At 35.1% G+C, this 288,358-nt stretch overlaps 1 protein-coding gene across 1 annotated transcript; it reads left to right on the plus strand.

Moving 5' to 3' along the window:
- Nucleotides 1-2,674: 2,674 nt before the first annotated feature.
- LOC145672099 (uncharacterized) lies at nt 2,675-218,516 on the plus strand. Its single transcript, XM_081741367.1, has 9 exons — nt 2,675-3,009; nt 45,777-45,966; nt 101,319-101,620; nt 131,542-131,731; nt 161,235-161,557; nt 164,437-164,626; nt 201,523-201,848; nt 204,028-204,229; nt 216,576-218,516. Exons 1-9 carry the CDS (start codon nt 2,749-2,751, stop codon nt 216,617-216,619), a joined length of 2,028 nt encoding a protein of 675 aa, XP_081597493.1. The 5' UTR covers nt 2,675-2,748; the 3' UTR covers nt 216,620-218,516.
- Nucleotides 218,517-288,358: the final 69,842 nt, after the last annotated feature.

Raw genomic sequence — 288,358 nt, forward strand, 5'->3', positions numbered from 1 at the left:
TTTCGAAAATCAATACCTCGATTTGCAGAAATCGCATATCCTCTATTATCAATAACTAAGAAGGGAATCCCATGCCAATGAGGCACCTTACAAGAACACAGTTTTAACAAATTAAAAATGTGTATTATGAAAAAATATGTCTAAATCATCGTTGATATGATCGTCCTTTTTATGTGCGATGTGATGGTTCATTATCCGGAATTTCTGGTATATTATGGCAACCTGAACCTACAACAAATGAGTCAGGTGTTATTCACTGTGTTAGTCGAACATTGAAAAACACAGAGAAAGGATATACGACTACAGAAATCGAATTACTTGCTGTACGCTTCGCATTTCAGAAAATCGTTCCATACATCACTGAATGCCATTTTACAGTTATAACGGATCATAATTCGTTACGACATTTCAAGAAAGTACAGAGATATAATAGCGGGTTATTAAGTTGGTTCTTAGAACGTCAATCTTTTGATTTTGAGGTACAACATATCAAAGGAGTCAACAAGGGTCGAGTGGATACATTATCGAGACTGTTTCCAAATGATAATCGTCGAATACTATCAATAAATTCATTCAAAATTTTACAGGAACTACTAAATTACATAGTTTGTGGATCTGTCAAAGGAAAGGTAGATCCACATAAACTATTCGCAAACCGTCAAAACTATGCAACTGGTGTTTAGGTAAAATTAGTTTAAGGTCGCGTAAACTTTCTAACAGCTGAATAAAATTCAAGCCATATTTAATGTTGCTCGGCCTAGAGATACAGTAATGTATCTGAGTACAGGTGACCGAAATTAGGAAAAGACGGAAGTTTGTTGTTTCTGTGGAACACATGAGACTCTTTGTATATGTGGGCACGAAATTACGAAAACAACATTGAGCGCAGTAAAATTAAATAGCTCGGTGAATAAACCAGTTTTATTCAAGCAGTTAAATCTGGGAGGAGACAGGAGACTCAAACAACGTCCAAACGAAACTCAAATATGCATGAATACCAAAGTTACTCGGTCACACAACTGTATGTTGATTGCGGAGACTTTTGATGTAGGCATGATCCTTCCTGCTAATATTCTTATGCCCACAAAACAAGTTTAAATATATAAAACTTTAATGATTTGGTTACCAAAATATTTAACATTATAGCTATTGTACATTTGAAAGTTATGTATTTGTTTATTCAACATAAAAATGATCTGCTCAATTTTCTTCCTTAGTAATTACAGATTTAATCACTAGGTTGTTAGCTTAACAATGCAGTGAGCGGCCACTTTACGGTACATTCACTGAAAATGAATAACATCAATAATTCATCACAATGTGGCAGGAGAGTTCAAGGTTATATATATGTATATATATATATATATATATATATATATATATATATATATATATATATATATATATATATAGAGAGAGAGAGAGAGAGAGAGAGAGAGAGAGGAATTCTCCACTGAAACCAATGATTCCTCTTATTAATATGGTGAATATTGTAGTTTTTGTTTGCTCGTCAATTAAGTCAGTCATTCACATGAATAGGTTAAAAGATATATATTTATTTCTCGTGTCAACTTTTTACTAAGAATGTTTTACATTAATGGGAAATATGACACCATTTTAAAAATCGTATTATGAAAATTTTGAACTAAAGTAATATATCTGATATGTTTATCAAGTTAGTTCTTCAATTCTTGATTTTTGTAGGATAATCACGTTCCAAAATAGGAATAGGACAATTCTAAGTGTGAAAAGATAAATAAGTTTAAAATTATTATATATTTTCAAAAGAAAATATTTTGAATGAAATATCCGCAACTCGTATAGGAATACTATAATAATGTTATAATGATAGGTATTGAGCTATTGCAAATAGTATTAAAATTATTTTCCATATTACCGTATCATATACCTGTAAATCATGAAATAAGGTGTCACTATTTTATTTTCTTCATGTTTGGCCATAACTTTGAAAGCCCCATTTGGTGCAAAGGAACGGAACGCCATCTTGTCTCCTTGTTGATCACCTGTTGTAATGTAGCTCAATTGCTATCTTACTAAAAACAACTTTCTCTAATAAAATAATAGTTTTGTCATCTCGCCTGTAAACCTACGAAAATGGAGTTAAGTTCCTCTGGTTCTCGTGCGATGTTTTAATACTGATATTATGTGTATAATAGGGAAATGTATATTTCTGGTAAATTTCATAGGAAAATAATTTTATATATACGAAAATTTGAATAGTAAAACAAAATGTTTCATTTCAATAGTTTCAATAGTTCAGGTACAACTTATTTTACATTTCCATTTAATAAATAAGCAAACAAACTAATCTTTCATAATTATTTAAAGATGTTATAAAGTAAATCAAACTGAGTTATATAATATTGTTGAAGGAGCAGCAAAGTCATCCCATCACAGTTGCTTCAACTATATAATTGACAAAAAAAAAAAGAGAACTATGTCAATAACTTATGCTAATTTATTAAGTAATACATTTAAAATAAATTGTAAGGAATTCATGTCTACAATATCTTGTAAGAATATAAAACGGAAGCGAAATGCGTCTTCATTTCTAAGTACTTTTATTTTAAGCATTTTATAGGGAATAACTATTTGTGATTCTTTTCTTAACTTTTTATTAATAACTTTGTGTCTTTTTGTTTATTCTTAGAACGTGCACTTATCCAAGACAATCTGACTGAGTTCTACGTCTTTGATGGAACATTATCTTTCAAATTTCGACTAAAAATGCCTTTAGGTGGATTCATTATGATTGCGCTGTCTGAACAAAACTATTTCAGTTCTACGTTTTATCGTTCTAGGATCTATATGTTGAGACTGACTTACAATGACTTTCTACTTGCAAACCATTTAGGTACAAGTACAAAATTAGGGCAAGGCACATATTTAACAAGATGTACCGATGAAAGTACCGAACCCGATTCTATTCAGTATGGAAAATATCGGAGCACGTATTATCGCTGTGGTTCTGCAAGAAGTCTGAAGGATGTAAGTATTGAGTGTTTTAAATGCTTTTGATTCTAAATTAAAACATATACACCAAAATGCTTTTCAAGTGTCCAATTAACTTGTTGTCAGAATGTAAGTGTTTCTTAGTAATGCTATAAAAATTAATATCAAATTATAAAGTAATGATATAATAATAATAATAATAATAATAATAATAATAATAATAATAATAATATGTATTCTAACATTATTGGTAGGTCATCTGGTGGAACTGAAAAGCTTCCATAGTAAATGATCTTCAGCTATCATATTCGTCTTCATATACAATTTTCTTGTTTTGATAGCGTACGACAATTTATTGTAGCCTCTTTTGCCTCTCTTTTTTCAACAAACATACCATCTACAACACCCCTCATGGTACAATGTATTGTTAGTCAGTGCTCCAACTAGTTTCTTTTTCTCATTTGTATAATAACTAAAATTGTCGTTTTCTCCCAGAACATCTCATTCACATACATTTTCCGCTCGACCCAGCTAAGTGTGTCCACTCAACTCCAGAACCACATTTCGAAAGCTTCCAGTCGTTTTTCATAAGTTTTTCCTAATGTTCGTGTGTCTTCTCCATAGAATACAATCACTAAAACGTATTATGAGTCTTTTTCATAACTGTTTATTGAAAATCTCAGAACATAGGCTATTTTCCCTCCTAAAATATATATATATTTTTTGCAATTTCTATTCTAACTTTTATTTAACCTTTGTAATTCATATCATCACTAATAAAACTACCGAGAATAGAACCTGATATCTATTCTTCTTTCTACTTTCTTTATCTGTATTTGACACCGGCCGTTTCATTTCAATCACCACATTTTTCTTCTTCCTAGCATTTATTTTCATCTAACATTTTTCATAGTCATTCTTTAACTTTTCAAACCTCATTTTTATTTTCTTTACAGATTTCGCAACTAGCGCCGTCTTTTCTGCATTCCGAATACAGCAAATTTTGCTGCTCCTAAAATCCCATCTTTATAATGTAGATTCTTATTCACTATCTCTTTTAGTTAGATAATGTAGGCAAGAGACAGCCTGAATATGAACTTCCCTTTCAATTGCAATCTTCTCTGTCACTTTTTCTAATATTTTATCAATTATTTGTTGATTCATCCTTATGTTTTTTAATGAATCTATACAACACAGTTATCATCTAATTTACCATCTAATTCTTGTTATGCAGGTCCCCTTAACTAAAAGTTTTGACAACCCTGTATAACGTTTATACGTATTTACTTGAGCGTAAAAGAATTAATCATTTATGTTTTAAATATAAATCTTTGTTTTAATTAAATAGTGAAATTTTTAAGCATTTCTAAACATTTTTGATTTCTTTATATGTTCTTTCCATATACATCTCACTTACGAAAACACGATCTATGCTTTTGTTCTTGAGTTAGAACATATTTCATTAATTGGATGCGAATTTACCAAGTTATTTGTCAATTCCGTGTCAAAAAGGATATCCACGTTAACCTTCAGCCCAATGAGATACCAATATTTTGGCAAAAGCAAGATTAATCCAGTTTAAACTATTTTTATTCGATTTCCTTCGTTCAGCGCGAAAAACTCTAGCAGTTTATTGGTAATTGATCCTGACCTCAGTAGTTTGACGCCATAGGCATAGTGCCCTTCTCACTACATTTTGAAGGACAAAGGTCGTGCATATTCACTCTGTCCGAAATTTATGGAAATGTGATAGGCTACTGCAAAACCAGGTAAATTCATATCAAAATAAATAAGATTAGAATAAACACTTAGTAGCAATATAGGACTGCAATTTCACGAATAATAACAATCTTTACGTAGGAACAAAGAAAATTTAAAATTCTCAATGATTGACAAGAACCGCCATGATAGTTGTAGATATAGGAAGGAGAATTGCATGGAAGCAGTGTCTTTTTTTCACAAGTGTTCAGTGAAATTAATTTTGGAAATTTTTTGGCCTCCAATGATTCTCCAATGAACTTAGTTTCTGTAAAATTTACTGAGATTTAGTGGTCATTATAAATGCACTGAGAGCTTGGTCATATATATATATATATATATATATATATATATATATGTGTGTGTGTGTGTATATATCTCGCATCGTAAGGAGGGCACCGTATAATAATTTGGCCTTTTGTATTTTTGGCCACATAGTTAGGTACATTTGTGTGTGTGTGTCTAGGTGTGTTGTATATATATATATATATATATATATGTGTGTGTGTGTGTGTGTGTGTGTGTGTGTGTGTATGCATGCAAAACAACTGGTTAAACTTTGACAAGTGGTTTTGAAGATTTATTATTGATTGAAAGTGTTTATAGCAGGATTTATTCATAAAATAAAAACTTCATATTTCCAAGCAATTTTATAAAATCTAAATAGTTATCACGAATGGAATTTTTAGGTTTACGAATAGTTGAAGTAATGGCTTACTAAAAACAAATGCCGATTTTTTCCAAGTATATGTGTGTTTGGAGGAGTTATATATTTGAATGTTTACACAAATTAACATTTCCAGGATGAGGTGCAGTAAAAGGGAGTCCAATATGACATATTTTATTCTAGTAATAATGAAGTAGATTCAGAATATTAGACATCGTTGATTAGTTATGAAATATTCTGGATAATAACACATAGAAAACGGATGATTTATGAAACCCAAATTCTTAGTCGTTAGCTGTTGATTTAATTTTATTTCAAATGTGCTTTTGAGTTCTTTCTATTTATACGTAATTGGATTGACTTTGCGTAGGGGCTGCCATAGGACAGCCACTAGTGTACATATCTATGTCTATATCTATCTATGTATCTCTCTCTCTCTCTCTCTCTCTCTATATATATATATATATATATACACGCAATTTTTTGACAATTGTCCCGTCGGCAGCGTATATAGTTAGAACATTTGAGATTCGTGGAAAATTGTCCCTTTCTGTTCAGTAGTTTGTGCGCAGGACCGGTTGGAATGAAATGCGATGTTAATAGACTCAAAATTATAGGCAAACAATATATGCTATACAAATAAACTTTCAAAGAAAGAAAAAGTGAGAAAAAAATTGTTGGGAATCGAACCCAGGTCTCTTGCCCATTACGCTCACGTCATTCTCCTACACTACGGAATTCCTCAGATTTTCGACTTCCTACATACTGCTCACATAGTACGGGTACGTAGTGGTCCGGCAACTGTGGAATTATATACCTCTAAATTTGGAATAGTAATCGTGTTATATGTGCGTTTTTTTAGTATCATTAAGGAAATGATGTCTTGTTATTTAATTGTAATAAGAAATGAGAAAGACACCATTCTAATACGCTGTTGTACTGCAATGCAAAAAGTGGTTTGTTTAAAATGCTATAAACAAATTTCTAAAAAGCCTTGAATAATATTTATATTTCAAATTACTTAGTTAATAATCGGGTTCATTGAAAATATAAGAGTAAAGATACAGGAAGACTGTATGTAATTGCCCTGTATATGTAAACATTTCAAGAAGTCTTGCTGTACAGAAAGTATATTTGTACCAAAGGACATCATTACAATATAGTCTACTACGTTACAGTGCAAAAACTAGTGTTCAATCAAATGTTATAAACTTATGTTTAAAGAGCCTTAACAAAATTCATATTTATAAATTACCTACAAATAGTAGTCTTCACTGAAACTACAAGACGAGAGATACAGGTAGACTGCAAGAAATTGTCCAGTAAATATGAAATGTTTCAAAAAGTTTTGCTGCAGGTGATATGTACTACTGTGCCGAAGGTTTCCATTATAAGGGACTTTTCTACATTACACTGCAAAAGTAGTGTCCTCTCAAATACTACGAACAAATGTTTAAAAAGCCTCCAACAATATTCATATTTATAAATCACCTACAAATTGTAGTCTTCATTGAAAATACAGGAATAAATATACAGGGAGACTGCAAGAATGTGTGCAGTTTATATGAAACTTTTCAAGAAGTCTTGCTGCAGGTATGTCCAAGGTTTCCATTATAATCCACTGTACTACATTACAGTACAAAAGTAGTGTTCACTCAAATGCTATGAAAAAGATGTAAACAATTTCCAACAATATTCATATTTGTAAATTACCGAACAAATTGTTGTCTTCATTGTAAATACAAAAATAAATATGCAGGAAGCCTGAAATATGTTCGCACTCTTATATCACACATATGAATAACTGTTCCTGCAGGTTATACGTACAATTAACAACAACGACACTATTATAATACATTGTACTAAATTATATTGCAAAACATAATATTTAAAAAAAAAATGCTACGAATAAATATTTAAAAGGCTGAAAAAAAATCATATCTGTAAACAGTGAGTGTTTTCGGAAAATGCAAGGTTTAATACGTAGGCTATTGCAAGACAGTGTCCGCTGTTTATGTTTCAGAAAATAAATTTTGTTATTATCTCTAAGATGTATAGATGTGCGCAAAGTGTAGATAATAAGCCATGTACATGATTTGCAGAGTAGAAGTAGTAATAGTTTTTTCTAATAAATTGTGTGTTTGCTGTTCAAAGTTAAATGGAAGAAATAATACCGGTTGAATTGATGTATGTGTTGGTAACAGGTGTCCGCTGTAAAGGGAAGTGAATTCCTCAAGGAATTGTTTTCTAGAACTTGACACCTCATGGCAAAGCCATGACCGGGGGTCTTGGGGCGGAGCCCCCAGCGAGCTTTAGCGAGTAACACCTCTAAAATCGGAATAGTAATCGGGTTATATATGCGTTTTTTAGTATCAATAAGGAAATGTCTTGTTATTTGATTGTAATAAGACATGATAAAGGTACCATTTTAATACACTGTTATACTACAATGCAAAAAGTAGTGTTGTTTAAAATACTATAAATTTTTTTTAAAGGCCTCCAATAATATTCATATTCTAAATTCCCTTTTAAATAATCGGGTTCATTGAAAATATAAGAGTAAAGATACAGGAAGACTGTATGTAATTGCCCTGTATATGTAAACACTTCAAGAAGTATTGCTGCCCAATAAGTACATTTGTATCCTCGTCGCCATAAGTGCCTTTACATCGCAGTGACGGGTATGTGACCGCGCAGTACTCCAACGAAGGGATGGTTGCATAAGAATTTGTGATTAATTTTGAAGAGTTTTTATTTTGACTAGGGAATTAACATAGGTGAAGGGAGTAAAGACACAGATTTGAAGCATCAGTTCACTGTTATTGAAGCATCAGTGCACGAAAAGATTCATATTGTCAGTTTTTCTATTTACTGTTTTATATGTTAAGTAAAACACCACAATATGTATCACTGATATCGCAGATCGTATTATTTTTTAAAATCGTGTTTGTAACCTATTGTCAAAACATTCATCTCCAGACATGATGTAGAGAGAAGAGAAAGAGATACGACATCTGTAATGTATGTATATGTGATTCACTAAGTAACTGTAGAAATTAGTTAAAGGACACATAAGAGAGCGAAAAGGAGCTCTAGAAGTCTGAACTTTTATGAAACGTCATAGATAGGTGAAAATATAGTTAAAAATTGCAAAAGGTATCATGTAAATTACCTCTCTTTTCTTATATTCTAGTATACTTTTTCTTTCACATCCAAACATCTCTATTCAGAATTACGAGATAAAGGCGAAGAGAGAAACATTTCCATTTCAAGAATTATATCAGGAAAAAAACCTTTTGACTTAGACTAGATTCGAACTCGCAAACCTTGAATCCATGGCTCAGCGCTCTACCGATTGAGCTAACAACTACTGTTGGAAAAGCCAGATTTCTACAACTACCGGTTGCTGAATGGTGTGTATTAACCAAGTTTGCCGAGATAATTGCTTCATATAGCTATAATAATAATAATAATAATAATAATAATAATAATAATAATAATAATAATAATAATAATAATAATAATAATAATAAAGCAGAAGAAGAACAGAATCGAAAAAGTCACATATTTTAATTGAGGTGATATAGAATTCAGCGTGTCTTTCAGCTACTACTCTATACAAGACGTGCATCTACGACTTAACGTGGAACCCGAACCACACGACTCCTGACGGGAATCGAAACCCGTATCACCTCTAGTTCTATCATGGGAGACACAGGAACATGTAAAAATAATCGAAAATTTCTTCTATCTTTCTGATAAAAAATACAAAGTTGATACGAGATATAAATAACGAAAAAACATATGAATTTAAATGTAAAATTTGAGTCCAAAATACCCACTTATAAACAACTGCTGAATTTTAGAAAATAAAGACATGTAAATTGAAGTTATGTGACTAACTTGGGTGTTAACTGTGATTAACACCCAGAAACCGCCATGTAAAGTCTAACTGATGAAAATTTTTTTATTGCATAACTTGCTTTCGGCTAGGGGGGGAGTCCGGCCCCAGACGCTTGCATTTGCTCTTTCTCCGACCTCTCACTTCTCATATCTCTAAGACCTCTGATCTTAAGTTGTTTCGAGATATGGCTATCTTATTGTAACAATATCAACTCCCAACTTTGTCTTAATGCTGTTTTTTTTAACCGTAATATATATATACATATATATATATATAAAACGCTGAAATACATCTTTAATCAAGATGTTTCTACTCTTAAGGGATTTTGGAATATGGCCATTCTATTTTACCAACTACAATTTAAACCTTTTTTTTTCTAAGGAAAAATGAAATAAACGCAGAAACATGTCTTTAATTGTTTTACTTGCAAAACCTAAACACCAATTTTCATTCCCGGCGGTTGCTCATTTATTTCAAATTCCACGTTAATCAGTAGGTTAACGTTTCATATAGCTTCGCTACTGAATGGGACGTTAAACTCAAAATCAACTCAACCAATTTTCATGTCAATAACCTTAACGATTTTCGAGTTATGACCATCCAATTATAACAATTGTAACTTTACCCTATTTTCTTCCTTTCTAGGGCAAATATCATAAAAACGCTTACATACATATCTAATTATTTTAAATGAGAAGTCCATATACCAAATTTCATGTCGTTAACACTCAAAGATTCCTAGGTATGGGCATTTTAAGATAATTGCCACTCCTCTTTCTCCCCTTTCCCTTCAAATTTCCAAATATTCTTCTTTTAGTGGGACCTTACATTACAAATCATATGCCCTTTCTAAACTTCAAGTTTCTAGCTTAATCGGATTGGCCTAGCGTTGATCAATCAGCCAGCCAGAACTTGTTATTTTATATAGAAAGATACATAATAAGCAAATTAATGACAAAAATATTACTACAAAAGCAATATAGCAAAGAACTCATATACTGTGTTAAAATATGTAGATATTCATTCATTTGGTAAAATTCATAAAACTCAGGGCACAAGCTTAGCGTACGCGCGTTTGGCGTGGGAGACCCAGGTTCGATTCCCGGTGGGAGCTCATGTGATTCGGATTCCACGTTAACCAGTAGGTCTACATATCATATAGCCTCGCTGCTGAACGGGATGTTAAACTCAAAATCAGCTCAGCTCTGCTAAGGGCATAAGCAGCGTAGACCTACGGCTTTTTGGGTCCAACCACAGATGACAAAATTACACCCCTATTGCTTTACAATTGCTGTAAATCTCCCTGCTTTGGAAATGAACGGAACTTGACATTCGCTTCACCAACTTTTCTATTTCGTGTGTTCATTTTAAAGCCGTACACAGCGCATGAGGGCTTTGCTAAAGTTTTCAAAGTCAATGTAAGAAATAGAGATGAGTTCTATTTACACAATGTGTACAGTAGAAAATATTCAATAATATTCCACATAGAAAATATCATACACAACATTGTGTAAGAAATTCATCAAATGTTTAAAAATCAAAGAAAACGTACTTCAACACAAATGCAATTAAGACCTGACTCTGAGAGCGCAATAATGTTATCTTGTTCGAAGGGTCAGTGATTTTGTGTCGAACAGGCTGAGTGTGGGCTTTCCCTGTCTTATGTTTGGCGACATTGCCCTTGGTCAAGTGGTTTATTGCTTGTGCCTTTAGGTATTTGCCCTAAAGCTATACAGCGAGTTGTGTGCGTTCTTTCTTCCCTGCCCCTGGCTGGCGAAAATATCATTTGCTTTTCATGCATTGGGATAAATGGCCCTTGCGACCTTGGAAGGGAGTAACATATAAAATGATCGAAAACGACAACCGATGTTCATGTAGAGTTCATAGTTTCGAGGTCGCTGAGATGGTTAGGCGTAAAGCTATCAGCTATTTTCTTTTAGTGATTTCTTCATATACGTCTACCAAGTTAACGAATCAGTGATAACACGTTCACCTCTGGTGCTTGGGGTCACGGGTTCGATCCCAGTCCCCGCCAAGTGAACCTTTTGGTTGATAAACACCGTGTTTTCTCGGAGTTCTCCCGTTTCCTCCCACTTTCTTCATTCCACCATTTCATTCATTATTCATCATCACCGTCTCCTTTAGCCTAACCGGCATGACCGCGGGACGTGAAACTCAAATAGCTCATTTCATTTCATTTTCAAGTTAACGAACCTTGACTTACCTGCGTACAGTGGTTGGTTAGTGCGTCCTCGATGGCTATTTTTACTTTTTCCATGATCATCTCATACCATACAGTATTTTTTATGTTTCGAAAAAGCTTGATTCTATAAATTCGTTGAACAACAATGTTTCTTTTTTTCTAATAATGTTTCTTAGTATTATCCTCTTCATTCTAACTAATTTAAATATTTTCAATAATTCAGAATTTAGACTAAAAAATGTTACAATGATCAAGAATTGTATAAGAAGAGGACTCTTCATTTCTAATCATTGTCATAACCGGAAGGGAAAACTTAAAAAAAAAACATTGAAATAACTTAGATAATCGACGGAAATAATAAACATCAACTATTAGTTGACTCTTAGAAGTATAGTATATAGTTCTCAACCCAAGTAGAAGATGCACTCTTTGCTTCATGAAAATAATAAACATTTTCCAAAAATAATTACAGAAAAGTAATTTCATGACATTTACTGAGCGAACGTAGGTTACTGGTTAGCGTTGACCTTTGTAATTGGGAGTCTCCAGGTTCAAATTTCGATACGAGGCATCCTGACTAGTGATTTTGCAGTACCACTGGGCGAATACCGGGATACTTTTAATACATAAGCTTTGGCAAATTTTCTTGAAAACTTTGTTTTTATGTTGTTAATGTTTCAGTGTGCAATGGCATTTTGCTGCATGGAAAATATTTTTAGTAAACAAAATATAGTAGATGAATGGTTAGTATAAGGGACTCCTACTTGTTTTCTTTAGGTTCAAATCCCGACTGTTCTTATTGATTTTTTCTTTTAGTTACGCTCTTATGTTGCGCGCCAGAAGTTCAATTTTGAATTAAATGTAGTCGCAGCTAGTTTAAACTGAAATTATTTTCAAAACTTTTTGCTATTATATGTTTTTGTTTTACTTGCGATGTTTCAACTTTAATATTAGATCTTAGACCTTAATGTAACTCATTTTCCTACGTCATATTATGATGAATGTTTTCACAACAACGATAGTCGGGCGGTAATACCGAATTCCATTGTTACTGCAGGGCCTGATCTGAAATCCTGCGAACTACGCGTTCGCAGGAGGCGCCAGGTGAACATGGCGCCAAATTAGAAAATGAATTTTGTTTTAAATGTAAATATTCATTTTAAAAATGTTATGATGAAAAATTTTCCTCATATAGCTTCGAATAAATATTGTACAGACTGAGATACAGATAAAATACATCAAAAGGACAATAAAGTCGAATCTTCGCTTGGTTGGCTGTAAAACATCCCTTTACAAATGAAATGGACTCGCACATCAATTTCTTGCTGTACTGTACTGTGGAGTTTACAACCACAGTTATTTGCTCAATTATCAGTTCTTTACTGAAAGAATGTGGGGATAGCACTTCGCATGGCAACAGAGAAAGTACGTGGGGATCTGAGCAGTACAGCGCTGAAGTAATTAATTGGGGATGAATGAAATGAAATGCATGTTTTCTAATAGAAGAAATCACAGAGACACAAAGGTTAGGAAAGGAAAGGGTTTTACTGTACCTCAGCCGTTTCGATATGATGAGCCTCTTCAAATATCGGGTGAAGCCTTATCCTCCAATTCGTTGAGTTTTTCCGTCTGGTATCGATCCCGGACCTCACGTTCGAGAGTGAAGAACCTCTCGACCTCAGGGCAACAGCTCCCAGATGTCCTGGCCTCTTCAGAATGACACCTCTGTCATGCAATGGTTGGTGAGGACCCAGGCGTGCCGACCGACTTTCAATTGCTGCTACGACGACTATTCTGAATAGGGGTCCAAAGTGTGTTTCTGGCGGCTTCTGTCACACTTCTCACCTCGAGGGTCCCGTGTCCCCTGGTTTTGTTCTACTTCTTTGTTTTCGCTTCTTCCTGGTGCTCCGCACGTGGATGACTAGCTCATCACAATTATCTTGGTCAATAGGGAAGTTTGTTAATTGCTAAAACGGCGTGGCTGAGCTTGTTTTGATGAAGTTACGGAAACTAGGAAGAGAATGGTAAGCATGAATTTGTATTGGGATGAAGTGACAACATAGGGAAGTCTCTTCTTTATTATTTAATAATTACAATTTCTTGTTTGAAGAACAATAACAACATACAGGGAGAATTCAAAATGGGCGCTAAGCCTGATATCCTCTAGAAATTGATGCCAATGCCACACTCACAAGAGATGCTAGTTTGAGGAAAATTTCCATGGCACAGGATAGATCTTTTAAAGAGGGAAAAGGGATATTTTACGAATATGAGATAAAATCAATGTAAATTTAGCTTTCCAATAGATGTTGTATTAAGCACTATGACCGTAGACCTAAAGACTGGTATTCTTTCCACAATCCCACCATATGCACAAAATACAAATATAATAGACTCTTCATTCCTTTCTCAACAGTTAAGGGTTGAGAAAGATCACCGTAAATGAAATGCACATTATCAAAGTTGAAGCAAGCATGGGCACCCAAAAGGGGGACGAAAGGGCCAGGCCCCACTTGGCTTACGACAAGTATAATGTATATGTTTAATTTCTTAAGATTTTCTTAACCCTTGTATGCATATGCAGGGCCTCTCAGGCCCTGTGGGGTTTCATTTTCAAAGTTATTGCAAATCTATTCAATCAAAAAGCCTTGCACATTGTGTATTCTTTTATCATTCTTTTATGCATTCATGAGTATCTTTAGGATATTTTTTGCATTATGTGGAAAACAGTAATATTTGATTTAATTTAGTAACCCCTTAAGTGCATATGCAGGGCCTGGGAGGCCCTAATGAAATAATAATGGTATGCGAACTATTTGACATACATTTGTAAATAAAATTGGTCCTAAACGAATATTTTACTTAGTTTCATTACTTCTTTTTATTATTATTGTACTTATTTGCAATTAGTCCTATTTATAATTGCTTATTTTGTGCCCAGTAGTTAGCGCTGCAATACATATGCAAGCTTTTATCAATCGTTTGTATATAAGATTGTTTATATAATCTATCAGCCATTTATTAGAGCGTTTTGGTAACTTATTTCCTTTGTTCGAACAATTACAGCAACAGAGTTGATACAATATATATATATATATATATATATATATATATATATATATATATATATATATATATATATATATATATATATATATATATATCTTCCACTGTTGCTTTTATATTGTGACTAGGTGCAATTTGCAGTGCCCAGTTACATTGATGTGCAATTTGTGTTTGTTTCAAAATGACATCTACGGCTAGTGCAAGGTGAACTACGAAGAGAGTGTGTGAGGATGATTTTGTCCGTTTTGTAAATGAGTGCCTTGATGATAGTGTACAGTCGAACAGTAATAGTGAGGAAACTGAGGATGAAGAATCCAACAATACAGTTCATCAAGGAAGTGTAAGGGTAAGTGTAAGTGATGAATATTTCGATCCGTCATCGCGCTCTGAAAGCACCAGTGGGAATGAAGCTATTAGTGATTCCGATACACATTTTAGTCCAAACGACACAATTTATAAAAAGAAAACAACTCCATCACGGACTCCAGCACATAATATAATAAAGTTTTCCCCAGGTGTTTCAAAGGGAGTGAAACGAATAAGTCCAAAAGATGCGTTTTACTGTTTCATTTCAAAGGAAATCTTGAATGGAATTTTATACTATAGAAAACGAGGGAAGAAGGGTTGCAACATTGAAACGAAAAGAGTGGAAAAATGATAGTCTGGACTAAATGAATGCTTTTCATGGCATTTTGCTACTAGTAGGAGTAGAAAAAAAAGCTGAAGTGTGCCAATCATTGAACTGTTCATCTCTATGAAGTCAAACCAATGTTCAAAGCATTATGTCTGTCAACAGGTTTGAAGACATAAAGAAAGCCTTACGATTGACCATAAACGTACAAGGCAAATCCATTTTGAAAATGATATACTGGCACCTATTCGTTTTGTGTAGGAAATATTTCTGTGAAACTGTACAAAAGTGATTGTTCCGTGTGAAGAACTTACTCTAGATCAACAGCTAGTGCCACTTCGAAGTAGGTGTGAGTTCATTGACACGTATATTGACACGCCTCGAAAGTCTTGAAGGTACGTAGTAAAAATGTTTTGGTTATGCGATGCTCAATCATCATATGCCGTTGATGGTTTTGAATACACAGAAAGAAAACCAAAAGAAACCAGTTGAAGAGGAATCTGGGAAGAATGTAATAAAACACCTCTGCAAAACCATTTCTGGAACTTCACGAAATATTTCTATGGATAATTAATGTCTTTGATAGTGCTGATCTGGCAGAGTGTATGCTACAACAATGACTTACGGTTATGGAAACACTAAGGCAAAACAAACGCTACATTCCAGTTGAAATGACAGTCTCATCTCTTTGAGGAGTAGGTTCATCAATGTTTGCATTGAAGCAAAATTTCACTATGGTCAGCTAAGTGCCAAAGAAAAAGAAGACAGAGATTTTGATAACCACCATGCATCATGATAAAACAGTTGATGAAAATAGCCTCAAAAGAAAGCCAGTGATTATAAACTATTACAACAAAACTAAATGTGGAGTTGATGTTATGGGTAAGACGTTAGAGACTATACATGCAAAAGACAAACTAGAAGGTGACCCTTTACTCTCTGGTCAAATATGATGGATGTGGCAGATAAATAGTCACATTGTTTTCAGGATGCAGAATCCAAATTTCTATGAAAACAAAAAGACAATCGTCCATTATTCTTGGAGGAACTGGTAGAAAATTTAATGAGAAACCAGGTGATTCTAAGATCACAAATACCCAACTTGCCAGTAACAACAATTAGTGTTTTGAAGATATCCGGAACTGAAAAAGAATAAGCAGGTGAAACAATAAGATAATATGAATTTTGTCCATACAGTATTCATAGAAAGAGACCGTTGGTATGCTACTAGTGTGGCAAAGCATTTGCAAAGAACACATAAAATAATTTGCAATTCATGCATTTTGTAGATACATTTTTTCTCAAAACTGCTAAAAAATGATTTCATTTGCATACAATAATGTCAGAAATTATATAAATATTGCTCTTTTGATGATTATAGTACCATTTCACACAGGTGTGTTTAGAACTTTAAAATAAACTAGAACATTATGAAGTGTATGAGTAAACTGACAAAAGTATATTTGAAGAAAATATATTGTTACAGTGTATTTTTTGTATTTTCTACTAATTGTAATAAATATAAAATAATTGTAAACGTTGTTTTAAAACTTGTATATTTATGAAAATGCCCATTGTTAGTCTATTGTGTAGCAAATTAAGCTAAAATAGGGCTTCCAGTAGTAATTTGCATCAAATTCCAAATAGAACTCTTTAAATACCATACAGGGCCTCGGAGGCCCTGCATATGCATTAGCGTATATTTACTGAACCATGCGTACAAGGGTTAATACAAATAAAAATACCAAACGTAATATAGTAACGAGGGAGATGACCACCCTAAAAACATTCTTCGGGCCCCCATGCAAGCAAGTAGGCTTTCTTGTCCATTCGTCCAGGGAGTGGAGCGAATACTAAGAAAAGACGGGCGGTACAAATGGGTTCTTTAAAAACCATTTCTGAGGGAAATTTTAACTTAAGTTCCTAATGACTCACAATCGCTGTCCAGTGCTTAATGCTCACTTTGTTAATATCTATTAGTCATTTGTCATTCGTCAACATTTTCATTTCTATCCTAAGTCATTTGTTTTTGTTTATATTTTTAATTTATAATGATGTGTGCTTTCACTTTTTAATAGTACTTGGTTTTTCATGTAATAATAATGACCAACGATATAAAACCAAGTGAGCATTTTATCGGAAAAGAAAGCTACAAAACGTGAAAGAAGATAAGAGGCAACCGAAGGCTCTAAAAAAAGTTTCTTTCGAGTGCTGGACAAAATTAGACAAATATTGAGGTGGGGAGTTGTCAATATCAGTCACTGTTAACGAAGCATTTGCAGATCGACATTCTTTTGAAGCTGACAAATTTATTTTAACCTGATTGCAGTAATGTAATTGTAGAATTAAAATGGAACGATACGGTCATTTCGGTTACGGGTCTGAATTAAATTTCATGTATTTCAAAATTTGTTTGAATACAATTAGTTTTCACGTGGCATATAAGTATAGAACTTGAAAGGATATAATCGAAAGCGATGAAAGATCATTTGGATGACAAGTATTTTTTTCAGTACTCTCATTTCAATCACAGCAGCGTATACAGATGCTCGTTTTATTATGACAGATAACAATAATTATTAATCCATTCTCTGCTAATAAATTTAGATGGAGCGATATTTTAAATTAGTAATAATTCTAATGCAAAGTAGAGTTTTGATTATTAGTTACTTGTGTTCAGGGATGTACCGACATAGGTGCTACGGATGCGCAAGGGGCCAGGTCGAGACAGAATTTTCCAGACAAAATTCGAGTCGAGACACGGCTCTTCCAATAGAGAAATATACATTTTTCGAGTCGAGCCATCACTTTTACAGCACATTTTCGAGACGAGACAGCCACAAATCTTGTATCGTGCGCATCCCTAATAGGTTCAGTTTTCTATTCAGAAAACATCTTCCGGGGACACACTTAGTAGGGCCACTGCTGGTACTCTTTTATTTATTATTATATTATAGACGTATTATTTTGATCTCCTCCCGGGGGGAGTGGCCCCCTAAAATATGAGTGGACGAAACACTGAACAGGCAGTCTGGGAGTCTGGATCCCCCAATTAGCATAATTTCAGGGGGCAAATACACAAAATTATTTGCATTTTGTAGGCTATTCCGAAAAAATCTTCGGACCTCAATTAATGCATCATTACTTGTGTTTACATTGTGTTACTGCCTGATTTCGAACGTCTATGTTGGAAAGAAACATGAAAGAATTGAATTGTTCTATAGCCATAAGGGGCCCTGAAAAGAATTTTTGCGAAGAAACCTGATTTTAAAGTTCTGCCACTGATCGGGGACAAATTACATATAAATTAAGACACACTTTTGTCATTTGTTGTGTATTGAACTAGTTTAACTAAAATTAATAAAGAATTATTTGAAATCAAGTATATCTCAAGAACGATTAAATGGACTAGCTTTGATGGCCATTGAAGATGACATTCTGAATGAAATTGATATGGATGCAATAATAAGAGATTTTGCCAAATTGAAAGCCAGAAAAGTGTCTTTATAACATGAACTTTACAGTAACAAAGGAAACGAGAAATTAACCCTTAAGTACTATGGACGAAAATAATCACGTAACTACTATGGAACGGTCTGTCAGACCGCCTTGTTGTTTCGCATTTTCTGAATAGTAGTTTTATTGCATATTTTTTAAAATGCTATCCTGCATATCTTAGTTGCTTATAGAAAAATAAAACATAATAATTTCACGATCTAAAAAAAAGTTTTATATTTTTAAAACAATGTGAAAGAGAACATAGTCAAAATTTGCAACAATGTTTTCATTGTTATTCTAAAGTTGTAATTGTTGATATATTCAATTTTTTTCTCCGTTTCTATGTTGTCAAAATAACACTAATTTAAAATACAGTGTTCTTGTAGATGCACTGAGAATAAGATATATAGGAAAATCGGAGAAAAAACATAGAATTTTAGGTTTTTTAAACTTACAAGAAGGTACTGTTATAGTTGCACTGTTACATTTTTTGTAGTGAAAAGGTAATGACTAAAACTTATTTTACTTCTTATATGATGGCGAAAGTAAAGAAAATACGTTTTGCCGGTAGAGAAAGTACCGCACTAACTTTTCTGACAGCATGTACTTTCTTCAGGTAGGCACTTACATCTTTTTTTCTGCACTGCAAGGAAATCGGTACCCCACATCTCTGACACGAATATCTTTGCTTTCCGCTTAGATATTCATAAACAGAAGACTATATTTTCATCTTCAACTCCTTGTGCGCTATTGTGGGAAGCTGTAGTATGTTCTTGGTTCAAAACCTCAGCTCTCGTGACAGATGTCTGATGAACAATCTACTTTCTATGTGAGGCCTAAGAATTTCTTTTGTCAACAGTTTCATGAAATCAAGTCTTGTCATCACTGTGGACTTAGCGTGGACTTGATGCAAGACATACGCATTGACACCACACGCAACATCCACCATAAAGAATATTGTCAATGGCTATCGTCTTGTTGGACGATCTGATGTGTAATCTGGACATTTTTTGTCTAGAGTATCCACTCCGCCTAAATATGATTATTTCAGGTTTCCCAGTGTCTGGGTCATTATTTGATGTGTGCTGCAAGACGTGCCACACGGTAAGACACAAAACTGCTAATAAACAGTAGATAACGAAAGACAACTGAACAGCAAAATACTCACGTAACTACTATAGTACGTCTGTGAGACCGCTCGACCCCTCCAGCGCCGCGTACAGGGGATCAATTATAACACGAACTTCACAATACGTAACCATTTGCTAGACAGGAAGGTAGACGAAAAGATCCACTTGTAGTAGTGAGACTGTTGAAAATATAATGGTACGAAAAGTAGCAGCGGTCTGAGAGACGGTCCATAGTACTTACGGGTTAAGCTAATTACCATATTTGTATCACTAGAAAACACTATTTAATTATGCTTTTAATGAAGTGTAAGAGCATATCTCTTTGTCAAAATCAAACCTGTGATAATGTTAGACTTGAAGCTCATTAGTTGTATTCTATTTTGACTTTTATGTTTCAACTGTATTTGTCAAAATAAATCTTTGGTATACATTTTAGTTGTTTCCTGTGCTTATTTAATAATAATAATAATAAAAAAAGATATAAATTATTAAAACTGGAACTTTGGTATGATTCATCCACAGTTAATTAGGTTTAATTTTGCCATTTTCCTTTAATACTCACTGGAAGACTGAATTATTATATATTGAAGAAATTTGTAATTGTAACAATTATCTGAAGAATTTTTGTCCATTACAGCATTCAATTCTTTTATTATCATATAGGCGGGGCGCCTAAATATTATTTGCTTACAGTTACGAAATGTCTACAACCGACCCTGTTACTGTTATATATATATATATATATATATATATATATATATATATATATAGAGAGAGAGAGAGAGAGAGAGACAAAATTTTGACTCAGAAAAAGTACTGTTGAACGTACGATGCTACATGGGCTCCTGGAGGGTGCACAATTTACCCCTAAAAATGCTTTCGATCACTGAAATAAATTCCTGCCTACGCCCCTGTAAAGCAGTAAGAATGTTAGGGACTGATCAGGGGGTAATGCCTCCCTGGAGCAACGACAGTTCAACAGAAATCATATCTCTGATAGGTCCGGATGTGACACCAGTATTTGTGTGTTACCACTCTTCCCTCTCAGTGTACTGAAACTTAAGTCAAAGGAACTGTTCTGAAATCTCCACCAATTCTCTCCTTTGAAACCGCATGCGAATGGGGCCGACCTTGGTCATATACCACATCTGGAATATTACTATTTATGTCAGAGATACCGAAAAATATATATTCGACACAAATATAGAATGTTTCGATTTTATTTTATTTATTTTTTGCCTGTCACCATCCCACTCTGACCTCCATGCCAACCAAGGCTTAACTTCTACCTAAGCAACATCGACAGCGTCACTATTCATCTGCGACCACGAAAACTATGATTTCGATACTAATATTGTTCATATTTGACTACTTTTACATGTCCCTTCCCCCTTATTTCGAATGACTTCAGTGTCTCGCCTCACTGGAGCAATTTCAACAAACTTAAGTATAGCTATAAACCACCACCTGTAAAATAAATGTGCGGGTGATCTTTTTCGGAGAGGAATTCATTAGCTGCTTTTCCAATGTGGTGGCTTTATTCGCTTCCCATGCTAAAGATTGCCAAAGAGCTCAACTTTATTTGCACCACTGTGCTATGAATATAGATTTTAATGGCATTTACTTTACTGAATGCCCGCTTAGGTGTTGCTCCCGTCACATGAAAAATGAGATACTGTTATAAATGAGTAGGGATATAAACAAATACGGAAAACTATTATCAATGACACCACTCGAAATGAGTTTTTGCAATATAATGGGGCAGTATTTTATTCGAATGTGAAGGAAATCATTGCTTAAATTGTCCCTTCCCCTCCTTAGAAGTCTAAGCTACAATACGTATCTAATAATTTTGAATTAGAAATATATGCATCGAGTTTCATATCCTTAACTTTAAGGTGTCCTGAGTTAAGTAAATGAATAAACTTCCTGCTAACGAAAGAGTAAAGCTTTGGGCTTTAATAGTATCGGGAGTGTAATTATGCATTTCAGCGACCCCGAAAGCTATTGAATAGACACTCATATATTTCAATTGGGAATTTTTAATTTTCACCCCTCCCATTAAACCTCCATGCAGATAATGCTAAAATTTGATGTGAACGATATAGCTATGGATTTAGGCATTCAAAACCTATGGATTTAACATTAATATCGTTCATTTTCGATTATTTTTACATGTTCCTGTGTCTCCCATGATAGAACTAGAGGTGATACGGGTTTTGATTCCCGTCAGGAGTCGTGTGGTTCGGGTTCCACGTTAAGTCGTAGATGTAGGTCTTGTATAGAGTAGTAGCTGAAAGACACGCTGAACTCTATATCACCTCGCCTCGTGAGATATTCTACGTTTGCATAATTTCTAAACCACTTTTCTTTCTTTCAATCTCCTCCTTCCTCTTAGGACACGCATAGGTTCAAACAGAAACATTCTTCACGGTTGGAGGACGCAAGGCTACTATACCATACGTGTACAACCCTTATGGGACTAGGTAGTGAGTTGCGCAGTTTGAGTAGCACGCACGAATAAACCACGCTTACATTTATTATATATAATTAATAAAATCTCATATTAAGACTTACTCTGCACGTCAATTTTTTAAAATATGTGACTTTTTAGATTCTGTCCTTCTTCTGCTTTATTATTATTATTATTATTATTATTATTATTATTATTATTATTATTATTATTATTATTATTATTATTATTATTATTATTATTAGACCTATTATTATTATTAGTATAGCTATATGACGCAATTATCTCGGCAAACTTGATTAATACACACCATTCAGCAACCGATAGTTGTAGAAATCAGGCTTTTCCAACAGTAGTTGTTAGCTCAATCGGTAGAGCGCTGAGCTATGGATTCAAGGTTTGCGAGTTCGAATCTAGTCTAAGTGAAAAGATTTTTTTCCTTATATAATTCTTGAAATGGGAATGTTTCTCTCTTCACCTTTATCTCATAATTCTGAATAGAGATGTTTGGATGTGAAAGAAAAAGTATACTAGAATATAAGAAAAGAGAGGTAATTTACATGATACCTTTTGCAATTTTTAACTACATTTTCACCTATCTAGGACGTTTCTAAAAAGTTCAGACTTCTAGAGCTCCTTTTCGCTCTCTTATGTGTCCTTTAACTAATTTCTACAGTTACTTAGTGAATCACATATACATATATTACAGATGTCGTATCTCCTTCTCTTCTCTCTATATCATGTCTGGAGATGAATGTTTTGACAATAGGTTACAAACACGATTTTTAAAAATAATACGATCTGCGATATCAGTGATACATATTGTGGTGTTTAACTTAACATATAAAACAATAAATAGAAAAACTGAGAATACGAATCTTTTCGTGCACTGATGCTTCAATAACAGTGAACTGATGCTTCAAATCTGTGTCTTTACTCCCTTCACCTATGTTAATTCCCTAGTCAAAATAAAAACTCTTCAAAATTAATTACAAATTCTTATACAACCATCCCTTCGTTGGAGTACTGCGCGGTCACATACCCGTCACTGCGATGTAAAGGCACTTACGGCAACGAGGATACAAAAGGACGCCATTATAATACTGTCTACTTCGTTACAGTGCAAAATGTAGTGTTGAGTCAAATGTTATGAACTAATGTTTAAAAAGCCTTAACAAAATTCATATTTGTATATTACCTTCGAATTGTAGTCTTCATTGAAAGTACAAGACGAGAGATACAGGTAGACTGCAAGAAATTGTCCAGTAAACATGAAATATTTCAAAAAGTTGCTGCAGGTAATATGTACTACTGTGCCGAAGGTTTCCATTATAAGGGACTTTTCTACATTACACTGCAAGAGTAGTGTTCTCTCAAATACTACGAACAAATGTTTAAAAAGCCTCCAACAATATTCATATTTATAAATTACCTACAAATTGTAGTCTTCATTGAAAATACAGGAATAAATATACAGGGAGACTGCAAGAATGTGTGAAGTTTATATGAAACTTTTCAAGAAGTCTTGCTGCAGGTATGTCCAAGGTGTCCATTATAATCCACTGTACTACATTACAGTACAAAAGTAGTGTTCACTCAAATGTTATGAAAAAGATGTAAACAATTTCCAACAATATTCATATTTGTAAATTACCGAATAAATTGTTGTCTTCCGGCAATCCCTCTTTCCGACCGCGACTTCCTGATAGGGCAGTTCGTCGTCGTTCGTGAATTTGAATGTACTAATTGCGTAGTCGCATATGGATTTGTAAATGTTCTTAGTTGTTGGCCAAGAAGAAGTAAACAAATAGCTTCTTCCACCATGCTTGACGAAGTTCCAACATGTCGTATTCATCCTCTACTTTGTATCGAGTTTTATTTTATTTTAATTTTTGTTAATTTCATTTTCCAGTGTATTCTTTGTTAGCACATGGTTCTTATTCCCTAGTAGTTTATGTGTATGCAACTCAAAAGTTGCATCTAATTTGTGATAATTATCGTAGTAATCACTGTCTTTTACTGTTTAGGGAAATGAACTTTTAAAGCTATAGTCAAAATCTGGGATATAGGTATTCTCTCGTATGTTAACGTACACGCTGGAGATGCCCCCCTATAGTGAGCAGAGATGTTAATGAAGATGAATAAGCGCATAATTGAAGATTTGTTTCAGCATTTGCAGCATTTGTTAATACGACTGGTTCTCCGTGTCATTGTCCGTGTCTGTATAAGCACTTCAACTGTTTAAAGTTAACCCTTCATTTCTCCAGCTTTCCTTTCGTTGTACATTTTGCTATCCACTCCAATAATGTCTGAAAAACTTAAATGTAATGTTTTCCTGTATTTTAATAACGTAGCACATAGTAAATCAACACAGCTCTAATCTAACAATAAATAATTGTAGGTGTTGACTTCCTGAGCTCCATCACCAAATCGATATTTCGAGAAAAAAAAGCGTGAAGAGGGAAGCTATTGTGGGGAGTAGGAGCTTAATCTTGAAATTTGGATTAAGAGATTTTAAATATTTGGCCTTCCATTTGACCTTGATACCAGAAATCGGGACCAGGAACAATCTATTTCCCGTATGATAGGCTAACACACACACACACACACATTATATATATTATTTATATATATATATATATATATATATATATATATATATATATATATATATATATATATATATATAATGTCCGGTTTAACCGATAATTTTAGTGATTTTCATAACACTGAAGTAGATTTTCTTTTGCAAGCTGTGTGTAATGACGCGAAGTGGAAGAGTTCAATATGAGTTGAAAAATTAACATGTGCTAGTGATCATGGTTATCGCTCGGGCCGAATTATTAAGTAAATAAACCTTAGAGAGCTAGGGGCACAGGAGTGAAAACATTTAAAGACGTTCAGAAAGGTTAGATGGTGTGTGTGCATGTCAGTCAATATATACGAACATAGTTATTGTCGGTGGATTTATTGAATTAATAAATTTCTTATTTCTTACAGATGCCATATATATATATATTCGGGCTAAGACATTATTGTCTCATTTTGAACTATTGCACCTTCAGACTTTACGTCCTGATGGCCTCATTTTATCCGCCTCCCCAAATATAGATTATCTAATCAGTTCAAATCATTAAATTAATAAACACAAGCACATTAAATAAAGAATGAAATGAAATCCTTAAGGTTAACGTCCCACTCTTATGCCGGTTAGGCTAAAGGAGACGGTGATAATGGGAAATGAGTGAAATGGAGGAATGAAGAAAGTGGGAGGAATTGGGAGAACCCCGAGAAAACCCACGAGCACGGTGTTTCTCTACCGCAGAGTCAACACGGCACGAGCTGGGATCGAACCAGGGATCCCAAGCACCGGAGGTAAACGCTTTACCACTGAGCCACCGCGCCCCCAATAGCACATTAAATATTTGATACCACTAACTTTTATTCTTCTCATTTCATGAATATATATTATTCTTCCTTTGAACAAGAACTGACATTACATGACCATCTATATAAAAATCAACATATATTCTACATCTTCTTATCAACAAATTGTGCACTTTTAAACGCCGTTGCCCGAATTAACTACAAGAAAATGGGAGTAATTTACCAAACAGATATACAATATCCTTGTATTATTTCTCCCGATGAGGACTTCTTGAATTGGTTACAATGTAAGAAAGAATTCTGGACCGTTACATATTATTACATATATGGTTATGGTTATCTTACTTTCCGAGTAGTCCTCGTATATATGTTAGGGTACATATATTAGGTTCATTTTATCTCAACAATTATATTACATTTATTTAATAAACAATTATATTTTAATTCTATAAATTATCATCAAAGAAAATTTATTCGAAAATACGACAAGCTTGTTAATTATTTTGGTCCTAAGATGGGCTCTTTAAATTAATATCTTCGGAGCTCATTAACACATTAAATGAAAGTATATTGAAAAATTAAATAACTTATTTCTTCCAATTGGGCATAATTAAGATAATTATAAAAGAATTGAAAAGCACAATATTCATAAGCGAAGCGAATTATAAAGAAATCATAACAATACTCAAAATAAAACACGAATTAATCAATATCCTATTGAGGAATAATACAAAGAAACAAATTATGATATTAACAATCAACAATTTATACAAAGTATAAATTATAAATAAAATCATTACGATATCTACAGTGAACTAACACAAAAATCAACAGAATATGGTTTTCTTGGACGCCATAAGATTAGCTTAAGTTAAATTGCTAAAGAATTTGCTTAAGGTTACTGTGCCCACCCCCTTGTCCGAGTACTTCGCCTTTTCGCCACCAGATGCTCACTTTTTCATTTAGCAATCACTGCTGGCACCTCTACTGGGAAGAACTGAAAGATCGTACCGCTCATTTTAAATGTGTCCAGGATATCCACAATTGAAGTGGGGGGGGGAGAGGAATCCAACAGTTTTTTTTTTCCTTCGTGCACCTGCAGTCAGTCAGAGTCTATTTTTACAAGCCGTGTTGTTTAGCCGCAGGGCAAAATCTCAACCATTGACGGGTAACAGATTTTTTTTTTTTTTTTTTTTGTTTTTGCAGGTAGGAATAGAATTTTTGTACGAAAAACGTGAATTAGGTTGCAGAGAACGTCATTCGCATCGCGTTGACAAATTTTCTTTCGTCCGTTTATCACATGAAGCTTTTTTTTCGATTATTACCAGAATGAGATAAAAAACCTAAATGGTTCTTTGTATATAGAAAACAAAACAATACCAATATTTTCTTACATATCAGTATTATATGATTTTTTTTCTGAAGTGTATGATGCTTGAAAAATGGACAGAATTAATTTTGACTTTTCTATTTGTCCCTATCCTTCTAAGTAGAGAGAATGCTGTAGCGCAACTAAAGGGCCTGCAGGGCCCGCAACATTGAGAGGCCCAGAACAGAAAGAGGCCCATTTCAGTTTCGAAGTTAAACTTTATAATGTTAGGATGTTAAAAAATTATGTGATGTTCCAACTATATCTCATTTTTAACTGTGAAGACGGTAACACCTGAGCGATTATTTAGTAAATTAAATGCCAACAAAACTTATACTGACCAGCGAAAACATTATGACCATTCGCTACTTTTTGAACGAAATCATTGTGCAGAGATAAGAGCTACAAGGCATAACACAACCGCGCACCAAACGTGACAAGAATCTCACTCGATTAGTCAGTGTGGTGCTTGTGCCTTGAATGAGGAAGGACGACGATATATCAGGGTGAGTAAATAGCTGGGAGCTTCATTTCGGAAACAGCGCGACTTGTCGAGTTTTCGCGATCTGCCGTGCTTATGTATTTCAAAGATGAGAAAAGGACAGTGAAACCAGCATCGAACCAAACAACAAAAAGTGGGGTGACTACACCTCATTAAAAATGTCGGATGTCGTAGACTCTCGAGGTTGGTACATCAGAATAGACGAAAACTATAGCACGATATAATAATAATAATAATAATAATAATAATAATAATAATAATAATAATAATAATAATAATAATAATAATAATAATAATAATAATAATAATAATAATGTGCATTTTTTGCATATGAGCAAGTTGTGACTTACTAGATAGAACATAGAAAGTCAAAACTGTTCTCTCTAAATTTTACGTGACTCATGGATGTGGATAGAGGGGGTCCGTTTAACATTTTTGCGGGGAAGCCCATTCGTCCTTACGCTGCTGAGAGGTAAGGTAAAATAATAACACCAATATATATATATATATATATATATATATATATATATATATATATATATATATATATATATATATATATATATAAACTCCTGGCGCAACAGTCCCTTGTGATCTGAGTCTGCAGCGGGCTTATGTTAGTGGTCAGCACAACTACACCCAACGTAGCCGGTTGTCTAGATTGAAGTCCGCTATCTTTTAGTTTTCCAACTTTTCTCTCGATGTTTGGTCAACACAGCAATGTTTGAGTGCCACACCGGGAATTAAACCCTGGACGACGCACACCGTATCACTTTCACTAATCTTTTGGTAAAATTCAGGTTAGGGTGGTACTGAATTATTTTTGGAGTATGCCATTTCTCATAAGGTAAAGTTCAAAGGTATTGTGACATAATTAAAAAGCTCATTATCAACCACGTATTCTTGCCTCTAATATCACTAAAAGTTTTCGAGATATGTGTCAAAAATGGTTGAAACACTTGAAGTTAGTTTAGTAACTTGAAGAAGATAGTGGCCTTATACATACATAATTTCTCCAATTTTTATTTTTATTCTTCTTTCTCGTAAAGAAATACAAAATCATAATTTCAATCATTTTGGTACATTTTTCATAATTTGAAGGGCGAACAGCCGGTTTCTTTCCTTACGTTTTGAACTTGGGATTTATATTCTTCTCGTCACTTATCGTAAAAGTCATATAATGACATGAGTCCCAAAGCTAGAATATATTATGCGACAGAGGTAATGACAATTTCATCTTTCAAGATCTACTAAATTTGACATTTATTGAACGATAGCGGTTTTATAATACGAATAAATTTTTCGCAATAAGGTGCATATAGTGGTCGGAAGAAATGACAAAAGCTACCATTGACCTTTATAGTTTGACTGATGCTTTTTCGATCATGGTCTTCCCCTTACATTTTGTAAAGGACAGTATCATTTTAATTATCTTGGCCTAATTTCCTAAAGCCTCTCATTCGTACGCTAAAAGAAAGATTTCTATTTTTTATTTATAAGACTTCAGGGAATGCAAATTTATTCAAAATTCGTTTACAATTAAAGTCGGCTAAACAGATAATCCTTCAAGATTTCTGTATTTTGAAAACAAATTCACGATTTCAGTTCTTTGTCTTTACTTGTTTCCATGTTATATATATATTTGGTCTAGGAATTAATTCGTGCGGTTGGTACGCACACATTGAAGCTGTAGTACAAACACAAAATACATAAATACCTTAAGAAAAATATTATCCATCGCTAGCCACCACTTTCGCCCATCTGTCAGGCAATGTACGGATTCCGTGGCGAAAGAAGTCCTCATCCTTGGAAGCGATCCAGTCAGAGACCCATGTTTCGATATCTTCTGAAGAAGTCAACCGCTGTCCAATCAAATCGTTGTTCATGCAATCGAACAAGTAGTAGTCCGAAGGAGCAACGTCTGGTGAATACGGCGGGTGGGGTAAAACTTCCCATCCGACATTTTTTAAATAGGTTTTGACCGGTTTTGCGACATGTGGGCGAGCGTTATCATGTTGAACAATAAGTTTATCATGTCTGTTCTCCCATTCTGGTCGTGTTCTGGCCAGAGCTTGCTTCAAACGCATTAATTGTCGTCGATAACGTTCTCCATTCATAGTTTCACCCGGTTGCAGCAGCTCATAGTACACCACACCTTTCATATCCCACCATATACACAGCATAACCTTTGCACAGTGAATATCTCGTTTTGGTTGTGATGGACCTGGTTCACCTGGTTTCACCCAGGCCTTTTTTCGTTTAGGGTTCTCGTAATGGATCCACTTCTCATCACCCGTAATAATTCGATGCAGAAACCCCTTTCTGCTCTGTCGTTGAAGCAGCAATTCGCAAATGGTTGTTGGTCTTTCAACGTCTCTGTCTTTCAATTCATGTGGAACCCAATGTGACATCTTTTGAATCATTCCCATGGCTTTCAAGCGTTTGGAGACTGTTGTTTGATCAACGCCTAATGCTGCTGCAAGTTGTTCCTGCGTTTGACACGAATCCTGCTCGAGCAATGCTGTCAATTCTTCGTCTTGAAATTTTTTTGGCTGTCCAGCTCGCTCTTGGTCTGCCAAGCCGAAATCACCACTTCTAAACCGTGCAAACCACTTCTGACAAGTTCGCTCAGCTAGAGCATGGTCACCATACACTTCCACCAAAATACGATGACTTTCAGTCGCACTTTTCTGCATGTTAAATAATGCAGCAGGACACCCCGCAAAAACACTTTATCAGGCACAAATTGCGCCATGTTTACTTAACTACAAACTGGTGTTGTTGACGCTTTAATCCACTGCCCTATACTACGAACGATACGCGATGACAGGGGTTTGCAACACATGTGTGGATACACGGAACTGTGGGACGCTCCGTTCGTTGCGCCATCTCTTGTCCACCCGCACGAATTAATTCCTAGACCAAATATATATATATATATATATATATATATATATATATATATATATATATATATATATATATATCAATACTGTATGATCAATTCCAAGAATTATTTTAGTTCCCCGGTAAATCCATTTATAACAAGCTCCAAATACTGCTACAATTTTAATGTGGTTTCAGGAGAATCTGCATATCTCATCCTTTTGTTACTCTCTATATATTCATCTCCTATGTAAACAAACATCAGTGAAAGAAAGAGGCTGAGAGCTAACACGTGCTCCGTGAGGAACGTTGTCATTAATTTTACTGATATATCTAGAGAGTCTAGTGTTGCCACAAGACAAGACGAGACTTCTGGCTGTGTCGTCTCGTCTAGAAAAGATGTGTCCGTCTCGTCTCGTATCGAATGGTTCTGTCTCGTCTCGTGGCAACACCAGAAAGGCTGAGGCCCACAAAAAGAGCTGTTATACCAAGTGGTTAAAATTGCAACTTTTAACCAAGTTTTGTTTGGTAGCACAACACACAACACGACTGCAATCTTCCAGCAACGACTGCTTAGATTCGACTGAACCAGTAATTACTTCGATAAGAACATTTGTCAATACCGTCAGTACAGTCGAAAGGCAAGATTTCCCCATTTATTCTGATATCCTTTTTTCAGAACCCCTGGCGCCACTTCAACAAATAAGGAGGCCTATGTAACTATCCCATTTAAAAAATGGTTTAGCTTCGAATAACATCATAAAACAATAAAAAAGATAAATTTTGTTATCAAATCAGCATCTTTTCAAAACTCAGTATCGAGAAAGACTGACACGTTTCTGTCTTGGTTCGGAACGAGAAAGACCATGAAACAATAGTTAGTTACTGATAAAATTGCCACTTCTACTTGTACTTCTATAATAGGATTTTTATACGTAGATATCTCCACCAGCCCGCGGAATAAAATCTGAAACAATGATCTTAATTAATGATTTACATTGTATTTGAATCTGGAGCAATATCACAAAATAATTAAACTTGACTCGATTGAAAAATGGAAGTGAAAGCTGTTTGTAAGAATCATTTTTAAAAAAATTATTTAGGTATTCCTTGTTCTTTGTAGGATTTGAAACATTGAATCATTTCGATCATTTGAAATAATAAAAGATGGTATACATTTCGAAGGCAAATAATTTATTCCGAGGGTAAATTTTTAAGCAAATTCAGAAACTGTGTTTGTATTTTTCGAGACACGAGACGAGACATTTCACAAAACTTTTCGTATTGTATCGTGTCTCGCTTCAACACTAAGAGAGTCTTACGCATTCTCTTTCCATGAAAGTGAAACTTGAAAAGCACATTCAGTTAATTGTTATCATAGAATATACTATGGGCATAGCCACTGATGTGTAGAAGGTGACACAGGCGGAATTTGTTCTTATGGAGCCCTTGGCGAGTTGGAGCCGTGAAGCTCTATTATTTGGATTGGAAACATTAGTTCAAAAATATTTTACATTTAGCATACATATATACACAAGACACACACACACACACACACACACACACACATATATATATATATATATATATATATAAACACACACACACACGTACATGTGTGTTACATATACTTTAATTAATGTGTGGACCTGTGAACAAGGTATAGTTCGCCCTCCCAAAAAACCGCCTCTGGGGGGTGGGTTCGAAGCGCACTCCTGAAACCTAGAATTATGCTAATCGTAATTTTCTGAGATAAACTACCCCCCGAGGAATAAATAAATAAAAATAGTTTCGTAATGTTTATCTTCCGTATACGAGTAATTGAAAAATTTTAGTGTCTCAACAATGAGAGCTGTATACAGGTGATCCTGCGTTCCTGGCGGAACTTCCCTAGTTCCGGCCCAAAATTTCACACTATACCCTATTTCGGCTCTCTCCCCCACGGTAGTTTTAAGAATTTTTATCTATTATCTACTCCCTTGGAGTAACTGTTGCTCTGTATTTTCACGGGCTTGCAACCGTCAGAATGAATATCCTGGCTGCTTTCCCAGCTACCTATTCAGCATGCAATAGATACATGCAATAACAATCAAATCCCACACAAACTACTCTACCCACCAAATATTTTAACATGGAAAGTTCTTTTACGCAATGTATTTCGTTTGTTTAAAATGGAATAGACCTAACTAAAACTTTTTAAAATGTTCTTCTGGAAATTTGATAGCGAGATCGCTCACATCAAAAAATGAGAGAATTAGTGCTCTGACAATCTGGTAGAAATACAACATGTCATATATACACATTACTGTGATTACATTGCTATTTATTCAATGATTATTTTGCTTAGAGCTTTCTTACTCTCCAGGGCACTCTTCAAGGGTATACAATTACTCTTCACTTATGTCGCGAAAAAATATTCAGCTCGTAAATTTATTTCGAGAACTTCTCATTCCCTAATACATGTTTATTCTCTGAATTTGTACGCACAGCCGACAAACTTACATAGAATCTCAACAGAGTTCAAATGTGAGGTGTTTGCTGGGAAGCACAGGTCAGATGTATGGGAGGGGCTTTTAGAGTGCAATTCTAGGAACACTGTGGGCTTTTAGAGTGTAATTCTAGGAACGCTGTAGGGGGCCATCCCGCTCCACCTGAGACAAAAAAAATCTGGAGGCACACAACTAGTTCACACTGGTTATAAAACAGGCGCAACAAAGTTCTGAATGAAATATGTTTATTTTTTTTTCACTATTCCATTTTCCGAACAATAACATTTACCGATGATCTGTTAGCTCTCCACCACAGCCACCATGAAAACAAATTCAATCTGAATTTGTCCAGCTCGTTTGATCACGAATAATTATCGTTTGATCCCAACGCATACTGATGTATTACACACAATTTGGCTAGGGCTTGTTAACCCTTGATAATCGACATGTATCATTCCATAGATATTTCAATCGTAAATAGATAAGCAAAGTTTGCTTAGTTTCTGGTAGCAAGTATGGAAAATAGTTTACTGTTTATTTAAAAATGGAGGCCTCCAACAATGAAACTAACAACAATATGAGAAATCGGCATGTACCATTCCCTAGATATCTGAATCGTAAACATGTCAAGTTTGGTCAGCTTCTGGTAAAACGTATGGAAAATAAAGTGAATCGTTTATTTAACAATGGTAGTCTCCAACAACGTAACTAAAATAATGTGAAATCGACATGAACCATAGGATAGATATTTCAATCTTACATAGGTACGCAAAGTTTGGTCAGTTTCTGGCAGAAAGTATGACAGATAAAGTTTATTGTTTATTTAACAATGGTGGCCTCTAACAATGAAACTAACTACAACAAGTGAAATCGACAAGTACTATTTCATAGATATCTAAATCGTAAAGGAGTGTGTTAAGTTTGGTTAATCTGTGGTAAAAGGTATGGCAGATAAAGTTGATTGCTTATTTAACAATGGAGAAATCCAACAATTATTTATTGAACAATGGTGGCCTTAAACGATAAAACTAACAATAATATGTGAAATCGACAAATACCATTCCCTAGATATCTCAGTGGTAATCCGATGGGTGTGCCAAGTTTGGTCAGTTTCTGGTACAAATAAAGTTGATTCTTTATTTAACAATGGTGGCCTCCAACAATGAAACTAAGAACAATATGTGAAATCAACACGTACTATTTCCTACATATTTCAATCTTAAATGGTGTGCAAAGTTTGGTTAGTCAGTGGTAGAAAGTATGGCAGATAAAATTGATCGTGTATTTCACAATGTAGAAATCCAAGGATTGTGTATTTAACAATGGTGGTCTTCAACAATGAAACTAACAAGAATATGAGAAATTGACACATATCTTTCCCTAGATATTTCAATCTTAAATGATGTGTAAGGTTTGGTCAGTTTCTGCTAGAAAGTATGGCAGATAAAGTTCATTCTTTATTTAATAATGGTGGTCTCTAACAATGAAATTAGCAACAATAAGTGAAATCGACACGTACCGTTCCATAGATGTCTCAATTGTAAATGAGTGCGCCAAATTTGGTTAGTTGTGGTAGAAAGAGTGTAAGATAAAGTTGATTGTTTATGTAACAATTTAGAAACTCAACGATTGTTTATTTAAAAATGGTGGCCTTCAACAATGAAAGAACAACAATATGTGAAATCGACACATACCATTCCATAGATATCTCAAGCGTTCATGAGTGTGCAAAATTTGCTTAGTTTGTGGTAGAAAGTATGGCAGATAAAGTTGATCGTTTATTTAACAATGGAGAAATCCAACGAATGTTTATTTAACAATGGTGATCTTTTCAATGAAACTAACAACAATATGAGAAATCGACACATCTTTCCCTAGATATTTCAATCTTAAATGTGTGTACAAGGTTTGGCCAATTTCTAGGAGAAAGTATGGCACATATAGTTGATTGTTCATTTAACAAAGCTGGCCTCTAACAATGAAAGTAATAACAATAAGTGAAATCGACATGTACCATTCCATAGATATATCAATCGTAAATGAGTGTGCTAAGTTTGGTTAGTTTGTGGTTGAAAGTATGGCAGATAAAATTGATTGTTTATTTAACTATGGAGAAATCCAACGATTGTTTGTTTAATATTGGTGGCCTCGAACAATGAAACTAACAACAATATGTGGAATCCACACGTACCATTCCCTAGATACTGCAATCTTAAATGGGTGTGCAAAGTTTCTTCATTTTCTCGTAGAAAGTAAAGTTGATTGTTTACTTAACAACGGTGCCTCTAACAATGAAACTACAAACAATATGTTAAATCGGCACGAACCATTCCATTGATATCTCAATCGTAAATGAGTGTGCCACGTTTGGTTAGTTTGTAGTAGAAAATATGGCAGACAAAAGTTGACTGTTTACTTAACACTGAAGAAATCCAACGATTCTGTATTTAACAATGGTGCCCATCAATAATGAAACTAACAACATGTGAAATCGACACATAGCATTCCGTAGAAATTTCAACTTTCAAGGGGTATGCAAAATTTGGTCAGTTTCTGGTAGAACGTATGGCAGATATAGTTGATTGTTTATTTAAAAATGGTGGTCTCTAACAATAAAACTAACAACAATAAATGAAATCGACACATACCATTGCATAGATATCTCAATCGTAAATAAGTATGCCACGTTTGGTTAGTTTGTAGTATAAAGTATGGCAGATAAAGTTGATTGTTTATTTAATAATGGAGAAATCCAACGATTGTTTTAAAATGGTGGCCTCGAACAGTGAAACTAACAACATGTGAAATCGATTGGTACCATTTACAACGACTTATCAAAAAGATAGTCGTAAACCTGGTTCGTTTGCTAAAATAAAAATTTGAAGTGGTAGTATTTCTTCCTCATGTAAAAATTAGCTTCGATATGTAAATACCATTAATCTCACCCTTTTTAATAAATATGACAACGTCTATAAATGGTGTTAAACTGGTTTATTATTTGATATAACTTAAATATCCTTTTCTTTAAACTGTTAAGTGCACAAACTCACTGACTAGGTAACCATAAAACATGTCCATCTCATCAACTATCCCATAATAATCACTTACATATATTAAAAACATTCTTCTTTTTTTAATATGAAATGAACATTCTACTAAGTATAGTGCATATGTATGAGTACTTTCTGCCCAAGGTACAGGTAAATATTACACAAACCAAAGTATTTTGTTGTATAAAAATGTCGCTCGACAAAGGGACTGAATATAAAAGTCATGAGTAGGCTTGGCTTTTATCTTCAAGAACCACTGGTCCGTTTACATTAGTGTTTTTACATTGTATATGTCCATCATATTTTGATCGCACCTTGTATATCTATTCATTACATTTCACATCTACATATATATAAATACATTCATAACAAATCTTTCATTTCATCAATAATTATCTTTAATTACATTAATTATATTTATTTCATTATTCTCCACTATATTATTAATATATATTTTTATTAAAATATCGTCGCTTATTTAATTAATCGTCGGAGAGTGCGATTTCAAAAATGTAAAGGACAAACGTGGGTTACAAATAATATTAATCTTTGCGGGCGCATTAAATAACAAATAAGTCAGATGTTGCATTTAAAGGTATACATAGTAGCACTAAGATGTTATAAGAAAGAAGAATATCATTCAAGGTAGTCGTTGAATAATTAATTTTATAGAATAGAGCTTCTTTTTAACATAATCTTTGACAATTAAGTTTTCAACACAAATCAATCTAATATAAATAATCTTTGCTTTTAATCAATTATAAATCGAATTATAATTCCTCATATTAACAAGAAAGAATAAAAATCATTTGAAAATTAATTTTCCAGTCTACCTAAAACTCTATTTAAGCATTTCAAGTACTTTTAAGAATCGTTTTCATTATTGATATTAACACATAAATTTTAAAATGAAAATTTACAAGAATCTACAACTAACATGAATTTAACCTAATTTCAGTAACGGTAATCAGGTTACATTCGAACTTGCATATGGTTCTAATAACGTACACTGTACTGCGCTATCATGATTAGGTTCTACATTATATTGTACATGTCTTTCATCGTGATTTTGATGTTGATATGGAATCCCATCTCTTGATCTCCAATTACGTCTATTCATGTAGTTCGCTGCATTTCTGGAATTTCGCTCAGTACTTCGATTATTTTTATATCTATTGCGGTTGAGTGATCTGACATCATAATTACCATGATTAGTTAGGTTAGGCGGAGTCCCTACATAACTTTGTCTATTTTGCGCATTTGGATTGCTAGAGTATACTCGGCTTAGGTTAGGTTTCGTATTATTCACACTTCGGATATCTAAATTCCGAACTGGCACCAAATGATCTGAATTATTCTTATTTTTACCCATTCCTGATTGTGGATTCATGGCATGGTATTGAGTTTCGTAGCATTGGACAAGCATCAATAAATGGCTGAAACTCATACACTGTGTGGAAAATAAGATCTGTTGCAATTTAAATGGAAGCAAATTTCGAATCGATGCTATTATTCTCGATTCCGATTGCAAAGGATTAACGACCTTTAATTCGTTGTAGACATTTACAACAAACTCTACAATAGATTTGTGCAATCGAGGATTGAAGTGTTGATTTCTAAGGGTGGCATCTCTATTTGCCAGCAAAAAGTCATTTTCATAATTTGCGATCAATGCCGCTTTGAATTCCTCATATGTACTAATGTGATCACGTATTGCTTTAAACCATAAGGAACAAGGTGGGAGTAATACATGGGGTATTAATTTCATATACTGTGATCGATCAATACACATTATATTGCATTCGTCTTGGAATTTCTCTAAGAAAGAAGTAGCATTCTCATTACACTTACCACTGAATTTGCTCATAGCTCGAATTTCACTCATCTTAACACTTAATTTTACCTTCTTTTTCTCATTCCTTGTTCTTGTTGAGTGATAGTTCCTATCCGTGATATGCTGTGTCGTCACACCATCTATGTTTCGCTCATCAGTACTCTTCGGACAACTTTCTTCTAGTATAATATCTTCATCAGACCCCGACGAAGGCGAGTTCATCTCTGGCGAGTGGGGCAACTCAAAGCGATCACTACCCAAGTTATTACGGTAAATGTTGTCTTTAGCCTGTAACGTTCTAATCTCTTCTTGAATAGTAGCTAATAACTGTGTATTTACACGTATGTTATTAGAGTTGTTGCTGACCTGGATCTTTTGCTGTTTAATGGAAGATTCTATTACTTCTAAATCTTTTTTTACAGCACAGATTTCTTGATTTTGGTGATTGTGCTTTTCTTGACAATCATCGGATATCCTTTTTAACTTTTCCTCGAACTGTGAGGATATGTCGTTCACCACTTGGACAATTGTCTGTTTCGTTTCATCTGATTTCTGTTCTATCCGTCTACTTAATTCTTCATATTGCTTATTAGATTCGTCGAACTTTTGGTCCATTCGTCTACTTAATTCTTCATTTTGCTTGTTAGCTTGGTCAAACTTCTGTTCCATTTCGTCAAACTTCTGTTCCATTTCGTCAAACTTCTGTTCCATTCGTCTGCTTAATTCTTCATTTTGCTTGTTAGCTTCGTCAAACTTCAGTTCTATCTTCTGTTCCATGGTCTTGTTAGCTTCGTCAAACTTCTGTTCCATTCGTCTACTTAATTCTTCATTTTGCTTGTTTATCTCGGTAGACATCTGCCTGAATTGTCGCTGTAAAGCTAACAAGAGTCGATCCTCTGATGACAAACCTGGTGTTACACTAGTTTCACCTTGGTCACTAGTATTTGATTCCTGCTGCATTTCTTCGTTGTCCATTTTTCTTATGATTACCTTACCACTTCGCAATATGGTTAAGTTCTTATTCATTAACTATAGTATAAAAGTAAATTCAATCTTACTCTTCTTCTTCGGGAACTGAATTTACAAAGTCCCGGGTGAGGTAAACCAAATTTTTACAACGACTTATCAAAAAGATAGTCGTAAACCTGGTTCGTTTGCTAAAATAAAAATTTGAAGTGGTAGTATTTCTTCCTCATGTAAAAATTAGCTTCGATATGTAAATACCATTAATCTCACCCTTTTTAATAAATATGACAACGTCTATAAATGGTGTTAAACTGGTTTATTATTTGATATAACTTAAATATCCTTTTCTTTAAACTGTTAAGTGCACAAACTCACTGACTAGGTAACCATAAAACATGTCCATCTCATCAACTATCCCATAATAATCACTTACATATATTAAAAACATTCTTCTTTTTTTAATATGAAATGAACATTCTACTAAGTATAGTGCATATGTATGAGTACTTTCTGCCCAAGGTACAGGTAAATATTACACAAACCAAAGTATTTTGTTGTACATTCAGTAGATATCTCTGTGGTAATCCGATGGGTGTGCCAAGTTTGATCAGTTTGTGGTAGAAAGTGTGGCAGAAAAACTTGATTGTTTATTTAACAATGGTGGCATCTAACAATGAAAGAACAATATATGAAATCGACACGTACCATTCCCTAATTATTTCAATCTTAAATGCGTGTGCAAAGTTTGGTCAGTTTCTGGTAGAACGTGTGGCAGGCAAAGTTGATTGTTTTTTTTAAACAATGGTGGCCTCTAAGAATGAAAGTAACAACAATAAGTGAAATCGGCACGTACCGTTCCATCGACATCTCAATCGTAAATGATTGTGCAAGTTTGGTCAGTTTGTGGTAGCAAATATGGCAAATAAAGTTGATTGTTTGTTTAATAATGAAGAAATCCAACGATTATGTATTTAACAATGGTGTCTTACAACAATGAAACTAACAACAATATATAAATCGATACATAGCGTTTCATAGATATTTCAACTTTAAATGGATGTGCAAAGTTTGGTCAGTTTCTGGTAGAACGTATGGCCATTCATGTTGATTGTTTGTTTAACAATGGTGGCCTCTAACAATGAAACTAACAACAATATGTGAAATCGACCCATACAATTCCATGAAGGTCTTCAGTTAGTAATTAACGCCAACAGTCATCAGGCATATAAGGAACTATGACTACAATTCAGAGTGAGTGGAGAAACCATACGGCAACACCTCTACTACAAGTTGGGTCGTTGGATACTACGTGCTTTTGACTCCGGGCCTGAAGGCAACACGTGCAGATACATGGGATACTTGGCTGTCTCGTCCAAGAAAGGAGCCATTTCTGGACAGGGTATGGACATGTGATGAGAAGTGAATCCTCTACGAAGCTTCACAGTGCCGCTCTGATTGGTTAGCATTGACGAAAAGGTCAGAAGCAGTCGAAACTAGCATTGCACCAGAAGAAACTTCTCCTATGTGTTTGATGGACTGTTTGCGGCATCGTATATCGGGAACTACTACCAGCTGTTCAGAGCATGAATACAACTGTGTACTTTAAGCAGTTGTGCTGTGTTCAAGAGAAACTCAAAACTCTGGAGCCATCACTTCTGAATCGCAAAGGGGTCCTTCTATTACAGAACAACGCTAAGCCCCACGTGGCTAGAATAACCCGGGACACCATTCTATGCCTTAAATGGGAAGCATTATTGCATGCACCATACTCCCAAGACATTGCCCCGTCCGATTATCACCTGTTCCATTCCTTGAATAATAACCTTAGAGAACACTAGTTCCAATCTCTAGTACAGGCGCAAAATACAAACGATACATGGTTCACCTTCTTTGTTTCATGGTTCACCAAGTTCTACTGCGATGGAACCCATGGAATTTCAGAAGATTGCCAGAAGTTCGTTGATTCTGATAGGGACTATTTTTGACCTTCCAAGTACGTCTTAGGAGACATATCGATGTTCGAATATTGTGGGTGAAAAAGCGACAGAATTTTCTTGGTTACCTTTATAGTAGCGCCATTTCTTCTTGGCTTCTTCCGAACAATATCGAAACATCTCTGTAAATTGTTCGTGAATGGCCTCTCCTAGAGCGGCACAAATTTTAAAGCCTATGTCAACAATTGGTGCCCAATTAATACTGTCGTTTTACAAGGTAAAAAACGTGTAATATAGCACACATATTTCAAGAATTGCAAACAAAAAATCTTGGTTCATTTTAAAACAAACATTGTGAAGTTACATAAAAGTCGAAAATAGTATAGAATATGAGTGGGATCTGCTAGTGGGAATGAGAAGTAAGGGTCGAAGGAGGTTGCAATATCAAAACAGTGAAAATCGTACAGGAACATGAAGACGTGAGCAGAAGACCGCTGAGCATGGAAGCTTCTCAGTTGCGTCAAGTGATCTGCCAATAATGGCAGAATACACAAGAGATGATGATGGTAATGATTTACTTTTCATATTCTGTGATAACCTTTATGCGCCAAAAGGACGTAAAGTATTTTTTTAAAAAAAATAACTGAAAGGGAAAGAATTAAAAAAATGTTCCCCTTCTGGGAAAAATGCAGTGGGCACCTTTCACAAGAAGACGAGTCGAGTGTAACCGAGCCTGTCGCTAACCGAGCTCGGCCACTAAATATAGCAATTTTTATTTCCCTGGCTCTAATAATATTTGCCCATAAAATTTGTTTACTTTTTAGATGAGGTGCTATTTGTCCACTGAATTCCTTTCAGATCGGACTAGTATGAGTACTTACCGAGAAATGAATTACCGCATACAAAGAGAGTTCGTCAGAGCCTAACCAAACCGAACTTGTCCCTAGCCAAGCCCAGCCAACAAATATAGTAGTTTTTATCCTCTCGTCGAAGAGCTATTTGCCCACAAAATTACCTTGAGATGCGGAAGAATGAAGTTTTACATGCAATGCAAGTCCAGCCGAGCTTATATTGTTCCTGATCAAATTTGGCTACCTAATATAGCATCTTTACTCCTTTCGACATGGGCTGTTTATCCACTAAATTTGGCATCGACTCCCATTACATAACTTTCTTAACTATAGTAAATAATGTAATGGCTAAGTAAGCAAATCTGTTTTGACATGTATTAGAAAGAACAGTAATGATTTTTGAAAGGGGGTTATTAATCGACATTCCCTATGCTGCGGACGTCCGTGAACACAATAACTGTGTTACTAAGTAAATTTCATTTGCACTTCAGAAAAAACAGAACCCCTTGAAATATTTAGAGGTAGGCTATTGCTCTCTCTTTCTCTAAATCTTGTGGATGGCTATGGAGTGGAGTAAAGTATGAAAAGGTGAATGTAGGGAATTTTATTACTTCGGAGAATATCCACCCGGTCAACCTCTTGAAATCATCACTTAAATCTATTGGGCTTTTTCTAAACGGTTTTTTCACTCTTCATTTTACTTTTAAAAGTGAAAAGAAATCATTGTAAAAATATTTCATTAGTAGGTATGGCTGCTACATCTGATATATGTACACACACATTTGCATATATGTAGGCTATATTACATGCCAAATAAACATTGGCTGTTAGTAATTAGATATGACTCATAGACAACAGCCTCCGTAATATCCGGATATAACGCTTTTATACAAAACACTTTTGACCACAATGTTAGTTACAGTTTGGATTTCGGATTATCATCTACTTATTATCGCCTAAATTTTAGTTCTCGTAAATATACTTTTCTGTGCATTTTCTAATGATAAGTAAACCAACTCGGATATGTGATGAGTGCAACATTAGAAGTTGAAATGTGAGACCAAAGTTTTTAACTGTGTTATTTTGTTCTTATTTTATCTCTGTTACTCCAACTACCTATTGTCAAACCCATTTCATCAGACCTCATTTCATGCATTACTACAAAAGATGATATATGTCTCAACTTATCCTTATGCCATTTCGAAGTATATTATATCCAGACAACGAATACAAAATACTTCCAGTAACACTGTTGTTTCTTAGTAGTATCCATTTTTAAATTCGAACTCCTTCGTGGCTAAGCGGTTAGCGTACGCGCCTTTGGCGTGGGAGATCCGGGTTTAATTCCCGGCGGGAGCTCATGTGGTTTGGATTCCACGTTAATCGGTAGGTCTAGGTCTCATATAGCCTCGCTGCTGAACGGGACATTAAACTCAAAATCAATTCAACTCAACCATTTTTAAAGTCATTATGTATACACTTCTTTCGTTCAGAAGGAAAAGTTTCACTTTAATGGAAGAATACAAGTATCTTACTAATATGAGTGTAGTAATACTTAAAGTAAGTTACAATGTCTCATCATTGGTACCAATACCAATATTATAATCTGTATTGGAAAAATGAGAGAACATGTAAAATATTTAATTTCAAATGCCCTATATCATGTAATATTAACATTGCTTTCCTCATGTTAGTTATTGTGTGATACACTTTTACGTTTTTCTCGTTTATGATATGAATTGTATATCTTTTATGTCATTTCGCATCTAGATATAAAGAAGGTATTTCATTTCCTAAATCATTAACTTGTTTTGTACATATTTTTAACGCAAATAGTTAGTATGCATGATAAACAACTTGCTTGATGTACATATAGTATGCTTGATATTAAAATTATGCATATTTTATTGTAAGCAGCATATCTAAAAGACTGTAACGTGTTGACAACTTTAGAATTATGTTATTTAAAATTGGCGTTCTACAGTGAATCGTTCGTGTTTCCGTATTTTTCCAGTGTTTTTTTTTTTTTTTTTTTTTTAATCTTCATCAGTATTAGTGTAACAACGTTCAACTATACTTCAAAATTATCTCACAAGACGTGCTTGTTTCTGTGCAACTTAACATTTGAGTTTCAATCATAATATGCATACTCGTAGTGTTACATTGGGTTACAAACTCTCTTTCGGTTGATATTGTTACAAATGCATATGTGCATAGATTTAAAGAAATTTAAAACTTGACATATTTAAGGACTTTGATCAGTTTTGCTCAAAGATTATTCTCCTGTTTGCTCTACGGCCCGACTCAGTGCCGGATTAGAGGGGTGCAATGGTGCACATTAACCTCCCCCTTTGTTGTAAATATATACTATGTAAAATAAGAAGCTAGGAATGAAAATAGCAAGACTTTCCAAACGTTCTACTATCATGTTTCCATTTGGGGCTTAAAACAGAGCAGAGCTTCGTAAAAGCAATAGTTTAAATTGATTTTCTAAAGGTTGAAGGAGAAGGAATCAACAAGCAAAACAATATAACATTTGTCAAGTAGGGAAGAAAACAGAAGGCAGGAGGAGAGAAGGACATTTTTATGCTGCATTCCACTTGCAACCCTCTTTAAAATACTTTCCTCCGCTCTATGCATCAGTGTTGTTAGGGCAAAGAATATTGTCACATGTCACGTTGAAGAGTCAGTATGATTGGTTATTTTAGTAGTTATTGGTATTAGCAGCAATGCACCAAAACGAGTAGAATGCCTGCTTTTGAAAGGGTTAGAAATATATTACTTCCATGCGGATTTTTAGACAAGAATCCAATTTTCAAGAAATATTCCTTATTTTTCAATAACACTAACATTTATTCATGAATAAATATAATGAATAATAATGATAATAATCATATTAATATAACGAATAATATAGCATAACAACATGGAAATGTAATGTTTCCCCTTTCTACTTTTCTGATAGTTGTGTGAACAATTTCACAGTTTTACGCCCTTATTATTCCTCATAATAAATATACCAAAATAATACCGTAATTTAGTATTAATTTCAAAATTACGTCCAAAGCTTCATGGTTAATTTTCTCAAAATAGAATTTACAATTACAAAAAAATGGTTTCCGGTGAGTTGATGGAACACAACAACCAGAAGCGAAGTACAGTTGATCCAAAAAGGTCAAAATAAAAGGTTAATAAATGTGATGTATTTACATTTCCTGTTGAATATATAACACCAATTCACTCACATAAACTACTACTAATCCATATCTGTCCAAAATTCCACACAACTTTAACGAACGGATTTTAGGTTACTCAAGAGCAATCTAATTTCACAATTACATTTTTAACTTAACAAAGCACAGTTAGAATTTAGAAAGATCCGCCGCACTTTATCTTTCTTCCAATTCTGACGCAAACAGGTAGTTGTTAATTCGGCCACAATTCCCAGGTGGCGTTACTATTATTTTAGTGAACAAATGAATGACAATGCCAATTTCTTGATTAAACAACTAATCAGCTCTTTCACAACGTCCAGAAACTAATTATGTTTTTCTTGCAGAAATGTTACAAAGTGAACTGGCCCTTAGACAATCCTGGATCTGGCACTGGCCTGACTCTACTGTTTACAAGCGAGATACTGATGCCAACCTTTTTGTTAGCTATTGTTATTCAAGGTTGTTCAGATTATATAACTTAAGAAGTGAAATTATTTTGAAAATATTCAATATAACCTCACACAGTAGTTGTCGTAAAACTATGAAATTCAAATTTTGTCTTTTGGTAAGATTTTAAAGTAGAGAATCAAACATCCACTCTCTACTTTCAGTTAAAATTCATAATATTCATTAATGCAACACAAAATATTAGTATAAGTTATGTTCCGAAACTTGAACACGAAACAACCTCTACGTTGATCAAGTACAGATATCATACGACTTAAATGTAAATTCAATTAACACAAATATGTTTACCACTGAAATGATCTGTATTGTGAAAAATTGAATTTCAAAAGATATTATTTAAATTCTATTTAGCAAAGTTTTGTAAATTACTGTTCTTACATGGTTAGATGCAAAATATAGAACATATTGTGTCTTGTACAATGTATTAACAAATAAACAGATATTTAAATGCAGGATTAAATACGTACATATGGTACGTACTTTCTCCTAAATTTAAATAATTTATTTTTCATTCCTAAATAGACCCCCAGAGATTGGGATATGACTCTGTTGAATAACATTTTTATGGTAAAGGAGGGAAATATTATTAAAGCATATTGGATTAGCGATGAATTAATGATATTCCAAATAAACGATACACAACCACTTAACGTCAAGTACTATACTTACACAACTTGGAGTGAAATAGTGCAATTCTATGCTGAAGAAAAAGGTAACTTTTTAATTTGCTTTTCATATTCTTTTTTATCAACAAATACGAGTAATTAACAAATGAATTCTATTCTAGTATAGCTAATACAATAACTAGTAACACTACTACTCCTAATTGTAATAACAATGTAACCGACTATTTCAGCAATGCTCATTTGTATTTCAATGTTGTCTGATTTATGTTTATTTTATTATTTTTATATGCCGACATTATATCGGTCTGTTCTTGTTTGTGTTCATTTTATTGCTTGTTAGTTACCTTGTGTTTATGTGCAATGAAGTTTAAATTCTATTTTGCTTTTAATGTTTCTTGTAAGATGCTACGGTATACTTTATCAGCTTTTATAATTATGTAATTTGACTTTCTAGCATATATAAATGATCTTTGTATCCAAGATTGGAAAAGACAGTATAATCTACGACTCTACATTGTGAAGGTGTATAAAATAACATATAGCAACAGTTCGCGTTTAGCGTTGTGATTGGCTCCCTGTACGTGACGTCTTGTAGAGGAACGTTTTCCCATACCAACTAATGTAATTGTGTATGCAGTATTTCACTTGTTCTCTTGAACGATACTTCTCGATACCCACGTTATAAAATAGAGGATGTGCCCATATGTATCTTCATCCAATTAGGTAACTCAATGACCACCATATATGTTGGCTCAAAACATTGCAATCTTCGTATTAGACATGCAGTGCGTCTGTCATTTATTTTTATTAAGTCGTTGCTTGATATTTATATATACAATGGTTACATGCTGCATGTATGGATGTACAAGTAGGAGTGAGAAGATGTTATCCAAAATAACCTTTCACAGGTAAGAAAATCACCAATCATAGGATACGTATGGCTGTGACGTATAGTTTCATGGTTTTGTGGTATGGGAAGATACTCTATTTTATAACATCCTTGGCGATATTTCCACGTGACGGCACGGACCCCAAAGTATCCCGGCAAGAAAATTATTCGTATATAAATTAACGTCCTCCAGAAATCCTATGGGTACCATTAGTTGTATAAAATATATAGGATGTACAACTTATTCACATCTGGAAATTCAAGTTTCTCTCTTATTGGTATTTACAGCTACATCTGATTAGTCACTTTCTTTCGAGGCAAAACGCTCTTACTTTTGAAATCGCAATATTTATATAATCTTGAATGTAAAGAAATTTTATTGTCGAAAAGCACATCAAGACTAATTATCTAAATTAACTACTCCCTCCGCCTTTCATCTACGTGAGGAGGAGTGCGTGTACTACAAATAATAATGAATATTTTTCGGTGCAGTTTTAATATACGGATGCAGAGATTGTAAAATGTAAAGAAAACCTTGAGCAAGTCTTTAATTTGCTCCTCTTACGTGAGAACAAAACCCTACCAACCCCTGCAGGGCTGGTAACCCGTTTCTACTTCTACTTTTACTACTATTACTACTTGTACTATAGATTCGTATAATAAATTCTGCACGTATTCATAATTAATTAATGTAATAGGAATATTTTATTAATCTTAATTGCGCTATTGCATGCATCATATTTCAATAAACATAGTTCTCACGATGAGAGGGTTTGCATAACCAGACTCTTAACTATGGAAATATTTACGATCACTTCAACTCCAAATATTTCACGGATTCAACATGCTTAGTGTAAGATGAGAACGTAAAATTGAATGTGATTTATTCGAAAAATACTTTTATACATTGCAAGAACTGTCACTTAAAGATATTCAAAGTAAATTCATAGCCGTAGCATATTAAACAAAAGCAAGTGTACAAAAGAAAACCACTTTACACAGAAGTCAAAAGAAGATTCGCTGCTGCATACCAAATTGTCGACTGGCTTGGCTCGATAGTCTGATAATCAGACATTTGTATGTTCAAATTTAGGATGAAGTATTTCTAAGTGTGTTCTTCTTTTCATACGGAGATTAGGGACATTTCTTTCAATAGTTTTTTGGGAACTCCCAGTCCTTCAAATTCGATTAGAAGAGAACCTAAAATTTATAGTTGGGATAAAAATATTAGGTATGTTCACTATCCCATTCCTATCCCTTGATTTGTAGCCAAAAACTCTTTGCATGCAGAGTTGATTTCAGAAGACTTTTTGGGGGTGAATGTCAATATGCGTGGGGAGAAAGTACTGCGAAAGCACTAGTAGCCCACGTTCAGCACGATCGAAGATATGACCCCGAAGAGAGAAATTTCTTACCTCGAGAGTGGTCTCAATTTTTCTCTCAGCTTACCCCCTGAAATCATTCCTGTTAAAAAGATTTTCCTAAGAATTAGAATTTTATACTTCTCTCTCGTTCTACATTTTGAAATTACAAAATCATAACTTAGGAGAATTATACTAAAAGCATTAAAATTATAACGGTAATTACGTAGATATTGTCCTGCATGTTACCCATTTCTGGTGAGATTAAAACTCGAAAATTTTTAGGCGATCCACTCTAAAATAAATCATGTATACAATCTGAATGGAAAGCCATATTTCACTCCAAATAATTAACCAATATTTTACTAATATGTTTTATTGTAATTCTTTTACTGTTCAACGTGTGTACAGCGGGCCATAGAAATTCTTGAGGTGCAAAATCCGTAATAGGCAACCCCACTAACGCCTGCTCGAAGAATAATTACGCATGTTATTAGCTAGCACAGTAGCGTGAAGTTGACCGAAACTGTTAAAAGCACAAATCTTAAAGAGTGTTTTCGTGCAGAACTGGAGTGAAACGCTGGTTGATGAAATGACAAAAGGGAGTCTGGATAATTGTACACAGAGTACTTCTTGTTTGTATGATACACACCTTAAACTATACTCAGCCACTTGAAAAAAATATACGGATATCAGATTCGCTGATGAGAAGATAACAGTTGGGGGACTTAGTTAATGTTACAATTAACTCAAATGAGGATTATATAAACAAGTATACTTAGTTCAAATAACTATACATATCCGCGTATCAAATAATATACGGACAGACTACGCAGCATATATAGTAGTAGTAGATTACTTTTTAATAACAGAAAGTTTTGCCCTGAGTTTTCAAACTATTGACAGTAGTCCTACAAGCAAATAAATCGAAAGTATGAATGGATCATTTGAGGGGAAGAACCCAATGAAAATTTTGGGGGTCTAACAGTGTGTGAGTTATTAGATTCCGCCACTACTGATTCATGCGTAATGATACTTCGATAGAAGAAATTGTTGATTTCATTATACGTTAAATGACTTTTGAAAATGCTAAATATTGTTATGCAGTAATTTACTTGCAAATATTAAAAATGCAAAATTTGATAACACTTAAACGAGTTGGAGAACTCATTCGTATTAAAGTAGGCTTATTTCCCGTTAGCTTTTAAATATAATTGAGGGTTAATGATTTGTTTAATATTTGTGATATTTTACACATTGAGACACGAAGTGAAAAGGGAAGATTATAGTGTCAATAAACAATAATTTTAAAATGCACGAAACTAACGTTTGATATCAAATATAGAACCATTGATAGAATTAACTCTGTAACTCGTTTTATCCATTCATTTCCCTTCCTTTTTTTTCAGCATTACACCATCACTGAATTTCTCCACTGGAGGTTATTGTTATGTTTTATTTAACAGCATTCAACAGGAGCTCAGCCTTGTAAAGGAAATATTTTAAAAAGTGTAAACGGTGAGGGCGGGAATAGAACACGGGTTGCCATATTAGGAAACTACACCGCTAACCACTCATCTAAAGCGTTTCTTCTTCCTGCTCTCCTAAACAAAGAGCCTTTTATGTTCGCTCAAAACATTAGATTGTTAATAGCCAGATTCATTGGCAAAACACCGAAATTTGTAATTGAGGATTCGGAGGGCATTATAACACTGTATTCTCTAAATTATCAACATTATGATTTTTTAAAAACAAAATACAAAACTCCTATATTTGAATCAAATACGATGCGTCTATCATACTAAACATGCATCTAAACAAACTAAAGACAAATCAATTGCTGCATAATAATAGTGGTTGTGGTCAAGCCGCTCGACCAGTAAGGTGAAGGTAGTCGAGTCTAATCGGGCCCACGAACAACCAGTATTTTTTTACTTTAAAATTTATGATGGCGATTTATCGTCGATGGCACACGTTTTATTTCCTTTGCTATTTGAATACTTGGATCTTTCAATACTTGAACTATCAAATCTTCAGGAATAATAATAATAATAAACGAATAATAATTATTATTGTCTTATTGTAGATTAAACGTTAGAAGTATATTATCGCTCAGAGCATAACATTACAACCAGAAATGTAACATTTGGCAAGAATATTCCGGTTTTATTTACTGTTGCTTACGAGAATAGGAATTTCTCATCTCGTTTTCGAAACAAAAAAAAAAAAAAATGAGACGGGAGTTGACATTTTACACTCAAGACAGGAGAAAGCTAATTCAAATTTTCGTCTCGCTTTGGAGATGGAAATCGAGACGAGAAGAAAAGTATCGTAAAAATCTCTCGTTTTATCTCGATTCTCGAAATAGTGGAAGTCTATTCTTTAAGCATATACTGCTTCGTAGATTGAATCTTATACGCTATTTTGTTACTATGTCTTTCGGAGCTCATTGAATTTATTATGATCTGTACAGATATTTTTGTGGCAAAGCTTTTATAATTAATTCTGCATATCCTAAAAGTTAGTATATTATATGCGTTACTGTTCAGTGATATTAAGTAATTTTATGTTCATTGATATTATTACAGTTATCTTCCTCAAAACGTACAGTAGAATAGTTTCTACATGAAACTTTAGTGCAACTCTTTGGTTAAAATTTTGGTAGTTGTAAAAGTATGTCCTGGAGGTCCAGACACCCTTCCGAAATCTCGAGGTATCTGTAAGCTTTGTCTAATTTTAGGGCAACGTTTAAAATTTTAAGACAATATTATTATTATTATTATTATTATTATTATTATTATTATTATTATTATTATTATTATTATTATTATTATTATTATTATTATTAAAAATTTAAGACCTCAATATTATGTCATATTGCAATTTAATAAGCACACTGAAGTTGGTAGGAAAACAAAAAGAAATAATAAGAGACATTTTCGAGGGATTAGTAAATGAAATACTTGAGTTTTACGTCCCACGTTTATGCCGGTTAGGCTAAAAAAGACGGTCGAGGGATTAGTGTGTGAAAGGAAACGAGACGGAAGAAAGAAGGTGTCAGCTTCTGAATATTATTAATGTGAAAACTAATCCTAATCCGATGCCTAAACAGAAATTAAGTAGGAATTTTCTTTACCACAATACAGAGTAACACGCTTTTTTTTTGATAAAAGACTTTGGATTATGTATGCGTTATATTGATATTTGAATAAAATATACATACCAACATAAAACAGAATAGTTCTTATTTACAAATGTTGGTTGAACGGATATATGGAATATGTTGGAAATGGCTAATGGAAAATATTATTATTTCTAGCAGTAGGAGTAATAGTGGAAGACGTTCGGAATAGTTGCTCGGAAACAATATTCTTTTCAGGCATGTTTATGATTCATACTAGACCCTAAGCATGACCGTTAGGGGTCGTATACATGAGTTGTTTGCTAAACACGTTACGTTCTCATGCAATATGAATCAAGGTTGTACACAGACATGTCATTTTGCCAGTATTTCCCCTGTGAAGAAAGCTACCTCCACTCTTACTTGTAAGACTGAAAGAAATTGAGTACTTTTCATTTTATTACACATCAAAAGTATGGATATTGTAGTTGCTAAAAACAACTTACCGCAGGGAGAATCGAACTCTGGACCCCTGCATTACGGAACGAATGCTCACGCCCCTACCGTAAGACTGCGTAGGTAATTAAGAGTTAAAAACACTCGTTTATGAAGCAATTGCACACGTTTACGATAAAAAGAAACACACTGACTTCTCTCATGATAAAATACTATACTCAAGACTCTTCAAATTTAAATTAAAAACAAAAATATACATATAGTGCCAGCCCACTTTCTTCTCTGAATCACCGAAAGTATTTGCGTAATTTGTTTTTATTATACTTACAAGTAATACTTCCCAAGTGTAACACTCCGATTTTGATAAAATTTTGCAGGTAGATACTACATATCAAATAAAGTAATACTAGTTTTTGCTTTCTTCGCAAAAACGGTTTTAAGCGGCAAAATCGGGCACCAAAATATTTTAATGCGGAAGCCCGAAAGGATGACACACAAAAGGACCAAAGTGAACGAAATTGTGAACATATATTGTTGACATAAAATAAGGGAATACGGGTTTCGTATTTTCCTGGAAAGAACGGTTAGGTGTGGCACGGATCCCCCCAAACCTTTGATCACAAAATATCTAAAGTGCTAATAACAGTGTATCAGATGTGTGTAAAGGACATGAAGAATTGCAACGAATCTTGGGGTAGGGACAACACACATAACATAAGCGAACATGTTTTTTATTATCTGCGGAAAAACGGTTTTAGGGGGCAAAAGCTCCCACCCTTAATAGTGAAATTTGACTCCCGAAAGACAAGAAGAACTTGATCGAACTGAATGAAATTGTGCAGAGATATTGTAGACTTAAATGTTTCGCATTTTCTGGAAGAAACTGTTGTGTGGTTCATGGAAACCTCCAAACCCTTGATCACGAAATATCGGAAGTTGGTAATAACAGTTATCAAAAGTGCCTATACGGCATGAAGAATTGAAACAAAACTTTGCGTTGGGGCAATAATCAAAAATAATCCAATGGAGCTTTCTTATTTTCTGCGGAAAAACTGTTAGGGGAAAACTCCACCCAAAATTGTGAAATTTGACGCGGAAAGGCAAGAAGTGGACCAAAGTCAATGAAGATTTGCACAGTTTTTGAAGGCATAAAATGAGTAAATACAGTTTTCGTATTTTCCTAGAACAAACATTTTGGTGGGGCACGGACCCCTCCACACCTTTGATCATGAAATATCAGAGGTGCTAATAACAGTATGTCAGATGTGCCTAAAGGACATGAAGGATTGGAAAAAACTTTGTGTAGGGACAATAGGCAATGATTTTTTTCATTTCCTTAGGAAAATCAGTTTTAGTGAGCAAAATCAATCATGCAAAATTTTGAAATTTGAGCTCTAGAGGAAAGAAGAGATGGTCCGAAGGAAATGAAATTGTTCACAGATATTGTAGACCTAAATGTATGAATACGGGTTTTACACGTCAATAGAAAAAAACACTGGGTGGGTCACGGACCCGTCCAAACCTTTGGTCATGAAATATTAAAAGTACTTTTAACAGTATGTCAGAACTGCCTAAAGGACATGAAGAATTGCTACTAAATCTTGTGTAGTGACATTACGAAAAAAAAACTACCACGGGCTTCTCATTTTCTGCAGAAAAACGGTTTAGTAGCCAAAGCCCCTACCAAAATTTTTGGAAGTTGTCGTCCGAAAGGCATGAAGTTTACTGAAGTGAATGAAATCGTGCATTAATATTGTAGAGGTAAGATGAGGGAATATGTGTTTCGTATTTTCCTAAAAAAGCAAAAACTGATGGCGGCACCAAATCGTTGGGTGGCGGAAGGAGTGGACCAAAGCAAGTGAAATTGCGTGGAGATATTAGATATGTAAAATAATCCTTTTTCTTGTTTCACAAGTGTCTCCATCCGATCCCTTCAAATTTGGCAGATTAACAGTGAGCACAAACAGTATAGCGTATTTTATAGTATTTCAGGAGGCGCCTTTAACTCTTACAAAGTTTTTCCACATAAAAACACGTATCAATTTATTTCGTGTTTACTGTTGATATGCCAAATTTGGATAAGAACACTTGAGAAACATGAAGGGCCTTATTTTCTAAATCCAATATCTACACACAATTGCATTTGCTTCGGTCCTCCTTCCTGCGCTATTACGGTAATATTTACTTATTTTCGGAGGAGCCTAGGTCCCAACACTATTTTTCGCACAAATTAAAATGCGTTTCATTTACTTTCTGCAAATTGTTCCTTTACGAAGTTTTTTTACAATTCTTCATTTTCTTTCTAAATTTCTTACGTATACTTACGGCATGTACCGTGCCAACAGTTGTAGCTCAGAATAATCTCTACACTACTCATCAATTGAATGCAACAACTGGGGATGAAACTGATGCACAACAGGGTACTTGACTGTAAAATTATGTTTGAATTTAAATAAAATTCTTTTTTTTCTATTTTGAAAAATGACTAGATGTGGAAATAGGTGAGAGCGAGAGATAGAGGTTATGATTAAAACATAAAAGATGACCACTTGCCTGACAAATCCAATTAAACAGGTGTCGTCCTGGTCGTCTGGATGATGAATAGTTTCCCTGGAGTAGGCTGGATGTACTCGAGTCAGCCAACAACTGGATCTTAATCCTGCTGGACTGCCAGGAGCGTAGAGTTCTCTCTTGACGATGCGCGTTTTACGATGGTGTTCTTCTACATCTTCATGCCGCTACTCAGATGTCAAACTCAAATGTGTCTGCGGTAATGAACCAACAGAATGGTGTTCTTGGGACACGGAATTGGTCGTCCTCCAATGGTGCGATCCGTTTGCCTTTGATGATTCTGCACCTTCCTAAAATTTGTGGCGAATACCCCTATCGATATGTCCTCCGTGGTTTTGTTTGGATGCAAAGTGATGATTCTGACGTTCAGTGAACTTGGATATGTCAAGATGGGCGGAAAGGAACGCGGAAGGGTAAGAAGGAAATTAGTCGTGTTTATGTGATTACAGAAGCTGTGAGGAAATTTACAATCCTAATAAAAGTATTGTTCTGTTGGATTTTAAAGAGTTATTTGAACTTTTGATATTTCGTAGTCAACTGTTTGTAAGGTCCGTGCCCTACCCAAACTTTTTTTTTTCAAGAAAATACGGAATACGTACTAACTCATTTTAAGTCTACAATATCTGTGCATAATTTCGTTCAGTTCGGTCCTGTTATTCTTGCCTTTCGGGCGTCACATTTCAAAATTATGAATGGGGCATTTTCTCCCTAACTTCGATTTCCCGGAGAATATAAAACAAACTCGTGTTTGTTTATTTTTTGCGTATTCTGACTACAATTTGTTTCGTTTCAATTCTTCATATCCTTCAGGCACTTTCGATACACTGTTATTAGCAGTTGTGATATTTCATGAAGAAAGGTTTGGAGGTGTCCGTGCTTCACCAAACCGTTCTTTAGAGGAATATACGAAACATGTATTCCGTTATTTTACGCCTTTTTATACCGGGGCACAATTTCGTTCACTTTAGTAAAATAGTTTTTGCCTTTCCAAAATTTTCAAAATATTTGGCGGTGGTTTTGCCCCCTAAAACCGCTTTTCTGCAGAAAACCAACACGTACTCGTTTATTTTATGTGTAGTATCTACATCAAAATTTTATCAAATTCGGAGTGTTACACTTTTGAAGTGTTACTTGTTAGTAATACTCGTTTTACAGTTATTTCCATAAGTTTTAACGACAGAGACACGAACTGGTGATGGGAATATTCCCGGTGGGAAGGAAAATAAAAAATGGGAAAATTCCTGGATTTTTACCCTGGCATATAAATTCCTGGGAAGAATTTATTTTCATTTCTTTATCTTCAAAGATTGTATGAACTGTATGACTAATTACTTTCTCTTAATTTATTATGATTTATTTATGGGCTTTAAACAATTTGGACGTTAAAAAAGTCAAATTCGTTGACTGTACTTTATATAAATAATCGTATGATTTAATAGTTCCATTTGCATATGCACTAAAACTAGCAAAGTACTAATATAGAAATGATGAAAAGGAAACAGTTTGTAAAGTAATGTAGAAATTAAGTAGAAATAGAGATGAAGTACAATTAATATATCCCGAACCACCATTAGTTATAGACGTTGGTCTATCTCCTGTTTCTGACTTGAATTCCTGAACGGGTATTCGAAAATCTCTTACATGTCAATTAACGCATGAAATTTCGAGAAATATGTAGGAACAAACGTCGTGTGGGCCAATGTTACGTGCTAAATTGTAAAGATAGGTCAGTAACTTGCAAATTTAGTGAACATAAATATGTATGCTCAAATGTTGATAAATTGGTGAGACATGTATATTCTGGCAATTACCAAATCTAATTTGTTTATAACATTTAAAATTGTATTATGTTTATGATAGTATCAGAGTGAAGTTTAGAAAATCCAATTACTTATAAATTTAAACTGTTTAGCGATGTAAAAATATGTAGTCTTAACTATACCCTTTTTTCCACATATTTACTTTCTAGAACCTATTGTAAGTAAATATACATTTATGCGTACTCTCTAAATATAATAAATTATTAATAAAGTAACATAATACCATTCAGAATATACAGTTTAAAGAAAACTCTGGAGACAACTGTAATAATATACTGTGATAAAAAACGAATTTAACTTTGAAATCATAATACAGTAATAGAGTGCAATCCATTTTGGGCAACATTCCCAGGAAAAAATCCCGAAAAATATCTTCCAAAAATGTACCCATCACTCACACGAACACAGATACATCGAGGATGTATAAAATTTCAAAGGGTCTCCTATCGGAAATTGAACACGGGACCGCGAGCACTAAACTATCTGAGGCAGTGATGGCGTGGGTCAACGAAAATTTGACCCACCATTACCCACCATGACCCTCCGCCAACCGTGACTAACTCGGACCTACCACCCACAATGACCCGCTCTGACCCACCAGCCATCGGCCCGCTCCGTCCCACCACCTACCAAAAAACATAGTTAAAAATAAAAAGAAGTTGTGAAATTCTAACTAATCGGGTTTTTAACTTTTACGATCACTCGCTCAAGCATCGGTCTGTTACAGTAATGGTGGATCTGACCTTTAAGATATAAAATGGTAAAGTGTTTGTTATGGTACAAATTTCAATGAATTTCAATTAAATTATCATGGCATAATTATTTCCTTGATGAATTATCAATAATTTTCAATGGAAAAACGCATGAGATTTGAAAGTCCCATCTCAAAGTAAGTAGACGAACGTACAGTCCAAACTTAAAGTTTCCGTGTAATTAAGCGTACATTACAATTTTTATGTATATTTCTCTCACAACTTTATTGCTTGATTGGCCTGTACCCTAAGTGCTCTATATAAGAAACATAAGTTTCAGCAATTATTATAGTAGAAAGCGCATGGTTTCTGTTTCGCAACTTGTGAATTTGTTTCTAAAGTAATATCGATCGGTTTCGATTATTTTTACAAGCCAACCCACTACCAATTTTGCATATATACAAGTTCCGCTTCCCCCCCCCTCATAAAGAAGAATTTTTAAAAAATGCTATGAGACATGCTCATTTTCAATAAAGTGTTAATATACTGAATTTCATCTCTGAACGTCTAACGGCTTTGTGAAATACTCATTTTTTTCGCAAAAAGTTGGATATCCACTACCCCGTCAAGATATTATTATAATGAAAGTGACATGATAACATCCCAGTTTTGATTAAGGCCTAACGATATACCAAAAGTTATTTCATTTGACTTTGCAATTTGGCCGTGATGATCAGGCACACATTTTTTGGATAATCGAAAACTGCAACCAATTAGAAACATGTATTTAGTTCCTACGGCTAGAGTCGAGAGTGAAATAAAAATATACTGTTTAGAAGATGCTGTCTACAAGGCACTTTGCGATTGTCCAAATCTTCTGGTGCATGTATTGTGTATTATAGTAATAGAAGAAAACTGTCACTTTGTTCGAATTGAAGAAGAAGAAAATTGAAGAAGCAGCTGAGGTTAAATTAATATTATGGTATTCAAGCTGGAACAAAACGAGTCCTGTAGTGCTTCCGACCCTTTGTTACTACTACAACTACTACTCCCTTTACTATGGAGTAGTGTAGCAATACTGCACACCTAACATAAGTAAATCACTTTTTGAGCATTATTTATCATATTTTAATCGAAAAAGTCTTATGAAAACTTAATAAAAAATAAAATATAAGAATTAAAAAAGTTTCCCTCAGTCGGGCTTCAACCGACGCCAAGAGTAATTTTAATTATTAACCAGTTGTACTAGCAGTCTCGCCCACGAAGACCGACTGTAGTATGTGGTTCATTTCTGCTATATTTATGGTAGGTGGCGAGAAACGGGTAACTTCAACTAATCACAACCGCGTATTGCAAGGGTAGAGCGTTCTTAAAATATAAGCTTCTGAACACTGGTGAATTTGTCTACGTTTTATTTTCAAGGCCTCCATTACCCTTCCTTTTTCACTTGTTTCTGTTTACTTATCTGAGATGAGTATGTCTAAATGAAAAAAGAACTTCAGCTATTTTTGGACATTGATATTTGTAATTACAATAATAATAATAGGAATTATACTATTACTTGGATTTCAAGACACAGAGCCTGTAAGTTTTTAGATGAGCTAACTACTGGAAACAATACATTTTTCAATCACTATACTATATAAATTATTATTTAAAAATGGATGTAATTATGTGTGCCTGATCATCACGGCCAAATTGTAAACTCAAATGAAATGACTTTCGGTATATCGTTAGGCCTTAATCAAAACTGGGATGTTATCATATCACATTCATTATAATAATATCTTTAGGGGTAGTGAGGATAAGAATTTTTGCGAAAAAAAAGAGTATCTCACAAGTAGTTAAGCTTACGGAGCTGAAATTCATTATATTAGCTCTTTATTGAAAATGAACACAGCGTCTCATAGCATTTTTTTAAAAAAAATCTTCCTTATGAAGGGGGCGCCACTTTCTATATATTGTGGCAGTACCCGAATTTAATCAGAATTTCATGTATAATAATTTTATTTTTATTGATCAATTTTTATTTATTTTATGGATATCGGGTTTTATAAGATAATGAGGTGAAGGTAAACAACTGTTAAGAATCGAGATTAACGCAAGCTAATGCAAATGTATTAGTTAATTGTCAGCAAGATTCAGTAAACAAAAATGCACAATTAAGAGTCTGCGAATGCAGGAAGACAATGTATGTAATGCGTTAACTACTACATAAACGACATTCTGTAAATCATGAAATGTAATTGTAATCTGTTTGTGAACATTTCACACATTCACGGATATGAGGAAATTGCCTAGAATCGGGAAATCGGAGTGTGTCGAGTGTTGCAGTTTTTGAGTCTTGACACGAGGAAAGAATTTGTTTTTCCAAATGAAAGGAGGTCACACGTGCCTAGCAGCAGACGACGCCAGAGAATTCCAGAACGGATGAGTTGAACAAAACCAAGAGACAGGAGGTCTTCTGGAGAGAGAACCAGGAAGAGACAGTCAGATAGAGAACCAGGAGTTCGAGACAGAGGAGTTCGATAGTCAGAGAACCGTGTGTTCGATGGAGATAGAAAACCGTGAATTCTATTGAAAGAGAGGTCATCGCGATCTGGATGGAAGCTTCAGCTTTTAGAGAAGCTCCAGTATTTTATTGAAGAAGTTCTACGATTCATCTAGAGCATTGGGAGTGAGACCAGACTCAATGCTAAGCAACAACGCCTGTCCATAGAAGTATCATCTCGGCCATACTGGATTTAACTCGTCAACACCGAGGTCATCAGCGAACCTCATCTGGAAGAGAACTGAAAGGTATGTGTTTCTGCTATTCAGGATTTAATTCCTCAATGCTCGATAAGCGATACTCGTCTGGCAAAGTTTCCGAATATCCGTAATAAAATTCACAACATCTACATTCATTACATTTTACTGAATAAGAAATACAGTTGTTATCTAGTCATTGAAGTCAATGTTTTATTACTAGAACTCAATCCCCAATTGGTATGTGTAAAATTTACAAACCTCTCGCATATGAATTTGAGAACTTGCCAAATCATTCTAGATGGTGAGTGGAAGGCACTCAGCTCAATTCAATTTTGCATCCCCAAATTAGGCACGAATTGAACCGGGTTGTCATGGTGGAATTGCTGTGGGTTTCGATCACAGTACAATACTAGCTGGTCAAAATTAAATACCACCCTGTCATGGTGCAGATGCGTTGGGTTAATCCCAGTTTAGAAAGTAATATTTGCAAAGAGTTCATGATGGAGATGCTAGCAGACTAAAAGTCATAGTGACGATCTCAGTAAATATTAAATTTAGATCTCAGTAAATAATTAAAATCCCTCCCATCCCACCCGTTCATATTAGACATACAGGTTTGCTTAGGCAATTGTAACGATCTAAGTTTAGCGCGAGAAAAGCATGTGGAGTGATAAAATAAGTAAAATTAATTCCCACCCAACCCACCCATGCTAATATCATCTTTATGGAATAATTTTATTACGGTGTAATAATAGAAATATTGACAATAAGAAATACCAACAAGCCCGTCCTGACGAGTATTATCAGAAATAAGCGTCAACAAGTACGAGTACGTAAACTTGGGACTGTACTCAAGTTCGATCCCTGGCGAAAAGATAATTATGTGCAACAAGGAATAATATTTTGATTTTCCGATATTTTTGATTTTTATTGTTTATAAACCTTAGTTATTAGTTTCTGGTAAGGATATTATAATATTTATGGTTATAGGAAGTATTTATTGTTATTGGATTTAAGGTATAATAGTAATTAACGTGATTTTAGTTAAAGTAAAATAGTTTGTAAGAATAAAAGTCATAATACGACAGGCATCAGTCTTGGCCAATGCAAGAGAGGCGAACGGGCCACTTGCAAGCGACTGAACCGAGCGTTTCCGATCCGTTACGACGATCGACGAAGCTTCGCACGAGAGAGAAGTGCTCAAGGTCGTGAGTACAGCGGCAAGCAGAAGCGAATCATACGAGTTACAGTGGAATGAGAATGTGCTATTGTAATTAAAATAGTAAAGTTTGACGTTATAGAATTTAAGAATAGTACTATTAAGGTTAACAATATGCTATCACTTAAGAATAATCACAGGGTTCATTACCCAGTGTTAAAAGACAATTGAAAGCCAGCGTCTATGTTTTCTAAGTCTAGATATTATTGTTTGGACCTAGGAGTACTAAAACACTTTACAGAGTATTCTCCGACGTATAGCGATAACAAAGAACAAACATTTAGATGTAATGTGTTAGGTTACACATATAAGCATTATTACTTAATAGAGTTCTCTGAAAGAAATTTTAGTATAGAGGATTTGGTAGAATTAGGTTTCCGAAGACATTATTTGTCGATTTTGACAGGAATAGCTGAAACCAATACGTTGATAAGAAACGCTGTATTTTTTGCAGTGAAAGAGGATCAGATAAAGTATAAAATATGTGCATTGTTCTCAAGTGGTGCTAGCCAGGACGTAGTGAATAGATGGCTAGAAAGATTCAGACATAGATTTAATTGTACACAGGCTGTCAGAATCTCTGACTTCATAACAACATTAGCACAGTTCGAGAAACAAGCAAGAATAGTTGTAGCGAGCGATAAATCTTTATTGGATTTAGCTGCGTTCGCGACATTTTTCAAGGAGAGGACACCTTGGTTATCGGCCTAAAGATGACTAAGAAAGTGAAAATTTTGTAAATAGTATTATTACTAGTATTTAAAGGGACATAAAGATATAGGATATAATTGTTAGTGTACACATATTCCAGTTTATTAATTTTAGTTTGGTGATCAGTTAAATTAGTAAAATAAGTTTAGAAATAAGCATGATATGAGTATATTTAGTAATATGATTATGGTTTTAAGAAATAGAAATCTGACCCTTTGTTTTATTAGTTGAACTATGTCTTTATGACATATAGTATTTTATTTAGATTTAGTGATGTAATTAGTTTTAAGAATAGACTAAATTAAGGAAAAGACTATGGAGAACAACAAACAAAATTTTTGAATGATTTTTGTAATTAGATTTGAATTAGGGAAAAGTAGATTTAAGAAAGGGAAGAATGAAAAAAAAACACAAGTAAATGAATGATGCAAATGGAATAGAATTAAGCTAGACAAGTAAGTTCAAAATTAGAAATCAGGCAATTAGGCGAACCTTTCATTAGGGGAAACTCTAATCAGGAAGGAAATCCCATTCTCTTCGAGTTGAATTAGGTGTTTACCAAACTTCGATGAGAATATTTTATTTATTAAGTCACATAAGTCTTCCGTGATTGTTGAAAAGAGACACAGGAGTTGACTCTTACATCACGCGCAAAGCAGTGATTTTTTTTTTTGTGGTGATATCTTTCGTTTTTAGCTTAAACCTTAGTGATAATTAAAATTAAGTTAGAATTAGATTAGCAAGTAAATAATCCCGTATCCTAGAAAGTAAGAGTAGGATAGTCAGTGCGATTATAGAATTTTAAAGAAGCATCTACCGTAATGAGAATAGTGAAGACTGGAATATTTGGTTATTTAAGTGTTTTACTCATATTGTAAAGAATTAGTCTAGTTTAATCTTGAACATTTGTATTGGTTTGAAGGAAAAGAGAGAAAGAGAGTTTGGAATGTGAGTAGCGAGAAGAAGGAAATATTAGTAAAAATAGATTATAGAGAAGTGGATTATTAAATAAATATAGGATAGACGTAATAAAATTAGTAAATATAGAAAAGACGACATAGACGCAAAAAGTAAGAAAAGGTGAATATGGAGAAGAGCAGAGTTATAATAAATAGAAAATGAATAAATAGATAAATAGTTACTAAAGAATAAGAGTAGAAGAAGAATATTAATAGCTATTAAAGAGTTATAGAGAATAGAAATGCATGCATCGTTGAAAGAAATATATAGATATAGATATACATGTATAGATATGATAAGCGCTATAATACTAAGAGAGTATAATTATGTGAAGAAATAGAATATGAAGAAATAAGCGCAAAAAGTAGAAATAAGAAATAAGATTTGGGGACTAGCAGACGTAGATTTTCTGCAAATAGAAGCCCTAAACAAGAGAGAACATTTAGAGTTGGACAAGTGTAACAGTCATACGACTAATTTCGAGGATCCTTCTCACAAGCTAGGCCCTGTCGGCATATTTTAATATAATATAATATAATAATAATATTAAGAAGAATAGTTAATAGTAAATAAATAAATAAGTAATAATATAATAATAGTTAATAAATATTCATGATAAAATATAATTAATAAATATTGCAACTAACGAAATTGTTGTGGAAATGGCCAACCGGAACAATGTAGTTAGGCAAATAATAAATAAATAATAAATAAGTCATTATGACACGTCTATGATTATTAGAAATAAGTCTATCGAAATAATAGATTATTATTTACGTCTACGAATTTGGAAAATGCGTCACGAGTATTTTATTGAAAAATTTTTTTTGAATATAGAGAAGAATTGAATTTTTAAATTACCATTAGGTAGTCAGATTTTTATAAATATGTAAATAGTTCGATTGTAAATGTGATAGCTGGAGCCAAATCTTGATTGGGATGGACGGCTAGGCAAGCAGCCGTTTTTAACAACCAAAGCTTTTTCGAGTCTCAAGGAAATGTGAGATTCCATCGATTTTCCCTGAATCTCAATCGATTTTTGTATTCAGTTATCAAGTATTAAGTATAATAATAGTGATTATAGGTTTAAATAAAGTTAGGTAGTTATACACATTTTATATCATTTATATATATCCGTGTTTAAATAAGTAAAATTTTAAATGTACTCACCACTGTAGGTATTTTTCCATTGTTTAGTCCATTGTTTAGTCCATTGTTTATATCCATTAGTCCATTGTTTATATACATTAGTTTGTTATTATCACTTTAAAACATCACATTCACACTTCATTTTAATAAGTAAATAGTAAAAGCCAGATTGAGTAGAGCGTAATCAGGCAATGGCATTGACACTGAAATAGGGGTAACACTAGTGAATTATATAACACCACGCAGATGTATGTCACGAAAGGAAAACATTCTGAACGCCCGTTAGACATCAACATGGGAAGAAGTACTCGAACACCATGTGACGTCATTATATTGTAAAACACGAAATTTTGGCGAAATTATTAAAAATTTCGTAGTGCGTTTCGACATCAAGTGTTCATGGAACCAAAGCGACGCGCAAATGGGAGTGCCAGCGTGGATGTAGTTTTAACCTTGGGTCAATTTTGCTGAATTTGCAGTTGCCGCCTAGAAATTTTCTCAGTGTAGCAAATGCCCTAAAGAAGAATTTTATTCTTCCACAGTAAAAATTCGGTGTTTACTTTTATTGAATAATAAAAGTGATGATATTTTTGCGATTTATTTTAGTGCTACAATTCTACAATAAGTGAATATGTTTTAATTATTCGTAAAAAGTTTTATCTTTTTAGATTTGAAGTGTAAGACAACTGGAATGGACAAATGAAATCTGTTACTGATACTGTCAACAAATGTTTGAGTTGGCAAGTATGGACAACTAAGTAATGGAAAGTTCCAGTAATACGAAACCTAAGCTGAATTGCGGGGTTCTTCGCAATTAAGAGTACTTTTGCTTTTACATACATATTCTTTCGCACAGAGTACTTGTCCTCATCTCATGCTCCTCTCATAATTCTAGTACATCTCACAAGATGTCGTGAGTGTACACTTTAGAATATAGAGATATTGATGTATATGTTTCACGTTATTTTTTCACTAATTAATAGAGATGATTAAAAGATTGAATATATATATATTTTGTTAATATTCAGGTGTGGGAAAACAGTTATTGATTTATGTAGATACACATGTTTCACTTATTTATTTTCAAGTTTATGTTTATTTTCAGTGTTATTTATTTTCATATGTTGTATATTTCTACAGGGAGTTCTGTAATATCACGAACTCTTACGAGATCTAAATTGGATAGCGTAGCTACCAAGGTTTAAAGGGGGGACATGTGGAAGTACCCGAATTTAATCAGAATTTCATGTATAATAATTTTATTTTTATTGATCAATTTTTATTTATTTTATGGATATCGGGTTTTATAAGATAATGAGGTGAAGGTAAACAACTGTTAAGAATCGAGATTAACGCAAGCTGATACAAATGTATTAGTTAATTGCCAGCAAGATTCAGTAAACAAAAATGCACAATTAAGAGTCTGCGAATGCAGGAAGACAATGTATGTAATGCGTTAACTACTACATAAACGACATTCTGTAAATCATGAAAAGTAATTGTAATCTGTTTGTGAACATTTCACACATTCACGGATATGAGGAAATTGCCTAGAATCGGGAAATCGGAGTGTGTCGAGTGTTGCAGTTTTTGAGTCTTGACACGAGGAAAGAATTTGTTTTTCCAAATGAAAGGAGGTCACACGTGCCTAGCAGCAGACGACGCCAGAGAATTCCAGAACGGATGAGTTGAACAAAACCAAGAGACAGGAGGTCTTCTGGAGAGAGAACCAGGAAGAGACAGTCAGATAGAGAACCAGGAGTTTGAGACAGAGGAGTTCGATAGTCAGAGAACCGTGTGTTCGATGGAGATAGAAAACCGTGAATTCTATTGAAAGAGAAGTCATCGCGATCTGGATGGAAGCTTCAGCTTTTAGAGAAGCTCCAGTATTTTATTGAAGAAGTTCTACGATTCATCTAGAGCATTGGGAGTGAGACCAGACTCAATGCTAAGCAACAACGCCTGTCCATAGAAGTATCATCTCGGCCATACTGGATTTAACTCGTCAACACCGAGATCATCAGCGAACCTCATCTGGAAGAGAACTGAAAGGTATGTGTTTCTCCTATTCAGGATTCAATTCCTCAATGCTCGATAAGCGATACTCGTCTGGCAAAGTTTCCGAATATCCGTAATAAAATTCACAACATCTACATTCATTACATTTTACTGAATAAGAAATACAGTTGTTATCTAGTCATTGAAGTCAATGTTTTATTACTAGAACTCAATCCCCAATTGGTATGTGTAAAATTTACAAACCTCTCGCATATGAATTTGAGAACTTGCCAAATCATTCTAGATGGTGAGTGGAAGGCACTCAGCTCAATTCAATTTTGCATCCCAAAATTAGGCACGAATTGAGCCGGGTTGTCAATATGCAAAATTGTTAGTTGGTTGGTTTGTAAAAATAATCGAAAACGATCGATATTAGTTAAGAAACAAATTCACAAGTTGCGAAACAGAAAGCATGCGCTTTCTACCATAATAATTGCTGAAGCTTATGTTTATTATATTGAACACTTAGGACACAGGGCAATCAAGCAATAAAGTTGTAAGAAAAATAGACATAACAATTGTAATGTACGCTACACGGAAATTTTAAGTTTGGACTTTACGTTGATCTACTTACCTTGATTTTGCGACTTTCAAATTTCATGTATTTTTTCACTAAAAAGTATCGATAATTCATCAAGAAAATAATTATACCATGACAATTTAATTGAAATTCATTGCTATGTGGCCCGTGACAAACATTTTACTGTTTTATATCTTAAAGGTCAGAACCACCGTTATTGTAACAGACCGAGTGACCGTAAAAATTCAAACTCCGATTAATTGAAATTAAAGAACCTGGTTTTATCATTACACGTATAAACTCTTTAGTAAGTAGAAAAAAGACTGTTTATCAAGCGTTACAGGTATAACGACGTGTTTTGGTGGGTCATTGTGGGTAGTGGGTACGAGTGGGTCATGGTGGGTGGTGGGTCCGTGTGTGTGATTGTCAATTGTCTGCCAGAGTAGGTCACGGTTGGTGGAGTGTCATAGTGAGTCATGGTTTGTGGTGCGTCAATTTTCATTGACCTACGCCATCAGTGCCTCAGATAGTTCAGTGCTCACGGTCCGTGTTCTATTCCCGGTGGGAGATTCTTTCAAATTGTATATGTCCTCGATGTGTCTGTGTTCGTGTCCCTCTCCTTCAAGGTTACTGGAAATAACTGTAAAAGGAGTATTACTAACACGTGTAAGTAAAATAAAGACAAGTTACGGAGATACTTTCGGTGATACAGATAAGATAGTGGTCTGAGGCATTATATGTATATTTTTGTTTTTGTTTTTTAATTTTAATTAGAAGTCTCTTGACTATAGTGTTTTATCATAACAGAAATCAGGGTGTTTCGTCGTTAACGTAAGGGTGTGCAATTTGCTTCATAAACGAGTGTTTTTAACTCTTAATTACCTACGCAGTCTTACGGTAGCGGTGTGGGCATTCGTTCCGTAATGCAGGGGTCCAGGGTTCGATTCTCCCTGCGGTAAGTTGTTTCTAGCAAGTACAATATCCATACTTTTGATGTGTAATAAAGTGAAAAATACTCAATTTCTTTCGGTCTTACACGTTAGAGAGGAGGCAGCTTTCTTCACAGTGGAAATACCGGCAAATTACATGTCTGTGTACAACCTTGATTTATATTGCGTGAGAAAGTAACGTGTTTAGCAAACAGTTCATGAATACGACCCCTAAGGGTCATCCTTAGGGTGTAGTATGAATCATAAACGTGCCTGAAACGAATATTATTTCCGAGCAATTATTCCGAACCTCTTCCACTATTACTCCTACTGCTAGAAATAATAGTATTTTCGTTAGCCATTTCCAACATATTCCATACATCCGTTCAACCGACATTTGTAAATAGGAACTATTCTGTTTTATATTGGTATGTATATTTTGTCCAAATATCAATATAACGCATACATAACCCAAAGTCTTTTATGCAAAAAACCGTGTTACTATGCATCGTGGTGAAGACAAACCCTACTGAATTTCTGTTTAGGCATGCGAAGTTTCGATATTAATATTCTCCAGGAGCTCACAGCTTATTTCTCCCCTCTCGTTTTTATGAGACACTAATCCCTCGACCGTCTCCTTTACCTTAACCGGCATAAACGTGGGACGTAAAATTCAAGGCTTTTATTTACTAAACCCTCGAAAGATTCTCTCATCCTTTCTTTTTCTTTTCCTGCCAACTTCAGTATGCTTATTTACATTGCACTAGGACGCAATATTAACGTCTTAAATTTTCAGTAATAATAATAATACGGGTATTAAAATTTTTAAAGTTGCCCTAAAATTAGGCAAAACTTACAGATAAATCGGGATTTCGAAGGGTATCTGGACCTCCTGGTCACACCTCTGCAACTACCAAAATTTTAAAGCAAAGCGTTGCACTAAAATCATGTAGAACGTATTCTATTGTACATTTTGAGAAAAATAACTGTAATAAAGATAATTTCCCTTACAGCACAAAATGTGCTTGGCACGTTCTACTTACATGTCAAAGCTACTTTTTATGTACTCGACACTTGGTTCATATGGTGTTCATGTGCTAAGTATTTACTTCAGCTTCCAAAAGTTTTAGGTGCTTGGTACACCTAATTGATATTTGCTACTATGTACCACAAATGTAGCATTTGTGTACTTCGCTCAGTTTCGCACTCTGTTGGTCATTTGTTTCTATGTTGTCACTTGGGCATATATCTTTCATGTTCGAGGTACTTCGTTTTGGTGCATACTTTTTCAGATACTTTTGACACATAATTGATATCTGCAGCAACGTACGAATGACATTCAGCTACGCAGTAACATGCAACAGTTTCTCGCGATTTCTGTTCCAATATCTGTAATTCTCGTCAGTGATGAAAATTTTCCAATTCATAAAAACATACTCAACTTATTCCTACATCGTTGTTTATCCGTGATGTGAAGTGGAAAATTTTCTTCTATATTTCTCCGAAAAAATTCAGTTCTAAACAAATTGTAAAAAGTGAAAGATCGTTTAAGGAATCTGAAAATTTTCATGGCTCAGACAATTTTCAGTACTATGTAGGAACAAGTTAAACAATTTTTCATGAATTGAAATATTTTCTGTCTTCTACGGAAAAATTGAAAAACTTTTTATGCGTCGAAAATTTTTTATTCTGAAGCAATTTGATTGCTCTGTAGAAACAAGTGAAAGGAATTTTCATGGATCGGAAAAATTCCATTGCAATGTAGAGACAAGTGGAAAAACTTCCATAAGCCGGACAGTTTTAGATATTATGTATAGTGATGTTAGGTGGAAAATTTTCCACTATCTTTAACTGCACATAGAGGAATAAAAATCAATTCATGTAGAGGAAAATTAGACAGCAAGAAATTATATTTTTCCAATTAGCTTTCGGGAACCAGGAAATTTTCTAATATTTCAAGTTAGGAAGTAAAAATTTAGGCAGTGTTTCTCTCTCCCTCTCTCGCTGCGCGTGTGTGTGTGTGTGTAAAGTGCAGGTAATGTACATCGAGTTCTTAGAGAACAAATATCCCATTCCAATATTTATAATTTAAAAAGAAATCGAAAACGCACCTTTTTGAATTTATCAATTATTTGAAAATCAGAAAGTTCCACTATTTCTTCACATATAGGTCTGCCTATGTAATGAAATAACTACATAAAAGCTCCTTATGAAGATTATTTTTTAACAGAAAATAAGAAAAAATGCTTTGATTTTATTGTGTTTAACACTCGTAAATCATAATTTCAATATTGGAATTTTGTATAATCATCATCGTAAAGCAGATATCTGTATTACAAAACTAACATCATTATGTATTAAAAAGTATTGGAAATAATGACGATTCGATACAACAAGTACATATACTTGTTCTATGTACGGCGATGTACGAATGAGTGAAATATGTCTTTAGGAATCGAAAAATATTCATCATTCTCAATAAATTTAAATTTTGAGTAAAAGAATGAGATATTTGTACTCTACGAACTCGATGCATATTCTCGGCACTTTATATATATATATATATATATATATATATATATATATTTGGTCTAGGAATTAATTCGTGCGGGTGGACAAGAGATGGCGCAACGAACGGAGCGTCCCACAGTTCCGTGTATCCACACATGTGTTGCAAACCCCTGTCATCGCGTATCGTTCGTAGTATAGGGCAGTGGATTAAAGCGTCAACAACACCAGTTTGTAGTTAAGTGAACATGGCGCAATTTGTGCCTGATAAAGTGTTTTTGCGGGGTGTCCTGCTGCATTACTTTAACATGCAAAAAAGTGCGACTGAAAGTCATCGTATTTTGGTGGAAGTGTATGGTGACCATGCTCTAGCTGAGCGAACGTGTCAGAAGTGGTTTGCACGGTTTAGAAGTGGTGATTTCGGCTTGGCAGACCAAGAGCGAGCTGGACAGCCAAAAAAATTTCAAGACGAAGAATTGACAGCATTGCTCGAGCAGGATTCGTGTCAAACGCAGGAACAACTTGCAGCAGCATTAGGCGTTGATCAAACAACAGTCTCCAAACGCTTGAAAGCCATGGGAATGATTCAAAAGATGTCACATTGGGTTCCACATGAATTGAAAGACAGAGACGTTGAAAGACGAAAAACCATTTGCGAATTGCTGCTTCAACGACAGCGCAGAAAGGGGTTTCTGCATCGAATTATTACGGGTGATGAGAAGTGGATCCATTACGAGAACCCTAAACGAAAAAAGGCCTGGGTGAAACCAGGTGAACCAGGTCCATCACAACCAAAACGAGATATTCACTGTGCAAAGGTTATGCTGTGCATATGGTGGGATATGAAAGGTGTGGTGTACTATGAGCTGCTGCAACCGGGTGAAACTATGAATGGAGAACGTTATCGACGACAATTAATGCGTTTGAAGCAAGCTCTGGCCAGAACACGACCAGAATGGGAGAACAGACATGATAAACTTATTGTTCAACATGATAACGCTCGCCCACATGTCGCAAAACCGGTCAAAACCTATTTAGAAAATGTCGGATGGGAAGTTTTACCACAACCGCCGTATTCACCAGACGTTGCTCCTTCGGACTACTACTTGTTCGATTGCATGAACAACGATTTGATTGGACAGCGGTTTACTTCTTCAGAAGATATCGAAACATGGGTCTCTGACTGGATTGCTTCCAAGGATGAGGACTTCTTTCGCCACGGAATCCGTACATTGCCTGACAGATGGGCGAAAGTGGTGGCTAGCGAAGGACAATATTTTTCTTAAGGTATTTATGTATTTTGTGTTTGTACTACAGCTTCAATGTGTGCGTACCAACCGCACGAATTAATTCCTAGACCAAATATATTATTACACAGTTGTGGCTCGAAGTCCTAAGCCGGACTCAAATTATTGGGCGAGACGCCCGCGCTTTTCAAATTGTGTGTGCAGTAAGGAAAAGAGAGATAGGGAGAACGGAGTCAGTTGAGGTTCAGATTGAATTAGCGACCTGATGCCTCATTGACACCAACCCACACGCATGTATTAGTGGTATGACCCTGGCTCTGATTTCCTCAGATCACAGTGCCGGGTCCTAGATGCAATATTTAGGGAATACCACGAAAGCAATAAATACATGAAATCTATTATATAGTTAGAGCTAGGTGTGAAATAAAAACTGTAATAATAAATGTAAAATAGGAATTTCAATCCCGGCGTGATAGAGAAAAATCATAGAAAAACTAGAAGTCTTAACCACTATTGAGCATGCGCGTGAAGAAGTCTCTCCCAAGCTCGATGAGGCTCGTGACGTCGCTTGCGAGCAACGTCAGAACTGGCAGAAATGCGTGGGACGAAACGCCTTTATAAGCGAGGCCTGTTCGTCGCTCCGGTTGATTCTGCAGTATACCGACGACGAGTGAGTGTCTTCCCTGGATACGGCCGCTTTGTATAACATCAGGTATGTGATTATTTTTTCTAAGTTCCCCCTTCAACTCGGGATGAGCACTTGGAGATTTATAGTCGCACTTTGAGAATGTTTAGTGACGAATATGAAGTTTTTATAACTCGAGACCAAATTCCCTCTTCGAGAATTCACGCTTTTCCCTTTGGGCCAATGCAAGTTGCGAAGTACGAAGCTCACATTTCACTATTTTCAATAAATCGCGGTTTAGCATACAAACCTTCTAGCACCCATTAGGTATTATAGGGGTTGTGCTCCCACTTAAGTGATGTAGTAAAACTTCCAAGTTGTAATTCCAAGTAACCGATTTTGTTAAATTCATCTGTATTCTTATTTTTATTTTTTTAAAATAAAACGTAAAGTGGAATGGTCTCTTTAATTTAGTCAAGCTAACCATCCAACCTAGATTCAGCTCACAGTCTTCATATGTTACCTGGGTTTCGATCTCCAGTACCAGCTCTACCACTGAAATACGAGTCTCCCCCCATTATTGAGACAGTTAGTGCACTTTCTCATCATCTTCGAACCAGTAAGCCAAAGACGTTTTCGAGACCGAGGCTAATAGGGAGTTGGACTCCGAACCAACTTTGTAATACTGGGTGGAGAGTGAAGAAGTGATCTCAATTACGATTTCACAAAAGAAAGTGTACACAATTGCTACGCCAATCTCAGAACAAAACATCATATAACAGTTTTATGGTGTTCGGTGTTCGCCGGGTAACCAACTGCGTGCTCTTGAATCTCTAAACAAATCTCTGGTGCTCATTCACTTTATAGGGGAACCAACTATCTCAGTTGTCCTAAAACGCGATTTTTCCAAATCGGGAGTGATTTTTTTTTTTACCGAAGAGCTTTCAATAGATAAAAGTGAAAAGTGTACGCAAAGTTTTTCTTTTGACTAGTCAAGTGGTGTATCGGTACTATGTAAAGTTCAGTGGCGTACTTAGCCTAGGCGGTGTTCAGCCTATGACTCTGATATACAAATATAATTTTTTCTGCTCTAAATAGTGCGTTTCACAAGTAGTGAAGTGGCGACGAAAAATTTTTTATTCTCAACTTCTCTCGCTTTAAGTTGTTATAAGTCAGCGGAATAGTTGCTAGGTTCCGCAGAGCAAGACTCAGTTTACCTCACGACGTTTTTTGTGTAGTAATGAAAATGAAAAAAAATCGGGACGCGAGTGTTAAGACAGAATTCAGCTTTTGTCTCATGTACTTGCAAAACCCTAAGTCTGCTTATGCTTCTGCTCGCTTTGGTAGGGTCAGAGTCAGTTTTATCTTTGGGCAACAGAACCTCCCGTTTTACGGGATGAAAGTTCGACTAGTTTGTCCGGCGATAAGTGGCTAATACCCTTACCACTTATTTGGGAAGGATCACAGGCAGTTTTATCTCTAGACAGCAGAACCGCCCGTTTTACGGGATGAAAGTTCGACTAGTCTGTCCGGCGATAAGTGTCTAAAATCCTTTCCCATGCAACGCTTGGGGGTCACAGGTATCTTATTCTTTAGGTCCAGCAGGGCCCCTCTGTACTAGGGGTGCATGCCCGACGGCTGCCTGGGAATAACTGCCTAAAACTCACCTTTATGCAAATGCAATACCTAAAATTATAATGCAGGTACATGAACCAATGGTTGGATGATCGAAGTCCCCCTTGTGAATTTAAAAACAAAATAGTTTTAAAAAAATGATGAAGTTTAGAAAAAAAGGAAAAGAAAACAAGTTAAAGAATAGAAGTAAAAAGTAAAATCGTCATATGTGAGCAAATAAGCATTATCTGTTATAAACAGCTGTCTAGTCACTTTCCGTTTCCCGTTCTAAAAAGTGAAGCAAAAGTTTATAAAGAAAGGGAAGTTAAGTTTCAAGTTCAAAGGAAGTTAAATGAAGATATTGAAATAATAATAAGTATCTTAATTACGTAAAAAAATTTGACGTAGCATTTCCGAGGGAAGTAGCTATCAGTGATTAAATTCCTACTATATCAGAGGAAATAGGTTGATTACCCACTGCCCTGGTTTAGGAGGCCACTGACTTGAAAAAAAACATTTATTTATCAAAAATGAGTTTCGCGCAGAAAAGAAAAAAAAGCTATTAGATTTAGGGCAATCCCATTGTCCTAAGACACCCTCGGGCAAACAACGTTATATTTTAGATCGGTGGAATAATTATTATTGTACTGAGTGCAATAAAATAAAAGTCCACGGGCATTCTCCTCCTAAATGTGGCCGTTGGAAAAAGAATCCATTACCGAGATACTTGGATACCTGGAGTCAGCCCAGATATCGTGAACCAACGACCGTTAGCCCGCAAACTCCAGACGCTCCGGCGAGTGGCTGCGATCTAACGCCGCTGGCCGCGTCTAGCCCTATTCCGACTAGAAATGATACAGAAATACAAAGTGCTGATTCAAGTGAAAAACCAACGCCAGCCCCTAGGACGATATATGTAAACTGATATATGTGACAGATACTGACGAGACCCCACCGGGGGTAGATCCAAAAACTCTAGTGAATGAAGTAAATTTAAAACATGAACTAGAGATAGCCGAACTAATAACTGCGGGTCAGGAATGCCCTCAGGCAACAATTGAGATAGAAACAACAACAGGTGTAATGCCTGATGTTCCCTCGAACCAAAGTCCCTTAGATAATAATAAGTTAGCTGATAAGGAAAATAGACTAAGTGACTTAGTGTTAAGTTCAGAAAATAAAGACATTTGTGTATCGAAAGAACCAGATAGCCCAGTAGCGTTATATTTTCCTATAAAATACAAACTGTCAGATCTTAGAACGCCGTTAGATATGCAAAGACCGACCTTTCAATCTTTTTATGCTGGTAGTAGTGATGAAACGGTTTATGCCGAGATCGGTCCTAGAACCATGTATGCTAACTTAGATACTGAATCACGAAATTCAATGAGTAAAGAACCAATTTACGAAAATATTGGTCTCGAATCCAAGGCTTTCACGAATAAAGAGCCAATTTATGCAAATATAGGATCCGAACCAAGGGAAACGAAAATTGAGAGCCCTGACGAGAATAATGAAAATGAATTGCGCTCTCTGACACAACCTAACGATGAAGAGTTAATAGACCAGATTAAGCATTCATTACAAACAGAACTGTCCCCGGCAGTAGAAAACTTAATTCGACCTTTAACTAAACAACTACGAAACAAGAAAGTACAGGTCACAGTTGTTCGTCGCCAAGGCGACGACGAAGAGAAATTAGGTATTTTATTTCAAGCGGACCCCTCAGCCCCCTTTGAAGATTTATTACCTGAGGAAAATGTAGTTGGAAATTTTGATATGGAAATACAGACCGACGATGTTCAAAAGAAAGATGTTAGTGTCCAGACCGAATATAAGTTTCCTAAAATGATCAGTATTGACACAGACCGTGAACTTAAGGTTCTTCGGACAACCGCTACTCAAACCAACCCTGTCATGTTTGAAGATAGCCTTACCCTCCAAGAGAAACTGCAATATTTGAACAGTGTAGATAACATACTCAGTGTAGTTAGTAAAGTTAGGTGGTCAAACGGAGATATTAGTAGTGCCGACTCAGATGGGGGTGAATCGTTGAAACACGATTGGTTAGGTTACGAACTACAGAAATTACAAAACGAACAAATAGCGAAATTAAGAGATGACAACCCGGAGTCTTCTCCTGCGTCAGCCCTGGAGGATGAGTCAAAACCCTCATGGAACTCCAAAGAAGACCTCCGATATGACCACTGGGATCCTCCCACGGTTTCTACTCCCCGAGCAGCGAACCAAGACCCTCCCACAGAGTACGCTGACCAGAGAAATAGCCTCGTCGCCCCTGCTCCAATTGAGAGGAGGTTAGGCAAAGAGAAGAAAAGTAATGATGCTTTTCCCTAAGTTTGCTCCGACCACCAGAAGCAAATTGAGAAAGAAGAAGAAGAAAATAGCGATTCCTGGTCTGAAAGTAGAATAAACGAAAACGTTGGTAAAATCTTTGATTACGCGGAGTTTGGTGCCTCTGTAATTTGTTTAGATGAGGTAGAAAATAGAGACGATCCCTCAACCTCTCCAACCCAAAGTGAATCTAACAAACAAACTGATAGTGTTAAGAATATTGGTTTACAACCTTCAGCTAGTGCTAGTTCTAAATTTAGTTCCTATAATGAAACTGGTGAATCACCTGCGACCAAAGAAATGAAAAAATACCAACAAGAGGAAAAGTTAGATCCCTTACAGATAGTGTTTGTTTCGCCACCTAGTAGCGTAATTACACCCACGACCCCAGTGGAGAAATTAGAGTTTAGCGAAGGGGAAAAGACAGAAAAATCAGTATTTAGCGCACAAGATAGAACTTATACATCAGAATTTGGTTCAGAACAAACCTCCGAGTTAGAAAATAGAAGCGTAGCTGATACCGACTATAGGTCCGTCTCTGAAAATTTCAATACCTCGGCTTCTTTAGACAGGTCCTTTGATCTGAAAGATGAGCCCGTTTCACATTCATCAAGTGAAGATAAGACCTCTGATAAGCAAAAATCAAATTTTTCGTCCTTTGTAAAATTAGATCCTGAGGATAAGCCTTGTATAAATTTAAAACCTGAGCAAGAAATTAAAATTAGTCCGGTTACCGAGCCATCAATACCATATAGTTTTGAGAAACAAAAATTTACGGATACAGTAGTAACAGGCAAAGTTAGCAATTCTCCTCCCGAGGGTGACAATCAAAATTCTACTATTGGTGCTAAACCACAAGCATTCAAGATGTATCCAAATGTTGAAATTCCCTCTTTCTCTGGTAATAGACATGAGTGTGTGGAACTTTTCCTGCAAGAATATGAATTAGTGGCTAGCATATACGAATGGTCAACCCTAGAAATAGTAAATTATCTTCCTTATTGTCTAAAAGGGGAGGCTTTCTCCTTCTATTTAGTAGACCTTGTAAACATTTTACCTTTAAACTATAGCGAAATGAAGGAAAAACTTAAAAAGGCTTTCCCTAGTATTGAGTATACTGCAAGATTAGAATATGACGTTGATACAAGAAAACAACAACCCAATGAAAGTACTTTAGCATTCATTTATAAGTTAATAAAGGATTTGAAATTCTTACGAGGTTGGGTTAATGAAAGTGAATTGATGAGTAAACTTAGAATGAGTTTGTTGCCAGACATCCTCATTAAGCTGATGCTTGAAGTGAATGATTGCGATAATCTCGAACAGTGCGTACAATATCTTAGAAAATTTCACACAGCGCAAAGATTAGTTAGTCAGAGAATTAGCCATGACGTAATATGGGAAAATGACCGCTTGGACTGGTCAAGCATTAAAGAACAACACCAACCTGGGTTTGTACAGATTAGTTCTTGTTACTCAGACGAAGTAGTAGCAGAACCGGGTTACAAAATGTATAGGAACTGTCACCAAAATACCTATGGCCTTGGCCATGGGCAGGCGCAGCTTTGTACAGTCAAGATAAAAATATGAGACCGCTGGGCGCAAGGGCTTATAGACACTGGCTCTGAAATTTCGATAGCTTCAAAAACCCTCTTACCCCCAAGATTTCCACTAACGGAAAGACTGAAGGGTTATGTAAAGCTTCGTGGAGTAGGTGCCCAGCCGACAGATTACATTCCTGTGGTGAGAATAGCGTGTTGCTTCAAGGATCACTTGAAAACAACCAAACGAAGATTTCTAGACGTAGCTATAGTTGACCCACAGTTTTGCGCCTATGACGTTATTTTGGGGATAGATTTTTTGCACAAGTATGTCACAACCATTCATTCCAAATATATGGAACTAGCAGATAAAGACGGGAATCATGTCGAAGATCTATGGTTTAAAATCCCAAAAAGTACATATGGGTATCGTCAAGGTGTGATTCATACCTTAGATTAAAGCATGTTGAACGATACCCACCATCAGTAGGAAAAAGATCGTTTAACGATTCCCAATCAAGACAGAACGATAATGCTAGACAAACGGCTTTCTCTATCCCCCCTCATACAAACAAACCAATTTATAGGAAACGGAACCTCCCCCTTAGGAGTAAGGATCCGTATCCAAAATTGGTCACCGGAAATCCCATAAATCCCGTCGCTAGTGTAGCCAATAAGAGACAAAAACCCCATACTGAAGAAATTACCTCCCGAGTATTCGTGTGTTCCAGGGAAACTACCAAATTTCCCTCGGAGCCTACGAATAAAACGAATAGAAAAGTCAATAGATGTAGAAAGGCAAGACGTAAACGAACTAAGAAAAGCAAGGTATCTTCCAGTGCTCCTGAGCTGGAACTTACCAATTCGCCTGACTTAGAGAAAGAGGAAAGGAATCTATGCAGTTTCGACCCTCAACCAGGCCCTAGTGGAACTTTGGTAGCTAGTTCTACAGAAAGTTCGGATACAGAAATTATTCCGAGAAAGAAAAAGAATGCGTCTTAAGCGACAATATATAGCAAAACAAACCAACACTATGTAAAGCCACCCCTGGCCTCCCAGGCGCCTTATGAGCCTGTAGAGGGCCAGTCAAATAGCGGACATTTAAAAACATTAGAAAAACAATTGATAACGCAAGGAAGTGTAAATGATCCCGCAACCCTCCGTGATCTAGAGAGTTCTGCTCTGGATCATAGTCAGAAAGAGGTCGTGCCAGACCCCTTGGGGCTGAGCGACGAAATTTTTAATATCTATCCGGACACTACCTATAAAGTACACCTTCGAGGAAATGTCCTCGTGCCGTCCAAGGCTATGTATGACATAGAAATTACCGCACCAACCGGGAACGTGCATATTTGGGAATTCTTACCGTCCAAAGGAATTCGATATTGGCACTCCTGTTTGATCCCAAGAGGTCCAGTTTTTACTGACAATGGAAATATTACTCTGACTATTTTTAATAGTTCAGATCGAACCAGATCTTCGTCTAAAAACCTTTATTTAGGGAAACTTGTTCCCCAGGTCGAGTCCTTAAATAATAAGACGGATAATAACGTACAGGCCGTTAATCAGATCATACACCTTACTAACAAAGATGAAACAAAGGACGTGGAAGTCCCTGAACAACCCCAGAAAGTCCCCCAAACTAAGGAAGAATTAGCTCAAGTACTAAATATTGGCCCAAACTTAAACCCAGAAGAAAGAAACCAATTACTGGACTTATTGATGTAATTTAGGGATGTAGTAGCCTGAGACAAGTCTCGTCTGACTGCGGCTACCGATAAATTTATGTGTCCCTTAGAGGTCATTACAGATATACCTGTTTCTCACCCACCATATAGAGAAACACCAAAACAGAGAGAGATAGTCGCGGCAGAGATCCAGAGAATGTTAGACAGCAATATTATCCGGGAAAGTCAGAGTCCATATTCTGCACCAATTGTAACAGTAACTAAAAAAGATGCCTCCCCGCGCATATGTACGGATTTTAGAGGATTAAATAGGATATTAAGGCCCAATTATACGCCAGTGCCGCGTATAGATGAGATACTAGCGTTTCTGAATGGTACCAAATACATAAATACGTTGGACATGCAAAGTGGTTACAACCAATTATTAATCCGTCCGTGTGATATAGAGAAGACTGCATTCATCTGCAGCCGTGGAAAATTCGAATTTTTGAGACTACCATTCGGCCTAAGCACGGCCCCGGCCCTTTTTCAAAATATGATGAACGTTATCTTTGGCGACATTATGTGGAAATATGTAATCTGTTTTTTAGACGATTTGGTTTGTCCTAGTCCTTCTTTCCCAGATTTAATAGAAAGAACGAGAATTATTTTATCTCGCCTCCGGGAGGCCAACTTAAAACTCAACCCTAAGAAATGTTACTTTGGTTACGAAGAAGCCTCTGTGCTTGATCACATCGTCGGTAGACGATGAATTTGTGTAGATCCCGCAAAAACGGAAGCTATATCAAAGGTACCCTACCCTACTACAGTTAAAGAAATACGTAGTTCTATTGGACTTTGTTCATTCTACAGAGCTTTTGTCCAAGGGTTTTCTACTATTGCCAAACCACTCGTTTCGTTGACTAAAAAGAACGCCAAATTCGAATTTGGAGAAACTGAAAAACAAGCATAATATACTTTGAAATCTTGTCTTATATCTGCTCCCGTCCTTGCACACTTTGATCCAAATCAGGATGCCATAGTCTATTCGGATGCCTGTCGAGACGGAATAGGTGGATATGTCGCACAAATTAAAGAAGATAATAACAAACACCCAATAGCTTATTTTTCAAAATCATTGTCTCCAGCGGAGCTCAACTACTCCACGGTTGAGCTTAAAGCGCTAGGAGTTACTAAGACAATTTTGCATTTCCACTTTCTATTGGCAGACCGTCCCTTTATTGTGCGGACCGATGCTCACGGCATATGTTACCTCAGAAATAATAAAATGCTAAATTCTCGTTTCATGCGTTGGGCAATTCGTTTACAACCTTATCAATTCACAATCGAACACGTCAAAGGCCGCAATAACGTGACAGCAGATTTTTTGTCCAGGTGTCCGTTAAAGAATGAGTTACCCTCAAAATTTGGTCAAGAAGAAGATTGTGCAGACGTGTGCAATCTAGTGTTATGTCCCAAAATAGATATAAGAAAAATGCAACAAGAGGACGATAGAATTAAAGATCTAATACAACAGAAGAAAAATAACCCCACTGATCGTGCTCTAAAACCCTATGTTGTAGTTGACGATGTTTTATATCGAGACATGAACAAAAATAAGAAACTACTAATACCGGAAAAGGCTATCCCCGACATATTACAAGAGGCCCATTCGTCTCCGCTGTGCGGAGGTCATACGGGATTTTCTCGCACTTACTCTAAAGTAAACGAACGTTACTATTTTCCGAACATGGGGAAAATAGTTAAGGAATACGTGCGCTCTTGTGACGAATGTCAGAGGGTAAACATCCCTAGAGAAAAAAAACAAGGTTTCCTTCACCCTTTACCGGTAAAAGAGGAATTGTTTTCCCGCTGGAGTTTAGATATTTTTAGCCCGCTACATAGTAGCGCAGGCTACAGTTATATCCTGGTTATGATAGAATATCTTAGTCATTTCGCGATATTGGTCCCGCTTCGAAATATGAAAGCTCCGACAGTGGCTAGAGCCATGTTGGACGAGTTAATCACGCTTTTTGGCCCCCCAAAAGAGATACTAACGGATAGAGGTACAAATTTTCTCTCGGCGATAATGGCCGAACTAAATGACTTATTTGATATTAAACATGTTCGAACTGCAGCATTTAAACCGTCAACGAACGGACTGTGAGAGCAATTTAACTCTGTCATTGCAAATTTCCTAAGTACACGGCTAAACAGCCTACTAAGTGGGCGGAATATGTCCGCTTGTGTGCATATGCCTATAATATATCAACCTCCCCTATTAGGAAATATTCCCCATATGAGATTGTCTTTGGTCAAAAGGCAAAATTTCCCACTCAGTTGGACACCCAGTATCAATTCACTAAAATACAGGAACATCAGAAACAATTAAAGTTAATACGTAAACTAGCCCAGCAAGCTATAACGCATGCACAGCAGCAGACTAAGTTACGAGTTAATCGCACTAGACAACCTATTAAGTGAAAGGTTGGAGACTTAGTATTGTGTAGAAATTATCTACCTAAGAAGGATATTTCTCCTAAGTTGACACCCAAGTTTATGGGGCCGTATTACTTAAGGAACATTTCTCCCAGAAATGCTTGTAAAATTGAATTAGTAGCAAACCCTAACCACACTCAGATTGTAACTATTAAAAGGTTAAAGAAGTATTTCCCCCGAGACAACTCACGCGAGCTGGAAGATTCTAGCGATAGTGAGGACGATGAATGTTAAGTATTTCATATAGGTCGCCCATGAGACCTAGTCGCCTCAATTCAGACGATTTTAAAAAAAAGGGAGACTCGGCGTATATTAACTAGTGAGTGTGTCGAATATCTCATATATCACATAGACCTCTAAGAAGGTGGAGTACATGTAGTCACACAAGACCTCTGGCATACCGGAACATGTGCATACAGGGCTATAGATAGAGCCTGAAAAGAATACATTGTGAAATTGAAAACAAACAAAAAGTTATAATATACTCTTTATCAATCAGAAACAAAAAAACAGTTATTTCCTGAAATCCATTCTCTTCTCCCCTCGATGCTGTAAAAGGCATTAGTGGGTGGCGCTAAAAAGTGATCTGAGGAGCAAATAAGACTTTTGTAGAATCAGGGATAAGTTAGACGCGTCACAGAAAAAAGTTATGTCGAGTTGATACCAAAATGAATGTTTTGCCACCATATTGGGATAAGTATTTTTTTTTGTTCTTTGTGTGAATGTGGCCGGCCACGAATGAGTTATTCTTCCTCTTCTCCTATAGGACTCCCAATATGCTGCCAAACACAGCGAACATATACGAAAAATAAGTATTGACATAGCTGAAAAGAAAAATATTATTAGTAGCTACTAACATTAATACGTACAGGTGTAATTTCTTGTATACCTAACTCCGACTTTAAGTATACGTCATTGCCGCTGCAGTCTCCTCATTCACAATATAGGATTCCATCCGTTGCCGCCGCCTGATTATTCCATTTCTCTCTTTCGAAAAACCCGCCGCTCTCCCTCTTCGTGTCTAGGAAAGCATTAACCTAAAAAATAAAGCAAAGTCAATATTGCCTGTTCTGGATTGTTCCGCTACAAACTTATGCCTACTTATGAAACACGCGTGCTTACGGGTCGCTTTCTTGTGACCCTGGTTATCTACCTGTTTAGACAAAACAAAACAGAAATGGGAAGCTGGATTCCCCCCCACCAGATATTTACATAGGTTACTCCACACAATACTCCCCCATTTGTTTTCCTTGAGAAATAGTTATTTTTATTTTATTTTTTTCCCCGCGTAGTTCGGGCGGGAAGCATATTGGTTAATTTAAAAAATATATAATAAACTAAAATAAATTAAAGTAGAAAACGAAATAAGGAGAAATACGCCTTAGTCTCCGACATGTTGTTCTCTGCTGCTGCTGCTGCTGCTGATCCATAGATATAGGTGAAATTTTCCTGCGACCCCTTCTGGGTGAACACAAGTGACCTTATGCAGTTGTAAAAAAAATGACCAATCTCTTAGCGATGGCCAATCTATTGGCAAACTAAGGCAATGTACTAGCATACTGCGCATATTGTACATAATGAGTTTACAATTATATATGTATCGGCTATTCATTTTCTTAAAAGAATGTAAATAACTACTTGTGTACTATACTTTGCTACATTTAGTCAGTAAGATTACATTACCTTTAAGTTATGTTCAGTTCATGTTGAATTATGATTAAGTATTAACAGTGATGCTCATTCTAAAATAATGTTTTCAATTATAAGGGCGTCATTAATATTTATCAAAATACTAGATAGTATCATATTGTATCATTATTTCATTGTGGCAAGATAAACTTAGGTTAGTGTTAAGGCTGCCATATGTATTTCGTAAGAATATTGCGGGTAGATCGAGCCCCCTCCATTTTTTTCAGTCCTCCCATCAATGGGTAATGGGTAATGGGTACCCGCTTATTGTAACTAACTTGATCGCCATGTTATGTACAGTAACGGTTACAAAAATGACATCATTGTGGGCTATAGTACCTTCCCAGATGTTGTCCTACCACTACACCACTATACTCGTGTGTTTCAATCATCCCTGTGTAACTGCCTTCATACAAGTTAAACTCTTAGCTTGGTTTGAATTAAAAGGCACATAACGCTGTTAATATACCGCAGAATGGTATTAAATCACGCTAACACTGATAATAATAATAATAATAATAATAATAATAATAATAATAATAATAAAACATTGGAAGAAAATCATTACTTATACATCAGATCGTAATGAAAATCAACACTCGAATAATAGAATCCTTCATACTTTACATGTCACATATTAAGGACACTCGAGCTCTGTCAACTTGTTTTTAATGAATCTAGTATAAAATAACTTGATTCCGTTCAGAATTACACTTATGATTATGCCCGCCAAAAGGCTTAAAACTACAAATCAGGAGACTTTCAAAATTAGGGGGCCCCCTCAATAAGCGGCCCTGTTTAATAGGTGGAAAAACGCTGCTTCACAACAGCGCATGGCACACACGAACTTTAAAATATAACTATAGGAACGTGACAGTATTTAAAATTTTAAGTAAAATAAAATATAAAAATAAACAAACAAAAGTGTAATCTTTAAAAATAAAAAGTTAATCGAATAGCATTTTCTTTTGATGCAAATACTTAAAATGTTCACGGATACTTCCTCAACACTCGTCTTTCATTCAGCGTTAAAACTAAAAGCAAATCACCTCTTATCGGGTAACGGAAGTGAGTCCAGCTGCTAACAAGGACTCAGGATGTTGTTGCGTGTAGCTCTATACACACCAACATGTATAACGGGAGAATAGATAAATACAAAAAAATAGGGAAATGACATCACAACGAAATGACTAATAATAATAATGTTGCCCCATAAATCATCACGATTGGGATACACCATAGTTTCAGTAAAGCAATTGATTCTTAACGATCTCTGGTTCGATCCCCAGATGGATCATTTCTTTTATCCTATATCTAAATTATCGCTCCGCACGAGCGCAGGTTTATATTTGAATTGGTTATGTGAAAGTATGTTAGAATCAAATACTTTCAATAGACATTTAGTCTACCACATATCATCACTATCTACAAGAGGGGTCCCGAGTTCGAGACCCGGAGTATTCCTGTCAAAATTAGTTCGTTGTAAAAAATGATCTCAATTATCAGTGATTATTGGCAGTTACGCAATTGTATCTAACTTTGAAAGACAACAGATAAGTCGGAGATCGAGCCCCGACTCACGCACTTTTTGTATGAGTGACACACACTAAGCAACGTTTTTATTTTTCCTTAGGGAAACCCTCACTAAATTCACAAGTAATGCAACACGCACTTCTTATAATCACTGATTAACTATGACTTTGGTCACTATCTTTCATTGTGGCTTTCACTTAACCCAGTAATAATAAAAATCGATATGGGATATTCCCAGGATACGAACTGCGATTTCGTTGCACTCGAGTTCAGCACTAAACTATGTTAACACTCACTAGTAAAATGAATTGGTAATTTGACGCGAAGAAATAGAGAACGCATGTTTCAAAAATAATACACTAACAATTCAGGGAGATAGTATACTTACCCTGAAACAGGAAACCTCCCCTTATTGTCTCTGGAGACGTCAGTCTTCCCTTCTCCTTCCTTTGCGTTCTCCGAGCAACAGATGATACGTATACTCCAACAAGCTGAAAAATATGAACCACCAAGTTAAGATCTTATTTAAACTCGTTGGTTATCATACTTAATAATTAATACAATGCAATAATTAGCATCCTACTTAATATTTCGAAATTAGATAAATCTAACTATTATTTAAATCCAGTCATGCCTTAACTACCAAGTTCGTCAATTTTCGGCTAGAAAGTATTCGGAACACTACATTCAACTTCAGGTCCCCGCGTCCAACCTATAATGCTATGTGTGTGTATGAGCATTTTTCGTTTCAGGTTCTTCCTTTCAGAAGCCTAAAAGCCGAACCTGCCCAGGTAAAAGCAGTGAAAGGACCTACGCCTTGGAAATAACTGAGTATTCGTTTTCCTTTTTATACTTCTGTTAAAAGTTATAAGTCTTTAATCACTTGAATATCAGTTTACTTATAAAAAAAAGGAATTTGACATTTTTCTTTGTTATTCTTACTAAGCTACCTACAAAGGGTTGCAAATATAATGAACAAATCACATTGTCCGCAAGATAAGACTGCCTCCTCTGAGGGTCTCATTTGTATTGATTATCTTTATAGAGCTCAAAACCCTACAATATTATTTGAAGGAATTTGCAACAATTGAGATAACATATTGCCATAAATTTAGTGAGACACTATTTTAAAAAAAATGCACGTTAACTGAGAATTTCTCAAGTGCTGAATTGCCCTATTGTGAGATACGTCTTATCTTGAACACTATGGGTACACAAGGTGTAATAAGGTGTAAAAATAGAAATAACTACCAATTAGGAAATAATACACGATTCAAATTCATATCAGTCTGATTGATATAATTGAAAGTTTTCAATAAAGTGTAAAAAAATGTAATAAAGTGTATAACTAGTCATGAATTTCAATTATGAAACAATTATAAAAATTTATACTCGTTTGCTTGAGTTTGTGTTAAATTTTTTAGTTAAAATTGATTGATATAAATTTTGAAGATACTTTGGAACTAATTATTTTAACTGGCATATTTGTAAAAGTATAATTAGATTTAATTAAATCTTGTTGAATCTCAACTATGTTTAATAGTTCTGTGGTTTACAAAGTAACCTAAATTCAAATCTCACAATCTTTGTTAAAGTTTAGTTAAAAAAAAGGGGGTAGATAATATTAACATTTCAAGGTATAAAAGATTGTATACAATAGACTTCTTGTACTCATGCATAGAAATCCGAACGACTGACCACTCCTATATTCTAATTTAGGAAAACAATGCAAAAATACTTATCTAACAATGTTAAGATGTCCATGGTCGGAAGCCGGCGTCTGTAACAGTATACTAGATGAATTCTCTCAGTTGCGATGCAAAACCCCCTTTTTTTCCCCTCTCTCTCCGAACATTCGTCAGCTGAGCTGATAATTTACAAGCCTCATATCATTATACCAAGCGGTATAATTAGCTCATTTCCGCCACGCTGGCTAAATTCAAACTTCCTTTTAACACTCTAGTCCTCAACCTGACTACATCTGAAAACAAAATATACGGCAAATGTATGTCAATATGGCAATTACGTCCTGACGTTTTCATAACAAACCAGATATTGCCCATCTTGTAAAGTACCTTGCATTTACTCACCATATGATTCATCACCCATTAATCATTATAGTAAATGAAAAGAATATTTAATAATTCAGTTTCCTCCATCATTATCATTCCACTCACAAAGAAACAAACCGAGTTAGGTGCATCAATCAATTTGAGAAGAACTTGTCTTACCGTGACGTTGTTTTGATCTTCATCCACAGTCACGGCTTGAACACAAGAGGCATCCTAACAATAATGTGTGGTCAGCGCACAAATACTTAATTCTAAACTTCCGGTTTAGTTGTTCATGGTACAAAATTGATTCTTGTGATATTACTACAATAACATACATTAATTAAACAAGTCTCTATACCTAGACTTTGACGATGTGTGGACAGCACCCCCAAGACATCTAAATAAGCAACATTTTGTATTCAATTCTCATTTTCGAATAGCCTCATTTTTGGGTAACCCTTGCAGTTCCATCTATCACTATACTCTTCTTAGAATTGATGTGTGGTCAGCCCCGTTTAAAAAATATATATATATATAATGGACAATTACAAGAAGGATTCAGTGGACTTCTTATATAAACAAATACTTCGAATAAGCCAAGGTTATTATGTAACGTATTAATGATTATGTAGTCTAATAGCCTCTTTGATTGCAGATCTCTATCCATTGCCTACCTAGTGTGATGTCTAGAGTAAGGCCCCCCCTGGTATCTGGAGGTATCCAAGGATCCAGATCGCAGCCTGTCGGCCCCATCCAGGGCTGATCCCGAGGGACGATATGGAAATTGATTATTATTATTGTTCAATCCATCACTGTTTATTAGTGGACAACAGTGATCAAAAATCTAAACTTCCATCCGGATCCAGAACTTTCTCTGTGCCGTAAGAATTATAAATTTCTACTGTGAGAAAAAATCTCTTTTATCTACGGACAAACTCCAATTAACTTATCTCAGTTCATTGTGGTAAGTGTGAGGACTTACAGAAAGTAAGTGTGAGGACTTACAGGTGAAAAACTCTTCTCGTGTCAGTACAAACACGAAAATTGAACAATTGATAAGACTCAAAATGAAAGGAATAAAAACTCTTTTCAAATCGGCGTTGTAACAAATCATAAAAAGATTGTAAGCAATGTCAAGAGACTTCACAACTTTCTCAATAGATGAAACAACTCAATTTCATTGTAATATCCACGATCTAACGGACCAAAAACCATGAAAAGTTATTGTCTAACTGTAAAAATTCAATTTCTATTGTTTGGTCAAGTAAAAGCACAAGTTTCTTTTTAGACATTTAAAAAAGTCTATATGTGAATATGGTAATCGAGTTTACACATTTTCATTCCACCATGTTAAAGACCGTAAGTTTTGGAACCCTCGGTATAGCTATCTTTTGGCAAACACCGAAGCGTAAAAGACAAGGAAGTAATTTATTAATTTATCCATTGCACATTGTAGTTAACTGTTGCTCAACAACAAGGTCACCGTGACGTCTTGATATAAAATTATTCTCCGTATAACTAAATCACCTTACACTATGTATTTAAGAATTAAAAAAAACAGAAAAGTTCACCACAACGGAAATCGAGGCCTGTTATCAGTCAAGGCTAGTAGACTTAAAAAGAAAGAACGGGACATACTTCCGGTGTGTTTTAAAAACAACCATATCGTCCGTAGCTTATGTTGTGGTTAACTTTTGCGTTTAAAATCTATCCTATAAATCAACAAGATCCACTAACATAATGAAACATGATGTAACTTGACTTCGTAAAATTTCCTTTGTAACCGCAAAGAAATCCCTCTCGATTTCGGTGTGTATTTTTTTTAAAAAGAAAAAAAGAGACATAAAATACGTTAATATTAGTATTAATAATAATAAGAATAGGAATACTAACAATACTAACCTATAAACCCCCCTATCATTTCCCCCTAATTATAAAGAAACGTTATGTAATCCCCTGCAAGAAACATGTCCTCTGGTATAGCGAATGTAACTGCATCCCTGATTATTAGATTTTGTATCTGTTATTACCATAGGCCATTAGGGCATAAGCTAACACAAAAACCATAGGGTCAGTATGTTAACCATTCAGTCTCCCTCTTAATAACAAAACCACTTATGGAAAAAGAAATCTAAAGTAATGGGATATAAATCCCTAAGTGCGCTAAAATGCTCAAATCAGTTGGTAATGTCTGTATATTGCCAATATACGTAAATGTCAATGTGTCTAGCGTAATGCATATCACACAGGATGAGAAAAACCAAATCGAGGTCGCAATAGCAATCCGACTGAGTAGAAGTTTAGAAAAACACATGTACATACTATAATTACCCTGTATAGGACAGAGCTATACAGTAAGTTTGTAATATATTACATTTATTGCAACCAATGTAGAGAGCAATAGCTAATAATGCGAGAGTTATTCTTCAATAACATCAGAATGAGTTTTAATATAGAATGCGTATAGACGCACTTAAAACATTTATTAAGCATTAAGCAACTGTTATAATCGCTAGTTGTTAGTTATTCAAGTTCTTTTACATACGTGAATTAATCATTTAGTATACAATCGCTTCTATGTTACAAATAAATATATTACCAAACATGTAATGGAGTACTCAAATACTTTCAAAGTTAGATTTTCCTTACAGGTCATAAAATATTCACTTAGTTTTGAAAAGTAGAGTATAGCCTATGATTTATGAAGTATAACTGGTATATTAAAACAACCTAAGAAATTTTGTTCACAAACTGTAAGGCACAACCCCGCAATAATTAAAAAAAAAATTAAGGTAACACAATCGAGTGTACTAGTCTAGATCATTGCATGTTTTTCCCATTTGGTTTATACTATAACCAATAAAAACTACTCTTGCAATTTTATCGTCCATCTCAATCAAACGTTAAAGCGCTTCACGCTACTTTGTTTGAGTGTATTTAATGTTAAAATTTCCTTCATTTATAGTTAATAAAACTAGTAGCCTGAAACAAGCACATTTAACCCCTATAACTATAATTGTACTCAGTACAGTAAATACAAGTGTAATTAGCAAATCAGTGGACTCACAAAATCTTAATTTTCTTTATAATATTAAGAAGTTGTAAGAAGTTGTACCCATAATCGGTTCGAAGTCATGCTTAACAATATGGTTAAGAATTGGTTTAAAAAAAATATACTATTGTGAGTTCACACGAAACCTTTTGATAATTATAAGCTAGAAGGATTCCAAGATTGTAAGGTTTCATCTTACATAATTTAATCTACCATTTTGTTAATGGAATTGAGTAACATTTAAACGTACTATAGTTAATTAAGACACATGAAATCTTACAATCACGCTCTCTTGCAGTTTAGTCGTGCATAACCTCCAAATCCCTCAAGAAAGTTTTGTTTTTAGTTTCCTAGCGCCTGACGTAAGGCCAGTTCTATATTAACCCTTTAACTCCCAGCAACTTGCCTTGGACAACCGTTTCTGTAATTGAATATAAATGCCAGAAAGATAACTTTCAACATTTTTTTTTGTTTATTTTTTTACCGAGGTCGGCGGATAACTGTTACACAGTTGTGCCTCGAAGTCCTAAGCCGGACTCAAATTATTGGGCGAGACGCCCGCGCTTTTCAAATTGTGTGTGCAGTAAGGAAAAGAGAGATAGGGAGAACGGAGTCAGTTGAGGTTCAGATTGAATTAGCGACCTGATGCCTCATTGGCACCAACCCACACGCATGTATTAGTGGTATGACCCTGGCTCTGATTTCCTCAGATCACAGTGCCGGGTCCTAGATGCAATATTTAGGGAATACCACGAAAGCAATAAATACATGAAATCTATTATGTAGTTAGAGCTAGGTGTGAAATAAAAACTGTAATAATAAATGTAAAATAGGAATTTCAATCCCAGCGTGATAGAGAAAAATCATAGAAAAACTAGAAGTCTTAACCACTATTGAGCATGCGCGTGAAGAAGTCTCTCCCAAGCTCGATGAGGCTCGTGACGTCGCTTGCGAGCAACGTCAGAACTGGCAGAAATGCGTGGGACGAAACGCCTTTATAAGCGAGGCCTGTTCGCCGCTCCGGTTGATTCTGCAGTATTGTGGGCTATAGTACCTTCCCAGATGTTGTCCTACCACTACACCACTATACTCGTGTGTTTCAATCATCCCTGTGTAACTGCTTTCATACAAGTTAAACTCTTAGCTTGGTTTGAATTAAAAGGCACATAACGCTGTTAATATACCGCAGAATGGTATTAAATCACGCTAACACTGATAATAATAATAATAATAATAATAATAATAATAATAATAATAATAATAATAAAACATTGGAAGAAAATCATTACTTATACATCAGATCGTAATGAAAATCAACACTCGAATAATAGAATCCTTCATACTTTACATGTCACATATTAAGGACACTCGAGCTCTGTCAACTTGTTTTTAATGAATCTAGTATAAAATAACTTGATTCCGTTCAGAATTACACTTATGATTATGCCCGCCAAAAGGCTTAAAACTACAAATCAGGAGACTTTCAAAATTAGGGGGCCCCCTCAATAAGCGGCCCTGTTTAATAGGTGGAAAAACGCTGCTTCACAACAGCGCATGGCACACACGAACTTTAAAATATAACTATAGGAACGTGACAGTATTTAAAATTTTAAGTAAAATAAAATATAAAAATAAACAAACAAAAGTGTAATCTTTAAAAATAAAAAGTTAATCGAATAGCATTTTCTTTTGATGCAAATACTTAAAATGTTCACGGATACTTCCTTACTGCACAAATTGTGTGTGCAGTAAGGAAAAGAGAGATAGGGAGAACGGAGTCAGTTGAGGTTCAGATTGAATTAGCGACCTGATGCCTCATTGGCACCAACACACACGCATGTATTAGTGGTATGACCCTGGCTCTGATTTCCTCAGATCACAGTGCCGGGTCCTAGATGCAATATTTAGGGAATACCACGAAAGCAATAAATACATGAAATCTATTATGTAGTTAGAGCTAGGTGTGAAATAAAAACTGTAATAATAAATGTAAAATAGGAATTTCAATCCCAGCGTGATAGAGAAAACTCATAGAAAAACTAGAAGTCTTAACCACTATTGAGCATGCGCGTGAAGAAGTCTCTCCCAAGCTCGATGAGGCTCGTGACGTCGCTTGCGAGCAACGTCAGAACTGGCAGAAATGCGTGGGACGAAACGCCTTTATAAGCGAGGCCTGTTCGCCGCTCCGGTTGATTCTGCAGTATTGTGGGCTATAGTACCTTCCCAGATGTTGTCCTACCACTACACCACTATACTCGTGTGTTTCAATCATCCCTGTGTAACTGCTTTCATACAAGTTAAACTCTTAGCTTGGTTTGAATTAAAAGGCACATAACGCTGTTAATATACCGCAGAATGGTATTAAATCACGCTAACACTGATAATAATAATAATAATAATAATAATAATAATAATAATAATAATAATAATAATAATAATAATAATAATAATAATAAAACATTGGAAGAAAATCATTACTTATACATCAGATCGTAATGAAAATCAACACTCGAATAATAGAATCCTTTATACTTTACATGTCTAGAACTAGAAAAACTAGAAGTCTTAACCACTATTGAGCATGCGCGTGAAGAAGTCTCTCCCAAGCTCGATGAGGCTCGTGACGTCGCTTGCGAGCAACGTCAGAACTGGCAGAAATGCGTGGGACGAAACGCCTTTATAAGCGAGGCCTGTTCGCCGCTCCGGTTGATTCTGCAGTATACCGACGACGAGTGAGTGTCTTCCCTGGATACGGCCGCTTTGTATAACATCAGGTATGTGATTATTTTTTCTAAGTTCCCCCTTCAACTCGGGATGAGCACTTGGAGATTTGTAGTCGCACTTTGAGAATGTTTAGTGACGAATATGAAGTTTTTATAACTCGAGACCAAATTCCCTCTTCGAGAATTCACGCTTTTCCCTTTGGGCCAATGCAAGTTGCGAAGTACGAAGCTCACATTTCACTATTTTCAATAAATCGCGGTTTAGCATACAAACCTTCTAGCACCCATTAGGTATTATAGGGGTTGTGCTCCCACTTAAGTGATGTAGTAAAACTTCCAAGTTGTAATTCCAAGTAACCGATTTTGTTAAATTCATCTGTATTCTTATTTTTATTTTTTTTAAATAAAACGTAAAGTGGAATGGTCTCTTTAATTTAGTCAAGCTAACCATCCAACCTAGATTCAGCTCACAGTCTTCATATGTTACCTGGGTTTCGATCTCCAGTACCAGCTCTACCACTGAAATACGAGTCTCCCCCCCATTATTGAGACCGTTAGTGCACTTTCTCATCATCTTCGAACCAGTAAGCCAAAGACGTTTTCGAGACCGAGGCTAATAGGGAGTTGGACTCCGAACCAACTTTGTAATACTGGGTGGAGAGTGAAGAAGTGATCTCAATTACGATTTCACAAAAGAAAGTGTACACAATTGCTACGCCAATCTCAGAACAAAACATCATATAACAATATATATATATATATATATATATATATATATATATATATATATATATATATATATATATATATATATATTCGATTTGAGGAAGATGTCCTTGCTGTACAATGAAGAAAAAATAAAAAGTAAACTTCATTGTTACTTGCTTATGAAGTTAAAATAATTATTTTCAGCTCTATTTAGTCTCTGCGATGTATCTCTTCAATAGTTAGCATCCTGGAACAACATTTGCCAAGACACATCTTTTCCGTGTAGTAATTTGTTGATAGGATCGGTAACCACTTTCATCGCTTACTCTGTCAAGATTTTCTAGGAAGAAAATCTATGTGAAAATCAAACACTTGGATTTTTAATGACATGACATCCAATAGCTTGGTACCAATTCACAAGATCACTCGTTGTTTCATGATAGTTGTCAGATTTATGTTTCGGAAGAAAACCAAGACAGATGACTATAAAAGCTTTCCTCGCTTTGTTTCAAGGGGATTCTACAGTTCTGCAAAATTGTAGTCATCCAAAAAATATGATTTCTGGCCTAATAAATAATCCATCTTTCAGTTTCTTTTTATCGCTATCATTAAGAACTTGAAATTTTAAATACATGAATGCAGAATGCTTTTTTTTATAAGAGCTTCAACAAAATTTTTTATACGATTCAATTTGATATGCAGTGGTGGTAAGTACACTCCTTCCAGATTCATCAAAGAAAGAGCTTCACGTTTAGGCTATTACTTCTAAACAACAGGATTTGATTTTAAAAAATCCTATACCAAAGTAAAATAAATTATATTGTACCTACTGTATACCCTAGTTTTATCACAAAAATATTTGTTGACATGAAATGGAAACAAAAACAGTGAACTCACGCAACCACTTTTATAGATATCGTCAAATGTCAATACTACAATCTCCCTAATAATTTAAACGTAACAATCTCAATCATTGGTTGTCATAACCAGAACTTCAAGATCAATTTAACAGATTTATACTAATAAGGTAAATTTTACGACAGACATTCTACCAAATACTCATTTTAAAAGAATTATTACAATCCATCAAGCTATGAACTCTAACAGGCAAAAAAAATATATATATATAAATTGAAGGGGTGGATTCCAAAAGAGCCTAAGTCAACATTTGTCAATTTTAAAATATTGGTTCTATTAACTTCTATCTCAGCATCTCCGAATTGAGCAGGGTTTCATGCCAAAACTCGATAAGTCAAATTAATTGTAGGCAAAAGAGAACAACGTTGTTTACCAAAATGTCCTTAGTCAGCGGTATTCTCTGAAGTTATTTTATGACAAATACATAAAAACACTTATAAATCTCTTGCTATAGATGATTATTTCACAGTTATTTTACGAAAAGTAGGCAATTACAAGTTTGTTTTATGTATATTACTTTTCTTTTACAGAAATAGAATGGTGGTAACACATACAAAATATTCGTCTCCTGAAAGAAAACATACTTTTTGACTTAGCCTCTTTTGGAATTGAGCTCTTCAATTTAATCTATATATATAAAAGAGAACGTACAAAATCCTTTGTCCGCTCATCACGCTAATACGGCTGAACCAATTTCTTTCATTTTTGGGGGGTTGTTAGGATTTGGACCCTAGATGGTTTTTATCATATCACTTTAATTTTCAATTACCAGTGTCTTGAGATAATTGACCATTCAGGTGTCCATACGTACAAATCCTTTGTTATTAGTTCATCATAGGTAAAAATAAACGTATTTATATGCAACCCGCATGACCGTGTGACTCGGCGGGTTAACATAAATGACAGGCGCTATAATGTTAACATTTACTGCAATTTGAAAGCGAAAAAGTAAAAATTATCTAAGTAACAAAGTTTATTGCGTTCCGGGGTGACCGCAGCGAAGCGGGGCGGGTTAACATAAATGACAGGCGATATAATGTTAACATTTACTGCAATCTACTATGGTTTTTATCATATCACTTGAAAGCGAAAAAGTAAAAATTATCTAAGTAACAAAGTTTATTGCGTTCCGGGGTGACCGCAGCGAAGCGGGGTGAACGCTGCTAGTAACAACATAAATTTAACAACACTTAATAATATCTTCCAAATGACAACGAACTTATTTCTCACACAGGCACTAATTTCATAGCTATAGAAGGCAATGAATTATTTTTCTCAAACTATTATTATTATTATTATTATTATTATTATTATTATTACACTGAAATAATTAGAAATTATTTATAACTCTCAGCAATCTTCTTGTTTTGATATTTAGTCCTTGTCTTGGCATATACCCTGTATATGATTGAAAAATAATTCTTTTCCCATTTGACTAGCTGCAAAAGACTACGGCTCTTGAGAACCAGTTGCATATGTTATGTCACTTTGAGAGTTTAAAAAGAAGGTGTTTGTTAGCATGTTGAAAATTTCATGAGTTACTGCTCCTAAATGTTATTTGTGCAGTATCCTCTACTTATATCAATAGCCTTATTTTTTAGGCCTAACGACACCTAAACTTTATCATATAGAAACCATTCATACCAACCAAATCAATACAAATTAGCAATTACCAGACGTGCACTTTAATACCAATTTGTATTCCACTTAAACTGATATAAATTATAACATATAGGGCCCTATTTTAAATTTAGGTATAAAAACCAATACATTTTAGAACGCTGTAAAAGCTTCAAAAACTACAATATAAACAAGAAGGTTATATATCCTTCTTTTTCTTCTTTTAACATCAATTTCACATTGCAATGAGCTGGTAAGTATTATTGCCATTGACATACCTTTCCAATCTCCCAACATTTCCCCCGGTTTCTGCAAGACAATGTTTTGTACCATCTCCTTTCTTTCCTCCTTGGACCAAATTGATCGTCGACCTCTGCATTATCTCCCTTCTTCATCAAATACTTTGGCATACTAGTTCTGAGCACTAAGATCCCACTATTTCTGAGCACATAGCTCCTGTTGTGCACTAAGCTCCGTGAGCACACAGCTCTACTTAAACTTTTGAGCACTAAGCTCACTTTTCCATCTATAACTTTACTTATGTCTGTTACCATTCCATTTTCACCTTCGTCGAATCTGAGTTTTTGTACCTCAAACTTGCACCATCATATCAGTATTCGTGAGCCGAATCATCAATTTATAGCATTGGTCCGTTTTAAGTAAGACTGTGCCATTTTTTAGTATAATTAAAATTTTCATGAGTTACTGCTCCTAAATGTTATTTATGCAGTATCCTCTACTTATATTAATAGGCTTATTTTCTAGGCCTAACGACACCTAAACTTTATAATATAGAAACCATTCATACCAACCAAATCAATACAAATTAGCAATTACCAGACGTACACTTTAATACCATTTTGCATTCCACCTAAACTGATATAAATTATAACATATATATGTTAAATTTAGATATAAAAAACAATACATTTTAGAACGCTGTAAAAGCTTCAAAAACTACAATATAAACAAGAAGATTATATATCCTTATTTTTCTTCTTTTAACAACAATTTTACATTGCAATGATCTGGTAAGTATTATTGCCTTAACACATCTTTCTAATCTCCAAACAGTATTTAGCACTGATATCGTTCAATAAAGGAAACTACCTTGGTGAAACATTTCTGTATATTCTGCAACAGACATTGCCATAGTCAGCATTTGTCAAAAAGCACTGTGACACAACAAACTTATGAAACAAGAAAGGGACTTGTTTCTCAGCAATGATTAAATAAGATAACATAACTACTATACGTACATGTTGATATTGTTGACATTGCCAATGATATATATACTATGGTGAAGTAGCTAGGTAACTCACATTGTAAAAGTCGCAGTACGTGGTTTGGTCCATAAATCTACAGGATGTTTCAAAACAATACCAACAACGTTCGGGAGGTGATTCCTGACACTAAGATAAGACGAAAAATATAGACAAACCTGGGGGCACAACTGCTTTCTTACGGAGTTATAGGCTGTCGAAAGCAAGCAAAAATGAAGTTTAAAAGTCCATTGTCCCATAACTATGGAACCTACGGTTGTCGGATCAAGACTTCACTCAGGAATTAAGTGCACTAGAAGAGACCAGGGTATTCATGAACACTTAAGCTTTGATTATAAATAACTCTTTTGTTTGTGGAGATAAAATTAATGTTTCTTGTGTATAGAAAGCTTGGATTTTTTCTGTTTACTAAAGTCCAGAGGAAAGTCAAAAGTAACATTTTTCAACAAATCAGTGAGATGTTTTTAAAATGTGGCTATGTTTGATATTGCTCCAGTGGTCGGGGTAATGACGAACATAGTGTTTACTTTAAACTTTCCTTTACGAAAGAAGTGAAATGCATTAAAATACATGAAAATTACACCGTAATGTAATATTTAAATCTTTAGTAAGAATTATAATTATAGACATAGCCAATAAATATAGTAAAAAATAAATATAGGAAACTATTCTAATTAATAAAGCTAATAACACTTATTACCAAGACTTGGTACATTTCCTAAACCAATTTCATTAACTTATTACTTAGTTTTCAATAAAAAACAATTTAAAAATTTTGAGAATTTATTTTACACGATGGGGGTATCCCGAACCTCCAGGATAATGACAAACATTTTTTCTGGAATTTCCCCATGAGACGCCATTTCATTATTATAGTTGAAACTAATTGTTGACTGCATAGAGGCTAGTAAGATTACAAAGAAATAATGTTCAAATATAGGGGAATATATAGCTTTATCTGTAGCAATATAGATATGAGCCAACTTACTTTGCCCACATTGTTGAATCAACCTTATAAGTGAATTGACGAAAACAACAAAACTTTTTCTTCCTGGCAATTAATTCAACTGACTGTCACCAAATTTATGCTACACTTTTCCCGGTCTCTTCGCTAGTGTGCAGCAAAATCGTCTATTTCCTAACAAGCTTTCTTGGGCGTAAACTTGGGTGTTCGGCATTACCTCAGAGTTCGCCAATACCCCGGTTTCTCCTACCCAAAAATACGTTTCAGAATCATGCGGTACTCCCACAACAATTTTTATGGAGGGAGTTTGGCTACGGGCATATAAGTTGAAGTACTCACCGACTACGTCTATAAAAATTGTTGCGGAAGTACCACAGGATTCTGGAACACGAATATTTGGATAGGGCAGATACCAGTTCCTAAGTGAAGCCCTGACCCGACTACAGGGAGTCCCATCGCATTGGAGGTATGGCCCTTTAAAATTAAATTTTTCATAACATTTCCATTGAAGCTTTCCTGGCGATGTATTGCAAAAGTCTTCTGAGTTTAGCAGCCAGGAAAATGATTTGATTTCTGTTTGTCTTCGTCAGCCTATAACTCCGAAATGTCGGATATCTGCACCTAGGTTGGTTCATACCTTTTGCCGTATTTTGATGTCAGGAATCACCTCGCAAAAGTTGTCGGTAATATCTTGAAACACCCTGTATAACATATCATATGACGGTCGGAAACTCTTAGATCTAATCGTAGTAGTTCGATATCAAGCTTGATTTCTCAATTTCGAAACTGTATAGACTTATAACATTGGAGACTTATAGACTTATAATCACTATTGCAATCTGTTCGTTCTGGGAAAAGAATTTGTACGTCCTATGCTATTCGTCTATGAAAAATCTCACTGCATAATTTTTAAAAGGAAATCATAAGAACTACTAAATAAGTGAACTGTTACTCTCAGAAACAATGAAAACTATTTGATATAAACATAAACTATAACGTATTAATCGGGTGGAACTTTATTTACTGTAGTAATACAGTTTACTCTGTAAATATTAGTTTTGAAATTATGTCCGTTTACCTAGAACTAATAAATGATTTATTTTAACTAAACTTAAGTATCCTAGCCGTTTGTTCAGTTTTTCAGTTTGAGCAGTATAAATAGTATTCCATACGAGGAAAATCAATAGATGACAATAAACGTCTCTTTCTTAAGAAGTTGTTCAACAACTTTTGAAAATATTACTGTTAGAGGTGTAACGAATAGCTTTTAATATTGACTTTATTCATATCTTAAACATATTCTCAAAATTGTAACAAATTGCTTTGGTTATGTGTATAGGACAATAAACACTTATTTTACACATATTCCTATGGTCAAATAAACACAATATTGCATTTTAATTTAGAAATATGGGCTGTGTTAACCCAAGAGTCAAAGTGATCCCTCCAGTAATGATCAAATAATTTATTTACTGGTACGCGTACTGATAGTGTTACGGAATTGTCAGCTATACGGCTTATTTCTGCTTGAAAACTTTTACTGATGATATACAATCACATAGGTGTAGATGGGGAAAGTATCAAACATCTTTGAAATCTTAGTAGCAATGCTCATCGTTTCTTAAAGAAATGTTGTATTTTTGATGGTATGAATAAAAATTATTGTTCAGCGAAAGTGGGGCAATTAATTTTCTTTTTAGTTTTAGCACCTAAAAATTGATAGAGCGCACGAACGTGGTAGAACTGTATTTTGTAGACCAAAGATCCATTATACACAATCAGACGGCTTGCAATCACTACTTCAAATAGAGCAACTGCCCTCACCACACTACAATCATTCGTCTGGTAGAACGGTTTCGGCAATATTATTCAATCTTCAAACTAACAAAATTAACCTAGATTACGTTCGTTTCGGACTCCCGAAAACATTCAACGACAGAGGAATAGCATTAATGACAACCCACTTCATACCACTTAGTTGTCGATGACACGAAGGTCATTGCAAAGAATTGTAAAGACAAAGTTGAATTTTTTTCCCGTAAATATTGCAACTGATGTAGAAGTTAACCATCGGAGACACACAACCCGCCTCAAGTATAAATATAGTCTCAAGTCTCAACCCGAGAGTTGGTAACGAAACAACAAGACTTTCTTCAGAATCTGATAATGAGCGAGAAGGTCCATTTTCACTTAATGAATAGTCAAGAAGCAAAGGTTCAGCATTTCGGCTCAGGAAAACCCTAAGATCAGATTTCAGCGTGATTTGCGTTCATAAATGTGTACAGTGTGAAGTGGCGGGATCTCAGAACGGATCATCGGTATTTATTTCTTAGGAAAAAATGTTACAGTTACAGTTGCAAGGGAGCAATATTGCACAAGAACCAGGGACGTTTTAAAGATCGTCTGTAGCTAATAATCCTGCTCGCTGGTTTCAGCAATATGACGCAACTACTCACACAGCATAAATTCTCGGCACTGCTAATACAATCTTTGGGGAGAGTGTTATTTCCAAGTACCGTATTCAGATTTCAACTGTCCATCACATTCAACTGACATAAGAGCGACATTTTTCCCCTCGAGAAATAACTCAATGAATATATATATATATATATATGAAATATAGCCACCATAGAGCATCCAAAATCAATAATCAGACTGAGGGCCGTGAATTAGAGCCAGAAATTCTCCGCAAAGTGTTGGATATTGTACTAGAAATGACCACTGACTTTGAGATTGCGTGTGGATAATTTTATTCACATATAATGTTTCCACATTTCCCAACTATGTACGAGATATATGGAGAAGGAATAATTACTTGAATTTCCACACGGAAGAAAAAAATATACATTATTCAAATCCATCCATGTGTTATGCACCATCCTGTACTTTATGTGGAGGGACCCCAATAATATCATTTTACCAAACCATCTCCAATTTTCGGCGGAGTTCAGAAAACTTACTGTTGAAGTGTGCAGTGAAATCACAGAAACATGCACCCTTGCGTAATCAGTAACAACAATGTTCGTTTAAATATAGTTCAAAATCAAAATGGCGACTATATTGAACTTCTCTCCACTAGAACATGTTTCTACAGTGTATTCTCTATTTGATAATTTCATTACAATAGTCATTCTAATAAAAGTTTACTAATAATAATGATACACCGTACGTCCTACTATACATGAGGAACTCCATAAAATGTTGTGGTTACAATACAGAATCCACTATCACAACCTTTCTGCTTATTAGTCTGGTACCGTTAACTACCCATACTAGTCCCACAAATTACTGTTAACCACTCGTCACCGCGGTGAAGCCGTTCACTGTACATATATGCAAAAGTGTAGAGGTGTTTCTTATGATAATAATGCTACATTTTTTCCATCACAGTCGAATTATTTGTTATTTTTTGTATATGTTCTTGAATCATGTCATAACTTATAAACCTCTAAACAGCACACTACCGGAGTGATGCATCAACTAATTATTTCCGGAACTAATTCAAGTATCGAACCAAAGACTCTACTGGATGCGTGTATTGTGTTTCGTTTATCCGTCTAAAGTTTAAGCAGAGATTAACGTGCGCGTGTGCTTGTGCGCAAAGTGTAACTCATTTTATGTTTTCCTTTTCTAGGAGTACCTGGAACAGGGATTATATTAGAAAACTACATGACACTTTTCGGAGAATGGAATAATGCTTTGTACCTTAAAACGAAAATTCTTATCCATAAAAATGGATATATTGCAATTTACTTATCACAGGGCAGAAACATCATGACAGATACTATGTATTATATTCGACTTGGGCTTATGAACGAAAAATGCCAAAAACAAATAACGAGTATTTCAATTGCTGAATGTGCTCAATGGGGTAATACTGACTTACACATTCATACTGGAGAGAGAAGGAAATGTAGCATAATGAAAGAGACGAGGGTAAGTAAATATATTATTTAGAGTTCATTAGTATATAATAGAAATCAGTGTACATTTACTGTCATTTTTCAATTCATCAATTACGTCATTCACCTAATCTAGTTTGTATTATTAACTTGTTCAAAATGATGAAAAGTCTAAATTATATCGAAAAAAAAAAACAATTCTGAATTGGTCACAGTAACCTAATAAATCACATAATAAGGTTTGATTGCATAAGTAGAAACTCGGAGGAATGCATTCTGGGATTATAATTTACTTGATACTGCTTTCCGTTCTAAACTTTCAACCTGTGTATCAATCGCTTATGTCTCTCATGTTATCTTAAAATTTACATGTTTCATATATATTTATATGTAGAAAGGAGCATATAATGAATTTTTGAAATCAGTATTCATATTTATGTTCAATTTGATTTCAACCTATTAAATTTTATCTAAAACCGTACATTGATATTTCTATTCCAAGGTAATTGATATGAGATACAGTTGCTTATCTTAAACACTTTATGACAGAAGTCAAAGTTTGAGAATATCTGATTTTTAAATTGAATCCAAAATTAAATACCTGATTTCTGACAATTAACTTTTTCCTTATATAAAACATATTAAGACGTATTAATAGACTACTGTATGCATTAAAGGACTCCGCACAATCCTTATAGAACTTTGATTGTGGAACCGCTTAAAACCGTGATATGTTGTAGATATTGTGATCCTGAGGCAAAAAAAAAATAAAAAAACAACTCAATGGACATAACCAACAATCACTGGCCGTTTTGCCACTACGAGGTCATTTAAAAAAACACCAGAACGTAACGACATTCTGGGTTTATAGTGAAGATATATGAAACAGTGAGATGTGAACAACTGACTTCAAATTGCTCCGTAGCCACAAATTAACACATTTTTCAGCATTACGACATCTACAACATATCACAGTTTAATTCATTTTCAGAGAAATGTAAAATATCGTTATTCCCGACTGTTTTAAAAAATGTCAACCTGTAGTGGCCTAACGGTAAATGAATGATGAATATTTTCATTAAGACATTTTCTACCATTGACAAGACCTACAACATATCACAGTTTCATTCATTTTCACCGAAATAGAGAACATCTTTATACTAGGGTATATTTTAAAGAAATGGCACTGAAGTGAGCAAAACGATCAGTGATTAATGGTGGTGGCAATTGAGACGTTATCTCAATATCACAATATCTACATCATATCACGGTTTCGATTAATTCAAAGGAAATCCAATTTACATAAGAATTTTGTGGGGTCCTGTGCTTGAACGAAATTAGAGATTAACCCGTAACAACACACGCCAGAATTTTTGACATAACAACAAGGCCCGTCTCTGAGACTCCCTCTGGAATTTACAGTCGTTATTAACCGATGTTTGTACTGAACAATAAAAATTGTGCATTTGTATTCCCTGTCAAAGTTTACATACCAACATAAATGCAATAACCATTACAAAATTCGTTAGATGATAACTATTACAAATACCAAATACACTAACGAATTTTTTTCCTATTTTGATAATAATATATTACTATTGAAAAAACACTTTTACTATAGTCCACAGAAACTACATAATCCACATACAAAAAACAAAGGATCCTTTTTATGAAAAATACACACAGTTATAAAAAAAGCAAAAATTTTAAGAGAAATACATTTCGACTAGAAAGTCATGTTTTTAAATGGAAAATTAAACAATGCTATAAATTTCAATATTTAAGTTACAAGAAACTGTACCAAAGATCAATACCTTTTCCATTACCGTTGTGATTAAGATTAATTAATGTTCTTAAAACAAAAACAACAAGGTGTTTTCTTTGGTTTTACTTTTTATTTTGTACAATGGCAGCAAATCTTAACAGAACACTCATGGTCCGATCACGGTCCGATCATGGTATTTGCATCATGATCCGATTCGAAAGCAAAGTTTTCATTTACTGTCAAATTTTCATCACTTTCTTCTTCTTTCTCCAACCCCTGGGTAGCAACAGTCCGAAAACATGAATCATTTAGGCTCACAGCAAGCGACGGACCAGGAATAATATCCATTATGTTAAAACACACGCCCGTCTCTCAGACGGCAAGCCAGAATGAACAATTAATCATGTGATCCCTATAAGAGCTACAAATACATTACAGTAAGGTTGCAACGGCAGCAGAACAAGGAACGATTAGGTGATAGCGTCATCTAATTTTACAACAAAAAAAGAAGAAAAAACCAAGTGAGTGGTACTTTGATCAGTCTCGGAGACGGGTGTTTGTTGTTACGGGTTAAAATATAAAGTTAAACAAGAAAGTTCTGTCACTTTTTATAGAGGTCTGTGTTCAATTAGCCCTCAACCCGCGAGTTGAATGCGAATGAAGATGGTCAGTTCTTGTTGCAGGTATATCTAACTTAATACCTGGTTGCGTTAGTTCAGTTACACCGTGACCTTGCTTAAGGACAGTGTGATCATGGGACCTGTGTTGTTACGGGCGTGTGTTGTTACGGCGAGTTGAATGCGAATGAAGATAAGACGAAGGTCAGTTGTTGGTGCGGATATATCCAACATAATCCATGGTTGTGTCAGTTCAGTTACACCGTGACCTTGATTATGAACAATTTGATCACGGGACCTCCACACAGCATGGTATGGGCGTGAAATCTGTACCAGTTCAAACTGGGGTCAAACGACCCTGCAGCGGGACGGAAGATATGCCAGGTCCGTTCATGAAGGTGTCGTAACTACGCGAACAGTGCTGCAATGATTTAACAAGTTCAAGGAAGGTAGCGAAACACTCGAAGATCACCACGTGCCGGAAGACCAACACAGATAAAAATGAAGATCTTCAGGCAGTAATTGAGGCGAACAATGGCTAGACATGTGAGGAACTGGACCTACATTTCAGTGTGAGTAGAGAAACCATTCGGCAGTACCTCCATCAACTTGACAAGTTGGGTCGAATGGTCCTACATGCTTGGACACCGGGACAGATGGAAACACTAGCAGACACCTGTGTTTCTTTCCTGTCTCGTCAGAGGAAGGAGCCATTTATGGACAGGGTGTTGAAATATGATGCGAAGTGGGTTCTGTACGAAGCTTCGAGGTGCCGCGTCGTTAGTCAACATCCATGAACCGGTTTCAAAACAGCCGATACCAGCATTGCACCATAAGAAGGTCCTAATATGATGGACTGCTCGAGGTTTGATGGAGTGCACGCGATATCGTGCATCCTACCAGCTGGTCAAAACAGTTGAGCAGTGTTTAAGAAAAACTCAAAACTCTGGAGTCAACATTTCTGAATGCCAAAGGGGTTTCCCTGTCACAGAACAACGCTAGGTCCCACGTGGCTAGAATGACCTGGAACACCATTCTACGCCTTGGATGGGAAACACAATTGCATCATCCATACTGCCCGAACATTGTATCGTCCGATTATCACATGTTCCATTCCTTCGACAATCAACTTAGAGGACACCGGTTCAAACCCCAGCAGACGTGCAAAATAAACTTGATAACCTTTTCGCTTCACGGCCCACCAAGTTCTTTCGCAATGTAGTCGTCGGCCTTCCAAAACTTTGGCAGAAGGTCGTTGATACTGATGGGGACTATTTTTTTAATCTATTTCCAGCTGCGTGCTAAGTCACATATCGATGTTCGAAGGTGATGGGTGAAAAAGCGACAGAACGTTCTTGTTTATCTTTATAAGAAAGGTTATTTAATACTAAAAAATATGGAAAAGGAAATTAAATGAAGTCTTTGAGTTTTTCGTCTGACGGTTATGCAGCGTGGGATAAAGATGACGATGATGATGATACCAAATAAATGAAATGTAGAAAGTATGAACAAACGGAGAGCTTCGAGAAAATGAACGTTTGTGGTGTTTGCACACTAAAAAATCTACTTGGCTCGAGCTGGGATCGAACCAGAGACCGTATGCACCAGAAGCAAAGGCTATACCACTCACCTTCGTGCTCCGTTAAAAATTCGTGGTTAACTATGAAGCTATACACGTGTATAGCTATACGTGTGTATACTATGAAGTATATACAGTGGTGCCATTCAGCCGGTTCTCACCTGTTCGCTAGAACCGTTTCTGATACTTTGACATTGCATCGTATTTTTACACAGTTATATCCAGCAACTTTAAATTTTTGTTTATCTTTGTTTGTCTCTGCACATTCCTACAACTATAGTGTTAAAAGTAAATGATCTCTCAGAACGAGGTATAAACAATTATTGTTTAATCTCAAATGTTCAGATATCAAGAATAAGAAGTGGTATCGCATGAGTATTGTGGGCAGGGTTAGTTATATTTGAAAGGAGTACATATCATTATCAACAATTGTCTATCCATTGCTGATTTAAGGCCTTTCTAATCCTTTTGCTAACCATCTGTCTTGGATAATTCATTTCCAAGATATTCGTAGTGCTACCTAATTTCGTCAGAACACCTTGTATTAGAATGCTTAGGTCCCTAATTCTGACTTTTGGTACCCAGTAAAATATTTCGTTTTGTCTATTTTCTATTAATTGATTGTTTCCTAAGCTACACTTTCTCTCTCTTTCGTTATATATAATTCAATGACAGAATACTGGTAGGTATTTTTATTACTCCGAAAATTATAAATGATAGCATGTTGAAAACTATACCATAGTGTAAAATAATTATTAAGATTTCTTATTGTATGCATCACTTACTACAATCGTTGGCCGTCGAAATCTGCACACGCAATGTAAACAATCACGGTTAATTACTTTTGAATTTATTAGTTAGTTCAGATTACTAGTAGTTAGCAAGTCTAGTGAATTGGATGAATACTACAAGTCCTTAAGAAACAACTTAGTATTGATAAAGTCTGTAGAAGAGGTAAGAAAAAGTGGTAACCTATACGAATGAGATAGAGAAGTATGCGACAAGAGATCAGTGAATGTTTTACCAGCAGTGTGAAAAGTCAGCTCGCAACAGATCTCGTGAAAGTGGTATATCGATGCATGTAATGCATATGGTTTTACATAAAGAACTCAAATTTTGTCCGCAGAAACAATATGTGCAGGCAGCGATAAAAATACATGAATCTCAGATTGCTAAAATACCATTGGGTCAAGCCCAGCACTTTTCCTGGTATCACAAATATCTAGATATGCATTCCATCTTGTGGACCACTGAAACAAAGCTTTGCTGTGCAATTGATATACGAAGACAAATCCTCACTTTAGAATTATACTGTATTGTTTAGAGTGCGTTGTCCAATGACTGATATACGTGAAAGACATTAATTCGTCTTTCGTATAATATATTATTTCACTACGTACTGTATATTAGAATAAAGAAACACTTATCATACATAGTTTAAGAGACTGTAGAACTGAACTGAACATATCATATCTGGATCAATTGAAGGAAATCTTTGTAAATCTTTGTCTAAGTTTATTGCCCTATTCCAAATCTTCATCATTTTTGTAATCTCAACGTCTCTTTTGTCCCAGAGAACATCAACTTTCTTACCACACTGAGTAATTGAAATTGATGAATTGAATTGATGAATTGAGGAATTGAAATTGATGCATGTTAAAAAGTTCGAACCTGCTGGAATCCGAACTCATATTTTTCCGTTTGAAAATCCAATACGTTAACCACTCACTTAAACTAAACAGTTCCTAAAGTTTACGCAAGAAGTTGTAATAAGTGAAAAATTCTTTCATGTAAGTCTAGATTAGTCACTAAGACCCTACGATGAGAAATCATTAATTGAGTTAATTAATTTTCTTCATCAAATTGTATGGCATAAATAATTAATATTTCAATTATATTGTTTCTTTATTATTAGTAATAATCAATGTAGTGGTTCAGCCTGTTTTCCATCACAAATATTATGGCGGCCCAAAGGAAACTGTGACTTGAGGTTGACATGCATTTAGATATGGCAAGGCATGTAATTTCCAATTATTCACCCTGAACTCAGTTGTATCTGACTGTAAACAAATCCTTGAGTGGAAGGAAAACCACATGATACAATACAAATTTGAAGTAACGTATTATATAATCGAGCGGTTTAGGTAAATAGATTGTTAGTCTTTGGTTCATCTGTTCAAGTTCTGAAGTTACTTTTTTGTTACTAACATACGCAGACATTAAGAATATTAAGAATATTAACAATTTAATTTATTTTACTTTCAAAGTCAAGTAGGAAAGAATATCATATCAATTGTAAATGTAAAATGACGTAGTTAAGAAAAAAAGGTTTAATATATTCAATATGTTATTATTATCTTCTCGAGCGCGAGGCACCAGGGTTTGATTCTCAGTTGTGGCTTAAAAGTTTGCATCGATGTTAAGTTGTTGGCTCACGTCTCAAACATGCCTGCTGCTGAAAGATACTATAAACTCTAACAAGCCACTATTATTCTCTAAGTCGTATCATAAACTCATTCTCCAATGTCCTTAAAAAGTAATCCATTTCCTTTTTGTGCAACACTTTGAAGTGAAAACATTATAAAGTTTGTAGACTTTAATCAAAATATTTACATTGCTCATAAGAACGACGTAAAGGATTCATTGTTTCGGTAGGAAAAAAAAGAACTTATATTAAAACTAGCTTCCTGTTTAGTTGTGCACTTGAAAGTTGTAATAATGAAATGAAGTCCTTAAATTTTATATCCCACGGTTATGCCAGCTAGGCTAAAGGAAACGGAGATGATTAGAAATGAATGAAATTGTGGAGTGAAGAAAGTGGGAGAAAACGGGAGAACCCAGAGGAAATGAATACACGCGGTGCTTGTCCACAACAAAGTTCACTTGGGGAAGCAGGATTTGAACCCAGGAACTCATGCACCAGAGGTAAACGCTCTACCACTGAGCCACCACGGTCCCTTTTGAAAGTTGTAGTACTGCAGAAAGGCATTAAACCTCAGTTAATTAATAAGTCACTTACCAAATATGGCATAGTTAGTCGTAGGTGTTAGTTAGTTGTTATGGGTTTGATTTATTGGTTGTACGTTACATATTTCTGATCTCATACTGATTTGGGGGTCCAAGATTATAAATGGTTACCTAAAAACTATTTAATATTTAAAGATCGAAATTGAGAAGACATATATAGTCAGTTAAACAAAGCATTCTGAAATGAACTAATGACAAATCGTTAAAGGTGTAAACTGTGTTGGATTGTCAGCTTTGTATACCACACTATTACTGTCAATCAGGTTCGGCTGTGTCCTTGTATCGGTAGTTTACTAGGAGACTTTAGGCGTCGACAATACAGAACCAAGTCTATTTATCTTCTCTGTAGAACATGTTCATAATGGGCGATGGCCTTTAAATCTAACAAATGTCTAGTATAATGTTCCTGGACGTTAGTGTGCACTTTTGCACAGTGAAGCATCTTCTTGCTTTATTTTTCTCAGCGCGTTGTTATCAAACCGGTAGACCTAATTCCTTTCTTATTTGTTATTAACGTCATTTTTACCTAGAATTTAAGCCCGGAATAGTCGGAGCAAATAAATTCATGAACTAGATTGTTATAGTTGATCAATGCAGGGATGTTTACCTACATTTGGGCCACCCTATAGATCATTAACATTGTATCATGAATTGAATTAAGTCTCAATAGAGATTTGCAGATAGAAATCCAATCAAACACATGTTTTGTGAGTCAGATAATATGGTGAGGTTGCTTTTCTAGGCAGACGTTTCCAATTGATGCATCACTGTTTGGGATGAATATTTAGGTTGTTAGCAATCTCATGACTTCCTACGTATCAGTTTGCAAAAATGTAGCATAAACATAATCAACTTGCTTGTAGTTTTTCCCTACTACGAATAGAGTTTTAAAAATTAAAATTTCTAGAACGAGAGTAATTAAGTCATAATTTAGCTGTTGCTGTCGGATAATATATCTTTCCCATTAAAAGCATATATTTCTTCAGGGATTTGTACAGCACTTGCGTCTTTATCAGAATAAACTTTTTACACGTAGCGCAATTAACACAAAGTTCAAAAATCTTCACGGCTCAATACTTTACGTCTGATTCAAGGGATTCCAGTGCGTTCCATATATCTTCTAGCCCAAAGTGTCAGCTGTTAAAAGTATTAGATGTGACTAGCTGCTGTACACAAGTTGAGATTTTATGCACTAATATAATCTTTTCCATAATACTCAATATTTTTTATATTACCTAATATTTTTGCCATTTTGTGTTGTAACGACATGTGCTGAAAAATTTAAATTTCATAAAACGGACGAGCCCAGTTTTACATTTAAGTTATTTAGTCTGCGCCAATGTAATGGTTTGCTAGAATTTTTTCATAGTTTTACAAATATAAATTAAATTTGAATGTTGAATAAATACATCTTAGGAGGCTCTGAACTTACTACTTATTATCAGTAAGTTCCTGCAAATGAGGTACGGTCAAACATCTTTCTACTATGCTTTCAGTGTTGAAATTATGTTGATACGTGTGAAAACTCAATTAAGTCATTGTGAGAATAACAAGAAAGCTTTAGTTGTTGATCCACAAAAGAAGGGCTTAAAGTTCAAATGAACAACGGATGCATCACGTAAAATTTTGAAATATTTGGTATGATCTTAATGTAAGTTTTCAAATTGATGCAAGGCGTTGAACTACCTGACCAAGTTTAGTTTCGAAATCAAACCAATTCAAAATGAATATATTTTGTATTTACTACCAAGCATCCATCAGCAACCACTCTGACCATAACCGGAGGCTCAAAAACGACACTGTGAAACATTTGACATTACAGATCCTATATCTTTTCTTAACTAAAGTATTATAGAGACTCGGTTAGGCATAAGGAGATGCGATTGTGCTACAATTACTGACTGTGACATGGCATCTAAAATTGTCGTATCTGTCTTCAAACCCATGGATGATCTTGCTCAGATAGTTTGTAAAAATGTTACTGTAATCTGCATAAAGGTATCTATAGTCTCCAAACGGATATTGACGAAAACATTAAGAACTACTATAAGTGTCGATCATTGGAGACCTCACTTATGCATACGGAAGACAGAACGCAAAGAATGCGTCCGAATATCGTAGACTTCTCTCTATTATGTTGCGGCTAGTAAGATTAAGAGACTTGCCCAAGAAAGGATGTGTCGACGAAAAGGCTACTTTTCATAGTATAATATATTTTCACATGGCAGTAGCCTTCTGTATTTCACATCCATAAAATCGTCTTAATAATAATGCATAAAAAATATGACACGTTTATCTTTTAAAAATACATAAAAGCTGTGTCTCATCGGAAAAGTTTTCACATTCATTCTGGGGAAATGTCATAGTCAAACTGAGCCCAGAAAAGAAACTCTCTGGACGAGCATTATCCAGAAACACCGCATTACCCAATTTCACATTCTCCTCTTTTTCCGAGCATGTACCAATTCGTGCCGCGCGACGTTACGCAATAATATGATACACCTACATATCGAACAAGACAAGGAAAACAAGGAGTTGTAGGAAATCTAAGCACATAGGAGAGCACTCGGCTTGAGATAGAAACAAATTTCAAATTTTGTCTATTTGTACGCGGAGCTCCTTCGTGGTTAAGCGGTTAGCGTACGCGCCTTTGGCGTGGGAGGCCCGGATTCGATTCCCGGCGGGAGCTCATGTGGTTCGGATTCCAAGTTAATCAGTAGGTCCACGTCTCATATAACCTCGCAGCTGGACGGGTCGTTAAACTCAAAATCAACTCAAGTCAACTCTATTTGTATGCAGTAGAAGAAAACAAAAATTAATTACTTTAGAAGGCGCATAGTCCCTAAAAAATTTTAATCTGAGCCTACTTAGTCAATAGAAAAACTAAACATATATGTAGACATGCATATCGTTAAAATAAGATACTGTTAGTGGCGTTTCGAAATCGTTGTTTCAGCCAAATTGTAAGGCATTTTCGTCAAATCAGATATGAAAAGTATAAAACGTACTAAGGAATTAAGTGTTTTCCGGTCCTTTTCCACTATCATCAGTAATAGAAAGTGTTCTTCTACCCACCCACTGTTTGCTTATTTATAACATATTATGGTATTTATAATATGAATTACAACTTATGCAAGAAGTGTACTGGAAGTATGCGTTGTTTGCCGAAAGTTCAATATTTATCAAACCTGGATTTAGATAACTAAATCTGATAAATCTTTAATATTTAAATATCCGAAGATTTAAACTTTTAAAAATTCCGTTATTTCTATTGTTATTGTTATTGTTTGTGAAGAAACACTCTCTTTAAATATTTATCTGAAATGACAGATTTCACCATTGAGGTGCCTCATAATGACTTTTGCCTATGTGTTGTGAAAAAGGTACGACGACATTTATCGCAGATGGAAGAATATATGCAGGTGCACAGCCATTGCTTAGTATACTACCAGGAAGTCGGGATCAACATTTATGGGAGATAAGCTTAACTTGTGATCTGCCAATTTTTGAAATTTCAATTTCTGTAATCTCCTAAAAACACTGCTTCTGTTAAACCCCAGGTCAGGGGAGATAGAAGGTTAACCTCTGAAAATATCTATATTAACCTTTGAAGCTTACATCCTTCTGTCATCGTATTGTGAAAATAATTGTTAGGACAACGTGATTTTATTAAGGACGGTTCACGTTAGGTACCTCGTCCACTCGATGAAGTGAAGATGGTACTCTGGATAAGAAGAAGGTTCACAAAAAATATTCCCAAATAACCTTTGTATGTTTTGGAAACTGAAGGATTTAGTGTACAGGTGTTCTCAGACCAAGACTTCCCTTTGGTGTCATTTTTCAGTAACAGTTATTTATGAAGTGAAGAAAACGTGAAATACACCGTGACGAAATACATATCATTGACGTTCATCATTATCACGTTCCTAACACTTCCGTCTTCTCTCCGAAGCATTGGATGTCCATTGTTATTAAGGCTTACCGCCTGCCTACTTTAGACCCTCCTTGAAATCAGAGTATATCTGAAAACTCTATTGAGAGCATATCTGAGAATTACATCCTGTAGGGGATACCATCTACACCTATTGACAATGGACAAAATGTGCATTTTGGATTGAGTATGCGTGGTTTTCTTTACGCTGATAAGAACCACCATCCAGAATTTCTGGAATTCGAAATAGGGCCTATTGAAATTTAGCTTTTCGCGATTTCGCACAGCCCTAGCTCTGAAACTATGCACTTTTCGTTATAGGTTCATATAAACTTTTTCTCTTATTTTGATGTAAGGAATCACCTCTTACAGTTTGTCGGTATAGTTCATTAACACCCTGTCTGTATATATATATGCAGGGTGGACAAATTTACCTTGATCATCAGTGATAACGGAGAAACTGAAAAAGGAGGAAAGCGAAACTTTGCATGAAGCAACTATAAGGTAGGGGACATTGTTTGACATATTAAGCAACATCACCCAGTAAAGAGTGTTGCCATCCCACTATAATTTTTTTTTCAAATGACGCTACGTCATATTATTACATACTTCAAATTAACATGTCAAATAAACAAAATTAAAATATCACATTTAATATTCAGTGTTGTAACATAAGGACGTTATAATATCACAAACATCCAAAGTTTAGAAGCCTCTACGTATCACATATACAGCACTACATAGATGGACAGGGTAATGCACATCGAAAATACCTTGGATACGTTGTATACCATGGCCACGATATGACTTGTTTCAAATGTATAGGAACTAAGTTAGTAGCGCTTGGAAATTTGATTTTTTGAAGGGCTTTATTTCGAAAAAATGCTTAGATAAGTATCATATCTAGTAACTCGAGTAGTTCGAAATAAATGTGCAAATTATTTTGTTCTTTACAGCACTTCGATATCTCCAATTCCTCTGGAGATATGATAAACATTGCTGAAGTTTCCAAAATTGCTCAAATCCTGTAATTGCCAGAACTTGTAACTACAGCTACTAAAACCTATTACTATACTAATATAAAAGAGCTAGTACAACAATCATTTTAAATATTTTCCACAAATACACCATTTTCAGCAGTGTTATGAATTACATTAAAGCTGATCATATCTCCGAAACGGTTTGAAATGTCTAAGTGCTATAAAGGGGAAAATAATTAGTACGTCCATTGAAAACCATACAAGTGAGCAGAAATTATAGTTATCTAAGCATTGTATGAAATAAAACCTTTCAAAAAAATTCAATTCTTAGAGCGATAGTAACTTTCTTCCTATTGATTTAAAACAACTCATGCCATGGCCATGGTATCTAACGCTAAGGTACTTTCGACGCAAATTATCCTGTCCGTCTCCGTTGTATATATATGTGATAGAGGCTTCCAAACTTTGGATAATTGTGATACTATAACATCCTTAGTTTGCAAAACTGTATAATACACGTGGTATTTTGTTTTAATTCACATGTTGATTTGAAATATGTAATAATCTGATGTAGTGCCATATCAAAAACTCTAAATTTATACTGCAATGGCAATACTGTTCACTGGATGATATTGCTTAACACGTAAAACAATGCCATCCCCCCTTATAGTTGTTTCAGGCAAAGTTTCACTTTTCTCCCTTTTGCTTTCTTCGTTGTCGCGGATGATCAAAATAAATTGTCCACCCTGTATATACAGGGTGGTCCTTTTAATCATTGCACGGAAATATCTCGAAAACGGTTGCAGATAAATGAATCAAGAAAAAATTCGAATAAGAAATGACATGGGTAGGTCCGGCGCAATGGGGGTCGAGCCGTGCCACCGCCCAGGGCGGCAAGTCTAATGGGCGGCAAAATTTAAAAATGAATGAATACTATCAAAATATAATGCTTCGTAACAGGCCCACATGGAAAAATAAAATTTTGTTCACCTGAGAATGTAATTGAACTTACTTCACTCACATTCAGGAAAATACTTAGGAAATTCAGAATATTCCCCATCTCTTTCAATTATCAAACTACTATCCACAGGTATCTTGTTCAATATTTTCTCTCACCGGCAAAGATAAGATTTTTAGATACATTGGATAAGTTTATCAAGATGTCTATAGATTTAATGAATGGCGATCTCACCACAAAAGCGAGCACAAATATCACACATAGTGATATTGTTCTAGACCAAGATCCAGTGAATTAGCCTCGTAGTACAAATGATTCTATTAGAATCACTCACAGCATTTAACCAAGTTTAACAACTCTTCCAGGGATAATTTCAACCGCCGGTTCACGGATAACTTTTACAATTACACATTATGATATGGCGAAACTGTCTTCAAAAATTGGTTAGGTTATTTAGCAAGTAAGAATGCTGTTTTCTGTTTTTGTTGCAAATTAGCATTTTATACAAGGAAAGTATCTTTCACAGTTGATGGCTATAGCAATTGGCGCCACATTTCTGAAACTATTGCTAGTCATGATAGGTCTCCTATTCACCTTGAGTGACATAGAATATGAATGAAGTTTCGATAAGACTAAAGAGTGGTCTTACAATTTACGCAGAACATCAGAAAATGTTAAATGCCGAAGCACAATATTGGAAGAACGTAATAGAACGACTAGTTGCAATAATACAGTTTTAGGTGGACAATGTGTACCGTCACGCGGAACATCATATAAACTTTACACAAGTAATAATGTTAATTTTCTAGAACTGGTGGGACTATTTGCAAAGTTTGACAGCGTTATGGCCGAATACATTAAAAAACATGGTAGAGCAAACTAAATACCAAAATTACTTAGGAAAAGATGCCCAAAATGAAATTATTCAACTTCTGGTACAGAGCAAATGACGACGATTGTTCGTTTTGTACAAATTATATATAGTAATGAAGAATGTCTTGTAAAAATTTGCGAAAACTTTCTTGATTTCGTACTGATAACAGATATCACTGGTGTAGGACTGACAAAAGTAATAATTAAACATTTGAAGGAAATAAACTTTCCTATCAAAGACATTAGGGCCCAAGGATATAACAATGGATCCAATATGAAAGGCAAATCTTTAGGTATTCAGAAGAGAATTTTAGAAATAAATTCCCTAGCCTTCTATGTTTCTTTAAGTAGTTATTCACTAAACCTTGTCGTTAACGATGCAGTCACAGCATTTCAGTACGCCGTTTCATTTTTTAGTATAGTTTACAAAGTTTATAACTTTTTCTTCTGTGTCAGTTCAAGATTGGGTCATACTAAAGGAACATATTAGGAATCTCACTTTAAAACCATTAAGCACCCCAAGGTGGGAGAGCCGTGTTTATGCTCTGACTCCACTTAGATGTCAAATAGGGAAGGTTTATGATGACTTACTTTGAATATGTAACGACAGTAGAATAGATGGAATGGTCGACGAGGATGCTTTGTGTATAGCAAACCAGATGCGTGACATTACTTTTCTTTGTTCATTCGTTATCTGGTTTGACTTTGTACTCCACATAAATATAGTAAATAAAAGTCTCCAAAGCATTGATTCTAAAGTGTTGGAGGTAGCCGGATTTCTTGACAATATATCTGAGTACTTTGAGAGGAACAGAAATGGTGCAAAGTTTCGATCTTACTTACTGTATTTGATGTGATGGAGTTGGATGATCCACGGATAGGGAATAGAATACAAGCTCGAAGTACAGTTTCAGTACGAGGCAGAGGAAGGAGCTATTGAAGATCCACAAAGAAAATAAAAGATACATTTTTATTACAAAGTTGTAGGCGTGATTGCGGTAACTTTAAGAGAAAGTTTCAGCAACTTAAACACCCCACGAAGTACTTCGATTTTGTTTACGATATAAGTAATCTTAAAGATATGCCACCTGGACATTTGTCTAAACTAAAAGTGCACTAAACTAACCAGCATTTTAACACGCAAAGAATCCACAAAGTTTACTGGGCGGGGGCTGGGATCGAACCCGGGATCGCAAACACCAGAAGTGAACACTCTGCCACTCAGCCACCGCGGCCCGAAGAATTGGTGGAATGAGAATGTGGGAGGAAACGGCATTACCCTGAGAAAATCCAGGGGCACGATGTTGTCCAATACACATTTTCTTGGCCGACACTCGAAGCAGCTACCCCATACCCCAGGGGTAAGCGCTCCAAATGTAAGGTAGAGAGTAAGTTATGTTACGTTACGTTAGGTTTCCTGACATTCAATATTTAGCGATTAATTCGAAATATCGGCTAGAGTAGGAAAGGTTAGATAGGTTAGCTCATCGTACTGCCACGTCTAATCATGACACTTTATTTAACAATTACGTCAGCAAATAACCCCTCCCCAAGACCCTGTTTGGACAAGACTTTCAAAACTTAAATTTTGACATAAATTTACATCGTCGCGCCAATTCCACTCAGTAAAACAGCAAAGATTTGAGTTTGAATTTGCCTCGCCAGTTGATTATGCTTCATTCCAGAAACTAGCACTGATGTAGGGAAATATGATCGTGTTAATTAAACAAAGTTTATTTTAGTAATTCTCTGTCGGTTTTGCATAATGTTACCAACTGGCGATGCGGTGAAGCTTTCAGTAGCGTAGCGTGGTATTCCGAAATGGGGATGCCAAAGTTATTGACTTGTGCGATACAATACTACTGCAATCAGCAATACATAACTATTTCGAGGGGAAATATAGGGTTATAAAAATTAGGGGGAGGCCCCCTAATTGCTGGCCTTGTGGGGCATACATAGCTAATTTCGTGGATTACGTTAGAAGCTAATAACCAATTCTCTCAGCTCCTTCTTGTCTTGCGAGGGGCGGGCGTGCTGGCCTACCAGATCGGTGACCTTGATTCTTCTTAGCTTTATATTACCGGTATGCTTGTATCTATGAGTAATCTAAAAGAATTTCTGGCTTCGCCACTGGGCATGCTATATATTTATGATGAAGTTCAATAGTTTAGCTTTAATTACAATTACAATTACGATGAACGTATTTAATTACTATTAAAGCATAACTTATTTTATACTATCATTTACATAAGCGACATACTTCAGAAAGGCGTTGAACTAACCATTTCTGTTTTATTCTATTTCCTTGACGTTAGTTCTCGTACGTTCTGTACAGAAACCATAGCTAAGTTCTAAATAGATAAGACTTGGTAATACTTGGTAATACTTTGCTTATATCTAAAGCAAATGTAGGGTTGCAAGGGATGAAGAGGGGTAAGAAACAAGTACTTGGGCATGCGCATTCGACATTAGGTCTGGATGGCCAAAGAACATAGCATACGACAAGAGGAAAGACAGAAAATGTGGATCTGAGTGAAAACAAGGCGAGAGACCACATGCAGAAGATTGCGCTGGAAATATTGTGATAATTACAAGAAAACAATTTATATATAATTAAATACGTACTTTTTCTTATTAAGAGGGCATGCCGGGCGTAAAGGCGTTCCCTTATGCTACGCCGCTGGCAGCTTTATGTATAGGTCCAACATTGATTTTTTCTTTGTTCGTGTAATTCGCGAACTCATGCTTCGTAATGTCTTTTATGAAGACACTTCTTCAAAGATGTACAGGATGTTTTGAAAATATGTCCTGTAGAAGTGTTAAGCTAGAAACTTTTTCCGGTTTTTGAAATTTCGTAAGTTGCATTTCTCAGATAGGAGAGTGCCTCATGAGCCCGGGACCAAGATTTTGAGACATTTCTAAATACATAATCATATATTATTTACAAATGTGACTGTTGTTAACCAACTATCAGAGACGTAAGGAAATCTTATTTCCGACGTAGACACTTCATTACAGGTGAACACTTAATAAAAAAAAGATTTCATTTTTTCTTTTCAAATTCTAAAGATTCTACATTCGTGATATTTGATTTTATACCTGGTTAAGTAAGTTTGTGGTGCTAGATATGTGTTAAATACTAACAATTTATATAAGCTTTGAGCAGGAATTCATTTTGGGGAGGTGTCCAAATTTAAAATGAGAACAAATTGTATTAAATTTATGATATCGTTCCTAAATTAGACGAAATTTACGGAAAAGACGGGATGTCGAGAAATGTGGCTCAAACCTCTTGACCCACCTTTTGTTCACAGTAAATGAAGAATAGGGATGGGCATAAGTCGACTCGAAACTCGACTCGAATTCAATTCGAGTTTCAATTCCGAGTCGAGCCGCTGTTTTGAGATCGAGTTTCATAAATGGTTCGCTTATTCAGCTCGTTTTGAAATCATGGCGTAAGCCATGAGAAATATAAGCAATAATGTGGAATACTTCTGTGTTCCTCAGAACAGAGGACATTACTCACATCTCGTCTCGATAACGAGACGACAATAGATTTTTATAACAAGACACCTCAAATGCTGTAATCATCAATATAAGCATATACTGTAGTTCTTACCATCAAGTCTAAAATCTGCACGTCGATTTGTTGAGTCGAAGCAGAAGGCCAACCCGGGTAGTGATGTCAACCGGGTCAGCTTAACTTTTGGCTCGAACCCAAATGCTTGCTCCTCCGGAAATCGAATGCTGAACCTTGTGAATGATGTTCTTACCGTGCTCCTTAACTTACATAACATAAATAAACTAAAGAGTATCTCTTTTTGTGAGGCCTGGGGACCAGACGAGTGGACCGAGAGTTACCAAATTTAATCACGGATACCTTGGTCCAGATCTCAGACCAAGACAAAGCTGTCGCTGAGATCAGTGGTGAAATTCCGCTCGTATTCAACCGTGGGCCACGGGTGGTCACCGGGATAGGGATACCAAGACAAGTAAAAGTAATTCAAAATGACCAATATTAGTGTCACGTCCATAGTTTTCGCTGTGGAGTGATCTTTGATAATTAGCTTATAATGATAAAATGAAATATTGCCTTTAAAATTGTCACATGTTAAATCGAACATAGCTGAATCTAATGCATGATGAAAGCAACTCTTGATACATTATGACCACTGTCTAATCAGTTTGAAGATGAAATTTATGTAATAATTTGAAAGGAAATGTTCCGTATAAATTAATAGTGTATAATAGTTTCTGCTCTCACCAACCGCACTGGATTCAAATCCCGTCGTTGTTCTGATTGAACCTAAACAGTAAGCTTACAGTTTCACGAACCTCGATATTGCATAAAGATTTTAGGTATGGTCAATCGAGCTACATCTCTAAGGTATGAAAGCTGAATAGAAATCGAAGTGAATGAGATTCCTAGTGACACAAAAGGTTCTTGGTTGTGCAATAAGAAGTTCAACGACCCTTTTCAGCACCTAGTCTATGGAGACAGGGCCTACCGTTTAAAACTGGATCTAAAACACTTCTTGGGTTCGCATACGAGGCAAGTACCCAACTCGACTCAACAAAGATAAGAGAGAAGGGAAAGTTTGATGGTACTGTGAACCATACTCAAAAATAAAGGGTTTGTCGTGCTGTATACATCCTGCGACTATTCGGGAGAATGTTATAAGAGGTAACTCGATTAAAAATATACAAAAACAAAGACAAAGACACTTTCTTTCTTTAAAAGATGCAATCAGATAAAATTACTACCCAGAATACGCTTTTAAAAATGTTCTGTAGAATAGAAATTATTAACTAAATTGCACTTGATCTTCGAATAATTATAACAGTGCTAATCTTATCCCAACCAGTGCGTGACTTAAAAGATATTACGGAGCAATATCATTAACAATATATGCTTGGTAATACTTCTTAAGACACACACTGCTTGGATTGAAAATAGAGCTATTAAAATTATTAGAGTGTTTTTTTCTTTTGCTTTCCGAATATTGGCTCTGAAAAATTATTCGATCAATTCCTCGTACAGATCTCCTAAAAAGATAAGCTGTTTGCGTATTCGCCTTTGACGTGGGAGACCTGGTTCGATTTTCGAAGGGTGCTCATGTGGTTCGATTCCACGTTAATCAGTAGGTCCCGTCTCAAATACCCTCGCTGTTGATAGAGATGTTAAAGTCAAAATCAACTCAATTCCTCGAATAACGAATTTTATTTGAATACTCGAGTAAGAAATGTTATTCGAAGAATCTATTTTAAATATTCAAATTTTAATATAAATTTTGACTCAAATCGTATATGGTAGTACAGTAATAGCCGAATGGTCAAATAGGAAATATAAATAAAAAAGTGTATGGATTCGTCTCTTTTTCCATGTAACAAGAAGAATGTAGCAGGTCTCAAATTATGTCTGAATCGAGACCTGACTTTAAATTGTGATTTAAAATAAATAACATTTGGTTACCGAAAATAATTTTGCAAGTTAAGACTGTTGGTAGACGTTGGTCCTACCTGGCTGATGTTTAGGAAAAAATGTTCCTAGCTTACCCAGAAGGGAACGAAGATATAGAAAATGTATTGTTTAAGCACGTCTAGTGAACCATCATTTCTGAAAAGAGAGGAAAATTACCCACAAGTATGGTTCATATTTTGTACCATTCATTGTGTTACTGCGGCACCCATAGCTTTCCTTAAGTTATCACAGCGTGACACAAGGAAGAACTGCAAAAATGGTATCACTATAATTAAACAAAATATAATTTAGAATGATATGACTGGAAAGGGATTTATGATCTGTCTAATCGTAAATCCCACTACGAAACTAAATCAGTTCATGAAAATAAGGAAGAATAAATACTAATTACACGAAAACTTTGTCATAACCAAAGCAGGCACGAACTACGTGACATCAAATTGCTTGAAGCACGTCAATATCAAACGAAAGTGGTGCAAACTAGATTTAAGAGTTAATAAACGAAACAATTTCTGAGAAGATCAGAAGAGAAAAAGAAAAAAATACTTTAACTCGTCAACTTTGATACAGTTTCATTCTTCACACTTGATTATGTGAGCGAAAGGAGCTATTTTAATGCTATAATACAGAAAATGACTGCGGAGGTCTCGAATGATCTTGTAGGCTAGTTTGAATTTTATATTTTCTTTGATAAAATGTGATTTGATGTGATATACGTTGGTACTACAATTTAAAACTGACGTGAATAAACAAAGCATTTTACAGAATCAGCTTAAGTACATTATATTGGTGAAGAAAGGTCACACTTCAGATGTTATTTCTATTATATATATATAGACACAACAAAATTATACTCTGATAAGAAAATTAAGTACCTATGATTTCGTATAATTTCAACTATTATTCCAAGAAGAATTGTCTTTTAAATATTCTTATTTTTTTCTGTCTCGTTCCAAGTAGTCCATTGATCATAATGTGTAAACATGTTCACCACGAATCCAGCTTCTGTTTATGGCGCGGCACAGAATGCATTGATTTGATTCGACATCGTGAAAAAACTTTGAGGTAACTTGATTTGGGCCCTTATTGTCTACCAGCATTTTAAGAAATTACTGAGCGTAACGCACCACAAAATATGAAAAAAAAAATAATTTCTGCACTTGGCGTATATTTAAAGTTTTCAAAGTGTGAAGTTGGTTTCCTTGGATCAGACGAAGCCAAGTTCGACCTATTATTTAAAAAAAATTGACGAAACTGCCCCAGGAATACGTCTCCTAACTAATCACGATGCTTGTCTTCTAGGCGCCGCTCTCACAAAGGAAGCTTTTACCAATGTCCTGTTAAGCAAAATATCGAAGTTAGAATATTTTTTGTCTCGACTCGCCTCGATTTCTGTCCATGCAGCTTTCTTTCTTCTACGTGCCTCTTTGTCGATCCCTCGTTTAAACTACTTCTTACGATGTTTTCCTTCTTGGAATGAGACTCCCTTACTGGAGAAATACGATCATGTCCTTAAAATGGGTCTGAGTCAATTTTAAACTGCTCCTTAAGCGACGAATCTTGGATTCAAGCATTCTTACCTGTGAGATTAGGGGTCTTGGTATTCGACGATCCGTGGATATGGCGATTCCTTACTTTTTAGCGTCCTACCACGGATCTCTTCGTTTAGTAGAGGCTCTTCTTTCGCAAGGTTACTACCTAGACCCAGATGGCACAGTTCAAGAAGGCTCTACCAAATGGAAAAATTTAACAGATACAGATTTTCCAGAGATTAACAAAATTGGTTCTCAGGCATCTTGGTACACACCAATTGCAGCGCATTTTCATGAACTTCTCTTACAGTCAGTTATTGCTCCAGAGGATAAAGCCAGGATTCGTGCTGCCTCATGCCTACATGCCGGGACATGGTTGAATGCATTACCCTCTTCACCATTAGGTCTTCATATGACTAATGAGGCATTTCGAATCTCTGTCGCCTTAAGATTAGGTGCAGATATTTGTGAGCCACATCGCTGTCCAGCTTGCGGGGATCAAGTTAAGCAACGTGGCCTGCATGGCCTGTCATGCATGAAGAGCATGGGTAGACACGCTAGACACTCCTCTGTGAATGATATCATTTTACGAACCCTTACCACAGCTGGAATTCCTTCAATACGTGAATCTTCAGGATGCTGTCGTTCAGATGGTAAACGACCTGATGGCATGACATTAGTTCCTTGGTTGAAAGGCAAATCACTAGTTTGGGACTTTACGTGTTCAGATACCTTTGCCCATTCAAGTCTCCCTTTAGCTGTTATGAATGCTGGGGCTGTTGCTAGTCGTAGAGAAGTAGAAAAGCAAAGGAAATATAACAGCCTCCTTGATAAATTTATTTTTGCTCCAATTGCCATCGAGACTAGTGTTGCTTGGGGATCTGCAAGCCTTGATTTTATTAGAGAAGTAGGCAGACGCATTTCTATCGTTACTGGAGATATTCGTTCAACATCTTTCTTAATACAACGCATATCTATTGCTATCCAACGTGGCAACGTGTCTTCGGTTCTTGGCACCTTACCACATGTAAAAGAACTAGATGAGATATTTCTTCTCTAACACAGAGGACAATACTGAACATTTGTACAACTGGACAACGTGCTATGCAAAGTAGGGTGTGGTGTCATTGGATGGCGTGGAAAGGCAGGCAGTGGCACTGGATTTGATGCCGTTGATAGGTAGTTTTCTACCCCTTCCTTTGGTTCGACTATCGAAATATGTTTCCCGTTGACTTAGTTATTTTTTCTTAATTGTTTCATAAATTTATTTAATAAATGTGCCATTTTTATTGTTTGTCGTTTGCGCAACATGTAGGCTACATTTCCTGATAATTTTGTTTTCATATACAGTTTGTTATAATTTCATTTGTATTTCTTTATGTCATATAGGTCCATAAGCTTCTCATGTATTCTGGTTTGAAATTTACTCAGTTTGATTGTTAAAAATAAAAATAATTATTTTATATGTTCTATCGGTTAGAACGATCGATTTCTTCATTCTTGTTCCGTTTTCAAAGTTCTAAATATACAACATTATCCTATTCTAATTGTATTATCGATTTTCTTAATCGTGTAATATTTTAAGTACTAAAAGCATTCCTTTTAAATCATTTTACTTTTATTTACCCTGCATAGAAATATTCATTTTCTTCATTTCGCAAACGCTGCCTAATTTATAACAGAAGCAACAAACTAAGACAAAAATTTACACAGTTCATTGTATAGTATGACGCATATCCTTGACAAAAATCATTAGTATGAAGTTTAATTAACAAAAAAATAATATTAGGCAGCGGCGACTCACTTGTGGAGAGCGCTCTCTTTAGAGTGTCAAGTCCTGGTTCGATCCACTCCTACTTCCGTCATTCATCAACATCGTCTCCCTCACAAGCAACGTACAGAACAAGGCAGGATCAGATGCAACTCAAATTTCACCCAGAGGACACATAATAGAACAGAAGAAAAAAATGCCAAATTTTAGCTGCCTCCATCCAGCAACACCGGATATATGCTCAGCAACATTACGCACCACGCGACAATATGATATAAGGTAAACGTCGCATGATACGCATGTATGTCGAAAACGAAAAGGATGGGTAGCATCAAAATGATATCATGATATTTGATATGCTGTAACACTGACTTAGCAGCCCTCTTGAAAACCGGGATCTTGGATATAGCGTAAGGAATTGAAATGAGAAGCGGCATGTGTGATATATGAATGTAAGGTAAAATGCAAAAAGAAAACTAATGATGTAACCGCCAAAAACATATGTATAATGGGGTGGACGGGACGAAGTGTTGAAGATTCGGGCAAAACAAGCGTGTATTCGAAGGACAGAATAATAGGGCAAGACATAAGCTTTTGCACATATTATGATTCAACCGCCAGTTTTCTTTGTTTCGGAGACAATGAAATTTCTGCTAAGTCATAGAATCTTAAAGTTTTGTGTTTTGGGTTTTTCTGTAACACCGAAGTTCTGAATGGCAGATAATACTTACTATATGAGCTCCAAATACAATCAGGGGCTTAAATCTTGTGCAGCCCACGAATGCACAGTACATCATACAAAATCAAACGTAACATTATAGGCTGTCTCCTAAAACTCTATATCACCTCCACCACACATTGAGAAACATAATTACGCAGTGAGTAAAAATTCATTAGCAAGATATATGTCTTGTTGGTTAAATCAGTGGTTCTAACCTTTTCCAGCCTATCGCCCTCTTGAATAAATGTGATTGTGCTGTGCATCCCCATCATCTTAACCCAATCCGGAGGTCCAGGGTTCGATTTCCGTTGGTAGCACTCAATCCGAAAAAAATGTATAACGAGCAATGTCTTGATATTTTATATCTGAGTAACGGAAAACGTTTGGGAACGTATATGATAGGTACCATTTCGACATTTGTCTTGTAGGAGACGATTGTATATTGCATAAAGTATACCCAAATGAAAAGGAGACTACGGTTATATACAAATAATATGTTATACAAAATATATTAAGTATAGTTCGTGTGCAGCAGCATGTTCCTACAGATAATTGACACTTGATGTTGGTACACTTATCCCAGCACGTAGGAAGGGAATGGTTGTCTTCAGTTTAGTAACTCTTGGATTGATGATGTTTCCAGTTCCAGAGATGACTCTTGAGTAAGTGTTTCAAGAAGGTTTAAGTTATGGGGTCACAAAGAGAGATCTGCAGCTTTACAAAGGATGTTTGAGGACTTCCATTTGAATATTTTCTGCATATCCAAACGTTCGCTGATCTCGAGGAATCTTTAATGTGCCTGACCACGTTAAAGAACTTTCTCCAACTGACGAAACAGAGGTGACACCATTCACTACAAGTGCAAACTGGGAATCACCCCGCACCATATATTGGCAAACGTTTTTCCCCACTTCAGTAAAAAACAAACTCCGCTGCAGTAAAATATTCCTTTTCACTTTGATGACAGAATTCAGTGTTACGGATCTTTCTCTACTGATCAGTTACGTACGTGGTCTCAGGCTAAATTCTCGGTAGGAAACCACTGAAATTTAAATGCATGACTGAGATTCGAAATTTCCTTTTAAACTATAGTTCCACGTCCCATATATCTTCTGCAGCATAATCCTTAGGAAACTAACAATCAAATTTTTTGACAAGTTTGTTTCTTTTTCAATCATCTAGATTTTATTTTCCAAAACCATCCATCTATCCGCCAGCTAATATGTCCTTCTAAAATGTAAAGTCATTTTGTATTATACAAATTCATATAAGATTTAAAAAATAATCTATTGAAAGCTGTTTTGAAAGGAAAATATACGATTACATGAGACATTATGAGAACTCACACTGTGTGTAGTGTGAACGAAACTCCACGAAATTGTGTCAACAAGCATTATACATGTATACACACATTTTATTTGAAAGTTATGATAACTTACACAAGTCAATTTTGCTTCGCACTATGAGACAATGGTAGACTCTCAAACTATGATAATCTAATATCGAAATCAAAATTGACAGTTTTATCATCTCTTTCTGAGAGAAACTCAGAGTTAATAACTAAGACGGATGAGGAAAATGCCAGAAAGTGAAGTAAATTCCTTACCTTCCGATTTCAACAAAATGATGATGACAAAGGCGAGGTCACCTCTTATAACATCGCTGCTGAAAGCACACTGTCCTGGGAATGTAAAGGAAGGAAGCGGACTGAATTTATATGCTCACAAGTTCATGTGTTTGGGATTCAACGTTAATCAATAGGTCACATTTCTGATACCATCGCTGCTTAAACCACACTATACTTGGAATGTAAAGAATGAAGGAAGCGATCTGGGTTCATAGTCTTGGTAGCATTTAGCAATTTGTCTGGTGGGTATGGTGAAGAATCTAGTAAAACCTCATGTGTAATGGCTGGACCCTTTTTCAAGAAGTTCACTGCCTGGTGGGTATCAAATTGACTTAAATCTTTTGTAATCTGAGGTGGCTTGGTTCGGATGTTAAACTTATTTCTTTAAAAATTGGAAATTATTATATAGTGCAGCAATAGCATTGATGCAAGTGAATCAAGCTTCGACGTACAGGTTATCAAGAAATTCACAATTGTCTTATAAAAATTTCTCTTCAACAGTTGAAAGAAGGAACTGCTTTCGGAACTTAAACATCTTCAAACAGTAGATGGCTTTTGATATCCACCTCTCCAGATGTAAGCACCTGGATTGTGGAAATTATTTCGGTACGGTAATAAATATCCCAGAAATATTATAATGAGCTCCAACAATTCTTTCTAATTATCGTTACACTGTTGTTGTTTGAGAATTAGTGAAGGTAAAGCGAAACATATTGTCATGAATAATCTGATCATACGATTGCACAAAACTGTCCTTCCCTCAAGGCTCATATTTTGACAAATCAAAAATTGCCCATTATTCATTGAATTTCTTGAATAAGCGCTCGTCTGTACATGATGTTGAAAATTGAAACTTCGTACCAAACACACTTCTTAATACAAATTCGTAAATATGCCTGCCTTCCGCAAGGTAAGTAAAGGATCTCTAGTCCCATAAGTTTTCCATCTGAACACAGGTGCCTTTAACGCGTCTTGTGTGGTGGGTATTGTCAGGCAACATAACCCCTTCACTTTGTCTAACGCCGCATTTATTTAATTTGACAAATAATGCCTCCGCTTGATGTTTACCAGTGCAATTGTCCTGTTTCGGAACACCAAGCAGTTGTGTCTCACCACCAAATGTCACTGCGATTGATAATCTGTCTACATTTACATGTGTACTTGCTTCAGAAAGAAGTTTAGAATCGTAGTGCACAATGAGAGAAGTCATATTGCTCAAATGAATTTGGTCCTTATTACCCTTGCCTTTCTTTTCCCAAATTTTTCCCTGAGCGTCGTATGGATGACCTATTTCAAATCAGTGTTCGCGGATTGTAGTTCAGTGCCTCAACAGATGCTGTTATTACGCGGAAGGTACCCCGATAACTAATTCTGCACTTATCGAGGACTGCCAATAACTTATCTCTAATGAAATTGTGTTGTTTCCCTTTTGCTTCTTGAAGGTGATGTTTGAGCAAAATCAGCATCGTTTTCGGCCATTTCCAGTGTGTTTCCATCCTAATCTGTGTTAGAGGTCCACGCAGTTGTGGAAGATGTACCTGCAATAATAAATTTCATTACCAAAGATATAGCTGCAAAATAAAGAGAAAAGGTTTGTGGAGAACATTTTGACATATGTCTGTGAACCACCTGTGACGGCTATAGATGTAAGCGACATTGATAATTGCACAATTCACCTCAGTGACCTCGGAAACTATACGCAGATTACATACTAATGCCCGTCATTTTCGGCTTTTTAGATATGCCTCTAATCCCCCTTGTAACGCCCCTAATTAGAAATTAAAAAAAATGCTTCGTCTTGCATTCGGGTCTGGGCCAATGTACCCACGACCAAAATGTGGTACAGAGGTAGCTCTCTAGGACCATACGTCTGCCCTCAGGCAAAACACAGACAAACACACAGACATACGGACACATAATCCCTTTGTTTTATTTATATAGATTAACAGTAATAAATAGCTTAATAATAAAAATAAATAGTTTTTTAACGTTCAGTTCTAGGACCGTGAAATTAAAACTTTGTATGTAACTGTTTATTTCTCTTTAAAATTTGACAATCAATTTAGAAGTAATATTATGAACTTCTTTTACCATAGTATAGAAAGTTTTCATGTAATTTGTGCTGTTACAGCATTTTTATTCCAATAAGTTACAGAAGTTTAAAAATTGCAAAGGACTCTATTTTAGATAATAAAAATATAAAAATATTACTGTAACATAAGTAATATAAGCTTATATTTAATCAGCGGAGTGTTTAGAAATTGTTTTTGCGATTCTTTCCATTAAGTAATGTTGGAATTAACCCCAAAACCAATTCAAAAGATTAAAAATAATCAATATCAAATTGAATGTGAATACAGACAAGCCTAACGAACTGCTGCCAGTTGAAGCCACACCTCATATGATTGACGGAAATATGAATGGCGGCTGTAATGTTGCTGCTAGTAAGGCGGATGTCTCAAAATGCCATATAATTAAAGACGTGCTGTTACCTATCATTACAAGTACATACAATGCTTCCACTCCAATAAATACTTCTTCAGCGAAAGAGTTTTAGCCATTCATAGTACAAGGAGTTACCATGAAGTATCCAAGAGCAAACAATCGGCCGTTAAATTGCAACACAATGCTGTTAATTACTTATAAACATATAATTAAATGACATCAATTCCAAGGAATTTCGTACTAAAATATGTAACATACTGCTACGTATAAACGCCCAAATTCCAACCCTTCGTCGAGTTCCGCGAGGAGGAAGATTGTCGGTGGCAGATTCATTATATGAATTGGTTCAAAAGATAACAGTCAGTAGTGACTTGAATTTCTGAATAGATCTGTTGCTTTTTCCTTACGGAGTTCTGTGTGTATTCCGAAAACGTTACTAATTTTGCAACATTGGTTAAGCAAAGAGTTAGAAATTGGTCGTAATAACAACGAGAAGCTCTATTAGACCTTCACACAAAAATATACAAACCTCGCCAATTACCGAGAAATAAATGTTTCAATTTCAAGAGGTTTGAGCACAAATTATCCGATGGAGACATACGTGCAGTAGTGAGGCTATTAACTTCGGAACGTCATGACAATTCCAGATTCATCAGTGTTGGAAGCTCTCAGAGGGAGGGAAGCATCCTGCTCGTTCATATTCATTAGCTACACCGGAGCCACCAAACAAATACAGTACTCCAGTAACCAGAGTCTCCACTGATGAATTCATTACGGCACTAAAATCTTACCCGTCTGGATTAGCAGTAGGAATGGATAATCTCAGGATATAGATATTGAAAAATCTTATTCTTGGTCAGAAATATGAATCAAATGATTATCTAGTCAACTCTATTTGTGATTTATTACACATAATAATATAGGGAATGTACCAATCTTTTAAAGACATATTTACTTCGGCGCATCATTGATATTGCTAAGAAAGAAAAGTGGAGGGATATACCCAGTAGCGGTTTGGAAAAGTTGGGAGTTGTTTGGCGGCTAAGACTATTGGTTTTCGAATGCGTGAATCATTAATAGATATGTTATCCCCCACCAAGCAGATGTATGCATACCTTCTGGAGCTGAAGCTACTGTACATGCTCCACCCCCATAAGTGAAGGCGTTCTTGAAAATCGATTTCCACTTGCTAGTTGCAGTAAAAAATATTTTTTCCTAAATTTCTATCTTTACGTGTTTCAGTGCTATTCTCAAAATAGCAACCTTTTTGTAGGAGACAATATCATCTTTCTTCAACGAGGCATTCAGCAGGGCGACCCCTAGGTCCGACACTATTTGCTCTGACCCTCCAGCCAATTGATAATAACATAAAGTCAGAGTTGAATGTGTGGTATCTGTGTTTAAGTGACCAAAATACAAAATGCTTTTCATAGAGCTTATGTAGCAAGACGAATGAAAAATATATTATCTTGTTACATTTCCGTATAAACCGGTGTTCTGCATTCATCAAACATCTGCACTTTTCTTCTTTTGCGCCGCTTTCCTATTCGTTACCATCATGCATCCAGTTCTTCCTTTCTGTCTTTGCAATTATAAAAAACAATCCGTCTTCTTCAAGTGGAATCAAAGATAACGCTTCCTCATACGTAATATCAAGTAGATCGTCAAGCGCATCTACAAACTTTGTTACATTGTCTTGTTGTGTCTGTGCTTCACGTTTTTGCTGGATTTGATTGTTTGTCAATATTTTGTATAACTTATCTAATTCTGAAATGCAAAGCTGTTCATCACGAATGAAAATACGGGCTTTGCTCCAAAACTGTAATTTTTTAAGTAACCAGCTTAGCACATTCACTTAATTTCAGGTTAACATTTCGTAGATTGTACATTAACATAGGGATAACTTATCTGTTTGAAGGTAGTTTGCTTCTAAGAATTTCGTTTGATAAGTTGTATATATTATTCTGTGATCGGAGCTGGAAACTACTTCAAAACGATGACGCCATTTCAGTTACATCACCACGCACAACAAGCGATAACAAACAACAATTCGATCGGCTCGATAACGCACACCTCACAGAGCACTACCGTGGCACCAGGCAGTCCCGTGCGACTGGCCATCAGCGTCTAAAAATAGACATAATTTTGCACATGTGCGGTGAATCAAATACATATTCTTGCCCTCCCACGTGTACAGAGCACAGTAAAGTTCGAATTTCGACGGGTAATTCATTATTTTCTCTAACTTCTGGAATCATGATATCCTAATGAGTTGATGAACAAAGTAGATCAAACTTCGAATTGCTTAGGGCGCCAATTAATATTATTTAATTGATGTCATTTTTTCTTACTTCTTAGAGAATTTACTATATATGGAACAAAACGGGGGGATGAGAGAAGAGATAACCTGAAATTAATTTTTATCATGTTAGGATGGACCACCCTATACATTTTAGGGATGCAAATAAGCAGATGCTAGGGGCGAGCGACTCATTGGTGCGGGCGAGTTTTTAATATCAGTATTAAAATACCGAAGGTAAGTAAATGATTTCGATTATGGGATGTGGGCTAGTAGCTCTTTTCTTGGGCTAGTAAAATTTTGTTGCTTATTTGCATCCCTCATATAAATATTCTTATTTCATTTCAGGTACCGAGTATTAGAAAAAATGCTGATTACAACTTTATACATATTGAAATTCACGATAACCATACTATTCTCGTAAAATGGTACACAAAGGAATTAAACGAAATGAAAGTTAAACTTCCTGGTGCAAGTAAAGTATTTTATTATGCAGTAGCAACATTTAAGGACAAGTGGTATGTTATAGAACGAAAAGGTATGAATATGTTTTCTCTTTACACATCAGAACTCTTCTTTTGCTGTAAAAATGAAGCATTAAACGATACTAATAACTTATGGACTGTTCTGTCAATAAGTATATCATCATTATTCTAGTGAACAGAGTAAAATATTTCGTTAAAGTCTGATTTTATATTCAGTTTACTAGAACAACCTGTGCATTAAATTCCCGCTGTTTAAGTCTAAAAATATTGACACTTCCGATATTACAAATATCGGCGCATTAAATGTATTTGTACATAAATAACATACGTATACGAGCATTGTGACAAACACTAATAATAATAAAAAATATTACTTGATAGAGTTACACCACTTCATAAATGTAACATGTAATCTTCAATATGAACGAAAGCAGGTCATTGCAACTAAATCTAAGCTTCTAAACCCGAAAATTGAAATAAAAAAATCTAACAGCGCTATTTTTGTATAAATAAGCGAGTTGAAATAATAGAAAAATTTCATTTTTTTACAGAAATTTAAGTACGAGAGTAATGTTTTTACCTACGTCAGAATATAATTAATAACTACATACATTATACAGACATATATATATATATATATATATATATATATATATATATATATATATATATATATATATCAGGGTGCAAAATATCAAAGTAGTAAAAAAAAGTTCGATCCCAGTTCGTGCCAAGCGAAATTTGTGGTGGACAAAGAGTGCATGTGAGTTCTGCCGTACCCTCCCGCTTTCTTCATTCCATCATTACCTTCATTGCTCATCATCAGCGTCTTCTTTAGTCTACCCGCCATAATCGTGTTTTTAAAACTTAAAGATTTGATTTCATTTTTTACTAATGGAAAAGTGAATCTCTGAATTCTCCCGCTCCCGGGCCAAAATCACAAATAATGCTGCATTTAACAACAAACCTATATAGTTAAATAGCAAATTTCTAGACCTCTTGCATTTGGTTCAAGAGTCGAAAGATTCATCCCAGGTCATATGAATTCATGGACAACATTAAGAGAGAGAGAGTGAGATTCAAATACGGAGACAGAAAGGGATAAGTTACATATACAAGTTTAGAATTGAAGAAAAATGACCGGACAGCATCCGTATTGCGACGAAAATTGTGACTTTGTGAAACAGAAGGAAAGGTTTGGGACTCTTCGATAAAGATCTTTTTTTTAAAACTTCAGATGATTGAGAATGGAGAGAAAGATCTGGCGAATTAAGAATTTAAAGAATCTCTTTTGAGATGGGCTTTGAACCACGAACCTTATAGCTATCAAGGCATGACTTTATCCATTTTTGGTTTTAACTACTCTTCTCAGCCAATTACATCGGAAAGAATAAACAAACAAAATTTATACTCTTAGCAGCCAATTATATTAGAAAGAATAAACAAACAAATAAACAAAAATTACAATAGACACATTAGTATATTGCTGCTAGAAAATTAGCAAGCTTTTGTTTCCGGATTGAAAGTGGTATAGTTTGCTTGCGTAACATCAGTTGGCTGATGTCCAAAGTGACAATACCATTAAAATCAATACGTAAAACAATATCGATAGTTTCGGACGTGATCCACAGAATTGCATTATGTTTAGTATAGATTTAAAATTGATAATTAGGAAGCAACATGAGTGACGTAGAATTAATATTAGAACGAGTTGTTCTGGAGATACGAGCAATAGTTTTCTCATAATGGAACAATATCGCTATGTTCCGTGAGCAAATTTCGAGCCGGTGATCGGGAGTGTCTAGAGCGTAACAAGTACCATACAAAGAAATATTACTGATACCCAATTCATAAAGTCTGCCGTAAGTAGGATATATATTATGAACAACACTGTACCATGCCAGGAGACAATACCGGAGCATGAATGTTTGTCCAGATTTTATTCCAGTTTGTCATTGGGTAATGTTCTACAACACACAGAACCTAAGCTATGGTGGAGTAGAAGCGATTATATAATTGCTTTACAGAAAGGTCTTCTAGGTGACACCGTGTAATAAGCAAGTAGCTAATACAGGGATGCAAATAAGCAACAAAATGTTACTAGCCCAAGGAAAGAGCTACTAGCCCACATCCCATATCTCAATGTATTTTTTTATAATCTGTACTATTTAAAAATTCGCCCGCATCGATAAACTACTAACCCTGGGCGTGTGGTTATATACACCCCTGAACTAATATCAATAAATACTCCTTGAGCTATGGCACAATGAAACTCCAAGATTGTATATGAAGGGAGACTTCAAGTCAATATATATCGTAGTGGTACACACAAAGCCATGGTGGAAAGGGACTCAGAGTGTCTGTTACACACAATGTAACAACAGACAGTAGCTCTGAAGTTAATTGTGTTTAAGACCAAGGGCATCCTCCCCTTTTGATAACCACACAGTCACGTCATTCATCGTTAGGCAATAACGATGCCACAGCAGTTGCCCTGTGTGTTTTCATTTGATACTTTGATATACTTTTGGCAAATAAAAGAGTCGTGTAATGAACTTAAGATCACTAAATATAAAGACTTTTAAAAGATAAGCTCGGATGCAAGACTTACATGACGTGCTTTACTTTAATGATAAGGGCAACCAAAGTACATGTTATGCTATAAACTTTGTAGTCTATAGTGTCTATGTGACATTGCTATCAGTAAAATGAATCGCAGACAAATGCACGTGTTGGTCAGCTGGGTTTATACACATCAAGCTTGACTTTTGTTCGTCTAGAACAGCACCCGAAATTGACATATATTTCGATATGAGGGTTTCAACACGTCACAGTTCTTGTGGACTCTTAGTAAAACAATGCACATCGTCAATAAATGCTTCTAATTTTATTGTTGTTGCACCAATCTAGATACCATGAATGTATTGTTCCAATGTGAAAAGAAAAATAACGAGAACCAGGCTGTACATAATGAAAAACAGAGCAATCATGTGGAATACCTCGACGTACATTGATACGATTTATTAGTGCTCAATTAAATTTTAAATTTGCATATCGGTGAATATATAGAAATTTAATCAAATTAAGAACAATGTCTCAGAAACCATATTTTTCAACTACTTTAAACATATAATGATGTGACAACCTGTCAAATACCTTTTAGAAATCAGGAACTAGTAGAGTGACATGCGGAGAACTAGTATTCGGATACCATTTTATACCTTCTCGTATATTAAATAATGCTGAAAACATAGGTGATATGTTTTAATCAGTACTGGTTTTTGATTATTTAAAAATGGTTCTAAAAGAGATGAAAGCCAATTGGACAAAATTTTCTGGTCAAAGTTAAGGAGGGTAATTGGTTCAAAATTAATCAAAATCATGCGCACCTGCATGTTTAGGTAAAAGAACCATAATAACAGCAGTAAATATAGAGTTCCACGTGAGGGTAAGTAAGAGTTCCTTATACTTTTTCTGTAAGGAAAGGCGTAAAAGTGTTGTGAGATTGGCAGTAAAATTCGAGCGTAAGACCATCGGGTCCCGGGGATTTATTTAACTTTCCCGCTAAACTAGCTTGGTTGACTTCTCATTGTGTAAAGGGGGCATTGAAAATGTTACGGGCCTCCGGTTTGAAAGAACTGTGTCATGTTCCAAGTAAGAGACAAAAAAGTAGACTGGATCTGAAGAATAGAGGTGCTAGTATACATCGTACAGAGCTTAAAGGACAGGATCATACTCGTGAACATCACCGCTAGGAAAGATGAACTTGGAAATAAAATTTTGTTCACCTTTTCGTCTTTCACGAAAAACAGTATGTAAAGAGGGAATTTTATGTTGAATCATCGTTATCTTGCTTCTCGTAAAAAGAAACGTGACTTTTTCTACGCTGCAAAGTAAGTAGAACTTCTTTAATTTCCTTACTATTAGGTAGTACGTCAGCTCCTTAGGCGCGTTCTTATAGTATACACACAATAAATTAATTATATTGTTCGTTGGGAAGAGAGGACCTAACTCGTCAGTGCTGCTTACAGATAGACCGAAAAAACGGTTTAATGTGAGATAACCACCAGGAAAATAAACTTCTCTTTTGAAATTTAAAGTGCATTAAATAGTTTCGTCTATTGGTACTGAATAACTGTAGAACTTCGTCAGATAAAAAGATGTTATTAAGTGATCAAACAAAGGACGATTTTAAGTACTTATGGAGGTACAAATGAATAAGTGTAAACTACAGCATATTTGTCAGAAAAGTATACATGGAGAACTTCTATAGAGCGCACATAATCTATTAAAATGGGACTGACATAGATTCGACCAAGCGACTGGATCCATCGGGACTAAAGAGGAATCCATCGGGACTGGATCCATCGGTCATACGTCAAGTAAATTAAAATCTTGAACCAATTTGCACAATGCTGGAGAACTTGTATCTATTGATTCTAACACTGCGTTCTAATCTCCTACACAGATCAAATCTCTTTCACCAGAGTGTAACTAAGTTTTAACGTCGGTGAGATAGAGGGAGTTGTGCTCAGAACCTTTGTTATTCCCGGACGGCAAATATGTTTCAAAACTGTGTAAGTTCAGAATTGGCTGTAAGAATTTAACCTGACGGAAATTTTGAGAAGTCGGTTAGTGAGATGTCTCGGCGATATTAAGTAGCTGTATCAGAACCAGTTTCGGAAGGATTGGCTTCTCACAAGTGATTAGACAGAAAGAAGAAAATGTCGGTATTGTATTCTTGAAGAAAAATTATATCCAGAAATGATTCATTGATGTAATCGGCTAGTGCTATTTGCTTGGTAATACTAGAAATACTGTCTAGTCTTACCGTCTCGTCTTGATATTAAACGTGGCTACACGCTTTGCGTACATAGTTAATGGCTACAGAAATAAAAAGACACCAAAGAAACACTACACAAGGAAATGACACACTGCACTTGAAACAACAAAGACGGGTGTAAACACTTGAACATATTCCCATTTAAAACTGGATGATACGATAAATTTTTTGGGAGGCAGCACTATCATTTGCCTTAGCACTTGTTTCACTGTGATGGAAATCTGTTTCATATCCCATATCGAATCCACATCGAAAGAAACACTCACTTCCTTGTAGGAGTAATCAGTAATTGCTAACGGTGGAGTACTTACTGCGGTTACAGGTAACGTATCCATCTCCGATTCTGAAGATGCTGGAGCAATAAGATTCTGTTGTGGAAAATCCGAAGAAATTGCCGCTATGCGAGTAGAACTTGATGAGTCACTCTGCAATGTAGTGAAAGGAATAGTCGTCTGGGAGACTAACGGGATAACTAGTGATAGGTGCACCTGTAGAACTAGTGGGAACATCGATCTGGCATTTAGGTTCATTTTCATTGGGAAAATTTGGGAAAGCAGTATCAAAAGTAAGAGCTGGAGACGCAAGGTTCTCCTGTAAAGTTGGAAGACATTTCTCACTTAAAACGGGAAAACTGGTAACCGTATGAACGCTTGGTAGAGTTACCGGTCATGGGCGGAGATCTGGATGACAGGTAATTCGTTTTCTGCATTTGAGCTGAAAACTGCAACAATCCAAGCTGAACTGATGAAAATGTATGGCTAAAAAGTTTTATTAAGTGACAATTTTGTTAGGCAATACAGACTCTTCAAGTGTGATCAGACAATGACAGACCATCTCTCTGTGCAAGGAACCACAACAGAAATGGAAGACTTGTCTCGCATATCAAACGATAGTATGATAATTCAAACGATAGTGGAGAAAGTGAAAACCGTCATGGATCAGTTTTAAACACCTTGTACAGTATTTTGCACACGATAAATATTACCGGTCGCTGAGTTTCTCGATTTTTCACACCCGCCGAATTTAGGCAGCAAGAAAAGTGTTGCAACTGTGTTAGGCCAATGCATATGATTTCTTTAAACGCCTAATCACTATAGACCACTACCACCACTATGACCTGGAGACAAAGGAGCAATGAAAGCAATGGAAACAATGTGGATTCAGCACTGCCGGAAAAAACGAAGACCCAACTATCTTCGGGCAAGGTGATAGGGGTGGTGCTAACAGTATGCTTATGACAGGCAAACGATCACAGGAGCATACTACCAAAATCTCCTGACGAGATTATAGGAAGCTGTCAAGGCGAAGCGTCGAGGGAAGCTGTTAAGGGAACCTTTATGCTCCGCGAAAATGCCATAGCTTATTCTGCACAGGATAATCGCACATGCTGTTTCTGTTGGCAATCAAATTTTTGTCCAATGTACTCAAAAGATATGTTACGCATTGACTTTTCCTCCTTCCGTGGATGAAGAAACCATTGCATAGCAGAAATTTCTGGAATGACGACGAGGTGATTTTCGAAATAGAACATTTCCTGGAAAACCATAATTTAGATTTTTACTTCCAAGATCTCCACCTAGTCATCCATGCAAAATGAGTCGCATTAAAGACTGAATATGTAGAGACAGACTAACACCATCATCAAGTTTCATTCTCGCAGGTTGGTCTATTCGAGATGATAATTGAAACTCTATGGCTACCATTTATATTTATGGCAGAAGATTGATCATAAATTGATTACTTAGTTTCCAACTTACTTAAAAAGCATTAAGGTATTGTGTCATAAATGAAAGTGCTTCCTCTTGGGACCTGTTATAGAATCAAGGTTGCAAAGTGCATTATGTCTTATGCGATAGACATAACTGGAACATCAACACACCTAATAATAAAGGACACACAACACTTATACCTTGATGTAACACCTTTTCGTTCAAGTACTTCTCACAGCAGGAGTTGATGTTTTACACATATTTTACACAGTACTTCGGAATTAACTCGGAATTAACTCCAATTACTCGGAATTAACGTGAGGAAGTTTTCACGTGAGTGCTCTACGTATTCGCAGTGTAAATGCTGATTAAATTTAATAGTTTATTGGGTTGAAATGAAACTCCCATTATCATCCAGAAGAAACACAGCACGACGGAGGAGACCTGCACATTTTTGTTTGATTTTATCCAGTAGCTTTAGAAGTCTTCTGCAGTTGCTTTCAGCGTTCGTGGTTTGCCCTTGTTTCAAATAATCGATCAGTAGGACACGTGATGCGTCTCAGAATTTAGTGTACAAATTTTTCCTGGGCAAATAAGCATTTTGAATTTCTTCTCCCGTTAATAAAATACATGATTGCATTCCATGGATTTATGCTTCCTTGACAGAATGACAATATGCAATATTATCTCATCACGAGTTATCAGGTAAACAAAATACTTTCTTTCCCTGACTAACGTTGCACGATATTCTACAATACTGTCATTATGCTTGTCGGATAGTATTAATGGTACTCATTTCGCGCATATTGTCCTATACTTAAGGTTATTACTACAATTTTATGTACTATACTATATTGTAATCCCAGCACAGATGATACTTACCAATATGTTCTTTCTCTGTCCACGTGCATACACTCACTCAAACGAACAAAGTTTTCGTGAATAGTTAAGGTATTCGGTCTACCATATTCATATGGTTGTCTTTAGCAATACTGGTTTGTCCTTCTTTATAGGAAGAGGTGAAGTCGCCACGTGTTACTTTAAAGCTAATCCTTCCTCATACACCTCTACGATCTGACAATGAATGTCAGCAGGTGCTTTTGACCTCAGATTCCGCTAAACTTACTTTTTCTTTCTTGACCAATCTACCTGGTGAATCATTATAAATATCCGCTTCGTACGTATGCATAGTCAGAATTCGTTGTTCTAAAACTTGCAGGAAGACCAACACATTATTAATCTACATATAATGTTTTGTTAAGTTACAGTGAATAACACAAAACTTATTTGTGTTATATTCGTAACATGTTGTACTTCGTTATGTTTTCCATCATCGCTTGTACAACGGAATGAAGAAAGTAAAATAATTTAAAATAATTACATTCTTACGCACGTTGTTTGATAGCCTGGGAACCAGGTTTTCTTCTTCTCAAATTAGTCCAGTGCAATTAGATAAAAATGATCCAAAACCGGAATGTTATAATAACAAGCTGAAAATTGGCAGAGATGTTCAGATTATTGTTCTAAAGAACACACTTAAAGTCCAAAAAATCCCACTTGGAGAAACCAAGATGGCCGACGACAAAATTTATTCCATAAATTTTAGGCCGTTGTACCTTCTCGACGTTTTAACGTAGAAACTTCATTCTTGCTTCATTTTACTCAGAATAGATTCAAAATTATTATTTATAACGATTTCTTGTCATACACTAATGTTGTCTTCAAATATGTCGCCTTAAATTGAAACGAAAGTGTATTTTTCATTTGTATTTTAATTTTTAATTGTGAATAACTTTGAAACGGAATTATATATGGGAAAATGTTTTGAAGTTATCGTTATTGGCTGTTTCAAGATCTTTCCAACGAACCCAAAACTATTGCTCTACCTCTAAAAATAACGGAGCTAGCCTCCGACTATCTTTAAAAATGAGCGCATGAAAATCACTTATGATGTTGTGAATTAACGTAAACGAAATTTGTGTTGCAAATAATAGTTGCAATATTCGGGATGACATCTGTTATAGTTCAACCATAAATAAGTGCGAAACATATAGCTTACTGAATGCCCTTAAGAGGCATATACGTTATAATTTGTCTAAAATTTAATGTTTCAAGACTCAAAAATATTTTTCTATTTAATGTTTCAATTGATCCATTTTATTTTCTTTTGAAGCAATTTCTTTTCAAAATAAATATTCAAAAAATAAATTATATTTTCGCTTCAATTCTTTCCGGAGGTGTTTTATGCAAAATACTAGCAGAACTTCTATGATGTCCTCTGATGTATAGGTTATATCTTATAAAAACAAGATATATATGATTGTCTTGTGAAACAATATGTTTATAATGTGAAGCAATTTAACCTTCAGCTATTAAAATTGTCACACAACAAACAATAATTGTTAGACAGAATAATAATTAATGAGCGTGGAACTGCTCATGTCAATGGGATATGGGATATGACCCTGCTTATAGTTCAAGCTCTTTCGTGTTATCGTCCTCATCTAGAATGTGTGAACAGTTTTCACAGCAATGAGCAAAACAATTTAAGCCATTTCTTCGGAATTCTCAATTTCGTTCGCAACCAGACTTACAATTACAATATATAATTTGCAAGATATTATCAGTGCACTGGCATTTTCGCTTGGAGTAGGTTTGTAGCAACCATCTATTTACGTCCATACCCGATCGATTGGTGATAAATTCATGCCGCTCCACTGCTAAACCTGGTGATAAACTTGGCAGGAATATTGCTTTGTTGCAGCTGATGTTGGTCGAAGTGAAGCTAAGTCAAATGCTCAGTTAACAGGCTGTATTGCCATAGTTCTCATGTATTAACGATACATACCTTTATCCAGGTTACCATTTATATCATAGCAATATAAATCTAGAAGAAAAGATTCCCCAGCATTCTCAATTTCTTTGTGAATTGCGTCTGATCTGTTAAAGACACTTATATGTTTTCTTAAAAGAGAGTTCTCTGGAAATTTTCTAAACGCTATTTTTTCCTCTCCTAAATGGCGTAGAAGTTGTATCACACCTAGTTGCGGTATGGAGGAAAAGAATATTAGAAAGAACTTCTCCTACTGCTGTATACTTTGTGAGGATTGTCTCTTTTTCCTGGTATTAGCATCCAAACTTCGAAATCTAAATCGAAAGAACTAACAAATCAGTGTTCTTCTACAAGAACTAAAGATACTCCTGTTCTTCCTACGGTAACTGATGTTGAAATCGCCAAGAAGTTTGTGTCGGCGGAAGCTTGAGTACTTTAATACCCGCTGATTGTATGAAGATGCCCTGTTAAAATTTTATAATCTTCTTTTGTTTGAGATGTTTACCAAAAGCAGGAAAACAGTTATTGGGATACAATTGATCATTTGAAATCGTAGATTATTTTCTCCGTTGCTGATTCTTTACGCCTTAGCTTCTCATGCTCTTCATCTTTCGTGCTTATACCCGAGTGTCCATAAAAAGGACATTAACTCTGTGTCGGTATTGTTGCTGAATATATTTAACATACTGGAGACATATCTGACCTAGGTTGGCCGCGCGCATCCACGTTAAATGATACAACAGAAAACCTCTGTCGATTGTATATACGGAATCTGTTGTTAATATGTTCTCGGAAGGAGCAAGTTCCTCCAGAACAGCGATCATTGCTGATTTCTTGCCTTTTCGCATTGAAACATCATCAAAAAGAGCAGGTGGTCTTGCGGCCAAATCGTACCTGAAGTTTCGGCCTCCTTATCGCTTCGCACGACACATAGAATAAGATGAAAAGACTGGTTATGGTTAACTTCAACATCTTTTTCTTTAAAGTTTATAGTTTTGGCTACAGTTGCAAGTGATAGATACTTGTTTTCTCGCTTCGGATGGACGTCACTAAAGCCTTGACCCGCAATTGATTTAATCGCATCTACACCTCGATCTTGGACTCCATCACAATACACACTTTCATCGTTCACCAGGCCATTAGATCCGGGAACCAAAAGATTTGACGAGTTTTTGAAAGGATTGTGAGAGTGTAGCCAGATCATCATCTCCTGAAGATCCTTATTGTCTCTTCCTTTCCGAGATTCTGTCAGTTCCATGTGTCGTTCGGACGTTGTAATGAAAACATCGGGAAATATTTCGAGGGCGTCTATAACATGTGCTGATGCAAGCATGGCACAAATCCAGGACGCAGCCACCATGTGTTAATCCACCTGCAGCCTTTATCATAAGCATTAACACTTGTTTGAATGTGATATCCGTCCATATTCCTGACCAAAAGTTTTCTGTTCCTCTAATTGTGAAATAGCTACGCTTAACGAATTTGTCAAATTCTTCACGAGTTATGATTGTTTCTAGTTTCAGCATTTGTTGCAAGTAAATGTGGGCAGATTTTGCGTAATTGAAGTAGCCTGCAGCATGCAAGAAAGAAATCATACATTGGATGCTATAAAAGTGAAGGTTCCAATCACCTGAACGTTATGCTCTAATGAAGAGACCCATAATGATAACCGTTTCGAAATATTGCACCCATAGATTTCCGGTTCGATTTGAGACAATGTTTCGTGTAACATATTTTGAATGTCCAGTAGTCATTGAGACGTGCTTATATTTTCCTGTGACGATGTACCTCGAAGTACACATAAGTCCACGCTTTTAGTCTATGAGTAAGATCTTCATTTGCACTCATTTCATTTAGTAACAGCTTTGCAGGCAAAACCTGACTCAAAAACACGCACGAATACAAACGGAAAATCTCCTTTCACATTTTCTGGCCTCATATCGTTTGTAACCTTCTTACAGATTTAATTTTTTTCCTTTTTTGTTTTATTTTTCTATTCGTAAATAATAGATTCTCTATTAATTAGATTTTATGTCACGAAATATTAATAATAATTTGAGCTGTAACGCAATCTACTGATCAACTAATATAGCGTAATAGCAAATTGCGGTATGCGATCACTGCTAGCTCAACATAAAACTAATTAGCTGCGTTCATTTTAGAGATAGAATAATTCTTTTGGCTCGTTGGAAAGATCTTGAAACAGCGTATAACGATTACTTCAGAACATTTTCCAGTATATAATACCGTTTCAAAGTTATTCACGGTTAAAGATTGAAATACAAATTGAAAATACACATTCCTTTCACTTTAAGGCGCCATATTTAAAGACAACATTAGTGTATGACAAAAATAGTTGTAAATAATAATTGCGAATCTATTCCGAGTAAAATCAAGCAAGAGCGAAGTTTCTACGTTAAAATGTTGAGAAGATATGACGTTTTAAAATTTAAGGGATACATTCTGTCGTCGGCCATCTTGATGACGTCATATTTTGGTTTCCCCAACTGGAATTTTTTGGGACCTTGAGTGTTGATCAGAACAACAATCTGAACATCTCTACCAATTTTTAGCTTGTTATTATATAATTCCGTGTCAAAACCTAAATGCACTGAACTAAAAATGACATTAGTTGAACGGGGGGAAACAAAAGATTGGAAAAGACATCATATAGTGCTACCGGATTGTGATTTTAATAATGCAATTTACATCGACCAAGTTGTGTCCTGAGCCGTTGGCAGGTCTGATATTATGTGGTACGGGGCAATGGAAACTTAAAGGAAACCATAGTTGTAAGAATAATATAGAAGGTACTACTCTAACTACAACTAAAGTAGCTTTTATCACGTGGTTGCGGGAACAAGCTACGTGCCATCCGGAGAAATAGCTCGGCGGAAGTCAGCGAATATCATCAATGTGACGTGGTAGCAATATGGGAGAAGTGGAAAGACAAAAAGAAGAAAAAGAACAAAGAATGAATGCTCTCTCCCACTCCCTTCTGTCCACCACAGTAAAGAGGAACTCAGTGCCTATAAAATATGTTGCTTAACCTTCAGGAGAAATCTGCATGTGTGAGGAATCAGTAGGTTCGGATGCAGGTCTTGTTCGCTTAAAATAGTCCCAATAGACCAGCACAATTTTACCATTTGCACCCTGTGCAGCAATAAAGATCGATTGATGGTAATTTTCTAAGTTTACCAGCCAGTTGTACTCTGTGCAGCATCAAAGATCCATGGATGGTCTGAATTAAACGCTGTGGCAGCATGAGACTTAGAACATGTAGGAGGTTAGTGATCTAGCATAGGACTTTTTACATCATTTAAAGACCTTCTTGAAGTTAGCCATTTTACCGTACCGGTCTTGAGATTAGGACCCGCTCGATCTTATTACTTCTGTATTCTTTCCTTCCAAATTTCCTTATTACCCTTGGTATTGACGAAATTGACTCCTACTATTTAAGTATTTTAAATTAAGTACTAATTAAGTATTTCAGCTAGTCAAACAACACGGTTAATTCAGTGTTTTCACATTACACATATTATGAATTTTTCCTATATTCTGAAGTTTGTGGCCTAATTTGTATTATAGACCTTTCTCTGTAACTTTTGTAGCCTTTTCTCTATCATCGGGTTCCTTTTCTTGTTATTATGATAAACTCACTTTGTTACTAAAAGTTTCTCGTCACTTTCCTTCAATCTATACCCTATGAGGTCTAAGGTAAAATTGTTTGAGACTGAAGTGCTATACATGTAATGATTCCACGTATGGCACACGTCTGACACCAACCGCCCTAAAAAGCTAATTGAGATTCTTTCCTCACATGAATTACCAGTTATTTCGATTAGAGTTATGAACTTAGGGATCTAATGATAGCATTCATGAATGAAGCTAGATATGAGTTTTATTAGAGCCGGTCAGCTGAGATGGAATGGAAGAGTAAGTAAAGAAAGATCGCCATAACAGACTTCTAGCACAGAGGTATCAAACCCATATCGGAGGATTTTCCGAACCATCCCTAGGTGAAATAGCCTTGACTTTTTATTACAAATTCCATGCTGTTTGCTGTTTCGAGCTCTCCATCTAACGTCGCAATATTTATGAAATATTGCTGTACTCAGATAAACAATAAATTGTTGTTTGCTCTTAATACTAAGGTGAGATAGTATTCTTTGTACTTAAATAAGGACATGAATGTGCATACACAATGCATAGGTAAAATCCAGTTTTTCATGTAGTCGATCACGCCCAGAACACTTTATATGGACTTGATAATCGTTCATATAACACATTTTTGCAGTTCACAATTGATCATTAAATAGGTAAATTTGGTACGAAATTGATATTAGCTAAGCCAAAGACAAAATTAGCTAAGACTAGGCTAGAGCAAGATAAACTTCTCGTAAACTCGGAACTGTAGCTCGTGCTCCTACATATTGACTCGTGTCTCATACGATCCGGACTACCTCTTCCCAAAAGTCTCTCAATGTTTTCTATTCGATGTCCCTTGCGGGTTATAACCTGGGTCGTTGACTTCTTCAATCTCGATGAAAAGTTCGTGCTCATAGATCAACCAAAGGTGAGGTGATGATAGGAATGCTGACAGGGAAACAATCTGTCGTTATTATTGATTAATGAATTACACGTGTTTAAGGAATTAACAAACAGCAAGTAAACTTCCTTGTAAGAAGAGTAAATGAACTTACAAAAATGTGGTTCAACTTTAAATAAACGATTATGCGTTTTGCTGCAAAGAATTTTAAAATAAAATGTCCCAAAGTCCGATATAAAATGTATCATTATGTGTCTGAATACTCTTATCTTCACAATATAATAATACATAGGTGGATACACAATTTCGGTGGTAACTTTATGTAATATATATTGTTATAATAACCAACTCAGATCCTGCAATTTTAAGGGAAATCTATTGGTTTGCAACTAATGTTATTTTAAACTGGGGTGAATTTACGACTCATTTTGAAGCTGTAACTTCCAAGTATCATGAAAATATCTCAACGACTACAAAACCATCTAGCTACAACAGCCATAATCCTTAGATAATTTATATTTTAATTAAAATTAATGTAATTGTTAGTTGTCCACAGAAAGTGTTGGGCCTTGTAAGTTTGATGCCGTTGTTTTGCTTATATGACTACATTTATAAGATGTTCAATACTCGAGTTTTCTTGAGTCACAATTACTACAGTCTTATGTGCTTCATTCTAGTGACATAAAGTTCTAAAACGATCAGGCTTTCTAAGTTCCTTTATAATAATTGAGAAATGTGGCCCGGAAACTTGAATACTCAATTGCTGCTTTGTATAAAAGCGATTAAAGTTAAACTTCAGTATGCAAAATCGCATCTTGAACCTCTTACTGTTGCGTGTTTTTATGTTTTCGTACAATATGGATAAAAATATTCACATGCCGTAGCTTGAATGATACTTGGATCAAGAAAGTTCTGGTATATCTCGACTTCAGTCGATAGATTGTTCTATTGTAAGCGATAGAATCTTACTTCGATAAAAGACGAAGCTTATAGGATCCTTTAATAGAACTGGCTTCCATCATGCACCGTCAGGAAACCAGAAGGGATGGAACAATTATTATAGTTGGCGACAGAAGGATTTGGGCGATCGTTACTCCGGTATTTAATTATTTTATCTTCATGCAGAATGTACCAAAACCTAGAAAAGAAATTTACGTCCTCTCCTCTTACGACATTTCAAAGGGGTCTTTCTAGGAATTAAATTCAACTCAACGATTAGATCGATTTATTAGTAAAACATAAGAACGAAGTAACTACAGACTACTCGACTACAGCCGAGAATAATCCATTTCTAAGTGTATACTTTTCATTACAGTAAATTCGTCCCCATCAGGCATTTTTAGTCCTTTAGATATCATTCTCTCATCATCAGCTAGAGGAAACCAAAATCAAATTTATACTGTGAGTTCGGTTACTGATGTCGAAAAATAGGAATTCTACATGAAATCAAATTAATCTAAGCACCAGCGATTTCGTACAGCTCATATATATTTCGTTCTGATCATGAGTTTCTTTGGAGAATGATATATGTTTAACTAACCAAGATATTCTAGGGCTTTCTTTACGACTAATGTTAAGGTTTCAGAAAACCAAGATTTAAAAAAAAAGATCAGAATTGTCGTAAGACACTTGGGATTTTAGGGAAAATCCAATTTCATTCATAATTACTGTTAATTGTGTTCCACATAACAATTGAAGTTAATTACCATAGAAAGATATTGGGAGCTGGTGTAAAATCTAAGTTCCGGGTAAGGGAAAAAATTAAAACAAATCGCAAAATTGACCAAGAAAACTGGAAAATGTAAATACGCCTTGAATAATATTATTATAGATGCCAATAGCTATACTTTAAAACTACCGAAAGAGATCACTTAAGTCACACTTCGTTCCAAGACTACATCCTATAATTCGTGAAAAATATATAGAAATGGTAAAATTATCGTTAGACTTCAGGTTTCGACATACTCAACTAAAACCATGCTTAATTGATATTCGGAATGCAATTCAGTTAGCTTCCTATTTTTACCAGGTCATGGCCTTCGCACTAACGAACTACGTTAGACTAATTCTAGACTACGATATCCGAGTGTACAGAGAATTTTACATTTCCCCCAGATTAGCTAGATTTCAGCCTGAGCGAATATATCGCATATTATAACATCGTCGGCAAATGTCATAGCCGGAATCGAAAAACAACAGGCTCTCTAGTCAACCATCTAACGCCCAAAGTTTTTCACAAAAATGTTTAAATTTCAAAAATCCATACCTTGACCAGTAATTAGACCGGAATTTTCTTCCTCGCCAGGGAGAGAGGTATGTGTTTTTAGCACCGATTTTGTCGTCTCCAAACTATCGAACATGGTTGTATTTTACCTGTCTTATTGTATTTTCAGTAATCGCCCGCGAACTTATGTTAATTTACATTATTCAACTCACTGTGTGACAACTGACGCAAACGCACTTACGAATTCCTCCCTGTAAGATTCTCGAAGTCTTTCTTACTTCGGTGACTCGCGCCGGGCGGCGAACCAAATCTTATGTACTCAGGAAACAAAGTATTTTGTCTTTTCTCTCGCCTCTTGTGGAGGGAGACGGCTTCGTTTTGACATTGAACATGTCTCCGTAGAGGAAGAGGTAAAGAATAGAATGAAAGATAGAGAAAATTCTACTTCCGTATTCCAATTTCGTATCAGGATTGTATTATAGAAATTAATAATAAAAAGTAAGTCGTTTCTAACAATTTGCAGCTAACCGAATTTAAATTAAATCCATCTTATACATGTACTGTAATTAGCGTTTATTAAACCATGTTTCTTTCTGTCCACAAAGCATTAGAGATAGCCATCATTTCTTATGACGAAAATTAAATATCCGTATCTATTTCTCCAACACATTTCTTGCCTTGTGCCTTTCATTACACATCCGATGTAAAATCTATGCATCTCAGTTCGTCGGTTGTGACTCATTTTAGGGCTACTTATGCTTCGCCAGTAATTCAACCGAGGACCTCTGGTTATTACAGACACGGGTTTTCAGCGACCCGCCAATAATTGCACATTAGTTACAAATTATGTATATAGTTAGTCAGTGTTACTTCTGCGTTCATCCAGTGAAATACGCCCTAGCTATGTCGTACATTAGCAATCTATTATCCTCTTTCATAGCTCTTTCTACTGTGCACGAAACTCGACTGAGGGTCGAGCTCGGACACTTTTGATTTTTATTCCAGTACAGCAGAAAAATGATGTTCTTTATCGCTGTGTCACTCCGATATTGTGTTGAGTGAGCGACTCTTTACCTGCTATTACCTCATTTTTTTTTTAAATATTAATTTTCTTTTATTTGAAAGTCGTCATTTGAAATTTGCAGAAGTGAATTTATAATTTGTCTGCAACTTCCTGTGTTATAACTCATCCACGATTTTCGTGTATATAAATGTTACTGTTTCTCGTTTATGCTCTTCTAACTTTACTCATTCAGAATTTAAATGTTCAATTCTCGTTTATAGAGTAATTATGGACAGGGTCGTACACTGAAAGCACCGGGCATCAAAATTCGTCCCATAACATTATAAAATTTACTTTTTGAGTTAATATTTAATTCATGACTTTTTCCGTTTCAACTGTTAGTAATCAGTACGATGATTAAATTAATTCGAGAAACGTGAATCTATTGCATACAAACTTGCAAAGAAGATTATAAAGTTACTCGACTTCACTTCTCACTTAGTAAGGGAAAAACAAGTTATTTTAAGCATCTTTAAAAATGTTTCAATATTATATAATTGTAATTTAAACAAATTATTGTAATAAGTACGTATTTTATGCAGAAAACATGCTAATAGAAAGTCTCAAATTACAGATATTTTATGTTAATACCATGATATATATATTACTAGACAAAATATCAGGGAAATATGCTTATCTCTGAGAAGTAATGTATTGGTATTTCATAGAGTTTTAAAAACAATTCTACTACTATAACATTAAGGGATAAAAGTGGTTCAATATATACTACTATATTCATTTAATGTCGCTTTGATTGCAGATATACCAGGAAAAAGTATGGAAATACAACATTTTCAAGTATTCATTATATTAGAATGAGACGACTACGAATTATGCTTCGAATGAGTATTCATTATGCTACGCTCCATTATTGAACATTCTCTGTGATTCCATGGACTAAGTAAAGAAAGGTGTTATATACAGAGTGGACACTTTTAAATCTAATTGCAAGCGGACAGGAACCAGGTTCAAATTGTCCAAACTTTGACGTATTAACAATCTCCTCTCTCACTTCTTTAAAATTTCAACGAAATAATTTCTCGGTGGAAAACTGGCGTTTGTGCACAAATCAATTTTATTTATTCGAAAATTAATATGAGAGGCTCTCTTAACTTCATCCCCTTATCCACGCCAAATTGTTTGAAATTGGTCTCAATCATTATTGCATCGTTTATGCACGCTTGTGCACAACTCGAAATTTGAAATATTGACATAGCCTCATCTAACGTTAATTGACACCAAACTGCTCACAATTGAGGAGTTCCATGCAATAAGGGCGATAGTCCGAAATATGCAATTCGAGAAAAAACAATGTTGAAAATTTAAGTAGTGTTTATTGTACATAAAACAACATAATATGCAGTGTTTTATTTCCGTTATTGGTAAATAACATGTTAATCAAGATAGTATACGTTTTTAACATTGTACATAGCTTCTTATTTAAATGTATTTGTTAAGAAAGCAACTGGTGTTATACATCCTTTTTGCATCAAACCACTAGCATCAAAACTTTTCTCTAAAATTAAAAGTTAATTAATTAGATATTAATAAACGGCTGCTGTTTAGTAACTCTTAGAAAGAAAAAGTAATATATTATGAGAATATATAAGACGAAAACTACTTGTAACGCTTGTCAGTGCCCTGTGTTTTTAGTCACCCTCACTGTCATGCGGAACATAATCACTTTCCGAATTTTCTTTCATTGTTTTTCAGAACAATCTCGGACAAAACATGCTCATATCATGCTTTAACAGGATCTCGCAAAAAAACGACAGAGACTTCTAACATAAGATAATTAGGAGGCTCTTACTCTTGATTATGTTACTGGTGTCAATAATAGCACTCTATTTTCAGCATATGGTTTCTCGATAATTTGAAATGGCTTATACAATGACATTTAGCTACTTGATGCTACATCCGTACCGTTAGTAGACCACTGCACTCTTATATATGATTGAAGTTTGAACAGAAATTTTACTCTTAAATTTTGGGTATAGATAGGCCATGAAATGATTCTTAAAGTCTCTCAAAACTGCATTTCCATCACTGAATTTCAATAGATCTCTTATATTCTTTAATACTATTTCTTCTCTTCTTCCTTTTCTGCCTTTCATTTCCAGATTCACTACTTAAGTCATTTAGGCAAAATTAGTACGGTACGCAACTACAGTGTGGTGTTGGGATGGAACTGAACAGTTTTTCACGAGGTAAATGCAGTGTTATTGTTTTCACGCTACTCTGGCTGATATTCCTCTGAATTCAAAGAGTTGTCTGACCTCTAGAATTGAGTTGAAATTTTTACAGGAGGTAAAACCAGCATGATAAAAATATTTATGCCTTTGATGCAAAAAGGGCATAATCTTGCTTACCCCCATATTAAATTAAGCTCCTCAATTGTTAGTGGATTCTTTGCGCACTTTGTTTACGCAAAATTTCCGCTTATGTACCAACGAAAATGTGAGATATAGACATATCTAGTTTGGGAGCCAGCCTCTCCCCAACAATTGCAAATGTTATCAACATTGTCTCAACCATTAGTTTATCGTTTCTGGACGCAAAAGGTTCATTTCTGCATAAACGGAAGTGTGAGATATGCCGTATCTAGTTTAGCAAAGAGCCAACTCGTCGTTTTAGCACATTTGTGGACTCAAAACCCTTCGTTTGTGTACGAAAGAGAATGTAAAATTTTCACATTTCTCAATTTGGATACCAGCTATCCAGAGCCTACCGATTGACACCAAACTGGTCTCGGTTACGTTTTGGGCTTTAGAGTCTAGCCTAGAAAAATTGATACAATTGGTGCTAAACTTGCAGTATCCATTGCTCTCCGGCTTAGGATTAAAAACCAAGAAACAAACTTTATATTTAGACATACAAAGAACAGGGACAGGAGTTTCTATAAAATTTGTCGTAATGGAATAAAAGGTTAGAACTTACTCTCCATGTAGCTGTGAAAAACTTATTTAATTTTTCAATTTTTCTTTTCCTATTACCCATCGTCCTCTCTCTCTCTCTCTCTCTCTATGTAATGCCAAAGTTGGGCACTTAAGGGCAGCCTAGTGTAGGTAGGATGACTAGAACCAACTTATAGGGCCAGTAGTTCTAAAATTAAATGTAATAATAATTATTAAAAGTGGGGTGAGATGGCAGAAATTGGGAAATGGAAAAAGATCGAGTAGAGGTCAATCATCAAGTATCTACAAATAAAAGGAATGTCGGCGTCTGAGATCCACCGGGATATGCTGAATACCGTAGATGAATCCCCCTCTACATATGCCACCATCAAAAGATAGGTGCAAAACCCCAAACGTGGTAGGGAGAGTGTTGAAAATGAGCCGAGATCTGGGAGACCATCAGTTGAAACCACCACTGGAAACATTGGCCTGGTACTTGAAATGATCATGGAAGATCACCGGTTGTCAACGCTAAGGATAGCAAACAGGCTGGGCATATCACAAGACAAAGCAGATTATAATCTGAAGAATGAGCTTGGTTTATCTTTCTGCTCGATTGGTCCCACGTCTTCTCACTCCGAACAAAAACGCACTCAGTATCTCCTATCTGTGGACAATTTGAAACGTGATGTGGACGATCTTCTCTGTCGATTCACCACTATGGACGAGTGTTGGGTACACCACTAAAACCCAGAAACAAAACAGCAATCCAAACCATTCAAACACCATTCCTTCCCTACCCCAAAGAAGGCAAAGGTAATCCCCTCCACTGGCAAAGTGATGGCCTCTGCTTTTTTGATAATCACGGTCTGATAATCATTGATTACCTACAAAGGGTCACACCATCACAGAACAGTACTATAGTGACCTTTTGAAAAAACTTCGAGTGCAAATTTAGGAAAAAAGGCCACAAATGAAGTTCAGGGGCGCTTTCTACCATCACGAAAGTGTTCCCGGCTACACATCAGCAGTTGCCAGGGCTACTATTTACAAATGCGGCTTTGAACTAGTTTCTCATCCACTCTATTCTCCAGATCTGGCCCCTCAAACTTCCCCTTGTTCCCCAATCTAAAATCAGCTCTATCAGGACGACGTTTTGAAGCGATAATGACGTAATGACATCAATGGAGGAGTCTCTATAGGCACAATCTAAGGTACTTTTTTCTACTGGGATCGGAGCACTGCAGCACCGTTAGAGCAAATATGCTACTGTCCAAGGGGATTATGTTGAAAAATAAAGGCATTACCAAATCTGTACTTCTAATATTTCCCTCAAGGCTCAAAACTTTTGAGGCACCCCTCGTAAGACGGCATACCAAAATTGCTGATTCTAGAACATCTCTGCCATGGAATGAATAATGTAGCTTCTCTGTAGCAAGAAACACCCACCCAATCGAACCGAAATTTAGTATAAAGATGCACACTAAGAGGTGCAGGTCTGAAAAGAAGCTAATTGATATAGGTTAAGTGGACCATTAATTAGTCGCAAGAATATATAACTCGTACATAGGTGATGTCACTTACATGGTACATTCGTGTCCCCTCGGGATTCGTGTAAAATTGATTCAAATGCAAAATTCCCCGCGGCCTAATTTGTATTGTACTAATTTAGCGGCCGATATCGATAGTTGCACTTTGATGGGAGTCCATATATCCGGCAATCAATAACACATTACTACAAAGCTCGGACACAAAATCGCTTTAGTTTGTTTAGATGTAACTGGACATGAATGTGGGCATATGCAAAACAAATTCAATCAAGTACTGCTTCTCTGATGCCATGTTATCCACCAGGGCGCCGTCTTGGATCCGCCAGATTGGATTCAACTTTCCTTTCTTCGAATGAGAATAAGTGCAAATTATGCACCAGATTCATGTACAATTTTCTCAGATGTTCATTTGTGTAGTGTGTTTTACCATAGCTTGTACCGTTTGCAAGATATTGCATGTTAAATATCAGGCATTTCACGAATATTGAACCAAATAGAAAGTTGTGCAGGGCCTCGCGGGTATTTCTAATATTTTACATGATTTAATATCTTATTTAATGATAATAAATTTAAAAAATAATATAAATATGGTTTATGCTGGTTTCACGTCAACCTGGTATCAATGCAATAACTGAGGGTGCGGCCATACAATCCTAACCCACTTTGCAACTAAATTAGCGAAAAAGAAACATATCTCGAGATAGTGAATGTTGCTTTGTCTTTATCCCGAAGCCTTAACTAGATCTTATTAGCTACGACCAATATTCTTATTTTCCCCGAAATTGTTTTTGAAAGAGAAAACGTCTATACGTATCTATGTTTAAATGCACTTTCGTTAACCACAGTGTACCTTCACAGAGTTACAATCCTGGCTGAGATGATTTTCTTATACCGTCCTTTAAAGCAATATTTATAACAGATCGGCATATTAACAAAAATGTGGTCTTGATTGGAGATATCTCTATAGGCGTATTGCATTATTTGTTAGCTTACAAAATAATAACTGTAAATATATTCCCAGTATTTCAGCATAAATGATTGATTCACAATAACGTACTTTTTTCTCTCGCATATATGGTCTTCATTGGAAACATATTTTCATGTAAGTTCTTGAAAATTAGTCACAAATTTTTATCATCATAACATACATCATGAATTTTTATTTTATTGCCGAATTCTTTCCAATTTTTTTTCTGGTTTATCAACTTTGTGTCTCAATTGTCCCTCATTATGCTAACAAACTGCGCATAAGCTAGTTGTAAATGTTCTAGTGAAAACGTTTGCCGTGAGAAAGAAGAAGAATCTCAGTCTATACAGGACACCAAATCCGTGATTATTGTTTGTTTCGATTTGATTCCATTACGTGGTTATCAAAATCTTTAACTTCATTCATTGAATGAAATACATCATTAATAGTATGTGGTTTACATTCAGTAATTTTTCATAAATTCTCCACCATATTGAAGAAATCAGAGAGGTTGACACACGCTGCTTTACTCATTGTCTATATGTCTTCATTTGCTCTACCATCATCACAGGAACTAATCTTCGTCTCATTTTTCGTTACAGCTGCGTCTAGACAAGTGTAAAACAATGGAAACGGCATTCCTCTGTTTGGAATCTTTCTAACCTTAAAAATTATTGCTGTCTTATTTTATAGTATCCAATGAAACAGTCCTTAAAGTCATATCACACACTAATGTTTGCTATTGTCTTCAGTACAGTATTAAAAGGAAATGCATTTTTGTTCGAATTATCAACTATTTGGAGTTAACCCACAAACGCCCAGGACCAGTTTTATTCGTTAGCAACTGCCTTGAACAATACCGTGTTACATCGAAAACCTGAGAAGAAAACTAAACGAAATTCGTACAACAAGAGAACGGGTAGTGTGCCAGAAGTGAAACAACGGGGGTTTGGCTAACTGAATGATATAGCCCATGTAACGTAGTGAAAAATGAAGTGGGTCACTGGTGGCAGAAGACTCCTCAGCATGTATATTTCAGCTCTTCAATTCATGATTTACAATCTTACAAATATACAATGAATTCGGATGATGAAAAATCCCCTGATGATCTAAATAGTGTCTGCGGCTTATAAGTCATTTCGTAAATATCAGAAATCCACTTTTAGTGCACATGCATATGTCGTTCAATTTGTTGTAGGCTCAGTGCTGTGTACGTTACATCTAACATCAATAGCTAAATCTAATATTATGCCCTTAGGTCAACGTATATATATCTAAAAAAAAAAAAGCTTTTATTCTACCAATGATTTATACCAAAATTAACTGCGTGTCCTGAAAATACTATAACACTAAGGATAGATAAATCAAACGACGATGATGTGCAAAACTAGTTAATCTTTTCCAGTTCTAAACAATGAACAACATAGAATACAAAGTGTTCTTAACTATTTTCAAATATATAGGATTGCTACCCGCTCTAAAATATAACCAGCCGATTCCCCAATATTTACCTAAATTTCAAATCTCTTGTAAACATAAATAATAAACACATGGCCTTTAATAGGAACCAACCAAATTGAGAAATAATTAACCAGAAGTAAATATAACCTTTTTTATTGTTTAAGTATTTAGTTAAAAGTATATTATTTTCTCATAAAATTTATCATTCCCTTGATGATAATTATAAAATATTGAGTAGTAATTAAAGTATAATAATGACGGCGAAATGCATGCGATAAATAATTAAATCATATAAATAAAAATATTATAAATATAAGTGGAGAGTGGTTATTCAATTTACTAATAACTACATAATTTCGTGTTTCTATTTTATTTCTAATAAATAATGAAATTCGAGTTTTGTTCAGAAAGAAACTGAACTTTTGTAATAGTGCCTCGACCATTCAAGACGGCGCAGCTCGACTACTAAGGACGCCTAGGGCAGAGTTAGACAAGAAACTACTGTTTACTGTGTTTCGCTCTGACCATTAGTTGCCAAGGTAAAGCCCCTGAAGTGAACAGGTGCTCAAGCTGTTCAGGGATTAGTGATGAAGTAAACATAAAAAAGCTTGAAGAAGAACGTCTGTGTATGAAAGTTTGCTACAAACTGTGCAAACCTTTTACAGAGACATTTTATTTGCTTAGCCAAGCATAAGGAGAGGATTGTATGAGTCGAACGCTGTACTATGAATGGTTTAGGCGTTTTTAACAAGACAAAATATGGGTCGGCCCAACGGGTGATAATCATGTGAGGAGAGTTCGTGCTCTGACTGGTGCGAATCGTCATTAACTGTTCGAGAAGTTGGTCACGAAGTGGGCATGAACGTAGGATCATGCTATCAAATTTTATTTTAAAATTTCAGGTGCATAGTTTAGTGCAAAATTCGTTCTGCGTGTGTTGACTAAAATCAAAAAGACACGAGTGCAGAAATCAGCCAACAAGTGCTAATGAAAATGAGGACTTTTCTAAGACCGTCATAACAAGCTATGAGAAACATTTATGGCTACGATGTTGACAGAAGGTGCACTCGTTGCAGTTGGTGGAAAAACGTTCTCATTTACCAAAAAAGCACATATGTATCGGTCAAAGATCGAGGTGATGTTGGTTGTGTTTTTCAATGGGAAAACATTTTATATCAGGACGTTGAACACTCCACATCAAAAAATGCGACAGCTAACGCCTTGCAAGTATGCCACCCAATATACACCTCCTTATCTTATAATCATTTTAGGTAAAGAGACCCCCTCTCTATCCCCCTTTCTTCTCTCCTATAGTAAAATTAGCTAACAGCATGAGCTCAAATCTTATTTCAAACTTCACAAGTATTAGTTTCGATAAAATGAAATAACAAAATCGACACGAAACAAGATTCATAGGTTGATGCAGGGAGAAACTGAAACACACACAATGGAAAATTGAAACCAATGTATGTCTATTACACAGAAATTCATAAATGAGGCAGAGAGAAGAAGGAGAGAAGGAAAGAAGAAAAAGGAGAACAGATAAAATTGTGGAATTCAAACGTAGTAAGAAAAGAACCTAACATTATTAAATTCCGTTTCCAGAAATCCAACAGTTATATTGAAATAATTTTTGTTTTTACATATTTTTTAAGAACTATTCGAATATACAGAGGATGTTTTAAACATTCATTATGACACTTTCATAATGGATAACATACTCAATTTCAAGTAGAACTGTAGATCTCTGAGACACATCTGGGATAATATCAAAAGTTTAACACACATGCTTTGTTTCCGCGTGGTTCGATTGCAAATTCCTTAGTGTTCATTGGACGTACTGTTCCAAACTACATTCTAATATACCCTGTAGGTAGCGTTGGTCATATGCTCCATTTCAGACTGCTAATGCAAACTGAACAAACCAGCAAAAAATCGAAACAAAAAGAAAACAGAAAGAAAGAAAGAAAGAGAAAATTGAAAAGTTTAATTTAATGCTAAATTACTATCAGAAATACCCTATGTTAAGTGTACAAACTGTATCCTAACGAAAAGTTACAAATGTTGGAAAGAAGAACTTTATGCTCTTCATAGATGCAGCATCTTTCAAATTTCAACGTAAGAAAAACACATTGAATAATAGGATAGGAACAAATTTTGTGTCGAACTAGTACAAATAAAATTTTGTTTTCAAATAACCAAAGAACTATGATTTTCTAGTCTTTTCCGAAGATTTATATGTTCCATACATCAGGCATTGATTTCATCTCTTCCGAATATAACTTAATTTGCACAGATAGTATGAACGCGTTCAAGAGTTATTACGTTTTATTCATTTTTATATATCAACCCTCCTCCCCTTCACCTAACCCTAAGATTTACCGCTAAAATGAAATGATAAAAAGCTTCCCAGAACCGAACCTTATCGTGTTGAAAATTTGATCGAGATCGGTCAGGTTCTTTAAAAGATTAGAAGCCGCAAGCACAGTTACTTTCAATATTATAATAAAGGTCATAATATTATTATTAATAATAATAATAATAATAATAATATAATTATTATTATTATTATTATTATTATTATTATTATTATTATTATTATTATTATTATTATTATTATTATTTGCGTACTTTGAACTTGCATGACGAAATTACTGCAAAATATATTTTATTTGTTTATTTTTTCCTCGATTGTATGTTTTTCCTTTATCAGTGGACATTAATTTCTCTCTAGGCCGTCGAATAAATTAATTTCGATATGCACTTTGGTGCAAATAACGTTACAGGAAGAAGCCGGGTCGTTCCACGATCAGGGCTAAAGTAAGTAATATTTGGCTTGTAATTTCAGATGACATGATAGTGTGGGAGTAACGTAATGACCTTATGAATAATAGAGCGATCGAACGTAGGTTTTAATCCTGTTCACATCAAAGTTAAACTTTTTACAAACTGATTGTGACTAATCGACTTATCCTACTGGACAAGCAATACATAAGAATGTGTTAGCAAGCACCTGTACCATGATTGAGACGATTTACGAATACTGGTTGGGAAAGGGTAAGGGAGTTACCAGAACATTGCAAAGACATCACTGAACTGCAGGATACACTTTTCCTGTTATCGGTATCAGAAGGAAACACTACACCAGTTGTTAAACAAAGTTGTAGACCAATCGGTGGTGTAGTGGTAACGTGCCACACTTCCAAATGGAAAATCTAGGTTCGATTCCCCATCAGGTAGTATGAATTTTTCGCATAAAATAATGGCTGCAGAAATTTATCTTCTGATGTTGAACTTACAAGGCATCACTGGCGATAAAATTCAAATAAACAGTGTGTGCGTTCTATATCATACATTGTAATGATATGTAGGCCCTTCTTTCTTTTTCTGCCTTGAAGTTTCCCTGCCCTGTTTTTGCATCTTTCACTTCTCCCCCCATCTCTCTCACGCACTTCTTTTTCCAAAGTTAAAACTGAGCAAGTGCCCGATATACCTGGTATGGAGAATCTAATTAACTGTTAACTTCGGCGTCGTGTTTTTCGTGCTCTGGGGATAACATTTCCAGTTATGGTCATCTCTGACAGAAATGCTGTTTAAACGCAAGGGAATAAATAAAATATATTTTCAATCCTCAGGATTACCGAGTCACAGTCGAATTACCAGGTCACTATTTGAATCCTCGACTCAGTGTTGGTCTATAACCTAACCACCATCATGCGACTGGCACGGTAATCCGTTTGAGCTCTTAACGTCTTCATACTATCTGTGCAAATTACGTTATATCCGGAAGGTATGAAATCAATGCTAAATGTTCGTAACAGGTAATTCTTCGGAAAAGACTAGAAAATGAGATCTCTTTGGTTATTTGAAAACAAAATTATATTTACATTAGATACAAAATTTGTTCCCATCCTATTTATATAATTCACTGTGTTTTTCTTTTTCAGGTAGAAATTTTAAACATGATACATCTATGAGGGACATAAAGTTCTTCTTTCCAACATTTGTAACTTTTCGTTATAATACAGTTTGAACTTTCAATATAGGGCATTTCTGATAGTAATTTAGCAGTAAAATAGAACTTTTCAATTTTCTCTTTCTTTCTTTCTCTTTTCTTTCGTTTCGTTTTTTTTTTTTTTGCTGCTTTGCTCAGTTTGCATTAGTAGTCTGAAATGGATGATATGACCAACGCCATCTACTGGGTATATTAGAATGTATAATGAAAGTAGAATGTAGAATTGGTATGTAGAATGAATTTTGGAACAGTACGTCCAATGAACACTAACGAATTTGCAATAGAACCCCGTGGGGGGAAAAAAACATGTATGTTAAATTTTGAAATTATCCGAAATGTGTCTCGGAGATCTACAGTTCTACTTGAAATTGAGTATGCTATCTATTGTGAAAGTGACATAATGCATGTTTAAGACATCCTCTATATATTCGAATAGTTCTAAAAAAATATGTAAAAACAAAAAATATTTCTATATTACCGTTGGATTTCTGGAAACGGAAATTTATAATGTTAGATTTATTTTTTATTACGTTTGAATTCCACAATTTTATATGTTCTCCCTTTTCTTTTTCTTCTTCTATCCTTTTCTCTCTCTCTGTCTCATTTATGAATCTCTGTGTCATAGACATCCATTGGTTTCAATTTTCCATTGTGTGTGTTTCAATTTCTCCCTACATCAACCTATGAATCTTGTTTCGTGTCGGTTTTGTTATTTCATTTTATCGAAACTAATACTTGTGAAGTTTGAAATAAGAATTGCGCTCATGTTGTTAGCTAATTTTACTATAGGAGAGAAGAAAGGAGGAGAGAGAGGGGGTCTCCTTACCTGAAATGATTATGGGATAAGAAGGTGTATATTGGGTCACAAGTTTTTGATGCGGAGTTTACAACGATGTCTGATGGTAAACAAGGAAATCTGCCAGGGAATTTTAGCGCGTTTGGGGAATGATCTGTACATGTAGGGTCCTGAGTTGTGGGAACATCAGACTTGAATGTTGAATCATGACAGTGAGCCAGCTGAGGTGTAGCTTCTTGTCAGTAGTAATCTAACAAAACTCACCCTCTCCGTTGTGCCCTTGACCCAGCCCTAGACGACTTTATCCTATTTCAGAAACTTGAAACCATGTGAAAGGGGCGTCGTTTCCAAACCACAGAAGGTATTCAGGCCAATCTGACAAAAGACTCTGTGACATCCCAGGAATTGCATTTCAGAAGGCTTTTCAAAAATGGAGGAAACGTTTCGAATTGTGTTTTTTCAGTGGAATGGAACAGTTCGAGGGGGACAGTGCCTAAAATGTACAATTAAGAATAAATATTTTATAGCAGAAGATTGGTTTCTTTTTAAACACACTTCATATGGAATGTAAGTGAATACTACTTCATGTCATAAACTAGTTTTTATCCTTCTGTACAGTTTATTGAATATTACATTTACATTTAATTCACAGGGATACCTAAACAAGAACAACTGGTTCCGTTAATTATTGGTGGAACGCGAACACCAGTTAGAATATTTAATGGTGACTTGTCATTCACGTACCAAACCATCATGGATAATGATGGATTCATTGAAATATATATATCAAGGACTGAGGATTTTATTACCTCCGATATGTATCTTATTGTTCTCAGGAATGGTAAACTCAACTGTCAATGGACGAACTACCTTAACGAAAGTTTCATAGCTGAGTGTACGAAGAGTACCAAAGGTTTTGACGCATTGTTACACAATGGAAAGATAAGAAAATGCAGAAAACTTAAGAGCGCTACAGTAAGTAATTATCAAGCTTTTGCTAACATATCAAATGCATCATTTGACAACTTTACTTAGAAGTAAAATTAACTGATTTCCCATGCAGAATTAGCTTATATATATATATATATATATATATATATATATATATATATATATATATATATTTTACTTATTTATAACGTGACACAATGACCAGCTATTCGAGCGCAATTTTATATAGAAACAAGTGAGTATTCTTTTACATTTAAATGTATTAATTCAAGGTCCACGTAAGTTGAAATCTTATTTATATATATTTGTATTTAATTTTCATTCCACTTTTAAAATAATAGTTTAAAATTGTTGTGTGTGTTTAAAAAATGTCTAACTAATAATATTATGCACTACACGTAGCTATAACCCATTAAATTGGAAACTACATTTTTTTAACTTTTAGATTCAAAAATGTAAGTACAAATTGCAGCGCGACATTATAGTCATTTTAAGCGTGTTACAGGGCAACTACATATTACAGGAAGAACAAAACAACTCACTTTCAGTTCTAGTAAGTATTAGCAGAAATATGATTTACAAGGAGAGAAAAATGTAGCTTCCAGCGCACAGTAGAGCGAAGGCACCAAATTCTGGTCAAAAAGTAGGAATACGCAATATGAAGCAGAAAATTGTAATAAACCCAATTAGTTCGGTGTGTGAGGTGCCTACAATAATGTATTCATTATGTAGAAGAAGTATTTGGACATAAAATACATTTACAAGCAAACAACAAAAAAAGTTTTTGGGTAGGGTGCACCAAGATACACTATATGGGCATGACTGAAAGTGTAAAAGAAGATCCGTGAACAGAAATGTTTATATTACTTCGACATTATTTCATATACAGAATATTACATCACAAAAGGAAATATTTCTTATATTCGTGCTTAAATTATATAACAGGTTATATGATTAGCATAAACTCACGCGTGGGTAATTTTCTTTGATTTGGCAATTTACGCTTTGCTTACATTCTTGAACATGAAAGGGAAAAGTGTATTTACTCAATTTACAACTCAAGAATAATAAAAGTCGTAAAAGTTCATGCTTCTCAAAATTATTTCAAACTTGTGGAGGATTCGTTATGTCAATCAAAATTCAATTAATTAAACTTACCTGATCACAAATTCTTGATATGAATATATTTAGTTGAGTTCAGTTTGAGTTTAACTTCCCTTTCAACAGCGAGGTTATATAAGAAATGGCCTAATGCTTAACGTAGAATCTGAACTACATGAACTACGGAATCGGGAATCGAACCCGGGCTTCCTACTCCAAAGGCGCGCAGGCTAAAATGTCGAGTACCAGTATTTATATATATTGATGACGATATACTAGAGACATTTATGAAGGTTATTACAATCATGGGTTAAACATCTATAACAAATAAGTGGTGTTATAAGTCTCTCGAAGTAAATAAAGGTACAGGGCAATATTACTATCAAAAGGAAGACGGATCTCACAGCAACGAAAACAGGCTGGCAGAATTTAGAAAAACTATAAAAGTGTATGTAATGTCACAATTTAGTAGGGTAAGAGCATATGGAACTTATGCTCACTATTGATATCTGCAAATATGGGCACCATATGTGTCAAAAGAGGTTGGCAAGGACAATTTAATAGATTCGATTATTTTTATCAACGAACATAAAGTTAATGATGCGTGTAAGTGGGGAAAGGAGGATGTAGTCGTTTTTCCCATAAAACTATCACAGAATTTGGACACTCTTTGTTATAGCAGCTAAAATGACGAAACATGAAATACTCACTACTTCATTATTACTTAGAACTGTATGTAAATAAAAATACATACTTTCAAATACCATAATTTAGTATTCAAGCGATAGCTAGTAAAATGGCCATATCATTAATTCGAACGATTGCATACTTCCATTATGGTGTATTTATGGAGTGAATTGTGACTGATGTTGGCTACGTGAATGTAGTGGAATGATTTAAATAACCATAAGGAAGCAAACCGTGGTGTTACTTCATATTTTATTAATTTAGACGTTTATAAACTAACAACTAACAAACTCAATATGGAAGTAAAACGTCGCTTAAATCAACGAGTGCATAGCAAAGCTAGTGATTGTATGTATTTTCTCAATACTGTGTCATATTGAATATCGAGATCAACTTTGCCAAGGTCAAGGACCTTTAGGTGAAAATTTGAAACAATAAGAGGGGATATATAGATGTTAAAATTTGCCATGTGAATCTATTGTTTGATCTTCCGTTTATGGCGCCAACAGGGATATCCAACCGGCAGAACTAGTTCTATATATTATTTATATTTTGAGATATAATTAACTGGGCAAAAGCGATATAGGGCTAGCGTTTCTATTTGTTGGCAAAAAGTTTGAGTTAATATTCTATTTAAGAATTTGTTTCTAATTCTTATCTAATCTAATATATTTAAGAATATGAAATATGTTTAAAATGTAGAACGTTCAGTTTGCAAACATTATTCTAGACGAGAAATTCATGTGCGTAGTTTCTAAAGTCATAATTATTAGGTGCACAAATTTATTCACTTTACGGAGATTTTAATGCAATTATTCGTTCATATCATATCGTTTAGCAGATACTACCTGGCTTTCTTTCTACATTTTCATATCCTTCTTTGTTTTCAAGTTATTTATTATTTTTTGAAAAAGTGAGGATAGGCCTAGATGAGAGCCTTAAGTTGGGACACAATTACTACATTCAAAGCTATTACTACTGCTACTACTATAATTACTAGTACCAATAATAATGGAAATAATAGGTTTAATCTTGATTACTCTCCTTTGTTTTAATACTTAGTAACTTATGTGAATACACATACATAAACTCAGCATACAATCTTCCATTTTAAGACTCCAGCTCATTGGAATGCACAAACACAACAAACTGTGGTTATTATCCACGACTCTAGAGGTATGAGAGTACATTGGTCTAACAAGAAAGTCATGCATATGGAACTTCCTGGTCTGTCAACTAACCCACAACTATATTATGCTATCGGAGTGTATCGAGACACAATAAGACCCCTGTCGAGTTCTAAAGGTAAGATCTGTTTTGCTAATGATAAAAAATATACTACCGCTATTGATAATTTAGTGCAATAGATTTCAGAGTTAAAATTATTCAATAAGTTGTTCAAATAATATATTAGTTCTTCAGGTCATCATTCATCGTTAGTTATAACAAATTTTCTTCTTTCAATAATATTAACATTCATACTGTAAAAATTTAATACATAAGTATTATCCACTTTTACTTGGTTTTTCGAAATGTCTAACTGTTGTAAACAATCCGTGTCATACGCATAATGATGAAGTACAATACGAAGTTGAAACACAAATAACATTAGTTTTGTTATAAAACTTACAGAAAAGACAATGAGCATATCTGTGTTTGTTATTTTCGTTCTCTACACCATAATGTTTATTTCAGTGAAAGCAACCAATTTACCATTGATTAAAAATCACGTCGTTATAAATAACCTAAGGGTTAGCTTCACATTCTTAGAGATAGAAAATGATTAAGTAAGTGAATTGCTATACCTTAATGAAAGTGGCAGCCGTATTTTATACGGACGTAATTGTTCCGTCGGTATAAAATACATATTTTAATCATTTGCCAATTTAAAAATTCAATGGAACATATTTACGATATATCATCAATAATCTATCTAAACAAGGCATCAAAGTAATCCTTACAAATTAAAACTTTGATCGAAAACACATTATAGAATATAAAATGTTAATATATATATATATATATATATATATATATATATATATATATATATATATATATATATATATCAAAACCTGGTTTTATTCGTAATATTTAACTTGGGAAAACTTTAAAAATTATAAATATTTCAACTTCACGAGTACAAGTCAGAATGACCTCACCTTAACGACGTTATGTTGCAATATGTAATAAATTAAAATAATCCTAAATATTCTCAAAAGTTTAAGTATCTAGATGATTCTACAACAGTGAATATAACGCTCAGTGAGAAGATGCAATCATCTGAATGGGAATTTTAGATCCAAGTAGTAAGTGACAATGCTTAAACTGGTATCTGCTGAAGCGTATCCGAGTCAGGATTATGTAAATGGCTGGCCAGAGATGGAAGACTAGTCGATTGTATACCCAGGACTGTACTCTCGCGAAGATAGGCATAAGACGCGTAGTTTGTATTCACATAGAGTACAGTAGTAATGTTACTGAAAAAATAGCTAATCAAATAGGTAGGTGACGGAAGGTGTGACGATGCTTCAGCAGTGAAGAGAGTACCGAATATTTAACCATATATTAATTTTTAACTAATGCAAGTTAGATTATGAAATAATTTAAAATAATAACAATAAGACACTTGTAGTGAGAAAGTAAGCAACGAAAATGGCGAGCGTACGTAAGATCACGAATATTTAGTGTATATGACCAAATCTAAGACCAAGAAATAGGGAAAGTCAAAACAATGTAAAACATGTAACAGTAAGATACAGCTGAGGATCAAGAAATACATTTCTTTTTCGGTGTAAGTACACACATTCAATCCTTTTGGTTATAAAACCAACGATACGTATCGTTTGGTCAGCAGCAATATTACTTAAATGTTTAAACTCTCGGATTACAGCCAGAAGATTTTCAGAGTGGGAATAAATAAAAAGATTACCGGCGTTGGCTATAAAAAAGAACCTGGACAAGATACATGAAGTGTTTGACGATAACAATATAAAGAGCTTCACTGTGAAAAAAATCCTTGAAGGAAATCATTTCCATGAGAGAACTCAATGATATATGAATCTATGCACACCTCCAGATAATGCTCACTAACAATTATTTTAATTATTTCACAGTGTCGCTACAAAGACCCAACTCATGAATTACAAATATCCTCTAAGTTTTTTGTCAGGCTTATCCATACAAACACACACACGCACAAACGCATCTCTCTCTCTCTCTTTCAATCTCTCTCTCTCTCTCTCTCTCTCTCTCTCTCTATATATATATATATATATATATATATATATATATATATATATATATATAAATCAGGTATGGAAATAACCAACCCACCACTCCATTGGTGCGGGCGACTAATATCATATTGAAGCTAACTAAATTATTTCTATTTTTGGATGTGGGCTAGTAGTTTTCTTCCTAGGCTAGTAAAATTTTGGTGCTTGTTTGCATCCCTAATATAAATATCCATAGATACAGATATGGATAGATAGATAGATAGATATAAATAAAGTTATGACACGATATACCGAACATTTAAGGGCATTCGTATGAATATTTAATCAATAATTTCTATAAGTGAGGAACGGGCACCTGTATGAGCGATAAAATTTTAAACGCCTTATGCAGAGAATTTTGACGTATGATTAGCGTCATACTAATGGCCTGACTACTACAGGAACCCCATGTTAGTCAAACTCTTTAGTATGACTATAATCACGCGTCAAAATGACTCTGCATACGGCCCTAAGAGTTCTATTTATGGCTTGAAACCAGCCTATTCTGACAATTACAATTACCAGTGTTAAAGTTCGAGGCACATTTAAACAGCAAAATTGTATTACTTCCTGTACCGAACGCGTTGTGCTATATATCGATCAATGAGATTTTAATTATCGAGCAGGATGTTTTATATAGTGAACAGTAGGGTGAGCCGAATTTTCTTTTTCTCATTTCGATTGGCCGGTTTGCGGAAAATATGCCGTGTGTTAGTGGTGGTCTTCATATAAAATTTATATATTTTTTTGCTCAACCCCTTCCTTTGCATCATGGGACTTGAACATTTTTTTTTATATATGTGGCTATGCAACCCGCCCAACACCGAAAAGAAAATTGTACTGCATAGCTATAAACTTTGACTCATTTTCACACTAAAGCATTCTGAGGCTGTGGAAGAGAAAGGTGAGATGCGATATTGATCCTATGAGGTAAAGATGGTATTTAATTACACGAAAAGCTGTATTTGTATGTCTCAATTCATGTTCTTCGCATATAGCGTGAAAAACAATGTTGTCAACCTCATATTAGAGCTTTTCACGTATATCGTGAACAAGCAAATTTTAATCAAGTAATCTGATATCGAATAATCTTGAACTTTGCTGTGCAATAATATAAAATATGTATTTACCTACAACATTGTACACGTCAATAATAATATTAAAAAATTGTTTTATAAGAGGTAGGAAACATTGCAATTTTTTACAAGTCCAGTAACGATCAGCAACACCTTTCGGACATTTGCCAAGCCGTTTCAGAAGGTTTGTGTCCGTCGTACTTTTAGAAGAAAAACCCTGGACCAATTTTCATGTCTAGTTCCTCGTACCTCCGTCTCTGATTATATTTTAGTACCGGAAATTCCCAAGAAGCACTTCGTTGGCTACCACACTATGTCAGCAAAGTATATGCACGAGTTTGGTTTGAAATAAAGGGAAACCGAATTCTCTCACTAACGGGTTGCTATTCGCACAATGTGCATCCATTCTTCCTGAGGAATTAAGAAGAATAGTGTGTAATGTGTTTAGTTCCAATGTTTACTTTGTCCATCCGGAAAACTTGTTGGCAATGATCACCTACAGGAGCCAGGATATCCGAGTTTTAGGGTGGAGAAGAATCAAAATGTGTCGTCAGAGAAACAGATCAAGTCTACGTAAATTTGTTGCCCCGGAAGTAAACTTAGACGCAAGTCGATATCATGAAATGATCGATTGGTTCTCAACGGACGTCTGGTTACTGAGCCACCAGTAATAAGAGAACTTCCTTCAAGAAAGAGAGAAGAAAATATTAGAGTGGTGGTTACAGCTTCTGAAGAAATTAGATGTTTTCCGTGCCGTACGCAAGCAGTGGACAGGATGATAAAGTACTTTCAAAAACGTCAGCATCAGTATGTAGAGCAGATCGAAGAGATAGCGTTATCAGGGTAAAATTAGATTCTAGAAAAAATGAAAATGTTTGACTCCAAGCAGGACAATCGAATGTAAATGGTCCAGAAGAGGAAGCAAATAGGGCGGCGCAACTCACTTTGCATCTACCTACTCGTGGTGAGCTGAGGGGGAGTTTCAGAGTGAATGTGCCGAAACGAGCTAAGACCTGCAAGAGAGAGTTTGTCAACAATATTTCTTGATCTACTGTATATTTATAAAGTGTTTTGAAAATATTAATACAATTTCTTCGTCTGACTGATTATGATTTTTAACACTTATGAATAATATTGCATCTCACTTTTCTCTTGTGTTTTATTTTCAGCCTCAGTATTCTTCCGTTTGAGAAAGAACTAAATGTTATAGCTGTGCAGCATAATTAAATTTGCTGTGTCATGCGGGTTCCATAGCCACAGATATAAAAATATTCAAGTTCCATGAGGCAAAGGAAGAGGTTGACCAAAAGAATCCAAATTTTCTGTGTGGACTACCACTAACACGAAGCAAATTTTCCACACCAAGCCAATGGAAAAAAGAAATAGATGTACAACCAAGGATGTCATAAATAGAGGATCTGCCCATATGTATATTCATCCTATTAAATCGGTGAAGCCAAAAAGCAACCGAGCATCGGCACGTCTGGTGGCTCCTCTCGTTTCTGCCATCGTCTGATTGGCTACTATCGTTTCCGCCATGATTGTTGGCTCAAAACATTGCGATCCTAGTGGGCGGAGTGGGCAGAGTAGCGGTGGCGAAACTGTGACGTATGGCTTCAAGATTTTGTTGTAAGGGCAGATACTCTATTTTGTAAGATCTTGTGTGCAGCACAATTTTCTTCGTAGTGTCGTGCGGGTTACATGGCCGCAGCTATGATAATATTCAAGTCCCAGGAGGCAAAGGAAGGGGTTGAGACACAAAAAAATACAAATTTTGTGTATAGACTACCACTAACGCGAGGCAACTTTTCCGCAACCCGGCCAATCGAAATTTAATAAAGTAGCCCACCTAAGTGAACAGCAAGGTTTAAATATCGAACAGAATATTTCACATTTAAGTTCAATTTAATGCTTAAATGGATATAGTAACATTATAAACATATTACAATAATCTGTAAATAGTATAAGCAGATAGCAGCATAAAAATATCAATCTATAAATAGCAGATAGAAATAGGTATATTAAAATGTTCTAAGCTACAAAATCTGTTTCATATTGCCACTCATCAGCACAGAGAGGAGCACGTTATACGTTAGTCCTTTTTCTTTCCTTTCTTCCTTCAGTTCTTCCCGGTATTCTTCGAAAGATATTGGATACGTTTCCTTTAACCTAAATTGATAACGTTTCGACGGAACTTCAGGAAGTTTGAAAAACTCTTTGAAAGAATCATCACTACTACTTGAAGAAGGCGAGCATGCAAATTCCGAAGTGATTTCATCTTGATGCAGCAAAATTGTCTTGTGAATTTTTACCCCACTTTTCGAAATGCCGGGCCCTGGAAACTCCTTCTTGGGTGAAGGTGCGTTCAATTATAAACGTTCATTATTCCTTGTCAATTTACGATTGTCACTGTCATTCTCTTCGTTTTCCTTAGCTGAGCTTGAAATACTTGTTTCGTTTTCATCAGCCAATTTAGTTTCATGTGTCGCACTGTACCCGGTTTTAACACTTTTCCGATAAGCATACAATTCTTGGTCACCACTACTCTGTTCCACTTCATCACATGTTAGTGTGTCATGGAACAGATTAGTACATGGCAGTAGTTCTTCCATATTATCAAGTATGAACTTCAGTTTCTGATGAGAAGTAGGGAACAATTGTTAAAAAGATGAAGGGGTACTCTGGTCACTCTCTTGCTGTGGGTATCCCTCTGGGGTTTTCAGAATATCCCCAAACACACTCGCTGTAGTCCACAGCATGATTCAATGGATAAAAACCACACGTACGAAATGTGCTTTTCACAGTTTCTTGTTTGACGGCATCATCCCAAACTTTCTTCAACATTGGTGCAATATTTACTTTCGTTACCGATGGTCCAAGAGTTGGAATTTTCTCGTTCTGATAAGCATTCTCACATGGTCGTTCCAAGTGTGAAAATACTCCTATGCTGCGTGCTGGTTGCAGAAGATGAGTGACGTTGGGGAAATGACAATTCATAATCGTGACAATATTCACTGCCATGAAGTGATAAATGACTCTTGTGGACATCAAGGAAGAGAATAAGAGGAAGTATGATTTTGTCACTCTAACCAAGGCCTAAACTGTTGAAGGTAACTAAAATATGCTTTAGCACTCATCCAGCCTGTTTCTGTTTGGCCATAGATCCATGGCTCAAGTATATTACTCTTGGTAATTTGGTGAAGTCGTATGTTGCTGCAGACGATTACGGTTCGGGCACAACGCCCGTCAGCACAGAATTTGCTGCGTACTGTTATCTTTCCTTTTCTTTAGATGTTGCTGTAATTTGAAGCTGTTCTCATCCCACACCAAGATACTTTCCTGAAACCCTGCAGAACAGGAAGTTTGTTTCATCTTTGTTGAAGGTTCTTGTTGAGTGTACCAAAATTACACTTAATCTCTAAGATTCAAGATAGCTGGAAAGTTCAGAAATGCGGCGGCTTATTCTCTCTTCCGAAACTGTAGCCCCTGCTCTTGCTAATAGTTTCACCCTTCTTCTGGCTGATACTATCTGACACTATCCTAGCATCTGCCTGGTGTGAAAAGGAGAAGCCGGGGAAAGTTCATTCAGGATCTCTGGTCTAAAAGGAAAAAAAATTACCTAGGTATACACGGCTCCAAACGTGAATTCCCATCTGCATTTCTGCCTTTCCTGCAATAGTAGACAACCCCCAAAAGGGTCGTTGGGGTGGCTGAGAATTAGAAAGGCGTTGGTCCAAACTTCAGTTTTGTTACAAATACGACAGTGTGACAAACTGCAATTAAAAGAATAAAATAAATTGTTAAGAATAACGATTTTATTATCGTGATAGCAATGGATTACATAAAAATTTACAAAATGATCTAACTTAAGCAGATCAAGAAGATAAATGATAAGAAATAGATATCAGAGGAAAGCAGTTCCTTTCCTTTTTCAAAAAAATATCTCGCAAGAAAAATAAATGTTACATACTGTAAATGTTTAATATAAAAGCTTAAAAACACAGAAATAAACATCCATACGAAACAGAAAAAAAAAAACAAACACACACTAAATGACACCAGTGGCGTAGCAGACCTGCGGGTCTCCCATGCAAGGCAAAGATATGGGGCCCTAGCTGTAAATTCAATTGTTAAAATAATGATAATAATAACTTGTTTCCTTTTCAAAATTTCTGACTGTGCCTAAGAGCATGTCTGCATATAGCGATCATGTGTGCACGTTTTGCGCTTCCAAGGCCCAGAAGGTATGGAAATTTCCGAGAGAGAAACAAAAGAAATTTCGTACGATAAATTCTAGGATAGAAGTTCGAAATACTTGCCTTTTAACAGATGCTATTTTGTTTCATTGTTTTAGGATCAGAAAAATTCTGGTGCGTAAGAAATTAGAGTATATAATATTGCAAATATGCAAGTGGATTTACATTGCAGTTTGTGGTAATAAAGAAATTGTCGTTAGAAGATATTGTTGTAAAAATTAAGTTTTATTTCTTCGTCCATCGCAAATCTTAGGGACCCCTTACACATCACCCCTTCCTCCTCGAATATCAACATGGTAAATATAGGATGTTTATGTAACAATGTTGATAAATTTGCGATATCGAATGTTGATGTATTTTAATATTGATATCGACGATTTCGATATATCGACGTATCTCACAGGCCCACAACCTAGACATGCAGCTTGAAATATGCTGAAATCAACAATCAAAATCTATGTTCTTCCATTTCCGTGTCCAAGTTTGAGGGGCAAGCGGTGAACATAAAAAATAATGTAAAAAAAGAAATGTTAAAATAAAAGTAGTTATACTTTCCATCATTAGGTCCTTGATTCTATCCCATCTCCCGCCAAGTGAACTTTGTGATGGACAAACACCGTGTGCTTAAATTTTCTCGAGGTTCTCCCGTTTCCTCCCACTTTCTTCATTTCTCCGTTTCATTAATTTCTCTTCATCACCATCTCATTTAACGTAGAAATCAAAGATTTGATGTAGGATTATACTCTATAATAGTTCACAACTAGGCACATCGGAACAAGATTCCTGTGATATATAAGTAGAAGTTCTAAAAAAAATCATAAATCAGTGTCCTTATTTCTATCAGTACTTTTGGTACACACTCAGAACTACAAGGGTACGAGAACTAGAAATTAGAGATTGCATTCCTTTGTTCTCTAAGACTAAAAGACTTTTGCATTTTGCTGAGATTGTCATGTACTAAATATAAGTTTCCTCTGGCGGGCTAATTCTGGCCACCGGGGTTCCGAGGTAATCGGTAACCGATACTGTAAAGTTTGTCGACTCTCAAATCTCAGTTTGTTTGAATTAGTTGTATATGCTTACATTTTACATATCATTTATCAGAAAAACACTTCTTTCTGGTTGTCTTTTTCATGGAGAATTACTGAACTTATTCATTTACAATTATTAAAATGAATAATTATTTTTTTAACATAAAAGATCACTACAGTTTAGTAGAATGCAGTAGCAGTTACATCAAAATAAGAAAGGAATGAATATATTGTTTATTTGTAGAGACTGCAAGCTGAATTTTAGTCATAAGTGTTTACACTCCAATACTCTTGTGTGGCAGAATTTGAAGACATGTGCTTCATGTGATTGCCGATCCTGCTTCCTAAGAATAGGCATAGGCAAGTTTGAGCGAGTTTTATATGGAACTTGACTTCATTCGCAACATTGTCTCGAATTGTAGTCGAGTTCACTCAAAATGAAGCAAATTCTGTGTGTAGTTATACATTTTCTGGAAAGAAGGCATGAGGACGTCAGGCACAATAATACGAAGGATCATAGAGAATTTTATTGTCCCCTGTACTGCAATTATATCGATAATAATAATAATAACAATAATAAGGATGCTCGAAATGTTCATTAAGTCACTTTCAAAATGAATACCAAACTTGGTAGTCAAGTAAAATACTTAACTTACAGTAGAACTGTAGATCCCTGAGGCACGTCTAGGATAATGTGAAAAGTTTAACACATATATTGTTTACGTACGATTCGGTTGTGTTCATTATATATACTGATCCAAAATACATTCTAATAAACCCAGTAGGTAGTGTATGTCATACCTTCCATTACAGACTACTAATGTAAACTTGAAAAAGAGAAAGAATCGAAACGAAATAAAGAAAAATGAATCAGTTATATTTTGCTGCTAAATTTCTGCCAGAAACACTCTCTATTAAAAGTCCAAATTTCATCATAATGAAAAGTTACAAATGTTCAAACGGAAACTGTCCTATTCCTTATATCTGTGTATGTGATGAGTTTTATTATTTTACTTTGACTATGCATTTTAGAGGAGGGGAGGGGAGGAGCTTCATCTCTCTGTAATCACCCAAACAATATCGATGAAATTTTCATCATAGATGAAGTTTAGACCTGAGGTGGTTTTGTCATTTCACTTTGACTGTGCAATTTTGGGGAGCGGGACGATGATTTATGCATAATCAGAAATGATCGATGTTAGTGTCAATTCTATAGTTTTCTCGGGTCGCAGAGACTCAAAGTGGCTCTACTGATGCTAATTAAATCAAAATTCAGCACCGCAACTTGAGGAGGGACAGGAAGAAGATACACAAAAATGATCGAAAATGACGAATATTAGTGTCAAATCCATACGTTTCGGGTTGATTAGATGACCAGTGACACTTCCGATGTAATCGCTCACAACATGGAGAGAGGTAGGAGAGGTATATAAAATCATTGAAAATGACTTATATTAATGCCAAATTCATAGCTTTTGGGACCTTGGGATTAACAGTGACAATTCTGATACCAAATTCAGACTTGCAAGTTTGGGGAGGAGAATATATATCACCAATATCAGTGTCGAATAAATAGCTTGTGGGATTGCTGTGGAGAAACGTGACATTTTTGGTGTCCTTTATATCTAAATTCAACCACGCCAAGTGTTGGAGAGGAGGGGAGAGAAATATAAACATCATAGAAAATAACCAATATCAGAGAGCCCTTTAATAGTAGTAAAGATTGACTGACTAACGAAGATATTACTATTCTTTTTAATTTAACCCAGCGAATAAGACCTCAATATTACATTCTTTTCCATTATAAATAACCATACTAAAGTTGATGGGAAAAAGGAAAATAAATTGGTTTGGACCCTGTGTAAGAATGAATTGCCTTATAAGAGTTACTTTGGAAGAATTAGTGTCTGGAAGAAAAAGAGTGGGAAAAGGTGTCACCTCCTAGACAATATTAATACCGAAACTTCGGGTGCCTTCGGATGTCATGGTTATTTAAAGTTATACTAGAGACTGTTTATATGAACATGAGGAAAGACAATACGACGCATAATTACTATGCTGGTGCAGAGCGGAGCTCGTTAACTTTAGAACATCATTATGAATACAGAGTACCAACAGAAAGGACAATTATTACGAGACATAGTTCCAGTTACTAATGCACGAATTACTAATTAAGACACTTACTTGGCCTGTACTTTGTCATTAACCTTTTGCTATTATTATCCACTTTCACTCAGATAGTGATTTATTATATACAAATTAAATGACTTCTAACTATTCCACTAATACGAAATACGCAGCCAAGACTTCTTTGTATCGCCGGACTAACTAGCCTTTCAAGCATTGTTTATGATTCTACAGACATAGATGACTTCCACCGATGAAAGGAACCCTATTTCAACTAGCAAATTTGAGTAAATGATATTATCTTACATTGTCCGTTAATTCGAAGACTTATAGACAAAGGAAACTCTATGCTTTTTTGCAATGCATGGCTGTATATCCGTACACATCCAAATTATTTTTATTATGTTAACGTGCTTGAAACATTGGAAATAGTCTTTATAACTAAAACAAACTTTAGCCTAATTGTAACTGTCCAAGTAGGCCACATCAAAGTTACTATCAGAACGGGCTAGGTCGAAATTTGAAAAGACTACATAATACAGAGATGAGATAATTAGTCGCCATACTTTCCAGTATGTGTTGGAAGTATGCTTTCGGTCCGGTTTACCTTTCTACTTTTCTGATTGACCAGTTCAAAGCAACTACTTGTAAACGAAAGAAATTACCTAAATACTATTAATTCGTAGACAATATATACAAAATAACTATTATCATTTATAGGTGCTAATATGCTATTCTTTATGTACTAAAGAAAATGAAATATTACTATAAAAGACAATTACATATTTCAAAGTTACTTCGTTCATCAGCTATGTTACATATAACCTGATTCTAAATGTTTATGCAATGCACGAGATTGTCTAGAATAACCCAAGACAGTTATGCACTTCAAATATATATTATTATCTTTCAACTTATATCCCGTTCGCCACATTAAAATAGTATACATTCAGATTACACAAGATGGTTCTTCGTTACATCTATATTCTTTTAGTTACCATAGCAACGACATTAAATATATAAACAAATCGTCATAGCAATGACTACAAGAAAAATCTCAATATAATAAAATAAAAATTTGAATTATTTCTTATTGTCATTTCTTCTTCTTCTTCTTCTTCTTGAATTATGACTCCCGAAGGATGGGACTTCTTTACATTGATCATAATTAAAGAAAAAATCCTGGACCGTTATACATTTCGCATACAATATTTACTTTAGCTTTTGAATAACCCTCGTATATAGAAAAACTTCAATTCATAAAATAACATATCATTTTCATTTTATCTCAATATCATTTTTATATTTATCGCATAATCAATTTAATTTAAGTCTATAAAATTACCGATGATAAGAAGATATTCAAAATGTGGTACCCTTTTTGGTTATTTTAGGTCCTAAGTAGATTATTTAATTCGATGCTATTTATACTTGTTAACAGGAAAGTTTATATAAGTCGGGATACAATATAATATGTTCATTTATTCGGGCATATGTAATATAAATTTGATACACAATATTTGTATTTAATGCATAGCTATGATTGTATAGAATTCAGACCAAGAAAGAATACAATGAAATCAAAACAATATTCAAAGTGAAACTAAACAAAAACCAATTAATATCACAAAAAGAACAATCAAATAATAAAGAATTGCTTACGCTAATGATTAATTTGAAACTTTGATATTATCGATATTAATCTTAGATAAGTTTTCTGAAGGGACTAGCTTTTCAACTAATTGCATCCATTTATTTTTGGTATGCTTTGAGGGACGCCATAACCTCATGTTAAGTTATTTTATCAAGAGATTCGATTAGGATTGAATAGCACAATCTTGATTACAGTCCGGTATGTTATTTACCTCACCAGAGTAGATTCATATACAAAAGTAAACAGTCATGAATATTCATGAGTGAGGACTTTTCTGACATGGTAGCAGTTCCTAATGCACGTTTGAAAAAATGGATACACCCTTTTCCGCATACTAATGACACATAATGTATGAAAGTGCGGCCGGAGGTAACATGACATATAATAAATGGTTTCCGGTTAAAAGAAATGTTAATTGGACAAGCAGAATACAGAAAAGACCTTTCGGAAATAAAATATGCAGATCACACACGTAGAACAAGGTAATTCATTAATATGCAGCACATGTAACGCGACAGCTGCTGCTGGAGAATATTCTAGAAATTTGGATCCTTGGAATGGGATATCACGTGATGGACGAAGCATATTAAATAGCCAGTGTTTTTTTTTTTTAGTGAAAAGGAGTTATAGATTGGTTGTAAAGCATGGATTCAATGAAACCGTTGGATCTTAGTACAAGAGGTGAAAGTGATCTCGCAGAATCATCATTTTTGGCGGGGACAGAGGTTTTATCCCAACCGGTGGTGAGCCCGCAACCTCCGCCACTGGAAACAGAAGTTACTCCGTCTAAAGTGGATGTATTACTGGGAACAGAAGTTTCATCCCAACCGGTGGTGAGCCCGCAACCTCCGCCACTGGAAACAGAAGTTACTCCGTCTAAAGTGGATGTATTACCGGGAACAGAAATTTCATCCCAACCGGTGGTGAGCCCGCAATCTCCGCCACTGGAAACAGAAGTTTTCCCGTTACTTGATGTTGATCATGAAATAGAAGAATATCCCCCTACACCTTCACCAACAGTGAGTAATTCCCCGGTGGAGAATTGGGAGTTGGAAGAATTTTTGAATTTGCCATGTGCGTGTACTGTGGAACGTACGTCATTGGATTGTATAAAAGACTGTATAATATACTGGAAACCAGACGATATATGTATTTGTTTTGCTTGCGGGTTCGGAGACGGCAGTCAATGGACACCCGATTGTTTGGTGTTGGATACGGAATCTCTTGAACGGAAAGCTATAGATGCTGTAACGAAATTTGAAGTTCTTGAAGAATAATTATCAATTTACAGAAAAAAGCATGGACAGCCTCTTGCGATGATATGGAATTTCATTGAACGTTTCCGAGATCTTGTGTGGGACTTTGAATATAGACCCATTTTATTAAAAAAATTACTAGAAAAAGATTATGGGAAATACGTGGACATATGGTAAATTGTGTATTGTTTGATTTTCTTTTATTAGTAATCATGTATTGTGATAGTGAGAATTGTGGACAAAACATTAGTGAAAGTTGTGTGTTAGAAACTATAACTGTATACTTACGCTCAAATGGAATAAGTGGTATGCAGCATAATCCTGGAACTTTTCTTGAAAAGCACTTGTTGAATGATAAGACTTTAGTAGAACTCTTTGAAATTTTTCATGAACGGCATCGTGAAATTTCAATCACAAACTTTATGTTAAAAACTGGTGAATGTTTAAAAAATACTGAATTTATTGGACAACTTATTCCAGTTGTCATGGAACGTTCGTGTGAAATTTCAGTTTGCCATAAAATGTATATTGTAGACATACAGGGATTTAAGATTTCCCCGAATGAATTTGTGATACGTGAATTTTGTTTTACTGCGTGTGATGATACATTAAATTTTCATTGTTTAGTGAAAGTACCATGTGAATTTAACGATTTACCAATAGGTTGCCAAAAACAAATCGATTGGTTTACAAACCACTTGCATGGCTTGTCATGGTCTAGTAAGACTGGCTATCTCGTATCACATATTCGGAATATTATGTATGATTTTTGTGCATCAGATGCAACTTTCCTTTGTAAAGGTGGGGAAAAATCCATTTGGATAAAGAAAATCTTTGCGTTAGCAAACGTTGTGAATCTGGAAAGAAAAGGTTGTCCACCATTAGCAGAATTACAAGGTACCGTTTGTAATGAAATTTGTTCATTTCATAAGCAAGTAGAATCAAAATCGGCATGTGCATATCGAAATGCACAACAATTGAATTATTGGTGGAAAAATGAGCGATCCACAACCCTTACTAAAGGCATAGCAAGTTTAATGTTTTCATTGTAATCTTAAAACTATTGTAAGGATGATATATTTTATGGAGAAATAAAAATATAAAAGTTTAAAAAAATTGGTATTTATTTATTTCTAAAAATCTACAAACATCTACTTTTTTTTCTTTTTCATTATGTTTTCTACATGTTTTTTGACAAGCTTATCATTATTTTTTAATTTTTTATGATTAAACATTGCAATACATTTGCCAAATGAAACACCACGTATCATATAATACAGAAAATATAATACAAAATATCCACACATGATAGAATGATTATCTTGAACTTGTACAGTATTTACAAAATAGAGTTTACAATTCCTTTGTAGGAACTGTTGAATTAGTTTAGGCACACCCTGTGCCAGAGAATCAAAATAGTATCCATGTTTATTGTTATTGATATAGATCGCTACCCAATGGCTACCAGGTAAATCAGACTTGTCCAAATTAATAATCAGTCCTACAGGGTGTTGAACAAGTATAGGTAAACGATCAATGTGATAAATTCCAGTCACATTTGCACCGGTAATACAGTCCTTTAGTAACACTTGTAATAATTGATCATTATACATGTTTATTAGTCTATTTCATCCTTACTTTCCTCCTCTTGTTTTATTTTTGATGGAACATACGTTGCACTATTTGGATTTACGTATAAAACATAACCATAGACTTTTAAGTATTCGGCATATAATAAAGCTTCACGCACACAACACTTAAATTGTCCAAATCTATGTTTTAAATAAGCACAAGAGTAAACATGAAATCCCAAGGAAGACGCTTTTGGGCACTGTAAATCTTCTAAATTCACAACAGTCCGTTCCAATAGTTGCTGCAGATAATCCTGACGTGTTTTACCATAAGTATACAAGGTACAGGTATTAGCACAATATTGTTTCAATATAGTAGGTAACAATGAGTAATCTACATCGCCATTCTACCAGTCAATACCATAATCATGTTGTACTAGATGTTTATTCGAAAGTATGAGCGGCACACGTAATTCATGTAATGGATATGGTGGTTTAAAAATCCAGCTTTGTACAAAGGGGATATCAGGATTTACAATTGCAAGTTCCTTAATAATAATATGATTAACATTATCGTTGAACGCGGAGAAGTGAACAATAACCCTCAAATGACGAAATTTTACATTGTATGATCAGTATATACATTCCTGTCTTTATCGATTTGAATGAGAGAGTCAAATTGAGCGTACACAATACATGTAATGGAATTTTGTAAAGGTTGAGAAAATGATAATTTTTTATTCACAGGAGAATCACGTATGACATCCCACGTAGAATCATCTAATGTTCCTGTTGGAGATAGAATGAACGGGTACAAAGTGTATCCATGTCGAAATTCTTCACGGGAAATTGTATGTGAATGATCTTGATAATATATACCGGTACCGGAAAACAGAGTGGAATATGTTTGAACATATAATCCATTTTCAAAATTAGGAGTGAGGGGTGTCGGTGGAAATGATTTTGAACCAACTTGTAATTGCAGCTTGTTAACGTTAAAATGTTGAAATTCAAAAGGATTTACATGTGGTTGACCATTAAATGCAGCGTTTGATACAAAACCTATAACAACACCTTTTGGTACTTTACCCAAAAATAAATTATCGAGATTATATGAACTTACTTCTGCGGGAATGGTATAGGTACGAGTTTCAACACGAGTAAGAGGTATGCTGGCCGGAATGTGTTCCATGCCAGCATTGATTTGCATAGCTAAGTCGGCAGCAATATCTAGACGCCGCACATGAAGTGTTACGTCTTCAAGTTTGACTTTATATGCTGTATTTTCAGCAGACATTAAACAAAACGTATCTTTTGTACGATGTAATTTTACACGTAAGCTTACTTTATTAGGAAGCATACATCCCACACCGGCAATATCAGCATGGATACGGCCATACATATCGAATGATGCACTATTTCTAACATACTGGGCACGATTTGTAAATCCAGTATTTGCATTACCTAATACACTAAATTGGTTTGCAGTATCTTTATACCATAATCCCCCAGTTAAATGGGTTCGAGCGGCATCACTACCATAATTTAATAATGTTTCGATATAAGCACGGTACGGATATGAACCAGAGGATGAACTAATTAATTTATCGTTTAATAAAACATCAACTTGACTAAATAACGAATGAAGAAAATTATTTACAGGTGCAACAATATCCGCCGCAACTAAATTTGTATTATCGTTTTTTGTAATTTTACATTTTACATAGAGATACAAGTATGCAGTGTGAATAAAATCACCAGTTTCACCAGGTACAACAAATTCAATTGGTCCTTCTGACGATAAAGTAGAAACCGGACGATATTCAACAGTGGAAGATGACTCAATGGCAGTTTGAGTCATTGGAATAGTAAACAAATCAAGTTCACTTGTACAACATTCAGGACTACTTCCACTGAGTAAAGCCATGATTAACTAAATATATCACCTGAATATTTTCGATTACGTTTGACCGGAGGACCGAATTGTACAATAGCAGGAGCCTTACGTTTTCGTGGACGTCTACCGGTTAACAACTGACTAAGTTTATTTGCAGATTTAGTTTTTAATGTTTCTCCAGCTTCTTCTACGCGAGCACGAGCGGATTCTTTAAATGGACGGTCTTCTAGTACATCACCTGCAACTTGTATTCCTGTTTGTAACGCTTGCCGGCCTACAGCTTTGGCACCTTGTTTTAATAAAGGCAATGCAAAACGAAATAAACCTTTAAAGAAACTACCAATCCCATGACCCCGTTGATAAACTGGACCTGAAAAGAAGGGAAGGCCACGTCCCCGCTGATAATACGTATGTTGCTTTTTCATTTTCCAGGAGAACGTTTAAAATGAAGTGTCACTGTCAATGCCCCAGAACGAAATGGTAAATTTCGTCCTGCGTGATCCTTTAGTAGTATTTCAACACTGTTAAAGCAAAATTTAGAGAGTGGTATATAGTGAATATCTTGATATCGTAACGTTTGAACTTTTCCATAAGTCATATTGTCAACAGTTGCAATACGTAGTAAGGGAGCTTGCGTATCTCCCACCAATTGTTAATCAATAAGATCAGTATACACAAAAATTTGAAAAGGATATCCAATATCTAAGTATGGTTGTTTAAATCCCTGTCTTTGAATAATGAGATCATTTTTTTCATGAAAACCTAGTTGTATAGCCAAAGTAGGTGAAAGTGTTATAAATTCAACGTTTGGTTCAGAAGTAACATGAATAATATTGGAAGCGTTAAATCGTATAAATTCTGAAACTTTATTTAATTCTTCCAGTATGTGTTCAATGTTTGCATAATATCCAGGAGTAATTTTACTTTTCATAATTTCATGACCTTCTGATTTGTACCAAACGATATTTTCATCTTCGGTGACATTATGACACGTTAAAGGAATATGTATTTCACTTAATCCGACACACCAATCCGTATCTGTTAAACGTACAGTATTTTTCAAATTATTAATGAAATGAGTTGGACTATTTTTAGGATAAACGTCTGTACTTGCATTTGAAACCAGTGTAATGTAGAAGCTGTCTTCAATGCTTTCAGAAATCATTTTCGTTTAAAGTGAAGTGTCAAGTTCGAAGTTCCAAAACGAAATGGTAAGTTTATACCGAGTTCATCTTTTAAGTTTACTTCTATCGTATCAAAATATTTCTTTTCATCTTTCACGTACTGCGGGTTATGAAATAAAATATTTTTGATTCGTCCATACCGCTCGTAGAATATACTAATTTTACGAAGTAAAGGTCCAATTTCTTCTTGTTGTTTTACAATATCCACACATACGTTAACTTCTGTTGGAATATTATAATCAAGGTTACAGGGATATTTTCCCTGAGGAGCCAGAAATTGTTCCCTATGTTGATCTTTTATATACACCACTGAATTATAAAAATTTGAATTTTCATTCATAAAACCGAGTATATGTTGTAAACCTTTTGTTATGTCTAGAATACACCGATCACGTGACCGGAAGGAATGTTGAATATACACTTGATTCTTAAAATAATTATATTTTATTATACGTACTTTCTCGGGAATTAGATTTAAGATGGTTTTAATGGATGCATAATATCCCTCCGTTACTTTAACAGGATATCGAATATATTCACCATCAATAAATGTATCGATTGTAATTTGTTCACCCGGACCAACATTATAAAAACTCCACGGTATATTAATTTGTGTTAAGCCCACAACCCACTCTCCGTCCGTTAAATCTATGGCCCTTGCAAGTTTTACTCGAAATGAGGATGTTGTATTATCAAAAAGTGTACTACTTGCATTGGAAGGTATCGTCACGTAAAAACCGTGTTTCAATGACGAATTCATTATGCAGACTGAATACTAGATACTCGAATCCACGAATTCATACTTTCTGGGTAGCCTAACCATTTTACGAAAACCCACCCCTTCTTACTTTGAAGAACTTTTTCAATTAAATAGGTCTTGTTTGAGCTTAGAAATATTTTTTGTAATTCTTCAGCATAAAATATTCCTTTAATTTCATCACCATTCCAGTCTTTTAATTTATAAGTTACAGGATTTGATTTTATACATTTATCAACGAGAAATATTTCTCGAGACCAATTTGGCAAATATCCTTTTTCAAGCTTATGCTTATATTTAGTAATACGAACATAATCTCCTGCTTGAAATTTACAAGTTAATTTCTTCTTATGTACAGTCTTTCCGTACAGCGTATTCCACACTTGATTGATATTTGAATCATTTACTTCTGCGGGTGCCATTTTAATAGTTGAATGATAACTATGATTATAATTGTGTACAATTTGATCCAACACATCAATGTACCGATACGTATTTTCTGCAGTAAAATAACGATATATTTTACTTTTAATGGTACGAATTACTCTTTCCACTAACGCACATTTCATTTCCGAATGTACACTATAATGATTAATCCCAAAATCTTTAAACACTTTCTTTACATGGCGATTATAAAATTCTGACCCTAAATCAGTTTGAACGTGAACCAGTAATGGCACTTGGTTTAAAATTGAAGTTATTGCATTAGCCATTTCAGGCCCTTGCTTTGTTTTCACAGGAATGCAATACAAGTACCGTGAAAAAATGTCAATTGCACATAAAATATAGCGATATCCGTCATTATACTTTGCAATATTTTGCATGTCCGCCAAATCGCATTGTAATGTTTCATTAGGACCACTAACATAATATTGTTTCCGTGGAAATGTTTTTCGTATTGGAGCGTGCATTGTATATGCATCTTGTGATGCTAACCATTTTTTAATTTTCTCTCGGGATAATTTTGTTTTACGTTCTAATGTACTAACACTGGATAAAGATGCGGGATCTGAATACTTGTAATAGATTTTTGATAATTTTGTCATTTCTTATTTTACATTTTATATTCTTTCCAATACCGAAATACGTTAGCTGCAATTGCGGGAGATACTGCAGTCGAAGAAGAATGCCGTTTTCGAATTTTACTGCCAGTCACTTTTGGGGTTGTAAAAGCAGGTGAAGGCGGTCCTGGTGTACGTGAACTAATAAATTCCCGAGGAACATTAATATCATCCAATAACGTTTTAAATGACTGTAATCCTACTGGTTGTGTTGAATATTTCCGTGTACGAACGACATCATTTACTAAATCGATAATATTGGAACCGGGAATGATATTTCCATCGATAGCTACTGTACCTGTTTGATCCCACGAGATTTTCTGTGAATTAATGAGTTGTTTAAGTAATAAATCCGTTTTCCTTCGAAGTGTTTTTGGTGCCGATTGTAATATGTCGGGTACAAGAGTTAAAATTCCACTATCTGTACGACTACTTGCATTTTCTGAGTCAACAATGGGTAGGGCAATAGGATTTTCCGGTGTGGGACCCGATTTATAATGTAAATATTGAGGTAATTTTTGCTGATACAATTTCCATTTTTGTTCTCTACTCAAATCTGTACGATGTAAGATTTCGCTCATATCTTTATCTAGTCTTGATTGATGTGCTTCATGCGTCTTTAAATTAGATTGTATTCTATGAAGTGCATTTTCTGGAACTAATAGCATTTTACGTAATTCCGACATGTTATCTTCCAAAAATTGTTGAGGCTAAGGCACCAATGAGTGGCCCGAGAATTAATAAAAGTAATGCACCACCTTTCTGTAGTAATAATTTCTTTTTCTTTTTAAGAGAAAGTTTTGAGGAGAGACCACGTAAGATCTTCTTATGTCTACGGAGCCTTTGCTTCTGAATTAATGATATGGGGATATTTCCTTTTATAGTATTTTTTGCTACTTGTGATATGGTACGAATCAAATCACCCGGTGCGTTTTGAAGAATAACTTTCCGATCGGATGGCTTGCATTTCGCAAGCGTGCAGAGCGTATTGTAATGATGTTTTACCTTCAACATCTTGATGCTAACTAAACATAAAACGGTGTGGCCGCATTTTTAACACTACTGTACACATGCATTATCTCTCCGGGAAATATATTTGTTCTCAATCGTAGGGCATCATGTGTTTGTTGTGTAAGATCAAACAATAAATAGGTGTGTGGTTTTTGTGTAATTTCCTCAAAGACATTTACGAGTTGTTTGTTTTCACGAGGCATAATTTGTCTTGCTAAATATTCAATTTGTAACTTATCACGTGGATTCTTAAATACCACTATATAATGTGCACTTAAACTAATATCTCGAGCATGCCGGTTTTTTGGAAATAAATTTTGAACAATAAATATTACGGTTAATTTCTTGTGGTGAGCGTACTTGGTAAATAATTTGGCCACATCGTCATTTGTTTCTGACATTAAATCATCTAATATGAGTAATGAATTTTCACTTATATCAAAAGTATTTATATCGGGGATTCCTTCCAGAAAACGTATTTTTGCATCAACGTCCAAGTTTGGTATAACTGCGGCATAACACCATACAATTTCTTTAAAGGAAACATTAAACATATCATTTCTTTCTTTGATTAATCGTTTCACAAAGTGAGTTTTACCAGCACGGGAAGGACCAGCTATGAGAATAGTGCACGGATGTTTAAAACGTAACATCTTCGTTGCAAATGACACAATGTGATAGAAACTCTGCTTTTTATTCCCAAAAAACGAGTCTCTGGCCAATCATTTATGAGATCTATAGCCATACGGAACAGTAACACTTCTTGGTACGTCAGTCACAATGTCAGCGTCTATTCGTCTGCGTTTACTGGTCACCATTCGATGTGTCTTTAGTTCTCTTCGAGAAAAGATGCGCAAATCTGGTTTCCGAACAATTTTGGATGTCATTTCGATTACAGTTGCCTCCCGATTCCCCATCACTAAATCATAAAAACTATCAAAATTAATTTTATCATTTGTTCTGTGATTTAATGTTATTCCACATATTTTGTAGACATATTTCATTTCCCCACTAGCATTGCGTAAAGCGTAGGCGTAATTCTTTGCACCTAATGCTATTACTTTACGTATTTCCCAACCTTCGGGAACTTCATTTGTTAATCCACCCAAATACGAACTTAATTTTAATGGGAGTTGCTCATCTTTTCTTTGTATAAACATGATACTGTCCGTATCGCAATAGATTACATTCTGTTCTCCAACACTTGTTAGTAGATCATACAGCCACAGTCGTGCCCATGATGTTATAAATGCTGCCAGCACAACATTTGAAAATGCTAATGGGATATTTTCACTCTCAAGTCTTTATATTGAACAATTAAATGAGTTTCACCAACTGGTGTTACAGCTTGAATTTCATATTTAGGATCTGTTAAAATTTTCAAAAAATCCTCTGCTGTATCAACCATTGTGCACTGTGAAAGGTCTGTTCTTTGTCCCCATTTCCCATAGAGCGAATACAAAAACAGTTTCGCTGTACTGCGCAGGCCTGGATTATATTCTATGTTCTCATAATTTAACTGTATTCCCTCATGCCTGAAATATTCTTGAATGTACTTTTCCTGCTCTTCTTTTGTACTGCATTCTGCAGGAAAGCCTGAAGCTTCTTGTTTCATTTGTAAAAAAGATTTTACATATGACCCAAATAATCCTTCACAAACATCTTTTTCCGGGACTAATAAATCAAACTCCCATATTTCACGAATTTCAATTAGCTCATACCCATTGTCTAATGCTTTGTGCAGTTCGGGGGTACAGAACGTACCGGTAATGATATGTTCAAGATCTATGTGCGTACATTCATCATCATTTTGTTCATCCATGCACGATTTACACAATCCAAAGATTAATCTTCCTCCCGTAACATAAGGAAGGATTGGAAAATATAAATCGGAGGGTGGAAGAACACTGCATTTTACAAGTCCATGAATGTTTCGCACATTGGGGAAATTGGGGCCATTGTGTACTTTAGGTACATTCACAGGCATGCCTCGTTTACACATTGTTGCGGGATAAAGCGAAGTGACATCTACGTAAACTACGTATTCGTCCTCTGCACAGTCTACATATAACTTAAAATTTTCTGTTCTACCTCCTTGATAGGCAGATTTCGGAATGAGAGGATCACGAATATGTTTGCACCGTTGTTCGTGGATCTTCTGTATACGTTTATCACGTTTTACCATTGCATCCCATTCACATTCCCAAATTTCTATTAAATTATAACCTAATTTTTTCAAATAGTTGCGGCAGTGCACTGTTTGTTCGCATCTCTTTTCAAAAGTGTTGTACGCACCATTTTCTTTGCATAAAATGCTATTTCTATTATCTTTATAACAGCTTTTACAGGAATGCCAGTAACATCCCATGAACTGATATATAGTGTTTGTTTTAGCGTCAAAACCATCAACTTTATATCTCCAACGCATTATTCGAAGTAACAATAGATCTCTTTGTTACATGTTCCATATACTTCAACCATTTTAATGCTTTAATACTCTGTTGTTGAGTAAGTTGGAACCCGTTTGGAGGAATAACTGGAATTGTGTTTTCAATGAGGTGATGACACCGGTACGTCAACATTGCCAGACTAGCGATCGTCGTGCTGGAAATAAAACATTGAATACCATTTGTTTTCTCTTCAATCATGGAGGTAAATTTAATTACTGCCTCCGCCAATATACGCACATCGTTCCGGCAGTACTCCATCAATTCTTTCTGAAAATCAAAAATATCACCATTCCGTACTCGCTCTTCATGCCACAGCATAAGTTCTGCCCGGTCTGCCGTACTACGTGAGTCTGGGTCATAATAATGCAATGCCGGCCATTCTCCAACATAATTTTGATGTTCCTCTGTATTAAAGAGGTATGGAAAATCTCCTTTTTTCAATTCAACATTCAATCCTAAGGTTTTCGGTACTTTGGATAATTTTACACCAAGATAAAGAAAAGTGTCCCGAAAATAAAAACGATTACTAATACTAATTTGAAATATCTTTTGACCGTGCATAAGAACATGTGGAGTTATTTTTTGTTTCTCAATAAGTGTGCGAACACAAAATAGGCCATCATATCGCGAATTATTGTGAGCAAGTGCCAGAATGATCTGATACTCTGGCCTTTCCATAAGCACATGTTCAATAAACGCCTCCATGGTTGTGAAAGAAAACATACGGTTCCCGGATATTTTATCTCCGCACTTGAAACACAAACTATCTACTCCAGTATTTATGCAGTGGAAACATACATTCAAACAACAACATAAATTTACGGCATGCTCCCGTTCACCTTTCTCATTTGGTGCTAATAGCATGGTTTCCACATCAAATATAATGTACAAAAACCGTTCAGTGCGTTTTAGTTTACACTTTTGAACGAAACATCGATGGCCAACAGTTTCGTGCACTTTACAAAGACTACAATAATAGTCGCCGCATACATGAGCTGATTTTCTTTTTCTCACATCGTAAATTACACCACATGCGTTACACAATTTTACGTAATCACATGTGGATTTCTTTACTTTATTTAGTGTTAAATGGTTATTAAAGCAAATGCCTTCAGCAAAGTTTCTATTACATTGTGTACAATGTACCAATTTCGCGTTAGTTTCATTACTATGAAAATGTTCACAGTACGAACATCTCATCAGGCATTGGTGAGCCGCACGTGTTTCATAAAATCCTTCCAAGCATGAAAAGCAAAAACTTGTCTTACCCATAAAGGGAGTAATATTCTTCATGGGCTGGAAATGGCCCACAGTATCCCCTCTCTGATACAAAATAAATATCTTTTTCTCCGCATTTATTCCTGGGTAGCGTACCACAGGTGTTCTGGAATTTTCCGGTAATTCATATACTACAATTTGATAATTCTTTTTCACTAAATAAATTTGAAAAGCAACTACATCTTCCAAATCAAATCCCTGTTTCCGTTCAACGTACATTTTTACATCATTACACAATTTTTGTGCTTTATTTTCCCAGGTTTTGCGTGTAGGCAGGGTCATAACATATAGTGCATCCTTACTCTCTTCATGTTTCGTAATCCAATATACTATGGATTTTGGCAGACAAAGAAAATCACTAGCCTTTGTGGCCACCACATGATCCTTGAGAAAAATACTCATTTCTGCATATTTTCTTACCGCTGCGCGTTTAGGTATACCCTGTCCGTGTAATCCATCAACGATATCAAACCGGAATTCTAATTGATTTCCTAAAAGAAATGATTCATTGCTATTTAATACGTTCTCCACCGTTCTAAGAACCACATCGGTATTCAAATTTTGACGTTTTCGCCATGGAACAAACACTTCTTTATTCAGGAGATCTCGGTCGGAATTTATTCTTAAACCGACAAAATCGTGGGGTCGTGTATCCCTCAGAACGGTAGAGAGCGCATAATCCATCATGGATATAATATAATCCATGGGATTTGTAATTATATGTTGCACCGTTGGTTTTACAATAATTTCCACCCCTTTCATATTGAAACGCGGGTACTCTCTCACATTTCTCCCCACAATTTCAAACATATTACACTCTCTTTCATTCCCTCCATACCCTCGCAATGGAGGGTGCTGAGAAGTTGTGGGTCGCATATCTTCTGAATAATGTGCATTATTCAGACGATCAACACGCGCATTGTCTTCCTCAATTTCTTGTAATGTTTGTCACAACATCTCTGTAAAGTCAGTTTCGGAATTTTGAATTTCTAATGGTTCATCCAAATTAATTTCATTTAATAGTGCCCAATCAATATGTAATGAGTCATCATCATCATTATGTTCTGATTGAACATTTTCTCGATTTCCCGTAAATGAAAAGAACGCGGATACACTTTTATCACTCACTCGCTCTAACTGCCCCTTCTCAGAGGCCATATAATTTAAATATGACATAAATGCCACATCATACAATCGTTCTTCACGGAAAAATCCGTGGTCAAAGAGCTCTATAATGTCCGCTGCTGAGCGATAGTAGATCACTTACAATTTCAGACGATCCAATATACCCTGCTGCTTGCAGGTCCACTACTTGTTGCCACGTATGTAAAACACGTTCAGCACTATCCAAGCCTCTCAGTCTTCCCTGGAAAATAGTTTCATCAATCACGTTAAATTCCTCAAAGTAAAACTCCATTTTTCTGTAAAATACAAGACAAAAAAAGTGCAATCAATATATGTATACAATGACTAAAAACCTGAAAACAAACAAATTTTGAAAATAATAATAATAATAATAATAATAATAATAATAATAATAATAATAATAATAATAATAATAATAATAATAATAATACTTACCGAATATTAGTTTATCTCTGTTTAAGTGATGATCCAATTACAATCCACGTCTTTCGTGCTCTCTGCTTTTTCTCGCTCCTATCACTTATTTGCTTCAGCACCTACAACAGAAAAGAAAAAAGTGTACTTAGTTACCGTATTACGACTTTTCAAATTACAAAATATGATATTCAACGTAACACTAACGCTCAACCATATTGGCTTTGCATGTAAGAGAGCCATGGTTCGATTCGCGGTGCAAATTCTGTTAACTACATCTCCAGTATAAGATTGTTCATACACAGTAAAAATATACCATTTATAACTGGGAAAGGTCTACAGTGCAAGCAAGCGTGCGGTTCTCCACGTGGGATAGCCCTGGTTCGATTCCCGGGGGCGCATTCTGCTAACTTTCTGTACAATATAATTATATATACCTGCTATGTCTTACACAATTCATAGCTACATATAAGTAACAACATCTGCTAAGCAAAATGTTTGTCGTACGGCTTTTCACGTGGAAAAACTCTGGTTCGATTCCCGGGGGCGCATTCTGCTAATTTTCTGTACAATATAATTTATATATATTTGTTATGTCATACACAATTCATAGCTATATATAAGTAACAAGTTCACACTGCAAGCATAAAAATTAGCGTACGGTTCTCCACCTGGGAGAATACTCATTCGAGTCCCGGGGGGCGCATTCTGCTAACTTTCTGTACAATATAATTTATATATACCTGAATGTGTTTAAACACAATAAATAGCTATGTATAAGTAACAAGTTCGCACTGCAAGCAAAAATATTTAGCGTACGGTTCTCCACGTGGGAGAATACTCATTCGAGTCCCGGTGCTATCATTAATGATGATTCCCTACATATTACATTATACTATATCTTAGTCACGTTATAATTCCATAAAAGTACACCGGGTCATATCATTTTCAATGCCGGAAAATCCGCAATCAATTTCCGATAAAACCAAACAGTTCCGTCCCCCTTATACTCCAAACAGTTACAATATGTCCCTTTCCCATATAAAAATGAACAAGTATAATACAAGAAAACTACAACGTTAGTACTTACCAATCTTCCAATCTCTCCTAGTAGTAAAATATCTTCTTCGCAAAGTTAACACTTGTTCTTGGTGCCCTCTTCTTTCTAAATGTACACATCATGCAAATGCATCAGTATTTATATGCCCTTCAATCTTTCCAGTAGTTTCGAGTGTGTTCTTTCCCCTATTCCAACAATAATAAGCTTAGAAAAAAGACCTGGAAGTTTCCAGTGCTTTCTTTCACTCATACCAACGATCCAAATTTCTAGAATATTCTCCAGCAGCTGCCGCGTTACATGTGCTGCATATTAATGAATTACCTTGTTCTACGTGTGTGATCTGCATATTGTATTTCCGAAAGGTTTTTTCTGTATTCTGCTTGTCCAATTAACATTTCTTTTTTACCGGAAACCATTTATTATATGTCATGTTCTTTATACAACCTCCGGCCGCACCTGCATACATTATGTGTCATTAGTATGCGTAAAAGATTGTATCCATTTTTTTAACGTGCATTAGGAACTGCTAAAATGTCAGAAAAGTCCTCACTCATGAATATTTACGAATGTCGATAGTTATATTACAACCTACTCACCAGTTCTTTGGTTCCTAATTTGAAACTTTTTGCCACCTATGTAATTACTACGAAATCTGGGAGTACGTGGAAAATTAGATCGATTGTTTACATTCTTCCTAGAAACGGAATTATTATTATTTCTATTTTTTCTGAAATTAGGTTCTGTCATATTGTAATTACGAGTAAATTTAACATTACCCGTCATACTATGATTACAATCCTCTCTAACATGTATATTTCGAACAAGGATATAGTTAGCTTCATTTCTATTATTATTACTTTGCGATCAAATCTCACTTTCATAAGTTTCAACAATCATTATTCAATGATTGAAATTTATACATTGCGACATAATCAATACTTGCTGAAGCTTATTAATGTCAGTAGTAATATTGTTACTGATGCGATAATACCACCAATATCACCAATATCTTATTAAAATAACATTTGTTTGAAAAAAGAAACTTTTTCTCTCTTTTCTGTGAAGCTACGAAAATTGAGTTACGTTCCTCTTTTTCTAATATGACGATATATGTGCATACACAAATCAAAAAAGGAAATATTCACTTTTCTCATAATAGTGCAATAAGTAGTGATTCCTGGCAACGTAAATCGATACTTCATCAGTCAGAAGACGAGAATTAAATATTCACATATATTCACGCTCCGAACAATCTTACAATTTTTTTGAGTCAGCGTTTCTTTACTCAATTGTAAACGATTCAAAGAAACAATAATTGATCTCTACTTGTTGGCACTTATATAAAAGAACATAAGAAGTAGAGATTAATTGGATTAGAAGTTTTTTAAGTACTAGCCACATTTAAGCAAAATAAGAATGACGAAAATGGAACGAAATTTATACAAAAATGGTATATTGAAATTAAATAAATCACATCACAAACTACATTATAAATATTCAATGAAGTAAAAAAAAATTGTATCTCCTAAGTAGCATCTCTCTATTTTTAAGTGAGAAAACTTTTAAAAGGCATAGCTATATATTTTTAAAATCAGTACCTTAACTATCACTTGTTTACTTGTGTAAGAGTAATTTGTAAAAAGTTACGATTCTAGCAACTTTGTCAGTAGTAACGTGTAATACATATTTACCTTAGCGTAGAGGATCAAATCGGAATTCGGAACAAAAATATATAATTTTTTGTTTGTCCATAGGTATTCAACAGACAGCGTGTTCGACAGATATACGTAAATTAGAAAATATATGGAGCTAAGATTTGTTATAACATTAAACAAATTAGCTATACATGAAAAATGAACAGATTGTAACGGTTATGTTGGCATACGTGACGTCAATAGTGTGAGTAATGCCTCAATCCATTTAAGGTTAATACATATCCATTTAAATTTTATACATATCTCGTTTTCTCGTGTCTGTGTATGTGGTGTTAACACAAATAAAATCCAAATTGATTTCAAGTAATGCAATGTTTCCGTAGGAAAGAACCTTCTTTTCAATCAGTACGACTGATACCCCATAACTTTTTTTTATCGTGTAACTGAATAAATGCAGTTAATTATAATTCCATGTCATAAATAAGAAAAAAAAGATAAATAAATGTTCACTTGTAAGAAGTTTGCTGATATGGCCCAATTAAAGTTCTCAAAATCAAACTTAACTCTTCTGGATCTATCCTCAAAGTTACTTAAGACTTGAAAACCGTTATTTTGCAAATCCAGAGTTTTCTGTGCGGTGGTACTACATGGGTTTGCTATTCAGTCTAGGCACAATCTTGGATTATTATCACATACCAGAAAGCACAAAAGTAACTAAGAAGTATAGCACAAAATGAGTTTCTTGTTAAAACAGTATCTGGTAGTGATAAATAATATACAGGCTGTAAGAAATGTGATAGCTCTGTTTTCTTGTCCGTCAATAAGTGCCCCGGTTACACTGCTGAAGTAACACCAGCAAAATTTACGCCTGGTCAAAAGCTTCATCTTTTTATGCATGCTGTACTTATTTGGGCTTACATACAAACTTTAATATAAGCTTTCAGAGTACTGCTAGCGAACACATTTAGTGCAACCTATTCTTGTAATATACACTCCAAAGAAACAAAAGTGTGTTTGTTTAGTATTGGGTGCTGAAACTTGACGACACAACACAACCAAGCAGTCAAGAACAGCTCGTTTACATAGAACATTCTGTTCCCTGCTTTGGTATCAGTAGTTATTCTCCCAATGAATACGCTGTGGCTGGTAAGAGGCTTTTAACAAGGCTAAGAATATAGTGTCTATTCGCCGAAACGTATTTTGACAAATTGACATACAACATCACATAGTTTTCACTGAGTTGAGGCGATACACGCTTGACCTTTTACGAAACATTATTATTGTACCTATTTCTAGCAAGTGCAGTTCTTTCGTATTCGATATTTTATAATCTTAGTGATTATTCGGCATATAGTTGTAGAATGCCTACAACGTAATCGTTGAGCCCTAGTTCAAATAAGTGAGTTGCATACGCATTAGATTAGCACAAAAACTGCAAATGTTGCTTATTTGAATGTATTTATTGTATAGTTATATCTAGGTTGTTTACAGCCATCATACCACAATGTATTCTAACGTTGCTATCGTTACACAATCAACATTCTAAGATACCAAATATTTATATATTTTTTAAAGTATATATAACTTCTTCTTCTAACCTATATAAAATAATTAAATAGTTGACTAGTTTATAACACCTTTGATTAAAATATCTAAATGGTGCAGGTAAAGAATAATACATGCTGTCGAATAATACATGCTGTCGTTCTATCTTTAAAGATAGAACGACATGCATGTATTATTCTTTACCTGCACCATTTAGATATTTTAATCAAAGGTGTTATAAACTAGTCAACTATTTAATTATTTTATATAGGTTAGAAGAAGAAGAAGTTATATATATTTTAAGAAGTTATAATTATATATAAATTCTTTTGTATCTTAGAATGTTGATTCTGTAACGATAGCAACGATATAACATATTGTGGTATGATGGCTGTAAGCAGCCTAGATATAACTATAGAATAAATAAATTCGAATAAGCAACATTTGCAGTTTTTGTGCTAATTTAATACGTGTGCAACTCAGTTATTTGAACTAGGGCTCAACGATTACGTTGTATAATGGTGCCGAAAACCGGGAGTAGCTAAAAACTGGTAAGAAGTTTAGTAAACCAAGTTTAGGAGAGAACACAAGTGAGTGCTACGAAGTTGTTTTATTCATTGTGTACTGTTTGAAAGTATAGTTAAACACATACATCATTAAGTCGATTAATAATTATACCATCTTGAGGAGTGGAAAGTTAATCTATAGAAATACTAAGATGGATTTATCAGATAGTGAAGTTAACGACATCAGGACTAATCAAAATGAAACTGGTGCCTCTGAGAATTTGGCAGATGTACTCAAATAAATATCTCGTCAAATGAACGACTTGCAACGAAAAGTTGATGTGTCTCAACAGCAGTTGGATGAAAAAATGAATGTTTTGCAACATAAAATTGAAGAACAATTTGATGATAAAATGAACCGATTCCAACGCAAGTTAGAAGATAATATATATCAACGGCTAGAACAGTTACAGCAGAGAAACGACCATAAATGGGAACAGTTACATCAGCAGCAAAACCAAATGAATGTACAAATTAACGCCAGACTCGACAAATGCGAACAGAAAATGAAACAGGTAGCTGAAACCTATACCGGAGTACAAAATGCCGTCGAAGTTATAGAATCGGTTGTAAACGAACATTCTAATAGGATTAAAGGACTTCAGGAGGAGTTTCATACTTTCAAGGAAAAGTATATTTTTGCTAAGGAGATGGAGCGTGATGATGGACCTAGGAATATCAATCGATCTCCTGATAATGGGACAGAACCAACACCTCATTCCCAAGCAATTTTTGAAGATAGCGGATCATCGGATGATAGTAAAGAGAGCACCGAATCAGGAAGAAGAACGAAGCATTCTACACAGAAGAGTAAGAATTCTCATGGTAACTGTAAGTGTTCTAAATCTTATGGTACTGATATGCCTTTACGATTCAGTGAAATAAAATCCTTAACAAAATTCAGTGGTGTACCTGAGGATATTCCAGCTAGGGTATTTATAGAAAAATTCGAGGACGAATGTGAATTAATGGGAATTAAAGAGTCAAAATTCATGAAACTTCTTCCTCATGTCTTATTACCCCCATGTTTGACTTGGTTCAAAGCAATCCGAGATAACATTAATGGGTACTTTGATTTTAAAGAGGCGTTATTGGCAAACTATGAGAATGATTTCATGTTAGCAAATAGGGACGCATTACTAAGAACGAAATCATTTGACCCTAAGATACATAAAAATGTTACTGAATTTGTGGTGGCCACATATAATGAACTAAAAGCACTTAATCCAAACCAACCAGAATCACGTATAATAGCTTCTGTCCGTATTTTATTACCCTTTAGATTACAGCAAATGTTGATGACCGCTCAATGTGTCAATTTCAACCATATGATAGTGTTAGTTCAAAGTTACGAAAGTCAATTTCAAGCAAAAAGAAATAGCAGAAATCCAGAAAAAAGTCAGGTTACTTCTAGACGTAATAATATTAATTATGCACACATTCGAAATTTAAGTATTCAAAATAAAGATAGTGTTAATTCTCCAGAAAATAGTGTCCATTATTTTGGTACTAGAACAAATAATCAAAATAGTACCGGTAATTCAACTCAACCTAATTATAGATATGGTAACGGTAACAGAAGTTACCGGAATTATAATAGGAATCCTAGTAGAAATCGCAATACGAATCAGCGTACTTGGTCACAAAATAGATTCCTAGATGGACAAGTTTGCAGTAACAGAAACTCAAATTCAAGATATTTATGTAATCAATCGAAACATACTCAAGAGTGCGGAATACAATGTACTTTATTAGATTGTACTTAGGATTTTGTTAGTGTTTATGTTATCCTTATATGTTAATTTAATATTTGCGTGTTAACTGATATTTCATTTCAATCCGTTGTGATTCAATATCAAACCACGTTATCTTATAATTTAATTAACATCAATTTTGTTGATTTTTCCTATCATGCCCATAACACTCAAACCTTAGTAATTGTTTAGCAGTGCCTAAGAAACTTAGTGACCCTCTTTTTGGTATTGCTGCCTTAAGGAAATGCATATGTAATTTGGTTCTTAGGATTGGACTTCACGAGCAAACCATGATTGTTAGCTTCATTAGCAATGAATACTCGTACTGTCCTACATAAAATATGATTCAGTCAATATTAGGAAATTATAATGAACTATTCAAGTGTTAAGTTCTCTAATTGAGTTATAAGATTTTGTGGTCAAAAGAAAGAAGTGTCTTACTTTTTGTTCTTTATTAAAGCTAGTTACGTGTAATGTGGGATTAATGCGTCATACATTTCCTTTAATGTAATATAAACATCTTCCTATATTTCTCGCTTAAGCTTCAATTGCTTATCAGATAGTATCGACACTGTCGTATAATTAGAACGGGAGTTGTTTTATATATAAAGGCGCTGCTGAAGTGATTGGGCGAATTTACGACATTTGCTATAGAGGCACTACTGTAAGGTGTAGGAGTATATCTTCCTAGATGGTGGTTACGCTTAGAACGTCACCTGTAGAAGTACTTTGAAGATATTTCTAGTTATGGAATTAAATACACTGGTAGTTATTATCGGAGCTAAGTGTAGTGCGGTATTTACGAAATTAGACTCCTGAAAGGTTTGAGGATGTCACAAGTATTGTGGAGTTAAAACTTAAAGCAAGTTTTCCACTTGAAGCCAATGCTTTTGATTTTTCTTCAATTGATCTCTGTTATCGACTATTCCTAATTTTCTTAATAATTATTCAGCTTTTGGATTTTTATGTGTCGTTCGCTTGAATTTTGAAGACTTGCAAAATTATTTGATAATATTTCAGTCTCAATTTAAAACTATACTGAAGTCTGTCGTGTTTTGAAAATTCTATGATACTCTAAATTTCATGTGATGCAGATTAAAACTTTGCATTTGTATTACGTAGGATATATCTAGTTATTTTCTAAGAGTAATTCGTACACTCAATGAATTTTCAGGCCAGCTGAAGTAATAATGAGCTAGCATTGAAGAACCCAAACATATAATTGCTTCTTATAAAAATCCGTAGCTACTTGTAGAACTAATAAAAAGTTATAGTTTTTAACCACGCCTTTAGTCATTTCTCAAACTGACTTCAGTGCCTAATAATGACAATTTGTTCTAGTCTGGCGATCTTATGCCGTCTGTTAAACCGTAATAAAAAATTGAATACACGATTCCGTGTGAGCAAAATTCTCGTTATTCTTTCAGCACTGAGGACGTCTGGGGGGCTAGGATAAGCTGTCACCCTTCAGTCCAGGTGCCCTGTTACTATTAGATTATGTACTGCCCTATCGCTGTCAATTTGCGTTACTAGACGACTGTGGCTGTGAGGACTCCCGACCACACCATTGGATAGAGTTAAGCCTAGAATTTGCGTATTGTTATTGGGGAAATAGTATCCGGTATTCTTCCATTCGTCGGTCTCCACACAGAAAGGCAAAGTATAATGAGTAGCTACACGTTCACGAGGTGACCAATGTACTCTGTCTCTTAGAGTTCTAATAAATGTTAAGCATCCTTGTCAGCCTATTCCCTATTACATTTTACCAAGCGCTACACACACACACACACACACACACACACACACACACACACATATATATATATATATATATATATATATATATATATATATATATATATATATATATATATATATATACTGGGTGTCCATAAAGTCCCTCGCTATCCCGTGTATCTTCGAATCGACTGCGAATATGAGAGAACACAAAAATCATGTATATCATTATTTTAATAAGCGTGAATTTTGAGCTATAGAAGGTGCTCTCTAGACCCCATCATATAAGGGGACGTGGGGTCAACTTGAAAATTTTAAATGACAAAGGTTGTCGAGTAATGTATCGTTGGAAAGGTCTCGACAAGAGAAATATTTTGCCGGAAGTTTGAAGTTCCTATGTTTACCCCCACCTTTTCGGATGGGTCAACATAGGGACTTGAAACTTTTGGCGAAATACTTCTCTTGTATAGTCCTTTCCGAAGATATATTACTCGACCCCTTTGCCATTTAAAATTTTAAATTTGACCCCAAGAACCCCTATATGAGGATGTCTGGGGTGGACCGTTTATAGCTCAAAATCCAAGCCCCTTAACATAACGATGGACATGCGTTTTGCCATATTCGCAGACGATTCGAAGATACACGGGGTGGCAACGGACTTTATGGACACCCTGTATATATATATATATATATATATATCGGTTGAGGAATTTAAAACTATTTTGGAAATATCTGGAAAACTGAAAAATTAGAATTTAAAAATTTGCAATAAAAGTTGTTCGTTTCGAAAAGGGACATTGAATGATACTACGATCGACCCCCTGCTCCACACCGAGGCCTGAGGGAGTCAAATCTTAAATACGAACACTCATTCTTTATAGCATATTTGGATTCGCCGGGGTAAAATTGTAACTTTTGTATTGAACACATTTCCGTTGCGTGATACATGGCGCTGTAATCGACACATTTTAAAATGGGTTAAAAACAGTTGAAAAACGATGCGTTTAAAACTGTTTTTGAAGACAGGTGGAAAACTACATATCGGAGTTTAAAAGGTTGTAATAAAAGTTGTTCATCTACAAGAGAGACATTCAATGACACGATACTCGATACTCTGCCCCACCCCGGTAACAGGAAGTGGTCAACTTTGAAATCTTAAATAAGGAAAAATGAAATAAAATCTTTGCGTTTGACGTCCCATGGTTATGCTGGTTAGGCTGAAGAAAACGGTGATGATGAGTGATAAATGAAATAGTGGAATGGAGAAAGTGGGAGGAAATGGGAGAACCCACAGAAAAACAACGCACACGGTGTTTGTCCACCACAAATTTCACTTGGCGGTGGCTGGGATCGAACCTGGTACCCCAAGCACCAGATGTGAACGTTCTACCACTGAGCCCGTCTTAAATAATAACACTCATGTTTTATTGCATATTCGGATTCTCTGGGGAAAAATTGTAACTTTTGTACTGAACAGTTTTTGGTTGCGTGATTGATGGTGTTGTTATCGAAAAATAATCGTAATGGATTATAAACAGTTAAAAAGTTATATCTCAAGAAATATACATCAGATTGGGAATTTTACTAGTGTTGGTATATTGCAAATGCTATCAAACGACAACATAGTTGATCTCACCATCCCCAACTCAGGGGGTTAGAAAGGCAGATATTCTAAAATCTGTAAAATGAAACCGGTGTTTTATAGCAAAACCAATTGATTCTCCAGAACATATCACATTACTTTCTTCACACTGTTGGGATAATTTCAATCACAGATGTAATTGAAATGGACAGCAATTGTGAACATTAATGGTTTGTTTAATCAGTGAATTAAAATCTAGTTTTTGCGTTCCCCAGGAACAAGGACATGGACGTAGTAATAGTTTGCTCCCATTGGGATGCGCTTTTAATATGAGTCCCCTTTGTCTCTTACCATCGGAGTGCTATAGCGAGTTTTCTTGACTCTCACCATCGGGGTGCTTGATTTAGGGGAGTCCCCGTGCCTCCCATACAGCAACATTGTTTACTGAAACAAATGTTCGAAATGGTAGTCGTTTTCTGCAATACACATTGCAAGTGTTACACACACAGCGAGAGTCTAACCACGAACTGCAACGCATGATCGAAGTCCGTGCTTTATGGACGGTAATTTGAATGATAAAAATATATCGCAGAAAATAGTCACAATTTCGATCATTTTCTTATAATGTTAGACGATGTGTACCAATTTTGACTTTGTCGTTTCTCTCATTGCTCTCATTGCTAATGTTCAACAAAAGAAAAACCACAATTGTGTATGATTGAAGTTTCTAAATACTTGTAAATACATGTAACTGAAAGAAATTGAGGCAAAATGGAAAGAAAAAATATATTTGAAATATGGTTAGACCTACTATATTTTTACATATTCTAACTCAATTTACCGCTTTATTTTTAGGTATTCCTCATACAGGAATAGTACTAGAAAATAGCATGACATCATTTGGGGAATTCAGTGGAAGCCTATCTATAGAACTTACAGAACTCTATGAAAAAGATGGATTTGTTATTATATATTTGACACGAACAAATGATATATTTGATCAGAATTCTTATATTATACGATTGAGACACAATAACCGTTACCCCAAAAAACAATACCATTATAATATATCATCATCGAGTTCCATTGCCCAATGTGATGGTAAGGGTAAGGAAATGTTTTATTACCACTTCGATGTTGGAAAGCATTACTTAAAATGTACTACATTGATACATCGAAAGGTAAGAATCGCTTTTCTTATTTTCTAACAAACGCTAATATTTTCTTTACATTAATTGTAATATTTTTATTAAGTTTATTTGACCGCTATGATCAGAAATAGTATTGCTGGAGATCGAATTTATTAATACGTAACTTTAGAAAGAGAAGCCAATATATTATAAGCTTATTATTAATATAGTGGATATCAGTAAAGTTGATTTCAATTTACTTAAACATGAATCATGTTTTAATAAAATATATGAATTCATCAACTGGATATTTATATTATGCTTTGCTTTGCTCTGGTTATAAATATACAGTTCCAAAAAAAATGCTAACCAGAGCACTAGCCGGTAAGTGAGAACGTAATTATTATAATGTTATTGACATTTACGAGAGGAATAACTTGGTTTAGTTTGCATCTGTTATTTTTTATCATCATCTACCTTTCCGATATTTTTGGCAGTAAATTTACTATATTACTAAACACTTACAAATAAATTAAGGTTAAAATGCATACAATTATTGGTTCTGCATATGTAGTTAAGAAACCATGTTGATGGTAAAGAATAAAAAATTTATAATTTCTTAGAACCACTTAGGGCATACATATTGTAGTTCAGCACAGCAAACAAACGTTATGACAATAATGTCACAAAACATTCATTTTATAATCTTGAATTCTTAACTGAAGTTCACTTACTAAAATAAAACATTAGTTCGTACAATAGGTTCGAACCTGTAAACTTTGGTGTTACTTTTTACTGTAATTTGACTTAATTTGATTTATGATTTATGTATATGTATATATTTTGGTGTAATAATATCACTATATGCTAGCTTTTGCCGAAGTTCTCTTGACTAATACATTGGAATTACCAGAAGGATATTTGGGTGGAAAATATATTCGTAACTCTGTAGCATACAAAAATAGAAAAATTTGGCCAAATTGACTTGGAACGTAAACAGGTGATTGGACATGTAAATTGTAGAACATATCAGTACTTGACCCAATCTACCTATTGAGGCAGGTAGAAATATTTCACGCCAGTCGAATATATATTTGTATTTGCCCCAATACTTTGTATTGTGATCATTATTGATAATTCGTTGTTAAAGTTGTGATGTATAATAAAATTGTTCTTGACACACAAGTCACCGTTTGGTGTTTGACAATTATCGACTCACTATTTTCCGTACAGTTTTGTGACAAAACGTATAGCCTTTTTGCACATGGCTTACACTCTTTTCAACTCCGAGCTTCCTTAGAATGTGCTCCCGGGTCAATTTCTCGAAATTTGAAACTACTCTCTTTTTTCTTATCCAATTGTAAACCCTGGTGGAATCATAGCAAAGCACAAACTTCTGGTGTGTTTTGTTCGTGGCTCGATACCAACTTCCACCAACAATGGTTCGTATACATGTCCTGATATACGTGCAGTTCATGCTACATGGAGCATCTACGCTCCCAGGTGGCAGTCTGTTCAGCAGAAGCGTAAGTACGCACATGACCAACAAATTACTCAATACTAGTTGCGTAGTAAGTTCAGCTGCCGTTCCTTTGGTCCCGAAGTTACCAAGTACGCCTCCAGATTCAATGTCTTTGTCGCACTTAATGGAGGAACAAAACTTTCATCTATGAGGTAGTGTTTAGAATATTCAAAAAATTCGTTTTGCGACGTTCAGCCTATTTTTATGACACCTATTTTAGTGTAGAGAAGAAAATTATAAAATGTTCATCACAGCCATAACAGCCAAATATTAAAAAAAAAACTAAAATACGTATATCGTTATTTTATATACTTAAATACTTATATAAATCCCTATATTAAATATTTTCTTTAAAAATGTCCTGACTACTAGTAGTATTGCCTGAGTGATTATGAGTCGCTCACTTCTATTTTTATATAATGATAAATATTATAGTTATAAACATAAAAAGAAAACGGTATATACATTTAGTATAATCGGATTTTTTTCACCAGCTAGTTTGACTTTCATAACATTAAGTTTCGCAATAACAATCCATAATGATTTAAGTGCATAAGGCATTTATGTTACGGTGATATCTTTTAGTGTTATATGAGAGTTAGCTGAATTCCCAGATCAAAGTTATAGTTAATTATTGGAATTTAGTGTACAAAAAACTGTTATTATGTAAGCAATGAGATTAAAATATATTTCTATAAATATTTTCAGATAAAGGAAAACTTGCAAAAGCATACACGTCACACATCGGTTCAACTAACTTTTATTCGCGGTGGAAATATTACTGTGAATTGGTATGTTGATAGAAACAATAGTCTTGTTTCTCTGACAAGAAAACCCAATAACACATTCCATGTGAACAAATACAGCATTGGTGTTTTGAGAAGTAGATATTTTGTCCAGCTTAAGTCAGGTAAATTAAATACTTCTCTCTCTCTCTCTCTCTCTCTCTCTCTCTCTATATATATATATATATATATATATATATATATATATATATATATATATATATATATATATTAATACTAAAATTATGCATGCAAATAACCACAAAATATTTCGATATCACACTCAAATATACAGTGAAATGAATAGTATGCAATATGATGGTAGATATATAATAATCCGATTCTAATTTTCGTCGCACAAGTTAATTGAATCTGTTAATGTTAGTTTTGAGTTTATCGTCCCTTTGAGTACCGAGGTAATATGAAACATTGAATTATGTGGAATATATGTGGTGTGAGCCACATGCTCTTCCTCCACAAACCAAATCTTGAAAGAGCGTACATAACTATACTATGCCATTAGTATGCAACCTACAATTAACATTGTACATGTTGTTGTTCGGGCAGAAACATAAATAAGGTAAAAGAAAACTTTTTTTTTGAAACTACACAAATCAATAATAAGAATGAATATAAATAGATGCAAACTGAAAAATTTAATCATAACTTTGCAATTAATAATAATTCGCGTTTTCCCGCACACACATGCGTCACAATATGTAAGATACCTACTCCCTCCTTACGGTTGAAAAATCATTGAGTAGGAAATTTTCTTAATCACAATTAACTGGCCGGATCTGACAAGGGCGTCTTTCCCGGAGGGCCGAGGAGGCCCGGGCCTCGAAAGCTCATGTGAACCCCCTTAATGTACTTGTAAATTTACAATATTTGGCATAATTTGAATGCAATTTGTTTCAAAGTCCTCATATATGCTTTCTGCATATTCATGGGACCCCAAATTTACAGAGAAATCGGCGCCCTTGGTATCTGACACAATATTGCCGAGATTATGTCTAGATAATACAATTCAAGATACTACAGTTTTAGCAGTACGTAACCACTTCCATTTGGCATTCTGAGTACGACACCATTTTTTAACTCATCAACATTACGTTAACTTAAAGGTATTCCGGTTTTAATGCCATATAATTAAAATGATTTTGGATTAATTTCTTTAGTACATAAATAAGGTTTTGAAATACACGTTTTACGGTGGGCAAATATTTTATTTTCAAAAAATATTAACTAAGAATTTTACGTATTATTATAAGAGTATAAACAATCATTCTTATAAAAATAAGATTAAGGTTGCCGACACGCTTTTAATCCGTTCCACGCCAGCCATATCTAGTATCTAGTATTGTTATGTAAAGTTTCAATTATTGTTAATAAAGCTTCATATATGTCACATTGTACAGCGCAGTCGTGGCTAGAATTTTGTATACTATATACTGCATTGTTTCTTTGTATATGAACTGGGATATATCTACCACTACGACAGTTATCAGAGTCACATTCTTGCCTAGGATTCCGCATACTATGAAATTCATTGAAATGAAATGAAATCTTTGAGTTTTACGTCCCACGGTTATGCCGGTTAGGCTAAAGGAGACGGTGATGATGAGTAATGAATGAAATGGTGGAATGAAGAAAGTGGGAGAACCCCGAGAAAACCCACGCACACGGTGTTTGTCCACCACAAAGTTCACTTGGCGGGGGCTGGGATCGAACCCGGGAACCCTAGCACCAGAGGTGAACGCTCTACCACTGAGCCACCGCGGCCCCCTATGAAATTCATTATTTCTATTGAACATTACATTGTATATTTCGGTTACTTCTGTAATTGTTACCGGATCTTTAATTACATAAATAATTACATATATTGTAACAATTATTTCTGAAATTTGAGTTATCAAAATTTCCATTAAAAATAGATTCACTTGAGTTATTATTGCTATTGATAGGAAATCTATTGTTCCTTACATTACTATTAGTATTTTTAATATTTGTATTTATTACAGGAAAATGATTAACTTCGTTTCTCATTGAACTAATTAGTGTCAAGGTTGGCCCCTCCACTTTGGACGGAAAAAAATAATGCTATTCGTTTCTGGTACGTTAGTCCTGGATAGTGCCCAAATTTCACTGTTAGTGCTGTTCAAATAACGCCGTTATAACGAAATTAATTAGCTTCAAGCTGGCCCCGCTCTTTTCTCTAATTGAGAAAGAATTTTATATTGAACGCTACGTTTAGTGCTACGTTGGTGTTTGGTCGTGCTTCAATTTGTTCGTTAGTGGTGTTGAAATTACACGTACATAAACTTTGCGTCTCCACTTAAGCACTAATGATAAAATTAGCGTCAGTCATTACTGCATGGTTAGTGGTACTTAGTGCAGCAACCTTTAACGTTAGTGCTTCGTTAGTGTAAATGCAACAAGTAAAAACCTTTAGGGTTCAAATTGACGCAGGTCCCCACTTTAAGGACTAACGAAATAATTAGTGATATTCGTTAGTGCATCTTCAGTGCTTCTTACTGTACTAACCGCTAACGTTAGTGTTTCATTAGCGTAGGTTTCAGAGCCAAAGCAATGGTCCTCGCTGATCTCTCCACACTATGCACTAATGAAAAACTCCTGCTATTCGTTTTTGCATCGTTAGTGCTTTTAGAAATTACTAATAGTTTCGTAAATGTTTAATATTCGTGTAGATATAGCCAATTATATGTCACAAAACTCCCTTAAGAAATACATGGGAATTTTCCATTGCGTGAAATTCACAGCAAATTCAAAAGCACTAATGACTTCTTCTAGTGCAATCGTTAGTGCGTCGTTAGTGTTTCTTATTGCATCATCCCTTAACGTTTGTTCATCAGTGTCAATGTAAGAAGTGGAAAACTTGTGGTTAGCGTGATCTTGATTCCCACTTTAAACACTAACGCAGAAATTAGTGCTTTTCCTGAGTGCATCGTTAGTGCATCTGGAAAACACTGATTGTTTCGTGAATGCTTCACTATTAGTTTAGATATAGCAAATTATAAGTTACAAAACTCCCATATAAAATGCATGCAGATTTTCTCATTGCGTCAAATTCCCGCCAAATTCAAAAGCACTAATGATCTCTTCTATTGTAATCATTATTGCATCATTAGTGCTTCTTAGTGCGTAAACCAATGACGTTAGTGCTTCATTAGTGTATTATCTAGAGCCAAACCAATGATAGGGAGTAATTACCATATGAGCCCCACTTCAAGCAGTAACGAAAAAATAGTATAATTTCTTAGTACATCGTTAGTGCTTCTAAAAGCGCCAATAGTTTTGTTAGTGCTTCGTTATTACTGTAGATATAGTCATTTATATGTCACGAAACTCCCAAAAGAAAAACATGTTATTTTTTTCTACTGCTCAGATTATCGCCAAGTTCAAAAGCAGTAATTTCTTCCAGTGCAATCGTTAGTGGTTGCTAGTGCACCAAGTCCGAATATTAGAGCTTTTCAATGTGAATGTTTTGCAGCGAAGAGCTAGCGTGTAATTAGCATCCCCTAAGTTTTATTTTATAGCGTCAATCACTAATGTTGGGAGTTCTTCAATAAGATCTATTAACGTAGTAGTAACCATTGCAATAATGGTCATTAGTGCTTTTAAATTTGACCCAAATTTTGTTAAATGAAAAATTCTACGTCCCTAAAGTTAGCCCTGCACGGTTCGCAAATGCTACTAAAACCCTTTACATATTATAACTTCTTTAGTGCACATTAGTGCACTAAACACTTACCTTAGTACCATGATACTTTAAAAGTCATGAATAACTCGGGCAGTTCTAAGTTTAGATTTTTCAACTTTCGCACAATTTTATAGTAATTGTGCCACAAAAATGGAATTAACACCAGCAGGTAGTGCATTGTTAGAGGTTTATGAAACAGTCCTCAGGTTAGTGATAACATAATTTAAGAGTTATAAGTGCATAACTCGCTCAGGACTAAATTTAAATCTATCGAATTTTACATTAATTGTATCGCAAAGGTAGAATAAACGTCGAATTTTTGTACATCGTGAGTACTCCAGAAAGTTCTAACGGCAGTGCTATTTAAGCTCTAAAGTTAATGCCATCATAGTTTGGAAGTTACTGATTAATAACTCATGCGGGGCTAACTTTAGATCTTCCAGTTTTTGTAGAATTTTACACAGATAGAAATAGGATAAACACCAGCAGTCAGTGCATTGTTGGACCTCCATTACACAATAAGGACTAACGTTAGTGTTGTCATAATTAAGGAGTTATTATTGAATTACACGGACGGTACAGAATTGAAACATACTAAATTTTACACTAATTTCCCCATAAAGAAAGGACAAACGCTAAAGATTAGTGCATTGTTAGTGCTACATAAAGCTCAAAAGTACTAACGTTAGTGTTATAAGTTCAGGAGTTCCCAATGAATAACTGGGAAGGGATCTAATTTAAAATTATCGAGTTTTACTCTAATTGTTTCACAAAGGAGGACAAAAGCTGAAGGTTATCGCATCCTTAGCAGTCAAGAAAAATAGGTACTAACGGTTACTATCTCATTTTAGTTGTTGTTAATGAATAACTCAAGCGAGGCTATTCATTTTACACTAATTTAGATTTACATTAGATTTTTCACTTATACAATTTTACACTAATTGTCCCACAAAAGTGGGACAAATACTAGCGCTTAGTGCATTGCTAGAGCTCTATAAAACATTAAACACTGTCGTTGTATTTTCATGAATACTTCAGACAGGACTGAATTTAAATTTATCGAATTTTACTCTAATTTTCCCACAAAGGTGGGTAACCACCAAAGCTTAGTGCACTGTTGGTGCTCCATAATACACTAATCACTAACATCAGAGCCATCACAGTTTATAAGTTATTAATAAATAACTCGGCGGGGATAAAATCAGGTTTTTCAACTTTTACACAATTAGTGTAAAATTCAATAAATTTTAATTGAGTTTCGTTCGAGTTATTCACTAATAACTCCTAAAGTATGATATCGTTATCGTCAGTGCTTATAATGTTTTAGAGCACTAACAAAACACTAATATTTAGCGATTACTCTACCTTTTGATTGACAATTATTGTAAAATTCGATAAATTTAAATTTAGCCTTGCGCAAGTTATTCATTAATAACTCCTAAATTGAGATAGAACTAACGTTAGTGCTTAGTTCATGGAGCACCAACCTCTGGCTTTGTCTCACTTCTGTGTGACAATTAGTGTAAAATTGTATGAAAATTGAAAGATTTAAAGTTAGCCGCGCCCGAGTTGTTCATTAATAAGTCCTAAACTACGATAGCAGTAACGTTAATGTTTAGTGTCTTTTGGAGCACTAACGATGCACTAACCTTTGACGTTTACTGCACCTGTATGGAACAATTATTGTAAAATTCAATAAATCTAAATTAGCCCGAGTGAGGTATTCACTTATAACTCCTAAACTATGATAGCACTAACGTTAGTGCTTTATGTTTCGGCAAGCAATCACGATACACTATCCTTTGAGCTTCATCCCACCTTTGTACGACAATTATTGTAGAATTCAATAAATTTCAATTTAGTCCCACGAGAGCTATTCACTAATAATTCCTAAACTCTCACAGCATTAATGTTAGTGTTTAGTGAACGAAGCACAAAAGATGTGAACTGTTTTGGTATTAATTCAGATCCGTGCGAATCTAAATTTAGACAAGTGGCATTTTCCATTTTGTAAAATTCCCGCCAAATTTAAAATTACTAATGAACATATATAGAGTAATGGTAACTATTACATTAAGAGGTTTCATTGCAGAACTCCTAATATTAGTGCTTCAATTGTATGTACGCTAAAAGGTGAAACTTAGGGGAAGCTAACTACACGCTATGGCTAGCCTCTCCGCACAAAAGCATTCCCGACAAGAATCACTAGTGTTCGGAATTGGTGCACAAGCTAACACTACCGATTACACTAGAAGAGATCTTTTGAATTTGGTGATAATTTGACTCAATGAAAAATTCCCGATGTATTTTTAAGGGAGCTTCATGATATAACTTGCCATATCTACACTACTAGTGAAGCACTAATGAAACTATTCGTGTTTCCTAGAAGCACGACCGATGCACTGGGTTTCATCGTTAGTGCTTTCTCGGGAAACTGATTTGTATTTAGACCTCCTAATGTTTTTTCCTTCTGGCATTCAAATTATTGAACCATTAATGTTGGGAGTTAATGCTCTAAGAAGTACTAACGAAGCACTAACGATTTTACTAGAAGAGATTATTAGTGCTTTTGACTTTGGTGGAAGTTTGAGACAATGAAAATGTGCCCATGTATTTCTTATGGGAGCTTTGTAACATAAAACTGGTCATATCTACAGTAATAGCGAATCACTAAAGAAACTAATAGAGTTTTCTAGAGATACTAACGATGCACTATCGATTTTACTACGTTTCGTCGTTAGTGCTTTCTTAAGGGCTAAGGTCATTTGCTTCTAGCATCCACGTATTGAAGCACTAATGTCACGGATAATAGAAATTTGGAGGATGATAATAAAGATAGTTTGTCTGATCTTTAAGAAGGTTAATGGAATTTTTCAAGTTATGAACATCCTATAGTGAAAATCCGCTAAAAGCAAACTTCGTCAGTAGGTCTTATAATTTTAGCATTAATTAGTTTCTGAATTGGCTTATGCACTTGATCTCGTATATGGATAGGGATTGGTTCTGAACAATCATGATATGCAGCTGAATTCCAAATTCTTATCTTATGAATGTATCCCTGAAATATCCTATGTCTTTAGGAGTATATGTAAAAAACGTCGTTGTGTTTATATAGCAAATTGCTTCTTTTAGTTCTTTATTTAAGTCAGGATTTACGCCAAACCGATCTTTCTTGTAAAACGTCTTTATGTATTCTAAACGTTGTTGAATTTCTTCATCTGTACGACACTGTTGCGAATTTTCAATTGTTGCGAAGTGGTGTTTCTACTGTTGTAAGGAAAAAATTTTGACCTCCCTCAAGAGTCCCAACTGTTGTATTCTTTTGTAAAGTTGTATTGCGGATGTTAGGATTAGAGATCAATATAACTAAATTATTGGTATCAATGTTCTGGTCAATGGCTTGTAACCTGTACTTCTTGAGCAATCCAGGAAGTATTGGTATAACAAAAGATTCCATACCGTCAACTTTTCTTTGTCACTACAGGAAGATAATATTGCGAACCCGAATTAATTGTTATGTTTTAGCCAAGAAAAAACAATTCTCCTGATATTGTTCTATAGTACGAGTTGGAAATGCTGACAGCAAATTTTCCTGTTTCTCTGTCAGGATTGTCTTTCTTGTTTTTTTGTAAAGAGAGATCACATTTCTATTTAAATCAATAGTGGCATATACGGGCTGGAGGAAATCTACCCTAAAATTATGGGCATCATAGTGTTATTTATGATGCGAAAATAGTGCTTGAATGTTGTCTGGCCAATCTTAAAAGAAACTAAAGCCATGTGTTTTAAACAGATTTGTTTTCCCGATATTCCTTTTTAAACAGTTGGAAGTAATTCTGAACCAGGAGGTATACTTTCCGAAGGCCAAAGTGAGACGGTACTACCAGTGTCATCTATAGCTATTTGTGGTCCTACTTGAGTACTAATAGTCAAAATTGACTCGTTAATTTCCTTCTCCAATGTAATGTTTTTTTCGCTGGACCGTTGAATTTTCCAACTGTTGTTCTCAAATAGGAATTTCATAGTTGATATTCTGTGAATCTTTCTTATTAACTGCTACATTGCTTGTATTAGAATTTGATTGTTTCTGAATATCGGGTCCCTTTTTAAGGGCAACCTTATGTGTTTTCGTCGTTTAAAACACATAGAAACCCCGTGACCGCGCTCTGCACAAACCGTACAGACTAGTATTTGGTCTTCTACTGGTGTGTTTGTTGATTCTGCGGTGGTCCCTGTTCTTTCTTCCCTTTTGCTGCCATTTTGAATTTTTTCCTTTCCTGTTTCCCTGTCTTCCGTTCTTGGGTTTATTCCTATAACTGGACTGAGCCAAGAACTAGAGAAAGTTCTGCCATTTGGTTAGTCAAAGTAGAAAAATCAGATTGATGAGGATTTTTTGAGCTAGGGAACGTCCCTAAGTTCGATAACTTTATGTTGCTTTTGGTGACTGGATATAGGTGGTTGACATGATGCTCCTGTAGGATTAGTTTGACAATTGCTAACTTGGTATGAAGGTTCAGGATGATAAACTAATGGCTGTACAGCTCGTTGTTTCTGTACACAATATGTTTGCTGGTAAGTTGTTGAATTGTACATATCGTTTTAGGATCGTTTGGTAACAAATATGATGGATTAAGAGGGAATGGTACTGAATTTTTTGCCATATATTGTATATGATTTCTGTGCTAATTTTACACCATCCATTTTCCTTAGTAAATCATTCTCGGATTCCAATTGATTTAACCTGGTTAGCAGCACCTCTACTGTTTCAAATCTTTCGAGTGCTATTCCATTGAGGTAATCTCTCTGAAGACGTAATGATAAGTGGTGTATTTTCTGCTCCTCCTATGCATCCCGTAACAACTGCCTATTGCCCTTAATACTCAATGGTATTGGCTTAGCTTTAAGATTTCCATAGGTTAGTGTCCCATATTGCTTTCGATTTTTTAGATGTAAAAGTAAATGCAAAGCGGTATCTTGAAGGTATATAGGCAATATTTCTTTTTTTCGCTGACGACCATGACTCCATAGTGACCATGTGGTCGTATAACATAAAAATCTGTCCAAATCTTCGAGTTTGTGACCAGAATATTTAGTCAGGTGGGGCATGCTGAATGTCATGTTTGATGCGCCCTACGTCATATTCCCAAAAGTTTCATTGTTATTGTCTCCAGTTCTACATGTCTGTGAACCAGACTTTGTCCCTGGCCAAAATCTCACTAGAAGAAGAAGAAAAAGGAAAAATGAAAAAGTAGAGAAAAGTGATACTGACTTATTTATTCTGTGCCAAATTTAAAGTTGGAATTCCGTTACTGAAAGGAGCACCCGTACAAAACTTTCGCACCTATCACCATGTAATGTGTTTGAAATACAGCGAGTAACGGTCTGGTTGTTTTTTCTTCACCAATATTATTACAAAATCTAAGTAGAGTTACCTTTGAATTTGCGAAGAGTAATCTAATAATGTCTTTCCCTATTAATGACCAAGATGAAGGAGAAAGATGTTTTGCACGGTGCCCCTTTTGCTCATAGCAGCCTCCAAAACATCTGCAGCGTTTCAGGTGAATACTAGCAGGAAACCTTCTCAGCCTAAAGCAGCTTCGCGAGGTACAGTTGTGGTTAGGATCCCTAGTTCTAAACAACCTTGGGTTTAGGTATAGGTGAACTCCTTAGTCCAAAGCGACCTTGGGAGCGGGTATAGGTTATTTGATCAGCGGTCAAACTGGTAGCTGGTTCCTCTTTAAGCTTCGCTTTTATAGATGGTCTCTTGGTGGCTCGTTTCTCCTCGGGCTCCATCGTCTTGGATTCTTGTCTTCCTAGTTATAGTTTTTCGTCTGCTTGTACTGTTTGTAAATAGTAGAAAAGGTTGTGTTAACATGTGCTTGCGCTGACGGTGAGGATCCTTACAATACATAGAATGTCCAGTATATTGTTATGTATGTTTCCTTTAACACATAATTAAACATACTTTAAACAGTCATTAATGATAGAAAAATTAAGATATACTTTAGATTGTATTAGTTTAGTATCCATAGTTCAATGTTTTATGCAATTAATGTTTGCAAGAGAAGAAATAACGTGGTTCACATGACGTATATAAATGTTTATATATAATATATATAGTTTTTGTTAAAGAAAAATGCCTCTCTTGTTTCAATTCATCTACATGTTTTTATAATTGAGAATATATATAAACTACACATTCATACATAATCAGAAACTGAAATTTTAAAAAAAGTTTAAAAACCTAATGGCTATGGCATTAAAGACAAGTTATAAATTGGAACAAAATAGCATCACTTATATTAATAGATCAACGATTTTACTATTGCAAAAGTATATATATATATATATATATATATATAGTTTATTACTTTATATAGTTACCTGTGTTCATGTGAACATATGATGTTTTAATGTAGCAACTTCCTTGTAGTATGGGAAATGAACATAAATTTGATATAATGAAATGATAAGAGAAAATTATCTTTAAATTTTATAAACAACTATAAATACTCTTTAGATTATATGTGTAATTTGGATTGCCTCAAGTACTCTTTATGAATACAAACTATTATCAATTCGAACATTTGATTTCGTTGCTCTTATCTTCACTGGTTTTATTAACGGTCTAAGTTATTAAGAGTGGATTAGTCCCAGACTTCCGTTTAGTTATGGCAATCACTTCTAATTTGAGGCATGGTATCATATACCCTTTCGAGTAATGTCTACAAGGTCTAAAATATTTAATAAATAAATAAATAAATAAATATATATATATATATATATATATATATATATATATATATATATATTCTTCATATATCAGTGATTAGTTAGAACTCTAGGCATACTGGAAAATATTTTAAAAATCAGAGCTTCGGCTAGTGGTAAAACATTTAACTAAGATAAATCTAATATTGACAGACATCCGTTCTGATATGGTGGGTACTTTTGTTCCGCAAATGACCTAGAAAATTGTTTTTAAATGTAGTCGATAGATATGTCATAACGAGTATGGTTGTGGTCCAACTTTCTCTGCCAGAAATGATGATAATAATGCAAGCCGTCATTCTGGAAGACCAGCGAGTAACTGTCCGTCACATAGCGTCACATAGAAGACGCTTCATCTGGCAGTGTGCGTTTAATTATTCATAAACACGTATAACTGAAAGAAGTCTCTTAACGGTTGGTCAAAAGAATGTTGATGGTCGGCTCAAGAGGATACGTTGTATGCCATGTCGGAACATGTTACGGAAATCAAGGATAACCAAGAATAATTTTATAATACTTACTACAATGCATGAAACTTGTATTCACCAGTTACTTTCTGGAGGTAAACGCCAAAACCAAGGATTGGCAATGTATTCACCTTCCACCCCCTAAGAAATTCAAGGTCTAAGCATCAAAGGGAAACTTAATCTCTATCTTATGTTGCAGATTGAATTGTTTTGATCGATTATCCCCAGCAGAGGAAGTCAAATATACGTGTTTATTTTGCAAACCTAATTGGCAAATTGGGTACTGCTATTAAAAAGAAATATCCTCCTGTATTGGTTTGATATTCTGATTTTCAAGCTCTGAATTCCTCATATCTGCCTCTTGCTACTCTCAGGTTCTTGAAAATGACAACGGTCCTTCGTAGCAGATATTTTTCAAGTGGTTTTAAAATTTTGTATAGCTGAACACTTGACTCCATTACTAAATGACATTTTTCTGACGGATTAAAGCGCTCTAGAGTAGATTGGTAAAACGTGTTAGTGCTGCAAGTGAATTTTAGGAAAAGTAACATTAGTTTGCTGTCCTTGTAAACTATGCACAAGATATTGAGAAGTGTTACAGGTTGAGTGCCATGAGCATTATATGTGGTGGTCACCTTATTTCTCTGTGGGGCCTTGAGCACCATATACGATGCTCATGTTTGATGTCACAATTATTATATTATCCAGGTTCTTGAGCATCATATATAATGCTCATTGTCACAAACTACTGTGAGATACCATGAGCTCGGCTCCCAGTGGTACATTTTCGGGAGAAAAAAAATATTGCGACAAAAATGTGATATAACTATCCAAATCGACCCAAAGGTGAGAAGAAATGTATGGCCTCCTGGGACCAGTACCCTCAAATCACCTTGGCAGTCAACCTGGGATTGATATGAATAACATACATACTTGACATATCTAGTTTGGGAACATAATGCTCATATAAAAATGTTAAAACTATGACCCATGTAGCACAGCAATTAATATTAAGTGTAATATGTATTGTAACTTTAAGGATAAATAATAAGGTTACATAACTCATCCGCTGGTATTTCCATTCCTTAAGGCACTTCAATTTGTTTTTTTTTTTCCCTTGTTGTGTTCTATAATATCACACGTGGTATCATCTAAGAAATAGGTTTGATTATTATTACTTTTAAACTGTTTTATTTATTTTTGAGTATTACACACCTTAGGTTGACTCAGTTTGTTTTAAGGTATTTTTATTTATACAGTATAATAAATATGTTATTCACGATTCGGACATATTTAATCAAACGTCCAAAATGCAAGGATTACGAACTTTTGTTAGGCTTAATACTGTAGTCACCACATATATTGAATCCGACTTGGTTTTAAACTACAATAAGAGGATGTATTATGCCTGCGAATAATTAGTTACCTAAATTAAAACTATGAAACCTTAAATGTATGTGAATTTAGAGTTTGTTGAAATATAATACTATTTAATATATATTGTTATTTCAGGAGCTGAATTTGATGAAGATGACAAATATTGGAGGGGATATTAGCTCGCACAGCCAAGCTGAAATTCATGTCATAAAGGATGAATTGGGATACCCAAATGACCCCATTAGAAATTTTATTAAATTTGTTTTTATTGCCTGCTTTTTCTTTACACAACTGCTGTTACAGCGTCTATAAATCTATTTTGACTTGATAACATACTGTTAAGATATACATGCAACTCCGAACACTACTTTCATAACAAAGTTAAAATAATACATTTTTGTGTTACTATGTATATTGTATGTCTCATTACATATCTTCTTCGCAATTTATCCTTTCTCATTCAGATTTTATGCACAGTTCTTAAATTTTACAGCTCTTACAATCTTTTTGTATCTCCTACATATCAATCGCTTACAGGTTTGCATTTAACTTTTGACTTTGTTTCCTGCTTTCTGTCGCACATGAAGCACCTTCCTCGTTTCAGTTCCTTCTGTCCGTTTGCTTCAATTTTATCATCAGACACATATTTTAGCCGTGTTACACTAAGAGGCATTATCAAATCCTCAGGAAAGGCGTTTCTATGTCTCTTTTAATGACTCTCATATATATAATATAGCACACTGTTTCTACATTACTCCATGTTTATATATTATATGCAAACAATTCATGATTTGAATTAATCGATCTATCTTCCTATCTATTTATACATTCTTTCCGTCCATCCATCCATACATCTATATTTCTATCTGGGCTGGCCTGTAGTAAGTCGGTATAGAGTCCGACTGCTAATCGAGCGACCTAGGTTCGTTTCTCGGAGGACTAATAGAAAGAACTTTCCTCCTCAACCCCCAGAAATGAGTACCGCGGACAACCCTGGATCTAAACCTATACTCACAAAGCAGCTGGGAATAGCGGTACGCTGACCACGTGCCACCCACAAAAAACCGCGTGGCAGACCGTAGCCCCTTAGGGCTGTTGTGCCATGTGGTTTGGTTTATATATCTATCTACCTATTTGTATATCTCTGTCATATAGGTATTATCAGTCACCACTATACTGCTAATTTTAATGAAAAATACCTTCTTGGTATTTATTGTGTGAAACTGAAGACAAGAAGAAAAGTCTCAGTAATGAAAAGTCTCAGTCAAACATTTGAGGAGGCCCGAGAATCCACCTAGGTATACATCGTATCACACACTATAAGGTACATTCCCCACAAAGTGTGTTGCCCCAGCCTTATATTTTGGTAGGGCTAAATAACCACACTCTCTTACATTTTGTAATGCGGGATAGTTGTTCAGGACCAGTTTATGCAACTCTATAAGTTTGAGTGTAACAATCTTTCCATTTCAAGGGTATAAGTTGCCAGAACAGTAAATAAGTAACAGGTTTTTGACTTTATGTACTCTCTTTGAACCTATTTTATCACATTGTATGTACATGGCTAAGAATATGTGCCCTTGTACCTTTCAGAGGACAAGGATGCATTGATACCCCTTTCTCAAAATTTAGCAGAGTACATAGAATCACCCATTTAAATTAGGAAAAATAAATATACTAAATTTTTATAATGTGCAGTTGGCACCAGAATAATAACTCAGAGTGTCCTTTTATATTGTAAAATTAACTTTCTTTCAGAAGGAAATGAAATAAATACCAAATGCTGGAATAAAGCAGTTAGCGCATGCGATGAATAGTCCCTTAGCACCAAGGGGGAGGGGGCCACTGAGGTAAACAGCACTTTCTTTATTTATAAGTATAAAAAGCAAAACACTAAAAACTAAGCAAGTACGTTTTATGATGAATGGGGTCAAGCTTCAAAATATGATTTTTTCAGTCTTTTTATGTAATTAGAAATGTAACAAAAATAATTGTGTGCCTCCGAGGCCCCCTTTATGTTCCTAGGGTTAATAAATGTAATAAAGTAAATAACCAAAAAGACTATATTCTCAATGTTTTTATTAGCCATATATATATATATATATATATATATATATATATATATATATATATATATATATATATATATATATATATTTCTCTTGTAATATTAAATGTTTTATATTTCTAAAATGTATGCGCAGTATTGTTAGCTCAAGCATTCATGCTATATGAAATAAAAATTGATATTACCAAAAATCCTTTCATTTACTACATACATATGTAAGCATACATTCAGGAAATAAAAATTCGTTCAAGCTAATTTTCTCTTTTATTCGTGTGTGTGTGCAAGTATTTGTAAAGTCATCAGCTTGCTAGTCGTATATACGGATACGTGTGCATACAAGTAACATACTCTTAATCCTAAATTTCCAAACCACTAAGGCTACCTATGTCATATCATATATTTTATTTTATCATTGCTAATTTGCACTTAAACAGAACAAGAGCTCTAAACCAGATTGTTATCAACTGTTTCTTTAAAAACTATCCTGAAACCCAGTACCCAAAGGAACGGTAGGTAGCAATTTAATGGCGCCCAAACAGCGACTCGAATCGAGATCGTTAGTGCTCGAACAGTTAAACTATAGTAATTCAATAAACACCCGAACTACGAACCTAAATCGTCAGTAATTTAAACATGGTAATAGTAGCCAGGTAAATAAGTACTACTATTACTGGGATAGAAATCATATTAATCATATTTTTTCTCCCCACAGGTTGTGCAAACAAAAAGAATACTAAACTTTAATATTCTCGTACATACATGGTGGTATTTATTATATGTATTTTTGCTTCAATTTTATCCACATTTATTATTTGCGATTAGTAATTCTATTTTCATTATGGCTTACTAGCAAGTTAATATACTTAAAGCACCTAAACAAATTCAAGCTGAAAATAGGAAACATTTTCAGAAAAATGGTGAAAATTTAGATACACAGGGACAGCCACAGGAACAACAAAGAAACTTTTTGTAAAAATGAGACAACAATTAGATAGACGGGAGTAGGCAGAGAATAAGAGCAAGGAAAAGCTTGCAAAATTAAAGGCAAAAATAGAAGCAATTAAAATAAAATGGGTGAAAGGAACTGCAAAAATAACCGATAAAATAAAAGCGTTAGAAAATAAAGTAAATAGAAACATTAAAAAGTTCAAAGGGGAATTAAACATAATACAGCAGTTATTCAACAAAATAAAGATACCACACAACTGATACTCCATCATGTACATTCAATGGGAATGAAAGTAACTAAAAATACAAATCACTAAATTGACATATCTAAAAGAATAAAATTAATACAGGAACAAATAGATTCTAATAATGCCATTTGTAAAGGTAATAAAGAAGGTTGTTTTGTATTGTATAGGAAAAAAGGTCATTTAAATGAAATGCACGAGAAATTTGTAGATTAAAAGAAAGGGCACAAAAGAATGAAGGGTCACTCCTAATGAGCTATAAAGAAATAAAACAATTAAATTACCATTTTAAAGTTAAAACAAATAGCCTTTCAAAAACAAGGCTGATGTCAAAGTAGCAAAGTGAGAAATAGGAAATATTAAGCGCAATTTGGCATTAGCATACCAAAACGTACAAAGTATCAACAATAAAATACGGGAATCAGAACTAAATACTAAAAGTGACATTCATGTTAAAACTAAATACAAACCAAAGAGTGACTCAGCTTATACCGAACACAGTGACGTTAGCAGTAGCAACGAAATTGATGTTAAGATTATTGAAAATAAAAACAGAATTATTCCATATTTACCTAAGTCTAAAGGTGATCCTGCTCCTACGTCAGTATACACATATCTACGTAAGTTAGTTTTAGCCGAAAAAGTTGCTAAATTGTCAGAAAAAGCCTTAGTACAAGCCATACCTAATTTATTACAGGGTGTAGCCTTAAGCCGGTATTACACGCGCAATGATAAATTGAAAATTATAGAAGATGTTAGAAAGGAATTAATTAAATCTTTTGCTGGAGACGCAACGATACAGCATAAGTTATCGGCCTGTAAAGCAACCCGGTTTACTCCCAAGACCCATAAGTTAGTACACGCCTTTGCTTTAAACCAATTTAATAAACTTAGAAAACTGACATCACAGTTACCAAAAAACCTTTATGTTTACTTATACACATGTTGCCCCACAGATTTCACAAAAGGTTTATTTATTCCTTTACTAATGTCAAAAAAATTTTGGCATCTATCCCGAAATTAAAAACATTGTATTTCCAACAAAATAAAAAAAAACGTTTGCAGGGTAACAATTCTACAACAAACAAAACCAATCTTTTCAAAATTACTAGAGATCTCTCAGTTATGGTAACAATAATCAAAATAGATATTATAATCAAGAGGTCAATAACACCAAGCTTAAATAGATGATAAATTATACCAAAGAATAGAAATGATCATAACAATAACGATCAACAATGACGTTCTTGCAATGAAAACACTAATTGTAAGCAAAATCTTAATCATAACTCCCATAATTACAATAAACGACCCAGACGACATAATGGTAGTTGTAAGGATAAAATGAATAATCACCAAAATAACAAAGGTAAAGGCAATAAACAATTCTAGGCTCGTAATAATGACATTAAAAATAAAAAAAAAACTACAAAATAATTATAAAAGGTCAAATCATCGTAACAAACGAAACTGATTCTCAAGCAAACCTCTAAAATGCTGTACTACGGATCGAGTATCAGCCAACGTAAGTCATTTTCCTAAACGGCTAAATAAATATTTTTATGTAACTCATACACACATGTGCCTTTAAAAAACCTAAATTTAGCTAAAAGTGACTGTCTATCGGACACCAATAGTATAAACCACTACGTTAATTCTAAACCAACCAAGATCTCTTCGAAAATTAAAATAAAAGTTTATAACACAAATGTAAAATGTCTATGAAATACAGGTTTAGATCTTTCTCGTTTATCTCTTACTTTCTGGAAACGTATTAGTGCTAACGTAATGGCACCAAAACTAACTCCACCCAATAACATTTTCCCAGTTGATTTCAGTGGGTCCGTTAAAAAAGTAAGAGGCTACAGGTTAATCACAGGACAGATTAATAACATTTCCATTTACTTAAAAATATATGTCACCGAATCACAACCAAAATCTTATTTTAAAATTAAATACTCTTACAGCATTTAATCAATACAATACAATACAATAAATCAATCTCAGGATACCTTCTCAATAAATCAATCTCAGAGTAAAAATTTAAGGACTCTTGTCGACCTGTTATCAAACCAGCATAAATTTTAAAAATCAAAATACGAAAAAGGTGGCATAGCAGGTAATTTTTTTCTACCTCTGCGTCCACATTTGTAAGGCAACATGCTACGAATTCAAAAATGCAAGATGTATATCAAACCCATAACCTTAAACCTCAGCTAAAAAAAAACAAAAAAAAAAACAACAACTAAGTTTTCTTTTACCTGAATACAGGGATATTTTTACTAACTCCCCTTGTTTTTGTAAAGACTTTGTTTATAAAACAAAAGGTAAAATCGACAAATTGCTGGTACGAAAACAGTACCCCGTCCCACATAAGCATTTACCTGACGTCCGAAAAAAATCAAAAACGTTAGAGTTAGGGTTAATTTGCCACTCCAATTCTGTGCATAGTAACGATATATTAGTTATACCAAAAAAGGTAAGCCGAGGGTATGTATAGAATATTTTGAGATGCTTGTCTAACTGGTGCTGGTGAAGATGAGTCTAGATCTCCCAATTAGTGCCACGCGGAGCAATTTCCAAATTAGGACCAGGGTCTACTGACTGTCTTTGATCATTATATTGATCCTCGTTGCTTGATTCTTCACTTTCTTTGTCATATATTTCGTTCCCATCGCTGAACGATGTGTGATATAGCATCCAGCTCCTTGCCTCATTCGAAGTGCACGTCACCATGTTTACTCTCAGAGCCTTCCTTTCCACCACATAACAACACTTGGAGACAGTTGCTGCAATTCTCGTAATCTATCTTCTTCAGTACTCAAGAATTCTTGAACCATTATCTCGACACAACTACTCACGCGAAAGGTAGAATTTTTACTAATGTCCTTGATTTGCACAAAAGCTTTTCTCAAAAAAAAAAAAAAAAAAAAAAAAAAAAGAATAAGTTTTCCATTTTTGTCAGATTTGGACGGCATATTAACAATAATAATTTGATGAAAACAAATAAAGTATTTTGAAATCAAAAAGGGCGTGAAATAAAGAAAGCGACTTTTTGAAATACAGTATTATCGCATTTATAAAACTATTATTTTTCAGCACTCAGAATTTATATATATATATATATATATATATATATATATATATATATATATAATTATGCATATCTGTGCCTGTGTATGCTTGTAACATACAGAGTTCAAGATATGACAAATTTGAAAAATTACAACATGGAATGTTCTGTTCTTTTGTCAAATAATAATAATAATAATAAAATAATAATAATAATAATAATAATAATAATAATAATAATAAGAAGAAGAAGAAGAAGCATGAAATAAGTAGATGTTGCTTCTATTAAAGCTTTGCGTTAGGACCTTTTAGTTGGAATAAAGGAAAATTTTAATCAAAACTTCATATTCTAATACTAATGAGTCAAAATGACTCTCACCGTCCTTCCAGGTATATATAGCATATATCTCGAGAACTAATCTTTCAAATATTTTTAAAATGCAGATATAACATACTGAGAAAAAATGTGATAAAGTCAGGAAAGTTCGCTGGGACCGATTGAAAAACATTTAAAATATTTTCCATTTGAAAAGTGAAATGAGTCAGTTTGTTTAATGCCGTCCTTCTAGTGCTGACAGAATAAATGGCCTCATAGAATGACGGGCACAGAGAATAAATGCTATTGTGCCAGTGTTGGGCAAATTTGAACTGAATTAACAATTAATCTGTAAACTTAATTGTTAATTGCAATTAACAATTGAAGTAAGTAATGGTTAATTCTTAATTGCAGTTGGCCATTAATAATGGGAAATCAATTGCAATTAATCAATCGATTGAAAGTAATTGCACTTGGAACGAATTGCAATTGAATTTAGCTAATCAGTTACAATTGAAATTAATTGGCAATTAATTCAATTGCAATTGATTTCCACAGCAATTACTTTCAATTGACTGATCAATTGCAATTGATTTTCACTGATTAATTTTCAACACTGTAGTTCAGAGAGGGCGTGGAGCAATGAAAACTTTAGCCACGACCAATTGACTCGCCATCCATCGTGACGCACTACCTATCGTGACCCACTGTGACCCACATACCCACCAAAACCCATTGTCATCAACTCTGACCCTTGATTCACGCCCTCTTCTCTACTGACTAAAGAGTTTAAACTTGTAATAAAAGAAGCCTATGAAATTATCACTCATCGGAGTTTGAATTTCTACGATCAATCGCTCAAGCACAGCCCTATTACAATAACGGTGGATCTGACCTTTCTAATATATCTAAATAAAATAAAGAGTTTGTTTGTCTGTCTGTCTATCTTTGTGCGGCCTGTGGACCAGACAAGTGGACCGAAAGTTTTCAAAATTTGTCACGGGTAGCTTGGTCTAAGCTCCAGATCAAGACGAAGAGTTTCTGTTTTTTTTTAATTCGAATTAGGGGGTCCCAGGGACGTTTACCGGGACCGGCCTGGGGACCAGACAAGTTGACCGAGAGTTACCAAATTTTGGCCATGGATACCTTGTTCCAGTTCCCACACCAAAGCGAAGCGTTTTTGACAAAATTCGAACCAGGGGTTTTCAGGGGAGCGTTTACCGCGACATGTAAAAGTAGTAGAAAATGACCGATATTAGTGTCGATTTCATAGTTTTTGCGGTCGCTAAGATCAATGGTGAAACTCCAATCGCATTAACTTCCAAATTCACCCTCTTTGTCTGTGGGCCGGGTAAACGGGGGGAGGGATACCGACACGTGAAAGTAATCCAAAATGACCGATATTAGTGTCAAATCCATAGTTTTCGCGGTCGCTGAGATCAATGATGATACTACCATTAGCGATGACTTTCAAATTCATCCACCGTTGTATGCGGGCCTTGGGTCACCAGAGAGTGGAATTCCGAGACATTTAACAACAATCGAAAATGACCAATATTAATGTCAAATCCATAGCTTTCGGGGTCGTTGAGGTCAATGGTGAAACTCAAGACCGCGTTTACTTTTACATTTAGTTCCCATCAGCTAAGGAACGGGGGCATTATAAAGGGGATCACGAGACATGTAAAATTAATCCACAATGACCGATATTAGTGTCCGTAATTTTCGCGGTCGCTGAGATCAATGGTGATTCTTTCATTAGCAATGATTTTCAAATTTAGCCACCATCGGCTGCAGGCCAGAGGCGTTTTTTTTTTTTTTTTTCAAAATTGGAAGCAGAGGATCATAGGAGCTTTTACCAGGATATGTAAAAAATGGCATATGTTAGTGTCACATTCATAGTTTTCGCTGTATCGGATGGGGGCCAGAAGAGATTTTTTTCGCAATTCGAACCAAGTTGGTCTCAGGGGGCGTTTACCGGGACATGTAAAAGTAGTAGATGATGATCAATATTTATGTCGAATCCATATTTATTGGGGTTGCTCAGATGTATAGTGGCACGTGTCCCGATAGTGTTTACGTTCAAATTCAGCCCACATCGTCCTTCCAAACGAAAACACATGTACGTTGTTGGATATATATTCACACAAAATATATCAAATTTTAGAAATGTTTCTTAATTTTTCTCTCGTTGCTCAGTTTGTTTACATTGATCTTTTATCTTATCCGTGCAAAGAACGGACATAACAGCTAGTAGGAAATGGTAAAGTGTTTGCCATGGACCAAATTACAATGAATTCAATTATATAGATAATTATTATAATTATCATTGATGATAAGTTACTTGTTGAATTATAGATACTTTTCAGTGGAAAAAAGAATAAAATTTGAAAGTCCCAAATCTAGTTAAAGTAGACCAACGTAAAGGAAGAAAGTATAACATTCTCCATATAATTAACCGTACCGTACAATTTAAAAATCTCCATGTAATTAAGCTTACAGTACAAATTTTATGTCTTTTCTTCTCACAACTTGATTTCCTTTAGCTCTGAACGATAAACGCACGTCTCGTCTCGATAGCGACACGACTATAGATTTTTATAACGAGACAGCGTCAAATGCCGTGAGCACCGCCGTCATTAACTTGTTCCGCTACCAACGAATTTCGAGATGGTTCCTTTTGCATCGCTTTGTACTATTTTGTACGCCTATTCTCACTTTTTGTGCGTCACCGGAAGTGGGTCAAAATGGGCCTACAAATATGGCGGAACAAGTTATTGCTGAACCTTTCCGTTTTTAAATTGCTCATAAACAATCTTCAGAATTACATCAATATCACGATACACAAAATTTCAACATTTTATGAGTTCCTTTGGCACTTTTTGCAACTTGAATCAGAACTTTTCACGCTTCGTCCAAAATCCATGATTTCTACAGGCATGGTAAACACGACATCACTCTACCAGCTCAGGACGCTGACTGCCAAGTCAGAATATGTTCCAGCTTGACGCTGCCTATCTCAATGGATGAGGCTAACAGCCAAATTACATCAAATGGCTGTAGCGTCAGAAGTTGCTGCTAAAAAAAAAAAACTTTTTTATCACACCATGTTAAAAAGACTGATCTCAATGTATTGGCAAAGAATTTGATAAATCTGTTTCTGTTACGATAAACGTTCAGGTTGTTTAAGTTAGGCCACAAAACTAGGACAGTGAGAAAAGAAATGTTCAAGAACGTCATTTATTTGGGCTCTTTTCTTTTTGGGGATAAATGCTCATGAAAGTTTATAACCAGCATTGAGGTTTACAATTGCATTGAAATAAACCTGGTTTATCATCATACTATTTTTTTCTAATCTACTATTTCCCTCTTCTCTTATAATTTATATTTGGAGGCGAACACGTTACAAAATGAAAAGATAACAAAAGTCAAATGAAACAATGAATTGAAGAAGGAATAGAGAGTCAGCCAGCCAGACAATCAAACAGAATAAGAAAATTCCAAGAGTTTGCCAACCGTAAAGGTAGTAGTGAGTGTGGGAAAACTCACCCGGGTATAGACTCTATCTGTCATGTTTGTAAAGAACTGGGAATTTACATTTTTGTGTCCAAAAATTCTCGAGTTCTTTCTTAACCTTTATTATATATTTGCAGGCAAGAAAGGCTTAACTTTTAAAAAGTAATTTCTGGGCAGCAAAAAAGTTAATACATACATATATATATATATATATATATATATATATATATATATATATATATATATATATATATATATATATATTTGAAACATGCTCCTCTTATTTTCCGAACATTTCACTCCATAAGTGTCACAACATGGAACAATCCATCATTCTTCCTGACAACGCCTTGAAATCTGAAATCGGATAATCTTTTGTAACGCTTTAAAAAAAAGTGTTGATCTTCGGTGGTCTCGGCTGAAACTTATAGTGACGCAGTGTTAATTGAGATGAGTAATTCTTACTAGTCATTCAGCTAATTATTCCTACGGAGTCCATTGTCTACGCTCAACACATCCAGATCACCGATTTCGACAAAACTGATGTATCTTCTAAATGCTACCTGATTACTCATCTTGACTTTGTCTAACAGATCTGGATTTAGACCCTAATTTCTTTCGGAAAATTATGTGGTATGGACTGCAAGTTAAACAGTATAAATTGAACGATATCCACTTAGGTTTCACTTCCTAGCCCTTTGATCCAATAGATCGAGGAGAGAAATTATATGTTTTGGATTGTAAATGAAACTGAATGAATGGAAACCGTTTCGCTAGGTTTTAGAGACGGCCGAAACCATTTTCTATAAAGCCAGAAAATAGTTTATAAAAAAACACCATTTCAATTTGCTCCAACAGTGGTTTTAAGACGGAAACTGGTTTTGAAAGAAAATTTAAGCAGTTTTGATAGAATACCAAACCGGTTTTAAAACCGGAACTGGTTTAGAAAGAAAAGTTTTCAAAAAACTTTTTTCTTTGCCCCCCACTTCAATAAAGTCTGACCTCTTAGGCTAAAGTTATCAGTGGACTATTGAATGATGTTTCCGATGTTCATTCTTCTGTTATGCATTTTAATGATATAGAAACAAGAAAGCCAATAAAAATGAAAATATAATCAATTATCTAGCAATGCTTTTATAAACCTTTTATTCAAAAAGATTTATAGCCGGAAACAATTGTTACAAATCGACATGAGTTATGTGGACCAAGGTTATACAGTCCATTCCAAAATCAACCCCAAAGTCAGCTACGCTTCCTCCACCTTCTCCTTCCACTTCGCTCCTTTCTCTTCTACGCACTCCCTCATATCCATTCACGAAAACTGGCAAAACAGAGAAACAAATGACAAGCATTTTAAACAAAACTACAATTCTTTTTTAAAGGAATACACCTCAGGGACAATATTAAATTGAACAAAACATATAAATAAGAGTTCAAGTTATGAGTCTAAATATTATTACACAGTTTGATAATAAACTGTAAAATGGTAATGTGATAAAAAATCAGTTGCAATTTGATTCATTGGATCAACAACAATTTGGATTTTTACCTACATGACTATCAGTGAATAATGATAAAATATTCTTCTAAATTGTATAATCGGTACCAAATATTCTATTAGGTAATATGTGGTAAACTCACACTTGTAAATAACTAGCACTTTTATTCATTTAATAAAATGTAATAATTTTTTAACAAAGAATTTTAATGATATCTCAAGATAGTAACATATATAAGTATAACACATTGCTTATGTGTTATAACCACATTGCTTATAGTATAGATTTTCATGGTATACTATATTACAGAAAAGACTGGAGAACATATAAATTAATTTGGATTTTCTACACCAAACTCATTGTTTCAACACATCCCACATTTGTGCTACTAAGAGACAATAAAATACAAACAAAGAACAAGGTAAAACACGCTCCTTAATTATTAAAAAGGTTAACTTGTCATTTTTATTAAGGACGTATCGAAGCTTGGAAAATCTTAGAGGTAAGTGACAAAGTAATCAAATGCTACTGGCATAATGAATATGAGGAAAAATAAATGTAATAATTTTCGACACTTAACTCCAGCTATGCCGCTGCACCGATTTTGATGATTTTTGATACCGGATTGTGTTGATCCTGACCTAATTCAGGATTTTAACAAACTTTCTGCAATGACGTGGAGAAAGTGTGTGAGAGACTATATATAAAAATAAGTGAAAATAACCATATTTTTCGGGGTCCCTGAGATGAATTAGTCACACTCCCGATACCATTTAAGTCCTAATTCATCCTACATGTGGGAATCAAGGGAAATGAGGTTAAAATACTTTCTATAAACCTAATCTACCTGTGTGAAGAAAGAGAATTTCAGCTAATATAATTATATGCAGCACTACACATCTGAAAGCGCTACTGCATACTTCACTGTTGTTATTAATTGAAATTGCCACTGTCGTAATTAAATAACTTTTGTGTCGATGCTAATGCTAACCTATATGCTTATTCTATCCTCATAATTACTTAAAATCACACTAGAGATGACAATCCACATTTCGCATTATACGAAAATTGACAAATGTGAAATTAAGCTGTAAAATATCGTTAATAGACAGTAAAAGGTGCAGCAGGCAAATTACATCTCTTGAACTCAAATAGCCAAGATGCTCTCATGAGTTTAGTGACAACACTGAAGTCTTCTTATAACATAGTGATTTTTCAAAGAATTAGGGATGCTGTTTTCAATAGCCTTAAAACTCATCTGTCAGTATAGTAACTAAGAATCATAACCACCTGGGTTTATTTATCTTTTTTTTTTTATGTCTGAGAATGTGTAAGAAAGTTTCGTATGTTTGAAACTTCTACCCAAAATTTAAAAGTGAGATGACGTGCATAAATTTAATTCTGTTGTTATAACCACTTGTGCCAGAAGTTCTTCCGTTTATGAGAACTTAACGAACAAGGAAAGTGTCTAGAATTTCATTTCACTAGATGACAGAGAAGAAGGAGGAAGAGGGTAATGAGATGGATACGGCAAGAGAGAAAACAAAATTCTGTCTCCTTTGTTTGCTTGTTTACTCAGGAAGGAAAATGTCTTCAGAAAATCAGCGCCGCTCAGCTAATACTCTGTATCTTTTGCTTTTGAATATTTTGGGAAGACTAATGATAACATATATTATCTTCACAAATTTATTGATTCTTAAAATCCCATCTGTAAGCTATCACGTTCTTTATTATAGCTAACAAAAAGAACAAATAAATCCCTCCAAATGGATAATTTTTTCAAGTTGTTTCTCTACTTCTTTGTGACAATGTGAATATAATGTATGAAATTACTCCATCGAGAAGTTATTTTGGAGATAGAAGAGGTTTGTTCTTTTTTCAGTTTACCGTTTTACGATTATGTACCGAGGCTAACGGAGAAGTGATGAGGAGATGATTAATAATAATGAAATGAAGAGTGGGAGAAATCGGGTGAACCCCGGAAAAAGCCCACGCACAAAATGCTATTCTAGCACAAAACTCACTTGGCGAGAGCTGGGATCGAATCAAGGACCCCATACCCCAGAAGTGAAAGCTCTAAGACTGAGCGACCACGGCCCCGTTTATCCTCACAGATAAAGTTTATCTTTTGTTTTCGTTGTTTGCAAATATTGATTAATTTTGGCGTTATTACGAAAACTATATTTTCTTAATACATTTTGACAGTACTTTTCAAAACTGTTTAGTATTAAGTCTGTTTCTGAAGAACTGTGTACAAGAACGTGCATATAATTGAATAATAAATTGTTAGTGGATGAGGAACGAGAAAAAATAGCATTAAAGACCCACGCAGATAAGGAGGAAAGAGCCTGTATATAAAGTTCGTTGGTCGACAGAAAGTAGCGAATTTTCTCTTTCCATTCGCCCGTTCGTTCAGAGACTTACCTCCTTTCCGATAATGGAAGTTTAATCCGGGAACAAATTTTATTTTCCTGAAGGAATCACTCCTGGACCTTTCCACTTAACACGTATCTCTCTACCTCCTAAAATATCTTGAACTACGGAAGATCTTTTCGGTCTTTACTGTTTGGTGAGATTAATCTGCACACTGAAAAACAAGCTGGTCTGAAATAAATTCCCTGAAACGAAAGAGCAAATAAACAGTGAGATTCTCTTCAGGAAATAAACATTTTTCCATCAAATCTTGCACTCTCTTACAGCTTTATAGAACATCTCTTTATAATGAATCAACAGCTAATTCTTCTTCGATGGAAGAAGTATACGGCAGCTACGTATTGACAGAAAAACAATAAATGGAACATGGGCATGTAAATGGTTATTATAGATCCTTATATACTCAACATAATCCTTCCAGTAACTGATTCTTGGACATTTTTGGCTTTAATAGTTGATCATTTGAGCTCGATAAGTTAACATGATAATAAGAAAATAATATCATGTTAAGAAAATTATTTGCTCTTCATTGAATCTGTGATTACGTAAAGAATTTCCGTTTTCATGACGCAAAAAGTAAAAAATGAAATGAAATGAGATCTCCCAGTTTAACGTCCCACGATTATGCCATTTAGGCTAAAGAAGACAATTGATTAAGGCAAATGAATGATGACGGAAGAATTTGTGGAATGAGAACGCGTGAGGAGCGGGAGTGCCCCGAGAAAACCTAGGAACCAGATGTTGTTCACCACAAGCATCTAGAATACCTATTCAAAGGAATTTTAAAGGTGTATAATGGGGCGTTTACATTTGGTCGATTTAGTCGCACGGCTAAATCGACTCGTTGCATGTGCGACTAAATCGAAGCAACTAGGCCGAATCAGATCGATGGATGTGTTCAATTGTTTCAACCGAAATTGAATGCCGCTTGTCGACACGCTCTCCTCTGGTCGATTCGAAATCGACTGGCAATTTTAAAGATGTCCAAGCAAGCAGTAATTGGTACAATTTGCGGTGTTATAGCAGAAGAAAATAGAACGTCTTTCAATTCAGTTGCGAATCGATTAGTCGCCTTCGATCAACAAGCGATTAAATTGAAGTCCCGTTTACACGGTCGATTAAGCTGAAAGTGACGTCAATTCAACTGAATCGAACGCAAATCGACTAAGTGTAAACGCACCCTAAGAAAAGCCAGAAGAATTTCAACTTCAAACTCTACACACCTACCTAGACAACAGCAACCTGTTCAACTCTAACCTAACACATTTCAGACTACAATAAAGGCACCGCATTTCAAGCCATTAGAATAAAAGACGACGCTCAAGAAACCTTCAAGAAAAATCATGAACTGGGTGTATCATTTAACTCAACCTCACTAGCGCCTTCGATATGGTGTGGCACGAAGGACCAGGGTGAGAATTACCGGGGGGATGAGGGGGATTTCTCCCCTCAATCACATTTTGTTCCCCCCCAAAGAAGTCAGCTGAAGTATCCTCACCGGGGATGCTCGCTTTCCCCCTCAAACTATGCTTAGTATAACTCCAAATTTCACTGATTTTTGTTATTTCTTGTAAATTTAATCTTCTGGCTGTATTTCGAAATGATCGATGTAAACTGTTCAGTTTTGGTCATTTCTACTTACCACCTAATTACCCACTATTTTCAACGTTGTTTAGTAGAACTATATTATTATGACTACGGTTGTTACTTGCAACTGTACCTTCGTACCCTTCAGTTCGTCATCGTTTGTGAATTTGAATGTACTAATTGCGTATAACAAAGCCACATATAGATTTATAAATGTTATTAGCGGTTGGCCAAGAAGAAGTAAACAAATAGCTTCTTCTACCATAATTGGCGAAGTTCGGATATGTCATATTCATCCTCTATATTTGTATCGATTATCATCTTATTTTAATTTTTGTTATAACATGTTATTTCATTTTCCAGTGTACTCTTTGTTAGCACATGGTCTTCATTCTCTAGTAGGTTGTGTGTATGCAACTCAAAAGTTGCATTTAATTTGTGATAATTAGCATAGTAATCACTGCTTTTACAGTTTACGGAAATGAACTTTTGAAACTGTACTCAAAATCTGAGATATAGGTATTCTCTCGTAAGTATATGTTAACGTACACGCTGGGGGATACGCTCGTAGTGAGCAGACATGTTAATGAAGGTGATTTTTAGGTGAATAAGCGAATAATTCAAGATTTGTTTCAGCATTTGTTAATACGAGTGGTTCTCCGTGTCATTGTCCGTGTCTGTATAAGCATTTGAACTGAAGCATTTTTTTTTTTTAAATTAACCCTTCATTTTTCCATCTTTTCGCTGTACAGTTTGCTGTCCACGCAATTAATGTTGTCTGAAAAACTTCAGTGTAATGTTTTACTTTATTTGAATAACGTAGCCCATAGTGAATCAACTCATCTTTAACCTAACAGTAAAGTAATTTTTAAGTGTTGACTTAGTGTGCCCATCACGGAATCGATATTTGGAGAATAAAAGTCGTGATGAGCACAGCTTTAGCGGGAAGTAGAAGCACAAGCTCGAAATTTGAATTGAGAGATTTTAAATATTTGGCCTTCGATTTGACCTTGATGTGAGAAATCGGGAAAAGCAACAATCCATTTCTTATTTGATAGGCTATATCTAGATTTTCTTTTTTTTTTTAAAAAAAAAAACCGTCCGGTTTAACTGATAATTTTAGTGGTTTTCACAAGACTGAAGTAGGTTTCTTTTCGCAACCTGTAGATATTAATGCAACGTGGAAGCTTTCAATATGAGTGGAAAAATTAACATATGCTTGTGATCATGGCTATAGCTCGAGGCGAATTATTAACTAAATAAACCTTAGAGAGCTACGGGGACAAGAGTGAGTACAACATTAAAACACGTTCAGAAAGGTTTAGTGGGGTGTGTGTATGTCAGACAATATATATGTGCATAGTTATTGTCGGTAGATTTATTAAATTAATAAATCTCTTATTTATTACAGATGTCACACACACACACACACACACACACACACATATATATATATATATATATATATATATATATATATATATATATATATATATATATATATATGGGGGTAAGGCATTTATTGTCTCATTTTGAAATTTGAACCTTCAGACTATGTCCTTTGGCCTAATTTTATCCCCCCCCAATATAGATTATCTAATTCGCACACTGCTAAGGACTATTAAACAAAATAGCATCTAGCTTGTAGATATTGTTCATTCATGGTTATTTTACTCAAAGAAGTAGCCATAAATAAACAACGCTATGCTAGATGATGTTGAATGTTTTTTCTCACCAAACGCAAGCTACAGTTTAATGCAGTTTATTGCAATTAAATCTCAAAATAAGGACACTGGCATCGTTCAATACAAAAATATTAGCAAGATCTCACACATTATAGAGTCATACTTCTACTAAGGCTATTGGCGCACGACACAACCAATCAGCATCTAGAACACTTATTCAAAGAAATTTGGGGATGTATAAGGAAGTCCAGAAGAACTTCAACAGCACAATACTGCTCAGATAAACACACACCTACTTAGATAAGACCCAGCTGCTCAACTCTAACCAAACACGTTACAGACCACAACATAACACCGCATTTCAGGCCATCAGAATAATAAACAACACCCGAGAAACCTTCAAGAAACATCATCGACTAGGAATCACTATATGCAACTTAACAAACACTCTCGATACGGTGTGGCATGAATTAATAATAATGTAAAGAGGTGGGTAAATGTGCTAAAAAGTGGGCAGTAATGGTGGGGATGTAATTGGAGATTCCTTAAATGAGAAACATAATTCAATGGTATTTGGTTAATGTTTTTTCATAATACCGATTTCGGATAGATATGGATGGAAAAACATATATAATGATAAAACAAATACCCACCAAATATATAACTTCTGTAATATATAGTATACGATACATTTCTATCCAACTTTCCGTCTCTTAATATAATATTCGTTGCAAATATAAGGATAGTATAACACTGTTTCATCTTACCATTTTTTTTTCTTTCAGAGAATGGTCGAATGTTAAAATTTATTAACTCTATGAATAGTAGATGCAGACTCTACTGCTAAACATCTCTTCACCGACGACGAGAGGTTTTTGCTTGTGACGTAACTACAAAACAGGGTAAAAGGTAAGGAAAACTACCGTCGCAGCTTGTAATTGGATATGATAATGTCAGCAAAATATTTCTGAAAATCCTTGTCCTTTCAGTCGGGCACTTCCTAAGTAGAATTCCATTTTCGTTTTAGTTGATCTTTTAAGTAAACAAACAGTTAAAGTTCGACGTTGACGAAATATTACAAGAAAGCTGAAGATGAAGGAGCAGCCTCCCTTCAGCTTTCCACTTCTCTCTGTTAGCGTAATTAGAGGTAGTAATCCAACAGACAATGTCGTTAGAAGGGATTACTATCTCTCTCTCTGTCTCAATACAATTATAAAAAGAGTAAAGTAAGATTATGTATATTAAATTTGAATCTTAATCGATAGAAACTTGCATATTGCTTTGTTACCCGCATTGATTGCCATAATATTTTATAGGGGAAAGTATCACAAGTATTTCTCCCTTAATCTACACCTGTTTGATAGTATATATTGTCCCTCAATACTTTAATGCGGGCAATATTCACAAATATGCACTTATTAGGTGTGGACGAAAGAGAAAGCCAGACATATTCTGTAAATTTTGGAGAACATAAAAAGGATGGAAATTATACTTTATTAATCAAAGCTGGAGAAAGGTAAAATATTCATACTTGTTATTATACATAAAGTTTAATTTTCAACGTTTAATTCCTAATCAACGTGACCCCGCGTAGCGAGCGGTCCCGGGTTCGATTTCCGGTGGGGATAGGTCTACTCGGTCTAAAAAGTGTAACAGCTTTTTCAAGGCAGCCATCATGAGTCAGGTGTTTCCTGGGTTTTCCTCATTCACATCAGGCAAATGCAAGGATGGTACCTAACTTATAACTCCAGATCTCTTCCATCCTTCCTTCTCAATTCCCCGGGCTGTGGGATCATCAAGAGACATCATTCCTCATGCATGTGTAGAACTAACATTCCCATTGATGTTGAAAGCACAGAAATCTAATTCCTAACCCTAGTACTAATTTCTAATTGACCATGAAACAAAACACGTCGAATGTATGACTTAATACTAGAGCGCTCAAGGTGCGCCACGGCTCCTGGGTGTAATATAACAGCATGTGATTTTGGTGGTAACAGCATCTTTGTTACTATCTTGAAGTTTTCTCGTTCCTTCCCACGTTTTAGTTCAACCAACTCTTCAATAATAGTTCAAGTGGATTTTAACATTTGTGTTCTTTGGTCTAGCACATACAGTCATGAATGTTAAAGTAAACCCTGTATTTCATTTTCAAAGGTTGACGTTTGTTAAATTATGTCCTTATGTCTGAATATTATTCTTTCACCATGAATTGAAACAGACATACATATATCTTATACTTTTCATTACGTTCGTGTGTATAAATTCCCAGATGTTAGGTTTCTTCCTTTCTGAATGGTTTTTGTAGCAAGCGTTTTTTTTTTTTTTTTTTAAGCTACATACAAAATGTCGCTATGCTAGCGTTTTTCTGCGCCACCCTCTTTCTTGTTATATTTTCCACTTTTCCTTGTTAGAAAGAATCATTTTACATTAGATTTGTCAGCAGTTCCTTCCATTGACAACTTATCGCAAATCAATGGATTTTTTTACCCTTTCCCTTCAATGTTTCTTAGCACTTTTGTTTGTCACTTCTCATAGCTTTTCATTTTTTCTCTCTGAACATTTTTATTACATTTCCGCAGTTTTTTTTTAAATATAGCATTTGTTGTTTAAATTCTCCATACATTTTGAAGTTTTCAGGCTACGATATAGATCTCAAAGCCCTAATGCTGTTTTGATTTTTTTTTTTTTTTTTTTTTTAAATATTGAGTGAGGGGTCGTTTCAGTAAACCTTAGGACTGAAGTTACGTGTGTAGTTTGATGTTCAATGTATTTTCACAACACTGAAACACAGACGAGGAGAAGACGTAAATCCTTTAAGAGTAACGAAAGTTCATGTTCTTCCACCAACGTCCAAACCATGGCTTACCCTCCAACCAACATACATGTTTACCAAAGGGACTACTTTCTAAGTCTACCAGTAATAGTTAAGAACAATTGTTGCATTCCTTTATAACAATATAAGATAAATAATTACGGCTGAAAGTCAGTAGGTAATCCACAAAGTCTTCACATGAACTATTAAGCAAATCGTAGAAAAACATCAAATATTACTATTCACTAAACTCCATGAATAAAGAAAACCATTCGAAATTCATCTGGATTTTATCAAGAAAGAAAGAAAAAAAAACATACCCTTAACTGTCTCTTACTTAATCTAAAGTAGATATTGTAGTATTTCATTTCTAGTGGACGTTCTTTATTAGTTGATGTTTATTTGATATTTTTTCTCTTCATATTTGATACTTGGTTCTTCAAAAAATTAAAATATTGTTTTTTTCATCAATACATTGTAAATGCATTTGGCATTGTAAATTTTACTAATAGATTGGTTATGGTATTAGTCCTGATGAAGTCATTGACATGGAAGATTTTAATATGTCCTAAGGATGAATTCAATGAACATTGTATCAGATTCTATTTTCTATAAACGCATTAATTGCCTTTCGAGTGTGTTTTAGTAGAAGGACTACCAAATTAAACACTCATTTTGTACAAACCAAGCCTAAAGCAAGTCTGATATGTTGAACACTTGCTATTTCCAGTTTTGCTCAGCTTCCGATTTTTACATGAAGACTCTATAAGAAGGTTCCAACACAGTAAGGTAATTTTTCCCCAGTTGCGAAGTACCGAAGAAAGTGGTGTAAATCGAACTTGGTACACTATGAAATGATGTGTTCAGTATTTCATATTATTTCTCCATCTTTTCCTTATTTGAAGCAATTGCTTCATACATGTGAAAAACTGTTTTGGACTGGCTAACCACTAGTTTACTGCTGCTCTTAGAGAAAAATGCCATAGTAGTCAGGTAAGAAGTATATATGAAAGTTCTCAAGAGAAGACTTCATTTGACACTGGAATCCAAAACACTAATTGACATTTTCATTGAGAAGTACGAATCTACATATTGACGTTTGCATTAGAACATATGAGCAACTCGGGAGAACACAATGGTAAGTCACATTTTCTAATTTTCGAGTAACTCTATAAGAAGGTTCAACATTCCCATGCAATTCAATGCAATGACACATACCACAAAAGCTTTCCCTGCCATCTACATGTACATTTCTGGAATTAAACTACCTACATACTGTTCTGTTGTTCGATGCCAACCCATTCTACGAAATAACACAATCTCATTGTAAGAGGCGCTTACCATTATGTTCGCCTGAGTCATTTATATATGCAAAGGATAACGCTCGAAAATCGAAATCCAAATTAAATAATTCAAATGCACCTATTTTGTCATCTTTTGGAGGATCTTATCTCCTGGATCCACCATTGTATATATCCTTACAAAGTTAATCTTCTTAAATTCTTGATTAGGATAGGAAACTGTTATTACGAAAATATTATCAAAAAGTAACACAGTACAAGCCCTCAAATCCGAACCCCTGAAATCCGAAAACCCGGCAAATCATCTCTCAGGAAAAAATAACTACAGCTGGAAAATGAAAAAAAAAAAAGATTTAATTACACAAATTTATTTTTTATTTTTTAAGGTTTTAACATTTTTAGACTTAATGTTTATTCAAAACCTTATAAAATACAGTTAAGTTTAGATAAAATAGGAAATAGTTTACGTCTTGTAATTAAGAACAAGAAAACAAAAATAAAACTTTCTTGTCCATTTAGCAACATTTTGTTTTACTCACTCTAATTTTCGTATTTACAAATCTATTTCTCTGAAATTTGCCACAAGTATACATTTCCCGATTATACACATAGTATCAGTATTAAAAGTATCTTGCAAAATCATTATCTAATTATGTTCTTACAAGAAGGCAGTTATAGATATGCGACAATCATTTTGGACATGAGTGTAAACCCGCCAGTCAAGGTCACTGCTCTTTCGACCACTGGGCTCCCTGTCTAACCTCAGTCGTTGTTTTACCGCCATTTCAGTAACGAAATAAGTACGTAATATTATTTCCCGGGTAATCCGAACCCTCGAAATCCGAACAGGCTTTCGCTCCAATTAGTTCGGATTTGAGGGGTTTTACTGTAACAACAAATAACTGAAATGTTTAAATAACAGAGTAAATTTCTAAATATATACAGAAAGAAAGCCATCTTTTATCTCTCCAATAAAATAAAATTATCGTTGAGCCCTCTTACCTTAGAAATAGTTTCATTCCATAAATTCCAAGAAAACATTCCAATAAGAACAAAATATTTTAAAGGCGGAAAACAAAGTTGTGTCTGTACTGGACTCATACATAATTTAGGTCGTGGTACGTGATGAAGCTCACGAAATGTAGAACCGTGTATATGTTCCTAGGTAATCTGTTAAGTGTAAGAATTATGAAGATTATTCAGTAAATTAATACCTCCTTCTTCTCTTTTTATTTAACGTCCTTTTGTTTCTCTTGTTTTGTCTTAACGAGCTTCGTATTTTACTTTTTTTTTTTCTTTCCTTCAAAAAGGGTTCCCAAGTTGACAGTCATATCTCAGTAATTCTGTCACCTGGATATTGCTACTGTTCGAAAAACAAGTTCTTATCTTACTGTCGCGCGTTCCTCTTATAGCAAAATATGGAGACCGCCTCAATATTTTATCTGTATCTTGTTCTTGCATTCATTGTTGCCAGATCAGAAGAAATTTAGGACTGCAATTGTAAAATGGTTTAAAATATCAGAAACTACAGTCACATTTAGACTTACTTTACTTTTCACTTTAAAGCTCCTAAGTGTAACGCGATCTCCACCCTTTACTCGTACAAGTGATTGAATGGAACCGTCGTTAGGTAGAACAAATGTACCCTTCGGGCACATCCACACTTATAACGTATAGCAGGTTCAGAAATTAAATTATTTAATGCATAAACAATGTTAATTAAATATATAGTAATCCTGAGTTCAAAAATATTAGAGCGAATGCAGCTACTATTCATAAATATACTTAATAGTATGGTTAATCGGGAAAATAATATTTTTTGTTCTATTCATTAACTTTATAACAAATTCAATAAAGTAATACATATAATGACTGTTAATAAAGAATTCCATCCAAAGAGGCTACTTCAATAGACAAATATTTCTCCAGCAAATAAGCAGATAACCTTAACTTCCTAGAAAATTACATATAATCTTTAAGAATTTTTTAAATCTGAACAATTCTTAGTTACTTATATCAAACTTATTTCTTTATAATTAATAAATACAGTAATTAACTCACCAATATTTTGAATACAATATTCCTCCTTGTTATTTGCATACTATAGGCATGGAACTTCACACAAAACATGTATTAACAGGATCAAATGGAAACACACTTTTTTTTTTTTTTAACGTAGCACCAAATAACTATAACTTATTTCACACATACACCGATACTCAATTGAATTCTTAGAATATAATAATAGCACGTAATAAGATTTTAACTTTCAGAACTATGCTTTCAAGATACAAAATAGCAACTGGTTCACTGGTTTTACCCATTTCGAACAAAATTCGAAACTCAGAATAGCTCAGACTTCTACCTTTGGATTCAACAGCTAAAGTGCTGTTGCCTATAGACAGAAATTAAACGTAGGAAGATAGTTCGCACAAATTCCGCTGTTGGCGCTGTTATAATGTGAAGCTGATTTACTTTTTTTTTTTTAACTCTAAATAAACATCTCGTTACACATTCACCTCTCCCTCAAAAAAAAATATTTTTTTTTTTGTTATGAAATATGCAGAATCTCGTTTGTCTCAAAGTCACGATTAATCACCAAACTATTATCACTATACCTACTAACTAGCAGAAACATACTTCCCAACTACACCAACTAAAGAAAAATAAACTAAAAATAAAAAAAATAACCCCCAAAATACAATCAAACCACTACCATACTTTACACTCTCTCTACAGTTAGCAACTATAGTAATTCGTCTATGATTCGCATCTTTCATAAATTTACAAACACTTCCAGAAAAATTATGAAATAGCACCTAAATGCAATTTCCTGATTTTTCCTAAGCAATATTAAATATAAAGCGAAAGATATATATATATATATATTACATATTCAATAATAGAAAAAGAAATTACATTGTAACTTACAATTTCTGTCTAGATTACATACTGAATGAAAAATATGTAGATTTATCCATAACCAGTTTTATCAGAATAATCCATTTCCATCCAAGAGACATGACAAACAGACTGGAATCCGGTCCACGGAATTCTCCATTAACAATTGACGATACAATCCAGACTATTGGACTAAAAGCCCAATTTACAATTAAGGAAGCAATACATTAGACATATTTAGACGGACACATTACAGGCCTGCAATGAGAAAACTATTTTAACATATAACACTTTAAAAATTACTTAAAATTATGTTCGTCTATTGTCTTATAGCATCAACGTAAAGCTTCAATAACACTTTATGATTCTTAATTTTTCTTTTTTTTTTTCTTTAATGAAGATTTCTAATTAACAATAGGGATTCTCCTTTCTCTGAAAGGTTTTGTCATTGAGACATGTATTCTACGAATATCTCTGTCATTTACAACAGATTTAACCTGTAAGGAGTTTTCACCAAGGAATTTCTGGAGTTCGAATGGCCCCAACCACCTTTCTGATAAACTCTTCGTAATGTTATCAGCCAAAGATGACTTGGTTTGGGCTTTAATTAAAAGTTTATCACCCACTTGATAATTAGTAGGTATTCTTCGTTTATTAAAAATTTTCTTTTTCCTATGCCACGCTTTCTCCATATTATGGAGCGCATTTACCCACAAATTGGGGTCTTTCTTTTGGATATCTAGCTCCTGCACATTCCATTTTACCTCTAATGGGTCTCCGCAGTTATAGTTACAAACTAAATCAAAGGGACTACACTTGGTCTCCTCATGAACAGCGCTGTTAATCGAGTACTCTATTTCGTATAGACCCGTATCCCATTGATTCTCTCTCTTACTAAAGTATATCCTCAACGAATTTTTCAAAACTGAAATGTATCTTTCAGCTGCGTTTGAGGCACTATGGTACGGAGAAATTCGAATATCGCGAATACCATTACTATATAAAAAATCTTTAAATAGTGCAGAGCTATACACACTAGCATTGTCATGTGCCAAAGAAAATATAAAGCCATGTCTACACATTAATTTATATAAACGATTGATAATGGCTTGACTAGAGAGTACACGGAGTGGTTCTAAGAAAACTCGCTTAGAAAACGAATCTACCACAATCAAACAGTGGCGTCCCGATCGTGTATTGCACATTGGACCAATTGTGTCCGTATACCATCTCCCATTTACAAATTTTTCAAAATCTGATGTTAATTGACCCATTTGTTTCCTATTATTAGGTTTATTTTTCTGACATAGCTCACAGCATGACACAAATTGTTTTATATCTTCTACCATCCCACTCCAAGTATATTTGGCTGCTATACGCCCAATAGTTTTTCTTGTCCCTAAATGGCTTCCGGGTAAAATACAACTATGATGAAACTCTATAATACTATTGGCTAGACATTTTGGAAGACAAATCTTATACGGATTTTTTATAGCTTTAGTCTTTTTACACAGAATCCCTTTAATTAACTTATAATCCTCTAATCTCTCCTTCCGTTCTAAACGATGTATAATCTCCATTAATTCAGGATCTCTAGCTTGATGATCTTTTATAGATATGTTAGCAAATGGCATATTCCAGAGATTTACTAAGCATAAATTATTAATCTCTCGTTCCATGGTTGGCTCTAAATACATAGATTCAAAATTTTCCTCGTCAAACAATCGTGACATAAAATCTGCACTTATATTCAAGTTACTTGAAACAGATTTTACAGTGAAATCAAACTCTAATAATCGATACAATAAACTACCATACCTTTTGACCCTTCGTATGTTACGTATAGCATACGCTAAACCCACATGGTCTACCCTCAGTTCGAATTTATTATGCAAAAAGGTTTTATATCGTTCCATGCATTCAACCGCCGCCATAAGTTCCAACAAAAAGATCGGCTTATTTAAATCATATTTACGTAAGCGTCTAGAAAAGAATGCTACCGGAACTCTGTTTCCCTGACTATCTAATTGTTCTAACGTGCCTCCTAAAGATTTTAAACAGGCATCTGATGTAATTATAAAGGGTTTATTCAAATCTGGAAGTTTCAATACTACATAAGCTTCAAATAATTCCTTTATCTGATCTAAAGCTCTTTGCTGTTCTTTTCCCCACTCAAATTTACACTTCGCCGAACGAAGTCGAGTTATCGGTTCCATCACATCATGAAAGTTTGGTATAAACCTACTATAAAACTGTAAAAAACTAGCTAAGCTAATCAAACTTTTCCGATTTTTCGGTGCAGGTAATTTCCTGATAACTTCTATTCTAGAAGGATCCATACATAGATTTCCGTTTTCAACAACAAATCCCAAATATGAGATCTTTCTCTGAAATAATGCAGATTTATTAACCGACAATGTTATACCAACCTCATTAAACTTCTGCAAAATTGACTCAATTAGCTGTTTATGACTCTCTATATCTTTACTTACTGCCACTATATCATCAAAAAACCAATCCACACCTTGTTCTTTCAAAGGATATAGCAAATCAGTTAAAACCTTTGACAAAATAAATGATCCTGAAGATATACCAAAAGGCACATACTTATATTCAAATAAACCGCGATGAGTTAAAAAGGCGGTATATTGAGTCGAATTTTCACTAAGTTTCAAATGATGATATGCTGCGTGAACATCAAAATGGCTGTAAATAACTCCCTGTGATAGACTAGCTAACACATCTTCCATACGAGGAGTATATTGTGCATTTAAACACAAACGAGAATTTAGAGATTGATAATTCACTACAAGCCTTTTACTTCCTGACTTATTGTTGACAAGAAAACAAGGAAAAGCCCACTGGGAATTACTAGGACGAATTATTCCTTGAGCAAGTAAATCATCCAAAATTACATCCATTTGCTTTTGTTCTGCCCGCGAAAGAGGGTAAGGTTTTTTCCGTATAGGTGTATCGTCTTTTAACAATATTTGATGTTCAAATCCATTAATACATCCTATCTTATCACTAAAACATTAGGATATTTATTTATTAAATTATCAACATACCCTTGTAAAGTATGATCCTGTTTCAAGAAACTAGGGTCTACTGTGATTGGTGACAATGCTGATGGCCGCTGTTCAAAATTCCCTGACCTCTCCGGATACAATGAAGAAAAAGTCTCTCCTGGGTTGGCAACAATGGGAGGATCCAAGGGCGCTGGCGATATGGAAACCTTGCAGACGCCTGGCGACGAAGTCATTTCCCTTTCTCTACAACCGTCCGTCCTCATAAACAAATTGGCATAAGCAGAAGCACCATCGCTACAAAATAAATCGCTTTGCGCAGAATAAGAATTATCTTTATGGGAGGGGGGTGACAGATTATAAGTAAGGGGTACCACGGCACGTTCTTGTTTCAATAAAAGTTTGTTATTGTCAAAGTCTATCTGAGCACTTATAAATTTTAGTTCCTGCACTCCTACGATAAATGTAGGTTCTAAACCTTCCACTAGAAAGAATTTCAATTTGTAAGTTTTCTTATGAAATCTAATAAATAAGAAAACACAGGAATTCAACTCGATCTTTTGTCTGTCCACACCTACTCCACTAAATTTTTGCTCATAGACACGCACAGGATTATTTAAAGTTTTATTCCACTTCTCAAAGTATTGTTTATTCACCAAGGAAACTGAGCTACAACTGTCAAGTCCTCCTTTTAATTGTTTCCCCATAATAAAGGCATTGACAAATGCTGCAATTAAGTTCTTAAATGTTCCTTTGTTTGGATTCTCACTCTTAACCTCCCTAAAGTTTGAAGAAAGTTTATTAACTGGACCTTTATTGACCTTACTTGCTTGGGAACGAACCCGGGACCTCTCACTATTTGTAACACTGCGTACCCGCTCACCGCTTTCAATGTTCAACTTAGCTATACATTGAGAAAGTTTATGTGGGCACTGGGAAACTCTATGATTTCCTTGACAAAAATAGCACTGAACTACTTTTCTTCCTACTGTCTCCTTTTGTTGATGTTTAACTAAACTATTGTAAACAATTAAGTTCCGCTGATGTAACTCATATTTTTCCACTTCTGCTTTCACAAATTCTAGAGATACTGGACGATTATATTTAAAAAGTTCATAACGTATTTGAGGCTTCATCCCATTTAAAAGAATGTCAATTAATGTTTGTATATCTTCTCTCCCGTGTGTGATCACATAACTATCCACCACACTCTCGACGTGAGATACTATATTAACCTCCGGCTTTTGCAAACAATAAATATATTTACGTTCTATTTGTTGTTTACCTATCGGGGTCACAAATTTTGAATACAATAGGTAACTAATATGTACCCACTGATTTGAACCCTTTATCAAATTAGATAACTCCTGATTGATAAGGCCACTACTCCTTCCTAAAGCTATAATAAACAAAGCTTCTTTCGGGAACAAGTTGAGTTTCATAATCTTATAAATCTCTAATAAGAAAAGAAAAATAATTTCGTCTTTAGTTCCATCACAAAAAGGGATTCTTTTTATTTTTTCTGAAAAATTCTCATTGGCAGCTGATACTGCTAATTTATTCATATCCACAGAGAACGGCATAAAATTATGTAAATATGACTTACTACGTTCATTCTCTGTATTGATTTGTTTATCAATTTTCCAACAGTCTTTTTCATTTAAAGCAAAACAGCTCTTATCTACCACAGGTGTGCTAAAACCAGTTTGCCTTAACTGACCTACCGCAACACTCTCACTCTCATTCCTCAAATCGTGAGTCGTTGCACCTGCCAAGGTCGAAGTGTAAACACTGCTGGTATCTGAATCTAACAACGGTGATAAACTACCAGCTGTTTGTGGCTCAACTGCCCTACAGTAACTGTCCCTATATCTTTCGTTTTCTAAAAACGAAAAATCTTGCTCCCTCAAAAAAGGATTTAATGGATTAGGTATTATCAAACCACCATCTCCATTGGGAAAATGATTTAAATTTAACTGGCCTTGATGGAATGAATGATGGGGGTCTATGAACTGGCCCTGATGGGTACGTTCACTACTCGTATCTGACATGTTTCTGGTTCGAACCCCGCAATATATAAAACTCAACTCTCACAAAATTCTTTCTATATACAGCCGATATGTTACCAAACAAGTGATATCCTGACAAGTAAGAACTAGATACGTGTATCGTAACAAAATTAACTACACTGGTGCTAGCAATACTATATTTCGTGTAGATGAAAAACAGAACCTGCTTTCCCAAATCTATCCTTCCTGCTACTTATAATAATAATATTTCTACTAATGAAAAATAAGAAGGAAGACTTTAGCTGTTGAATTTGTGTAACGCGATCTCCACCCTTTACTCGTACAAGTGATTGAATGGAACCGTCGTTAGGTAGAACAAATGTACCCTTCGGGCACATCCACACTTATAACGTATAGCAGGTTCAGAAATTAAATTATTTAATGCATAAACAATGTTAATTAAATATATAGTAATCCTGAGTTCAAAAATATTAGAGCGAATGCAGCTACTATTCATAAATATACTTAATAGTATGGTTAATCGGGAAAATAATATTTTTTGTTCTATTCATTAACTTTATAACAAATTCAATAAAGTAATACATATAATGACTGTTAATAAAGAATTCCATCCAAAGAGGCTACTTCAATAGACAAATATTTCTCCAGCAAATAAGCAGATAACCTTAACTTCCTAGAAAATTACATATAATCTTTAAGAATTTTTTAAATCTGAACAATTCTTAGTTACTTATATCAAACTTATTTCTTTATAATTAATAAATACAGTAATTAACTCACCAATATTTTGAATACAATATTCCTCCTTGTTATTTGCATATACTATAGGCATGGAACTTCACACAAAACATGTATTAACAGGATCAAATGGAAACACACTTTTTTTTTTTTTTTTAACGTAGCACCAAATAACTATAACTTATTTCACACATACACCGATACTCAATTGAATTCTTAGAATATAATAATAGCACGTAATAAGATTTTAACTTTCAGAACTATGCTTTCAAGATACAAAATAGCAACTGGTTCACTGGTTTTACCCATTTCGAACAAAATTCGAAACTCAGAATAGCTCAGACTTCTACCTTTGGATTCAACAGCTAAAGTGCTGTTGCCTATAGACAGAAATTAAACGTAGGAAGATAGTTCGCACAAATTCCGCTGTTGGCGCTGTTATAATGTGAAGCTGATTTACTTTTTTTTTTTTAACTCTAAATAAACATCTCGTTACATAAGGAAGTGGAGAACTCTCCGCTTTAAAGCTGCTAAACAATTTTAAATACTGCACATTAGAAAATATATTTATAAAATTTTATCTTTAAAAAATAATCGATCTGTAGTTACAGCGCTTATCATGATTCTGAGGTAAACACTGCCAAATGTTGCTTTCCGTCTATAAAAAGTATCCTTTAAGAGCATCATGCATTTTTACAACTTTTATTTCAGATTAAGTGTAGACCCTATGTTCACCAAAATTTGTTTTAATATAGCAAAATGAGCTATATTATACCTTTGAGCTTTGTGGGATTCCATCGCCTTGAGTTCTGTAAATCCTTTGGATACATCCTTGGATATAACCTCGGTGATTATACAGACTCATCCTTTTGTTGTGAATATTCCTACGTCAAGAATGAATGACAACAACATGTCCAACTGACAGGAATGTACGGCAAAATATGAGTTCTGAACAATTACACTTTCACAGAAGTGGCTCGCAGGCAGGAGCCCGCGAAGAAAATCTTCTAGGGGGGCATATCCATGGTTGTTATATTGCATCTGGTATTTCTGGTATTTAATATACGTAGTTTGCTATATTACGTATACATTTTCATGAGGAAAGAGGTAAGCCCAACCCTGCCCTCCCCTTCGAGCGCCCATGCTGATGGGTGGCTCGACAATGCCCACAGTTCCATGTTCGAAGATGTTCAAATTTTAAATATGAGGATCCTTCGTGACTATATGGTGTTCTTTGGGGTGAGAAACGAAGATTTGCTTCCCTTTTGAAGTTCATATAGTTCAGGTTCGATTCCTTCGTTCAGTTGTAGGTCTATGTCTTATATAGTCTTTGTGCTGAAATTTGACTTTAACCGTAAAACTGACTAACCAGCTATTAAAACTTGCTTCGACAGCGCAAATTTTGAAATGAAATGAAATCTTAAGAGTTCTACGTTCCATGGTTATGAAGGCTAGGCTAAAGGAGGCGGTGATGATGATAAATGAATGAAATGGTGGAATGAAGAAAATGGTAGGGAACGAGAGAACCCCGAGGAAAACCACGCACACGGTGTTTGCCCACCTCAAAGTTCACTTGGTGTGAGCTGGGATCCAACCAGGGACCCCATGCATTAGAAGTGAACGTTCTAACACTGAGCCACCGAGGTCCACTGCAAACTTTGATTTATGTCCAAAATCATTTTGGAATTTAAGGTTCCTTCCAAATGCTAGATCATGATTTGTAGTTTCGTTTCTTGTTAACCAAATAGTAACCAATATCTCTATGTCCTAAGAAAATAAAATTTATATAGTACTGGCAACGCTGATTTCCCTATCTTTACCTGCTTACCTGCTTAGATTATTCGCATTTCATTTCTTCTTAACGTGGGGACCACCTTTAATTACAAGAAGGAGAATCATGTTTCGTCTTGTGCCCTCGAGGTGTTTCTCCTTTTATTTGATTTACCTGAATTCTTAGTTAAAGAATTGAATGTGATTCCGTTCTTTTTCTCCTTTCTTTCAGATTTATCACTTACTTTACGAGTTTCCTCTTTTCTGTTTCTTTCTCATTTTGTTCTTCTTTTAACATCAACAGTCGGCAAACACCCAAAACTAAGAGGAAGAAATATTGGCTCGAACAATGTCTAATTTTGTTGATGGCCTGATGGACTTTGGAAGTCATCTTGGGACTAATAAGATGTTTCTTCTCTATATATTTTTAAGAATATTTTTATATCCTCTCACTACAGGTTTTTCACTCATTTGGTTAAAACAAAAGAAAGCACAACTTGCTTGAAGAAACCACACAAACTGGAACGAATAATGAAATGAAATTAGATTTTGCGTTAAAATTATCCAAAAGACAAAATAATATTGTTTCCTTTTGCAAATATATATTTTTAAAATTATTTTAACTATTTTTGTTAGTCAAAGGCCATATCCGACACAAATGTTTCTCTTCTATCAGAGTAAGGCTTTAGATTTGTATGATTCTAAGTTATTGTAGCTGGCCATTTAGTGTCCTCAGTAGAATATTTGGAACCTGTGTTAGAAACAAAAGTACCCATTTATTTTTATGGTCTTTCTGTGGAAGCTTTCTGGTTTCAGTCGGATCTCTTTATGTTGGTAATTAAAGTAGTAAATTGCTAAATAGTTTTAAGACTTCGGAAGTTCGAAAGTTCAACGCCATAGAAACCAATGGTGACTTAATATAGTATTTTATAGGGAAAACATTCAGGCAATATTTAAGATTCATCTTTGCGTCATCTTTCCCTACCTTTGTTAAATATTTCTTTAAAGGTGTCTTTCATAACCACTTCCCAATTAAGATTCATCATATGTGAGCTGTGCTCCTTTCATCTTACATTCGTACTCTTATTATTCTATGCTAATCGAAGTTCCATCTAACTCTCGAGTTCCGTCACGAGTAACTCTCTAATATTTCTTAGTAGTGATGCATTTTGGTATTTATACTAGTTTGCAACCTAGCACGAGCACTATAATTTATTTTATTGTCATTTAACGTTCTTTTAAGGACTGAAGTTGTACGAGATGTGTATCGGCAGCTCAAAATCAAACCTACGTGAGGTGCCAGCAATGTCTCTAAGACCAAAGGTAATAAGAACACTATCAAACAGACACTGACGAATATTTTAAAAATGTTATATCTTCAAGAACAAAAAATATCATATCTAGTTGCAAATCTTTTGGTTTAATAATTTCTTGCTATTATCATAAATACATAATTCTGCATGCACCACGTTCATACGTATCTAAATTTGTATGAACAATGCAATGAATTCCGTTATCTCATTACAAGACAAGAATCTATAATATAATATTGTTGTAAGAAACTTTTTTCTGCAGAATTGGTTACAATTAACAATTTTCGATGACAACCTCGAAAATTATAGAACGAAAATGGTAACAACGACAAGAGGTCTTTCCAAAACGATCCAGCGTACCAATAATAAGTCAAATCTCCCTTCTTGACCCTCTATTCATACTTCAGATGCTAAATATAAATATTTTCACTTTCAACGTTGAGTATCGCAAAGCAAAGTCAATAAGAAATAATGACCAGCTGTTTTCTGGAATTGATTTACCCTCTCAAATATATTCCATCTTCTTCGTTGACTTTCTATTCGAACCGGAATTCGTAGATATTAAGCATTTCCGGTTTTTATGTTGCTAATTATACAACAAAAATGGGGATGCATAGCGAGAAGCAGTTTCCTCCAACTGATTTAATTGTCTTTAGAATATATTCTATCTTCACTCTGTTATCTGTACTTAAACCAGAAGTGGTAGAAACTTACTACTATTTCCGGTTTCAACATTAATTCTCGTAGAACAAAACCGGAAAGTTAAAGTGAAAAGAGTATATTTTTAAAGAAAAACGAAGCGCGAAATAGAAGAGCATGTCACCTTTCCCTGAATCTTCTATACCAGGGGTGCCCACAAGGGGGGGCTATGACGCAAAGTGCGTCATTGAAATATTTGGGGGGGGGTAAAAAATCTGTATAAATATGTTTGAGGGAGTGTAAAAATTAATCGAAAAGAAGATTTTTTCATGGAAGTACACCTACGGGTAGACAATTAGGGGGGGGTGCGTCATGGACATAAGGGGGGGTGGGCACCACTGTCTATACAAATCGGAAGTAGTAGAAAAAAAAAATCCGATTCTCACGTTCATCGCAATAGAGCAAAAATCTTAATAGATAACAAGAAGCGGTTTCTCCATGTTTGTTCAGTACCCAAACAATATATTCCATCTACGATTTTACTTTTCTAGCAACCGGAAGCTGTAAAAATTCTCTTCTACATCCGATTAGAATATTAACTTTCATACAGCAAAAACGTAAATAGATAGCAAGTAGTGGCTTTTTGGTATGGCTTCAGTGTACCAAAATTACTTCAGTTTTATCTCTGCCTTGTTGCCTTGTTACAGCTAGAAGTTATAAATCTACTATATCGGTATTGAGTTTGCATAGTCTAGAAATGTACCGCAGTTTCAGAAAGAGAAATAACTCACGTTTTTTTTTTAATTGCATGAATTATTTTCTTAAACTCATCCTTTTATATCAGAAAACCTAGAGTGTCTGATCTTGTCTGATTTTCTTTTTCAAGAGTTTCCTTGTGCGGGTGTCTAGTTTGTTTCCCTCTTAAATGATCTTTATGGATGTCCTTTGTTATTGAGAAATATGTTATTTTTGAATTATGTTGCCATCCATATATTATAGAATGCTCCATTGGTTTTATATCCAATATTTGTTTCTCCTTTTTTTTTTTTTTTTTTTTTTTTTTTTTACACCTTCATCCGTTGCTGTTTGACATGGTAGTAATTCTCTAAGCGTTTGTGCCTTTTCTCAGAATGACGAACTAAATATAAGGTCAGTTCTACGTAACGTGAAAAAGCAATCTCGAACTGAGAAGTGAGCCGAGCTAACAACTCAACAGCTCATCCAACCGTGCGGACTCGAGCCGATGGTTCATTCCAACTGAGCCGGCTCGAGCCAATCGGTTACCTGAGCTGAGCCGAACCGATCTGATGGCTCACCCCAAGCGAGCAGGCTCGAGCCGATGGCTCACCTGAGCCTACTTGAGCCTAGCTGAACCGAGCCGGTAGCTCATATCAACCGACACGGTTCTAGCCAATGGCTCACCTGAGCCGAGCCGAATCGAGCCCTCATTCCAATAGTCCCGACTGGAGCTATTGGCTCAGTTGAACCGAGCCGGAGTTCAAGCTGCGCCGATGGCTCAGGGCTTAGCCGGTTGACACCACTATTTCCATCTCGATAAAGCTTTAGCATTCCTATCGTAAAGAATTAATCGATTTAATCAGTCTTTAGTAGTTTTCATCGGTTCAAGTGAGTATGGCCATGGTTTCCATGCCCCTTCTTTGGTTATGACCCGAGTACTCTAAATCATATCCTTAACTTTAACAGTTTTCTGAGAATACAGAAAACGAACTGAGAAACGCTTTTTGAAATCGAGGAAAACAAGATCGCCTAGACCAGAGAGGCACAGTAAAAGGCGAGTTTACAGTATATTCACCATTTCCCAACAATACTTTAGTATGAGCAGTGGTCGGAAAGTTATTTTTCAAAAGTAGCTGCTCTACAGATACATGATAAAAATTGTAGCTTGCTACAACTATTAGCTAGTTTTCCAGAAACGTATTCGCTACTTAAGCTCTTATCACAAATACAGTTTAGGCTACTTGGCATCATGCATTCTAATATATATATATATATGTCATGGCTCTTCTACATGCGCAACTGAACTTAAAAATTTGATTAAAATATTACATAAAAGCTTTCTCTGTTAATATGCATTTCACAGTAAAGTATGCATTTTGTCTGCTCTTTTCAAAGTGTACATATATATATATATATATATATATATGTACACTTTAAAAAGAGCAGACAAAATGCATACTTTACTGTGAAATGCATATTAACAGAGAAAGCTTTTATATATATATATATATATATATATATATATATATATATGTATATGTGTGTATGTGTATGTATGTATGTATGTATATATATATATATATATATATATATATATATATATATTACCCCTACCCCCAAAAATGTATATGCTTTCGCTGCTAGAATGCCATGTGTGTCTATTTTAAGAGCCGCATTACTACTCTTTTGACCGATCGTTAGTAGGCAATTTATTTAAGAAAATTTCCTTGTAATATTGTTACAAAATAATTGGAGATAGAAATCAGAAAATAATCATATTTTCGCCCTATCATCATATAAAAATATACTAAAAATTGTTTGCAAATATTGGAGCTTCAAAATATTTTGCGTCCTGGAAAAGATTTATTTGTAGCTTTAGTGCAAAATTCGCTACCCACTATAAGAATATGTAGCTCAGCTACGTCTACAATCTACATGTTTAAACTTGTAGCGCCGCTACATCTGGGGCTACAAAATTTGTAGCTAGCTATTGTCCCACTGCTTCCGAACCGACTATGAGTTATATAAGTAACAACTATCACCAAGTATAACTTGTGTCATATACTGTATATAAGGAAAAGTTGATGACAAAGTAACGCGATGCTTTTTAAAAGCAACTTAACCAACAGATTGAACTCTAGACAAGATATTTCATGTTTCTGCCAAAGTATATTTCTATACCATCATTTTGCTTTTAATGTGCCTATATTAGGCCTATTCAAAATTACCCTATATATATTCAAAAGTTTGGATTACCTTTTAGAAAAATCATTTCAGGTAATTCATGAACCCTCACGCTTACGCTATGAGGCATGAGAGAACAACAGCGTGTCGTTGTTGCCCAAAATGATACTCATTAAACACTTTTACTGATATCTCCAACAGAACAGCAGAGTGCATTAACAGTAAAGAAAATGTGAGTTAATTATCACTTCAATATCTTTTCTCCAATGAAAATCCTGCGGTACTGTATGGATGCGAAACATGGTGTTGTAAACAAAGCCTGTGAAGTTTTATTTTCAATAATAAAAACATCGTTCCTTTTTGTGTTTGTTTTTCAAATGTCCAATAAAATCCATGGCCCTACTACCTTAACTGATAAAAGCTACTGAACACTGCGTAAATCCATTAATTCTTCAAGACAACAAGAAATTTATCGAGTAGGAAATTTACATCTGACTTTACAAGAACTTTGTTTGTAACAATCCTCTTCACAGCAGAACCAAGGATTTCTTTAAAGAGAGATCAGATACAAGAAGACTCACTAAGCCGGACATACAGTTACTGCCATAAAAGCAACAGCCGATCTAACCTCTAGCGACGAAACTCGGTCCATTTGAATGCGTTGAATAAAACGTGCCGACTCTAATTGTGCAATTGGTTTAAATTGGTCGGCTCACGGCTTGTTCACCACAGAACCGAGCACAGAGGTATACCGAGTACGCCACGTCTACCGAGTCACGTCTACCGAGCCGATGGCGCACCTCAACCGAGCCGAATCGAGAGGATGGTTCATCTGAGCCGAGTCGAACAGAGCGAACAGCTCATCGCAACCTATCAGACTCTGTGGTGCTCATTACCGAGCTTGTATTGGGTACCTCTACTAGAAGGATATCACCCCAAAAATCCAACTAGATATGTGTCAATTGTTGAGGAACGGTGCAACGTCTAATGCTACTGTGAGAATTTGAGTTGCAGATTTCTAAAAGGTCAAAGGTATTTGTTAATGAACTTCGCTGCAGTGCACCTTCAATAATACTGACCAAGAAAGCATTGAAGTTTCCCTGTCAGTATTGCAAAATCAGAACTTTTGGTGTCCTATAAAAAAAAAATATAGACAATTTGTGTCAGAAGTTAGAACATCTTCTGATGAAGTCTTGAAGATGCAAATGTGGCAGAGCATGAGGAAAATATTGACAAGGCAAGTTCCCAAATCTGAATGCTGAACACAGCTGGCAGCGAGTTCAGTGGTTTTTCTAGGTGTACGTTTCCCCTCGAAGTTGAAACATCGCCCTGCGCAGGATCTAAGATATACTAAATAGTTTCCCACTATGGCCTCAACTCACTTTGATTTCTCTTCAGACAAGCTTTTCTATAGGAAAATGTGAAAGATATCTCACTTTTGAGCACATCATTTATCTTCAAAAAGAGGATACAACCAGGTTTTAAAAAAATATATCGTAATTCAATATATGGCTTACATCCACTACTTCGAGCCTGAGGCAAAACCGATTTGAAAACAGTGGAGAACACACCTCATCTCCTCTCGTAAAATACTAAGTGAGAATGTTCGGAGCAAGGTGATGGCCAAAGTATTATGTAACTGAGTGCATTCTTGTGAGATAGACTCTAGCAAGCTGTGATACTTTTGAGAGCTATTAAATCTTTAAACTGAAAAAAATATGTAAGATTTTCGTGAAAACCTATCTAAAATGGTTCTGATACACCAAGATAACAATAAAGTCCATACTGGGAAGAAATAAAATGTCTCACCAAATTTAGTACCCTAAGACCTTTTTTCTATTTTCTACTTATAATAATAATAATAATAATAATAATAATAATAATAATAATAATAATAATAATAATAATAATAATAATAATAATAATAATAATAGATTTTGAGTTTAACGCCCTTTTCAGCAGTGAGGTTATATGGGAAGTAAACCTACAACTTAACGTAGGCTCCAAAACACATGAACTCCCGCCGGAAATTGAACCCGGGTCTCCCACAATAAAGATGCGTATAATAATAATAATAATAATAATAATAATAATAATAATAATAATAATAATAATAATAATAATAATAATAATAATATATATTTTGTGTTTAACGCTCTTTTCAGCAGTGAGGCTCTATAAGAATAAACCTACCGCTTCGCGTAGGTCCCGGATCACATAAACTGAAGCCGGGAATCGAACCCGGGTCTCCCACGCCAAAGACATGTATAACAATAACAATAATAATAATACGAATTGCATTCTGGTAGTGATGAAGGAGGTATTAGATCTAATACTGATTTCCTGAACACTAGATCTCCGGATTTATACAGGTTTTCGAAAATTTTATGGATCGATGCAAGAAGTTATTTGCACTAAGGGGGACTCAAATTGAGATATATAGGAAAGGTTCTACACCTGTACACCTTATTTTTGGATAAATTAGAAAGTTTTCCAAAAATGTACGGCAAAAATGACTGGAAAATTACAAAATAAAAGAAAAATAGGTTAAAAAGTATTGCATCAACACAAAAATAGACTACTTAACAGGCTTGGCTATCGGAACAACTACATAACTCTCCTTCAGTTGCATTGGTAAGATAACGAACTCCTTAACTACCCTTGTTTTTATGACGATCTTTGTTTTTCGTTGAGAAGTGTGTGTGTTTTCTTTTTTAGAAAAGAAAAACGTTTGCTGCATTAATGCTAAAGTACTGTTTTGTACTAGAAGTATTGTTATTAGAAGTAACAAAAGAACTGACAATTTTCATTTTTTTCATTCCTTCCTCTCCTTTCACTCAGAATGCGTTGTTGCCAAACTTAGAATTTTAAGGGACTTAGAAAAATCGAGCAAGCAATTTTATTTTGGAGAAGTGTTCAATAAAAGCATCAATCCCAACTACTGCATAAAAAGCAACTACTTCATTTAGATTTCTTTATTTGATAGAATACTTAATTTTCCTTCTGCTGTTAAAGCTTGTGTTATGTATCAGTTATGTCCCTTTTACTGCAGAGAACTGGCAATATAAGTTATACTAAGTTTTTTTTCTAAATTCCTAGGTTCGAGCTAGTGACGTTTACTTACTTAAATTATTGGCAATGTTTCAGTTGGTATAGCCTTATGCAATTGAAGTAATAAAAATAAAACACGAAAAGGAATTTTGAGCAAAATGTCGATCAGGTTTACGTATTTGAAGGTATACTCCCATCATTAGACTGGTGGGATTGATTTACTTATTCCTATCGAAATGTTTAGTCGATCTATTATATAGTTTTTGCTACTGCAAATATATAGAGAAAATCCAAAATACTTTTAACTGCTATTGTCTTGTAGCGTAACGTCAATTTACAGTGAACCAATCCAGTTAGGTTACTGCTAAAAATGAAAGCTTTGAGGATTAGTTGCCGGTTTCGGCCCATGCTTTTACCTTATCAGCAAGAGAATGGTATTCGAATCCTAATCGTTTGTTAACATTCTCCATAAGAACGAGTCAACGATATGTCCATAACGGACTCTGTATTTTATGATGTAAATGCGTCAATTTAAACATAACAAGCTTATGAGTAGGTCATAGAACAAATAAGGACTGAGCATAGAAATAGAATGCTTACAGAAGAAACGCAATTAACTTCGAAACACTATAGGAAGAAGTGTGACCCTTGCATCTTTACAATCTGCAGTCAAAGAGTTCAGTACTATTTTCAGCCTATATCATATAATATAGTAAATAGACTGGAAGTGTGAAAGAATGAAAGCTAGAAGTTGAAAAGTTAACAACTTCACACTGCAATCTTTTATGTCCGTTTATATTTTTTGCTCTCGGAATAAAGAAAACCTAATAGAAACCTATTCAAACAGTGCAACATATAAAGTCAACATAATACAATTTGTGATTCCTGTCTGTACTCCAACAAACCTACCAACAGCAGTCACAGCGTTTTTAATCATTATTATTATTATTATTATTATTATTATTATTATTATTATTATTATTATTATTATTATTATTATTATTATTATTATTATTAAAGCTTGAGCTGTTGGCTTATTTAAGCAAAATAGGTTTCCTTCCACTGAAGAAAATAGATTTGCTGCGTCACGAACGGGAGGCAATTCAATGTTTTGTATTTTGTCGGAAGCGTTAAGAATTAATTTTGTTTAATGTAATAAAATTATCACTTGTTATTTCAAAGTGTGTACGCCTTGTGTAACGAGCCTAAATTACTGAACCAGAGAACATCATGAATTAAGAGGCGTGGTTACTTGCTCAAGATGTGATTGTTCCAAAAAAAAAAAAAGAAAAGAAAAGAAAAAGAAAAAGAAAGAAAGAAAGAGAAAAGAAAAAAAAAAGAAAACTTCTATCCTCAAAGCATAGTATTTTGCTAGTCAGGATGATTCAAATAAAGACCTAATTGTAGCGAGGATAAACGTGAAGTGAGAAGCAAAGTTGTTGAGAACTCCTTAAAAAGTTTGAAGGTGAGAGAATTAAATTCTATAGAAGATAATGTTTCTGTTTCCCGCCCATCCTGCAACACCCTCCTTTCGAAACACATTCAACCATGAAGCAGATTCTGTGCAGAATAAGTGTATTAATACCATTGCCAAAGAAACCATCCGGTAGATAACTGGAAGTAAGGCTCTTTTATACCAAAATCACGAAATATCTTTTCATTCTCGTAGATTACATTCTATTTCTGGTGTGGTTTAAGAGGTAGCGGTCAGGGGTTTAACCAAATAAATATATTAGCTAAAGTAACAGGAAAGAAGTCACGAAGAGAAGGACCAATTCTTAATTTAGAAAGCAAACGTTTTAAATCAAAGTAGGTGATTATCACCTAGAATATTTGCTTTTTAACTGTGTGTCCTTAGTTTCAAAACCTTGCTATCCTGATTGATGTCCTCCAGGAATTCCTAAGCCAATACTACAATGGAATATTTAACATATTTAAGTTACATATTTATTTTCAGAAATCTTTCTTGTGTCTCATTAATAATTATTTCACCGCCATATCTATGACTGTGTTCATCAAACAATCATTTGATAAAACACTGTGAAGTATCTAATGGATTGAATGCCTTTTTGATACGTATAGTTAATTTCGATTACTTTGGACTGTAATATTTTTCCATGGCAACACTAGACGTGAATCTGAATGTGAGTCAAAGATGGTACATAATAGTATTATTTAGAAGACTATGCCTTCGATGGAGGCATACAAAATTATCGATGTTTTCTATCATCGTAACGGAACACGAACTTAGCCCCACCTTAAAGTAACAAAGTCTAATTTTGAAATGAAATGACCGAAGTATTTCGCAAGCTGTATGAAATGCATTAAGTCTTGTATGGTTTTCCTCTGGAAGTCATTTTAGTCCAATTTTCTTGGATGAAATGTAATATTTTGTTTATCGGGTTATGCCTTGTAAACAAAGGAGACACACAATTAGCTGAAAGGAATTGTTATGAAATATTTGTGGAAGATGTGGAAATGAAATGAAATGAAATTTTAGAGTTTTACGTCCCACGGTTATGCCGGTTAGGCTAAAGGAGACGGTGATGATAATGAATGAATGAAATGGTGAAATGAAGAAAGTGGGAGGAGAACCCCGAGAAAACCCACGCACAGGGTGTTTGTCCACCACAAAGTTCACCTGGCGGGAGCCATTGATCTCAGCCACCGCGAAAACTACGGATTTGACATCGGTCATTGTGGATTATTCTTACATGTCTCGGAATTCCCCCCTCTGGTGACCCAAGGCCCGCATACAACGGTGGATGAATTTGAAAGTCATCGCTAATGGTAGTGTCGCCATTGATATCAACAACCGTGAAAACTATGGATTCGACACTAATATCTGTCATTTTGGATTACTTTTACATTTCGGTATCCTCCCCCCCCCCGTTGGCCCACGGCCCGCAGCCGAACACGGTGAATTTGGAAATTAATGCAATCGGACTTTCACCATGGATCTCAGCGACCGCGAAAACTATGAAATCGACACTGATATCGTTCTACATTTACATGTCCCGGTAAACGCCCCCCTGAGACCTCCTGGTTCGAATTTTGTTGAAAACGCTTTGCCTTGGTGTGGGACCTGGACCAAGGTATCTTTGACCAAAATTTGGTAACTCTCGGTCGACTTTTCTGGTCCCCAGGCCGGTCCCGGTAAACGTCCCCTGGAGACCCCCTAGTAAGGAATTAAAAAAAAAAAACTCTTCGTCTTGGTCTGGGGCCTAGATCAAGCTACCCGTGACCAAATTTTGAAAAGTTTCGGTCCACTCGTCTCGTCCACAGGCCGCACAAAGATAGACAGACAGACACACGAACAAACTCTATTTTATTTATATTAGAAAGGTCAGATCCGCCGTTATTGTATTAGTGCGGTCCTTGAGCGATTGATCGTAGAAATTCAAACTCCGATGAGTGATAATTTTATAGGCTTGTTTTATTACAAGTTTAAACTCTTTAGTCAGTAGAGAAGTGGGCGTGAATCATGGGTCAGAGTTGATGACAATGGGTTTTGGTGGGTCTGTGGGTCACAGTGGGTAAGAGTGGTTTATGGTGGGTGGTGGGTCAGAGTGAGTCACAGTGGGTCGTGGGTCACGACGGGTTGTGAGTCAATTGGTCGTGGCTAAAGTTTTCGTTGCCCCACGCCCTCTCTGAACTACAGTGTTGAAAATTAATCAGTGAAAATCTATTGCAATTGATCAATCAATTGAAAGTAATTGCTGTGGAAATCAATTGCAATTGATTCAATTGCCAATTAATTTCAATTGCAATTGAATACAGAATTCAATTGCAATTACTTTCCACTGCAATTATTTTCAATCAATTGATCAATTGCAATTGATTCTCCTTTTTCAATGGCCAACTGCAATTAACAATTAACCATTACTTATTTCAATTGTTAATTGCTATTAACAATTAAATTTACAGATTAATTGTTAATTGTTAATTCAATTGAAATTTGCCCAACACTGCTATATTGATAAATTAGGTAAACTCTTTCCAGCCTTCGAACAAAGTAGACGTAAAGAAAACTAAATGTATTACTCCGCAGCTCACATGTGCTTTATTAGTGAGAGACATGAACAGGAAAATCGTCTGCTAGGTTACTGTCGTCACATAATTTCCAAAGTGTACGGCTACGGTTGGTTGATAAACAATTAACGCACTGCAACTGACGACTGCAATGTTGGAAATGTGTATTTTCTTAAATCGTTATATAGGTGATTTTCGCAGCACATTTAATCAGTTGTTCTCTTTTGAGTTTTATAACTCGAAACGAAAATGGATTGTCACTCATCGTCGTCATGAAACTCTGCATTCTACAGTTTCAAATGAGCGCGCGAACGCGTATGTATGCCCAGTAAACACTATAAGCCCGAGTATGGGTGAGGTTGAAATGAAGCTACATCTGTTGTTAAATATTATAAATATTGCGTTTATTATCACAAAATGCAAAGTAAATTCATATATCTTTGTTTGAAAATATTGTTTTAGTAGGGATTATATTGCAGTAGGATACTAGTGTAGCAAGACGAACAACCAATCACTAGTCATCGACCCATTGGCAGTCAGGTGGGTTTGTTTACATTTATTTTTTCCAACGCTGAAAAAACTTTAGTACAGAGTAATTCCATTATTATATTAGGCTTATATGTCTTCACCGTAATTGCCAGTTTTTTGCATAAATTATGTAGACCTATGTTAATGAGTTATGTACCCGTTCCCTTCCAATTAATGCCATTCTACTGGTAAAATGTTCCACTGTCTACAGAGAAAATACTCATACGGAACATATTAAACAGTAGTTTTTTAAAAGTGTTAATTCATCAAAAAGTATTTCAGGAATACCTAATTGAACACATTAAATCATGGATTAAAATGTCATAAATGGACTTTAAAACTCCGTATTCGCTTATCTCTGTAATACGTGCATACGTGTCACTTTAAACCGGATGATAGCTGAACGAGAAAAAGCTGGCAAGTTGACTCGGAAAACAAACTGACTGAGTCCAATATGGAACTCATCTCCTGTTGTTGGCTTGACATTAATGTCAATTTCAACTTCATTGGGTTAATAGTTAATTCTTTGTCGTCACTCAAACACTTTTAACCGAGCTCTGATTGTAGAAAGTGTACATGTACAAAGACAAAGGCAATTATGTTTAATATCGTTTTAAAGAGTGTATATTTCAATCAAATAGTGCAAAAGAATCATATGGTGCAACTTACTATATAATGAGATGAATTATCAATTTTGAAATTTTGTACCAGAGAAAATAATGACTTAAGAGAAAACTCGGCCATTTAAGAGAAAACGTTTAGTTAACACGAAATATTGCTTGACGAAGGTCATTTAAAGCCAAACGTTGTTTCAGAAAGCGTTCATTGAAGAGAAAACCTTTTCTTCTTTTTCAAGAAATTGTTCATTTTAGAAACTCATAAAAGGTTCAACAGTTTTTACTAATCTGGTTTACTTGGCGCCCTCCTTCGTGAGCTCCACATATTCCATAGAACCCTTTGTGAACTCACTACATACTTCACTTCTCACCGTTCTTGGCGCTACTAGATCTGCCCCTTTTTGTGATTTCTGATGCAGCATTAAATTATATATTAATTATATTAATAATAATATTAATCATCATAATATTAATAATATTAATAATAATAATACCTCCAATTTATTTCCAGCTAAACTTGTAAATACTATTGTAATGAATTCTTTACCATCTTCGTTTTTCATGAATTTACAAAGTTTACTCAATAATTATTTTCTGTTTGTATGGTTTTTAATTTAATGACTCCTTTAAGCCAGCCGGCATAACAGTTTGGCGTAAACCTTCATTTAATTTCATTCTTTCATGGGTAACGGTAAATTTAATTGTGGCTATTCATGTCCAATTCCTTCATAAATACGTTTCACTTGACCCTCTTTACGTCTCTACCAGTAAAGACTCTAATTTGACTTCTTTCAGTCCACAAACAAAGATGCTTTTGAAACTTCGAGAAAACATTTAATTCAGATCGAATCATTTTCATGGAAATTAACAAAGTTATCTTTCATTAAGTTTAATGTCCCACGTCTTTGCTCGTTAGGAAGGGAGACGATGATTAAAGCAAGTGAATGATACTGATGGAATGAGAAGGTGGGAGGAAACGGGAGTATCCCGACCAATTCCACATTCACGATATTCTTCATCACAAACTTACTTGGTTGGAGATCGAACTAAGGACCCCACGCACCAGAGGTACCTAAGTTATAGTGAGAAATTGTTTTGTTATTACATTACATTTCAAGTTTCACTTATTTTCTTTCTTTTTTGTTTTTTACAACAGGAATGACCAACAGGCCAATCTGAGGAAGTTCTAGAAAACACATTCGAAGTTTCATTAAAATCGGATGAACTCTATCAAAATTATTGTGGAAGAAACACACGTACATATGAATGTCGTGTTAAATGGCAGACAGTCGCTTTAACTAACATACAAGATCCTGACTAGAGATTGACGAAACGAAAAGAGAGAGCTTGTGCTTTAAACCGAGATTTAAAATCCTATTTTTTGTTCAAAGTAAAGGAAAGAAAGGAGCTATTTTATTTTAATATAATCCATTATCTTTATTCTAAACGACAGTTAAATAGCACATGGAAGTTTGATTCATTATAGGGTTAACATAGGCAGTCAACATGGTTTATCTGGTTTACTACTTCTCAAAAGAAGCAGAGGATGAAACGCAAACAAGAAAGACTCCTCTTCAAAGCAAAGAAGTTTCCATTTTAACTCTCGGTTATTATTAATGATCTTTGAAAAGGCCAATGTATAAGTTATGATGAACTTTAGTATGATGCTACAGACTTGCCAAGTGAAATCCGTGTGTCGATAGAAGCTGTCCTCTGAGAAATACCGTCGGTAGGTTAGCATGGTGACGTATGTCATTCTTCCCGAAATTGAGTTATTGTCACTTTGAGGTAGTTTATGATCACAATATTATCATCTCACATTATGGCGTACCTCAAAACTCAATAATTGCAGACTTACAATACTTAAAAGATTTTGATGTATCTCAAAATACGCTTTCGGTTAAATCGACATAGTGACGTATTTTCGTAACCAAATTTCGAAGAAAAAAGTAGACATGCTAGCTTATCAATGGTATGTTCCACGATTTGCTTGAATGATGCAATGTACCTGCCTACATTTTCCTCAACGTTTGGTATAAATTCGTAGGATGGTTGCGGAGTTGAATACTTAAAAAAAAAAAAAAAAAAAAGGTTATTCGCGTTTGAGTCAGTTGATTTTCGTATCTAGCGACGCATTTAGTTTAACGCCAGTCTGGAAAATTCCACGAAAGATTTGCAAGTTCGTTACCTCCTACCGAAATCGAACAGTTGGCGAAATCATGAGTTAGGAGAGATAGCGCAGAAATTCATTGAACGCAAGAATAGGAGTATTTGATTGATTGATCGAGTTTGAGTTTAAAGTTTCTTTCAGTAGCGAGACTATATGAGACGTGGACCTACTGATTAACATGGATTGATTGATTGATTTTGAGTTTAACATCCCTTTCAGCAGCGAGGCTATATGAGATGTGCACCTACTGATTTACGTGGAACCGTGGAGCCAAAGACGCGTACTCTAACCTCTGAGCCACGAGGGAGCTCAAACATAATAGGAGTAACTACGCATGCTGGGTAAGTAACATATTTTTCGTGAATGTCATACTAAACAGAGTAATAAGAAAATATGCAATAAGTACAGTTATTTTCTGTAAGTACATCGGGCCCTAGGGATGCATTCGAGTCGAGCCGAGTCGAAATTTAAGCCTGTCTCGACTCGTCTCGAGAAAATGTTGTGTCGACTCGTGTCTCGACTCGAAAATATGTTTCTGTCTCGACTCGACTCGAATTCGAGTCGAGACGTCTCGAAATTCGAGTCGAGACAAAATATACGAGTTAAAATATACGCACACATCAGCCAGACCATCATGACTACCTACCTAATTGTCAGTATGTCGACTTTGGCATGGATAAAAAAGGCGACACGTCTTGGCATACACGCAATGATCCTTGATAGGTCGCTGGAGAGAGCTGGCACCACATGTGCTCACTCAGGTCACCTAATTCTCGTAAATTCCGGGAAGGGGGGGATGTGTTCTGACGTCACGTTCAATCACATCCCACAAGGGACATCACTCAAATGTCCGGCTTCAATTTCAATGAAACTTTTTTTGCTGATAGAAGGCATGTATGCATCATTACTTGTGATGACAAATTTTTGCCATGGTGCATGTTTTCTATTTTTTTTTAAATAACTTTTAAGAATTGTGATGTGGTTATTAGAGATTACTACAGAAGTCCCTTACTACCCATTGTAAACGGAGCGTTAATGAAGAAAAGTGAAGAAAAACCATGTGGATACATACAGGGTGCGACACGTAAAACCGGCCCGTCTTAATATTCTGGTATATTGTGTTTTTGGCAACACTTAAATAATCTACCTTCCTACCAAGAGATGGCGTGTCGAGGTCGGGTCGACTTACGTGACCTGCAGCAGTCACGTGCAGCCGCAGCCAGTGAAACTTGTCGAAACCAATTGAGAAAAAGTATTCGTTGTGTTAAGCCGGGTGAGTGTCAGTGTGTGATAATGCCGTATTCGACACCCGAGCGTGTTGCCATTGTTGAAGGGTTCATTCTCACTGGATCTATTGTGAAAACAAAGAATTTGTTTCGGGAGAAATTTCCAGGACGTTCTGTGAAAAGCAAAAAGCACCAATCAATAATTGATTGAAAAATGGCGGCGTACAGGATCGGTTCATAATGCTCCCAGGAACAGACGACCATCTGTCTGCATACCTGAATTAAAGATGCAGGTGGAGGAGATAATGACAAGAAGTCCTCGAAAGTCAACCAGGAGATTGAGTCAACAAGTTCATGCGAGTGAGAGAAGTTGCAGACGTGTTTTAAGGGGACTGAGGTTAAAACCGTACGGGATAAGCTGCATCATTGTCCCTTGTGCATGAGATGTTTACACCAGAGAGGACAATCAGCAAAGGCTTGTGGCCTCCTCGGTCACCAGACTTGTACACGAGTGACTTTTACTTATGGGGACTGTTAAAGGGAAGAGTATACGAAACAAATCCACACACAATTGAAGAACTCAAGACCAGGATCCAGGATGTCACCAATAGCATTACAACACAAGAACTGACAAGGGTATATATGAATCTCCTCAATCGTGCTCACATGTGTGTTGAAGTGGGCGGAGGACACTTTCAGTACCTGCTGTGAAGGTGAGTAGTCATATTCAATACATTACATTTCATTTATGTGTTGTAGTTAATCATATTCAATTACATTTCATTTTATTTGTTCACTTTACGGGCCGGTTATACGTGCCGCACCCTGTATAAGTCCTGGGGGGAAGTCGTATGGTAGATATGACCTTGATGGCAGCCATCTTGAAATCCGCCATTTTGAATTAAGGTCAAGTTTTCAAAATGGGAATAGGGTAATATGATACATAATTTCGGGCTAGAATTTAACTAGAAAAATAATGGTGAGGTTAGTTTTAAGATACAACCATTTGGGGGAAAGTTACAGGCATATTAATTGTTTTTATTTACTGTGTGCGTAAGTCCCTTCTTACTTTCGTCTCAAGACCCGTAAATCGATCGCAACGGCAGAGCCCGGTTTCGCACTAGTGTTTACAAATCTTTAAACTCACTTGAGGCAATATTTGTGGATTATTGTATTGTATTTTGCCTTTAATTAAATTTGAACCCACTTCATGATATTGTGTAAAGTATCACTAAAAGAGAATTTCTGTTTTTGTGGAGAACGTAAGCATAGCAATTATAAAAGGTGAGTAAGGTGCGTATGTATTTATAAGAAAGTTTATTTTACGAGTCTTTTGTGGTTCCGCCAACCTATTCTTTAGTTGTTTTTTTTTTTCAAAATACTCATATCTCATAAATAAAAGAGCTATTATAAAATCTCTTACCACTATTCTTTAATACTTATAAAATTTTATTTATTGTAAAAGCACTGGCGAGATATTTCTTATCGCCCACTAAAATTATGGTGGAGCTCCTTCGTGGCTAACGGTTAGCATACTTGCCTTTGGCGTGGGAAACCTGGGCTTGATTCCCGGTGGGAGTTCATGTGGTTCGGATTCCACGTTAATCAGTAGGTCCACGTCTCACATAGCCTCGCTGCTGAACGGGACGTTAAACTCAGAATCAATTCCTGAAATTATGGTTTTGACTTTATTATGATGTCATTAGTTTAAACGCCCAACTGCCCAGTAATTATAAACATTGACTACATTATAAAATTGTAATTTATGACGACTAAAATATCATAAATTAAAGATTATTCTTTGGGTTTTGAAACATTTTGAAAAACGTGAAAAACTGGTACTGCACCGATACAACACACCTTTTGGATTTGTCATTGTGTAAAGTGATACAAACTAAAGAAGAATTACAACTTTATGAAATTGTATTAGGACTTATTATTTAGAAATAAACACCAAATAAGTGTAATTGAATTGTTTACAAAACTAATCATGACGAGAAAACTCTTGAATACTATTATATAAACAATTATTCTCTTTTGTTTAACACTTTAATGTAAAGATCCAATAGTCAGAGAAATAAATATAATAATAATTGTGTTTGAACATTATTCACGGTCATTTTCTACAATCCTAAAACACGATTGTCTAGTTTGTTCAGCATTGTTTATTAAAAGAATACTTAAGAGCCTGACCCTAAACTATGTCTGTCCGACCAAATCTTCAAGCCTGATTACGGCCATGGGTGTCAATATGTTTCCCATCCTAAAAGAATAAACCTTCAATTTAATTATGATTTAATTGTTTTTTTAAAAAATGAAATGAAATCTTTGAGTTTAACCTCCCAGGATTATACCTGTTAGGCTAAGGGAGATAATGATTAAAGTAAGTGAATGATGATGGAACAATTGTTGGAATGAAATTGTGGGAGGAAACGGGAGTAACTTGAGAAAACCCACGAGCACGATGTTGTCCACTACAAAACTACTTTGCCGGGAATCGAACCACAGCCCCACGCACCAGAGGTAAGCGCTCTACCACTGAGCCATAGTGCTCCATCTAATTTGTTTAGATGATAAACTAAGTAGTAACAAAGACTATTTCAAAACCACTGGTTATTTACTAAGTAGTATTTTGTGTTCCCTGAATATCACACAAATACAATTTCTAAACTATATTGAAAAAATGGGGGTAAGACTGACAAACATCTAAAGGTTGAATAAATATCTCACAAGTTGCTACAAAGATACTAATATTAGATTATTTTATGCGAGTTCAAATAAGTTAAATCGACTCGAATATACTTCTTATGACTTCACAATTCGGTATATTGTTAAATATATACTCGATGTCAACATAGAGCTTCTCATATGTATAGCATACGGATTCGATTCCAATGGGATCACATATGGGTTAAGCTTCGGTGTTGAAAGCGACATTAAAAGCATCAAATCATCAAAACCGAAAGAAAGGAAAGAAAAACATTCTTTCCCACAGCTTAGTGATCAAATTCAGGGTCATTAGTAAGATGAACATTTTACTTTGTTTTCCTTATGTACAGTTTGAGAGTCTTGTTCCGTTCCTTCCGGAACCACAAAGCAGCAGTCAAATAACAACAAAAGACAACTCTCCTCCGTCAATCTGTTCTATGACGTTGGTGTGTCTTTTCATATTGTCAGCCAGAATATATATTGCATTGAAAGAGATCTGATGGTCAGTGACTCTTTTCCCTTTAGCTTTATCGATATGCTTTTCTTGTCCGTTTCGCAACAACCTTTTATCTCTCCTGAATATATACGGAAAACTTTCACGAGGCAATTCTTGGTTGACGGTGTGTATAACTTTATGGCGACTGAGAAACCCCTTATATAAAAAATATACCCGTTTTATATATGGAAGTCACATAATTTTGATAACTCATTTGACGTAGTATGAATGTGAAAAAGGTATCAGTGTTTACTCTTTTAGCTCACTAAAGTTTCAGGTTGTAAAATTAAGTACACCTTGTCTCAAAAAGGTTGAGCGCATTCTTTATTGGTGTTTTGAGGCAAAAATTTTCTAAGTCCAGCTTCGGGTATCTTCGGGAAAAAGTAAGCCAGGTTCGAACCTCCAAGCCAGCCTTTGCAAAAGGGTAAAAGTTTGCAGATGTGTTTTTCTTCTTTTAAATATAATAAGACTTGTTACCAAGTGTTTAAAAAAGCAACATTGATTGAAATACTAAATGATACAATATTTCGAAACGTTTTTATTAATGTGAGCACATGCTTGTTTGTCATTTAGCTCTCTATACGTAATGGAACATTTAAATACGTTAAAGAATCTTTCCATATGTAAAAGAATGCTCAAAATTAAGAAATAGAACATAATTATCGCCTGAGTACTAAAATAAAAGTCAAAGTAGAACAGAAACTGCGTTTGTAATGGATATGAATGTCATAATTATCATGAGATCCGTTATACATCGCTAGAAGCTTAGTTCTAGAAGTCCTTGTGTTAGCTCATTGGTAAGCTGTCGGATTTCAAATCATATGGTTGAGAGTTCGATTCTAGTCTGGGCCAATACTTTTTTTTTAAATTATATTTTCCGCAATGCATGAAAAATTATATAAAATAATTACATTAAAATATATAAGTTGTTTATATATAACATAATAATTGCAGAACATAGTAAGTATTATGTTTAAAATATAACATCTGAGATAATTTTCACAGTAGGTCGGTATTATATGAGAATGTTAAATACAAGTTAGGAAAATCGTTGAATAGCAATAAATAAGTTATGTAGTGTATTTATTTGCAGCTATTTGTCATACAGATTTAACTTCTCAATATTCTCATTACAGTATGTTATTTATATTCGTGAAATACAGTATATTCCTACGGATATAGAAAGTGTATAAACAGAGTATCCAAAGTCGTATCCTGCTTCAAGACACATAACTTTTCCCGATCCCCTTAACGTCACGGGAAGAAACACAAATTCTCTTTAGAACGGAATGTCGTTACTTAGAGTCTCATTCGAATACGTTGAATATGCTTTTGTGTATTCATCTCTCTCTCTCTCTCTTTCGCTTTGTTTATGTGTGTGTGTGTGTTGCGGAATATCCCAAGTTGAATACAACATTTGCAAAGTATATGAGCATCATTGTCATCGAATACCAGAAATTGAAAATCGTGTTTCTTCAGGTTAGGTTTGCGTGTTCATGTTAGTTCACTGGTAGAGTACGGACTTGCCACTGAAGAGGTCTTGAGTTCAAAGCCTACAGCTAATTATCATTCTTTTGCTAGTAGGATTGCATAGAAATGGGATACAAGGAGTGGTTTGCTTCTAGAAATATTTTCAGAGGCGTTTAGGTAGCCCTGAAAAGGGCTTTTTTCGGGAGTTAAGGCGGGGACATTAATATTGTGTCCAAGACCCTTCTGAATTTATTACACGCCCCATTCTTCTGGGCATGAAATCTATTACATGGGTGACAAATCTATCTCCTTCCCCTACCTCCAGCCATGCTTCGGAAACAAAATGCCACAGGTCATCCTGAGTTCTTGGTGGATCTGCCTCAGGCCAACTTTCCCTTAGAGTACGCTTCACTTCTGCCCACATATTTTCCATGAGATTGAGGTCTGCTCCACGAGGCGACCAGTCGATTAAATCAATCTCAGGGTGCCCTGCGAACCATTCATGAACCACACGGGAAGTATGTATTGGCGACTGGTATTGCTGGAACTGAATTACACCATCAGGCTGAAATACTCGTACAGATGGCACCATGATATTACTGATAATGTCTAAGTACTGAGCATTGTCCAGATGTCCTTCAATTCTATGAAGCTGTCCTGCTCCGCGACTGGAAATCCAACCCCAACATAAAATAGATACATGGCCACTGCGATTGCAAGCAGCCACATATCCATGGTCATATCGGATGCCTCTCGGACGATACACAAAACGGCGTCCCTCCTTTGATGTTGTGAATATGGATTCATCTGAGAAAACTACGTTTTCCCAATTGAGACCCACATTCGCCTGTGCAAACGCGAGACGGTAAATTTTGTGGTCGTCTGAGAGTTTTTCCTTCACGGCAGCAACACGGCCACGTAACCCAGCATGACGAAGCCTTCGCAGAGCTGTATGCTTACTACCAGGAAAGAGAGAAGCTTCCCTTAGCTGTCCAGACGTCCTTAGTGGGTCTAACCGGGCTTCGTTTACTAATCCCGCATCTTGGGCTTCGGTTGACACATGCGGACGACCAGGAGATCGTAAATTACCAGTCTGACCTGTAGCACCATATTTCCGAATCCATCGCCTTCCTGTAGAGGCCGGGACACCTACTCGCCTGCTAGCTGCAGTTGCAGAATAACCTTCCAACTCCCATAAAGTAATTACTGCTGTACGTCTATCCATAGTTACCAATGTTCTGAGCTGTGAGAAGAAAGCAATAGGTAAAAGCTAGTACCTGGCGTGTGATTGGTTACTTGCACGACACGCCTATTGTGGGGAACAGCGTTGCCAGATCTAGCATAATGATGCTAGATCTAGCATAATTTGCATGTCTCTAGCATCTAGCATCTTGCTTTTAGCATCCTGCCCAAATCTAGCACAATTTCAGCAAGTTATCAAAAAGCCGTAAAACCTGGAGAAGTTGGTCGTGGGAAGAAAAAGAACGGCAGAAATGTATCCTCTTCCATTGATTCATACACTCGGTAAACCATACAGGCAGTCTTATTTTCCGAAGTAAGTTCGGAACGGCTTTGGGCTTTTTTTTGTGGCTCCACCCAGGGTTTTCTAATCCTTTAACTCCGAGGCATGGGCGGAGCTGTGGGGGCCATTCTGCCCCCAACTTTTTGGCAACTTCACCATCTTTATTTCTGACTTCATGATCATATTTATTCCTGAAATGACAGCTCCGAGACCGACCAAAAATCTGCCCCCCCCCCAGCAGACGATTCCCAACTCCGCTTATGCTGCGAAGTAATTTTCTTTCAAAATATGTAAACAAAAACTTTGCATTCATTTATACGATATATACGCCATTGAGTCTGACAACGACTGCAGTAATTTAGTTGAGTTAAAATTTTGGTGCGTGAAGTATTGAGTTCTATCCATGCATTCTTGCTCTCTGTGTATTTTAAGTTACGTTATCGTATCTCAACTTCCTTTTTTTAAAACTCCTGAATTAGTAATTATCAGGATCTAGCATAATTTGACCGAATCTAGCATAAGTTCGATCAGGTTTTGGAATAATTCCGAGCTGTGAGTCTGGCAACGCTGGTGGCGAACGACTTGATCAACGACTCGCGAAAGAAATCTGAAAATGGTGCGCCGTAATAATAATATTAAAAACAGTTTTTATAAAGAAATATTAATACATACGAAAAGCTGTTTAAAGAATGAATTGTTATACTGACTTTACACGTATAAAAACATATACCATATACCAAACAGATTGAGCGATATGATGATAGCTGTTTTGAGACGAACACTTTCGAAGTCCAACTTCGGGTATCTTCGGAAAACAGTAAACTAAAGCTGCTGGTTCGAACCTCCAAAGCCAACCTTAGTAATCGGGAAAAGATGTACAGATATGTTTTTCCTTCTGTTAAATATAATAAGACATGTTGAAATGGTATTAAGTGTAGAAAAAAGTAACATTGATTGAAATACTTAATGATACAATATTTCGAGACTATGTATTCACACTCTCGTTTCGTCATTGTGATTTCCATACGGAAAAGAGCATTTACGTATGAGCTCAGTTATATTTCAGAAGCAGCTTCCGAAAAGCGGTCATGTTAGCTCAGTGGTACACCACCGAGTGTTTAAATCGTGAGTTCGATACCCGTTCAGGTGAGATTCTTTTATGATATTCTACTTTCCTCAATGCATGAAAATTATGTAAAATAGTTACATTACAATTCATCAGTTGTATATATATTTTCATACCATCAGTTGTATATATGAGTTGAATATATATATTCATATCATTTCACGACATAAGTAATTCTTATCTTTAAAATATAACATCTGAGGTATTCACAGAACGTCGGTGTGTTATGTGTGAATATTGAATACAAATTTAAAAAATCGTGTAATAGCAATAAATAAGTTATGTAATGTATTTATTTGCAGCTACTTTCATCGCAGATAACTTCTCAATATTCGCATTACAGCATTTAGGTCGAGCATATCGAAAATCGGATCGTGGTTCAAGACAAAAAAACTAGCTAGCCCCAAACTGTCACGTAAGAAATTCACGAATCGCAAAAGTAAAGTGAAGAGATTGAGAGCGGTAATTCCTTAATCGCTCTCTCTCAACTCTCTCTTATCTGCATTTATACATATAAAAGTGTATGTATGTATGTTCCATCATAACTCATGTGTGCCTAGAGCAGGGTTTCTCAACCTGGGAGTCGCGGCTCCTAGGGGATCGCGAAGATAGGCGGAAGAGATAAATATAGTTAGAATCTAATACCAGAAATTATTTTTAAATATTATTTTTAATTTTGTTCTGATAGGCATACTTTTATTTTTTATACACACTGTAAAGAACAATAAAAAATAAGCCTACTGAACATTTTCAAAGGGTGTAGAATTCGTGTTACTATTCGGTTCAAAGTCTCTTGTCGTCGCGAATTCTGTCGAGAAATTTGAAGCTTAAAATATACAAAACGATAATCATGCCTGCTGTTCTGTATGGTTGCGAAACATGGTCACTTACTCTGAGGGAAGAACATAGACTGAAAGTATTTGAGAACAAGATCCTTAGACGAATATTCGGACCCAAGAGGAACGGGAATGGGGAATGGCGGAAACTTCATAACGAGGAACTACATAATTTATACGGTTACCCAACATTGTTAGGGTCGTGAAGTCTAGGAGGCTTAGGTGGGCAGGTCATGTAGCTAGAATGGAAGAAAGTAGAAACGCTTTCAAAGTGTTGACTGGAAGACCAATCGGAAAACGACCATTAGATAGACCTAGGCGCAAATGGGAAGACAATATTAAGATGGATCTCGCAGAGATAGGAATACAAATTAGAAACTGGATCCAATTGGCTAAGGATAGAAGTCAGTGTAGAGCTTTTGTGAACGCGGCATTGAACCTCCGGGTTCCATAGGCCATAGAGTTAGTTAGTTAGTAGAGTTGTTTAAAAATGAATTTAAATCAAAGAGGTATGATATAAAACTAATGAGAACTGTATATAGAAATACTAGAAAAATACACATGAAACAAAACCTGCACATTGAAATACAATTAAAATTAAAACCTAATGAGATACCTAAGCATGGTGTAATTTCACTAGTGCAGCAATGCCCGGTTCAATCTTCATGACGAACATTATCAAGCCATTTTCAACTGATAAGCGATTTCTTATCTTTGTTTTAATGTTTACCATAAAAAAAAAACACTTTCGCACAAGTACGATATAGCAAATGGAATTATTACTTTTAAAGCAGCAATCACCAGACCAGGATATTCTTCTCTCCTCATCAGGCAGAACTTGTCCAAGTCTTCGTTACAGAAAACCAGTTGCAAAGACTTGTCGCATGATCATTCTATTATTTGGTCAAGAAGTTGTGGGCTTAGATCGGATAGGTTAATGGCCTCTTCAATGAAGGAGTTTAACATCCATCTTGAACCAGCACCTTCGTCGTTGGGAATATAGATATTACAGTTACTGTATCCACTGTCAGTGCCGGACGCCTAAAAAAGGGGCCACACATTTAGGAGGAAGTGTGTTACTCATGTTAGGAAAGTGCATGTGCACATGTGTAAAATAGAAGGAAAACGTAATAAAATGTGCTCAAAATTAAGGAAAGGTAGGGTTTATTTTGAAAATGTTATTGAGCTTCGTGCCAACCATGGTGGCGCTTCGTAGCTAGTCTGTCGACGTCACTCATATATACGGTGACATCGTACTATACTCTCGCCCCGGGCAATGATTTTCCATGGCACTGTTCACTATAAACAAAAAAATGGATTCTACTATTATAGAAATAGGTATGTTAAAAATCCCACACAAGCTTATTATAAAACAAATTATAAAAGGGTCGCTGGCAAGAGCGTGTGATAAAAGTGGATCGTGATAGGAATTAGATTGAGAACCACTGGCCTAGAGTAATTTTAACCACATTTCTTATAGTTTCAAAAAGAGTGCTGTCGGGTTACCTATGGTGAATGGGAGGGGGATACATATAAAAGATTGCTAGAAAATGATCGATATTAGATTCATAGTTTTCGGGGTCGCTTAGATAAATAGTGAGACTTTCAATTTCGCTTAACTCCGATTAAGCTCTCATTAGTAGGGATGGGCACGAACGACTTCTCTTTGAAACTCGACTCGACTCGAAACAGACATCTTTGAGGTCTACTCTTGGACTCGGCGCGAAAAATATCTTCCAACTCGACTCGGATTAGAGTCAAGTCGAACCAAAACGAGCCAAATCCTGTGTGTAGTCCTACCTAGACAATACATAGACAATAATTATTCTATCATCAATTATACTACTGTTACTACAAATAATAATAATAATAATTATTATTATTATTATTATTATTATTATTATTATTATTATTATTATTATTATGACAACACCGTGTACAAACATGAACGATAGATGGTTAATAAAGGAATACTAAAAGCTAGTTGACTGCCGACGTCGGTAGTCATGAAGTCTACAAGGCAAGGACATCGTTCATTACCCTAAGCTGTAAGCGTCGGTGGAGTACAGATCGTCAACTATTAACCTCTCGCCAGAAATTGGTGGCCCCGCAGCGACGATCCGTGATGGCCCAAGTTCAATTTTGAAAACTTTACTACCAGCGGCAGAGACGCGATGAAACGCCAACGAACCACAAAAATTACTCTCCCAAAATATGTTAAAATGCCTATATGTGTGATTTGTTTATATTTAGGTGAATCAAAAAAACACAAAACAAATACGCCGGGGTGGACGCGAACTATCAATATTACGATTACTAGGCACGTGTTCTGCTGACTTCCCCACGGAAACGATCATAAAAAGCTTGGTTGTTGAAGGATAAATCATTGACGTCTTAATTTAGCCAATCAGACAAACCCCTACATCTCGAGTTCTAGGAGGTGATACCGTGAACCGTTTCAGATTTATTGCTTTCTGGTGGAGTACTATCCATGCGCAAAATTTGAGCATAATAGCCGACATGCATCTTCGGTGCCTCTTATCTTTAGTACAATTTTAACCAGAGATGGTGTGGGTCAATGAAAATTTGATCCACGACCCACCATGACCCACTATCACCCACCACCCAAATGACCCATTGGCCCACTCTGACCCATCAACCATCGTGATCCACTCTGACCCACCACCAACTATGAACCACTCTGAACTATTGCGACCAACTCCGACCCACCAAAACCCATCGATATCAACTCTGACCGATGACCCACGTCCTCCTCTCCATTGACTAAAGAGATTACACTTGTAATAAAACAAGACTGTGAAATTATCACTTATCGGAGTTTGAATTTCTACCGTCATTGGCTCAAGCACCTCTTTGTTACAATACTGGTGGGTCTGACCTTTACGATATATAATGGCAAAGTGTTTCTCATTTTCCGAATTGAAATGAATTTAAATTTATCATATGTAATTATTTCTTTGTTGCCTTACAGACACATTCAGTAGAAAATAGGGTGAAATTTAAAAGTTTCGAATCAAGGAAAAGTAGACCAACGTAAAAAAAAAAAAAGAAAAAAAAGAAAAAAAATTGAAAATGCCCATGTAATTACGTTTAGAATACAAATTTTATGGCCATTTTCTCTAACTTTATGGCTTGATTGCCTTATGCTCGGAACGCTCCATATATTAAACACCAGCTTCACGATCCACTTTTATCACACGCTCTTGCCAGCGACCCTTTTATAATTTGTTTTATAATAAGCTTGTGTGGGATTTTTAACATACCTATTTCTATAATAGTAGAATCCATTTTTTTGTTTATAGTGAACAGTGCCATGGAAAATCATTGCCCGGGGCGAGAGTATAGTACGATGTCACCGTATATATGAGTGACGTCGACAGACTAGCTACGAAGCGCCACCATGGTTGGCACGAAGCTCAATAACATTTTCAAAATAAACCCTACCTTTCCTTAATTTTGAGCACATTTTATTACGTTTTCCTTCTATTTTACACATGTGCACATGCACTTTCCTATCAATTTTTTATGATACATATCCTTATTTCATATGTTACAGATGATTCAAAAATATTTTTTCAAGCAGTTAGCTCCTCTAGAATCTCACAGGCTGCATCCCAAAATCCAACTCCTACTATCCTATGACAATCCAAAAGTGACTGAACTTTTTTTATTAGGAACAAATGACAAAAGAGAAATGGAGATCTTGAAAGTAAAATGAAGAAAAGCTCGGTGCCGCCAATAACTACATATTTCTCCGCCCCTTCATTCCGAACTTAAAAATAAAACTTAATTCGAATATGGTTAATTAGTGAATTTATTACAGTTAAATTCCACTCACTACATGCTATAGCTACAACTATGTAACAAAAAATAACAACTGTGAAACATGTTCTGAATTACTATTACATTTCTTACGCAATTATTAAACATATTAGAATAGTAAAAGAGGATTGGTCGTGAAATAGTATATTTGCTCATGATTTTTAACTTTTTCATACGGAAAAAATTAAAATATTATTCAAGTTTTAAAATTTGCACTCTGCAAATATGTTGCCCTCTAGGCAATGGGACTAATGTGGACTAATGGGAAATGCTACACTGTTAGCGGCGCTGAAAACTTACGATTCGATTCTAATATCGGTTGATTTCGATATCTTTATGTCGCTACGTAACCACCCTGGGTGCTAATGGGAGCTTAATTGGACTTGAATTGAAAGTAGAGCTATTCACCTAAGCGACCACGAAACTATGGATTCGATACTAATATCGACCCGTTTCTAGCATTTTTGATATGTATCCCGACAGTACTCTTTTTCCAGACTGTAAGAAATATAGTTAAAATTGCTCTAGATATATTAGAATTATGTTGAAACACACACATAAATCCACTTTTATATTTTGTATAAATAGAGTGAGCGAGCGAGCGAGCGAGAGAGGGCGACTCAAGGCATCACCACTTCCACATTGCAAAAGCATATATCAGGAATTGAATTGAAAATCTATGAAAAAACTTTCTGCTGTGGCATGCTTCATAAGCACAATTCCAGTCTGCTCACGTGACCATTGGGGTTCATGAATTTTTTTGCGAGCGTTCCGACTTTGGATTCTCTGTTTATACCCTCTGTTTATGCATCGAATAACTTTTCAAGAACATAAATGACATTCTGTATTATGAATGTTGAGAATTACTCTCTATATGACAAATAGCTGCAAATAAATACACTACATGATTTATTTATTGCTATTGAACGAGTTTCTTAACTTGTATTTACATCCTCATATATAATACCGACCTACTGTGAAAATTATCTCAGATGTTATATTTTAAACATAATAATTACTATGTTCTGCAATTATTGTGTAATATATAAACAACTTATGTATTTTAATGTAATTATTTTATATAATTTTTCATGCATTGAGGAAAATGTAATTTTAAAAAAAGTATTGGCCCAGACGAGAATCGAACTTTCAACCATATGATTTGAAATCCGACAGCTTACCAATGAGCTAACACAAGGACTTCTAGAACTAAGCTTCTAGCAACGTATAACAGATCTCAAGATGATTATGACATTCATATCCATTACAAACGCAGTTTCTGTTCTACTTTGACTTTTATTTTAGTACTCAGGCGATAATTATGTTCTATTTCTTAATTTTGAGCATTCTTTTACATATGGAAAGATTCTTTAACGTATTTAAATGTTCCATTACGTATAGAGAGCTAAATGACAAACAAGCATGTGCTCACATTAATAAAAACGTTTCGAAATATTGTATCATTTAGTATTTCAATCAATGTTGCTTTTTTAAACACTTGGCAACAAGTCTTATTATATTTAAAAGAAGAAAAACACATCTGCAAACTTTTACCCTTTTGCAAAGGCTGGCTTGGAGGTTCGAACCTGGCTTACTTTTTCCCGAAGATACCCGAAGCTGGACTTAGAAAATTTTTGCCTCAAAACACCAATAAAGAATGCGCTCAACCTTTTTGAGACAAGGTGTACCATCGCATTAAATTGCGTTGTAAGCCCGAATTATAACTTCAGTGATAATTTAATTCGCATTATTTCTTTCACACAATATTCATATACGGTACATGATTTGCAGATCGCTTGTTTAGATATTTCTAATCTTCGCCAACAGGGGGCAGTCAAATTTAGTATTGTAGAAGCTCTCCTACGTTCCGCGAAAGTTCTTTTTTCATTTTTTTTTTTATTTGTGGTTTCTTGCTCTGTAAGAAAATATTTCAAGGAATACTCTGCCTATTATTGAGAGTATTCCTATGATATTTGATCACAATAGGGCTATGCTGCTCAGTAGCTACACATAAAACCTATTTTATGAGAATGTTGCTTTGAAATAAACATCCTGTATTTTGTAACCAAAGTACAAAAATACTTTAAAAATTACGAAATTATGATCAGGAAGACATGGTTCAACCACAAAAACAAACTAAATATTTTAATGGTAATGCTATCAATGCTTGCCAATTAAAGGGTTAAAATATATTTAATTCTCCAACTCAGGTAGACAATTGCTCCCCCCCCCCCCAACAAAATCCTAAATAGGCTACGCCACAGCCCTGTACAAAATGGAAAAGGTTATGATTTCTCAGTTCACAGTATTTTTTCTTAGAAAAGACTTGAAAAATCAGCTTTCCTAATGTACACCTTGTCTCAAAAAGGTTGAGCGCATTCTTTATTGGTGTTTTGAGGCAAAAATTTTCTAAGTCCAGCTTCGGGTATCTTCGGGAAAAAGTAAGCCAGGTTCGAACCTCCAAGCCAGCCTTTGCAATCGGGAAAAAGTTTGCAGATGTGTTTTTCTTCTTTTAAATATAATAAGACTTGTTACCAAGTGTTTAAAAAAGCAACATTGATTGAAATACTTAATGATACAATATTTCGAAACCTTTTTTTTTTTTTTAATGTCAGCACATGCTTGTTTGTCATTTAGCTCTCCATACGTAATGGAACATTTAAATACGTTAAAGAATCTTTCCATATGTAAAAGAATGCTCAAAGTTAAGAAATAGAACATAATTATCGCCTGAGTCAAAGTAGAACAGAAACAGCGTTTGTAATGGATATGAATGTCATAATTATCTTGAGATCCGTTATACATCGCTAGAAGCATAGTTCTAGAAGTCCTTGTGTTAGCTCATTGGTAAGCTGTCGGATTTCAAATCATAAGGTTTTGAGTTCGAATCCCGTCTAGGTTAATCCTTTTTTTTTAAATTATATTTTCCGCAACGCATGAAAAATTATATAAAATAATTAAATTAGAATACATAAGTTGTGTACATATAACATAATCATTGCAGAACATAGTAATTATTATGTTTAAATTATAACATCTGAGATAATTTTCACAGTAGATCGGTATTATATATGAGGATGTAAATACAAGTTAGGGAAATCATTTAATAGCAATAAATAAGTTATGTAGTGTATTTATTTGCATCTATTTGTCATACAGATGTAACTTCTCAATATTCTCATTACAGCATGTCATTTACATTCGTGAAATACAATATATTCCTACGGATATAGAAAGTGTATAAACAGAGTATCCAAAGTCGTATCCTGCTTCAAGACACATAACTTTTCCCGATCCCCTTAACGTCACGGGAAGAAACACAAACTCTCTTTAGAACGGAATGTCGTTACTTAGAGTCTCATTCGAATACGTTGAATATGCTTTTGTATATTCATCTCTCTCTCTCTCTCTCTTTCGCTTTGTTTATGTGTGTGTGTGTGTGTGTGTTGCGGAATATCCCAAGTTGAATACAACATTTGCCAAGTATATGAGCATCATTGTCATCGAATACCAGAAATTGAAAGTCGTGTTTCTTCAGGTTTGGTTTGCGTGTTCATGTTAGCTCACTGGTAGAGTACGGACTTCTCTTACCAATAAAGAGATCTTGAGTTCAAAGCCTACAGCTAATTATCATTCTTTTGTTAGTAGGATTGCACAGAAATCGGATACAAGGAGTGGTTTACTTCTAGAAATATTTTCAGAAGCGTTTAGTTAGCCCTGAAAAGGGCTGTTTTCGGGAGTTAAGGCGGGGACATTAATATTGTGTCCAAGACCCTTCTGAATTTATTACACGCTCCATTCTTCTGGGCATGGAATCTATTACATGGGTGACAAATCTATCTCCTTCCCCTACCTTCAGCCATGCTTCGTAAACAAGATGCCACCTGAGTTCTTGGTGGATCTGCCTCAGGCCAACTTTCCCTCAGAGTACGCTTCACTTCTGCCCACATATTTTCCATGAGATTGAGGTCTGCTCCACGAGCGGCCAGTCGATTAAATCAATCTCAGGGTGCCCTGCGAACCATTCCTGAATCAAACGGGAAGTATGTATTGGCGACTGGTATTGCTGGAACTGAATTACACCATCAGGCTGAAATACTCGTACAGATAGCACCATGATATTACTGATAATGTCTAAGTACTGAGCATTGTCCAGATGTCCTTCAATTCTATGAAGCTGTCCTGCTCCGCGACTGGAAATCCAACCCCAACATAAAATAGATACATGGCCACTGCGATTGCAAGCAGCCACATATCCATGGTCATATCGGGTGCCTCTCGGACAATACACAAAACGGCGTCCCTCCTTTGATGTTGTGAATATGGATTCATCTGAGAAAACTACGTTTTCCCAATTGAGACCCACATTCGCCTGTGCAAACGCGAGACGGTAAATTTTGTGGTCGTCAGAGTTTTTCCTTCACGGCAGCAACACGGCCACGTAACCCAGCATGACGAAGTCTTCGCAGAGCTGTATGCTTTCTACCGGGAAAGAGAGAAACTTCCCTTAGCTGTCTAGACGTCCTTAGTGGGTCTAACCGGGCTTCGTTTACTAATCTCGCATCTTGGGCTTCGGTTGACACATGCGGACGACCAGGAGATCGTATATTATCAGTCTGACCTGTAGCACCATATTTCCGAATCCATCGCCTTCCTGTAGAGGCCGGGACACCTACTCGCCTGCTAGCTGCAGTTGCAGAATAAGCTTCCAACTCCCATAAAGTAATTACTACTGTACGTCTATCCATAGTTACCAATGTTCTGAGCTGTGAGAAGGAAGCAATAGGTAAAAGCTAGTACCTGACGTGTGATTGGTTACTTGCACGACACGCCTATTGTGGGGAACAGCGTTGCCAGATCTAGCATAATGATGCTAGATCTAGCATAATTTGCATGTCTCTAGCATCTAGCATCTTGCTTTTAGCATCCTGCCCAAATCTAGCACAATTTCAGCAAGTTTATCAAAAAGCCGTAAAACCTGGAGATGAGAAAGAAGTTGGTCGTGGGAAGAAAAAGAACGGCAGAAATGTATCCTCTTCCATTGATTCATACAGTCGGTAAACCATACAGGCAGTCTTATTTTCCGAAGTAAGTTCGAAACGTCTTTGGGCTTTTTTGTGGCTCCACCCAGGGTTTTCTAATCCCTTAACTCCGAGGCATGGGCGGAGCTATGGGGGCCATTCTCCCCCCAACTTTTTGACAACTTCACCATCTTTATTTCTGACTTCATGATCATATTTATTCCTGAAATGACAGCTCCGAGACCGACCAAAAATCTGCCGCCCCCCCCCAGCAGACGATTCCCAACTCCCCTTATGCTGCGAAGTAATTTTCTTTCAAAATATGTAAACAAAAACTTTGCATTCATTTATACGATATATACGCCATTGAGTCTGGCAACGACTGCATTAATTTAGTTGAGTTAAAATTTTGGTGCGTGAAGTATTGAGTTCTATCCATGCATTCTTGCTCTCTGTGTATTTTAAGTTACGTTATCGTATCTCAACTTCGTTTTTTTAAACTCCTGAGTTAGTAATTATGAGGATCTAGCATAATTTGACCGAATCTAGCATAAGTTCGATCAGGTTTTGGAATAATTCCGAGCTGTGAGTCTGGCAACGCTGGTGGGGAACGACTTGGTCAACGACTCGCGAAAGAAATCTGAAAATGGTGCGCCGTAATAATAATATCAAAAAACAGTTTTTATAAAGGAATATTAATACATACGAAAAGCTGTTTAAAGAATGAATTGTTATACTGACTTTACACGTATAAAAACATATACCATATACCAAACAGATTGAGCGATATGATGATAGCTGTTTTGAGACGAACACTTTCGAAGTCCAACTTCGGGTATCTTCGGAAAACAGTAAACTAAAGCTGCTGGTTCGAACCTCCAAAGCCAACCTTAGTAATCGGGAAACGATGTACAGATATGTTTTTCCTTCTGTTAAATATAATAAGACATGTTGAAATGGTATTAAGTGTAGAAAAAAGTAACATTGAAATACTTAATGATACAATATTTCGAGACTATGTATTCACACTCTCGTTTCGTCATTGTGATTTCCATACGGAAAAGAGCATTTACGTATGAGCTCAGTTATATTTCAGAAGCAGCTTCCGAAAAGCGGTCATGTTAGCTCAGTGGTACACCACCGAGCGTTTAAATCGTGAGTTCGATACCCGTTCAGGTGAAATTCTTTTATGATATTCTACTTTCCTCAATGCATGAAAATTATGTAAAATAGTTACATTACAATTCATCAGTTGTATATATCAGTTGAATATATATATATTCATATCATTTCACGACATAAGTAATTCTTATCTTTAAAATATAACATCTGAGGTATTGACAGAACGTCGGTGTGTTATGTGTGAATATTGAATACAAATTTAAAAAATCGTGTAATAGCAATAAATAAGTTATGTAATGTATTTATTTGCAGCTACTTTCATCGCAGATAACTTCTCAATATTCGCATTACAGCATTTAGGTAGAGCATATCGAAAATCGGATCGTGGTCCAAGACAAAAAACTAGCTAGCCCCAAACTGTCACGTAAGAAATTCGCGAATCGCAAAAGTAAAGTGAAGAGATTGAGAGCGGTAATTCCTTAATCGCTCTCTCTCACCTCTCTCTTATCTGCATTTATACACATAAAAGTGTATGTATGTATATTCCAACATAACTCATGTATGCCTAGAGCAGGGTTTCTCAACCTGGGAGTCGCGGCCCCTAGGGGTTCGCGAAGATAGGCGGAAGAGGTAAATATAGTTAGAATCTAATACCAGAAATTATTTTTAAATATTATTTTTAATTTTGTTCTGATAGGCATACTTTTATTTTTTATACACACTGTAAAGAACAATAAAAAATAAGTCTACTGAACATTTTCAAAGGGTGTAGAATTCGTGTTACTATTCGGTTCAAAGTCTCTTGTCGTCGCGAATTCTGTCGAGAAATTTGAAGCTTAAAATATACAAAACGATAATCATGACTGTTGTTCTGTATGGTTGGGAAACATGGTCGCTTACTTTGAGAGAAGAACATAGACTGAAAGTATTTGAGAACAAGATCCTTAGACGAATATTCGGACCCAAGAGGAACGGGAATGGGGAATGGCGGAAACTTCCTAATGGTCGTTTTCCGATTGGTCTTCCAGTCAAGATTTTGAAAGCGTTTCTACTTTCTTCCATTCTAGCTACATGACCTGCCCACCTAAGCCTTCTAGACTTGACGACCCTAACAATGTTGGGTAAACCGTATAAATTATGTAGTTCCTCGTTATGAAGACCTAGGCAGAGATGGGAGGACAATATTAAGATGGATCTCGCTGAGATACGAATACAAAGTAGAAACTGGATCCAATTGGCTAAGGATAGAAGTCAGTGTAGAGCTTTTGTGAACGCGGCATTGAACCTCCGGGTTCCATAGGCCATAGAGTTAGTTAGTTAGTAGAGTTGTTTAAAAATGAATTTAAATCAAAGAGGTATGATATAAAGCTAATGAGAACTGTATATAGAAATACTAGAAAAATACACATGCAACAAAACCTGCACATTGAAATACAATTAAAATTAAAACCTAATGAGACACCTAAGCATGGTGTAATTTCACTAGTTCAGCAATGTCCGGTTCAATCTTCATGACGAACATTATCAAGCCATTTTCAACTGATAAGCGATTTCTTATCTTTGTTTTAATGTTTGCCATAAAAAAAACACACTTTCGCACAAGTACGATATAGCAAATGGAATTATTACTTTTAAAGCAGCAATCCCCAGACCAGGATATTCTTCTCTCCTCATCAGGCAGAACTTGTCCAAGTCTTCGTTACAAAAAACCAGTTGCAAAGACTTGTCGCATGATCATTCTATTATTTGGTCAAGAAGTTGTGGGCTTAGATCGGATACGTTAATGGCCTCTTCAATGAAGGAGTTTAACATCCATCTTGAACCAGCACCTTCGTCGTTGGGAATATAGATATTACAGTTACTGTATCCACTGTCAGTGCCGGGCGCCGAAAAAAGGGGCCACACATTTCGGAGGAAGTGTGATACTCATGTTAGGAAAGTGAATGTGCACATGTGTAAAATAGAAGGAAAAACGTAATAAAATGTGCTCGAAATTAAGGAAAGGTAGGGTTTATTTTGAAAATGTTATTGAGCTTCGTGCCAACCATTGTGGCGCTTCGTAGCTAGTCTGTCGACGTCACTCATATATACGGTGACATCGTACTATACTCTCGCCCCGGGCGCTGATTTTCCATGGCACTGTTCACTATAAACAAAAAAAATGGATTCTACTATTATAGAAATAGGTATGTTAAAAATCCCACACAAGCTTATTATAAAACAAATTAGAAAAGGGTCGCTGGCAAGAGCGTGTGATAAAAGGGGATCGTGATAGGAATTAGATTGAGAACCACTGGCCTAGAGTAATTTTAACCACATTTCTTATAGTTTCGAAAAGAGTGCTGTCGGGTTACCTATGGTGAATGGGAGGGGGATACATATAAAAGATTGCTAGAAAATGATCGATATTAGATTCGTAGTTTTCGGGGTCGCTTAGATAAATAGTGAGACTTTCAATTTCGCTTAACTCCGATTAAGCTCTCATTAGTAGGGATGGGCACGAACGACTTTTCTTTGAAACTCGACTCGACTCGAAACAGACATCTTTGAGGTCTACTCTTGGACTCGGCGCGAAAAATATCTTCCAACTCGACTCGGATTAGAGTCAAGTCGAACCAAAACGAGCAAAATCCTGTGTGTAGTCCTACCTAGACAATACATAGACAATAATTATTCTATCATCAATTATACTACTATTACTACAAATAATAATAATAATAATAATAATAATAATAATAATAATAATAATAATAATAATAATTATTATTATTATTATTATTATTATTATTATTATTATTATTGTTATTATTATTATTATTATTATTATTATTATTATTATTATTATTATTATTATGACAACACCGTGTACAAACATGAACAATAGATGGTTAGTAAAGGAATACTAAAAGCTAGTTGACTGCCGACGTCGGTAGTCATGAACTCTACAAGGCAAAGACATCGTTCATTACTCTAAGCTGAAAGCGTCGGTGGACTACATATGGTCAACTATTGACCTCTCGCCAGAAATTGGTGGCCTCGCAGCGACGATCCGTGGTGGCCCAAGTTCCATTTTGAAAACTTTACTACCAGCAGCAGAGACGCGATGAAACGCCAACGAACCACAAAATTACTCTCCCAAAATATGTCAAAATGCCTATATGTGTGATTTGTTTATATTTAGGTGAATCAAAAAAACACAAAACAAATACCCGGGGTGGACGCAAACTATCAATATTACGATTACTAGGCACGTGTTCTTCTGACTTCCCTACGGAAACAATCATAAAAAGCTTGGTTGTTGAAGGATAAATCATTGACGTCTTAATTTAGCCAATCAGACAAACCCCTACATCTCGAGTTCTAGAAGGTGATACCGTGAACCGTTTCAGATTTATTGCTTCCTGGTGGAGTCCTATCCATGAGCAAAATTCGAGCATAATAGCCGACATGCATCTTCGGTGCCTCTTATCTTTAGTACAATTTTAACCAGAGATGGTGTGGGTCAATGAAAATTTGATCCACGACCCACCATGACCCACTATCACCCACCACCCAAATGCCCCATTGGCCCACTCTGACCCATCAACCATCGTGATCCACTCTGACCCACCACCAACTATGAACCACTCTGAACCATTGTGACCAACTCCGACCCACCAAAACAAATCGACATCAACTCTGACCGATGGCCCACGTCCTCCTCTCCATTGGCTAAAGAGGTTACACTTGTAATAAAACAAGACTGTGAAATTATCACTTATCGGAGTTTGAATTTCTACCGTTAATGGCTCAAGCACCTCTCTGTTACAATACTGGTGGGTCTGATCTTTACGATATATAATGGCAAAGTGTTTCTCATCTTCCAAATTAAAATGAATTTAAATTTATCATATGTAATTATTTCTTTGTTGCGTTACAGACACATTTCAGTAGAAAATAGTGTGAAATTTGAACGTTTCAAATCAAGGAAAAGTAGACCAACGTAAAAAAAAAAAAAAAAAAAAAGAGAGAGAGAGAGAGAGAAACTAATTTTCTATATAATTAAGCATGCCGTACTAATTGAAAATGCCCATGTAATTAAGTTTAGAATACAAATTTTATGGCCATTTTTCTCTAACTTTATGGCTTGATTGCCTTATGCTCGGAACGCTCCATATATTAAATACCAGCTTCATCAATTATAAATAGAAAGCAGTGGGTATAAAATTCAAAAAGAACTTTAGTTTGCATTACTCAATTTGTTTCTCAACTAATATCAATCGTTTTCGATTATTTTTACAAATCAACCCACTACCAATTTCCAATATATAGAAAATGTACCCCCGTCCCCCCGCTCATAAAAGATAATTTTAAAAAATGCCAGGACATATTCTCTTTATTTTTAATAAAGAGTTATATGCTGAATTTCAGCTCAGTTGAACGGCTTGTGAGATACTAAATTTTTCGCAAAAATTCGGACTTCTACTCCCCCTAAGGATATGTATTATAATGAAAGTGACACGCGTATGATAACTTCCCAGTTGGGATTGGAGCCTGATTATATACCAAACGTCAATTCATTTGACTGCAATTTGACCGTGATGATTACGCAGACATAGTTACTTTCAATTTTTTATGATACATATCCTTATTTCATATGTTACAGATGATTCAAAAATATTTTTTCAAGCAGTTAGCTCCTCTAGAATCTCACAGGCTGCATCCCAAAATCCAACTCCTACTATCCTATGACAATCCAAAAGTGACTGAACTTTTTTTTTATTAGGAACAAATGACAAAAGAAAAATGGAGATCTTGAAAGTAAAATGTAGAAAAGCTCGGTGCCCCCAATAACTACATATTTCTCCGCCCCTTCATCCCGAACTTAAAAATAAAACTTAATTCGAATATGGTTAATTAGTGAATTTATTACAGTTAAATTCCACTCACTACATGCTACAGCTACAACTATGTAGCAAAAAATAACAACTGTGAAACATGTTCTGAATTACTATTAGATTTCTTACGCTATTATTAAACATATTAGAATAGTAAAAGAGGATTGGTCGTGAAATAGTATATTTGCTCTTGATTTATAACTTTTTCATACGGAAAAAATTAAAATATTATTCAAGTTTTAAACTTTGCTTTCTGCAAATATGTTGCCCTCTAGGCAATAGGACTAATGTGAAATGTGGACTAATGGGAAATGCTGCACTGTTAGCGGCGCTGAAAACTTACGATTCGATTTTAATATCGAATGATTTCGATATCTTTATGTCGCTACGTAACCACCCTGGGTGCTAATGGGAGCTTAATTGGACTTGAATTGAAAGTAGAACTATT

The sequence above is a fragment of the Thermobia domestica genome, chromosome 15 (assembly GCF_964235325.1).
Source record: "Thermobia domestica chromosome 15, izTheDome1.hap1.1, whole genome shotgun sequence".
NCBI classification, from domain to species: domain Eukaryota; kingdom Metazoa; phylum Arthropoda; class Insecta; order Zygentoma; family Lepismatidae; genus Thermobia; species Thermobia domestica.

Excerpts from the sequence above, each read along its gene's own strand:
- LOC145672099 (XM_081741367.1), top strand. The coding sequence starts at position 2,749 with ATGCCTTTAGGTGGATTCATTATGATTGCGCTGTCTGAACAAAACTAT. Across the intron at positions 164,627-201,522 it reads ACCCCTGTCGAGTTCTAAAG|GTATTCCTCATACAGGAATA; the intron begins GTAAGATCTGTT and ends CTTTATTTTTAG. Across the intron at positions 204,230-216,575 it reads TTTTGTCCAGCTTAAGTCAG|GAGCTGAATTTGATGAAGAT; the intron begins GTAAATTAAATA and ends TTGTTATTTCAG.